Consider the following 288,358-nt stretch of genomic DNA (forward strand, 5'->3'; position numbering starts at 1 on the left):
TGAATTGTTTCACCAATTCGACGTTGATATGTATGCTAAAATTGAATCAGAACGTTTGCTATCGAAGTAGATAACCAGTGGGTTGTTCCATATTCCCCATTATTATCAAAAACGTTTAATGCACACATAAACGTTGAACACTACGGGGACACAAGGAATGTTCGATTAGCAATCACCATCAACAAAGCTCAAGGGCAATCATTAGAATCATGAGGTATAACTAAAAAAACTAAAAAAAAGGTAAAAAACTAAAAACTAAAAAAAGACCAATTCAAAAACGAATGTATATACAGACCGGGACACCGGGACACAAATGACGACCGGGACACAAGGAATATAAATGACGACTTGGACACTCAGAGAGAAATTACAGACTGGGACACCGGGACACAAATGACGCCCGGGACACAGGGAATATAAATGACGACCGAGACACAGGGACACAACTACAACGGGGACGCCGGGGGGGCACAGAGGGATATATAAATGACGACGGCGACACAGGGAATGGTCGATTAGCAATCACCATCAACAAAGCTCTAGGGCAATCTTTAGAATCATGAGGTATAGATCTGAATACGGATTGTTTTCCCATGGACAATTTTATGTTGCATGTTCAAGAGTCGGTAAACCTGACAATCTATTTATATGCAGAGACAATGGGACAGCGAAGAATGTTGTATATTCGCAAGTTTTACTTAGTTAAAAACATATATATATGTATATATATATATATATATATATATATATATATATATATATATATATATATATATATATATATATATATATATATATATATATATATGCTGTATATTCGCAAGTTTTACGTAGTTAAAAAATTTACGTAGTTAAATATATATATATATATATATATATATATATATATATATATATATATATATATATATATATATATATATATATATATATATATATATATATATATATATATATATATATATCTATATATATAAAAATAAGTTGTCTGTCTGTCTGTCTGTGGATCAGGTGACGTCATGTTTCTGTGTTGACCGACGTCATGAAATTAGTTGTCGTCATTTTTGCTTTGACGGTGACGTCATTAACGGTATTTAAGACATTTGTTCACGGAAAAATGTTTAATTGTAAAATGACTGAAGAGCCTATTGGGTTTGGGATTTTGACTTGGATAAGGTCATCAATGCCTACCAGATTTAAGTTAAAAAAACAAAGGTTCGTCGATATGTACTTCATAGTGACGCTGAAAAATAAAGAAGAAAAAGAAAACTGAAAAAAGAAAAAAGGTAAAAAACTAAAAAAAAACTAAAAAGAAAAAACACTCAAAGAGAAAATACAGACCGGGACACAAATGACGACCGAGACAGAGGGAATATAAGTGACGACCGGGAACCTCAAAGAGAAATTACACACTGGGACACCCAGACACAAATCACGACCGGGACACAGGGAATATAAATGACGACCGGGACACAGGGACACAACTACAACGGGGACGCCGGGGGCACAGGCAGGATATATAAATGACGACCGGGACACAGGGATTGTTCGAATAGAAATTACAGACCGGGACACCGGGACACAAATGACGACCGGGACACGGGGAATATAAATGACGACCGGGACACTCAAAGAGAAATTACAAACTGGGACACCGGGACACAAATGACGACCAGGACACAGGGAATATAAATGACGACCAGGACACAGGGACACATCATTAGAATAATGAGGTATAGATCTGAATACGGATTGTTTTTCCCATGGACAATTATATGTTGCATGTTCAAGAGTCAGTAAACCTGACAATCTATTTATATGCACAGACAATGGGACAGCGAAGAATGTTGTATATTCGCATGTTTTACGTAGTTAAAAACATATATTTATATCTACTCTATTCACAGATGGGACACAGGGACACAACTACAATGGCGCGTAACTAATATGGCGCGTAACGACTTACGCGCGCGGGGGAGCTTGGGGGGCGCGAAGCGCCCCCACCAACTAGGTGTTGGGGTGGCGTGAAGCGCCACCCCAACAGCTAGTATTATATAACAGGCACACAAATAAATGTGTAAAGGAAAACTTCAATCTCTAGAAGAGAGAACAAATAAAAACTACGGTTCCCTCCACTTGCTCCAGGCGCCCAGTTAAATTTTGTTGTACAAAATTTTTTTAATGTACCAGGAAATTTGTGATTGTACCAGAATGTACATTTAGGGGTGAAATGTACCAGAATGGTACAATTGTACCACTGTTGGCAACCCTGCCTGAGCCAAATGGAGACAGTGCTAGTTGTAACAGCTCTCATTAAAATTTGTTCAAAATGTCAGTACTGGTTTTAATACAATTTATTAATAGAAAAGTAGATTTAACGTCCTCTAATATTAAAGTGTTTCTCGATGATTAGCTGAAATCAAAGATCAGGGTTACCATCCCCTTAATTTACAGCTTTTCAAAAATTAATTATAAATTTCAATTTTAGTTTCTTCAACTGTCGAACAAAGAGCAGTCTGTATTAAATTTGAGGTATAATCATTCTCTATTTATTAACTGTCTTTTTTTTCAATAATTTTGTTTTAAAAATAGTTCACAAAATACGTGATTACAATTTTACGTTACGAAATCTTATTTAATTTACATTATAACGATTTGTGGCTTAATAATGTTTTTAAAAGGATATAAAACACACATGATAGAAATTTAAAAGCTGAAACATTGATGTTGCAACATTGATGACGTAGATCAAGATGCTGCTTAGTACTTGGCACGTTCTAAAAATAGAATGTTTAGCTTACATGCGTGATTTATAAAAGCTGAAAAATTGGAACTAAGTCACACTTATTGCTTAAAAATAAGAAAATGATTTGTCTGGTGCTTTCTCCTTTTGCTTAATTCTGTCTTCATTTTGTGTATGTATTTCAATGATTTTTTCTTTCTGATTTTATTCTTATAGTTATTTAGGTATGTTTTATTTCTACGAAAAAGTGGATTTGGATATAGATTTGTCTCGGAGGCTTCGCCGCCGGGCCCCAGAATGGCACGCGGCAGGCTTCTATATATGGATTCTCATTGTCCCTTGTGTTCTAACCGCAGACAGTGCTTGGTCACGGTGGCTTCGCCACCGGGACCAAGCATGGCACGCGGCAGGCTTCTATATGTGGATTCTCGTTGTCCCTCGTGTTCTAACCGCAGAAAGTGCTGGGTCACGGTGGCTTCTTCGCCGGGCCCCATCATGGCACGCGGCAGGGTTCTATATATGCATTATCATTGTCCCTTGTGTTCTAACCACAGACAGTGCTGGGTCCCGGTGGCTTCACCACCGGGCCCAAGCATGGCAAGAGGCAGACTTCTGTATATTTATTCTCATTGTCCCTTGTGTTCTAACCGCAGACAGGACTAGGTACCAGCGGCTTTGCCGGCGGTACCCATGGGCCCAGCATAGCACATGGCAGGCTTCTATATATGGATTCTCATTGTCCCTTGTGTTCTAGCCGCAGACAGTGCTGGGTCACGGTGGCTTCACCGCCGGGCCCCATCATGGCACGCGGCAGGGTTCTATATATGTATTATCATTGTCCCTTGTGTTCTAACCACAGACAGTGCTGGGTCCCGGTGGCTTTGCCACTGGTCCCCGCGGGTGGATTCTCATTGTCCCTTGTTTTCTAACCGCAGACAGTGCTGGGTCCCGGCGGCTTCACCACTGGGCCCAAGCATGGCAAGCGGTAGACTTCTACATATGGATTCTCATTGTCCCTTGTGTTTTAACCGCAGACAGGGCTGGGTCCCAGCGGCTTTGCCGGCAGTCACCGTGGGCCCCAGCATAGCACACGGCTGGCTTCTATATATGGATTCTCATTGTCCCTTGTGTTCTAACCACAGACAGTGCTTGGTCACGGTGGCTTCACCGCCGGGCCCCATCAAGGCTCGCGGTAGGGTTCTATATATGTATTATCGTTATCCCTTGTGTTTAAACCACAGACAGTGCTGGGTCCCGGCGGCTTTGCCACCGGTCCCCGCGGGTGGATTCTCATTGTCCCTTGTTTTCTAACCGCAGACAGTTCTGGGTCCCGGCGGCTTCACCACCGGGCCCAAGCATGGTAAGCGGCAGACTTCTATATATGGATTCTCATTGTCCCTTGTTTTCTAACCGCAGACAAGGCTGGGTCCCAGCGGCTTTGCCGGCGGTCCCTATGGGCCCCAGCATAGCACACGGCAGGCTTCTATATATGGATTCTCATTGTCCCTTGTGTTCTGGGTCTCAGCAACGCTATGTCATTTTTGGATCGAATTGATGACGTAAATTGGTTTGTTTTCTGTTTTAAGGTTTTCGAATTGCCTTAATCCATTGTCAAAATAAATATAAATATTTGTGCAATCACCAGTTTTTTACATTTTAAGCAATTCAATAATAATTTTTTTTGACGTTAATTGACACTTTGACAAATTTTCTTTGAGCGCAAGCATTTCAAACTTCAACAATTTCTACTAAACTTTAAACTTTTGGTTTTCTGTTTTAAGGTTTTCGAATTGCTTTAATCCATTGTCAAAATTTAAGCAATTTTTTAAGCAATTTAATAAAATTTAAAAAGAGCCTCAATTTTTTGAGCTCGTGTAACGGTAAAAACGGTCATGTAACAGACGGACACTACATTTTTATATATATAGATATTTAACAATAGCTTGGGAGTTCCAAAGGGAATAAGAGAGGATATGGACCTATGGTTCCGTTTTAAAAAGTATGTTTTAATTAATTAGATTAATTTTATAGCGTATTTTTGCAAGCCAATTACATTCTTAAGGTCAATCTCCCAGGTTTGAAGCCAATGCTATTTTCCTATAGCAGTGAAATGCGTATTAACAACAGACACGAGCAGATTCTTTGATGAAAAAATTACTGTGGCTTCATTGAAAGCTTTAACATGAATAGGCCGAACAAATTTGCATTTTTTGTTTGTATAGAGTTTCATAAAAAATTAATTAGTGGGGACACCTCTAATTTTTAAAAGTAGTAATAAAACTACTTTTAGAAGACGTAGAGAATTGTAAAGTAGCCTTTCAATTTGCCACAAGATTCAAAAATTTTTGGCCGTGAATTTTTTTTTTTTTATTATCATTAGTTTCCTTTAAAATTGGCCATTTAAAATATTTTTCCTTTACAATTTAAAAGGGTTGTACTAATCATACATCCTTAATTTTTGCGTTGTTTTGTAGACCTTATACCGATAAATAATCCCAAAGATTCTTAAATTTGTAGTTATAAGAGGTGATTTTTTGTAATAATTCTTAATATTTAAGATTTCCTCCTTTCTCATTGGCTTAAGCACTCCTTGAGGGTTTGCCAGAAAATCATTAAGAACGTTGAACTAGCATTACGACCAGATTTAAAAAGAAGTTGAAAACTTGTATAATGGTTTGGTAACAACACCTTGAAGCAATATCATTTTTAACACTTCATATGAATAGGAATTTGATAGGTTACAAAGCAGATAACAGTTTGGCTTTAAAAGTAAAGAAACACGGATTGTAGGCCTATAAAATGTATGAACATTATTTTTAAAAAGAATATTATTCTTAAAAACACATTATTGGCCTTTAAAGGTAAAGAAACACCGATTGTAGGCCTATAAAATGTATGAACATTATTTTTAAAAAGAACAATATTCTTAAAAACACATTATTTTAAACATTATTGGCCTTTAAAAAGTAAAGAAACACCGATTGTAGTCTTATAAAATGTATGAACGTTATTTTTAAAAAGAACAATATTCTTAAAAACACATTATTTTAAACATTGTTGGCCTTTAAAAGTAAAGAAACACGGATTGTAGGCCTATAAAATGTATGAAAATTATTTTTAAAAGAACATTATTCTTGAAAACACATTATTTTAAAGATTGTTGGCCTTTAAAAGTAAAGAAACACTGATTGTAGGCCTATAAAATGTATGATCATTATTTTTAAAAAGAACATTATTCTTAAAAACACATTATTTTAAACATTGTTGGCCATTAAAAGTAAAGAAACACCGATTGTAGACCTATAAAATGTATGAATGTTATTTTTAAAAAGAACAATATTCTTAAAAACACATTATTTTAAACATTATTGGCCTTTAAAAGTAAAGAAACACCGATTGTAGGCCTATAAAATGTATGAACGTTATTTTTAAAAAGAACAATATTCTTAAAAACACATTATTTTAAATATTGTTGGCCTTTAAAAGTAAAGAAACACGGATTGTAGGCCTATAAAATGTATGAAAATTATTTTTAAAAGAACATTATTCTTGAAAAAACATTATTTTAAACATTGTTGGCCTTTAAAAGTAAAGGAACACTGATTGTAGGCCTATAAAATGTATGATCATTATTTTCAAAAGAACATTATTCTTAAAAACACATTATTTTAAACATTGTTGGCTATTAAAAGTAAAGAAACACCGATTGTAGACCTATAAAATGTACGAACGTTATTTTTAAAAAGAACAATATTCTTAAAAACACATTATTTTAAACATTATTGGCCTTTAAAAGTAAAGAAACACCGATTGTACGCCTATAAATGTATGAATATTATTTTTTAAAAGAACATTATTCTTAAAAACACATTATTTTAAACATTATTAGCCTTTAAAAGTAAAGAAACACCGATTGTAGGCTTATAAAATGTATGAACATATATTTTTAAAAAGAACATTATTCTTAAAAACACATTATTTTAAAAATTATTGGCCTTTAAAAGTAAAGAAACACTGATTTTAGGCCTATAAAATATATGAACATTTTTTTTTTTAATCTAAGGTTGTAGGCTATTCATCCATTTTAGTTCCAGGGGTTCTCATTTTATTCCTAAAAGTGCCGTATCTTAGAATATTTTGGTATTTCCCCATTATCTCATACAGTTGATGATTTATAGGCTTGTTCATAAATGACTGATTACCCCGGTTTGGAACCGGGGTAATCATATACTTTTCTTTACGGAGTAATGCATATACTATTAAATTAATGTCATTTAAAGTGATATGTTCCTGAAGGTACATAATAAACATTGGGCACCTTTGCCCTGGGGTCATAAATACAGGTAAGGGAGGAAGGATTTTCCCTTAGGAGTATTTAAGAGATTTTTGAAGTTACTTATATTTATATACTATTCACCGAAATCAAGAGCTAAGAGCTCATATGGCACTTGTGACGAGGTCAAGAAGAGCCAAGAGCCAAGAGCTCATATGGTATGAGCTCTAGCAAAATTCTATGAATCAATAGATTGCTTTAAAGGGACAATCAGAGGCTTAATGCCGGTCGGGATTTAAAATAAGAGCTCTGAGTCACGAGGTCCTTCTAAATATCAAAATTCATTAAGAACCAATCGCCCACTGGTAAATTAAAAATACTTCAATTTTTCTAATTTTTCCTCTTCCGTCAGCCCCCTAGATGGTCGAATCGGGGAAAACAACTTTATCAAGTCAATTTGTGCAGCTCCCTGACACACCTACCAATTTTCATTGTCCTAGCACGTCCAGAAGCACTAAACTCACCAAAGCACTGAACCCCACCACCTAACTCCCGCAAAGAAAGCGGATCCAGTCCGGTTACGTCAATTAAGTATCTATGGCATTTATAAGCGTTTTCCAAGTTTTACGGTTTCCCCTCCAACTCCCCCCAACGTCAACAGACCTGGTCGGGATTTGAAGGAAGAGCTCTGAGACATGATTTTCTTCTAATTATTAAATTTCATTAAGTTCCGGTCATCCATTCTTAAGTTAAAAATACCTCAATTTTTCTAATTTTTCCAAATTAACAACCCCCAGCTCCCCCAAAGAAAACGGATCCGTACCAATTATGTCAATCTCGTATCTATAACTTGTTCTTATTTTTCCCATCAAGTTTCATCCCGATCTTTCCACTCTAAGCGTTTTCCAAGATTTCCGGTTTCCAAGATTTCTGTTTCCCCCTTCCAACCCTCTTTTTCTTTGGATCTGATTCGAATTGAAAATGGATTATCGGAGACATACAATTCTTCTATATATCAAGCCTCATTAAGATCCGATCACCCATTCGTAAGATACCTCGATTTTCACATTTTCCAAAAATTCCAAATTCCCCCTCCACCTCCATTCAATGTCACCGGATCTGGTCGGGATTTAAAATGAGATAACACGAAGGCTTACGTAATATGAAAACAGGGTGTTTGTATCGCTTTTTGACTGAAAATCAAAGTGCCATTCAACTTTGTATTGATGCACCTAATGTATCAGTCACTCATACCTCGGCAAACTTCAACTCAAAAAGCAACAGTTTTTTTTTTATTGCTTTTACAATTGAAATATTGACAGCCAGTAGAAAAAAATATATTAGTATAGGCTGTAATAGTTTCTACGACCAGGATAGGCTTTTCAAACCCCGCCCCTTCCTCAACCTAATTGTACAATGAAATGTCTTCCAGGTGCAAGTGACCCAACATTCATATGACGCAAGGGTAGGTATTTACGAACCTGGGGGCTATTACACAATTTAGACTAGGTTAGTAAATTTATGAATTTTAATTATTTCTATGCTAGAAATTTTTTCTAGGAATAGGTCTAGGTTTTTCTTAGGTTGCAATATGGCATAAGTAGTTAGGAGGTATAATTAAGCCTACACTAAATGATCCTCCATTCTCTACCCCTTTTCCCCCATCCCCACATTACTCTTAATTTTTATTTGTTATTCGCGTATTCCTAGTTAAAGACAGACAAACAGACAAGACAGACAGACAGACCAGCCAGACAGACAGACGAAACAAAAAGAAGTACTTGCATGATGAATGATGGATCGAACAGTTTGTGATAATGAACTGTAAGTAAGGAGCAATACGGCTCAACGGTAACCTAAACACTAAGAAATAGAGTCTTTATAACAGCAGATACATCAAAAGAATCGATCTTGGGGGTTAATAGTGGAGAAAATATTTAGGTAGATCGGGGAAAAGATTTTTCTAGCTGCCTCTCTTCCCCCTCCCCCAAATCAAATTTGAAGTCTACTAGCCCACCTCCCTTCATTTTTTGAAAGTTTCATCATGCTTCTAGATGTTTCTGAGATATTGCAGATGAGCTATTTGATAACCTAGCACCGGAGCGTCTTTTAGTTTACTGTGCTATTAAAATGTTAATTATTTAGAATTTTCTTAGTAAATTATTTTAAAAAATAGGGATCAGAGACAAGGTACGGTATATTACCCTGAAAATCTCCCGGAAATTTCTTTCTAGCACCGGAGAGAAATGTAAAAAAATGAAAAAGGATTAAGAAAACAGGGAATTATGGAATAATCTACCCATATTCCAAGAATTCTTTGCAGATTCCATGATGTAGAACCAAACAATTTGTGGTAATGAACTCCGGCCAATAGTAAGTCGATATAATGGAGTTAGTTGGGAAGAGCTTCACAAAACGCTGGTAAATTTTGCTTTACAAACTTTACGAACTATTTTTAATTCCCGATTACCACAACTAATAACAACTCACCAAACAGTTCGTGGTAACGAACTGTAGTAAGGAGCGACCCGGCTCAATAGAAACCAAAACTCTAAAAAATGGAATTTTGAGAACAATAGCTACATCAAAAGAATTGCATTTTAATGCTGATTTTAAATATATAAGTTTCATCAAGTTTAGTCTTACGCTCCAAAAGTTACGAGCCTGAGAAAATTTGTGTTATTTTAGAAAATAGGGGGAAACACCCCCTAAAAGTCATAAAATCTTAACGAAAATTACACCATCAGATTCAGTGTATCAGAGAACCCTACTGTAGAAGTTTCAAGCTCCTATCTACAAAAATGTGGAATTTTGTATTTTTTGCCAGAAGGCAGATCACGAATGCGTGTTTATTTGTTTTTGTTTTTTTTTCTTCTTTTGCCCAGGGTGATTGTATCGACCCAGTTGTCCTAGAATGTTGCGAGAGGGCTCATTCTAACGGAAATGAAAAGTTCTGGTGCCCTTTTTAAGTGACCAAAAAAATTGGAGGGCACCTAGGCCCCCTCCCACGCTAATTATTTTCCCAAAGTCAACGGATCAAAATTCTGAGATAGTCATTTTATTCAGCGTAGTCGAAAAACCTTTGGGGACGACTTACTCCTCCACAGTCCCCGCAGGAGGGGCTACAAGTTACAAACTTTGACCAGTGCTTACATATAGTAATGGTTATTGGGAAGTGTACAAGTGTTTTCAGGAGGATTATTTGGTTAGGGGGAGGGGTTGAAAAGAGGGGTATATACTGGGGGAACTTTCCATCGAGGAATTTGTCATGGGGGAAGAAAATTTCCATGAAGGGAGGGCAGGATTTACTAGCATTATTTTGAAAAAAACAATGAAAAAATAAATAGGAAAAAGTTTTTTTTTCAGCTGGAAGTAAGGAGCAGCATTAAAACTTAAAACGAACAGAAATTATTACCCATATGAGGGGCTCGCCTCCTCCTAATACCTCGCTCTTTGCGCTAAAGTATTTTTAGTAATGTCAACTATTTATTCTACGGCTTTTGTGATTCAGGGGTCATTCTTAATGAATTGGGCCAAAATTTAAGATTTAGTGTAAAGAGAGAGGTACTGACGAGGGGGCGAACCCTCTCATATGTGTAATAAAAACATGAGAATAAAAAAATTCTTTACGTAAGCTAGTTTATAAGTTACGTATATCTTTTACTAATAAAAAGATTCGTAAAAAATTAAAAGTTCTAGTTGCCTTTTTTTATTAACCAAAAAATTGGAGGGCAACTAGGCTTACTCCCCCGCTCTTTTTTTCTCAAAATCATTCGATCAAAATTATGAGAAAGCCATTTAGCCAAAAAAAAAAAAAAAAAAAATATAAATTTCGTTTTAATTATTTCTCTGCGGAGAGCCAAAATCAAAACATGCATTGATTCAAAAACGTTCAGAAATTAAATAAAAAAAAACAAGTTTTTTCCACTGAAAGTAAGGAGCGACATTAAAACTTAAAACGAACAGAAATTACTTCGTATATGAAAGGGGCTGCTTCCTCATCAACGCCCCGCTCTTTACGGTAAAGTTTTTTACTGTTTTAAAAAGAAGAGTTGAGAGAAAGAGTCAAACTTTAGCGTAAAGAGCGGGGCGTTGATGAGGAAGCAGCCCCTTTCATATACGAAGTAATTTCTGTTCTTTTTAAGTTTTAATGTCGCTCCTTACTTTCAGTTGAAAAAACTTGTTTTTTTATTTAATCACAGTATAAATCAACCAGTGTCCAAAAGAGCTGTGCACTAAGCTGCCTTGGCTGCATATACCTTGAGGGAAGTCATTTCTTTTTCGAAGAACACATTGCCTTTCTATGACAAACAAATAAAAGTTCAAATAGGGATAAGTCCTTTTATTAGACACTGAAAATCATATAAAAACTTTTGTATTATTAGATAATGAAAACAAATACAAAAAGTTCTGTTTTATCAGACAGTGAAAGAACTTTTTGAGGATAGCCCCTCATTTAGTGCCTTACGCCTAGTAAGTTTAAACTGTTTCAAATCAAAGGTCTAGACCTTTGATTTGAAGCTATATCCACTGCACTATCGCACTATTTATATAGGAAATCTGCTTTAGCCAATGCCATGATTTGCAAGATTGCAAAAAAAACGCCAAAAGCCAACTCATCCAGAGAATAATCGATGCTAGACCAGGTCAGGGTTTACAAAACTTAAAATAGCATGAAATACAACATTGTCTTTGCCACGCCCTAAAGTCTTATCTTACATTTTCCTTATTTGTGAGGTAATTGTCAGAAACAATTTTCTAAGTGCTTCTTAGTTGCCGAAAAAAAGTTTAATAGCTTAATTTTTGATTAGACAAAATCCGAAGAGAAATCTAAAATAGTGGGACTGAAATGGGGCCGAAATATCTTTAATGAGTTTTCTTTTTTAATTCCACTTCTTCTCTCAGTGACATTACATTTCATCCTTTTCTGATGCCAATTTCTGAGCATGATTTACATTTCTGATATTCGTACTCTTTTCTGAGACAATTGCCAAAAGTTGATTGGTAAGATGTTCTCAGAGAGAGGATCATCAGGACAATGCATATATAATCACACTTAAATCTTCCTAATCTGCATTGCCCTAATAATCCTCCTTTTGAAAACAGCTTACCTGTCAGTTTTTGGCAATTTTTGGCTAAGACATGTGAACATATCAGACGGCAATTTTACACGTAAGTGAGAGGATATACATTTATCTTCTGAGTAGCTGATGGCTAGGACGAGTGTGTCAAAAACAAATAAAACTAAGTTACTGTACATGAAGCAACGTGAACAATTACAAAGTTGAATAGCACTTTGATTCTCAGTCAAAAAGCGATACAAACACCCTGTTTTCATATTACGTAAGCCTTCGTGTTATATTATATAATGCTATGTTGGTTCCAAAAATATAAAGTTTATGTTTAAGATTACAGATGGAATGCTAGGAGCCAAAGAAGATCTGTCTGATTTGGAAAAACAGGGTAACACCCATAAAATGGCAAGTGATTTTGATGAAAACCACTCCATTAGGTTCATCATACCAGAAAACTCTACTGTCGAGGTTTTGGCAAAAATGACGGATTCTTGTTCATTTGTTTGTTTGCTTTTCCCTCGGTGTTCGCATCGAACTGGTGGCTCTAGAAGACCGGGAAATGGCTCATTAAAATGGATATTTGCAGCTCTAAAACGTTGTTAAAGCGAATTGAAAGATTGTACCACGAGAAAGTGTTTTTTTCTGTCATTTTGTGGCACCAAAATATGATTTTTCTGAATGGATTACAAAGATGCTTTCGATTGAAAATTCTGAAGTAAAACGTTGGTTAAAAAATGTCAAAAACTATATATCGAGCGTCCCAAATATGAATGAAGAAACGCTACATGTGCATTCGTTCTTGAAAAGCAACGAATAAATTCCGAGCCTGAAGAAATTCCGAACGAATGGAAAAAACTTATTATTTCTTTTATTTACGGTCAATTCAGAACTATTTTTCCAGAAAAATACATCTTGCTAGTGTGCATGTTTTTTTAAATCTTTCTTCTGCTGAACAGTTGCAATTTGATTTTTATAAAATGACAAAGAATTAATAATTTAAAAACTAGAATCATGGGAAAATTCTGATGCAATTGTAAAAATTAAATTTAAAAGGTTCACTTTGAAAAACATGTGTTAATTCTTTGTCCGAAAAGTAATAAACTTGGCTTTGTAATTTTCACAATACTCTCTAACTTTTTTTCTTATTCCATCAAATATAAAGATACTGCTTACTCGGTCTAATAACTTCTCCATAGACATGTGACCACCAATGAGTAAGTGATCATGAGCCAGTTCTATTTCCGAATCAACTAGGACACTTGGCAAGACTAATTCAGCTGTTTTAGGGATCCCTTTGTCCTTGCCACCGCCTCCTAGTGGATAACAATAAAGAACACCTTCCTTTAGAAACAGGCCGTCAAAATATTTAAATATTAAATATTTTTCTTAGACACGATCTCTCTCTCTCTCTTTGTGTCATTCTTTCTAATTGTACATGGCACAGAACTTTTTTCTACACTGTCGTCTATTATTTTACCCGGCACGGAGCTCATTACCTTATAATAAACTCTGGATTTGTCATTATATTTTTTTTTGTACTAAAATTCTGCCTTTATTCCTTATCTAACCCCTACTTCCTATACTAAAAAATCTGCCTCTCCCCGTGGTCAGATTTTACGTCAGGCCAGTTCTGACTGAGTCCTTTATTCAGTCCTGTCCAACGGAACCCAGCATCTACGGTTGCTGATAAAATTCCTGCTTTTCTTCACCAATTGCGTTTTTAATAATTAAAAACGCTGCAATATCTTATACGCTTCATAAATGGAATCATAATTATCCGGGAGTTCTAATAAATATCTCTTAATATTTAGCCTCGAGCCTTCAATAAAACAATCCAGGTCTATACTATCGGAAAAACCTACTAAACACCATATCCCGATTGATACGATTTTGTGATAATATTCACCCACTTATAAAATTGATAATTCATTGGCTTTGAATCAATGAATCTACTTTCACCGAACCGGTAAAAATTGGGAGGTCAAGAAAATTACGACGAAAATGTAGGTGGCGGGCCATAAAAGAAAAATATCCACTTGATATTTAACAACTGCAGATTGAGATCTAGAGGAGGGTAAAAACTCTAATCATCTCCTGCGAAAACCGCTGCACCACTCTATAAACTGTGATTTTCTCTTCTGTGCTTTCTTCTTTTGAGTCCTATGGTAGTGTTGGTCTACAATATGGGGTTCAACAGGTGGAGGATGGATAAAATTTGTGCTTAGAGTATAAAATGTTTATTTATACATATAATGCAATTGGAACAATAAATGTATATATGACGAGGACAGAAACAGAATCAGAACTGACTCCAGTAATCCAATTAAGTTAATTGGTAATTTATTGGTAATTGGTATTAATTGGTCTTAGTAATCTTAATTTATTAATTATTGTTAATTATATTACTTAATAATTACATTAAGTACATAATAATTACAATAATTACTTAATTAATTATTGGTAATAAATAAGTAATCTTAATTTATTGGTCTTAATTGGTAATTTATATTCAGTAAAACTAGGACAGAGACATCAGGACAATTGAAAGGAACTGCCCTATTTATTCTGTCAACTTAGAGGAATTACTGCAAACACGTAGAATTTACAATATTAATATAGTCATGAAGAAGACCATGGGAGGGAATGGTTGCCCTCATATCACTTTCGAATCTTAAAAAGGGTACTAGACCTTTCATTTTCAAATTGAATGAGACACCTATAAAGTTTATACCACTACCCTTCCAATGAAAACCTTAAGTCTTAACAATGTGCAACTTGCATATCTTAGAGTCTTTACATGGAGGGGGGGGGGGCTCCAAGAGGGTTTGTAAATCCCAGAGGCATGGTTATTCGACCTTTGACTATTTTGAATAAAATGGCTAACTCAAAGTTTTGATCGGACGCGTTATGGGAAAGAGGGTGTGGATAGTTCCTTGCTGCACTCCAATCGCTTTTGGCTCTAAAAAAGGGCACTATAACTTCTACTCTGTAACCAAGTAAGTCCCTTTCGAAGTTATGCGACCAGCCCTTCCATACAAAGTGCCTTTGAAGAAAAATAAATATATAATAATACATTAAACCCTTATGGTTCTTTACCATAGGCAACGCTATATCATTGCCCCTGACTTAAACAGGTGAGTATTACTTTCAATTTCCCTTTTAATGAACATATGAAATTATCCTTTTGGAAAATGGAGGGGGGAATTTTCTGTGGGAGAAATTTTCTGGGTGAAAATTTTTTATGGGGAATAGCTTTCTAGGGGGAGTTTTCCGGGGAGGAAACACCTAGACAAAATTTTAGTGTGTCTGGGTTGCATAATTGTAAAGGACTCTCCGATTGCTTATGAAAAAGAACAAGACTGATAGCTTTCTTATGCAGTTTTTTTTTCTGATAACATCTTAACACTAGCCCTTTTAAGCATTGCAAACACATTTTCGTGAATAATCATTTTGCAAATGAATGTGGCAGTGCTGTTGAGTTGTTTTTAAAGTGAAATGGATCCTAAGTTCTTGTAGTTTCATGGTAATGGAATGGACGCTTTGTGTTTTACAAAGATGTGTCTTTGGGTCATTACCTTGCAGAAAATTAGCTGCGAACATACCTAAGGACAATTTTGAGTCAGCCCTGTCTTTGTTCCCTCTTTTAGCAAGGGGAAAGTACAGAATTTATGTAAGAAATAGTTATACTTTACATGCTTACAAGTTGCACCTTCATCCCAATTTTTAACTTTATTCCTGTTCTCTGAAAAAATATTTTTTTAAAGCACTTAACAAAAATCACTACACACCTTATCGCGATAAAAATACATTTCTGTTATAATTTTTGTCAATCATTCTCTACATATTAATTGTTATTTAAAAAAACACTTCACAAAATACGTGATTACAATTCTATGTTATAAAATCTTATTTAATTTACCTTATAACGATTTGTGGCTTAATAACGCATTTAAAAGGATATAAAACACACATGATAGAAATTTAAAAGCTGAAACATTATGTTGCAATATTTAGGACGTAGATCAAGATGCTGCTTAGTTGTTTTCACAAGACAATCATATTTTTAGTTTAATTTCTTATCCAAATTCAATTTATGCTGAAACTACTTATTTTCTGCATATATTTAAAATCGTTTCTACTTCAAATCTATTGAAGCTTTGGGCTCGCCCACTTCTTCCCGTGCCAAATGGAGACAGTGCTACTTGTAAAAGTTATCGGTAAAATACGTTCAATGTGTTAATACTGATTTTGATACAATTTACTAATAGAAAAACAGATTTTACATCATCTGATATTAAATTGTTTCTCAATGGTTAGCTGAAATCAAAAATCAGGCTTACTGTCTCCTTAATTTATAGCTCTTCAAAAATTAATTGCAATATATATAATTGTCAAACTTTCTGTAAGTGACGAACAAAGAGCTGTATATAATAAATTTGAGGTAAAATCATTCTCTACTTACTAAGTGGTTTTTTTTCAATTATTTTGTTTAAAAAAACTTCACATAGTACTTTATTACAATTCTACGCTACGAAATCTTGTTTAATTTAAATTATAACGGTTTGTGGCTTAATAATGCTTTTAAAAGAATATAAAACACACATGATAGAAATTTAAAAGGTGAAACATTTATGTTGCAACATTGATGACGTAGATCAAGATGCGGCTTAGTACTTAGCACGTTCTAAAAATAGAATGTTTAGCTTACATGCGTGATTATTGCTTAAATCCAGGAAAACGATTTGTCTGGTGTTTTCTCCTTTTGCCTAATTCTATCTTTATTTTTTTGTATCTATCTCACTGATTTTTTCTTTCTGATTTTATTCGTACCGTTATTTAGGTAATTCTTTCTACTAAAACGTTGATTTGGGTATAGATTGAATAATCATTTCCATTTGACTTTTCTTATAAGATATAGTTGGCCCTAGCTCGGGATTTCCAAAGGGAATAAAAGAGGATATGGACCTATGGATCCGTTTTAAAAAGTATCTTTTGATTAACTAGGTTAATTTTAAGATGTATTTTTACAAGCCAGTTACATTATTAGATAAACAAAAAAAAAAATTAAAAGCAAAAAAAGAAAAAAGTGGCAAGCTTGACGACGTGACATTTTTTTCTTTTATCTTGCAGAGGTTTGATGAAGTAGAATAACCTGTTTGGGAAAGAAGTTCGTGGTATAGATTGAGAAGACTGAGGTTTTAGGGGAAGGTAAATGGTTTACAATGCGTTTTGCATAAGAAAAACGGAGTGAGGAAGATTTCTTGCTGCGGAAATAAATAGAAGAGATCTTAATCTGTAAAGTTCTAGTTCGGTTTTGCATGCTTTAGTACAGAAGTTATCATGTTGACACTGGAATCAAATTCCAATGGAAGTAATTGTATGATGAATGCTGGATCGAATAGTTTGTGGTAATGAAATGTAAGTAAAGTGCAATACGGCTCAATTATAGCCTAAACTCTTAGAAACAGAGCCCTTATCACAACAGATACATAAAAAGAATCGATATCGGGGGTTAATAGTGGAGAAAAGATTTAGGTAGATCAGGGGAAAGATTTTTCTAGCTCCCTCTCTTTCCTCTCCCCCAAATCAAATTTGAAGTCTACTAGCCCACCTCCCTCCACTCTTTGAAAGTTTCATCATGATTCTAGATGTGTCTGAGACATTGCAGATGAATTATTTTGATAACATAGCATCAGAGCGTCTTTTAGTTTACTGTACTATTGAAATGTTAATTAGTTTGAATTTTCTTAGTATCTTATTGTGAAAAATATGGATCAGAGGCAAGGTAGGGTATATTACCCCTGGAAATCCCCCGGAAATTTCTTCCTAGCACCGGAAAGAAATGTAAAAAAGTGAAAAGGATGAAGAAAAGAAGGGATTATGGAATAATCTACCTATAATATTTGCAGATTCCATGATGTAGAACCAAACAGTTCGTGGTAATGAACTCGGGCCAATAGTTAGTCGAGATAATGGAGTTAGTTGGGATGAGCTTCACAAAAGACTGGCAAACTCTTCTTTACAAACTCTACTAACTATTTTTAATTCCCGATTACAACAACTACTAACACGCATGGTGATTGTTTAGTGTCTCTAACTTTCATAAAGTTCATGTGTAGAGTATAAAATATTTATTTATGCATATAATACACTTGGAGCAATAAATGTACATGACGAGGACAGAAACAGAATCAGAACTTACTCTTGTAATCTTAATTGGTAATTTATATTCAGTAAAACTAGGAGACAGACATCAGGACATGTGAAAGGAACTGCCCTATTTGTTTTGTCATTTTTTAGGAATTACTGCAAATTTGAGGAATTAATAGGCAACGATATAGCATTGCCTGTGACTTAAACAGGCGAGTAAAACTTTCAATTTCCCTTTTAATGAACATCCGAAATTATCCTCTTGGAAAATGGAGGGGGAATTTTCTATGGAGGGAATTTTACAGCTGAAAATTTTTCATGGGGAATAGCTTTCTAGGGGAAGTTTTCCGGGGAGGAAACACCTAGACAAAATTTTGGTGTGTCTAAGTTTCATAATTGTAAAGGACTCTCCGATTGCTTATGAAAAGGAACAAGACTGATAGCTTTCTTATGCAGTTTAATTTTCTGATAACATCTTAACACTAGCCCTTTTAAGCATTGCAAACATATTTTCATGAATAATCATTTTGCAAATGAATATGGCAGTGGTGTTGAGTTGTTTTTAAAGTTCAATGGATCCTAAATTCTCATAGTTTCACTGTAATGGAGTGGACGCTTAGTGTTTTAGAAAGATATGTCTTTGGGTATTTTCTGTAACCTTACAGAAAATTAGCTGCGAACTTGACTTAAAGGTAATTTTGAGTCAGTTCTGTCTTTTTTTCTCTCTTTTAGCAAGGGGAAAGTTCAGAATTTATTTAAGAAATAGTTAAGCCTTATATGCTTACAAGTTGCACCTTCATCCCAATTTTTTAATTTATCCCTGTTCTTTGAAAAAATATTTTTTTAAAAACAGTTAAAAAAAAATCCACTAAACACTCCTTATTGCGATGAGAAAAGAATAAAGGGATTCACCGCATTTTTGCTGACCCTTTATCAGTTCATATTCCATCTCTTGGGACTATATCGAATCTGATTTGATGGGCTTATTATTAAAGTAACACAAGTTCTTTTCGTCGAAAAAAGACTTAGAGTCCATGTTTTTTTTTTTAGAACACCCCCTCCATTCGCCAATTCGACCCATTTCATTCCTAATTTCGCTGGTTTTTAACTGTCTCATAAAGATGAGGATTGTATCTGTATTTTAATAGTTTTTAGGGATTTAATAATTTTGATATAGCTTATTACTACGTAATTTACGTAATTGTGATTAAATCGATAAATAAAAGGAATTAGGGATACTTTTGTCAATTAGCCTATTTTGCTTTGTTAAAAAATAATTGAAAAATCCATGACATTTTGGAAAAAAGGTCCTTTTTGCAAAAAAAGGCTTTTTGCAAAAAATGTTCACCGGTCCTAATTTTACAGGAGAGCAAAATGGAAATAAAAACACACAATGAGATAATCTTTCTCACAAATCGGAATTTAAGAAACTTCAAACTTTAAAGACTGATTCGTACATAAATTTTCGCTCAGAATTCAGTGGAAATGTCGAAATTCCCGAATTGTTCGTTTTTCGAAGATAAGGGGACGTGCCCTCTTTTGTTACCCCCTTTTGGAACAATTTATAGGTCTGTCAGAATTAAAGATCAGAGAAGGCCTCAACCGAATCCGTTGATTTTTGAATTTGGTTAGCTTGATGGAAGTGATGAAAGACCAGTCAATGAATCTCTTCGAGCTTTTTCGAACTATATGATGAACTGATTTTCGAAAAATAGTAGACTTTTGCCCTTTTTGCAAAACCCCACGAAAATATAAACATAAAAAAATAATAATAAACGTTAGAAGCTTTGAACATATACGTAAGTAAAAAAAAAATAAAACTTATACATTCACCATATTTACAACCAGGATAGAAATTAGGCACGCATAAACATTTTATCTCTGGTGTCTATTTTTTGGGTTTATCGAGCACTTTTATATACTGGATTAACAACATCCCCTAATTTGTTTACATTCCATTTCATGTAAATTTTCTTGCGTTTAGTAGTTTTTCTTTATGCTATTGGCTTCATATTCGTTCTTTTTTTCAACTAGTGATATATCACTGCTTACATCTACTGAAATCATCTTGACATTCAGGAGAAGCTGTTGTAGCCATCAGAGCTGTACTCGACCTCTGATCAAAGCTGAAGAGAATATGTGAGAGATTTTATTTTATCTACTTGAAGTCTCGTGATAGTAATTCCTAAAAAAAAATCTAGTAAAGAATTCCTAAAAAAATCTTTTCATATAACTTGTGATAGTAAAAATAGAATTTTAAGACAATCTCTCACATTTAAAGACTTTCAACAACTTTTATTACAAATAGTATGTACATCCCGTATTTACAACAATATTCCAAAAGTGGCTGATAGAAATTGAAAAAGTTGTCACTTATGTCTTTTGAAGGAATTAATATAAAATACTACAAGACAGAGGATTGTAAATAAAACTGTCTGGCATGGATTTTGACAGGGCGCCGTCCCTCTCTGCATTGCTGCCGGCTCTTCTTCTGCAATAAAAAGACACTTTAGAACGAATTAAACTTTGAAATATATCTCAAAAGATACCACTTTTCACAGAAAATGTTCTCAATAAGGAAACTATAAGCTAATGAAAGTCTTACCAAGCGGCTATTTTTGGAAGAATATGCCTTTGAGAATTACAGTTTTTTTGAACCTGAGTGGAATCAATAGAGGTACCAAAATTTTAGGGGGATCGTTGCGATATATTCTCGTTCTAAATTATCTTAACGTACATACTGATATTGAAAATTGCATGTCTTTACTTCTATCCATCATTTAGTAGTTCAGTTCTGTAAAATTATCCTCAAAGCCACATCTATAATAATACCATCAAATGTCATAAAACAAATTCTTGCCTCCTATTTCCACTACTATTAAATCTATCAATAACACTTTCTGCAATTATGACAATATCAAGGTGAACCTTAGAAAGGGCAAGTCCGGTTCCTCTCTCATTTTATTTCTAACCCAAGTTTTAAGTCTTCTGAAGGTAGAAACGTTTCGCTAAACGGACGCCACAATGACAGGTAGGGTCATGAGGATCTGCAAGAGCGCTGAAATCCTAGGGAAAATATCAGCATCGCAGTTGTGTTTCTGTAAAGTTTCCCTAGGGATTCAGGTGTTCCACATGTGCCTGCATTTCTTTCTATTAGACGAACCCACCGAGCTTTTCATACTGCTGCTTCTCCAGTCAGGGCACATTCATAAACCGATTGGGATCAGAAGTTGATTACTGATCAGTATAGCGATAACAAGGCATGGATCGCATCCGCGGATTGTTGTTTGTTTGTTTACAAAAAAGTTATTGACAAGAAAATACTGAGCTTAAAGGTGTCCAGTGTTTCCACACAAAATAAGCTTTCTAAATTGAAAATAATCGTGCCCAACAGGGGAATAAAGACTGACGGTCTATAATATTCCTCATTTGAATTGAATGGCACACTAATCCGATTCGTTTGCTTTTTCGCTATCCTTGGGACTGTTATTCCGAGACCTGGCTCGGTTGTTACTTTCGTTACCTCGTCTCATCCACGATTTTACGGAGCTCTACCACGAACCGCATTAAAGAATCGTGACTTTTAATCCAGCGCGTTTCCCACATACGATATATTTGTGCTATCATTACTTAATTAAGTCATAATTGTGCTTTGCATAAGTACCAACGAAGCAAATATTTCTGTTATTATTCCAATGGAGTTTCTAACACTCTGGACAAAAGCAGGGCAGTCTTTGCTAATTTTTTGAACTTCTTTTACAGCACCACAATTTTCCGAAATCATCACAGTACATCCATCATTACCTATGCCCACATATTTTCCGAGTCTAGCTCAAGAGATCGAAAATTCACGTTTCCAAGTATTTACATTTCCAAGTATTTCCCCTTTAATAATTGGTTCGAAGCACATGTTTCATGTAGAAACATGTTCGAAATATGTTTCATGTAGATCTAAAAAAAATCAATAAATCCTCACGCCTTGTGCAATTCTAATTGTAGCAAAAGACAATACTTAGTTGTGACTTGAGTGACACTGTTATTTCATAAACAGCCACACTCTAGGACTTGACAGAATGAACCCGTGCAAGAATTCCCTTAAGAATCTCTGTGGCACAATATTGAATTAATCTATTTTGTGTTGTTTTGCTTATATAAGCAACATTTGCCCCCGAGTTTTCCAAATGTTGTTTTAAAGTGATGTCACCATTATTTACACGCTATATTAAGTTCCCTTTGTTTTTCAATGCCAATAATTGCCTCCGTCTTCTCTGCCAATAATTGATGGTTTCAGGGTCATTATATTTCAGAAGAAGATGTTTACCTGCGTCAAATGAATCATCGTGATATGATTATTTTCATGAGATACCAAGTCGCCATTTTTTCCAGTTAGCTTATCAAAAGTCACAATGGGCTTCTTTACCAAATTTTGCAATTGATTGGAGCCTCCAACCTCTCGGACGTTAAACAAAACACAATATTTACAGAAGAAGCCCATCAAGAATGAGTCCAAGTGAGTACGATTGAAAAATCTCCTTTCGTACCTGTCCTGCTTTTTGTAAATTAAATAGGGGAAGCTTTAGTTAGATGGCGGGATTTAAGGGTTCTGAAGCAATCGATATCGCGTGAGATCATCCAGTTTCGCAACTCTATTCATCTGATATTATTTTCACAGAAAATGCTTAGTTTTTTTCGGTGTTTGTGTTAGGCTTGAGGCTACACACCTCGATTGATACAAACAGATCATTCACCATTCATCACAGTATTGGAATCACAACCAATTCTGAAATTCTCCTAATTTTTATCTTCAGTTGGACATAGATTTTCAACTTGCCTAGTTTTTGAAATCAAGAATCTATATATAATTGACTGTTATCTTCGCTTCGACATCATAACTGGTGATTAATATTATCCAAAAATTTTATACTGTTCAAACCCTTCTAGAGTGGCGACTAACCCTTCTAGAGTGGCGCAACTATTGCGGTCATTTCAAGAAATTTGTTTTATTATTGAAAAATAAACACGTTTTAACAGGCAGACTTTCTGAGGCTTCAACTGTTTACGTAATAACAGCTTACAAAACGCCTTGTAGGCTTTGGTGACACCAAAGACACTGCAAAACAGTCTAGACGTATTGCAGGCAGATCAAGTGTCGTCAAATCCTTTTCAAACATGCACTGATCCAGATAATGATCTCGCAATCATGTCACAGAAATCTAATGGTAGAGCTTTTTGCTCGCGCCAAGAGGGTAAGAGATGCTTCCCTGGATCCGCTACAGTGTGGAAACTCTCGGCGGTAGTTGAAGATAAAATCAGAACTCAGAGATTCTGAACTTAGCTGCAGTTGAACTAGTGAACCAGTTAAATCACATTTGTTTCAAGATACACGAAAAAGAGTTAAATTTTTATTTTCCGTACCGTTCCCTTGTGTTTCTTTTATAGTAGAGTTATGGAAATGGAATTTGATTTTAGACACTGTTTTTTCTTTGCTCCTGTGTCAAGTTATCACCCAAATAATCATTTTGTTTTATCACCCTTTGCAGGTAGATGGGCGGTGGGATGCTACTGAATTAAATTGACCTAATACTCCTGCCAACATGCTTCCGGCGTCGAGAGTGATGCTACATGGCGCCTCCATTTAGACTGGTTTCTTGCAAGGATGTGGACATTCTCCTGAATATTTGTCATGACTAAGAAGGCACGTGCCGTGTCCTTCCATCTGGCTGGGGACAACCTCTTGGACGTATCCCGCCACGCAGCACGGGATCAAAGCCAAAATTCGTTCGTGCGAGTTTCAGATGGCATGCGAAGGAGATGTCCGTACCAACGTAGTGTTTGCTGGGCGAGTTGGACTGAAAAGGGCGTTTGAGCAGTTAACGTCAGGAGGTTCTCGTTGCTAACAATATCGTGCCAGCGTAGTCCTTCTATGCGGCGAAGATGTTTCGTTTGGGCTATATTTACGGTGCTAAGCACAGACTGAGTGGCTGGCCAGGTTTTGGCTCCGTAAAGAAGCACGGATCCTACCTGAGTATTGTATATGCGCATCTTAGTCCTAAGGCTGATGAAAGGTTCCCTCCAGAGGTCACTTAGTCTTCCCACCACTCCCAAATTTGGGTTCATACATGAAACCTGGCTTAATGATAGCCAAATTTGGTCAATGAAGAATAATTGGAGTGTTAACTAACAGGCTTTCTCATCCTAAATAGAATAGCATAAGAAAGAGAGCGAGCAACAAAGACACAATAGAACTCTAACACCTGAATGACAACTAAGAATAATTGATGGATTATCGACATTTACGCCGGTAAATGATAAAAGACTTGTTAGTGAAAGGGTTTGACAAGGCAAGGTATTTAATTCTGAAAATCAATAAACAGATAATATATCAATTACTGGACCTTGTTTAGTTTTCTACGATGTTCCCCAAACATGATAGTCGTAGATGTTGGATAAAACATAGCACACGGTTCTGTATTCACGTCTTGAAGGGAAGTAATATGGTCGTATACAATGGCGATGGATATTTGATTGGAACACAAACTCCCTTCAAAAGGTTGTTCCAATTTCTGAATTGATTTAAAAGATAAAAACAGCCCAGTACTTACCTCTCTCTCCCCCTAAAGACACAGATGGTGAAGTAAGGCTGTTAAGTTCAGGTCTTATTCTTTCTCAAGACTGTTAGATTAAGTATACTTATATATGTCCTTCTCATAGCCACACTCCTCCTCCTCGTCAAAAAAAAAGTCCTGAGAACAGCACTTGGAGGTATTGAATTTAACACATTTGTTGAGCAAGATCAGAGCTACTTTCAAGATTTTACATGCATTATTGATTTTACAGCTTAAGCATCAAGCGGGATCTCTAAAACCACCAATATTTAGCCCCTTTTTTTCGTTTTTTCAAGAAATACTGTAACTGACTGAATGTGCTAAAAAGGCTTGACAACCTGTAATATTTTATCCTATAATGCTAGTTCGTATTACTATTTCTTTTTCTCTTAGATGTATATAAACAGTCTTCCTTTTCTCGTTCTCTCTTTTTTTTTTTTTTTTTTTTTTTTTTTCTTTTTTTTTTTTTTTCTTTTTTTTTTTTTGCTGTTGCATTGGTGATTTCTCTTTTCACGATATATATATATATATATATATATATATATATATATATATATATATATATATATATATATATATATATATATACATCATGTAAAGAGAAATCACCAATGCAACAGCACAAACACACAAAAAAAAAGAGAGAGACAGAATGAGAAAAGGAAGACTGTTTTCCTAAATTAGTGATTAATATAGATCAGCACTTGAATGAGGCCTTAACCCTACTCATCCATACAATCACATAGGTCAAACAGCATAGCCATACAAAATCAACCATAAAGAATAATCCATGGACAGGCAGTCATGTCGTCAAAAAGTATAAGTCGTCATTTACCAAACAATAGAAAAAATAATATAGACAAATAATTCAGAGGCAACACCCAACACAAGGGCTCATCAGGAGAATACACTGGCCTATATAGGGTTTCGCCACTTTAAATTCTCTACCCAGCACAGTGTTGTGGCTACCACAGAATATCCAAGGCATCCCCGTGTCAGGTATCACCCCCAAAATACATGCCTATGAAAGAAGAAAAAACTTAAACAATGTTTTTATTGCTGTAAATTAACACAAAATCACAATTTAGAGTTCAAATTCAGCATTCAAATCAATAGCTGTCATATATTCACTTTGCTCCATAAGCATAAATAATTGCAATTGTAAAACTCAGCGCTCATCAAAACTCGATAAATAGAACTATTGATTCCATACATTAATCATTCTACAAAACTTCTGAATACAATGTTCTGGAACTTTATTTTCCCAGCATTCCCCATTCAAGTTTATATTTCTTATTGAAAGTAAATATTTATAATTCACGAAGACTATTAATCCTTCACACTCATTATCATACATTAATGAGAGCAATTTGTTTTAAGGACACTGAAAGATTTAATTTTGCATCAAACCTAGAATTGCAATTGTAAACAACTTTTGAACATTGGATTATTATAATTCCATCACTGAAACCTAAAATTTACTGAAGCTGCGACCAGAGTATTAACATTTGTCCTCGAGTAACTCCGGTTATCTTACAGAAGAGAATATCTCTCTTGTTTTTAAAATTCATGACAAATCTGACGGCTCAATCAGTCAGGTGCGGAAAGTTTTAGTCTGGTGGACAGAAGTTCAAATAAACAGAATCAAGTCGTGGAAAAACTAAACAGAAAGTATAAGAAACAGTTATACTTTGTCTTACAAACAAACCACTCCATGGCTTTTTTACTCTATTGGCTCGCTTTGTTGGAGGGAGGCTAAAGTATCCTTACGTACATGTCTAGGCTCCTTATGTAGACGTCTCAAGCTCTAAAAGTTGAATTTCAACTGATTAAACACAAACAACAGACGCAATTGTGATGGTCTACTTTTAAATCGTGTAGGTAATTGAACGGAAAGAAGTTACCATACTTTTTGGCTCATGGACTCTTTTTAATAATAGGAGTATCTTTTATTCCCCATGCAATACCTTTTATAAGTGCATAGGTCTAGGAATACTGTTTAAGGGAAAGACTTCAAAAATAACTCATAAAAATATATATGAAAAGAATGGACAAGGGCAAGAAGGGATTTTGCCGAGGGGGAGGTGTCCTGTTCTTAGTTGCACCGCCAGGAATAACGTCGAAATGCTGTTGCTCCTAAGATATCCTAATTTTTAACCAGTTCTGATAATGTATTCTGTGAAACAGTTCTGAATGGCATTTGATCGCGGGAAGAAACCTTTTTTTACAAATGTGGCACAATTTTACAAATGTTTTACAAATGTGATAATACAGTAGTGTTGCACGTAAGAATCGGATTCAATTTTCTTAAAGATGGTTTTAGGTCTTTCTTTAAAGGCTTCAGTTTCACCAAGTGTACTACCATCCCTTTCTAAAATACTAGTGGTAGCGCCTGATGTTTTTGTGGCGAATTCCTTGACTTTTTTGTACATTATGTGACTATTTCCTGGTTTAAAATCATTTTCGCAAGACTCGCATTTCTCTCGTACATAATTTATGACGACTACTAGTACCTTTTTTATATTGTTCATTAAATCTTCTTGTATATACATGTCCCTACTTTCGGGGTACTGCTAGTTTTAGACCTACCGTTTTTGGTCACAGTGGTCAAAAATTTCATCTATGATCCAAGGCTTTTCAATTTTAGATTTATAACCAAGTTTCTTCTATGTATGATTCTTCTACGCATCTATACTTGTTGAAATTCTATTTCTTAGAGTTTTGGTTTCTATTGGGCTGAATCACTCTTTACCTACAGTTCTTTACAACAAACTCATAATTACAACAAACAAACAAACAAACACATAATTGTTTTACAACAAACAAACACATAATTGTGTATATATATATATATATATATATATATATATATATATATATATATATATATATATATATATATATATATATATATATATATATATATATATATTATTTTAGTTGAATTCAAAACCCATTTCTTCAACGGGGTAGGGAATATATCTTCTTTGAAACTGTCCTAGCCTGGAATTTTATCTGACTTGTAAAGTTATCTAAAAAATGGAGGAAATCAGTTCTTAGTTAGCAGGTTTCAAACATGTTAAAAATTGGCTTTTATGGATATTCTAGTTTTTTGTGACTTCTAACACTGTAAATAATTGAAATCTCGTAAGATCAGTTGATGTAAAAAACTTAACCAATGTTTTATTGTTGTAAATTAACAGCCAATCGCAATTTAGAGTTCAAATCCAGCATTCAAATCAATAGCTGTCGTATATTCACTTTGCTCCATAAGCATAAATAAATGCAATTGAAAAACTCAGCGCTCATCAAAACTCGATAAATAGAACTATTGATTCCATACATTAATCATTCTACAAAAGTTTTGAATACAATGTTCTGGAACTTTATTTTCCCAGCATTTCTCATTCAAGTTTATATTTCTTATTGAAAGTCAATATTTATAATTCACGAAGACTGTTAATCCCTCACACTCATTATCATACATTAATGAGAGCAATTTCTTTTAAGGACACTGAGAGATTTAATTTTGCATCAAACCTAGAATTGCAATTATAAACAACATTTGAACATTGAATTATTATAATTCCATCACTGAAACCTAAAACTTACTGAAGCTGCGACCAGAGTATTAACATTTGTCCTCGAGAGTAGCTCCGGTTATCTTACAGAAGAAAATATCTCTCTTGTTTTTAAAATCCATGACAAATCTGATAGTTCAATCAGTCAGGTGCGAAAATTTTTAGTCTGGCGGACAGAAGTTCAAATAAACAGAATCAAGACGTGGACAAACTAAACAGAAAGTATAAGCAACAGTTATACTTTGTCTAACAAACAAACCACTCCATGGCTTTTTTACTCTATTGGCTCGCTTTGTTGGAGGGAGGCTAAAGTATTCCTACGTACATGTCTAGGCTCCTTATGTAGACGTCTCGAGCTCTAAAAGTTGAATTTCAACTGATTAAACACAAACCACAGACGCAATTGTGATGGTCTACTTTTAAATCGTGTAGGTAATTGAACGAAAAGAAGTTACCATACTTTTTTGCTCATGGACTCTTTTTAACAACTGGAGTATCTTTTATTCCCCATGCAATACCTATTATAAATGCATAGGTCTAGGAATACTGTTTAAGGGAAAGACTTCAAAAATAACTCATAAAAATATATATGAAAAGAATGAACATAGGCAAGAACGGATTTTGCCGAGGGGGAGGTGTCCTGTTCTTAGTTACACCGCCAAGAATAACGTTGAAATGCTGTTGCTCCTAAGATATCCTAATTTTTAACCAGTTCTGATAATGTATTCTGTGAAACAGTTCTGAATGGCATTTGATCGCCGGAAGACACTTTTTTTTTACAAATGTGGCACAATTTTACAAATGTTTTACAAATGGGATAGTACAGGAGTGTTGCACGTAAGAATCGGATTCAATTTTCTTAAAAATGGTTTTAGATCTTTCTTTAAAGGCTTCAGTTTCACCAAGTGTACTACCATCCCTTTCTAAAATACTAGTGGTAGCGCCTGATGTTTTTGTGGCGAATTCCTTGACTTTTTTGTACATTATGTGACTATTTCCTGGTTTAAAATCATTTTCGCAAGACTCGCATTTCTCTCGTACATAATTTATGACGGCTACTAGTACCTTTTTTGTACTGTTCATTAAACCTTCTTGTATATACATGTCCCTACTTTCGGCATACTGCTTGTTTTAGACCTACCGTTTTGGTCACAGAGGCCAAAAATTTCATCTGTGATTCAAGGCTTTTCAATTTTAGATTTATAACCAAGTTTCTTCAATATATGATTCTTCTACGCATCTATACTTGTTGAAATTCTATTTCTTAGAGTTTTGGTTTCTATTGGGCTGAATCAAACTTTACCTACAGTTCTTTACAACAAACTCTTTGACTTTGTTTATGCTTTTCAATTTCTGTTCATTTTAGGTCTCATTTATTCATTCACAGCAGTATATTCTATCTTTATGTGTAATGTTATTATTTAATTTGAATTTCTTGTTGTTGTTTTTTTTTTGTTAAGTTTGGACTTAATTATGGTCGTTTCATGTTTCAATAGTGGCCCTTTAGTCTTACTTGATTTTTTTTGTAAAGCTTGCTTAAAGTTAATACTATAAAAGATTATTGCGCAAGGTAAATACAACTATAGCGTAAATAGCGTAGATTATTGCGTAAATACAACTATAAATTGTGTATCTGTTTGTTTAGAATCTGAACAGATTCTGGAAAATACAGATAAATGAGAGAATCTAATGGCTGAGAAGATTATTTAAAACCAATTTTATTTCCTTGAAAATTAAAGTTGATAATATGAAAATTGTAGCTACCGTTTTTATTGTGCCATGTATATGGCACCTTCAATACAGTAGCACTATCCAGAAAAGCTAAAGCAGTCTAGCCTAAACTGATCAACAAGGAAAATCTGGAACGACCTAGTAGCTGAAATTGGGAGATGGCCAAAAATTGACAAGCAGTGTAAGACTATTATATGTCTTTTCTTTTCAAGCCTGATTTATCTCTGTTAAACCAATTTTTTGTCCTCCTAAAAAACTTCACACTTCTTGCCGTGTCCCATTCTGCAGTAAGCAATCCAATTCTAGTAAAATGACGTGTATGGAATCATTCTTGACAGCAAAACCTCTCCCTTATGCATTCTCTTCTCACTCTCAGTTTTAAATTAAGTTTACTATTGGACCAGCGGGACGAAAGTCCCACAATGGAAAATAACTTGTCTCTAACCTCCTTTTTCAATTCTTTTTGCGAGATGCTGTAGCTATTGGCTTTCTGAGCTAAAGAAAAAATGCAGTTGCATAGGAAAGCAATGTTATCGAAACCTTTTAAGGAATAAATTCCTGAACTGCCACTTGAGTAGCAAATTTTTATATCAAAATAAATAAGCAAATGATTCACAACAGTATCTCATTTATCAGTCCGAATCATCCTGTGTAAAGCTCTTTAAAATGACATGTAACCAAGATTAGGTAACCCAGCTTAATTCAAGTTTAGAACGTAACTAAGACAACTTGACTTAGATGAGACCGCGAAAGTCAATGGAAGATTTTCATCTATTACGGAATCACTGAGAAAATAGTGGCGACTATTATCCCCATGTATGAGGGAATTAAACACTGCTTGAAGATACCTGAGGTCCAAACTCACTTCTTCCAAATCCCATCGGGAGTAAAACAGGAATGTGTTTTGTAACTGTTTTTTTTTTTTTGCAGTGGTTAATTTCCTCTTGCGGAACACAGTTACTTTAGACCTAAGACTAAGCACCGATGTTTAAGCTCAACTTTCCAAATCTTGCTGACGGCATATCAGTGTTTCAGTGAAGCTATAAACTAGTTCAAGAACTACTGGATGAAGTTACAATAAAACCCAAATATCTTGGCCTGCTGATGAAAGCAGAGACAACCAAAAGCACTGTAACTAGTGGTTCTCCACTATCCATCTGATTTGGCGACCAAAATATTGCACAAATTGTCGAGTTCAAATAAACAGGGAGTATCATCGAGAAAAGTGGCTCGAAACTGAAAGAAGGGCTCGTCAAAATTGAAAAGCTATGTCTTTTCAGCAACAATACTATGCTACATCTATTTTACGCCATAGAGATATCATACCTGAATCAAGAACAAGAGGCTTGTTGTCTTTTGAAAATCCATAATTCCTGAGAAACCATTCACTAATCATTGAAAATGAAAATCCTATCTATTCTTAAAAAGAGACATAAACCTCTAGTGACTGACACCATCAGAGTTAGACGGTGGAGATATTTGGAACATCTCCTCTGAATGTTTCACCATAGAGTCCCAAAAGCTGAACTATGTTGGTAACCATGGAGAGTAATAGCCAGAAGAAGACTTAAAATTACACTGTCCCAGACTTGCCAGAGTGATTGACACAACCTGTGCCCCTACATTTAACCAGAATCAAAGGATCTCTGTGTATCAACAGAACCGAGGAATTACTGCTGCCTCTTCCTTGATGCCCTGGATGCCTATGGAGGTTGAGGCGTTCCTAAGATAAGGTGAGCTTCTGGATATTCAAAATTAGCAAAAGTCCTTAACCCTGTTATTATGGAGTTTAAATATTAATTTATTTTGTCCTTTATTGTAATATCGAAATTTAAACAATGACAAGTCAAACAACTACCATGACTAGGCTCCATAGCTAACTAAGGTGGCCCAAAATTTTTTTTTATACTTTACACCACAAATTCACAGAGGTACACTTATACGCAATTTTAGACTTTACAATTTTATTCACGAATAAGTGTATAGGAATGGTTTTTGAAGTGTAGAGATGGGCTTCTCTCAAGTATTTTCGAGAAATCTTATGACAATACTTCTGTGAATTTTATATATTTATCTCTTTTTTGTATTGGTAGGTTATAAATTAGCATGATTTTTTTCATACAATTTTATTTGCTTTTATCATGAATTTTTTGCTTCTATGTAACTTTTTCAAGCAGATACCCTTAAAAATTCTCATTTTCACGTGTTTGACTCCTTAAAATATATTTTATTGAATGGTATTCAATTCGATCTGTTTTTTTTTTTTTAACAAAAAGCAGAAAAAAAAATCCCCACTATACTCGGTGAAGCTTCTTTTCTTTGTATTTTAAGGTGGTCGTAAGGCAGGTATAAAAACTGGAAAACCATATCAATTCTTCCTATCTTTTCAAAGATACTGGAGCAAGTAGTACATAAATGGCTCTATAGTTTCTTCCAGATAAATAGGGTTTTGAGGCAGACACAGTTTGGGTTTCGTAAGGGCCATTCCACGACGCACGCCTTACAGCACCTGGTTCAAAGTGCTAACTGTATTTTAAACTCAGGTAATATACCTATGTCTATTTTCATTGACATCAGAAGAACTTTTGACACGGTTTACTGCTAAGTATTGCTTCATCGAATGAGAAGTCTTGGCACAGATAGAGTTTGTCTAAGATGGTTTGAGAGCTGTCTGTACGGTAGGTCCCTTAAAGTTGTTTAAATGATGTAGTCTCGTCGTATTTTCATGAGAAGTGTGGTGTACCTTTGGGCTCTGTGCTGGGCCCTTTAGTTTATCTAGTGTACACGGACATGATGCGCTTTTATCTGCAAGATGTATGTATTCCTTCTTTTGCGGATGACACTGCGCTAAAAGTATATGCAAAATCAGTCGATGATTTAATACTAAAAGCTAATAATGCCCCCAAAGAATGCAGGTGTTTACGAGTTTAAGTTTGCCGGGCGCAAATGTGAATAAGACGTTTTTACTGACATTCTGTTGACTTGGTGATTCTGTTGATGTAAGCAGTAAACTTCTATTGTGTGAAAAGCCTGTTGTACAAGTTAAATCACTATGATACCTTTGCTCCCATATTGATTCTAATCTTTAGTAAAAGCATCATATCGATATTATTTCCGCCAAATTGCACGTGGAGCTGATATTCTCAGAAGACTGAAGCATATTGCCGGATGTACTCTTTGCACGATTTATTATGCAATAATAAAGCAGCAAGAATAATTGGGAAGTACGTACAAAATGTTAAAGACGCCAGAGCATACTATCAAGTGGCGATGTCTGTGGTTAAGATGTGCATAATCTATTCCCGGAAACTTTTAATGAGTTTTACTGTTTCAGAAGTTTTGTTCATGAATATTATACAAGAAGATGTGATAAGCACCTTCACACCTCCCACAGTTAAGAAAAAAAATTAAAAGAGTGTTTATTCGGGAAAAAGTTGTTTCATTTTTTTCTTCTTTTTTCGGAGGGAGGGGGGGTGGTGGTGGTGGTGATTTGATAGGTTATAGGACTGGAGGGAGGAGCAGGTCGAAGCAGTTGTGGTGGATGGAGTTGTATTTGGATGATGGCTGTTACCCTGGGGGTGTTTGAGAGAAGTTGATTGTCTTTTTTCTTTTTTCATTGTTATTTTAGTTAGTTTAGGATGTTTCTGGGAATATTTATGTAGTTTTCTTATATACTACTATTATTAATTTAAGATGCCTTTAGGAATGTTTACGTAGTTAACCACTACGTGTTACCAAAATTTAATTTTTTCCCTAGCGTAGTGATTTATATCTGTAGTAGTTTATATCTTTGTATACTGTACTATGTAACTAAAAGTCAAGCCAAGTCAAAGTATTTAAGTTCATCAATCGTCGTTCCTTCATCAAAGACAACATTTATACCAAACTTCCACAAACTCATTGCCTAAATTGATTCGAGCTAATTTACCCTTCTCTGTTACCAAACATTATTGGTTAGTGTCTGGTAACACAGTTAGCGTCAAGCGGCTAATAAGACACATACTTATGCAGAATAGATCAAGACGGTTTGTCCCTCTTCCTAGTCCTCTGAGGCATAATTCAATATAACTTTTCATTAGATAAAGCTAATTCATCAGTCATGTAATCAATCTAACTAAGAAGCATTATCCATCTTTAGAAAATAAATGTTGATAACATGTAGAGATTATTTTTTAAAAGAAAAGGGGGCTTTCTCTTTTGTAAGTAAGAAGAACAATATACTTCAAGAGAGAAAGGAAAGTAGTAATGATATCGTAAGCTACTACGCATTGATGTAGCCAAGGGAAAATTTGAGGGGTGTATCTTTTTTTGTTTTTAATGGAGCTGGAAACATGCCCAGCTCCTGCTTCCTTTAGCTGGAAACATGCAGCTTGAACTCCTTCAGTTGTGTTAATTCAAAAGATGGAATGTGAAATTGGTTTCCCAACTGAGATTCATCAATTTATGAGCGTCCTCGAAAACCCTCCGCACTTGAACGACTGGTTCAGTCTAGTGCCTCAGGTTATATTTGTCTAAAATAGGTTACAATGCTGGTGAAAAATAAATACTCTTTTTTTCAAATCATTTAGGACAATGAAAAAAAACTAGACGAAGCTGACATAAACGTTCGAAATTATAGTCTCTTTTGTCCAGTATTTTCGGACTATGAAACTAGATAAATAAAAATTGACTAAAAGATCTTGTAAAAAAAAAAGAGAAACAAAGTTTTGTTGTTTAAAATCAGCATATTAAAAATGAAAAATCTAAAAAAGTTGAATCAAGTGAAAAATGTGAAAAATCAATGAAATGACAATAAAGTATAAGGCTTTTGGGAGGAGGAACTCAAATACTCCAATATATGATTCTTTCATCTCCAAAAACTGTTGGATCGGCACAAGAGTTCTTAACCCTTTTCAAGGCTCACGCCCTTTACAGTTTTAAAATACAGGCTTCCATCCCTTCAGAAAAGGCCCGAATATGAAACTTCTTTTTTGTATCCAAATGGGCACATCCCCCTCTTTTTTAATTGGTTCACTCTTGCAAACAATGTTTCTTCTTCTTTTTTAACCCCAATTCCCTTCTCATCCTCACACTTTTGTTTCTAAATTAAATATAAGCTTCATTTTTACCTTTTTCAATGACTCTTCGAAGTATTTTCTATGTTCTGATTCAGCAATATTTTCAAAATTCCCTTTTCGCATTCCTTTTTTTAAGCAATATAAGCTGGTTTTTATAACACGGTTAGCTTACAACTTCTGTTGTTCTTCATTCTCTTTCTCTCTCCTCTTGTTGTTCTATCCTCCTATTAATGTTTTTTCTTTAGGGGGTAAGAATTGTAGATTTCAATACTACTATTACTGATTATATCTTAGTTTTTTTAAGCCTTTTCGATAGTTTCTCTCCCCTGCATCTGTCTCTCTTCTACTCTCTCTTTGTGATTTTTTATTTCTTTCTCTCTTTTACTCTCTCTTTCTCTTTCATCCAATCTCTCTCGTCCCCTCCCCCTCTCTCTCTCTCGCTCTCTCTCTTTCGCTCTCTGTCAGTCGCTCTCACTCTCTCTCTGTGTTTTACTCGACTCCTCAGCCCACTAAATTTCTACTTTGATGTCTTAATCTTTAATCTAAAAACCTTCATGTCTTAATCGTTTAGTAACAATTTTGATACAATTACTTCACAGTTTTAGTGATTGAATGAACTCCATTCTTTATCTTCCTTAAAAAAAATCAGTTGCTTGTCGTATTATGTACCGCACTAGTCAAGATCATTGTAAGGATTATATTTTCGCAGATCAATCTTCTTTTAAAGTTCTTTTTTTTGCATTGCTAGATGAGATAAAAAAAACTGCAAATTCCGAACGGACAGTGGACTTTTCCCATTTCCCTTTCCATGGACTAATTCCACGATGACAGTGGTCAAGTATAGTGCTGAAGAGTGGCCGCTCCGAAAAACGGAGGAGGATTTGCTTGATATTTCCAGAGAAGCTCCTCATGAATTGTTTTGGGTACTCGGCTGACTGACCACATCTTAAACAGTAAGCTGGATGAAAAATATAGTTCAATCCCCCTTTATAGGGCTATAATGAGAGAGAGAATGAGACGGCTAGGACACATTCGGCGGTTGAGGCATGACATATTTTCAAAATTATTCGTATGGGCCAACCGTCTAGAATCAAACAAAAAGGAGTTTGTTCCCGAATGGCGTGGGAGAAAATCATAGGAAAGGATTCAAGGGAAATAGAAACTTCTTGGGAAGTTGTAATGCGGGAAGTTTTTAGATAGATTCGGATGGAAGAGGAGCATGTGTAGATATATTAGCTTTAGGCGGTTTGGTGCTGCAGTGAGTTGTTAGTAGTAGTAGCAGTGGTAGATTCCACTGGAAGTCAAATGCAATAAATAACGAAGCAATTGCTATTGAAAGTAAAATTAGGCCAATACAGGCACCTCCGAACTTTTTCTCTCTCTCTTCTCTCTTTTTCTCTCTATTTTTCTCTCTCTCTCTACCCTGTCTCTCTCTATATCTATCTTAAGATCAGAGTTATACAAATCAACCTCCTCTCTCCTCTTTTTAACTTGTTAGATGAAATGATGGACAGTGGATTTCCTTGGAAGTCAAATGAAATGAACGACAAAGTGATTCTTATCGAAACTCAAATTAGGCCGCTACATTACGTATTCCACTGTTACTGATATTGCACACAAATTACATTTTGATTTTAGTATTACACTCCATTTGATTGCACCCCAACGGTATTTCCTACCGTTGGGGTGCAGCTTTTGCTGCAACCTAGTACAAAATTCACATAGTTACTATTAGTAATTACTAAACAAGTAATCAATTAGGGATCAAACACCCTTTGCATTAAAAGAGTTATGTATGGAAATTTTGTCTTCGTTCTGATGCAATAGAACAACATTTTGGAAGCTTGTGGGAAAATTGCATGATGTGTATACTTTTGGATTATAGACCAGCTATTAAGAAGATTTCCGGGTGCTGAGTCTCCCCGAGATCAAGCGTGAAACCTTCCAAAATGAAATCTTTTTAGTTCAGTTGAACAGTTTTTTTTTTTACTTTTGACTACCTTTGCTATTGGTTTGAGTCTTTTTTTCCACCTGAAGGGCGAAACGCTTATTAAACTTACCAGCTATAACATGAACTATAGTGCTGGCCCCTTCGGCCCCTGGAGGACTGCAAGCATACTGTCCCGAATGGAATGGCTTGGACTTTCGAACAATAAGATGGCTTACTGCTTCTTTCGATATTGGATTATGTACTGGGTCGTCAACTATGCGAATCCGACTAGCTCCATGATGTCTTTCCCTGTGCTGGCGCGACTGATAAATAACTTGGTGTAAATGCGAAGGATCAGCTCCAGCTTGCTGGCGCTCCCAATTTACCACCTGAAACGGTTGACCTTATGAAAACTTCACGTAGTTTTTTATAATTAACATATATTAAAGTTAAACGTGAGTTCTTATTCGTCAATTATGTGAATCTGACTTCTTCCATGAGATCTCTCCTGTAAGGGTGTGGTATTTTGGAAATGAGATAATTCAAAAGATAGTTCAAATGAGAAGGATCAGCCCATATATGCTTACACTTACAACCTAAGTTATGCATCTTTGTTTTTTTTTTCCTTTACACCTTACTCAATAGAAAGAACACCTTATCTTCCAAAGGAAATGATTAGAAAAATCAAAACTTAATGAAGTGAACAAAGATTATTTTATAAAAGAGGGCAACTGCAACCCCCAAACTCTCCATTTCCTTACGCAGAAGTTAGACAAGATATTTACTCAAAGGATCTAATGACCAATATATACAGCTAGTTGGTACTAGCAAGGATCTTGGAAAAGTTTTCACCAGAGAATTTTGCCAAATAAAAGTGAAACTAAACCAAGGGCGAGCAGAAATAAAATCGTATAGTAATCAAAACATAAAAAGAACAGAAATAAAGGAACAAATGAGATACTAAACGTAGAAAAATTATAGTGAACGATCAAGTCAAATTCAAACAAACAGAAATTTCCGCAAACAGGACTAAAGGCAATGCTCCGCTCCCTAAGCCTTCTATTAGCCAGACTATAAGCTAAACACTAAAATTTTGGCTTACTATTTAAATTTTGGACTGGATTCTATTGTAAATTTTAACGATTTTTTGTAGGGCTAAAGCCATATTAACCCCCTCCATCCTTATAAACTTGAATATAGATGAATATTGATTTTCATTTTTTATAGTAGGATCTTGTCGTATTATATCTTATTGTAACTACCTGTTTATTTAAAGAAATGGATTATGATGTTATTATTGCACGAAGTGGTGGACCACAAGCATCACTGTAAAGATGGGTTAGCGTGCGATAAAGGTAGCTCAAAGTTATTACGACAACCAAAAAAAATCCCTATAAGTTTATTCTACAGGCTAGCACCTATGGTTTATAACTGTTCAGAGTGTCTCGAAAACGTAGAAGTCTATTATTATTATTATTATTATTACTATCATTATTATCATTTATTGAATAGCGGTCTTCATACAAAAAGAAAATGACGGAGCACTACAAACCGAAAAAAAGGAGCAAAACATAAATATATACATCAATAAACCAATAAATACATCAATATATCATAAAACATCAATATAACATCAATATAACATCAATATGTCATCAATATATGACAACTTAACTAAAGCTGAAGAAGTTGGCTCCAACCATGTCTTGAAATCTTTGGTTGTGTTTCTCCATAAATTTGACAACAGCTATAGTAGGGTCTGCTATGCGAAGAGAATTGATGAGCTTTAAATTGAGTGTCAAAAATTAGATATCTCAGTAGGTATTTTGCGATATGGAAGAAAGGGGGTGGATTTTCAATTTATCTGCATTGGTAAGAATCTTCCTGAATGGTGCAATGTAGATGATGTGGAGGGGGGGGGAGCAACGGTATTGTACAGCGTTGCCAGATAACGACTTGAAACGAAGCTCAGCACAAACTATGAAAGCATATGAAGCTGATGTACGGCGTTTGATACCTTCTTGTTAGGAGATGGCGAGTGTGAAAAGTGGTATTTCCAATGGGAATACCGAGGTAAACGATTTGGTCAGAACATTTGTCCGGACGATTTTGTCCGTAGTAGAATTTCGTAAGAATGTGGGTTTTTCCATTTAAAAACCACTACATCAGACTTATCAGCGTTAAGTTCAAGACAAGATTTTAAGTATTCTGCTTACAGTTTATGGAAAGTTTAAGAAATTCTGTCCAAATTTCGGCTAATATTAAAAATGTCATGTGCATAAGTGACTAAGGAGATTTTGAGGCCAGAAAGGGTGCAAGACATCTCACGCTGGTCCTGCGCTTCGATAACCTAGTTATGGAAATAGCACGGTGAGGCAATCGCACCTTGCCTGGCTCCTCTCTTAACTGGTACAGTTCTATTCAGTATTCTGTAATATCTAATATTCCGATATTCTCATGCCTAGGAATACCCCAACCAAGACTGCGAATCTGAACCAACAGTGACTGCAAATCATGCTCAGGCTGAACCAACTGACTCAGAAAATCTCCCGTATTATGAGAAAGATAATTCTCATAATATGTATAAGAAAACTAACATGTATAATATCAGATCAATAGATAAATAAAAACTGAAACTTCTCTAAGAAAAATCGACGCAAACAGAGGTTGTATCCTTGCTTAGGTCAAGAGGAAGATCCACCAGGCGAATACTTAACTTCATTTAAAGATAAATTCAAACTGTATTCCACAAGTTAACTGGGAATGAGGTGAACGATACATGCACATCCAGGGGGAGAGGGACCATAGGCCCCACAAAAATTTTTGAAGCCCTTTTTCTCATTTTTTTCTGTTTTTCACTCTCTGAAAAAAATAAATTTGTCAATTTTGTCAATTATTGGCACCCCTGTCACATTGCCCCCCACTTTGAGATTTCACTTATTGGCACCCTTGTCATACTGCCCCCCCCCCCTCGAGGTTTAGAACGTAGATGTAGTCATCCAGTCTATCGAAGATAGTGCCTTGATTTCCCTAGATGAAAAAAATGAAAGAGCATAAAGAGCATGGAAAGAATATAAAAAAAGGATATCGAGTGGTATGTTCACTTAATTCCTAGGTTAGAAATGTGGACTGCTCCATATTTACCTCAATAGCAAAGCCTGTATCGTTGACACAGATGCAATGTATAAGATGCTATAAACACCCTTTGTATCTCTCTTTGTAGATGGGTCTCCCCTCCCGGGGTTAATATGACAAAAGGGGTTCTTTCGGACACTTTCAAAAAGCCGCCCAAACCAGCCTCACTATGGCAACCAAATCAACCCCATAGTGTCTATTTCTAAAAAAAAATCCCTTCTAGGAAAGAATAATTAAGATGAGTCCAATTTGTGACAAACCGTAGCTAGCGACCTGACAAGTTTAAGTACCTGCCAAAACTCAACTAGATACTCAAGTAACAACAGGGCTGCAAAAACTGGCACATGTTAGTGGGAAAAAAATTGTTTAAAAAGGGGTTCAAAGCAAATATCTTTTAAACCTGTGTTCGGAAGCTTTTGAAACTTTTTTGCAAAGTCGGGCACTTGTCAATACCAGATCCTGATTTTTGACAGAACCTTTCGTTTAAAACTCGATTTTGTAATGGCAGTGTCCGAACCAACCCGTGTCTGAATGAAGCCCGAGTTCCTCTACTAATAAAGCAGCCATTTGTCAAGATTTTTTCACCCAAGGTGCATCCCCTTCTCCAGTCCCAAAATGTATTTTCTAAAATATCTTAACCCTTCAAACTACCATCAGAAAGTTTACGACCTTTCTTCCAGTGATTGTTGGCATCGTGTTATTCCTAGAGGCATATATGTTGAATCTTGTCAGTATTCTGAACAAATAAACATTTTGATCGAAAGTGTTTGGGGTGATGGAGGGGGTACGTGGGATAAAAAGGGCACAAGAAGGGGACCTGCTACCTACACCTCTTCTGCCTCTGAAAACGGACACTAAAACATTTAATTTTACATTTCAAAGGCCCATTTGGGCTCCCGGGATTTTGTGGATATAGCGTTTTGATAGGCTAGATGCACGTAATGTCTTTGATTTATTTCTTCAATCAAAGAATTTCTGCCTTATTCCTTTCTTCAAATCAGAATTCAGCGTTGATTCACCTTCCATCAGTACTCCAAGAAACTTTTCATGAAACCTAATACACCGAGACGTCCCTGTGACATTGTGATTGCCCCATTTTGACAACCTGGCAACACAAACTGCCTTCTGATATTTCTCTTTACTCTACGGTGCAGGATCTAAAAATCACAGAGATTAGCACAACATCGCTGTTTTTGACTGAAATAAAGTTAAAAGTCATTTAGTCTTCCTTGGCCAAAAATTTTAACTTCCCTTGCCCATCGTCCGAAGTATTTGAGGATTTCAATCGCATCCCCTAAGCCACTTTCAAGGCATTGCACAAATGCTACTTCGATGATCTGGGTATACATGGTGTATTTCAATTACTCCTGCCCTTCACCTCAAGTCAAAAGATCAAGATTCACTTCACCCCTCTCCAATATTCACTCGAAGTTTCAACTTGATTACTTAAGCAGCTAATTTTCTTTCCTGAGATTTCATTGACACGGTATTTTGATGATACGGTACACCTAGAATCCCTCGACTTATCTCTGCTCCCTCCTCTCCAAACTAAAATAAAGTCCACCTTAGTTCCCCCTCTTCAGTACACCCTCGAAGTGTCAATGCGACTGCTTGAGCCATTCCCGAGATACTGCGGATAATTGAAAAAAAACATAGTGTCATTTCCCAAGTATACGGTTGGAAAACTCTATAATCCAAGGATAAAAAAAGAATGGGGGATGGCATGTTGCCCTCCAGTCAATATTGACTCGTAGAAATTGGATTTTTCCAGCTATATTTTATCGTCAAAATCTATTTTTGTTTACGAATCTTGCTTTCTTTTCTTTTTTTACATTGAAAGGTCTTTATTCTATATACAAGGAAGACTTAGAAACTCACCTACTAGCTGGGTTAGTTGTATGTCAAAGTGCTTTTATTTAATTTTTTATACTGAGTCACCAATTAAAATACTAAAAATTCACCAAGTAGCTAAGTTAGTTGTACTCAAAAGTGCCATTGTTTAATTTTTTGATACGCTTTCGGTACCTAAAAAACTCGGAATTTACTAGCTAGCTTAGTTTGTTGTAGTCAAAAGTGTCTTTATTAATTATTTCCGACTCTACCAGCCACTAAAACAATCGGAATTTATTAAATCCCCCAGTATATTGTAGTCAAAAGCGCTTTTATCAAATTTATATGTTCAGTCAGAAACAAAGACACTCAGAATTTACCTACCAGATGAGTTGTTTGGAAGCAAAAGTGCTTTTATTTAATTTTTTATGCTCAGTCAGCAACTAAGACGCTTGGAGTTTATCTACTAGCTGAGTTTGTTTCATGCAGAAGTGCTTTATATCAATTTTCTTATGCTCAATCACCAAATAAAAGACTTGAAAACCAAGTAGCTGAGGTTTTTGTAGTCAAATTGCTGTTATTAATTTTTGATTCTCAGCCAGCAGCAAATACACTCGGAATTTATCAACTAACTGAGCTTATTTTAGTCAAAAGTGGTTTAATTAATTTTTTCTGAGTCAGTCAACAACTAAGGAACTTTGAATTCACTTACTTGCTGATTTTGTTGTATGCAAAGGTGCTTTTTATTAATTTTTTGATACTCAGTCACCAATTAAAAGACTCGGAATTTACCAAGTAGCTTAGTTTGTTGTAGTCAAAAGTGCTTTTATTAATTTTTTTGGTACTCAGCCAGCAACTAAAAACACTCAGAGTTTATCTACTAGCTGAATTCGTTGTATGCAAAAGTGCTTTCATTTAATTTTTATATTCAGTCATCAGTTAAAACACTCGGGATTTACTAAGTAGCTGAGTTTATTGTACTCAAAAGAGCGGCTATTTTCTTGTCTTTGTATCTCTGTATCTCTTGTGTTGCATTCCAAGCGAGTCACTCTACGGAGCAGGCTTTTGCAGCTTTCTCGAATTTCATTCATTTGGCAATAGATTCCGGTCATTTCCCAACAGCTTTATTTTTGGATGTTTGTAAGGCTTTTTATTCCTTTACTCATCGGATTCCTCTTAGTAAACCATCGCATATTGGTATAAGATCAAACGCTTTTTCTTGGTTTGTTTCACATCTTTCTGGTAGGCTTATTTCAATTGATCCACTTTTCCGTAGCCCTTCTGAAGTACATTATGGTGTCCCTCAGGGATCTGTTCTTGGTCCCATTTTATTTCTGATTGATGTTAATGGTCTGATTTCGGCGGTAAAAATACCAGGGCTCAGGCATGCTGCAAGCTGTGTCATCCTGATGCTCGGTTTTGTTCCAATACTACTTCTAACGAAGATTTTCTTGTTGCTTTTGCTGATGATACCACTCTTGGGACCCTTGGGAAGACGGAATGTGATATCAAGTCTAATCTTGTGGCATTATTTGAGAGAGTTATTTCATGATTTAATGCAAATTACTTAGTCTTGAATGTTGGTAAGTCACATTTTCTTATTTTTTCTCGAATTGGTATAGATTTCCCTCCGCTTACACATCTTCAGGTATCACAAGGCTCCTTGTGCAGACCAGAGAATCAGGTGGTCCAGTTTCTTGATATCCTACTCGATGAGAATCTTTATTCAGACACCATATAGACATGATAAGGGTTAAGGCCTCACGGAGTTTGGGTTCATTCGAAAACTTAGACACACATTTCCTGGATCTATTCTGGAACTTCTTTTTTCTGTCTTGTCCAGTCATATGTTTCTTATTGCCCCATTGTAGGGATGTCTACTTTTCCATCTACGCTGTGGTAGCTTTCTGTCATGTATAATAAAGCACAGCGTCTGGTAATGGACACTAACCGCTCCTCACCAACCTTGGTTTTAAGTCGACGGTCTATTTACATTATTTCTTGTGCTTCTTTTGTCTTTCATCAGCTTCACGGCAATCTTCCAAATTTCTTCGGAAAACTCCTATGTTTATTTCTGATTTAGCTCCATATAGCCTTCGTTCTTCAAATGATATCTACATTCCGCCTACCCCTATTATTCGATCAGATTTTTAAAAGGTTGCTTAAGGATCATTTAATAAAGAATAAAATATAATAAATTTTTTTTCCTCTGTGGAGTTGATGCCCCCTGTTTTCTGTTCATGATGTGTGGTCGTCTTCTCTGCACTTGACTTCCAGGCCTCAGGTATGTTCTCTATGTTCTAAGGTTTTTTTGTATCCCCCTTGTATCCCTGGCCGCGTAGACGTTCGAAGGGGAATACATGTATTGCAATTCAATTTTGAATTGTATTTTGTATTTTCTTGTATCTAATAATAAACTCCTCGCTCTTTCTATCTCTCTATCTCTCTCTCTCTCTCTCCCTGTGCCTGTGAGTCTGAGTGGGTGTTTCAGACTTTGGAAAAGTCCCTGTTAACCTACCTCAGATTCTACGATAACCCCTATGCGCCCGCTAGTAGGAAGTTTAGGTTTCCTATTTAGTAGGAAATTAGTTGCTTCCTATTTTATAAGCTTCCTACTTAGTGTGGAAAGGCTATAAAATGTAAACTGGTTTCATTCAACCCGGATAAAAAATTTATTCATAGAATTATCATGGGATTACTGAATATTAAGTATGTATCGTCTGTAATACGCTAATGAGGCGTGTCGTGCGTAATATGCTAATGAGATTGTAATTTACTAATGAGGTTTAGGATATATGCAAATAGAGCCTCAGTTGTAAAGTACGGACCCATCTCTGCCGTACTACTGCGAGTTTACAACTATTGAATATTGCATAACCATTAGCAATCACACCTTTTATACGATAACTCTTTATTTTGAATGGACTATACGTTTCTTTTTGACCGAATGAGGTACATTATGACAGTATAACCCCCCTAAAACTGAAAAGAAATAAATAGGCCAACGGAAGTTCTATGATGTAGGGAAGTTCTACGGAAGTTCTATGATGTAGGGAAGTTCTAAGCCAATTAATCATCTCAAAATTTCAAATGTTTGGTAGTATTTCGTCCCAATACAAACCGAAAATTGGGATTTTCTTAACACAAGTTTGTGCAAATCGGTACAACCCCGTGACCGTATCCACTTTTTGTTTTTACTTAGATTGGGTATCAAAATTTTTCACCCAATTTCAAGTATCGTACAATATTGCCGATTTTGTATAAACCATGTTCAGACAAGGCCGAATTTCATGTTTATGAATATAGAAATTATAAACATGCAGATTTCTTGGACATACTGAATATATGCCTATTATGGTGTAACACTAGGATCGCACTCTCTTTAGAGAAGGTTTAGTCCCTTTTTCCAAAATTAAACAAATTTTTCCTTAATCTAATAGCTTTCAGTGAAAAAATTTAGATTAATAGAATTTATATGTTTAGAATATGCATTGGCCTAACATATAGATTCTGTTCATACATATATTCAAATTCCAATTTTAGAGTTTTGGCTCCTGCCGGCAGAACTCGCTCTATTCTTAAAGTTCATTACCACGAACTGGTTTATTGAAAGGATACTCTCCAATGCTATAGCATAGGAAAATGTCTAGATCGGTATCATGCTTTAGCGTTTTATCGACTCAAAATTTGATGAATGTTTATTACCTCTGTAATAGTTATAATTACTTTCGGTCCAACAATCGCATGTTCCAAGTTCTATATACCAGAGATCAAATGTCACCAGTAAATAGATGAATATTAAACCTTACCTAAAATTCAATGATTAGCATTCATTAATCTAGCCTAAGAATTGAATTTCCGGGATATTTTGCTTTTCTTGTGATGTTTCTAAGGCTTGTATATATCCTTTAGCTTTATCTTTACCTCTATTGACAATTATTGTTTACATTTTCCCGTTTCTTACATTTCTTATGCTCAACTCTACGTTTACTGCATCATCAAATAAACTATTAACTGAAAGATACAGATAGAAGCTCCACTTGAGGTTAATTTGCAGTCCGAGCAACTAAAAAACCCAAAGCTGTATCCCGGAGATTTTCGGGAAATTTAGAAATTTTTCTGAATTTAGCACCCTTATCCGCAGATATTTGCTTAAAATAACAAAACTTTGCTTTAAGAAATAAAATGCTCAGTTCAAATGGTTTGAAAAATAATAAGTAAATAAAAAGCTTTTTAGTGTCAACTGCCTATATTTCTTAAAAATAAAATTTTTTGCAGTAAACGACAAACTAACACAAATGACAAAGGCAAACTAAAAATTAAAGGACAGAGCGTTAATGGATCGGCACTCTCGCTCATGGATGATTTCTATTCGCTTGAAGTTTCAATGTTGCTCTTTACTTCCATTTTAAAGTACTTTTAAAGCTTTTTTTAAGTGTTAATAAAAAGTCAAATTTATTGACTTTCTCATTTTCATAAGAAGCAGTTAAAGTTATCTTTATCCAGTCAATACTAATTTTCCTTAAAGTATAATTAAGTAGAATTAATTAATGTTCGCTTAGTTCCTTTCATTTTAAATAATTCGAATCAAGCCAGTAAAACTATTACAACAAGAGAGAAAGCTTTGCCAAAATTGAATTTCATCATTGATTTTCCTGTGAGAACCTTAAGAAGAAAAACATTTAGTGACATAACAGTTCCTTTAAGCCCGGACTCATTGCTCCACTTATTTAAGGAGATTAAGACACTAATATACTTAAATCACGCCCTTTTCGTTTTTTTTTATTTACAGACAATGAGTCCAAATGTCAGCTAGAATCTAAATCTAATGTTTTCTTGCAGCCTTTTTCTTTTCCCTATTTCGATTGAAAGCCCGATAAAATCAATCAAATGATGTTTACACTGTTAAAGGTCATTATAGAATTTGAAGTCTTTCACGAAAGTACCTTTCACGCTAATATCTTTCTCCTATTTGATAAAGAAAATACATCAACTTCCTTTTAAGGCAAAAATTGTTCAGGTACAATCTGCTCACATAAAAAGAGATTAAGGGAGAGATGCACGTGACATTGGAGTTAAAAGTCATGTTGTAAATTTTTTTAGTATGGGTAACATATATTATAGACCAGATTACGCTTCCTTTACTATTGGTATTACAAAATAGGATTTGGGTGCCTTTTGTCATTTTTAGTTTAAATTTTCCTTCTGTTTAAGTTTTTGCCAAAGTTCTGTATTCTTATTTTTGCATGAAATCGATAACAATCAAATCCAAAATTGTCTGAAAGAAGAAACGGTAAAAAGAATACTAAGAGTAAAAGCAAAACAAATTCCGCCTTGAGTTGCATCTGTCACGTTTCGGGTGTTCGAGTATTTACTTTTCTTTCCGTTTAACTTAAGTCTTGTTTGCTAGTTCCTCTAATGGTTGTTTTGAGATTTCTCTCGTCCCTCCCCCTTCTTTTAATATCAAAATCGTATAATTTTTTTCGTAATTTTCAATATTTATTATGTAATTATCTGCTGTTTTGGTTCTTTTTTGTTTTGTTTTTTCCCATTTTTCCCAAACTGGACTTTTCTTGGGGGGGGGGGGGGGAGGATAAGGAATATTTCAGCAAGAACTTTCAATAACCCGTCCTTGATAAACAGAGAAAGAAGAAAATATCAAAAGAAAATCTATGGGAAGATTAAAAACATGAAAATCTAACTTCACCTAAATTACTTTAAAGGCAAATCAATGAAACAGGAGTAAAAAAAAAAAAAAATCCCATGCTGATAAAATGAAGCATAAAACCTACAAGTTTAGAATTAAATACTACACGTAGGCCAAGAAATTGAAAAATTCATTTAGTCCCCCCTTTAAACGACCTTTTAACATTTTCTCTCTGCTCTTTTTTTCGTTTCATTTCTCAGTTGCTTAAATGTTTACTACGTTTTTTCACTTCACTCTAGTTTGATGATTTTGCTGATGAATTATTCTTTCAAATTTGGGCTTTCAATTTTTTGTTGTTGCTTTCATTCCCTTTTCACTGACGAAAAGGATTGGAAGAAATTTCCTTATCGCCCAGAAATTGTAATATTGTCATATGTGGAGGGCAGTGCTTGTACCAATTGAATGGTTTTGTCGAGAAAATAGGCATATTTTGTTTCTGGAAAATGTTAAATCTCCTAGAACTTTTTAGGTGGATACAAGGGACTAGCAACTCCAAGTAGTCGTAGGAATGGCGGGAGTACATGGTGCTTGTACCAATTGACCCATCTGGGGGTACATGGCGCTTTTATTCCTTGAAGGGATACAACTGGTATCTTCCTCACAGACATAATTTCCGGAGTCTTCAACAAGAATGAACAAAATTACTATCACCAAATTATGATTGAAGGTGTTAAGGGAGATGATGAGCGTGGAGGGCCTGGCTGGTTGCTCTCAAATCACATTCACTCTTAAAAAGGGAACTATAACTTCCAATTTCAAATCAAATGACAACGCAACAATTAAAACCCTATCCCCAGGGTGCAGGGGGTTGTGTCAATCCTAGTGGTACTAGTATATGTTCTTTGGACTATTTTGAACAAAAATCGCTATCTCATAATTACAATGAGATGCGTTTGATGAAAATAAGGATTTTCAGGGGAGGATAAACACCCTGCGTCACTTTTGACACTTAAAAGTGACGCTTAAAAAAACGGAGCTTCCAATTTTCAAACAAAAAAGCCCTTTCTAAAGTTAAACTATCATCCCTTCCATAAAAACCTTAAATGCCCCGTGGCATAACTTTCAACCCTCGCCCCAAGGCCCTGGTGGTTTGTATCAACCCCAAAAGTCATGTTATATGATCTTTGAACTACTTTGAATAAAATGAATTCCTTAATTTTTTTCATTTGATGTATTTAGGGAAAACACGACATGTTGGGGGTGGGGCAACTCCACTCTGATCGCTTTGACTATTAAAAGGGGCACTAGAAATTCATATTGCCAATCTAATGAACCTCTATGAAGTATATATGAACATCTTTTCTATAAAAATCTTTTATGCCCCCGGGGCAAAACTTAAAACCTTTGCCCTAAGAGCTGTAAGGACGTGGGTGTCTTCCTCAAAAACATAATTTTTCGGCCTTTCAACTAAAATAAACAAAATTGCTATCTCAAAATTTTGATTGGATGTCTTTGGGGAAATGATGAGAGTGTGTGTGTGTGTGGGGGGGGGGGGGGTTGGTTGTCCTTAAATCAGTTTTGACTCTTAGAAAGGATACTATAACTTCCAATTCAAATAAAACAATCCCCAATTTAAGTTTATGCGACCACCCATTCCATAGAAACCTTATATCCCAGGACTTGACTTACAACCCTATCTCCAGAGCACCAGGGGTTTGTGTCAACCTTAGAGACGTTATTATATGTCCGTTGGACTATTTTGAACGAAATCGTTATCTTACAATTTTAATGAGATTCGTTTGCGAAGAGGGGTAGTCGGGAGGGGGGTAGCTGCCCTACATCACTTTTGACTCTTAAAAGGCAACTAGAATTTCAAATTTTCAACCAAATGAACTTCCTATAGGGTTGATACAACCATCCCTTCCATAAAAACCTTAAATACCCCCGGGACACAACTTAAAACTCTTGATTTTAGGCTCTTGGGTATTAGCTTTAGCCTCAAAGGCCTTTATATGTTATATTTAGACTATTTTGAATAAAATTACTATCTAAAATTTCTGTTAGATGTGCTTCGGGACAATACGACGGGCATGTGTGTTTCTGTAGGGGGATAGCTGCTCTCCAATCACTTTGACTCTTAAAAGGGCATTAGAGTTTCTGATTACCAATCCAATGAGCCCCCTCCGAAGTTTATATGATCACACTTTCTATAAAAAACTTTGTATACCCCAGGGCATAACTTACAACCCTTGCCCTAAGGGATTGCTGGGATTTATCATCTTCAAAGACATAATTCCCGGAACTTTCAACTACGTTGAACAATATGGCTATATCAGAATCTTTATTGGAAGTGCTTGGGAAAATGATGGGCATTTGGGAGGGGACATTTGCTCTCCGATCACTTTAGACTAATAAAAAGGGCACTAGTCCTTTCAATTTCGAGTCGAATGAGCCCTTTTTGGATTTCCCACGACAAAGCTTTCTATAAAGTCCTTATATATCCCAAGGTCACAACTTACAACCCTCGTCCTAAATGCACAATTTCCAGACATTTCAATTACGGTGAACAAAATGGCTATATAAAAATTTTGATTGGAAGTGTTCGGGTAAATGATGTGCGTGGGGGAGGGGTACATCTGACCTTCAATCACTCTCGACTATTAGATAGGGGACTAGCTCTTTCAATTCCAAATCGAATAAGCCCTTTTTAAAGATCCTACGACAACACTTTCTATAAAAACCTTATATGCCCCCAGGGTAACTTACAACCTTTGCCCTGAGGATTGTTGGGGGGTTACCATCCTGAAGGACATAATTTCCAGCTCTTTCAGCTACGTTGAACAAAATCACTATCTTAAAATTTTGATTAGATGTGTTTGAGGAAATGGTGGGCGTAGGAGGGGGGGATAGTTGCCATTTAATCGTTTTAGTTTCCAATCGGATGAGCCCTTTTTGATTTTCTATGACAAAATTTTCTATAAAAACCTTTTACGCCCCAAGGGCACAACTTATAATCCTCGTTCTAAGGGCTGTGTACATAAGACCTCACTTTCCAGACCTCAAAACTACGTTGAACAAAATGGCTATATAAAAAATTTTGATCGGAAATGTTTTGGGAAATGATGGGCCTGGAAAGACATTCACCCTCCAATCGCTTTCAACTATAAGAAAGGGCACTAGCCCTCTCAATTACCAATCGAATGGGCCATTTTTGAAGATTTTATGACAACGCTTTCTATAAGAACCGTATATGCCCACAGGGCATATCTTACAACCTTTGCCCTAAGGACTGTGGGGGTTGTCATCCTCAAAGACAAAGATTCCGGATCTTTCAAATACGTTGAACAAAATTATTATCTCAAAACTTTGATTGGAAGTGTTCGAGGAAATGGTGGGCGTAGGAGGTGATTAGTTGCCCTTCAGTCACTTTTGCATATTAAAAAGGGCACTAGCCTTTTCAGATTTCCAATCGAATGAGTCCTTTTTGAAGTTTCTACGATAACTCCTTCGATACGAAGCGCCCTGGTCTAAGACAAAAAAATTAATAAAATAATAATAATAACAATGCGTCGTGCTAATATCGTTTTTTACTCAGGCAGCGATATTGCGTTTTCTATAATACAATCACCATTGGTAAAAAAAAAAAAAAAAAAAAAACGAGACAGGAAAAAAGAGCAAACAGTTCACTACTGCGAACTGTACAATAGATAGAAAAAGATCTAGAAAACGATACTTTTCACTTACCACAGAATATGTTCGTCAAGGGGAAATAGGCAACAAAATTTTAAACTGCTGTGAAAGCAAGATGTATGCATTGAAGCCAAAAAGGGGAAAGAACAAGAACGTGCCGCATTACAAATGAAGAATAGAACTTTGCGTAAATGTAATGATTATAAGAAGTTTTTGAAGATATACGAATCTTGTTAGCCTTGCGAGCTTTATTCAGAAAAATACAATTAATCAAGCAGTCGGTAGCTGAAGAGACAGATCCCTGACGAATCCCGTTTCAACCTTAGAAGTTATTGTTCCATGTGGTGCGGGAATTATAACTTTAACTTTCAAATTCCCATATAGATTACGGAAAGGTACCAAAACAGACATATCAAGGCAACAACTATAAGTATTCAGCATCATCTGGCTATCTACCGAAGAATCAAATGTCCGCCCAACATCTAAGGCTGCTGCAATTAATACATCACCAATACGGTTAGACTCGAGCCAAACTATTGCACTTTATATAATGGGGTCTACTCTGCTTGTTCTCTTCTTTTTTAGCTCATTTTTTGTTTATATTTTGTTTATATTTTTGCTTATATTTTTGTTTTTGTTTATATTTTTGTTTATATTCCAGTTCCTTTTTTAACACATGTTCTTCCCAAAAACTCTATAACTGTATAAGGGAGCCTTCTTTATTAAAAACTGAATTCATGGTTTCCTCCCATTTTAAAATACATATATTTTAGTATATATGATGTATATTTTTAAAACAGATTTTCCGCCTTCACTTCACCAATTAAAACAATCAAGTTTTTCTTTTCACTGTCCTTTTTACTTTTACGGTTAGCCTGGTTCTCATAAGTCTGAAAATATTAAAAGACAGCTTTTACATTCTACAAAACTTCGTTTTTTGAGTGAACGCATTCGAGGGAACTAAAAGTTTCCAATACTGAAAGGCTTAGAACAGAGCCAAAAGCTTTAGAAAAGTTATACTAAAGTATTATGGCAGCATTGCTTCACAACTTCTCTAAGACATTTCCTACTCAATTTAGGAAGAAAGTTCACTTACATTAGAAACTTAAGAACGGATATGTCATTTATGATAACAAATGACTCGAAAGGTTTATATATTAGAGTATAATAGCAGAGAATCTTATTTACAATAAGTTGTATTTTTAAATGCAGGATAAAATACTGTCTAAATTAAAAACTTTTAGCCCCTTCAAAAGTTCCAATGGAAAAAGGTAAGATTACGTAATTAGCCAGGACTAAACCATTAAGTCCAATTAACTACTTCTTTTGATCGGAGGACAAACAAAATGAGCCGATTCAAACGTGGGCTTCCAAAAATGTTTAAAAAAGAACATAGGGTTTCTGCGAAGCTTTAAAATCGGAATAAGCCTAATGAATATTCCAACGTGGTACTACTTGCAGAAAAAACAACAACTAATGATCTCTACAGCAGTAGAGATCACACATGTTGAAACATAATTCAGCCTTACATATGCCTGAAATTCATCTCTAAAAGAGATTAGAAAATGAACATTTGCTTGTAAATTTAGTTATTTATTTGTTGATGCAAATAGCGTTAGGCAGAGTACCTGTCTCGTATTTATTTTTATTTCAGTTTTCATTCCGTAATCTATAACTGCGATAGGTAAAAGCGAGAATTGTGAGTTTTGGTAACCTGAAAGTAAAACATGATTTAGAAATCATGAAAAAATGATTATTCAAAAAGAATAGTTTCTGCAAGTATTAGCCAGAATCGCTTAATTAGACAGAAAGGCAAAAATATGTTCTATTCAAGAGGAAAAGAGGGGTTTTGAAAGTTAAACAACAGAATACTCTAAGACAGTAATCAGTAATCAAAATTTTAAAACTGTGTAAGTTACATACATACTATGCTTGTCACTTATGAGCTTTAATGAATTTTTCCTTTCGTCGTAACAGCTGTTTGCTCAATCTACAGTTCTTGAAACACCCTGGCTTAAGAGAAATGGTTGTAATTAGGAATTTATTGGGAAACAAAAGGCAAGGAAAATTTGAGACGAATCTTTAAGGCTATGGTGGGTATTTTAAGAGCAGCTAGAACAAATATTTTGACCGCACTGCTGTTGGGCCAGGCTAATTTGTTGCCAATATAAAAAAGTCAAATATTAACGTATACTCGATGGAGATTTAGTGTAATAAAAAAGACGATCTAGCAAAAGTCAATTATTACAAAGTACTACATACAGAAGTTTTGAGTGCTTTAAAATATTCTTGTTCTATTTAAACAGCACTCGTGCTTAAGTAGTCGCTCTGGAAGAATCGGGACAAAAAGACAAACTTTAATGAAAAGAGCGAGGTATTGAGAAGGGGCAGCTCCCATGATACACTAAAATTGTTTCTTCCGTTTTAAGTTTTAATGCTACTCTTTACTTTAAGTTGAAATAACTTGTATTTTTCCTTAATTTCTTATCGTTTTTTTTAAATTATGCCGGGAAATCCACCTCCCTCTTGATGTAAAATTACCCCTACGACAAATTCCTCTATGGAAACATCATCTTGTATAAAATTCAACCCTCCCCTCAGACAATTCCATTCTCACTGAAAATCCCCCGAAAATTTCCTGCAAACGATTTTGCCCAGAATGTTCTCTTTAGCCTACTTTCATTTGAAAAAAGAATTGTTTTTCATTTAATTTTTGATGATTTTTCAAATCATGCCGGAAATTTCCTCCTCCATGAAAAATTTTCACAATTTCTCGGCAGAAAATCCCCATGGAGCATTTCATTCGTGGAATCATCTTCGGGGAACCCCCAGACAATCCCATCCCGCTGAAAATTTTCCAGTGTCAATTGTCACGGAATATCTGCGCATGTAAAATAAAGGCGCCAGAGAGAAAATAAGACAAATAAAAATAATCTCGTACAGAAATTCTGTCAAATTTCCCCAGTGTGAAATTTCCCCTGGAAATTTCACCCGCTTAAAAGTGGGGGGACCTACCACTACTAACCTTCCCTACCACCTAAAAGTTTTCCAGGGGAAATTACCCCCCCCCCAACAGAAACTAACTCCTCCAGAAATATGTATGTATGCCTCCCAATAACAAATACTTTGCTGAGCTCTCCGTTAGCTAAAGTGGAAATTTTGTTATAAGTTTTGTACTAATAAGATTACCTTACCTATGTGTAAAGGACGGTAAAATTCCATAGCTTACAGTCCTTTCTCTAGGAGCTGTGGGGGGGGGGTGAAGTCATCCCCAGAGGTTAAAAAATATGGCTGTCTCAAAATCGTTTTCAGATGAATTTGGGGTAAAAGGGTGGTAGGAGTGGGCTAGTGGCCCACTCCTACCACCCATCCGTGATCACCCATCCGTGATCTTTTCTGGTAAAAAATACAAAATTCCATATTTTTCTTGATTTGAGTTTGAAACTTTTACGTCAAGGGTCTCTGATATGTCAAACCTGACGCTGCGATTTTCACTAATATTGCTTCACTTTTGGGGGTGTTTTGCCCTTTTTCAAAAATTACGCAGGTTTTCTAAGGCTCGTGGCTTTTGATAGATAACTTTAAACTCAAAGAATTTAAAGATACATCAAAGGATGTATCTATTGCTATCGAAATTCGTGTTTTAGAGTTTCGGTTATTAAGGGGCCGAGCCACTCCTTGCTAACAGTTTGTTACTACGAACTGATTGAAAACTATTGAAATCCCCTTTGGAGGAGCTTGAAACGAAATTATCACTCCTGTAAAGTTGTATCATATGAATTATCATATGATAATTATAATCATATCATATCATAATTATATCGATTATCATATAAATTATCATATCATATGTATCATATGAAAAACCGATCGATAAAGAAAAAACACTCTCGAAAGCAAATTTCCTTTCCATTTTATTTTCGTTCTTATGATCTTTTGGTGAACCCTTACAAGCTTTGCTTCGGGGAAATGTTTGTAAATCGTATTTCTTAAAAATTACTCTATATTTCTAAAATGCACAAAACAATTTGTAGCCCGTTTTTTCTGAGTTTTTGTTTTTTTGTTTTTCCTTGTAATTTCTCCCTGTAAAGAAATCCTAAGCAATGTATAAATAAAGGGATAAATCCATCTCAGATAAATCCTTTAAGTTTCCATAAATTGGTATTTACGTATTATCCTGACCATACTCAAGAATTTTTATCTGTTTAAAACCGGTTTTCTATTTGAACTCTCAGATAATCAGCTTAGCATGAGTGAGACAAACTACTATTTGAACTCTCAGATAATCAGCTTAGCATGAGTGAGACAAACTACTACGCAGGTACATTTTAATTGAATATTTGATATATAGAGTTTTCAGGTTAGGTATTTAATATAATGCATTCTGGGCGACCTGCTTTCCATAATTCTCTGCTATTGTCTCCATAGTTTTGTTACTAAAGTATTATATTTTTATCAAGTTTGCGAATATTCATTATGACTAATCTAACTTCATTTCTTCAAAATAAAACAATGCGTCTTATTGGTGGATATGTTGAAGGTGAACACTACTCCACAGCTTGCTTCAAAAAGTTGCAAGTGCTGAATGTAGGACAGCTACAGAAGTACCAAGTTGGAATCTTCACTTATCAATGTTGGAATAATTTAAGTATAGAAGTTTTTCGTGATCACTTTAGTGAAAATAGATCTTTGCATCATCATGAAACGCGTCACGCTAGCGATTTCGTCGTCCAGCACAGAAGTGGAACCAGGGCCTGTTTCCCTACTATTTTTTGGGGGGCCTAATATGTGGAACTTTGTTCCAGAGAGCATTCGGGCGGCTGAGCACCTGGGGTTATTTGAAAATAAATTGAAAAAGTATTTGTTAAGCCAAGGTTCATAGTTCTTCTATTTATTTTTCTTTTTTCTCTCTTTTCTGTTGATTATTATGAGGCTGGTTATTATTATTGATGAGTTGATGAGAGATTGGTTGTTATTAGTTACTGTTTTTTTTTTGTTGTTGTTTGGTTTGTAGTGAAATATTAGTTAGAAAATGAGTTTTATCTACCCACCCAGTCGCAAGTGTTTTTTATACTAGAAGGAAGGCATATTCAATTTCAGGCCTGATGATAAAAATAAAGAATAAAGAAACTAAGTCGTTTTTTTGCCTTATGCAATAACCACAGGTTTATAGAACCAACTACAATTCATTCTAAGGCCAACCAGTATTTAATTTATCCAGGAGGGAAAAGGGGGCTCTTCAGGATAATCTGGACTGAGGATTCATAATATTTGTGGATATTAACCGGGATTGAGACATTTTTTTTTCAGTACTTCTAGGTTAAAGATTACCTAATACAGGCTTAAACACCAATAGTGTCAATTCACGAGAATCATGGAGGGTATAACAGAGTGTATCTTTTAGAATCTATGGGGTAGGGGGCAGATTTTTTCAATGATATGAAAATTTTTAAGCAAAAATAAAAAAGGCACTTTCAATTAGCATACCAAAAAGCAGGTATGTTTCAAAATTTAGGGGGCAAAAATCTAGGGGGACAAATACATTCTCTACAAATCTCCAATTGAGGACTACGCCAAGTTGAATCTATATTATTGATGTAGAGAAACTATGTTTTCAGATTATATTCTAGGTTAAAGACATAAGAAAACTGTTATTGTGATAATGTTAAAATCGTTTTCTCCCTTATATAGTTTTGAATATGCATGGTATGGCCTTTTATTTTAGGCACAATAATATATAAAAATACTTGAATAAGAATATAAACTTCCAAATACTTTGAAAAGGGGTAAGCGACAGCTTAACTTATAAACCATAAGCCTGTACTTTAAAACGATTTATTCAGTAGACAAGTAAAATGAAATGGTATTGGCTTTGATAAAAGTTGAAAAAGTGTTTTAAATGTCTTATTTGCATGATTTACCAGAAGAAAAAAAATGTTAGAATGAAAAACTCTCTATAAATCCAAGTTCCTTATTACCCACTTAGGGCAAAGTATCCCGCCACGAGATAAACCTTCTATAGTGCAAAAAGGAGTAGAAATCGTAGACGGTTTTCTTCGATTGTCTCATAATGTTAGTTACTGAGACAATCAAACATGGTAACCAAATGTAAGTAAGGAATAAATTATGCTAATAGTAAACAGAACTCTAAAAGACAAAATTGTGATTACAACATATAAATCGAAAGGATTGGCATTTATATGGTGAAACTAAATGAAAAATACAAGTTTTTAAAACTTAAAGTAAGGAGCAACATCAAAACTTAAAACGAACGGATATTATTACGTATATGAAGGGGGTGCCCCATCCTCAATACCTCGTTTTTTGCCAAGAAGTTTTTTAGTATTGCTAAAAAAGCTTCTTATTGTTCTAATTAAACTTTCCTTGTGTTTCATGAGTCATTCTTAAGGAATTGGGACAAAATTCAAACTTTAGCGTAAAGAGCGAGGGGTTGAAGAGGGGGCAACCCCCTTCATATCTATATATGTAAAAATAAGTTGTCTGTCTGTCTGTCTGTCTGTCTATCTGTCAAGTGACGTCATGTCATCATGTCGTCATGTCGTCATGAAGTTAGTTGTCGCCATGTTTGTTATCACGATGACGTAATTAAAAGTATTTAAGAAAATCGTTCAAAGACAAATTTTTAATTGTAAGAATATCGTGGAAGGAAAAATGCTTAATTGTAAAATGACTGAAGAACCTACAATGGCAACAGCCGAGGAAGCTGCTCAAAGAGTCTATGCCAAAAAACTTGCGGCTGATAGAGAAAGTAAGAAAAGAAAGCGTGCCGAGGAATCACAAGAACAGCAAGAAAACAGGCTTGCGGCTGATGAGAAAGTAAGAAAAGAAAGCGTGCCGAGGAATCACAAGAACAGCAAGAAAACAGGCTTGCGGCTAAAGAACGCAAAACCGAGCAGATAGATGAAAATCCACCTGGACAGCGAGAGTCAAAACTGAAAATGATAGCGATGATGATTGGGTTTGGGATTTTGACTTGGATAAGGTCATCAATGCCTACCAGATTTTAGTTAAAAAAACAAAGGTTCGGCGATATGTATTTCATAGTGACGCTGAAAAATAAAGAAGAAAAAGAAAACTGAAAAAAGAAAAAAGGTAAAAAACTAAAAAAAACTAAAAAGAAAAAACACTCAAAGAGAAATTACAGACCGGGACACAAATAACGACCGGGACAGAGGGAATATAAATGAAAACCCGACAATCTATTTATATGGACAGACAATGTGACAGCAAAGAATGTTGTATATTCGCAAGTTTTACGTAGTTAAAAATCTATATATATAAAAATAAGTTGTTTGTTTGTGTGTCTGTCTGTCGACTGACGTTGTGTTTGTCCGCATATGACGTCTGAATTATTTCATCATATACCAATTCAAAAACGAATGTATTCAAGCCGAAGTAGCTGAGTTGGTAAAGCGTTATGTTCCAGGTTCGAACCTTGGCTTTAGCATTAATACAAAAGAAGAAAAAAAACTAAAAAAGGTAAAAACTACAAAAAAAACTAAAAAGAAAATACTAAAAAACTAAAAAAAAAACTAAAAAAAGGTAAAAACTACAAATAAAACTAAAAAGAAAAAAAACTAAAAACTAATAAAAAAACTAAAAAAACTAAAAACTGAAAAAGAAAAAAAAAGAAAAAAAAACTGAAAAATACAGCAGAAAAAGAAAAGTAAAAAAACTAAAAATAAAAATAAAGAAAAACTAAAAAAGGTAAAAACTACAAAAAAAACTAAAAAGGAAAAAGAAAAAAAACTAAAAAAGCTAAAAAAAAGGTAAAAACCAATAAAAAAACTAAAAAGAAAAAAAGGAAAAAAAAACAAAAAATTTATTTCATCATATACCAATTCAAAAACGAATTTATATACAGACCGGGACACAGGGAATATAAATGACGACCGGGACACTCAAAGAGAAATTACAGACTGGGACACCGGGACACAAATGACGACTGGGACGTGTGTGTCGACTGACGTCATGTTTGTGTGTCGACTGACGTCATGTTTGTTGACTGACGTCATTATAAGGATTGAGCTGTATGTCGTCATGAAGTTGTTTGTTGACTGACGAAATTACAGACTGGGACACGAATGACGACCGGGACACAGGGAATATAAATGACGACCGGGACACTCAAAGAGATATTACAGAGTGGGACACCGGGACACAAATAACGACCAGGACACAGGGAATATAAATGACGACTGGGACACAGGGACACAACTACAATGGGGACGCCGGGGGGCACAGGGGGGATATATAAATGACGATGGGGACACAGGGAATGTTTGATTACCAATCACCATCAACAAAGCTCAGGGGCAATCATTAGAATAATGAGGTATAGATATGAATACGGATTGTTTTTCCCGTGGACAATTATATGTTGCATGTTCAAGAGTCGGTAAACCTGACAATCTATTTATAAGTACAGACAATGGGACAGCGAAGAATGTTGTATATTCGCAAGTTTTGATATATATATATATATATATATATATATATATATATATATATATATATATATATATATATATATATATATATATATATATATATATATATATATATATATATATATATATATATATATATATATATATATATATATATATATATATATATATATATATATATATATATATATATATATATATATATATATATATATATATATATATATATATATATATATATATATATATATATATATATATCTATATTCACAGGTGGGATACAGGGCACAATTACAATGGCGCGTATAATATGGCGCAAAGCGCCCCACCAACAGGGTGTTGGGGTGGCGCGAGGCGCCACCCCAACAGTTAGTATGTAATAATTTATGTCTGTTTTAAGTTTTGATGCTACTCCTGACTTTCAGCTTAACAAACTTATTTTTTAATTAATTTCTGATCATTTATTAAATAATGTAAGAAAATCTGGCCCAGAAAAAACCCCTCCCCGTTAAAATATTCTCTAGACAATTCAATCCCGGTGAAAATTTACCCCATACAATTATCCCTGATAACTTCACGTGTAAAATTAAGACGAAAAAAAAGAAAAGAAAAAGAGAAAAAAAACAAAAAGATTGTTCAGGAATTCTGGCAAATTCCACACTCCCAGAAGCTTCCCTTCCCATGGAAAATCCCCCTTGGAAAAAACTCAGTATAAAATTCACCCTCAATCCACAAGAAAATGTATGCATACTTCCCAATAACAAATACTATGCGTAATTAATGGGTAAATTTTACAACTTAAGGACCTTTCCTCTGGGGCTGTAGAGGGGTCATGCTATATCCAAAAGCATAGTTATTGATGATGAACAAAGTAGCTACCACAAAATTTTGATCGGACGATTTTTGGAAAAGGGAGCGGGGAGGGCCTAATTGCCCTCCAATTTTTTTGGTCACTTCAAATTGGCACTAGAAATATCAATTTCCATTCGAATGGGCCCTCTCCCGATATTCTATGGCCACTGGATCAAAACAATCACCTCTGGGAAAAGAATAAATAAAAAATGAAAAATAAACACGCATCCGTGACCTATCTTTCGGCAAAAATAGAAAATTTCACATTTTTGCATATAGGAGGTTGAAACGTCTGAAATAAGCTTCTCTAATATGCTGAATCTGATGATGGGATTTTTCATAAAGATTATTAGACTTTTAGGGTTTGTTTCCCCTTTTTTGGAAAATCAGGCAAATTTCTTCACGCTCGTAGCCTTTGATGGGTTGGACTAAACTGAATGAAACTTATATATTTGGAATCAACATATTAAGTAGATTCTTTTGACATATCTATTTTGTATCAAAGTTCCGCATTTTAGAGTTTTGGTTATTCTTGACGCGGGACGGTAATTATTTACAGTTCGTTACAAAGAACTGTTTGAAAAGATCAAAAATACACATATTTGGCAGGCTCGTAATCTTTGATTTATAACACAAAAGGGAATGGTACTTATATATTTGGAATCAGCATAATAAGTCAATTGTTTTGACATATCTATTGGTATCGAAACACCATTTTTTAGAGTTCAGCTTACTATTGAACCGTGTTACTCCTTACTTACAGCTCGTTTATCACAAACTGTTTGACTCATAATATGGAAAATTCAGATTATACATAAGAAGTTATCCTGAAAATTATCCATAGGAAGTGACGCCCGAGAGAAAACTTGAATAATTTTAAAAGAAAGGGGGGAAATAACCTCTAGAATCATAGTAATCGTGATAAAAACTACACTATAAAATTTAATACATAGGATTCAATCCTAGCACAGAGGTTTCAAGGTCCTATCAATAACCATGTGATATATATTTTATTTATTTTTGAAGATGGTCACAGATGTGTGCTTATTGTTTTCTGTGCTTTTTCGTTCCCTATAAATGATCGTGTTGAATAGTTCCTCTTAAATATAAAAAGAAGGCTGATAGGAAGAGAAATTGAAAGTGATAGTTCTTTTGTAAATATCAATAGAGATCATGTAAAAGCAAACTGATGTTTACGGCCATCTTGGGGTGTAAAACACCAAATATGGTCCTAACGGAACCAAAATATAACTGAATGAAAATTCCAAGATACAATCGGTTTCAAATTATCAAAAGCTATATACTAAGCTTCTGATGGGATGAAAACTGTCCTCCTATTATGGAAACAGTAGTTTACTGGGGAAGATTTTATTTTATTTTCAAAAGCAAATACTTTAAATTAGCCTTTTCTTTTCCTCGAAGCATAACTTTACAAGAGCTAAACTTTAATGTAAGGATGAATGTTATATTTAGGAAAGCCCTGTGTATTTTATTAAAACAAGCAGGTGACAAAAAAGCAAGATCAAATAAAAGAAAGAGCAAAAGATAAAACTTAAAACGCAAAAGAAATTATACTGCAGATTAAAGAGGCTGCCCTCTCAACCCAGACCCTTTATGGTATACTTCCAATTAGTTTCTTATTACTGCAGGAACAAACAATCTAACATAAAAAGTATTCTTCACATTGGATCAAGAATAGATGGACTTATTGATGCGCACCTTCTTTGAGTTTTCCATCCAAATGTTTCGAAAAGCAACTGGTAAATAAAATACTTACTATTATACTACTATACTATACTATACTATTAGCTACATTTGCTGAACTCAAATACTCTTTCAGTAAAGTATTCACAAAACTTTAGCGTGAGGAGTACTAAGGGGCTTGGGGGGAAGTGGTAAGCCCCCATATACAATGTAATTTATGTTAATTGCTAGTTTTACTGTCATTTCAGGTTTTATTTTCAGTTGAAAAAGGCTTGCTTTTTATTAATTGCACATAAAGACTAAAATTAACTGCAGCTCTTAATTTTAGATTTACCTTTTACTAGTCTTCTCATCGTACATTGAGAAGTATCGGGTTTTCTGTGCTTTGTTCTATATGGTTACATTGTTCTGCATTCAAAAACATACAATGTTACATTGAACACTGAACTACAATGCATTGGGTACAAAAATCCATTATTTCTTCTTCTTTTAAATATCTGCCTATTTTAAGAAGCATATAGAATCTTAAATAATATAATAGTTCTATAATTCTGACTTTCCATAAAGATCAATCCTTCATATTATAGGCTTTTAAGTTCTCCAGAAGCTTCTCTTTGCATAAAATTCCTGAATCACTAATCCAGGCATAAATCTTGTGTAATAATTCCATTTAATTTCCATAAATTTTCTGGAAATAGCAAACTCTTACAACTAACTTGCAGCAAAAAACAAAATGATGGAGCTTCTAACACGACTACGACTGATGAAATGAAGCGAAAATATCTCGTGGTTACGTAGTTAATTTCAATCTCACTTGTACTTATTTTCTTTTTTGTTTTCATATCTTCTTGGCAAGTCCCTAGATACATTCACTGAAGCTTAGTTTTATCAAGAGGGTCTTATGAGGGTTTATTATTAGAGGCGCAGAAGAAGAAGAACAAGCAGAAGAACAATTGGCTGTATATGTTGAAATACAAGTGCAGTAAACATAAGATATAGTTGTAAAACCCTTTGTCAGAGGAAAATAGTTTTTCACAATTTGGACTTATTAAGAGACAAAAGTATAATAATAATGCAAAGTGAAAAATTTTGATAAGTTGCGCTTGCCCAGAGAGTCCATCACTACACATAAACGTACTTCAAACAACTTCCAATTTTACCAATAACGGAAGAAATTAGCAGTGACAATGAGAACATGTTTATTAAATGAATTAAAAGCAGTAACTAAAAAAACCTGCAGTAGATCTTATTGTTGGCATTTACTTTGACAAATTAGAGGATTTACTCATGGAAATCGGGCAAATTTTCTCCGGGTCATCAAACAGTTCGTGGTAACGAACTGTAGTAAGGAGCGACCCGGCTCAATAGTAACCAAAACTCTAAAAAATGGAATTTTGATATCAATAGCTACATCAAAAGAATCGCGTTTTAATGCTGATTTTATATATATAAGTTTCATCAAGTTTAGTCTTACCCATCAAAAGTTACGAGCCTGAGAAAATTTGCCTTATTTAGGAAAATAGGGGGAAACACCCCCAAAAAGTCGTAGGATCTTAACGAAAATGACACCATTAGATTCAGCGTATCAGAGAACCCTACTGTAGAAGTTTCAAGCTCCTATCTGCAAAAATGTGGAATTTTGTATTTTTTGCCAGAAGACAAATCACGGGTGCGTGTTTATTTGTTTTTTTGTTGTTTTTTTTCCCAGGGGTCATCGTATCGACCAAGTGGTCCTAGAATGTCGCAAGAGGGCGCATTCTAACGGAAATGAAAAATTCTAGTGCCCTTTTTAAGTGACCAAAAAAATTGGAGGGCATCTAGTCCCCCTCCCACGCTAATTTTTTCCGAAAGTCAACGGATCAATATTCTGAGATAGCCATTTTGTTCAGCATAGTCAAAAACCATAATAACTATGTCTTTGGGGATGAATTACTCCTCCACAATCCCTGGGGGAGGGGCTGCAAGTTACAAACTTTGACCAGTGTTTACATATAGTAATGGTTATTGGGAAGTGTAAAGACGTTTTCAGGGGGATTTCATTTTGTTTGGGGGTGGGGCTGAGGAGAGGGGGCTATGTTGGAGGATCTTCCCTTGGAGAAATCTGTCATGGGGGAAAAAAATTCAATGAAAAGGGCGCAGGATTTTCTAGCATTACTATAAGAAAACAATGAAAAATAAACATGAAAAAGTTTTTTCAAATGAAAGGAAGAAGTAGCATTGAAACTTAAATCGAACAGAGATTATTACGCATATGAGGGGTTCTAAAAATACTTTAGCATAAAGAGCGAGGTATTTAGGAGGAGATAAATACCTTGCTCTTTATGCAAAAGTATTTTTAGTAATTTCAACTATTTATTCTACGGCCTTTCTGATTCAGGGGTCATTCTTAAAGAATTGGGACAAAACTTACGATTTAGTGTAAAGAGCGAGGTATTAACGAGGGTACAAACCCCCTTGTATACATAATAAAAACATAATGAAAGTTTGTTACGTAAGTTAATTCTTAAGTTACGTATATTTTTTACTAATAAAAACGTTCGTTAAAAATTAAAAGTTCTAGTTGCCTTTTTAAGTAACCGAAAAATTGGAGGGCAACTAGGCCTCCTTCTCCACCCCTTATTTCTCAAAATCGTCTGATCAAAACTAAGAGAAAGCCATTTAGCCAAAAAAAGAATTAATATACAAATTTCATTTTAATAATTTATGTGCGGAGCCGAAAGAGTGCCATTGTCAACTTTAGGACCCCTTACCGCATGAGTGACGTACGGGAGCCAATCACCCTGACTTTTGGGAATGATATTATACCTCAAGCTACTATGGTGAAACTTCTTGGTGTGTATCTTGACTGTTTTCTTTCTTTTAAACCGCATATAACTCGCACCCGTTCCTTAATCCTCCGCCAGTCTTCAATGTTGCACCGGATTAATTCATTTCTTCCTCCTGATATTACGGTTTCTCTTTATCATGCTTTTATTCATCCTTACCTTTCTTATTGCTGCTCTATCTGGGGCAATACTAATAAATCTCTTCTCTGCTCACTTCAAAGAGCCCGAAATAGGGCAGTGAAGGCTACTTTTCTTCTCCCTCGGCTTTACCTTTCCTCTGATCTTTATAATGATACTGGAATAGCTCCGCTGGATCATATTATAGGTAAAAGTACTCTTTATTTAGCGCATTCTGCTTTTCTAGGTACTCTTCCACCGACCCTGCAGCAGTTTTTCTCAAGGACAGGCTGAGGTAGGTACTTTTCTTCTTTGCGTAATTCTTCTCGACGATTTATTTTAGCAAAACGATCCTCTACAGCAGCTCAGAGGTCTCCTGTATATCAGTCAATTCTATTATGGAACTCCATCCCTTTGGATGTCCCTCTTTTTCTTTCTGCAAAGGCATTATTTCGTCGGGTCTTTTCAGTTAAATAATTTTTGTCTCTCTTTTAATTCTATCCCAATTTGTATGTCACTTCTCTTCTTTTAATTTTTTTTTTTTTTTTTTTGTATATATTTTATAAGTGTTTTATTTTTGTTCTCTGTGGCCCATTACAAGCATAGCTTCTTGGGCCTATTAACTGATTTACTTTTGTAATAGTTTTCTTTAGTATTAATAAATTGACTGATTGATTGATTGATTGAGAGCCAAAACCAAACATGCATTAATTCAAAAACGTTCAGAAATTAAATAAAAAAAACCAATTTTTTTAGCTGAAAGTAAGGAGCGACATTAAAACTTAAAACGAACAGAAATTACTCCGTATATGAAATTGGTTGTCCCCTCCACAATCCCTCGCTCTTTACGCTAAAGTTTGACTCTTTGCCACAATTATACTTTTTAAAACAATTAAAAGCTTTAGCGTAAAGAGCGAGGGATTGCGGAGGGGACAACCCATTTCATATACGGAGTAATTTCTGTTCGTTTTAAGTTTTAATGTCGCTCCTTACTTTCAGCTAAAAAAAATTGGTTTTTTTTATTTAATAACTTTTAAAAACAGAACTTAATGAACTAATTGATGCCTTTTGATGCCTATTTTATTACCAAAGTTTCTTCTTTCAGAATTTTGGTGGCTATTAGAACGAATCATTCTTTACTTTCAGTTGTTTTTATCATGAATCTGCTTTTAAATGTTCAAGATTCATTATGTTTGCACGAATTTACACTAACGCTAAACACTAATTTACAAGGCTATAACCTGACAATAACATTGATACCTTTTAGAAGCCACGTCGAAATAAAACTTAGCATGAGTGGACACAATAATGCCGGTGGCGGCGCATCACCGGCGGAGCCAAAGTTTTTTTGGCGGCGTGCCCCCGAAAAACTATCAGCGACTCTCCGTCAATTTATCGGCGTTTCTTCAACTTTTAGAATTTTTTTTACTAGTTTTAAAAAGTTTTGAAAACTAAATTGGTATCATTTGTATCAAAATTCAGTCCACAGTTCCTTTTCAGCTTGGTTACAAGGACCAAACCTCGGGCAAAATAAGGACAAGATATCAAATCTTAACTTCTCACAGACATTCTTTTAACCCAAATGATTGAACTGCCTGATACTTGAATTAATAAGACAAAATAGGTGATTTGAAATTTAATTTAGCCCAAATTAAGCACTAAAGCTTGAATTAAACAAATATACTTGCACCATAAATCCATGGCTAATTTATGAAACCTCGATGGAATCTGAAGTTTATATCTTACTTCATGTCTGAATTTCCTGGTCTTGCAACCTGCATTCCACTTCTTTGACTGCCCTATCCCTCAATTCCTCACTCTCTACGCTACAGAAGCTATTATTTCCATTGCTTTAAAATTGAATCCTCTCAATTAAGAAGTTTAAAATTAAACATTTCAGTGAACTCCTTTGAGAATGAAAGAGCTTATTTATTCTCGTTTCCATCTCAGCAATTAAGGTACTGCAGTTGTGGACGTACTTGAACAAGGTGGATAAGCATATCAAATGATCAAAGTTTTGCTTTAGTGTATAAGATTTAATAATTTGATTTCTTTTTTTTTACATAGCCAATTTTCAGAAAACTTAGCATGTTATCTTATAAATTAAAGCATTATACATTATTAAATTTTTAATTCTGGCTTTAAATTTCAGAGTCTGATTTGAATTAAGTTCTAAATTTCCTATTTTGTCAATTCTCAGGCAGTTTATGGAGCCAGAATGAAAAATTCAAAACATTTAGCTAGAAATAAGTTCTATCACTTTCCTTTAAAACTTTGACAAGCTAGTATTTATCATGCATAAAATTAAGCTTGTTTACAAGGTGTGGGGCCAACATATAACTTAGCAGTAAAGAGCATGAAGCTTAGGAGCAACAATCAGCCTTGCACACCTGAAAACCCTTTGTGCTGCAGCACTTGTTGCCGCCAACGATTGAAATTTTCTTACCAAAGCTACAATCCATGTCAGCTGAGTGAAATATCTTTTCTAGAAGATAAGGGTTGGATTTATTCAACCAACTAGGGTGGGATCTTTGATCTCATGGCATGGGTAGACAATCCCCGATATAAACCTACTTAAATCAGAATCGCATCATCATTTTCATCCTCTTCTGCATTGTCGTTCTGACACATTATTTGATCGAGCATCCTCGTTTATGCTCAAGTATGATCATAAAGAGATTTAGAGTTGCTGCTCTTCTGAGAAAACCCACTAGCATATTCAAACAACTGATTGGAGTAGCTGATCTACTGAAAGCACCAGAGATCATAGCCTCCTCTTCAGGCTTTTCGAGGGCACTCTCCTCTTTGTACAAAAAATTTCAACTGTACTAAAATGCTCACCACAAATTGAAGTGGAGGGCCCTGGAGTGTTAACTGGACAAAGGTTGGTTCACAGGGGATGTGATAAAGTACCTTATGTCATCCACCAGCGCAAGAGGCTTAACCATTTCGAACAGGAATTCCCTTCTTGTCAGTTAACCATCAAGAAGGTTTAGACACTCATCAATTCCATTTATCTTGATCGTTTCGAAGTCCAAAAGAACAGCTGTCACAATGAGATCATCCCATAGGAAGCGATGTTTATTTATAAAAGATTTTCCACCTTGCCTTTAGGCCTTAGTAGAATATCTGCATCATTGCCTATGGTAAACATTTATAAATAAGGTATTCGAGGAATATCATGGCTAGTCGAAGCTCATTTTAATTAGAAAATATTATATTGTAGTAAATAGGACAGAAACAAGTAATGATAATCTAAAGTCCATAATTGACGAGTAGATTCAAAAAATTTTGAGAGGGTCCAAAATTTTTGCATTTACCGTTAGATAGTAGATTTGCATTATATTTGCTTCTCAATAACCTCAGAAAATAATTCTGCGCTTAAAATCTCCGGCGGCGCGCAATCACCGACCGTATCGTCGGTGGCGTTGGCGCACTGGAGCCTTTTTGGTGGCGGCGCACTATAAGGTTTTTGCGGCACGGCTTCGGGGACTACTGTTAGAATAAAATTGTAATTCCCTATAAAATTCAGGTAAGCATATTTCTCAGTTAAGTGCTAGTTTTTAAATTCTAAAAATATTGCAAAATATTTCGAGTCAATTTTTTTAAGCAAGTTTTGCAAATTTATATTGCTTAGCCTGTAAAGCAGGAATTTTCGTTTGTTTCAAATTTGCTCTTTACTACCTTAAAAAGAATTTCGTGTTTTTGAATTGATTTTTGCTCGTTTTAGTTGTTTTTAAATATACATAATAAAACTTACAAAACACATTTGTTTAACTTAGGCGATGAAACGAAAGAAGTTGACAGGATTTTTTTTTAAAAGAACGGTAATATAGGCTCTTGGAAGATTATTTGACTTTATTTCTGCTCATTTGGTTTAACGGTGCTCTTTACTTTTCTTTAAAACTTATTTTTCGGGGAAAGTTTAAATTTTTTTTCTTTTTTAAGGGCGGTAATATAGGTTTTACCTCTTACATTCCTCAGATTTTCGCAAAAGATATATGCAATCTTGTCACCCAAAAAAAGAGTCCAAGGCTTATGTTGTCATTGGTTTCTTTGAGAATTTACACAAGAAAAATTCAATTATTTTATGAAAATGAAAATAAAAAAATGACATTTCATTCATCAGGTAGTTTTTTTTAGGATTAACGGTTTCCTTTAGTGACTGAAATACTTTGCTAACATTCTAAAATTAATTCAAAACAAGGTTATAATATACTCGGATATATGTATTTCTGAGGGTAGTTAACAGAGGTGACTCGATAGAGTCCTCTTCTCTCAAATCATATTTGGCCTGGAAAAATTAGACTTGGAATCGTTTTGCTAGAGAGCAACACGACTGCTTTCGTGTAGTTTTTTTTCTATTAATTGATTGTCAGTAGCTAAGAAACCGTTATAGGTTAAAATTTGAACCATAATTCAATATGAAGGTTGTGAAACGGAGAAGATATTTTCACCAAGGGCTCTTAAGATTTCCAGCACTTTTTCAGAGAAAAATATCTTTGTTTAGTTCACGAAATAAAATAAAAAGAAAACAATGCAATGCTGTCAAGTTGAGGCCCTAGCTGAGAAATTAGATTTCTTAGGGATCAATTTTAGATTAGTGTAGAAGTAGAACATCGAACAAAGTCTGTGAAACTTGAGGTAAAATCCTGAATTTCTTTTATATTTCTAGGCAATAATTTTTAAAGTAAACCTCAAAATCACTAATCCTATTTTATTTTTATTAAATTTGGGACATTGATAAAAAAATTTCTTTGGTTTTTTGTGAGACTTCGTCACGGAGTCTTCGTCCCGGAAATCTAAAATTAGATAATCGGTACTCAAATTTATATGCGAGGTTTCCGTGATCTTGTCATTTGCAAAAATACCATATGACGTTTTCAGATCTCAGTCAAACTTGATTAGAGTAAACACTAGTGGATCTTTGGAGCCTGTGGACACGATCTTGTGGGAGCTAATGCCGTAGATATGCCTTTAGGCATCATAACGGGGCGTTATATTCAGCCAATTTTCTCTGTAATGTAGCGATTCTGCATTTCAAAACACTTTGCTCAAATAAACCACACAATGAAAATGATTGTAAAGCTTGTGCCTTTTTTAGGTGCACACCCAATCCCTTAAACTTTGGATATCGTAATATGTGCCGGGAGAGGCTATCAAATCTTAAACAAACTCTTGTGGAAAGTGAGAGTAATTTTCCCAAAAGTTTTTTTTAAGGGGGGGGGGGTTTCGTGCCCAATGTTAGCTTTGTGGATGGAAGAGTTCTTAAGTTCAAGCTTTTCTAAAATAGGCTGTTGAATTTCCATAGGCTGTTGGAGGGCGACCTAATTGTATTTTTTTTTCGGCTGAGATGCTGGTACTATCACTGTGAGGGTTAGAAGAGAGGAGATCATTCTTTTCTCCAAAGCAGTTACTAGTAGATGGGGTCAGATTAGAAATGAATCAGTCAGAAGCAGAATCTTGAATATCAGTCCTGTCTTTTTTGGAGTTACAGACCGATTTCACCTCTCTGTGAAAGGAATAATAGGACTGTTTCATATGAAAAATTTCAATCGGGATTAGAAACTAGTATTTAAATTGTGTCTTTTAGTACTCCAGCCCCGTTTCAGCTTGGGTGGTATCAGGGTAGAGGAAGGAGGTTCTAAAATATATGTAGTTAGCACACATACCAAAACGGTACTTAGATCTCAACCAAGCTTTATAGTATGTAAGATTTGAAGTTTTAATTGTGAGTTCTTTGTCTTCGGACGGAATCCAGCCACTGTAAAGGGAAAGAGATTACTAAACTCTTGTAAATAGAATGTTCGTCAGAAGAAGTTGTAAGATCTCAGAAGCACTTGGCTAAACCTAAGAGTATGCCTCTTAGTTATATCTTTCGATGGTCTTTGCCACAGCCAAAGTCTGTAGGTGGAACAAAACTGTCTATTCTGTGTCCCTCTTGTACCCTTTTTAGACTCTAACCCGATCCTGTCTCAGTGGGAAATGGGTAGGGGATGACCCTATATTCAGGATATCTAATGGAGCAGGGTAGTTGAATTTTAACAGAATTTGGTGGAAAGTCAATGTTAGTTTTGACATTTTGTCTTTTTGCATCAAATCTAATCTGACCTCTCTAGGAACTAGGGATCTATTTGTACATAATTTACTACATCAACGCAAAAGATATGAATCTGCTTACATGTTGTTCAATTACATGTTTTGCTTATTTATTGAAAGCCACCTTGTTCTAAGATCCAAGTAAATGTATCTTTCACTTATAATAATTAAATATTATCCTTACTAATGTATGTGGAGCTTTTTGCCAATTCTGGAGAAGTAGACTAACTCTGAAGAGAAAAAGTAAGTTCCATCTTTCACATGAGAGATTAATCCAGATTTTTATTTTGAAATTTTCTCCAGAATTTCTTCTTCTTTTTTTAGCAATTTTTTAACCTAATCAGGAGTTTCTAAGGCCATTTAAATTCGTTTTATAGGTTCCACGCTAGAAAAAAAGCGTTTTTTTAAGCATATACAGCAGCAAACGTACTCGCCCATTGTGTCTCCATAATATTAAACTCGGGTCCATTCCTGGGGATACGAGGCATGTCAAATTTAATTCAGATCCTTGCTCTAGAAATACTTCATTACCGTTCATAATTCTTGTTTCAGGAACTGGAAAAGAAAAAATACGGTTACTTTACGAGCTTGAATGGGAAAAGAAAGAATTGAAGCATCTTTGTAATTTTATGTCTTACCCCGAGAAAAACAAATATTTCTCGAGCTGGAAACAGAGAAAAACTAATAGCAAAAAATATCATTCCTTTAAAAAGAGAGGGGCTAGGCAAGAATATACTAGGCTAGACATATTCGAAATAGACACTTTCCATTGAGTGTCTTCCAATATATAAAGTAACGGGAGGATAAATTTAAACACATGAATTCAGCAGTATATACTACACTGTAGAACATTGCAAGTATGTATACAAAATTTACCTATTTTGTTCGACTGCTATTTTCCAAAAAATAAGTCGCCCCGACAAAAAGAACTGAACCAAATAGGCCACATTAAAGGAACAATTTTCGATTTTCGTTATGTGGCTCAATGGTTTCAAAGTAAATATAAGAAAGAGCAAATTCAAAAACATTACGATAACTCTATTGAAGAAGAAATAAAAACATTTTCATTCCAATTGCCAAAACGAATTCAACGGTAACAATTCAAAATGCCAGGCAAATAGTGGTTGAATAGAGGTAGACAACAGTGCTTGATAAAACTGATGTCTCATTAATTGATAAATTAGTGCAAGACCCTGAAGAAAGGAAAACCACTTTTAGTGTGTTCGTTTTATACGAGGATAGTATGGTAGTCTGTATAGAGGATTTTGTTTCACAGTAAAAAAAAAGGTTTGGAAAAATAGGAAGATAATTCTGCAAACCAAGATTAAGAATAATAGAAGCTACAGTAATGACGGTGGTCAAGTATGGCTCTGAAGCATGGGCACTCTGGAAAAGCGGATAAAGATATTCTAGATGTTTTCCAGAGATATAGCCTACGGATTGTTCTGGATACCCGGAAGACTGACTGTATTTCAAACAGTAGGCTGCACGAAAAATGTAGTTCAATCCCGCTTTCTAGTGCTATAGTGAAAGAACGGTTGAGGTGGCTAGGGTACGTTGTGCGGATGAAGGTAAACAGATTGCCAAAGATTATCCTTTTCGGCCAACTGTCTAGGGCTAAAATGAAAACAGGTCGCCCTTGAGAGGACGTCATAAAGAAATATTTGAAGAAAACGAGAACTTCCTGGGAGGGTGTAAAAAGGGAGGTTTTTAATAGATTGAGAGGGAGGATGAGCGCGGGTAGCTGTGGTGACCTGAGGTGGCTTTGTGCTCCGGTGAGTGGTTAGTAGTAGTAGTAGTAAACAGAATGGACAGTAGATCGTAATGTGTGTTACGTGCTTCTGTTGTTCTTCTGGTTATTTTTTGCTTTGGTTTTCACCTAAAAGATAAGCTGTAGCCTACATCTTTAAAGTTGTTAATTCGGCAGTGTTAACTTTGAAGGTAATTCTAGAAATAGCTTTGATTGAACGCCATTCTTTAATTAGTCTACTTATAAATAATCTGATGTAACATCTCTAATGTTGATAAAGTGGTTTAATGTAGAGATGGTTTTCCAATCTTTATTTTTCTATGACATCCTTAACCGGACCAATTTCCTAACCCGTTCAAGTCTAAAATGCTACTAATCAACTTCTTTTATGTCCAGTTTTCTTCTAGGATTGTGTTTGTTAGATTTTCTTTCTAAGGAATCAACTGACGGGAAATAAGGCATGAGGTCCTCTCAGAATATCATTCAAAATGGAAGTTGAGCTTCTGGCAAATTACTTCTTCAAGTACTCATTGCTAGGTTTCTCGTTGTTTAAATAGTCTTAGCGTGCCGTGTCTTTGCACGGTTCCTTCGAAAATGACAGCACTCGTCAAGGTTGCTCGTCAACCAGAGTACATATGATGTAGTTGCAAAAAATCCATGGAATACCAACAGCTCTCTTAATTAGGGGGGGGGGTCAAATTATACTGAAATAGTGATACATATCTTTTGAACCTCCATTTCGGATCCTTCGGAGTGGTTCCAACCAAAAGCCCACGCAAAGAGAGAACATCCTGACATGGCAACAGACCTAATAAGAGGCGTGTATAGACGGCTGACCTTTCTGGATAATTGATTTTAGCAAGAGAGTTTGGGAATAGGCTCTTAGAACGAAGAATTTCACCCAGAATTCATGCGTAAAGGGTTAGACTTGAGAGCTTTAATGAGACGTGATTTCAGACAATAAGTAGTTTTTCAATGTTCTTGATAACTTTACCCTAAAATGAAGTCTAGAACTCAACACAGGACGGTCGATTGGGTGCCTGGTTTTTCATTGTCTTGGATGCGTTCAACTTGACTATTCGGGCATCTTGCTGATTTTTAATATCTCCAGAAGGTGGACTTCCAGGGGAAAAGACGATAGAGCTAGGTGTCTACAGCTACATGGACTGACGTATCATTAGAAACCGGGTGAAAAGGGTTCGTAAGATCTGTCTCTCTTCTGTACTGTAGCTTAGCTAAGAAATAAACAAGAGTTTATCACCCACGGAGAATTAAAAGGTTCTTGTAGTAAAATAGAGTATTCATACTGACTGAAAATCTTGATGGAAAATTACTGGAGGTGATGCATTCCTCGTTTAGGAATCCAGTTGCTTTGGGTCTATAACATCAATAACGGGCCCAAATGACGCACAACTTGCCACAAGAAGTATTTTATCGTATCTTCCCTTCCTCTTGGTGGTATTAGATAAGTGTCAAATTATTTAGTCTATACGAGTGTTAACCAATGGGAAAAATTGTGACTTGTAAAAACATTCTCTGTTCGGTATAGTCATTAAATGCTAAGTTATTCCGTTTGTTCCACAATTTAGCATTTCTCTGCTCTTTATTTTATTTCAATTTTCTAAATCTACCGTATTTCTGTCAAATATTTCCCACGAGTCTTTTCCTATTTCATAGAGAATCCAGGATACCTTTGAGTTTCTCAAGTATAAAGTATTCCATGTAATATTTCATTGCAAGATAAAAGATTCAAGGTTTTTGCTATTCTCAGCTCAGAGAAGGAAGATAATTTATCTTACAAAATAAAAGGTTTTTAAAACAATAAGTTTTTGGATTTCTAAAACTTTTATTTTTGTTTGCCTAGTGGCTCGCCCATTTTAATGAAATGTAAAATTTCCCTAAAAATTAAAAATTCTATCTCAGTCCTGAGTTATCTCACCGGATAATTTGAAAGCCTGATTTATTTTGACAGCCTGGATGAGCTTAAACCATTTTGAACTAGGTCAATGGTAGCGGTAATAGTATCAGTAATAGTGGTGAAATTACTTGCAAAAGTGGTAGTATAATTGGTAGTCCTGGAAGTTTCAGCTTAATACCCAGAGGCGTTGCTGGGATATCGGATACAATTTTGATAAATCACATGTTCATAGTGTGTTTTGATCCAATTCATCACTGCCTTTTAAAATTCCCTGTAAGTTTTATTAATACCCTTAGAATTAGCAATTATAGTAGTTATAGTAGCAGAGGTAACAGTGGGAGCATTGGGAGCGGTATTAATGATAGGAGTAGTAGTATTACTAGTGGTAGCACTAATAGAATTCACATTTTGTCTTTTTGGTCTAGTTCAACAGACCCTCCTCATATCCTAATAGCTTCAACTCAATACTTCCTTCAGAGATATTTCTGACAGCCCTTTTTATAACCTTCTTACACAGTGTGTTTCGAATTTACCCAACGTCACCCTGAAAAAGTTACTAAAAGTTCCACATTAATACCATCAATAGCAGCAATCTTAGTACTACTTTACTTCTGCTTGCCGTTATAATATGCACATAGGGCATTTTTATAAGTTCAACATACCCCTCCACGTGTCCTGATAATTTCAACCTGGTACTCAAGTCTTTCTTTAGATACTACTGATGCACCCTTTTGACAGCTTCCACACAAAAATCGTGTTTTAAATTAATTAAACATCCCCTTCAGTAGAAACAGCAGTAGTTTTATACATGTATTATCTTCTGGTTGGTTCCAAATCCTTACCTCCCCCTCCCCAGTATGCGCTGAAAGTTTCAACTTAATATTCTAAGCTGTTCCTAAGATATAGCTGTTACACACCTTTTATAGCCTAAACCGACAGAGCGTATTTGATTAGTTCAAAATCTTCCTCAATGTTCCCTGAAAGTTTCACTGTAACAATCTTAGCTTCACCAGGACTGCTAGTAGTAGTCGTAGTGGCAGAAGTAGTGGTAGTTGTCATAGTAGTTGTAGAAGTAGTTTTAGCATGGGTGGTAGCATGAAAAACAGTTGTAAAAGGACTTGCAATAGTATGTCCATAGCATGCCTTTTGGTTAGTTCAACATCCCCCTTAAAACGCCCTGAAAGTTTGAATTTAATACCCTAGATTGTTCCTGGGATATTGCTGATGCACCTTTTTTTGTGGTAGTTGTCGTAGAAGTTGTAGTAGTAGTTTTACTACTGCTTTCAGTTTATGAAGATACAACTTTTATCTTCATACTCTTAGCCTCAGTAGTAGTCGTTGTAGTAGTAGTAATAGTAGTAGTAGTAGTAGTAGTAGTAGTAGTAGTAGTAGTAGTAGAAGAAGTAAAAGCAATAGTCTAGCGTGCACAGAGTGTCATATGTACAGTACGGTATGCACAGGATGTCTTTTGGTTAGTACAACATCCCTCTCAACATGCCCTGGGAGGTTCAACTTAATGCTCTATGCTGTTCCTGAGATAATAATCATACATCTTTTTGACAACCTGGATGCCCATAGTGCTTTTCGAATTAGTTCAGCACCCCCCTAAACATTCCCTGAAAGCTTCAGCTTATTACCCTTAGCTTGAGTAGCAGCAATAGTTGTAGTAGTAGTAGTAGTACATGCAGTATGCACACATACATTTTAATACTGTATATACACTGTAGACATTTTAACCAAAACCTTGTTTTTTAGAGTTTTGCTTCTATTCAAAAAGGCCGCTCTTCGCTTACAGTTTGCTGCTACGAACTGTATGGTCTAAAGCTCTCTTAAATGCAAAGGAGGCCATTAATTTCTGATAAAAAGAACGTAGATATAAGTAATAGCTTTCAAATGACCCATAAAAGATCGTTTTGAGAACTTCTGTTAACCCACGTTCAGTTTCAATGTTCAGTTTTGCTTGGATTAACTTCTGCAACATCGAAGTGTACCAATGGTAATTTTATACTTTGTACCAATTATTTGTATATTTTCGTCGAACTGTGTGTTATCTTTGTTATCGTGCTAGCGTTGCATTTTGTATCTGACTTCATACCTTTTTAATGAATCATAGTTGTAGCAGTATTTGCAATCTAGTAAACAGCAAACCACAACCCATATTGACCAAAAGTAAGAAAACGCGTTTTTTTTTTTAAAAATCAGCGCCATCTGACGCTGATTCAGTAATGGTCACTATTATTTCAGTTCTTCTTAAAAGTAAAAGTATATTGCAAAAAGAAATTTATTGTGATTTCGAAAAAAAGCCTGAAACCCCGGCAAAAGGCTTCAGACCGAAATTAAAAATACACCATTTGAATCAGGATGGTTAAATCTTTGAATTGGGGAATTACAGTCTACCACTTCAAATAGCAAGGAAAATCATTTTTTTTGCATCGGGAGCGCCGATGTCTTCTTTTTTCTTCAAAAAGAGCCCTTTTTCAGGGCTAGCGGGTTACCAAAACATCATAGAGAGACGTTTAACGGCTTCTTTAAAATCTAATTCTCACATCTACGTGCTTCTTATGAATTCACCATCTGCAAGCATCATGTGACATTAGAAATTTTTCAAGGAGTGGGGCTTGCGGACTATCAGAACCTGGTAAAAAGTTGCTTAATAGCTCGATCATATCTGTGTTCTTCCCATAAATCCCACCATCTGCGGGTGGGTTGACCTAACATCTTTTATGGCTCATTTGAAAGTTATTGCTTATATCTACGCTCTTTTTTTATCAATTCTACCATCCGGAAGTACTATATAGATAGCATTAAATATGCACTTTTGGTGCCACATCTTAAGTGGAATAGCTTGGAAGCATTTTCACTGAATCACATGTCTGTGATTTCAGGGGACTTAACGGTCGTGTATCAATTCTAAAACTTGGTCAACCAGCCGGAGACTCTAGGTGGACATGCCTTTCCAAAAGGTAGCCTGCAAGAATTTGTCCAATAAGAGAGTCATGCTTATTCCGGCCGTTTACCCGTGTTGTTTACCCTAACACTCGGAAAACAATAGGTCTTCCCATTTGTCTGCGGTTCCAGAGAATTTGTCGGTCATGTGTCAATCCTAAAACACGATAGTCCACCAGAGACCACAAGTGGCTAAGGCTATTAGGTTTAGATCACTTGTTTGCCAGCGAGTAAAAGCAAATTCAGTCCCCCCCCCCATTTTATATGCAAGCCCAATGGGCATTATCCGTCACGAGTCAACCCAAAATTACCCCGATCATTCGTTCGAATAAAAAATAAATGTTCAAATGGTATCTCAAACAGATCTATTGAATGAACCATAAACTATTCGCGGACGGGAAATTGTTATTTTCTTCTATATAGATACCTTAGTTTTAGTTTATTGCTTTAGTATATCTGCAGATGACGATAGCTATACATAAGATTGAAATATAGAGATTTTTGTATCTTTTTTCACGTCTAATAAATGGACTTATCCCCATTTGAACGTTTATTTGTTCGTCATAGAAAGGCAGTGAAGTCGTGGAAAAATACCTAATTTAAGGTATTACGTCAAAAGTTAGTAAATTTCATAAATCTTCTGCTCACCAGTAGGCTATTGTATTATTAGGAAGGCTAGCAGGTTATCAGAACATCATAGAGGGATGTTTAATGGTTCTTTAGAAGGGAAGTTAAATTTGCTAGAGCCCTTTTTAATAAACCAAAATGACTGGAAGACAACTACTCCCTCCCTCTGTGCCCTTCCCCCAGAAGTGATCTGGTAAAAATTTTTATGATAGCCACGTTGTTCGTTGTTCAAGGTTGTCAGATACTTCAAAGGTCCAATAAATAGGCTTTTGGTGATGATCGGACCCTCCATAGTCCTTGGGGAAAGTACTCTACACGGTGTTGGGCGTATCAGTATCGGGTGTTGTTGGTATCGTGCGTATAAGTATTGGATGCATTAGAATCGCGAGTATCAGTGTATTTTTTTTTTCAATCATGGTTTTGTGCCTTCTATATGATTTTTTTATATATTATGGAAATGTAAAGAGTGGAAGCTAATGAATGGAAGTAAAGAGCGAAGCTAAAACTTAATACGAACAAAAACTATTACTTCATAGCCTAACACATACGTCGATAAAATTGGTACAAATAAACAAACTGGCGATATTACCTACGTTTGTAGAATTATAGGACACTAGCGTTTTACTGAAAACACAAAAGCCAAGTGTAAAAAACAAGAATATTGATTCAGGAGTCATAAGTGAAGGGGTAGCCTCACAACAGAAAACTAATCTATAACACATTTCATAGTCTTACGAGCTGTGATATCATTAACTTTCAGTATACAATTAAAGCTATCTTGAAAACTTGGGCACAAAAATAAATATTATTTTAATAAGTGCAAAGTCATTAAACAGCCAACAAAAATAATGGACCAATTTGTCAGGTAACATCTTGCTCTCAACTAGTATTACTCGAAATGAAGAACAAATAAACCATAATATGAAGTCTGGAAACCGAGTTATTTCTCTCTATGTAACGGAGAATTTCCAAGTTATGATACAAACGCTAAAGTGAGTTTATAGTCCTAAGACTATGACGATTGCATCACTTTGATCTTGTCTACAAAATAATCAAGAAGTGTCCTTTTCAGACCCTAAACAACAGTCAATCATTTAACTGAGCTCACTGTGCAGAAGTGATGCCAAATTGAACGAAAAAAAAAAAAAAAACTAAATTAACAATCTTAAGATGCTTTATTTTTATACCATTAGAAGTATCCTTAAAAGGTTTTCTTTTACTCCACAAAAACTCCTATATTGTTTTGTGTCTTCAGTAAAGCGCTAATTTTCCATGATCTTACAAACATAAGGAACTACCACCAGATGGTTTATTTGTGCCAGTTTTAGCGATATATGTTAGATAAGCTGTTAGGTAACAATTTTTATTTTGTTTTAAGTTTCAAGTTCTACTTTGCTCTTTACTTCTCTCAGAATAACTCTATTTTTATCTAATTGATATTATTAAAAATATAGCGCACGAAATTTTAATTCACGGCGATTAGTCCCTGCCTGGAATGCTCTAATAGGGCAACCTATATGCATGTTTTCATTTAGAAACTCTTGCCATTTCCGTAATAGCGCATCACCAGTGCTGCCAACGCTTTGGAAGAAAATGTAGCGCAAAACACCCTAAAATTGCACTACTTACCAAAAATTGTATCATGTCTATATTTTGCGTGTTGCGCTACGTGCAAGACGCACAATTTTGTTGGCGCTACGCGCAACACGTGGACGATCGGAAAAATACATTATAATAAAGATAACAAAGTATCAGATATCTTCTTTCAAATATATCTGGGAGATCTCCTTTCCCCTGCGGAGACCATTTTGGTGTCATTCCTGCAAACAGCAGAATTTCTAATCAATATCGAACGATCAACAACCTCAGTTTTTTATCTTCAAAACTGAACCGAAATTTCCAAATATAGGCTCAAATTTACATATAACATATGAAACACAACCAAGTAAGTACATTTGAGGAGCTTTGACTTATTCCAGATAAAATAACAAAACAAAAAACGAGAAACATGAACTGCAAGTGAAACGCGGAGAGGCCGACGGGTGGACATAAACTGCAATCTAAAGCCTATACGGCACTAGAGGTCATCACCCCAGTCAGAAACCATAACATCACTAACATCACTTTCAGCAGCAGATTTCTTATGTCTTCATCCGGTACTTCTCCACTCAGGGTGCGTCATCATGCTCATTAAGGACTTCCAATCCTTGGTAACAACCCTCTTAGCACCCAGAAGAGCATTCAGGGTAGTAAAGCCGAGTTTGTTTCTCAACTTGGTCTTGTTGAGTTTGACAACATATACAGTCCTCTCAGCACAAGCAGAAGAATGAGGCAGGATCAGAATTTTCATCATGGATTCACCCAAAAACGGAAAACTTTTTATTTGTGGACTCGTTCTACTACTTTGCACCGGAAATGAACCTGGTCAGAGTCTGCATATTTCTTGAGATCAGAGTAAAATGGCAAACATTTCCATTACATGGAAAGATTTTCTATATCAATTTCCTTTGCTAAATTTGGAAACTGGGGGATTAGTGGGACAGTACTCATGTTTCCTTAGTTGGGAGACATTGCTATCTTCAGGTCTATTCAATCCTGGTTTTTAGTTGACTAGTACTTTGAACTGAAAAACAGTTTGCTTATTTTGTCGCTCAGCTCTGTCAAGCATTTTGTGCAAGTTGTCTTGAAAGCAGTTGCAGCTGATAATGAAAAATTTTTGTTGATAAACAGGACTTCTACACGACTGCCACAATCTACTTCATTCATATCTCGGAAATTCTGTGGGTCCATAAGCTGTATCAGATATGCTTCTGTTTTCTCCATTTACGATGGCTTCAAAAAATGACTGACAATTGCTTTGTGCAGCTCACTAGTCTGATTGTAGAAAATGTTAATTTGTGTCTCCTCTGACTGGAATTGTCTATACAGGTCTGTAACAAACGGTAGCAGGTATGCTTGGAAATAAAAAAAGTCTTTGACGATTCGTGACGGTAATTTCTCCAGAATAGCTGTGGCTTTTGCCGGCTTGTTCCCTTTTTAAGGCTTTCATTCCAAAAGAAAAGTATAAGTCATTACGATCGCTCGAAATAGTGTAGAACCACTGAGAGGTTTGGGAAAGCCACCTCGTTGCGACATGGCACATAATCCTATGCTTGTCAAGCTCCAAGAATTTCTGCATTTCGATGAGCTATCCAGCTCTTTTGGGGCTTCCGTTAATGTAATTATAAATGTCCTGACAGAATTTTTCAATGTCTACAGATAGCTTCTGACTTGCTATATTAGCACACAAATTTATTGAATGGTATGTGCACCCGAGGACAAATAGGTAGGGTAAATTAAGTGAAAGCTTTGCTTGCGCACCATCTTGTCCTCCCACAATGACCGATGAATTGCTTCATGCAAAATCAATTAAATTCTGCTGTGGCACTGTAATTTCTTTTAACAGAAGGTTTGTCAGCACTGTGTGTAGATCTCCAACTGTGCATTGCTCTGCTTCAACCAGCTTCAAGAATGAATCTTTCCCAACTTTTTTCCATCCGCCACTCTGATCTTCCTTTACTTCATCGACATGAAAAACTAAAACCACTAGGATTTTGGGATTACTCACTCGTCGATTATTATAGAAAAACAGTTTTTTCTCATGTGGCAGCACAAGTCGTCAAACGTTACCTCTTCAATTATCGAATTGATCACGTGTGTGGTTTTGTATGACCACACTGAACTCCTTTTGCAACTTCAGAGTCAGAAAAAGCCAACGACAAGGTTTCAAGTAGCTCCTTCATGATGTTGATTGGCAAGTTAAGGTGTGCCACAAATCCACTTAGAATTCATTCTGCCTATATGATTTTCCTGGCTACTCAAAAGTCTATTGTCATTTGCTTCCAAAATATCCGTATTAAACTGGTCTACAGAAACTCTAAAAAGAGTCCAAGACACTTATTTCAAATGTGTAGGATTGCTCAAATGGCACCTAATGTGGAAGCTACTGCCTGACAATACAATGTTACATAAATGCAGCGCGGCTTTCCTGTGGGCCCTTTAATGATATAATGTTTACCATTGGCGTAAATATTCTAGGCATAATTTCTTACTTCTGGCACCCTTCGTCGCTACTGAAGCTTTTCAACTTTGAGCTTCTGCAATCGATTCTTAAACAACTAAAGGTTCTTTGTCTTGGGAATTGCTGCTGAGATTATCATCAACAGCGTCTACAGTTGAGGTCTCTGGGTGGCCTTCTGTTTCTCTTTCTGTATCAGGACTTACAGACAGCCTCATCTCTGAGTCTGTAAACACCCTCCTCATAGTGAGATGAGAAGATTGGTCTCTAATGTATGTCAAAATATCTCAGCTTTCGTCTTTTCACTGGCATTACTATTGTCGATCAATATACTTTTCTTTTTCTGACAATTTCAGGAATTCTATTCTGTGAGCTTTCAGTTTCTTGTCTGTTGCAAGAGGGCTGAGGAATAGGACCTGTAGGAATGAGAGGTTGATCCTTACTAACACTTGCAGTTTTGGTCTGAGGTACATATATCCTAACAGGCTTGAAAAAGTGGTTAATAGATGGCTGTTCTTTGCTCATCTAAAACAAATAAAAAATCATTGCTCATCATTTTGCACTTACCGTACAGATGACTGTGCTGCTTCACGCTACATTATGACCACAAGAGGCCAACAGCAGACACTTAAATAAATGTGTAAAGGAAAACTTAAAACTCTAGAAGAGAAAACAGAAAAAGACAATTCCCTCCGCTCACTACGTCCTGACGTCCAGTTAAATCTTATAGTACCACGCTGCACCATATTTTGTAAAACATACCAGGAAATTTGTGATTGTAACAGAATGTGCCTTTGGAGGGGAAATGTATCAAAATGGTATATCAAAAGACCCGGGATTCATATCAGAGAAAACCTCTGACCAAAGACCCGCCGAGGGTCGAACTATGCCAAATATTGTTTTGCTTTCATATATTGTACGAATTCAAAAGGCTGTATGCTTTTTTACGTTTCTGATTTTCTCCATCTTCCGTAGCCCTGTCCGTGCCTATTATTTCAGACCTTATCACTTTATCAAACAGTTCGTGGTAACGAACTGTAGTAAGGAGCGACCCGGCTCAATAGTAACCAAAACTCTAAAAAATTGAATTTTGATATCAATAGCTACATCAAAAGAATTGCATTTTAATGCTGATTTTAAATATATAAGTTTCATCAAGTTTAGTCTTACCCATCAAAAGTTACGAGCCTGAGAAAATTTGCCTTATTTGGGAAAATAGGGGGAAACACCCCTTAAAAGTCGTAGGATCTTAACGAAAATGACACCATCAGATTCAGCATATCAGAGAACCCTACTGTAGAAGTTTCAAGCTCCAATCTACAAAAATGTGGAATTTTGCATTTTTTGCCAGAAGACAAATCACGGGTGCGTGTTTAATTGTTTGTTTGTTTTTTGTTTTTCTTTTCCCCAGGGGTCATCGTATTGACCAAGCGGTCCTAGAATGTCGCAAGAGGGCTCATTCTAGCGGAAATGAAAAGTTCTAGTGCTCTTTTTAAGTGACCGAAATTGGAGGCCATCTAGGCCCCCTCCAACGCTCATTTTTTCCCAAAGTCAACGGATCAAAATTTTGAGATAGCCATTTTGTTCAGCATAGTCGAAACCATAATAACTATGTCTTTGGGGATGACTTACTCCCCCACAATCCCTGGGGGAGGGGCTGCAAGTTACAAACTTTGACCAGTGTTTACATATAGTAATGGTTATTGCGAAGTGTGCAGACGTTTTCAGGGGGATTTTATTTTGTTTGGGGGTGGGGCTGAGGAGAGGGGGCTATGTTGGAGGATCTTTCCTTGGAGGAATCTGTCATGGGGGAAGAAAAATTCAATGACAAGGGCGCAGGATTCTCTAGCATTACTATAAGAAAACAATGAAAAATAAACATGAAAACGTTTTTTCAAATGAAAGGAAGAAGTAGCATTGAAATTTTAAACGAACAGAGATTATTACGCATATGAGGGGTTCTGAAAACACTTTAGCATAAAGAGCGAGGTATTTAGGAGGAGATAAATACCTTGCTCTTTATGCTAAAGTATTTTTAGTAATTTCAACTATTTATTCTACGGCATTTCTGATTCAGGGGTCATTCTTAAAGAATTGGGACAAAACTTAGGATTTAGTGTAAAGAGCGAGGTATTAACGAGGGTACAAACCCGCTCGTATACAAAATAAAAATATAAGGTTATGAAAGTTTTTTACGTAAGTTAATTCTTAAGTTACGTATATTTTTTACTAACAAAAACGTTCGTTAAAAATTAAAAGTTCTAGTTGCCTTTTTAAGTAACCGAAAAATTGGAGGGCAACTAGGCCTCCTTCTCCACCCCTTATTTCTCAATATCGTCTGATCAAAACTAAGAGAAAGCCATTTAGCCAAAAAAAGAATTAATATACAAATTTCATTTTAATAATTTATATACGGAGAGCCAAAACCAAACATGCATTAATTCAAAGACGTTCAGAAATTAAATAAAAAAAAAACTAATCTTTTAGCTGAAAGTAAGGAGCGACATTAAAACTTAAAACGAACAGAAATTAATCCGTATATGAAATGAGTTGTCCCCTCAGCAATCCCTCGCTCTTTAGGCTAAAGTTTTACTCTTTGCCACAATTCTACTTTTTAAAACAATTAAAAGCTTTAGCGCAAATAGCGAGGGATTGCGGAGGGGACAACTCATTTTATATACGGATTAATTTCTGTTCGTTTTAAGTTTTAATGCCGCTCCTTACTTTCAGCTAAAAAAATTAGTTTTTTTTATTTAATACTTTTCTAAAGCGAATGGAAACTTTTTTTTGTAATGTTTTCCATCATATTTTACACATTCTGAACAGCCGTATTAAAGATTCAATATAGTTTCTTTTAAGTATTTATTCTCTCATTCTGCTTCTTTTGAAGATTTATTTTCCCAACGGTTTGCTTCAAACAGACGTCTTTGTTTACAATTCTTCGTTTATTTTCTTTTTACTAGATTAACTCTTTGAAAGAAGTTCTTACTTTTTCACAGTTTATTAAGCGTTCGTCCCTTAAATTTCATGACCAACTTTTTCCAAAGCCGTGCTAAGAATAAAGAAGAAACAAGGAGGAAGGCTTTCTAGCTTAGTCTGCGAGAAAATTATCTTTCCTTTCAATTAATTGATTTTCAATGAATTTTAAAAAAAGGAATTTCTCAAAAAAGTAAACAGCCAAACTAAAGCTAAGACGAGCAGAAATAAGGAAATATAAAATTACAATAACGTAATCTAGTATCTTTATATTTGATGCGACTATTTATTTTAATTTCTGTTCGTTTAGGATTTTTTTTTTTGTTCATTGTTGAATTATTATGAATATTTACTTTTCTTTGAATTTTTTTTTTATTGAATTCTGTTTGTTTTTAATTGACGTAATTTCTTTACAGGTTAATAATAGAAATATGCGTGAAGATCTTCTTATAGTTTCTTTTTTTCTTAAGGATTAATAGTTCGGATAGTGATTTAATTTTAGGCCCCGTGTCATAATTCAATGTTTAATCCTTCTCCCTACCAGCACTCCCTGAGAGTTCCAAATCAGTACCCCCGGATCACTCCACAGATATTGCAGATACGTCATATGGGTAATCTGGCAATATATCGTATTTTTATTCACCTAGCCACTTTACTGAAAAAAAAACTGCCTAATTCTGGATAATCTGAAATGACAAAAGCATTTTTCTCGATTAGAGACAAAAATCATTTAGTCCCTTCCCTCGACAGAAAATTTTGGATTCCAATTCCTCCCACACTACCCCTTCCTTTTCCGAACAGTGCCTTAGAAATTCAACTTCATCCTCAAGCCATTCCCGTGATATTGCAGATATTATTTTCCGATGATCGAAGTACACGCAACGTCTTTCAATCTATCTCTTCCTCTTCTTCATGGCAAAATTTTAAAACCACTTGACCCACCCTTTTCCTCTTCCCCCCAAACCTCACGGAAGCTTCAACTTGATCCTCCAAGCTATTTTCAAGATATTGCCGATAATATGAAAACTCGGGTGCACATCCTGTCTTTTGACTTACTCAGGTACTCAATTTGTTTTCAGGGTATACTCTTAGGAAACCCTAGGAATATGAGCCTGAAAAATGATCACTAAGAACTCCAAGACGATTGGAAAACCTTTTCTTCTAAAATCAATCTTTGAACATTTACACAATTAAGGGTCATTGCCCCTGGGCCAGTATGGGCTATGTTGATGCCAGAGGACGTCGCTTTTCTTGGTCCTTTGCCAGACCCGTTCTTAAGAAAACAGGCCCCATTACGAACGCAATTTCAGCATCGGAGTCCACTTAGCCCTAGGAATTATGAATTAACCAATAAAAAGTGTTTGGCTTTTTTGCCTCCATCCCCTCTTCCCACAGTAAAGTGTTTGATCCTTTTTAGAAAGAGAACGATTCTTAAATGTTGGATTTTTTACAGAAGGGGAGGTTTTATCCCCAGAAAAAATATTTTGTATATGAGCTTCCTCTTGGTTCAAGGATTGACGGCTATAAAGTTCAAACTAATCAGGGACAAACAACTTTTTTCGCCCGGTTTTTAGCCTTCAAAGTTTTGCTCTCAAATAGCAAAACTTTTCGATCCTTTTCATTTAAAGAATGATCCCTACAAGCTTAGACCCCAACATCCAACAAGTCCTTCTTCTTCCCTGTTTCAATTACAAAACTATGCGTAAACAGTTGGCAATTTACACTATTTATGATCTTTCTCCTGGGACTGAGGAGATCTTACCACCACCGGAAGTGCAGTTATTCAACCTTTCAGTTATTTCAAACAAAGTGGACATCTTAAGTTTTGATCTGATGTCTAGGGTGGCTATGAGGGGTATTCAATAAAAGGCCACAGGAGGGGGTTTTAAAAAAAAAGAAACCCTCCTGTTTCCCGTATAAACTCCGTCATAAAAACTCCTTCCCGTTTTTAATAAAACGGGACTAAAATTTTGATATTCAGTAGAATAAGCAACTCACAAATTTTCTACAGAAACTGCTTCTCTACAAAGTCACTAGGAAACAAAGATTATGCAATGAGTGCATATGGCTCTTTACGTAGGTAGTTCTAGAGCACTGCCTTTGATTATATTTATTTCCCAACAAGATAATGTATGGAAGAGTTCAGTAGGCCTATTACTAATTTCAAACATTTTTTCTTTCTTTTAAGCAGAGAAATATTACATTACTTTGACATAAAAAAGCTTGTGATGTTGCATATTTTTGATCTTTCAAGTAGGCTGGGCTGACCAATTCCCCTTACATACCTGCTGGAAATCGCTGGTACCTTTTCATAGTGCAGTTAAATACGGTTAGACTTTGAACAAATTGCAACAAAAATGTTTTTAATACCATTCAATAGAAAAAAAAATGAACTTATTAACATATCCAAAATCAGCATCGCTACACCGAGGGAAACTGGGTCAAATTTGCCCTTAAAGTGTGGAGGAGAGTGGACAAGTTAAGAAGTTTATTTCGTGATAATGCGTAGAAAGGGATGTCTTCTATGGGGTCATTGAGGTATACACCAGTACCAAAGGGATATACAATTAGCCATGGCTTGATGCCCACAGTTATTCGATTTTAATTCACCTAGGGCAGTAGATTTGAATTCAAAATCTCAAAATCCAAAATTCAAATTTGGTCCACACCAGTACCAGGGGGATGTTTTAAATTTCCCCTCAGATTTTGAAGTAAGAGGGGTTAAGTCAGAAAAGTAACAAAGTATCCTATTTTAGTGAGCAAAAAGTCCTTTCTATGGTGTTCTTGACCGTAGTTAAGAAAAAAGGAAAAGAAAAAGACTTATAAACTGCAAGCCACCCACGATTTAAATATTAGGGAATATAAATTCCATACGCCTTCTGAAGAATGGGCTGCTTTTTGCTGACACCTTTAGTTGTGAAAGTCTTTTTTAACATTGAATAGACGGAATTAAGGCCATTCCAAGATTTCAAGAACAATTAACGATTTCAAGAATTCATTTCTTGAAATCGTCGAAAGGCTGAGCAAACGTTACGACGGACATAAATCCTTATTTCTCCTTTTGCTAGGCTAAAAATATCAAGGCAGAATATAAACAAGACTCACTACTCGAAGGAAGATCGATCATGGGTAGAAACAAGATAAGATAAGAGATAAGATAATATTTATTTTCAAAAGACTATCACAAGCTCTATAGAGCCGAGTTCACTTTATATGTCAGTAAAAGTTAAGAAAAAAAATTTAAATCAGTACATTAAGTCAAACACTTAAAATTAAAAAGGCAAAATCATCAAAGATAAAGGGCAAATCAGTGAACTTGACAATTAAATTACAAAAACATTACAATATATAAAAAAAAAACGGCAATAGAGGAAAAGGGGAATTTGGCAAGTACATAATCACAAATTATTATTAAGGTGTTCCAGAATAAAGAGGATAAAACTTTTACAGAACATCTCTGTAACAGTATGGTTCGGAGAGTAAGTTGAGATTGTTAAGGAGGCCAACCGGAGGAGTCGGAGTCTAATGGGATTGTGAAAATCAGAGAGTAAATCCTCAGTACGAGGATTGTAAATGACTGATTTAGCGAAAAGCAGGCAAATTTTTTCCCTCCTTTCTTTTAAGAAAAGAATTTATTAAATGCGTTTATTTAAATTTAAATTTAATCTTAAATTTAGCGAAAACAGGAATTTAAATGCGTGCAGCTTTAAGGAGGAAGGAGTATGGAATCTTGCCTTCTTTGTAAATGATCCTGAGCGAACGCTTTTGGACCAACTCGATTTTGTTACTAAGTTCATTTGAAAGTTGCGAATGCCAGACCGGACATGCATATTCCAATAACGGCCTGATAAACGATAAGTAAACACGGAGGGAATGTATCTTAGGACAATTAAATTTGTTTAGCAGCTTAAACATGGATAGTGAAAAATGTGCATGTTGAAACATTTGAAACATTTGCATTGAGGCTGGTATTCGAAAAAAGCTTACATGAAACCATTCTAAGCAGGCCATGAAACTTTTAGGTACTAAGAAGCGATACACATCAAGTTTTGATTGATTTTCGATGTAGATTCTTGTATTTTTAGGTGAAAGAATTCTAGCACGTATATTATATTTTCAATAGAATCAGGCAAACAAAGTAAAGTATTCGCACATTTACCGCGTCACTACCTTGGTCTAAGCTTAGAAACAAGAACATTCAAGGTTTCAGCCAAGGTTCAATCAACAGAATTATAATGCGTAGATATAACTTAGATGACACTGTGTGAAATTATTAAGGAGGCTTGTAAATGAATATCAGTGGTATTGGCTGGTGTAATTATGAAATAAGGACTGACTACTGAGTTAATTAATACTGACAGGACATCAAGCCGGTGAAATTTAATGAATTTATTTGAGAGTATTTCTGTCCAATTTCAATTTCCGTTTTTTTTTGGTTTTTTTTTTACACTGATAGCTCCATAAGAGTTAGTTCTTGACAAACATTTTAATGATTTATGTTTTTTCACCCTTCCGTCTCACACTTTGAGGGCAGACTTGACAAGCATGACAACAAAATCTGTTGTTGTTACAAATCCTGGTGCTCACTGACAAGACATTTTTTTTCTTTTTGCCACTCAGTAGCATAGGTGTCAGTTTCTGTAGGTTTCAAGTCCTTTTTTTCCTTTATCTTTCATATAAGACGAAGAAAACCCTAGAAAGGACACCTTACGGACTAATTTAGGATATGTCATTGTTTTTTGGAGATAAACCCCTCCCACTTCAAACGCTAAAGAAGAATTACCAAAATTATCCTTGTTATGCAGGTGACGGACCATTTTTACACGCATTTTATCTAATATATGACCCAAATAACCTCACAGAAGACATTTATTATATGATATCGCATGGAGGAATTTAACCTTTTCCCCCTCCTCTGCGCTTTAAGGGGGAATTCGATCCATTTCGACTAGGAGTAGCGACACCTATTTTGGATATGTTAGTTAGTGTGTTTTTTTTTTCTACTGAATGGTATTAAAATCATTTTTGTTGCAACTTGTCCAAAGTCTAACCTTTTCTATGTCGTATCTTTATTGTACTATTAAAATTAGACAACGTTTTGATAGAGATCCTCTTGACAGTCAGAACAGCGCCTCATCCTTGGATCTACTTGGTAAGACTTAAATAATAACGCTTATTTCTTGACTATTATAACAGTGATCATTATAAACATTTGCCAGGAGGTTGGGAGGGGAAATCCCCCTCCTCTCCTTTAAAGGATAAACCTAGCACAAAAATCGAAAAATTTCAAGAATTTTGGGTATAATTGTCTTTAAAAAAAAAGTTTCAGACAAATATACGAGGTTTTTGGAAGAAGGATAATCTTTTTAAATTAATTACTTCTTTTAGAATCAGTATTGTGAACTTCCAGGAGCATATGAAATAGTGAGTGAAATAATTAAAGTATAGAATTGAGCCATTAAAACGGCTAAGAATTTCTTCTTTTTGTGTCTATATGGATTATTTCCATGATTATTTTTACTTTGAAAGCTTGGGGTACCGAAGAAAACTTACTGATTTGGAGATAGATGGCAATGGTAGCTATTTTGCTGTTTCAATATAGTTAGTAACCTTAGCCCTTTCAGGTCTCAATCAAGAATGAGTTCCAGAAAGATACTGAAGATAGCTGAGAGTAATCCTTGAGGGTCAAGTGGGATGTTTTTATCTTTTAAGATTTTATTTCATTCCATATCCAAAATGTGAATGGTTGCTGTCTGGCCATGCTAGACATATCAAGTGCTAATTCAGGTGCAAACTTGTAAAACAGTTGTGATCTGAGCCCAAACGTCTTCGAAATTTGCACTTTGAAAACATAATTTGACTGTTTTCACTCCTAACATATTTCTCTAAGTGACATCTTTCCTTTTCTGTTGTGTCAAGAAAATGCGAGGTTTGATCACATTTCACTGATTTCGAAGGTATTCTGTCTCTCGAGGTAGATGCATAGTGCTTAAAAAAGTAGTCGTTAGTTACCATTTCTTAGAGAGGATGTCAGTCTGCACTCCTCCATTGATTTGTCAACATCATGGATGATTAAGAGACAAGCCACTTTGAAGTCCTTTTAGTTTGTGCCATCCCATCTCTGACACTTATGAACGTAATTAGCAAAACAGTATAACAAAACAGAATGAGCTGGTTTGTTGTCATCATTTTACTAAGGATACTTCTGTGTGTCTTTCAAAAGGTAAGTATAATGGCACTTGTCCTTTCTTCACCGCGTTGTCATCAGTATCTGGAAAAGTGTCATATTGTTGCATTATATCGTACCACATGAATTGGTTCCATATTCAACCCGAAGCTTGTGCATGAGATCGATTCCATTATAGAAGCTATTTAAGTACGGCTTGAAGCTCATAAACCTTGGCAGATTTTATACAAGTCTATGGACAAAGTCAGGAAAACTTCAACAGATCCTTTCCCTCTGTATATTTTTGTGTAAACTTTTCCTCTAATGTCGTCTATCTTAAAGACCTTCACACCCCTGAATGGTATTTTCCTTGAAGTACTGTCGGAATTTATTCCTTCCTTTGAACTGCCTGTTTTTTTCTTCTCAATGCCTTTAATAATCTTCTGATCTTTAGCAGCTTATCATGACCAATCCTCTTTTGATGTCTTCAAAATGTTATCGTGAATGTGGGAAAAATATCTAAAGCTGATTTATATCTGTATTATCACTACCTGATTCTATCTCTGCTCATGGTAACAGACACGGTGGTATTTTTATTCCATTCACCGAATACTTTCTCATAGTCAGATGCTTGAAAGTGCCCATAAGCATTTCAATTCCAAGAAACCTATGCCACTCTTTGAGAGAAAGTTTCAAAAAAATAAATTCTTCTTTTTAGTAGCATTCAGGTTTGTTTGATTCAGAATATTTGAAAGAATATATTTTGTGATAAACATCCAGAGGAGATAAAAGGGTGTATATGCCTCATAATAGTGGGGCATAGAACCCTTCCATATAATATCTGAAATTTTAGGCTCCGTTTTTATCTCCTTAAACTACTTTCTCTCCTTTGATATTTTTTTTCTACAGTTTTGCCATAAACCGATGAGCATCTATTGATTTCACTAGATCTGCCAATACTTAGGAAGAAGCATTTTTTTAGCTCTTGCAAGGTAAACAGATTGAGCAGGTATAATAGCAGTTGCTGATTGCAATGCAAGAGAAGTTGCTGCTGGCGCTTATGATGTGTTTGGAGAACGGTTAACGCTGCTACATCATTCAAGTCTGGGAAAAATAAGTTGAATTAATCCGTATCATCGACATTGTCCAACTTGAACCCCCCCCCCCAAGCATTGATAAACAGAAGTTGTATGTGTGGTTGATGTCTGCTTCATCACCTCTGTCCTAGTACAGAGACACTAGGACACATTGACACATTGAGAGAAAGTACAGGCTGAATTTCTCGATCCGGATTGTCTGTTGCAAACTTTTGGTCGTCATTGTTAGACGACTGATCGAGGTCAGAATCATTATCGGACATGAAGTCTTTACCGCTTCCTCTGCACATTTATTTTCTTAGGAGCTCTTTTACTTCTTTTTCACATCTATCTCTCTCCTGGGGGCTTAGGACTGTGATCTCTCGTGGAGTCACAGCTCGTGCTTTGACCAGTGGAAAAGAAATTCAAGTTATATTGACTTATTTGAGCCATCATGAAAGACATCTATTGCACACTTCATCACCGGCCCAATTTTTTTTCTGGTCGGCTTAAAACATATTTCGCATACACCCTTCACAAAAAAAACCTTAGAGGAGAAATTTTAGGCCCAAAAATAGGTTGTATTGACTCTTGACACCTTAAAATGGGCCAGACACTTTTTTCTTTTCCAATCAGCACGAAACTTTTACGGTAGGTTTTGCATCAGCTATTAGGGAAAAGAGTTAGTGTATCCTTCTATGAGATGGGGAGAGGGCTGCCTGAAGCCTATTAAAAAATGGTTAAAAAAGCCCTAGTTCTTTAACTCTTTAAATACAAGTGGAAAGATAGATGGGAGAGTTTACCCCCCTAGCCTCCCTTCATTCTTTGAATTATTTTTGGACTAGGCCTATAGCATACATGCTGCAGAGGAATAGCTCTCTTATTATGGCAGAAGTTTTAGATGGTAAATTAAAATATTATATTTATATGCTTATGTACAAAAAATGAGAGAGTTGGCTAGAGGCATCCCCGTGACAAATTATTTATTTAAGAAATATATGAGAATTATTTTAATGGCACTTAAATATTTATTGCAAAAGGAGGAGCAGAAAGAACAGTTGTCTTTTCCTGATCAAAACGAAGGCTTATGCTCTTGCTTGCTTAAAAGAGCCCAATCTTAGCAATAAAATATGATCATAATTCGGCTCTAAAGTTACCAGGAACATCTAGACCGTCGAGGCCAAAATTTGCACCCTTTCTCTTTTTCACCATTCGAATGTTTTGTCTGAACTTGAACTCGATCACTTGAGCAAAGCCTTGATGCACACTAAATTCAAACATAATAGAGCCAAAGAATTGCTATTTATTGGGAAAAAAATCATTGTTGTATCTTTTTCTGGACAAAAGAAGGGGGCGAGCGGTATTCATATGGTTATTGCAAGGACGAAACTGTCTTTTTGCGCACAAAGTACGCCCTCAAAGGACTTCTTCATGTCATTTGGATTCTTGATTTTTTTCTATTCTACAATTAACCATGACTTGATGCCCACAAGGTTAAGGTAGGAAATGAGTTTAGTAGCTGGTTTCTTATTAAATCAGGAGTAAAGCAGGGTTGTATTCTATCCCCAATTATATAGGTCATTTTGATGGACTTCGTCTTAAGGAGTACAGGAAACGTAATGGGAGAACATGGAATCAAATGAGGAGGAAAAATATTCCTGGGCTTAGATTATATTAATAATTTAAGCATCCTAGATGAAGGTGTGAGCGGAACTAATAAACTTTTACAGGTTTTGTGAGTTCAGAGTACTAGAATAGGTTTAAAATTAATGTTATGAAAACTAAGTCGCTAGGAATAAGTGATGATGAACAGGTAGCGTAGGGTAACGAAAATACCGATCAACCTCAATTACCTTAGTAGCATCAAACAGTTTGTGGTTTATTTAAAATGAATTAAAATCAAGTCGCCACCTAGCCATTGGCCAATTGGAGACAAATTCAAGACATGAAGTCTAAGTGAGAGGCACAGATGGCATTATCCTTTTTCAGGATTGTATAAAAATGATTTCATTTTAAATTGTTGTTAGATATTGTCTATCATACATTCAGACTTTTGCAATAAAAGAAGGAGGCAAAACCCAAACTATTCTTAATAGAGATTTTTGATCGTTTCAAGCTTGATTTGCATATTCAATTTAGGTTTCACTCGTTTTAAGATTCTTTTACTCATTTATATTAGTAAATATTGTTTGTTTGTTTGCTGTGATTTTTTATACAATTTCTGTTCATTTTGGGTTTAATTTATACCTCAATAGCAAGATATTTTTGTTCGTTTTAAACTTGATTTGCACATTAAACTTAAGCTTTACTCATTTTGAGATTTATTTATTCATTTATATTAGTACCTATTATATGTTTTTTTGTTATGATTGCTTATTTAATTTCTGTTCGTTTGAGGTTGCATTTGTTTCTTTAATAGTAATATCTGATTGTTTTGAGTTTGAGTTATTATAGGTTTCTATTTCTTCTGATCTTAAGTTTAATATCGCCTTTACTTTTCTCAAGAAAACTTCATTTTCGGAAAGTTTTATATAAATTAATTTTGGAAAAAGAAAAAGCACCCTCTAAAGGTCAAGAAACATTAATGGAGCTAATGCCATCAGATTCAGCGTGCTCAAGAACCCTGTTGTTTCTAGCTCCCATCTCCAAAAATGTAGAATTTTGTATTTTTTTGCCAGAAGAAAGATCACGGATACGTGTTTTTTTTTCAGGGGTGATCACATTGAACCAACAGCCCTAGAATATCGGGAAATGGCTCTTTGGAACGAAAATTAAAAGTTATACTTTCTGTTTTAACTGACCAAAATATTGGAGGGCAACTATCTCCCCTCCCACCCCCTTTTTTCCTCAAAGTCGGCCGATAAAAATTTTGATATAACCATTTTGCCGAACGTAGTTGAAAAGCCCAGTAACGATGCCTTTCGGGATAACATGAGCCCCCACAACCCCTGGGGAAAGGCCTATGAATCCTGAAATTTCCTCTTTGTTTATGCATAGTATTTGTTATTGGCAAGTATACAGAAATTTTTTGGGGGAGGGGGTGAATTTTCTGCGGGAGGTTTTACAAGGGGTTAATTTTCCGTGGAGAGCAAAATTTCCAGGGGTGAGCTTTTCAGGGGTAATTTTACACTGCGGGGATTTTACAAAATTTCTAACAAAATTCTTTTTAATTGTCTTACCTTCTCTTTGCTAACTCAATTTTGTATTTGGAGATTCCCAGGGGAATTATCTGGGGGTTATTTTCATCGTGTTTGGATTTCTGAGAATAATGTTTCACGGAGGAGTGGATTTCTGAAGTGATCAGGAAAACAGCTAGAAATCAAATTCTATTTCAAATGAAAGTATGTTAAGGAGATTTTTTCAATCTGAATCGTCCACAAGAAATTTCACCGGGGGGAGGGGCAGGGATTTTTAATGAGGATAGAATTGTACTGTGTACTCTGTACTCTGGAATTGTATGGCAGGGAATTTTACGGTGGTTTGTATTTTAGCAGGGAGTAGGGAGCAACATTAAAAGTATTATGAAAGTAGGGAGCAACCTTAAAACTCAAAACGCACAGAAGTTGTTCCTCATACAAAGGGCTTGCCCCCTCATCCTCAATACTTTGCACCTGACGCTAATTTGACTGTTTGTCCCAATTGCTCAAGAATGGCTCCTGAAAAACAAGGGCCGTTTAATTAGAATAGGAATTTTTTTTAAGTGCTAAAAGCTTTAGCGTAAAGAGGAAGGTATTGAAGAAGGGGCAAACCCTTCATATACGGAATAATTTCAGATTGTTTTGAGTTTTAATATTTTTCTTACTTTCAGTTAAAAAAAATATATTTTTTTATTTAATTATTGGCAATGACAGTGAGTGCCATAGAGATATGAAAAGTACAATAGCCATGGTATTGAATAAAGTTTGGAAGAATAGGAAGGTAAGTATGCGAATCAATATTAGAATATTGAAAGCTACAGTGATGACAGTCATCACATATTATTCTGAATCATAGGCATTCCAAAAAACAGAGGAAGATTTGCTACATGTTTTCTAGAAAAATTGCCTAGGGATTATTTTGGGTAACTGACTGACTGACCGTATTTAAACAGTAGGCTTTACGAAAAGTGTGGGTCAATCCCACTTCTAGGGCTATAATGAGAGAAAGGTTGAGATGGCTGGGGCACGTTCTGCGGATGAAGGATGACTGATTACCTAAGATTGTCATTTTCGGCCAACCATCTATGGCTAAACGGAAACCAGGTTTTCCACGTTTAGGGTGGGAGGATGTCCTAAGGAAAGATTTAAGGGAGTTGAGCACTTCCTGGGAAGATTTTAAGAGGGGGCTTTGAATATATTGGGATGGAGGAGAAGCTTGTGTAGGTGTGTTGGTCTCAGGCGGCTTGGTGCTGCAGTGCTTAGTATTAGCCGTTAAATTGACACAGATTTGGTACAGTATATTGTATACTATGTATATAACACAGTATTATAGTGTATAACTCTCTGTCACTATAATTCTTATTTAAGTTTTAACGGCCAAAATAAACTTTCCAGAAACGTGGTAATTCAACGAGCGTAAAATATCACTTTTTCTGTAATTGAAAACTTAGAGCCATACACAGTGCTGACTTGCGCGAGGGACTACCTGGTTATCCTAAAATAGCAGCGATGGGAGGAGGTATAATCAAATTCCTGTAGCAACTATTGTTCTTAGACAATCGATTATTTCAAGTAGTTTTTATTTGTTTTTGAATCATTTACATAAAACTAGCTTTCTTTCCTTCAGTTGTTTTTGATTTGCAAGATAGGCTTTCTTTATGTTGTACATTATTCTATTTGCTTGTCTCAACAGCTAATGGTTTACAAACTACCAATAGGCTACTAATAACTTTCAACTTATAAAAAGAGAGTAGGAGATAAAAAATAAAGGTGACACTTACTCAGGACAGAAAGATAAACAGTGTGTCCTCTAAGAGGTGTGGTACTTAGCTGACACTCATAGGCGCCTACATCTGAACTAATAAGGCCTTTAATCTGAAGGGTCCAGTCCCCTGAAGATTGAACAAAGTGGGCTTTGAAACGAGGATCCTTTGTGTAGGTCTCCGTACCAACGGCTAACAAATGAATGTCTTTGTGCCTTACCCATGAAACCTGAAAAAGGAAATACTATGAAAACTAGCTGTAATCTATATTACTCGGGACTTCAAAGGCAAGACTCCTTACGCTTGGGGCAATGTATATGTCACAGCTAGCACATATAACTTATCATTTGATCAAATATCTAGGGCTTTGGTCCAAGCTCTGTGGATAACAACCATAACTTGAAAAATCTTGCGTCTCAAACACTTTTCGTTCTTTTTACTGACTCAGAAGTTTACACTGGAGGGTTTCAAGCCAATCATTTTTTAAAGAAAGTGTTTTCTTTACAGGATAGCAGTCTCTCTTTGTATTCTCTTTCTTTGAACCTTCAACAGATAACTAATAGTAATGAACATTAAAAAGGAATTCCCGAAATACATTCTATGTTTATATTCTATCCTGAATATTTTCTACCCCAATTTTTAAAATTCGAGAAAATATGAAATTTTCTAACAAGAGAAACGTATGTACTTCTATTTCTCTAGGAAAGAGATGGTTCCAGCTTCAGCAGCACTGAGAAATATTTTTTGGTCAATTAAAAGACCATATCAGATATTTAGCGGATAATTTTAATTTAAGTCAATTCTTTATTCTATCCGAGAAACTGTAAATTAAATAGAAACAAGAGAAAAGAAAAATATAAACGGACACAAAAATAGCTAATCCAGTTTCAAAAGGCTCATAAAGAAAGAAATTTACAGAGACTAACCAACTCCCTCAACTCCCCCGTGTCAACTCTCTTCACTTGCTTCGGCCGTGTGGGTCGGCAGCCTGGGTGTCCAGCTCTTGTACGCTTTTTTCATGACATCACATTTTAGGTTTTTCAGTCTAGGTTTTCAGACTTTTATAGCCTGTGTCCATTCTCATCATTCCCAAATTGTTATATTTTCTTTCAGAAGATTTGAGCGTCATCTTAAGACATCATTTCTTGATTTTCCTTTTCTAGAGAAATTTTGTATTTGATTACACAAGAATTGTACATTTTTTTAAAAACATTTTCCGGTTTCTAACTTGGGTAGTTGAGCTACAATCAGTGAATACACACTGTGAAGTTGTGTGTGCAAAAATACGTCAATGTAATTTCGATAGCTTCTTCTGAATCCGGTCAACGACAAGCATTTCTAACAGCTTTAAGTAAGGACCAGAAAAAAAAACTAATTAAGAGGGATGAAAAAATAGCAATTAAATAGGTGCAATAAGTGTTTTTGCGAAGAAATTAGTTTCCTCTCAAAGCGACCACTGACAAAACAAAAGGCGTTTGTTTTAGCTTTGCTTGCCTAATGAAACAGACGAAGATAAACAAAACACTTGGCCATTCTAGGAGTTGAAGTATATACAGGGATCTGAGAAAAAAAAATTCGAAAAATACTTACATGGACAGTCAATATCCTATGCGAAGTACTCATCAGGTGGCTATGAACTGCATTTTGTCACTTTAAAACGCGTGCTTAAGTGAATGCAAATAGCAGGGGCGGCAATTCATGAAAATGTAGCGGGACGATGATTTTTTTTTTCATAATGAAAATACAAAAAAAATTCTTGCAACCTGGGGGGAAATCCCTCCCCTAATTGGCGTCCCTGGCTAATAGTAAATTGACAGTATAACATCCAGCATTTTAGTAACCAAACAGTTCGTGGTAACGAACTGTAATAAGAGGAGCGACGCGGCTCAATGGTACCCGAAACTTTAAAAAAAAGGAGTTTCGATACCAATAGTTATATCAAAAGAATTACATTTTAATGCTGATTTTAAATATATAAGTTTCATTAAGTTTAGTCTTACCCAACAAAAGTTACGAGCCTGAGAAAATTTGCCTTATTTTAGAAAATAGTGGGAAACAGCCCCTACTACACCATCCGATTCAGCGTATCAGAGAGCCCTACTGTAGAAGTTTCAAGCTCCTATCTACTTGTATTTTTTGCCAGAAGACAGATCACGGATGTGTGTTTATTTGTTTGTTTGCTTGTTGTTGTTGTTTTTTCCGGGGGTGATCGCACCAATCCGATGATCCTAAAATGTCGCGAGAGGGCTCTTTCTAACAAAAATTAAAAGTTCTAGTGCCCTTTTTAACTGACCAAAAAATCGGAGGGTACATTGGCCCACTCTCACGCTCATTTTTCCCAAAATCACCGTATCAAAATTTTGAGATAGCCATTCTGTTCAGCGTAGCCAAAAACTTATTATTTATTTCATTAAGGACGACGTAGTCCCCAACAGTCCCCAGGGGGGGGGGCTGCAAGTTTCAAACTTTGACCATTGTTTACATATAGTAATGGTTATTATGAAGTGTACAGACATTTTCAGGGGGACTTTTTCTCATTGGTCTAGGGGTGTACTGGGGGGAGGGGGTTACGTGAGAGGATCTGTCCATGGAGGAATTTATCATGACGGAAGAGAATTTTCATGAAGGTAGTTATCTGTTAGCTTTTTTGTGCTGTTTGAACACGAGCCTCTCTCGATTTATTTCAGTAATACGGGCCCTTGCCAGTAAGTCTTTGTTTAATGGATTTTTGATTTGATAATTAACCAATCTAGGGGAGATCATTGAATAATTTTATGATGTCTCTCAAAAAGTCGTACTTTGATCAGGAGCAATGGCGAAGATTCTTGGCCTGGAAAAGGGAATTCAGACTTTGCGAAATGAGAACTTGGAGCTTAAAGAAGAAAATACGTCTTATCTTCAAGTCGCAGTTGTTTCAAAAAGACGGAACATTCTACTTCACAGCACACCAAGTCTTCAAGGTAGTGACTCAGAAAATGCTGCCTGTGGCTTTCTCACTGAAATAGGAGTTAGTAACGCGAATCCAATGGCCTTCTTCAAGTGCTATCTTTTGAATAGAAATAAACGACCAGGCTCTAATGGTTTGCATCTTCTTAGGTTACGGTTTGCGGGTCGTTCGTGTAGTATTTCTGAAAATGAATCTTATACAGATTCTTTGTTTAATTCGTTTTATTATTTTTTGAAAAAGTTATCTTGGATACATGTGATGCGCCCCAGTCGAATCTGGCATCGACAAGAACAGTCCATTTGAATTCTTGAATGACTCCTGGCCTCCTTAAAGGTTGGAGGAAGAAAATAATCTTTAGAAGGCTTACAAGTCCTCTAAGCCATTTTTGCGTGATTCTCGACTTCAACTTTTCAAAACTTATAAAAGAGTTTACAATTTGCTTTTACATTTGCTTTACAACTCTCTGCGTGTAGTAAAGACATTAGAAAGAAATGGCAAGTAATTAATTCTGTTATCAGGCCATCTTCTCTGCCTCTGTCTGTTCCTTCAAGTGTTGTGATTGACGGCGAAAATGTAGAAGGTGAGCTAAAAGTTAAAGATGCGTTTACTTCCTATTTTGCTAATATCGGCAAAACTACAGCCTCTTCTGTAAGTCCTTCTTCTTCTCTACCTGATTTTTAGTCTTACCTTGGACTGCCTTGTCCTAAATCAATGGCATTAGAGCCTGTCTCTTGATCTAAAATAGCCAGAGTTGTCATTGGTTTGAGGGGCTCTTCATTTTCTGGCCCAGAGTGTATTCCAACTAAGGTTGTCAAGTTCATTCGTCCTGTCATCGTTTCTGCCTTCATAAGATTTTTGAGTCTTTCTTTTGAAAATGGTGTCTTCCTAAGGGCTTTAAAGCGTGTTCGTGCTATTTTTCGTTTTAAAGGTGGATCAAGGAATGATCCTGCAAATTATCGTCCCATATCTCTTTTATCAGTGTTAAGTAAAATTTTTGAGAAAGCTATGTTTTCTCGAATTCTTGATTTTCTTAATTCTAAACCACTTTTTTCATGATTTTCAGTTTGATTTTATGGCGAAGCACTCAACTGGGTGGTCATGCATGTGCAACTCTCTTGAATTATTTACATTCAGCTCTCGACTCTGGTCTGATACCTGCTACTCTTTTTCTCAATATTTGAAAAGCATTCGACTCATTAACACACAAGATTCTTCTTTGGAAACTGTCCCGTATTGGTATAAGAGGGAGTGCTAATACTTGGTTTCTATCATATTTATCTGGTCAATTCATCTCGTTTGATCCACATTTTTCTAACCCTTCTGGAATAGAGTTTGGCGTTCCACAAGAATGTGTCATTCGACCGATACTCTTTTTAATCTACGTCAACGATCTTATTAATGCGGTTAAAAATTTAAAACACACCATTTTCTGTCTTTTTTAACCAGCATCCGTCACTAATTGTGACAGGAGTTCGTCCTTACCGGATGCACTTATTGCTTTTGCTGATGACAGTACTCTTGGCACAGCTGGTAGAACTGAGTCTGATCTTCGTTCAAAGATGATAGCCCTTTTTGAAAGAGTTATCCACTGATTGGATGTAAATTAGATTGCCTTAAATGTAGAAAAGTCATATTTTCTTATTTTCTCCACAGTCTCAGAGGCTTTTCCCTGATTCAAATGAAATACACTTTTCGAGAGGTTCTCTAAGTAGACCTAAGGATTGCTATGTTCGATTCCTAGGCATCTTGATTGAAAAAAACCTTTCCTCCAAGCATAATACTAACCTGATTAAAATGAAATTCTCCAGGAGTCTCGGAATACTTAGAAAGCTCAAGGACATATTTACAGGGTCGATTCTCAGAATCTTGTTCCACAGCCTAGCTCAGTCTTGTGTTTTAAATTGTTCTGTTATTTGTATGTCAAATTTTGTCTCTGAAGTCACTGTCAAAATTTTATGATAAAGCACTTACTCTTATTCAGGAAACTAACAGATTTTCACTTAAACGCTTGCTTGATTTGAAATCTCTCTATTTTCTTTTTTGTTCTAGTTTCATTTTTTTTAACAATTGCACGGCCATCTTCCTGCTGCCCTATGTAATAATGTATCTTTTGTTTTGGGTCAATCGACTTATCATATCCAAACTTCTAACAATTTACAGATTCTTCATACTTCATCAGTGAGGTCTGAATTCAACCCTCTGACAGCTTGCAACAGGTTCTAAACACGCTCCCAGAGTTTGCACAAACTGCCGCTCGTTTGGCATGTTCAAAAATTATGTTAGAGAATTTCTAGCTTGTAAATAAGTTTTCACGGTTTCATTTGGAGTTGATGTCTCTTGATTGAGTTGTCTATTTAGTTAAATCATGCGCTACCCCCTGCCTAGCTTGTCATTTTGGGGCTATTAAAGTGGATGGCTGGTTATTTTTTGGATTTTGTTTAAATTTTTTTTTGTGAAGGTATTTTTTGTCCCCTGTTCTTCCCCAGCCATGGAGTCTAATGGGGGAGATTGTTTCTAAGTGATTTTTTGTTTGCGAAATTTATTGTTGAATAAACAACTCAGAACTGATAACACATGTGTGTGCTTTTTCTTGATATTCAGATTTTACGCAATGAGGTATATACTATATTGAGTTTTATAATGTCTCGGGCACAGGCTAACCTCTATCGATTTTGTTTATATAAGCTTGCAGTGTCTCCGCCTTTAAATTCATAGGTGTGCAAAAAAAAATGCTGAAAAGAAACGATACATAATTTTAAACAGGAAACATTCCTTAAAAACAATTCTACATAAATATATTGACTCATTCACTAAAAATTATAGAAAGGGCGGTAAATCAATATCGATGCTTCGGTATTTGGGCCGGGTCAAATCTTACGAATAGGGTAGAAGAAGGGAAAAAGACAATGACGAAGGTGAACCGTTTATATCATGCCTAAATAATCCTTCCCACATATAGTTAATTTACGTATATTATAGCAATATCAACTATATTAAATAGTAATTAGTAAATATATAAATAGTTAGCAAAGTGTCACCTGAAATGCAGGTGAATTGGAAGCCATGTATAAGCTCCCAATTTTACTGGCACAGTTGTGGGTCTTTGGCAGGCAAAAAATAATGGTTATTTGACAAACAGATCCAAAGGGAAACCTGTGTACAAACCGAATTTCTTTTATGTCAATTTAAGGGTGCCGATCAGTCATTGATCAATGTTGTATAATTCGGCCAAAAAAAAAACAACGTATTTATTACAATAAAGCAGTCTGGATGACTTCTTTACAACTAATTACAAACATTACATACGTTTTAGCCCAACAATATATATTATTCATCATCGTTTTCCCTATCTATAGTCATGAAAACAACCAATTTTAATGATTAACAGTTATCGGAACTTTCAAGGGCTTTTTTCTATTACATTTCAGACCACTGAATATAAAGGCTTTATCCCGGATGTGGGGGGCTAGAGGATCTGACCCCCCCCCCCTTGTAATTTTGTCCGGCTCCTAAAAACGAAAAGAAAATGAATATAAAAATGTTGATACGTCTTTTAGTTTTTTTGTATATCCCCCTTCCCGACGAAAACAAATCCTGGATACAGCCTTGCGCAAAATATTACTGAAACTATGACACAATTTGCTAAATAATTCATGCGAATGGAAAATACAAAAAACTGGGAATTTTTCTGATCAAACAGTTCGTAGTAGCGAACTGTAAGTGAGGAGTGACGGCGTTCAATTGTAACCAAATCTTTAAAAAACGAAATTTGACACAATAGATATCTCAAAAGAATCGGCTTATTATGCTGATTCCAAATATGTAATTTTAATTGAGTTTAGTGTTCCCCATCAAAGGCTTCAAGATAGGTTGAAGTATTTGCCTTATTTTCAAAAGAGGGGAAACACCCGTTAAAATTCAAACATTCTTAATGAGAATAACACCATAAGATTGAGCGTATCAGAGAACCATATCAGAGAGCGTATTGAGCGTATACGAGAGTATTTTTGAGGTTTCAAACTCCAAGAGGTTTCAATCTTCAAAAATGTGGAATTTCGTTGTCATAGTTTTTTTTTTATCAGAAGAAAGATCATGGATGTATGTTTATTTGTTTTTGTTTTATTGTTGTTGTTTTTTTCATGCGTGATCGTATCGATCCAGTGTTCCAACCTCCTATCTGCAGGACTCCTATCTAGTGTCTTTTTGAGTGACCAAAAAGATTGGAGTGCACCTAGGCCCCCTCCGCCACCCTTTTTCCCCAAAAGTGTCCGATCAAAATTTTTAGATAGCTATTTTATTCATCATAGTGGAAAGGCCAAATAACTATGTCTTTGGATATAGCAAGACCCTCTCAAGAGCCCCAGAGGAAATGTCATTAAGTTATAAAATTTGCTCAATGTTTACGCATAGTATTTGTTATTGGGAAGTATGCATCCTTTTTTGGGTAGGAGGGGAGACGAATTTTCTGCTTGGGTTTTTTTAAGTGAGAATTTTCAATAGGGAGAGAAGCTTCCAGGGGATGAACCTGTCAGGGGAAATTTTACACTGAAGAAATTTGCCTGAATTCGTATGCAAAATTCTTTTTATATGTCTTGTTTTCTCTTTCCCGTCTCAATTTTACGCGTGAAGCTATTAAAGATAATTGTCCGGGATAAATTTTCATCGGGGTAGAATTGTCTAGAATATTTTCTGTCGAGAAGAGGCTTTCTCCGTGGAGTTGTGGCCAGATTTACGGACGTTATTTAAAAAAGAGATCAGAAATTAAATTAAAAAAAACAACTTTTTTTTAACTGAAAATAAGAAGCAACATTAAAACTTAAAAGAACAGAAATTACTACGTATATGAAAGGGGATGCCCTCTCCTCAAATCCCCACTCTTTACGCTAAAGGTTGAATTTCGTATCAATTCTTTAAGAACGATTTCTGAAATACAAGGGTTTCTTAACTAGAATAATAAGAAGCTTTTTCAAAAGTACTAAAGACCTTAGCAGAAAGAGCGAAGTGTTGAGGAGGGCGCATCTCCTTCATATGAGTAATAATTTCTGTTCAGTTTAAGTTTTAGTGTTGCTCTTTATTTTCAGTTGAAAAATCGTTTTTTTATTACATACTTTATTACGTTAATTGATCGGTTGATCAGACGCACATTAGGTAACAGGTAATATGCTTCAAATTGTATATCCTTGAAATAGTTTGAATATTCAAGGAGTAAAACTCATTGGACTCCTGCTAGAACTAGAAACTCTCTAAACATGAGAATCTAGAGGTGATCCCAGTGCATAGCAGCCAATACAGGACTATAGAAGAGCTATTGATGACTATGACGCATTCTCTTAGGGGGGGGGGGTGCGTCACGACCCCTATTTAGCAAATTAAGAGTATATGGGCTACTTAATGTATTAAAGAAACAAGCGATGCTTCTGAAATTGGTCTAAAGGAATTTTACTTGCATTTTACTGCCTAAATTTTAGAGATATGGGAGATGCTTTCCTTGCATTTACAACTTGCATTGCAACTTGCATTTTACTGCCTAAATTTTAGAGATATGGGACTTGCTTTCCTTGCATTTACACTATGAGGCAAAACACCGTTATTATAGTCAACATTTGGCTTTAAAAAAATATTACAGATATAAAATAGCACAATATTTATTTTTTAAAACGTTGTGAAGTCAAATATAATTAATGTAGCACCGTAAGTAGCCTTGCTTGACAAGGCTAAAAAGAATAACTTCCATTAAATAACCCTTACTGAAGGTTGGTAATCTGCTTATCTCTTCTCTCTTGGAGGCTATTTTGGAAGGGGGGCATTCTTCAAAATAAAAAAAAAGGTGAGTAAATTATCTTAACACCATAGGATGTTGTTAAAAAATGAAAACATTATGTGTCTTCTGTTGAGCCAAGCTTGCTGCTTCTTCTCTTTGATGTAGAAACCTAAGCCTGATTGCTATCTTTATCAAGTCTAGTTTTTTTCCTTTCTAATAGTTCCTTTTATAGAGATGAAAAGAGAGTCATCAACAGCTTTTTCAGGCAAGTTCATTGCTACTTGAGATGAAAATGTTCAATCAGGGCATATATATATTCTTTCAAGACTTTGGCAGGGTTACAAAATTCAGATAGAACTCGATAAAGGAGGGGTAGATATCAGAGTGTTATTCTCCATTTTTTCCTAATGTACCTATTCAAGTAACCAATTTTAAGTTTTTTTCAGGCAACTTTCTATTCAATGCTATGGAAAAGCTCGTGTTGACTAGTTCCTGAGTTAACATATTTCACAATTCCATTTAGTATCTGAGTAATGGCCAAAGTAAACTAAGAACTATTATATGAAATTAAAAAAAAAGACTATTTTAAACTTAAGAAATCTAAGAAATATCTAGTTATAATAAATAAATCCAGGTATGTATTTTGCGATACATTAAACAAATTTAAACCCAAGTTCTTTGACTTTTTTTTTCTATATAGTTTAGTTTTGATGAAGTGAATGAGCTTACAAAAGTACTTCTCAAAAACAAAACAAAAAATAATATTATGCATGATTAAAGTTGCATTTTTAAGAGCAGTAGAAACGATATTTAAAATTCGTCTCAACTTCTCTATTCTTGAGAAAGCTCTGCTTAAATTGATCTCTTTGCCCTTTAAAATATGAAATACTTGCTTCATATTAAGCAGCTAGATCTGTTACTTTATATGTAACAAATCATTTTCTACTTTGTCCACTAAGTTCATTGAAGACAAATATAATGTTGCCCTTTCTTTTAAGTGCTAACTTTTATCATTTTTAAGCTTACTGAAGGTTTTAATTCAATTTGTTAATAAAGATAGTAGAAGTAATTAGTGCATGTATATCCATAGAATATAGTGAGGTTTATTTCCAGGAACTAATCAAAGTAAAGTAACATTTAGTACTATTGAATACAAGTTGTATGTAAGGTAGGATGTGCACGATCATTGTCAAATTTGAACGGACTTTATGGACTTGAGTTTTTGAATGACTTATTTAGTACTTATTTATATTTAATAAATTACTTATTTAATTATTTGTGTATTTATATTTACTAGTTTATGCGTATCTATGTTTTTATTAACAGTTTTTTTGGTAATACTTTTTTTCTGTATCAAACAGTTCGTGGTAACGAACTGTAGTAAGGAGCGACCCGGCTCAATAGTAACCAAAACTCTAAAAAATGAAATTTTGATACCAATAGCTACATCAAAAGAATCGCATTTGAATGTTGATTTTAAATATATAAGTTTCATCAAGCTTAGTCTTACCCATCAAAAGTTACGAGCCTGAGAAAATTTGCATTATTTAAGAAAATAGGGATAAACACCCCCTAAAAGTCGTAGAATCTTAACGAAAATGACACCATCAGATTCAGCGTATCAGAGATACTGTAGAAGTTTCAAGCTCCTATCTACAAAAATGTGGAATTTCTTATTTTTTGCCAGAAGACAAATCACGGGTGCGTGTTTATTTGTTTGTTTGTTTTTGTTTTTGTTTTCCCAGGGGTCATCGTATCGACCAAGTGGTCCTAGATTGTCGCAAGAGGGCTCATTCTAACTGAAATGAAAAGTTCTAGTGCCCTTTTTAAGTGACCAAAAAAATTGGAGGGCATCTAGGCCCCCTCTCACGCTCATTTTTCCTAAAGTCAACGGATCAAAATTTTGAAATAGCCATTTTGTTCAGCATAGTCGAAAACCATAATAACTATGTCTTTGGGGATGACTTACTCCCCCACAATCTCTGGCGGAGGGGCTGCAAGTTACAAACTTTGACCAGTGTTTACATATAGTAATGGTTATTGGGAAGTGTACAGACGTTTTCAGGGGGATTTTATTTTGTTTGGGGGTGGGGCTGAGGGGAGGGGGCTATGTTGGAGGATCTTTCTTTGGAGGAATCTGTCATGGGGGAAGAAAAATTCAATGAAAAGGGCGCAGGATTTTCTAGCATTACTATAAGAAAACAATGAAAAATAAACATGAAAACGTTTTTTCAAATGAAAGGAAGGAGAAGCATTGAAACTTAAAACGAACAGAGATTTTTACGCATATGAGGGGTTCTAAAAATACTTTAGCATAAAGAGCGAGGTATTTAGGAGGAGATAAATACCTCGCTCTTTATGCTAAAGTATTTGTAATAATTTCAACTATTTATACTACGGCCTTTCTGATTCAGGGGTCATTCTTAAAGAATTGGGACAAAACTTACGATTTAGTGTAAAGAGCGAGGTATTAACGAGGGTAAAAACCCCCTCGTTTATATAATAAAAATATAAGATTATGAAAGTTTGTTACGTAAGTTAATTCTTAAGTTACGTATATTTTTTTTACTAATAAATCGTTAAAAATTAAAAGTTCTAGTTGCCTTTTTAAGTAACCGAAAAATTGGAGGACAACTAGACCTCCTTCTCCACCCCTTATTTCTCAAAATCACCTGATCAGAACTAAGAGAAAGCCATTTAGCCAAAAAAAGAATTAATATACAAATTTCATTTTAATAATTTATGTGCGCAGAGCCAAAACCAAACATGTATTAATTCAAAAACGTTCAGAAATTAAATAAAAAAAGACAAATTTTTTTAGCTGAAAGTAAGGAGTGACATTAAAACTTATAACGAACAGAAATTACTCCGTATATGAAATGGGTTGTCCCCTCCGCAATCCCTCGATCTTTACGCTAAAGTTTGACTCTTTGCCACAATTCTATTTTTTAAAACAATTAAAAACTTTAGCGCAAAGAGCGAGGGATTGCGGAGGGGACAACCCATTTCATATACGGAGTAATTTCTGTTCGTTTTAAGTTTTAATGTCGCTCCTTACTTTCAGCTAAAAAGATTAGTTTTTTTATTTAATTTTTAAAGTAACTAGTTAGTGTGGGTACAGCTTATAAATTTTACCGAGCCACTCCTTAATAAAGTCTAGTCGCAGTTCCTGAAAATAAAGTTTATGTTAGCGAAGAGGAGGAAGAAAGATTTCACCATGATATCAGAACAATAAAACATGAGGAAAGTGCATTGCTATTACTCTGAGTACTCTTGTATAATAAAAAATTAAAACGTTAATAGGGCAATAGAACTCGTTTCTCATACACCAACTTTAGCAGGAAAATGTGGTTTTTCTTATCGCTTAGATATGAAAGTAATAACGGTAGAATATATTGGCTGCAACCAAACGACGCTTAATGAAAGACTACATTGACTACGCATAGAATTTACTCTCTACTAAAACGTTTAGAATTTAAGTTTAAAAAGAAACAGTCATACTATGATAGTCCAATCGCGGGAAGTTACAAAAGATTCTGCTGACAGCTTTCATTCATGGAAGTAAGAAAGTAACCCTCTTCCCTCCTTGTGGCTAAGCCCATATGTTTTTGGTTTTTATTTCTTAGTAAGTAAACCTTTTTTGGGCGTTAAAGCAATGGGCCTTTGTGGCCATAGCCTCAGCTTAGTGAGTCCACCTAAAACAGTAATGATAATAAATATAAACAAACCTTAAAATGAAACTTTCCTAGAGCTTTCTGCGAAAAATAAAACAACAAAAAAAAAATGTAACTAAAAAGGAAGATTTAATCTCTGATTTGATTTTTCCCTTCCAGAATTATGTAAAAACAACACAAAATATCCAATATGAAGTGTGTAGCTTACGGATTTACGTAGTATAACTTATAGGAGTTGACGGTGCAAGCAGAAAAGTTTTTTCTTTTAATTCACAGAAGCTTTGTATTAGTAGTATTCATATTAGTATTAGTGGCATATTGATGGTCTTAGTTTTAAAAAGGAAATGTTGGTAAGACGTCATTTACTCTCGGGAAAAACTAAAGGTTTTTTGTGAAATCAGACTCCCAGCTCACAAAAAGAATAAATTAATTATATACTTTTGGGAGCACTTATTATAGCGAAACCCAATCGAGAATTTTGATCTGTAAGAATGGAAAAAAAAACAATTTGTCTGTTATTGGTAGGTTATAGTTAGCTTAGTCTTATTGAGAAAAACTACGATGTAGGTACATTTTTTATTAATTTTTTAATATTTAGAGGTAATTAGGTTAGGTATTTAACACAATGAGTTCTATTTGGCCTGCTTTCCATAAATTTCTACTGTATATAATTTTGTAAATAAAGCCTAGTATTTTCATCATATTTTGGTACATTTCCTTGGGATTAACCCAACTTCCCTTCTTGAGTGGGGTCGCTATAATACTTAAGCGCCCTTTTTGGTTGTTAGGTTCTTGAATCAGGCTAATGAAATTCACCTCGTTTTTTCTACTGAGAATAATTTATATTTAACACAGCTTTGCTTTGGTTCAAAATTGATTTTGAACCATTCCAATGAAACTTCCATTTACTTTTGTAGAGCCTTTAGCCTCGCCGAGGTTTTTGCAAGGATCCTTATGTCTTTGCGGGAAAGAGAATTACGACTGTCGCTTTTTACTTAATTTTTTACCTACTTTCGTGATATTTATAGCCTTGCGGACGCTCAAGTAAAAACTGGTGTACTCTTGCTGATTAAAAAACTCCATGTATTTAGATATAAGAAAAATCTAAATATATTATCTATGGAATCAATTTTTATTTTGCTACAAAGCTACTAAGCTTGAAATAGTCTCCACCGACATGGGTAACGAACACGAAGTGTTCTGTCTCAAAGAATATTGCTTCCTTTGACAATATAGTTTCATGAAATTGATACCCTAAGTGACTCTCCTCCAATCAAGACTCTTGGGAACTGTCATGAAGATAAAAAGATTCCTTCTATCGGAAGGATATGAGAGAAAGCGAATTTTATTTTGTCATATTTTTAAGCTTTTAGCTCCTGATGAGATTCTGTTACAGTCGAGTCTAAGAGGAGTAATAAACTGTCTTTTTATGTGTCCCAAGATGATTTTATGAAAAATATCTTTTAGATAGTTTTTCTCAGAAAAAGGGTTCTGTTGAATTTGTTGTTTATTAGCACATGCAAAATCTTTCGCAGGAACTTGACATCTTAAAAATATTCACATACACTTTAAGTATCTCTGTTTACTTCTTTTAAAGACAAATGGACACTTCTGGTCCCGCTAAGCGTTAAAAACCCTTCGTTCCTCATATGTGGTTAATTTAGTAATAAGTGTTTTCAAATCAACACAGCAGTGCCGCCCAAGTAAAGAACGATGTGGGCACAAAGTTTTTTTTCTATAGAGAAGGGCACTTTGTATCGAGGGATTCGTCGTTGAAACTTCGAGAACGACTCATGAAACTGAAAATTAAAGGGGCAGGTGCCTTTTTTAATAGTCAAAAATGATTGGAGAGCAGCCAGCCCCCCTCCTACGTCCTTCATGTCCCCATAGCCCTCAGGGCCAGGATTGTAAGTTATGCCATGGGGGCATATCAGGTTTTTGTTTTAGAAAGGTAGTCGTATATACTTCGAAAGGAACTTATTGGATTGATAATCAGAATTTCTAGTACTTTTTTTTAATATTCAAAGTGATCGGAGGGCAGAAATCCTTCTCCCACACCTCGTATTTTCTCAAAAATACTTCTGGTAGAAATTTTGAGATGGCCATTTGTTGTCGTAGGAACTTCAAAAAAGGTTTATTCGACTGGAAATTGAAAGGGCTAATGCCCTTTTCAATTGTCAAAAGCAATTGGAGGGCAGCAAGCCCTCCTCCCCTCTACGCCCAGCAATTCTCAAAACATATCCGATCACAATCTGAGATAGCCATTTTATTCAGCATAGTTGCAAGGTCTGAAAATTATGTCTTTGAATAAGGCAAACCTCCCACAGTCCTCGGCGCAAGGGTTTTAAGTTATGCCCCGAGGTCATGTAAGATTTTTATGGAAAGGATGGTCACATAAACTCCAAAGGGTACTCATTAGATTGGAAATGCGATATTCTAGTTCCCTTTTTAAGAGTCAAAGTGATCGAGGGCAGCTGTCCCCCCACGTCGTATTTTCGCCAAATGCATCCGGCAAAAACTTTGAGATAGCCATTTGTACAAAATAGTCCGAAGATTGTATAACAAGGCCTTTGGGGTTTACAAAATCCCAAAAAAGCCGGGGGTAAGTGTTGTAAGTTACGCTCCAGGGGCATGCAATGTTTTTATGGAAGAGGTGGTCACGTAATGTTGTTATGGAAGAGGATGCTCAGTTGATTTGAAATATATACTTCTAGTTCCCATTTAAGAACAAAGCATGATGGATAGCAACTAGCCCACACCCCCTTCCTGACATCTTCTTTTCCCTAAACGCATTCAATTGAAATTGCGAGATAGCCGTTTTGATATCAATAGTCCAAAAATCATATAATATTGTCTTTAGGGTGGGCACAATCCCCCAGAGCCAATGGACAAAGGTTGTAAGTTATGCCCCGAGGCATATAATGTTTTTATCGAACGGGTGAAGGTTTTTATCGAACGGGTGGTCGGGGAGAGGTAAGAGTGAAGGTTTGAACAGGTCGGAGAGACAGAGAAGCATGATCAACTTTGGGCTCATGTGAATTAGTGTTATAGTGAGTTTATTAGTAGTAGTATAAGAAAAAAACTCACAAGAAACTAACTGTAAAGAACACTTACAATAGTAAGTAAAATTTTGTGACAACAAAGGTGAAAAAAAAAATATCAAGAAATGAGTTAGAAAGATGTATAGTTGCAGCTAATTTATTCGTTAGGGTACAATTCAGGTAAGCCTTTCAGAGAATTTTGAGTGGAGTGTTGAACTACATCAAAACACGTTATGTATATACGGATTGTCAAAAGGGCATAACACAGAATTAACTGAGTATATTAATTTTGAAAATTCGGGAAATGATAAGGAAGAAGATCAAAAAGGCAATATTTGCATGCTACCAATGTTACTACAACTACCACCACTACTACTGCTAAATTACTTCATTTACAATGTTAAGGAAATTTGAATTAAATCAAAAGATACTATGTGCATGCACATTGTTTTTCCTTTTTTAATAATGGTGTAAATCTTTCAGTCATTTTTCATCTTCGTTTTTGGTATGAAAATTCTTTCCTCCGAATTAATAAATCTGGATCTCCGTTTGTCCGTTTATGTCGAGGTGTCAAGCAGGGAGGGGTTTTATCACCTAGTATATTCAAAATGTACATTTCTGGTATTTTAGATGAAATTAGATCAAATTATTTTATTGGACTCTCAGATGTTTCTTATCTTGCTTATGCAGATGACCTTTTACTTTTGTGTAAAAATAAGCAAGGTCTTTCGTTTATGGTCTCAAAAGTTTCACGCCTATTTTCTAATATTGGTATTTCTCTTAATGTTGAGAAATGTGAATTTCTAGTTTTTAATGGTCCGACTTCCTCTAATGCTCCCTTAGCTTGTCGCGGTTTTTCAATACCCTTTGTTTCCGCTTTTCGGTGGTTGGGTATTACTGTTACGAATTCAATTTCTTGCCTACGACAGTGCACTGTTCGTGATGTTCAAAAAAAAAATTCAAACGGGCTATTCTAAGATAGTTGCTAATCGAGGGAAGTATAATAGACGTGCACTCGGTAGACTATATGCTACATTCTGTGATCATTCTGTCCTCTATCTTTCTGGTCTTTATCCCCTTCTAAAGAAAAAAGATGTTAATCAGATTCAGATTTTTTATTTCAGATACTGTAAATTTTTACTTTATCTCCCCCCTTGGTATAGCAATGGGAAGATAATTTGTAAGTTTGACGTCCCTGATATAAGTGCAAAGTTGGCCCTCATGCATGGAAGGTTGTCGGAATCAGCTTTTTATCGTTTATCGCCTCATCCCTTTGATCCGTCTGTTCGGTTAATCTCATTGTAGCGTAATGTTTTTTTCTATTTGTAGTGCATTTTACTTGCAGTGTATTTCATTTTTTTTCTTTTTGTTACTCCACAAGTGCCATAACTTGTTATGATGTGGGTTAAAAATAAATTATTATTATTATTATTATTATTGTCAAAATAGCGTATCTCAAGAATTAATCTGGGTATTAAGTTGGAACTTTCAGAGACTGGTTAAAGGGGAAGATCATCTAGCCACAAGTCAATATGTACTGCTACATTTACTGCTACTATTACTACTACTACTTCTATTACAACTACTAACAAGGCTAAGAGCATTGAGAGGAAAGTTTCATGAAGCATATGAACATACAGGTTATCAAAGGACATATTTGCACTGTCATAGGAACAGCTAATTGTATTAAGTTGAAATGTCCAGGGATTGATGGGAGGAATGTTCTATTGACCAGAAGGCAATGTGTTAATATCACTCCTACTACTAGTACTACTGCTATTCAATACTATTGCTAGTAATATCAATACTACTACCGTGACTACTATCACAACTATGCCTAAGTGTATGAACGTGAAATTTGCAAAGAATTTAGAGAGGGAAAGCGAACTGAATCACAATACGCAGTCTGTATGCAGGTTGTTAAGAAGGTGTAACAACAAAATCTTAGGAGCAAAGTTGGTGAGTGAAGTAGAAACTAACGGGCTTTTGTTAGGCATAGTGAACTAACCAAATGAAAATATTTGCATTTTACTGCTACTACTCATGCTCATACTGCTAGTGCTGTTACTATTATTACTATGTCTATTACTACTACTTCCACTAAAGCTTAGGCTACTACTATTAATTCTACTGCTACTACTAATATTACTGCTATTAAAACTAAGGCAAAAAATTTGGGATATATAGAAACTGTATGGAACTAACTTGAAACACACTATGCCTACACAGGTTGTCAAGTGGACGCATCCCAAATGCTTCATGGGCCGTTGATGGTATTAAGCTGATATTTTCAGCGTGTATTGAAGGAAATATTGAGGAAACCAAAGTTACTATGCGTATACTGCAACTAATGCTGTCATAACTATTGCTACTACGTAAGCTAAGGGTATTAAGGTGAAGCTTTTAAGTAATATTTAGGTTGATGTTGAACTAAGTTAAACAAAACTATGAGCATGTGGTCTTTCAAAAATATTGCAAAGCTATTTCTGAAGAACAAATTATATTATTAAGTTAGACCCTTAGGGGTATGTTGCGGGGAATTTTGAATTAGTCAGAACGCACTTTGTGTATACTTTTAATAGTACCACTACAGTTGCTGTAACTAATGACGCTAAGCAAAATAACGTAAAACTTTTAAGGAACGTTTAGGAGGAGTTTCAATTAAACGAAAAAAGTGTATGTATGCAGGTTTAGGAAGGCATATAAGCAATATCATAGGCAGCACCATTCTATAAAAGCTAGAAATACTATTGAAAATTCTTGCATAAGTGGGGAATGCTTTGATGAAACACACCGAGGGAAAACACATTGAAGAAAAAATGTATCGAAGAATGTTTTGAAGAAAAAAATCTCTCAAAACAAAACAAAAATCTTGAAGAAAAGGGAATCTCGAAGAAAAACATCATGAAGAGAAAAAAAATGTTGAAGAAAGAGAAATCTCGAAGAAAAATATCTTGAAGAAAAAAGCATCTCCTAAAGTACTACGTAACACCCACGTGTGCGCAATACGTCATCGTCAGTAACATCCTGGGGCTCCCCACTTGACTAGTGGGCCCCGAAGAAACACGACTTTGAGAAATCTTGAAGGAAAACGTCTTGAAGAAAATGTCTTAAAGAACGTCTTGTAATATCTTGAAACGTCTCAAAAATTTCTTGAAGAATGTCTTGAAGAAAATATTTACATATAACTATTACGTAATATCAGGTGTGCGCAATACTTTATCCTCAGTGATATCTGGGGGTTCCACACTTGACTGGCAGGCCCTGAGGGCTTTTCTTACACCCTTAGGTTATTCAACATTTGCTTAGGTAAACAATTACGTCACAACCAAAAAAATATACCGTATTACGTAACAAACAGGTGTTCATAATCAATAATCGATATATTATGGTGCTACTTCTGTTGCTACTTCTGCTCTTACAATTTAAATAAACAAAAAGAGTGGCCAGGTTGTCAGAGAGCATAGACTCAGAGCTGGTTGCTAGGGCGCTCTGATGGAATCCATAACCCCAATTTTACTATTGGGTGTTTCAACCTCCATAGTTATGGAATCGACCAGTTATGCTTTAAAACTAAACAAAAAGGCATTGTGTTTGTGTTGCCAATAAGACACCCTAAAAATATATCGAGAATGACTGAGGGTATTAGGTTGAAACTTTTGGTGCTACTGCTATTACTAGTTCTGCTCTTAAAATTTAAATAAACAAAAAGAGTGACTAGGATGTCAAACAGCATAGATAGAATCTTTGGGGAATAATATTAAGTTTTACTTTTCAGGTCAACTTAAGAAGCTACAAAACTAAATTACAAAATACTGTTTGTGTCAGCATTAAAAATTGGTGAAAAAGTTTCTCCAACATACAAATAGCAAATAAAACTATGGATTCGTATAAAAAAAACGAAAAGATATAACATTATTTTTGTCCATGAAAAAAATCATGTAAAAAAATAACAGAAATTAATTAAAAAGCCTTTTCCACAGAACAAGTTTTTCAGAGAAAAATAAGTGTAAAACTAATACAAATTACTATCAATAAGTAAATGAAACTCAAAACGAACAGAAATTACAATAAATGGTTGAATCAAACTCAAAACGAGCAAAAATTATCATGAGTACGGCTGATAACCCCCATGCCTTCTCAAGACCAGAATATAAGTTGTGCATTACTGAAAATAAAATACGTTCTAATGTTTTCACCTTTTCTTCTTTAATAAATAAAAATGATCAAAACTTCAGGGAATTAGTATAAGTATTTGTCAATTAAACTAGCAATCCACGATAATTTATTTTTTTTGAATAAGCATTCGGTAAAGCGGAAATTCACGTTTTGAAAAACAAGATACATTTTAAGTCTTTTCCCGTTTTTACTTTAATAATTAAGAATTTTCAAAACTTTAAGTAATAAGTATAAGTATGCGTCAATTAAACTGGCAATCCACTGTATTTTTTTTTTTTTTTTGAAAAAAGGAAATAAACTGGATAATACTATCCACTTTGATATTTAAAGCCATATTCTCATTAAACTTAGAATTGGTTGGTAAGCACGTAACCAGTCTGAACACAATAGGCTATAGGACGAGTTTGAACTTATCTATGTGAATTTTCAACCTATCCAATTAAGATATTAAAGACAAATAATATTTTGATTAATTACGTCTTTTGATACTAGTTACAGATGGATACCTGAGTTAAACATGAGAAGGGGGAGGGTGACTGAAACTAACCAAAAAAAGAAAGTTTGAATGATCAAGCCGAACTTAAAGCAAAGAGAAATTATTACAAACAAGAGTAGGGCTGCCACCCCACCAAACCTTCTTAAAGTCAAAGTTAAAGACGTAAGCGTGAGGAGGCCTTTAGCGCTACTTGTAGGGGGATGGGACAGGTTGATATTGAAATCACCCATAAAGACCACATCATGATTCTGTTTCTCCAGCAGCTGGAGTGTGTCCGAAGATATATCCATAAAAGAAGAAACAGAGCCTGATGAGGATCGGTAAGTTTCTCCAATGATCCTCTGAACGATATCGTGGTAAATTTCGGTGTGCCGCAGGGATCGATCCTAGGTCCACTGTTATTTCTGATTCATGTGAATGACCTAAGTCGTTTTCTGAACCCAAATTTCAGGACCTCATGGTGCTGCAAACTCTGCTGCGGTGAAGACACTTCAAATAATGACAACGACTCTAGTGAGCTGCTGGCATTTGCCAACGATACTACAATGGCCTCCTGTGACCCTGGCATGACGTCACTCCAGAGAAAACTAGAGATTGTCTTAGAAGAAACTTACGTCTGGATGGATGCAAATTGATTTGTAATAAATCTCGACAAATCGCGTGTGCTATTCTTTTCAAGGGTTGGAACTATTCATCCAGATATAACTAAGATTACAACTTCTAGAGGAACGCTAAGGCGGCCAGAAATGGGTTTTGCAAGGTATCTAGGTGTACTCCTGGATGAAAACCTCTCCTTTCTAAACCACATCCAAGCTGTGGAGCTGAAACTCTTTCGCAATCTCGGCATCATCAGGAAACTGAAGCACGTATTTCCTCAAAAAACCATTCGTCTACTTTACAACGGACTTCTGAAACCTCACCTGCAGTATTGTGCCATAATTTGGTAGTCAACTTTCAAATCACACCTGAAGAGACTTGACTCAATCCACAAGCGTGCATTGAAAATTATTGGAAATGTAGACGACTATCTGTCCCCTGGTTCCCTTTACCGTCTGTCGTGCTCAGTTTTTGTTTTTAAATTTTTATCCGGTTTACTTCCCTCTCCCTTCCACAATCTGTTTCGGTTGATATCTGAACAACATAATCGAAACACGTGCTCTGCCTTTGACCTTCAAGTAAGACGAACTCCAACAGCACGTTCAGATTTTTCCCCGGATGTAGCATGTGCTAAAGTGTGGAACATGCTTCCAAAAGAGCTGAGATGTATGAGCTCCCTCGGTTCTTTCAAAAATTATTTAAATAAATATTTAGTTAAAGGTCAATAAGTGAAAGATAAAAAAAGAAAGATAAATTAAATTAGATGAAGTTTAGAATTTTTTTTTTAGTATATTCAGGTGAGGTGGTTGTACGTCCGGGGAGGGAGGGAGGAACCCCATGGTTAAGATATAAAAAAAAGTTATATAATGAGGAGGCGTGTGGTTGTGTCGAAAGGTGAAGTGGTAGCCGTACTGCGTTTTAGTGAAGAATCTTTTATGTTTATGGATTTCAACGTGAGTTTTGTCACAGAGCACTGTACTTTAAGTTTAGTAATTTTCTTTTTTAATTAAACCCGATTGAACCCTTAACCTTTAACCTTGGATATTCCAACATTCTCAACCTAATCTATTAAAGTCAAGCTTCAATTACAATGAACTTGGTTTCCAAATTAACAACCTGTGTTTTACTTTTCTTTTGGATGGACGAGTAACGAGCTATTATTATATAATATAATACAATAACAAATTTATAGAAAGTCAAATTTAAATAAAAATCAATAAAAGCTAAAAACAATTATTAAAATAATGCCTACCGTCCAATTGCCCCTTCTCCGTATCCTGCAAGTAAGAAATCCTGTTTGACCTTGCAGTGCAGTCACATTGGACGACGCTTGTAAATCAAAATAGTTCGGATCACCAATAGGTGTTACCGGTTGTGGACTCTCGGTTTCTTCAAAATCGTCCGAAAAGTGTGTGACTGAATCAAAAAGAAAAAATTAATAGTCCATGTAAAAGTTATATCTATATATATATATATAAATAAATTGTTTGTTTGTGTGTCTGTCTGTCTGTCCACATATGACGTCTGAATTATTTCATCATATACCAATTCAAAAACGAATGTATTCAAGCCGAAGTAGCTGAGTTGGTAAAGCGTTATGTTCCAGGTTCTAGGTCTGAGAGGTTCCAGGTTCGAACCTTGGCTTTAGCATTAATACAAAAGAAGAAAAAAACTAAAATATGTAAAAACTACAAAAAAAACTAAAAAGAAAATACTTACAAAACTAAAAAAACTAAAAAACTAAAACAAAACTAAAAAAAGGTAAAAAACTAAAAACTAAAAAAGAAAAAAAACTAAAAAAAGGTAAAACCTATAAAAAACTAAAAAGAAAAAAAAAACTAAAAACTAATAAAAAACTAAAAAAAACTAAACAAAATAAAACTGAAAAAGAAAAAAAACTAAAAAAAGGAAAAAAACTGAAAAATAAAGGAGAAAAAGAAAACTAAAAAAGATAAAAAAATAAACTAAAAAAGGTAAATGTATTCAAGCCGAAGTAGCTGAGTTGGTAAAACGTTATGTTCCAGGTTCTAGGTCCGAGAGGTTCCAGGTTCGAACCTTGGTTTTAGCATTAATACAAAAGAAGAAAAAAAACTAAAAAAGGTAAAAACTAAAAAAAAAACTAAAAAGAAAATACTAAAAAACTTAAAGAGCTAAAAAACAAAACAAAACTAAAAAAAGGTAAAAACTAAAAACTAAAAAAGAAAAAACTAAAAAAGGTAAAAACTACAAAAAAAAATAAAAACTAATAAAAAAACTAAAAAAAATAAAAAACTAAAAACTGAAAAAGAAAAAAAAACTAAAAAAAGGAAAAAAAACTGAAAAATAAAGGAGAAAAATAAAACTTAAAAAAATAAAATAAAAATGAAAAAAACTAAAAAAGGTAAAAACTACAAAAAAAAAACTGAAAAGAAAAAAGATAAAAAAAAAACTAAAAAATCTAAAAAAAGGTAAAAACCAAAAAGAAATAAAAAGAAAAAAAGGAAAAAAACTAAAAATTTATTTCATCATATACCAATTCAAAAACGAATTTATATACAGACCGGGACACAGGGAATAAAAAAAAACTAAAAAGAAAATACTAAAAAAACTAAAAAAGCTAAAAAACTAAAAAAAAAATAAAAAAAGGTAAAAAAATAAAAATTAAAAAAGAAAAAAAACTAAAAAAACTAAAAAAGGTAAAAACTACAAAAAAAACAAAAAGAAAAAACTAAAAACTAATAAAAAAACTAAAAAAAAACTAAAAAAACTAAAAACTGAAAAAGAAAAAAAAACTAGAAAAAGGAAAAAGCTGAAAAATAAAGGAGAAAAAGAAAACTAAAAAAAAACAAAAATAAAAATAAAAAAACTAAAAAAGGTAAATGTATTGAAGCCGATGTAGCTGAGTTGGTAAAGTGATATGTTCCAGGTTCTAGGTCCGAGAGGTTCCAGGTTCGAACCTTAGCTTTAGCATTAATACTAAAGAAGAAAAAAAATAAAAAAGGTAAAAACTACAGAAAAAACTAAAAAGAAAATACTAAAAAAACTAAAAAAGCTAAAAACTAAAAAAAACTAAAAAAAGATAAAAAAAACTAAAAACTAAAAAAGAAAAAACTAAAAGAAACTAAAAAAAAGGTAAAAACTACAAAAAAACTAAAAAAAAAACAACTAAAAACCAATAAAAAACTAAAAAAATAAAAAACCTAAAAACTGAAAAAGAAAAAAAGAAAAACAGGAAAAAGCTGAAAAATAAAGGGGAAAAAGAAAACAAAAAAAAATAAAATAAAAAAATAAAAAAAGGTAAAAACTACAAAAAAAACTAAAAAGAAAACAGAAAAAAAACTAAAAAAGCTAAAAAAAGGTAAAAACCAAAAAAAAAAACTAAAAAGAAAAAAGGAAAAAAAAAAATAATTTCATCATATTCCAATTCAAAAACGAATGTATATACAGACCGGGACACAGGGAATATAAATGACGACCGGGACACTCAAAGAGAAATTACAGACTGGGACACCGGGACACAAATGATGACTGGGACGTGTTTGTCGACTGAAGTCATATTTGTGTGTCGTCTGACGTTATGTTTGTCGACTATAAATGACGACTGGGACACAGGGACACAACTACAACGGGGATGCCGGGGGGCACAGGGGGGGGGGGATATATAAATGACGATGGGGACACAGGGAATGTTTGATTAGCAATCACCATCAACAAAGCTCAAGGGCAATCATAAGAATAATGAGGTATAGATCTGAATACGGATTGTTTTTCCCATGGACAATTATATGTTGCATGTTCAAGAGTCGGTAAACCTGACAATCTATTTATATGTACAGATAATGGGACAGCAAAGAATGTTGTATATTCGCAAGTTTTACGTAGTTAAAAACATATATATATATATATACGTAGTTAAAAACATATATATAGTTTTACGTAGTTAAAAACATATATATATATATATATATATATATATATATATATATATATATATATATATATATATATATATATATATATATATATATATATATATATATATATATATTCACAGGTGGGACACAGGGAAACAACTACAATGGCGCGTAACTAATATGGCGCGTAACGACTTACGCGCGCGGGGAGGCTTGGGGGGCGCAAAGCGCCCCCACCAACAAGGTGTTGGGGTGACCCTAACAGTTAGTAATGCAATAAGAATCAGTATAAAGTTCCTTTTCTACTTAACAAGAAATTCATAGTTTTTTCATTTTTAAAGGAAATGGGTTAAAATTGCCACAGATTTCTTGCGACATAAACCGAGAAAAATAATTATTAAAAATAAATTTGCGGAGTAATTAAATTATTTAGTACTTTCAATCACACAAAAGAAAAATTATTATCTCTCCAGTCTCTTCTCTCTCAGGAACGACCCAACTTTTTTGGAGCGGGAATACAACTAAAGAATATGTCATTCTACATTCATTATTTAAAAAAACAAGTTATTTTAACTGAAAGTAAGAGGCAATATTAAAAATTGAAAAGAACAGAAATTATCAAGTATATGAAGGGTTTACCCCCTGCTCAACGCTTCGCTCTAAACGATGAAGTGTTTCAGTACTTTTAAAAATTCTAGTTAAACGAGCCTTGGGATTCAGGAGTCGTTCTAAAAAAAAGGGACAAAATTCAAACTTTAGCATAAAGAGCGAGGGGCTGAGAAGGGAGTATTCCCCCCTCATAAATGTAATTACTTCCTGTTCGTTTTAAGTTTTAATATTGGCCCTAACTTTCAGTTGAAAAACTTGTTTTTTATATTTTATTTCTGATCGTTTTTTTTTTTTTTTACCAAGTCGTGCTTATCTCGAATGAATATTTGAATCAGCTGCTCACCCTTGCTTTTGAAAATCTTTTTACTTTTAGTAGAGACCGTTATTATCATAAGACAAGAAACGTTAATAAATTAGCTCATGAGTTTAAGCCATTTGGGCATATTTTGTGATTCGCCATGCTTGGAATATATTACTCAAGTGTGCGAAAAATGCGCCTAGTCGTCCTGCTTTCAAGTCACGGACAAAGAAGTTTGTTTTGTTTCGTGAGTGAATTTGACGTGAAGCCCGCTCCAAATTATCATTCTATTCAAGGTATTTCCCTGATTTTCTTTGCTATTAATTTTTTTCCATCTTCTTCTTGTATTTTCCTCTTTCTCTTTTTTCCTTTCTTCTTTCGTCAGTTGAGTTTCTTGTGTGTTGAGTAGCTTGGTATCAATATGGTTTTTATTAGCTCATGGTAATAATCAGGCTTGCCCTTCAAGTTTATTGCCTTTCTTGGCAGGAAAGGCGAATAGGATTCGTTTTCTTTTTTTAAATAAATTACAAATCTCAAATATCTCAAAAATAATGCCAGGAAATCAGGCTCCCCCTCCACGCAAATATCCCTCCTTCCCATAGATACATTCTCCAGACAATTCAACCCTGGTAAAAATTTAGCCCGGACAATTATCCTTAACATCTTCACGCGTAAAAATGATTCGGCAAAAAGAAAACAAGGCCAAAGAAGAATTTCATAGAGGAATTCAGGCAAATTCCCCCAGTGCAAAATGTATGCATTCTGAATAACAAATACAACACGAAAACAACAGGCAAATTCTATAACTTAAAAACCTTCTCCAGGAGCTCTGGGAGTCATGTTATCCCTAAAGACATAGTTATTTGGCTTTTCAATTATGTTGAGAAATATAGCTATTTTAAAGTTTTTATCAGACAGTTTTGAGAAAAAGGTAGATTGGAGGTGGCTTAGTTCCCCTCCAATGTTTTTATTCACTTAAAAAGGGCACTAGAGTTTTTTTTATTTCAGTTCAAATGAGCCCTCTCTCGATATTCTAGGGCTATTGGGTCGATACGGTAATTCCTGAGAAAAAAAAACAAACAAAGAAATAAACACTCATCCATCACCTTTCTTCTACCAAAAAATGCAGAATTCCACACGTTTGGAAATAGGAGTTTAAATCCTCTACAAAAGAGTTCTCTGATAAGCTGAATCTAAAGATGTGATTTTATTAGGATTCTATGAATTTTAGGGGGCGTTTCCACCTTTTTTTAAAAATCGGGCAAATATTCTCAGGCTTGTAGCTTTTGATAGGCTAGACTAAACTGACTGAAACTTATATATTGAAATCAGTACAGCCAGTTGATTCTTTTGATATATCTATTGCTGAAAAGGCTCTGTTTTTTAGAGTTTCAGTTACTATTGAGACGCTTAGCTCCTTACTTGCAGTTCGTTGCCACAAACTTCTTGAAAAGATTAGAAATGCATAGTCCATCAGCTTCATATTTGGTGGGTAGTAGTCAGACCTACTCCTTTTACAATCATCTTGACTATAATAAAATAGGCCTGCGATTAAAAAAAAATACACAAAGAAAGAGGTAACTCAATGTTACAAATTCTTTTGTTGCTCATTTCGGATATATATATATATATATATATATATATATATATATATATATATATATATATATATATATATATATATATATATATATATATATATATATATACGCCACATGCTACTGAAAAATTGCATTTTACTTGATTTTTAATGAGCTTTAACGACTAATTTGTTTGTGGGTTGATTTTTTTTCCTCCTTTGCCTTATCATTATCTTTCTACTTTAACAAAAACCTACAGAAGACCCTCCATCGGTGACATCTCCATGTTGCTACTCCCCCCTCTTCATCGCAATCTTTATTTTTACCAAATGCGTCAGACAAGTCCTAGTCTCACACACATGTCCTGGTTTATTGATTTCGTGCGTCGGCAGGTAAAGAGAGTCATGTATGAAGGAGGGAGGTACTTTTCCCCAATTTTTTAGGCGAATCAGTAAAATAAAGTCAATATATGGTGGAGAAAAGGAATTCTTACACGGGAGCTTCCATTGGTTCCATGACATAAAGAGAGCCGGGAGATTTTTCCTTTGAATAAATTGCCAGTCTTATCTTCCAGTCTTGTGAATTACTAGTCGTTCCTTTAGTGTCTTCAGGTTTAAAACGTTCAGAAGTTCAAGGCCCTTAAACCAAATAAGGTATAAACCTGGTATGAGGTTATACCATTTATACTTCATAAATGGCTTATGAAGGCAACTAATTTGAAAGAAAAGAATTTATTTGCCAGAGAAATCTCTTATTATTGATATAGGAATCGATTCAAGAACTTGGCTACTACTTTGAGGAAATAGAGAGCCTGGTGTATGGTTCTATTATTTCCAAACTGATCAAACAGTCCAGAAAGCTCTGCATCTGCATTAGTTGCATCCTTAATGCATTTAAAATAAGACTACAAAATTTGGCTTTCTTCCTTTACAAAATAAAATATAGCCTACTGACCATGTCTTCTAGGCGAACCCAAAAACTTGCCGTGTTTCATTTGAATATTTGAACGAGATCTCAACACTCTACTTTAGATCAAAAAGAAAGATTAATTAAATAAAATCTGGAAAGAAGCACCAAAAATACCTACGCCAAAAGGAGGAAGTTTTTGGTTTTATATAACTAATTTTATGATTATATAAAAGGAAGAAGAACAATGGGCAATTAAACCATCTTTGACAATTATCTTTGATAATCTTCGACAATGGCTTCCACAATTTGCTGGTTGATGGAGGTACTATTAGTTTCTGATATACATTTGAACAAACAAACGTCATTATTTTTCTGAAGAGAAATTTCTACTTAAGACCTAATATATGGAAAGTTTCGAAGGGTTTACAATTATTGCGTTTTATCAGTAACAAAGAAAAAAAACACAGGGCTGTCCTAACAAGATTCATGTCCTAGAAGCTTACCAGTGATTGATGCGGGATCTAGATCTAGTTCAAGTTTAAGCCTAAATCAAACGTAAATTTAGATTAGGTTTGTATTAAGTTTCTAGTTCACTAATATTCTTAACTCTGGTACAATAAAAGTCATTTTCAAACATTAAAAGATATTAGAATTGACGAAATCAATTACCTCAGTTAAACAAATACGTTTTCTTTTCTTTCTGCTATGTTCAGTCAATTATAAATTTGAAGAAAACGCTTTTTTCAGCCTTTATTTGATGAACCCAATACATATTACTTAATCAAACAATTATTTGAATTCATAAGAAGAGATAAATAGCATATGTCATAATACTGTATTTGCTGTGACAATAGCGTTTTTTTTCTTCTATGTTTACTATACCTCCTGCTTTAGACAAACTTTCAGAAAAAAATTTTGAATGGAAAAATTTGACATCCTTCAGAGTACTGGTTTTTACTTATTTTATGAGAAGATTATCTGTCGCAAAATCAGACATCGAGGAGCTCACAGAAATCTCCAACAGCCATTTGAAAAGATCTGGTAAAAATAGTTCGTGATTCGGAAATAACTATTCAATCAGTAATAGATTCAGGAAACCAACCAGTGGAATGGAAAGCGAATTTTCTTGAAAGAATCATTAAGATGTTTCTTGCCTCTGGGTCGATGTTTAGGAATTACTGTCACGAAAATAAGAAACCTGGAAAGAAGGCTGAAGTTGACATGAGGTCCCGGAAAAATGTAAATTTAGTTTAAAGCTAATTATAAATGTGTGTGGAATTTCATCCTTTCTTATATTTCGCAAAATAAGCCTTATGTCATTTCTGGTCGTTCGAATTCCCTGGTATGTTTTCTTACAACTTTTCTAAGATATTGAAGTATTACTGATATTAAGAATCATTTGTTTGTTGTTTGTCGAAGCCTCAGAGGCATAAGATCACAGAAAAAGTATAGATGGAAATGTCAGTTCACAATATAGCCCTGCTTTGATGAATTTTGAAGAGACATACCATAAAGAAGCGTCAGCTTAATCCGCGGATTTCAACCTTCCTCCATTAGCTAGATTTTTATTTTATGTACTGTACAATAGGAACCTAAGAGGGAAGGCCTAAGGGCTAACCTTTTCCTCCCCTTTCCCTCTTCATCAACGTCACGATTTTACCATTTATCTCACAATTCTGCGTATTTTTTTGACAGATGCATTTGTAAATCACATATGTATTTTTTTCAAAAATACATATGTCTCTCATGGGGGTTATAAGTGTTTTTTTAACTTAGTTGTTTTCTCTACCTTCGTATACAGCATATACTACACCAAATTTACCAGGGTTGGATACCATCTATCCCTATTTATATCAATCTGGGCCTTAAAATCGTCTACCCTGTCTATTTGTTTTTTGCAGCAAATAAAATTTTTCTTAGTCACTACTGTCTCCATTAGTCGGTTCTACACGGGCATATACTACTATGACGATACCCTCCACATTTTAGTCATAAAATTAGCCACTTGTATCCTATCATTAATAACTTCTCAGCCTAAACAAGACTTGACAGCTTCCTTATTCATCCTAAGCCCTACTTTCTGCCTGAATAAACAAAATTCTATATCACCTAATTCTCATGTTTCCCACCCCTGGGATACAAGTTTCCGAAACTCCTAATAAGTCCAGTTCCAAGAGTCAGAATGTGTCTGTCATGATGTAGATGCGATATGCAGCAGCAGTTAAAATTATTGACCTCACTAGATTTCAAATGCTAAGGCTCATATTACCTCTTTTGTAAGCTAGACTACAGTGGTGGCTCGACAATCTGCGCTTATATTAGGGAAGCTTGTACACACTGTTTGGGTATTAAACATGTTTTCTGCTCAAAGAAATCCCAAAAAAGTGGAATACAAGTCCATTGCTGAAAAATATTTATTGTCTAAAGTACTTGAAACTTTCACAACTGAAATCATATTAATTATTTGAAGGACCCAACCAAAAAGAATGGGAAAGTTGTATGGACTGGATCTTCAACAATTTGAAACAGGAAGACGGGGATTGAAATTACTAGTAACACTGATAATGCAGCGCTCGGTAAGTTTTATTAAAAACCATAAAATTTCAACAAAAATTGCATATATAACAAAATTAATCTGCAAGGCTAAAGTATTAAAGCTGAAACTTCTCTATTAGTTATAATCTATCCGTATTTTCTTTTCAGGAGTTATTTAAAGTAAAAATCCAGTCTTCAAAAATAGACCTAAATTATATTTGGCAGGTTGAATCATTGGCAAGTTAAATTGGCAAATTAACATGAAGCTGGTAGGCCTATTAGGGGCAAATTCTGCTTTCTTTGCTCTCTTGATTTTCTTAGGTGTAAGACAAGAAAGGTGTGCAGCATTTTAGATTCAAATAGTTTCGCTAAACGCTAGATTGCATCACTAATTTTCGCTTTCAACGCAAGCACCAGCATCCACACTAATAGTTTCCCACACTCTTTGGGCCCGGCTAGCAGGGAGCAATGGAACCAAACTGAAAATACAAGCAGTTTACTATTTCTTCCAAGTACTTATTTAAATATCAGCATCCGGAACTAATTTTTAAAAACAATATAACGTCTTAAAGTACAATCAGTCTTTAAGAGAAAGTACAGTGACTCTGCATCTGAGCTGGGCTTCAGAAGACCTTTGAGACGTCCATAGCAACTTTACTTGCGTGCTTAACCCATAAAATGGTCCACTCCTTGGTGTCTACACTCAGAGAATCAGAGTCACAGTTTCATCCCCAAATTGCTGCTTGGGGGACAGAGCTAAGTTCTAGAAAATATTGTATCTGTAAAATTCATATATTTTAGGATGCCGTATCAGTGTTCGCGCATAGTAGTTTTACCTTTGAGCTTGATGATAAATTCCATTTAATTTGGTGATTAGTCTAAATACTTTTAGAGCTTCATTGAGCTTTCAATCTTCATAATTATCTTCATAAAAAGATTTCTGCGTGGAATCCGTCTTTTTTAGTTTAATTAAAACAGTCTATTGCGTGTGAATGTCTCTTCGTATTGATTTAATTTTCCAAAAGTGATAGAATACAAAACATTCCTTTACCATCAGTTAAATGTCTAAGCACAAATGACTAAAAATGTCATTCACATGCAATCCTGTAAAAAAAAGGAGTTGAACATGATGTCAGGTCTTTTTGACATTTGCACCGGTGAAATAAGATTGCCTCGAAATGTAACAGTAAATTCAGACAGAGACATTGTTTTTATAGGCAATTTCCATAATTTGCTTTAATTTGAAATCTTAATTTTTGCTATGCTCATGCTCAATTGAAAAATTTGATTTGTGGAATAAATTCCGACTGTTTTTTATGTACTAATTAGCTTACTCTGAGGTGTTATTCAGATAAGCATATGGCATTACTTATGAGTCAAAACTGGACGAAAAGAAGCCAAGAATGCACAGAAACTCACGCAAAGACATCTACTTTAGCCATCCAGAATAATTTGTGGACCCAAAATTCCAGTTTTTCGGACCGAAAAGAACAACTTTGGAGTCGAGGTTTTCATTAGAAACACGCCACCCAGAAATACTCGTTTTGACTTATTCCCCCTAAAACGAAAATAATTTTTATATTATTTATATTTTATGTATTTTTTGAGTGGTTTCTAATTCCTTTCCCCCTAGGATTTTGGGAAAAATCCTAATGGAACATATCTTTTTCATTGATCAAACAGTTCGTGGTAACGAACTGTAGTAAGGAGCGACCCGGCTCAATAGTAAACGAAACTCTAAAAAACGGAATTTCGATGCTAGGAGATATATCAAAAGAATCAGATTTTTATGCTGATTTTAAATATATAAGTTTCATCAAATTTAGTCTTTGTCATCAAAAGTTACGAGCCTGAGAAAATTTGCCTTATTTTGGAAAATAGGGGGTAACACCCCCTAAAAGTAATAGGATCTTAACGAAAATCACACCATCGCATTCAGCGTATCAGAGAACCCTATAGAAAAAATTTCAAGGTCCAATCTACAAAAATGTGGAATTCCGTATTTTTTGTCAGAAGACAAATCACGGGTGCATGTTTATTTGTTTGTTTGTTTTTTTTTTTGTTTTTTTTTTCCCCAGGGGTCATCGTATCGACTAAGTGATCCTAGAGTGTTGCAAGAGGGCTCATTCTAACGGAAATGAAAAGTTCTAGTTCCCTTTTTAAGTGGCCAAAAAATTGGAGGGCATCTACGCCCCCTCCCACGCTCAGTTTTTACCAAAGTCAACGGATCAAAATTTTGAGATAGCCATTTTGTTCCGCATAGTCGAAAACCATAATAACTCTGTCTTTGGGGATGACTTACGCCCCACAGTCCCTGGGGGGGGGGGGGGGGGCTGTTCCTCCTCGACAACCCGCTCTTTGCGCTAAAGTTTGATTATTTCTTGCAACTCTACTTTTTAAAACAATAAAAAACTTTAGCGTAAAGAGCGGGTTGTCGAGGAGGAAAAGCCCCTTTCATATACGGAGTAATTTCTGTTCGTTTTAAGTTTTAATGTCGCTCCTTACTTTCATTTCAGAAAACTTGCTTTTTTTTATATTTAATCACACTTAAGTTCAGTATCATCATGCGGATCAGTTCCTATTGGTTCCCTTTCCATTCCCACGATTATTGGTTATTTAACTTCGAAGTATTAACTTATGAACATCTCTTTATGAAAGTGGGGAGAAAGAAACCCGTTCTCCATTCTTTGTCCATGGACAATTCTTCAAAACTGGAAAATGGTGGCGTAAACTGAACACCATATTTCAGTGTGTTTTGCTAGGAGAGGGGGAGTAGTTTTTTCCTAAAAGACACCAAGTCAGCTTAAAAAATTCTCAAGCACGTTTAATTCCGTTATTTTTATACAGTTTTTATTTCTACTCAAGCAAATTTTTTGAACCTTAAAAATTGGTAAAATTATACAGAAAACGTTAAAATTGTCAAAATATTAAGATTTTTGATAGGTTTAATATAGGCTTCATTTTTCGAATTCTCAGTCAGATTTCTTGAAATTTGGTGACAATTCCTGTATTCTCGGCTCCATTTCTTTGATTCTCTACACAGCTAATTTTGTTTGTTTATGATTCTTATGTAGGTAGATAAAAAAAAACGCAAGGCTATGAAACTAATTTGGGCAGAAATTTCACCATTGCTTGAAGACACGCAGCGCAATAATACGTTCAGATGTAGAAAATATACATGAAACCATGGTGCCGAACTTACTCCAAGTTGACTTATTTATGCTAAACATAATAATCACTTGACGTACAAATAACAGCTTAATAGGGACAAATCCTTTTATTTGATAGAACAAAAAAAATGAATATCTTGGTCACATATACAGTGGCAATCATCAGCAGATAAACTGAAAAAATAAAGTAGATACAGCTTATCTGCTGACGACGGCCACTGTATATGTGATCGAAATATCCAAAAAAAAATTTCGTTGTTTCACTGTCAAATAAAAGGAGTGCCCATTTTGAACAGCTATTTGTACCTCGTGGAAAGGAAGTGTGGTCTTCAAAAATATCCACAATAATTGATTCGAAACAGAAAATGTTGATTAAGCGTCTTTTTAATTCATCACTAGGTGATACACCTAATATCACCAGTGCAGCCTTGATGTCTGGAAAGAAGTCCCCCCCCCCAACCAATATTTTCTAGATTTTTAAAAATGGGTCATCAGATAGAAGGTATGGTTGTAAAATATTCGGAGAGGATTCATTTGATTGTGGATTCTGGCTTCTAGTGCCCTTTTGAAGGAATATAATCAATCCAAGGGTAATCTGGCACCACTTCAACAGTCCTTGCTCTCTTTTTAGAGTGGCCCAAAGCTCTTTGTGGCTGCAGCCCAACGAATCATAGTCACAAATTTCAAGACAGCCATTTTAATCAAAAGAGTTGAACATTCCAACAAATGTTATTCAGGGGGACCCTAATTTATTTCTAGTCTAGGTGACCTAGTCTCCTTAACATTCGAGAAATCTATTCATTTTGCTAACATTTTTAACTAGGAAACTCAAATAGCCTGTATAAATTAATCTAGGAGAGTTCTACGTCCGCAGTTGATTCCTTGTTCTCCCATAGCTTGGGCCGTATTCCTCCAGACAAAATCCATGAAAATAATTCATATAAATATAGATGGGATACAGTCCTTTTTAGTGGCGTGGATTCACTAAAATGTAAGGTAAAGGTAAAGGTAAAGGATACGGCATTAGACTTTACAGTCCCTACCGGCGGTGCTGATCTCCGTTTCTTGGCCCTTCAGCCAGGAAGTGCAATGGGGGGCTGGGGGCCAACCATCCTGTGCTTTCGCACACCCTTCCTGTTTACCTTCCCCAGATTTCTCCAGGTACCCATTTAAAGCTGGGTCGACTCTGGCTAAGCTTATAGAGTCACGCCACTGACTCCCGTCCCAAACTGAACAATTGGGTACACTGGGATTCGAACCCGCGTCCTTTCAGACAAAGGATCCCAAATCCAGCGCACCAACCGACCAGGCTAGGACGGCACTAAAATGTAGGGAGGGGGAAAATAAATCTTTCAAAATATAGGGACGGTAATTTTTATTTTCAATTTTCCTAATGTATATAAAAAAAAGAAAAGTATCTTTAAATGAAAATACCCCCGAAAAAATTATTTTTCAAAATCTAGGGTACAAAAAATCAAAAAGGAAGGGTGAAATGCCTCCCCACCTGCCTCAAAAAATTAATTTTCCTTCATTTCGACATTGTTCAAAGTTTTTTCAATCTTTTCTATGTTATTTCTTGCAACTCAATAATGATTTTACACATTCTCAAAATGTTCTACCTATTTCTAATAAACAATTTTTCTTATCATTAATTAACGCTCCATTCCTATCTTTCACTGAAACACGTCCAGACGAACAACTTCCTCTTACTTTCTTAACTTTTCACAACAATATTTTACCATTATATCGTCTTGCTACATCTTGCAAATCCATAGTAATTCTATCGATTTCTATCAATGATCTCGATTTCAAACCCTCTTAATTCATAGTTTCATGTCTTTTCTACTGTCCTCTTATTTTCGTATTATCTACCACTCTGAAACTTCTTGTACCAACCTTTTGTCTCCTCTACCAAGCTTAGACCATTTTCACAAAAATTCGGAGCTGCATTGGTATTTTTCCTCTCTAGCATATTTTATGCTACTTCGCCACTATTTTCATCTGTCCATCTTCTACGTTGTCAAACTCTTAAACTCTATAGTTTCATATCCAATTGTTCGCGGAAAGTTCCTCTCGAACTTTCATCTTGGAGTCTATCAGTATCAAAACTTCCCAGAATGTAAAACAAGATGGTAATGTTTTACTATTGTCTCATTTTTTGGTTAATGAAATTGATTTTCATAGTGCTTTCTTTAAAAAAAACTTTTTTATGTCCCTGATTTGCTTTTTTTTTTTTTACAGTTTCCTTCCTTTTGCTTTTCTTTCTTGTAGTTTTGGCGGCGGTTGTACCTTTTACGTCTGATTTGGAGAACATAATTCTCATGTTCTGCTGACTCTGACATATGGGTGGACTGCAAAACAATAACTGCCACTGTTCTACCAGACGGAATTTTTCTTTTATATGGTTAAAAAATCAATTTGATTCTCAATTTATTAGCTTATTTTGTCGCAAAGGAAAAAGACTAAGAAAAGACTTCACGTTTAAAATCAAAATTTCCATTCGGTTCATTTGTCAAGTTCATTTATTATTGAGTCTATTAGATGGAAAGTTCTGTTTGATTATGAATAGAATGATCCGTATTGATTCTTAACTTTCAGAGTCCCAAGTCTAAATTTCACCCAGTATTCCAATACCTACTGATTTATTGGGAGGTCTATTTTTTATAGGTATACCAAGATCAATAGCCAGATTTCTTAATCTATCAATCATTATCTACGGTTTGATTATCGCTAATACAAATTTTGGTTGATGAAATCCAAAAATTTTTAACAAAGAGTTAAGCTTCGAATAGATTTGGGCGGAAGAATAGCGTGCACAGCTTTGTTCTGATTAATTCTGTCTCTACTCGTGCGCAAGTAAAAAAAAAAAAAAAAAAAAAAAAAAAAAAAAAAAAAAAAAAAAAAAAAAAAAAAACAGCTGCTCTAGCTGTTGACAGTTAAGGTTCTGAAACTGTTGCTCCATTTTACTGAAAAATATAGGATACGGTGATGCATTTTGTTTATTCAAGCAAATAAGAACAAAGCTACATTTGGTTCTTAAAACGCATATGAGACAAGCTACACAATTTGAGTATGCATTGGGAAATTCCAGGGAAGAGTTAGTTTCATTTGTACCGAGTCAGAACTTGGCTCGCTTTCGTAACGAGTCCGGACTTCCTTGTTTTTGTACTGATTCAAGCGCTAGTCCATTTTAGCAGAGAGTTGCTTTACAGCAATGCTTCTAAATTCAGTAGATGAGACTTCATCTGATTCATTTTCTTCACAGTTTCAGGACTTCCATTGATTTTGACTAAGCTAGGTGGCAGTAGCACTGTCAAAGTGTTTATATTCATTTCATAATTGATAAGTAGGTACCAAAGTCAAGCAGACTTTTTCCTCAAAATCTAATAAAAAAAAAATATTGCACTGCCAATCCTTGCGGTTCAGACGCCAGTAGGCTGAAAAGTTTCATCATTTGGGGAGCCATAGTTGTTCGAAACTTCAAATGTTGTTAGTGCCTGGACTCTAAGAGCCAATTGTAACGTCTCTTGTGGATAATAGATTTTTTTCTAATAAAAAAGCTCCTTCACTAATATTTTTGCTGAAGGTAGACGGGGTTTTTGAGTAGCATACATCTCTGAAAATGGATCCATATTTCCTTTTGGCTCAAAGCATTTGCCCTAACACTTGGGTTGCTACCGTTGGTGATATACCATCAAATTTGGTGAGTTTTTACTCTCTAAGTGATTATTTTGGTGGTTTTCTGTAATTCGGTGATTTTTATTATTTTCTAAGAAAGGTGTTGGCATTCAATCTATGATTGGTTTGACGGACTTACTGAGGTGAAATAGTCTATGACTTTCATATTTTCTTTTTTTTTTTTATTCTGGGATAAATGTGGAAAGAATTGAGCCTGATAGTCACATAAATGATGAACAAATAATTTCTCATTATTAGTAGGCATAGATTTATGCCTACTTGAACATGAAATCTCCACAGAATCCGACGGTAGCCAACGCTAGGTTCGTCTAAGGAACTGAAGTATCTCTTAAGGAAAGGGAAGAAAAGATACTGGGTTTTGATACCAGGTTATGAACATGATTTTTGGGTTGTCTTGAAGACACTAAACAGCAGAAATTGTCTTAGCAGATTCTGGTTCTTGAAGCTTTTGCTTCCACCTAGCCCACTTGCCTATGGCATAGACGAACCAATGTAGATCTGCTATTATTGGACTAAGGTTGAGCTTTGCCTAACAGTGTTCCTGGTGAAAATTGGCTCAAAAGTTAGATTCTAGCATTAAATTAAATTGAACTTTTGTGGACAAGTTTAATAGCTACATTTCTTTCTGATTTACGACATGCACAATTATGATATGGGACAAGTATAACTAGAAATATCTCATAGATGGTAACACATTCGTATTTAAGTTTAAGACCCCTAATCTCGTCTACTGGTTTTATGCTATTGGTTACATTCAAATCATCCAAATTCATCGTGCTTACTAGACTTCAGGCAGGACTGAAATTAGAACTGTCATCCTGTTTCAATACTCATGAGAGCTTATAGCATACACTAGGCAAGTAATCAAACGGTTCTTGGTAAACAACTGTAAATAAGAAGCTACTCAGCACAATGGTAACCAATACTCTAAAAACAAAATTTTCATAAATATGAATCCACCAAAGGAATTGACTTTTTATACTGATTCCCAATATATAAAATTCATTAAGTTTACTGTTACCCATAAAAAGCTACGGGCCTGAGAAAATTTACCCATTTTCGTAAAATGGGGAGCACTCCTAAAAGATCAATTGTTATTAATGAAAATCATCAGATTTAGCATATCAGAGAATACTACTATAGAGGTATCAAGCTCCTATCAACAAGAATATAGAATTTTGTATTTTTTGCCAGAAGAAATATCATCGATGCTTGTTTATTTGTTGTTTTTTTTTTCTTCATTATTCTTCGTGGTGATCGTATCTAAGCACTGGTCCTATATGATCGGAGGAGGAATCATTCGAAGGAAAATTAAAAGTTCTTGGGCACTTTTTAATTGAACAAAAAATTGCAGGGGAACCAACCCTACCCCTAATCCTCTTTCTTCCCAAAAATATCAAATACAAATTTTGAAAGAACCAGTTGGTTCGTCATAGTTGAAAGGTCCAATAACTATGCCTCTTTCGAACGAAAAATAAAAGTTCTTGTGCTCTTTTTGAATAAAAAAGGTTGAAGGACAACGAACATCCACCCCCCCCCCCCCACTCAACACCGATTTTTCCCCAAAAATATCCAATACAGATTTTGAGAGAGCAAATTTATTCAGCATAGTTGAAGGTGCAATAACTATGAATCTAGGATGACATTTGCCTCTCGGATAAAAAGGGCTGTAGTTTATGCAATTTGCCTATTGTTTACATAAGACAAGATAATATTTATTTGCAAAAAGCCTGCAGGCCATAGCAAAACACATACAACTTTAAACAAACACCTAATTACAACAACTTAAACAAGCAAACAAACTTGCAAACACTTTATGAATTCAGAAACACCCGTAAATAAACTCTTACCAAGCTAACTCTTCAAACATGATTCCCTATGCTTAGTCACTAAACGAAGAAACTTACACAACTGTTTAATAGCATATCCATTCCTCTCAGCCATTCGCTCCTTTAACCAGCATTCATTCCCCAACACTCGTCCAAAACATTCCTTCCGCATATAGTATTTGTTGTTGAGAAAAATGCTCTAGCATCAGACCTAAATCTCGGGAAAGATTCAAAGTAGGTCTTGGGTATCCTCTACCGAGGTCAGAAGTTGACGCATCAATTATTAACAGAACGACAACCCTGCTAGGTACATTTGGCAGAGTTGTGGGCTCACAAAATGGCTCCCATTAAAAAATAGATGATAAAATCTATTTTCTGCTTGTTGGTAAGTTTTTGCACTCTCCTACTCTTGCTTTCGCTGCCAAAATCTTTCTTTGGCATGATACCTCTGAACTACAGTATTTTGGTGACGGACGAGGTCAGGGGTCTCATAAAAGAAGCTAGGGGGAATAAGACCCATCACAATTGACCCATAATTTTTCGCACGTAGAAAAATATCATAAGATATCGTCGGGACTTGAGTAATACTTTTCAAAGGTAAAAATAATCTTTAAAGATGGCAGCCGTAGTGTGGGGAATAGAAACCCTCAAAAGCAAAGGAAAGTTTCATGTGGACGAAAGAGGAATATCGTGGACTGCTTGCAATATCCGCTTTTATCCCTATGCTGAGAACAGGTATTAAAACATGTCTAATGAGGTAAGAGGCAGTGACTAAAACAGAGCCAAAATCACGACCTGGTAGCCCAAGAAAAAGAAGAAGTTGCACACCACCAACCGTTTTAATGGGAAATCAGAAAAAAAGCTAACATCAAAATTAGGTAAAGTGAAAGGCGAAATATCTGGGAAACAAATGGAAAGGCACGATTTTCTTATAATTATTTTTGAATATTCTGACAACATACGAAACTGACTTAAACTAAAGTACTTATTGGTTATACAATAAACACTCTTAAAGTGAACTTTTGTTGAAGCTAATGAAATAAAACTAAATATGATGAAAATATAATACTTTATCGGGAACACTGTGAAATTACAGCTTAGAATTATGTACCCAGAACGCAGAAATATTATCATGGAGGAATATAATTGCCTGTTCTTCGGTCCCTGGCAAATCCCAAATCTTAACTTGAACATCCACGGTGAGACACTATATTCTATGACTAGTCAATTCAAACTAACCGGTTCCATCTGATCTTTGCCATCCAAATAATCGAGAGTGTAAAGAAGTTACTTGACCAGTTTCTTGTGTCGAAATTTTATAGTGTTTATTATATGACCGATAAGTACGTAAATTAATTTTAGGCATGCGGCGTAAATGATGCAATCGTTACAAATATTAAATATTGTGAGCTCTTGCTGGTCAGCAGAGACTGTAGTGATCATTCAAAAATAAGTTTGAAATATCACCCCTGCCTTCACCATCAAGGTCGGCATCGTTATCCTCACCTTGATCATCATCATTAACACAACCAATGCTTCCACCTTCATTTACAATCATTATCATCTGAAAACATTTGAAACTCACCGAATGTAAATTTAGAAACAGGACATAAATGATGAAATAACAACAAATATAAGAAGTTTCCACTTCTTGCTCTTCTATCCGGCCTGTCAACAAAGGCTCCATTGAATCTGAAGATCATTTCCAAATGCTAATGAGTCGATAATTTACGGCAGTCGTTCGAAATCCAACAATCTATCATGTATACTCTGTCAGGGAAAAAATTTTGCCTTTCATCGAAATTGACAATGTAACATCGTTTCAAGACAGCAAAACATTTTACTAATGGCGTGACCACCTCACTTTAAAAACATTTTTCAAGGAAAAACCCAGTTTTTGACTGACTTTTTCTCATTAACAAATGACGTTTTTTATTCATTTTTGTTAAAAGTCTCAGGCAACATTTTCAAATGACATTAAACAAACGGTTACACAGTTAGGGGGAGGAAATCCGATAAATTCCACGCAAATTAAGAGATAAACATGGTAGAATAAGCAATAATCCGTACACCTGCCTAGATATGCATTTTGGAAGTGATATACATAAATATTATATTCTTAAATTAAAGCTTGTAACAAAATACCCAGGATCAGGTATGTCCGCACCGATTTTTTTGGGAGGACCCCATAATTGAAACAAAATTCGAGAAGGATGAGGAATAAAAAAAAACACTTTATTTTTGGTAATCGGAATAAGAAGTGCCCAAAAAAATTAAGAAAATTTAAGATTTCAAGGGGCAGGTCCCAAAGTCCCCCTCCGTACGTCTTGGATACCTGATACCCAAATAACATCTTGCAGAAAATTGTTATTTGCATGCATTAAAAGTAAGTTACAGAAAATTATATAAAACTGATCAAAAGTTTTTACCTATAGTAAAGATTTTCTGCAATAATTTTGAATCTTTCGGGGCTTTGTGTTGTCACAACGAAGTAAACAAGAAATTTTGGTCTAATGCTTAGGTGTGGAAGACTTTGTAAGGCAGTCTTGCAAGGAAGGAGGCTCGTCTATGCTTGTTTCCCTTTACATCCACTTTTTTGAATATGTTTTATAGAATAGCTTAGAATAAACCTATAGTTTTTATATCTGACCTTCTGCAATACTGTTATTGACTTCAAGTTTGACAGGTATTTTCATTTTAGAGCTCCAACCTTCACTTTTGAAGATGGCAGGGAGGCACGTTAGCAGGATTCTTTTCGGAGGGTGTCTTATTGCTAAAAAAAATATTTAACAATGTGAATAAGAAGTGCCAAAAAATTCAAGAAACCTTAGGATTGGTGGGGAGGCAGGGTTCTGAGCATGAGCCATTGGGTACCCATGATTAGTGAGAGCCCATTGGACAATCATTCTTGTAATAGGTAAATATATAATTATATAAAATTATATATACTGTCTCAGACAGAAATTTAATGAACAGCTTATTCTGTGTGTTACTGTCAGTGCCCCTCCATTATTTATCTAATTTTCTATAGACAGTTAATCAACAGAACAAAAAGCCAAAAAACGTACGCTAATAGCAGATAATTCACAGCATTAGCCGTGACTGCGTGAGTTAAAAAGAAAAAATAAAGAAAAAAAGCCTTTCCACGTTAACAAAATTAATTTGTGTGTAATCGTCCAATTCTATCATATACTAAGTAATCAGATTTAACGACGCTTTTGAAGAACGATTTTGCAGTGCATTGCTACAGCACGATTCGATTTTTGGGTTCCGTATTACCAAGCTAAGGTCAAACCCACTGTGCCACCACAGGACTGGAGAAAATTGTCATCTGACAATGAATCAGGAATGGTATTGTAAAAACAAATTTACGTTGGTTTTGAAGAAGAGCCTGAAACTCCTCGAAAATGGTATAAGATCAAAGTCAAAAGTACACCATTGGAATCAGCTATCACATACTAATATAGAATGTGTATGTTTCTTCAAATATATATAAAACGATAACTGAGTGGCAGGAGTCACAAATCCTGGAATTTAACTCGTAAATCATAACTCCAAATTGCTTCTGCAGCAATGAAGGCTATGAAAGCATAAAAAAAATTTGCATGAAACTACGAAGTAACTTTGGAATCCATTTCGTCAGTTGCACCTCATATAAAAAAATTTGCGAGAATAGAACAATTTCAGCTTTTAATGCTGAGAAGTTTGGTAGAAGTTGTTTTGATCTATCTGACTTAAAATGTTAGCAAAACAAATTCTCTATTTTTCACACAAAGTCTGTCAGCTTTGCATGAGTAAGAAATGAAAACCAAAATATTGGTTTTTCTACCTAGTGATTGATGCATTACAACTAAGTTAAAAACTTAGTGCCTGGATTCAATGTGCACAGCATTTTTTATAGACCGGCATTTTTTTTTCAATAGAAAGAAAGCTGAAATTTTTTCTTAAACATTTCCATCAAAAATACCATTGTTATTCTTATGCAAACTTCAGTAGGTTTGCAAGCCCCGTAGCCCAGGAAATTGATGAAAAATAGCATCACCAAGAACTAATTCCAAGAAAAATGGTTCCTTCCCTATCCAATTCATTCAGATTACTCACATAGCTCTTTCAAAGGGTGCTTCCCACGTCAACTGATTGTCATTAATGACAAAAAGAGGTTGGGCTTATGACGGTGTTTGTGATTAATCATAACTTGCACGCGATCACGGAAAGTAAAATAATAAGCAGTAATGACTTACATCTTTTATTGAAATCAAAAGCCGAATAATAAAAGGTTAATCATTTTCTCATCAAGAAATATAAACAGCAAATAGGCAAGACCTGATCTACTTATTGCTTCGCTTATTACTTGATGACTTAGAGCAAATTTTAACATAGAAATTTATTTTGATTATTTGTAATCGTGAAGGGAAATGTGTTCAGAATGCAAATAGTTTCTTTTTATTTAGCTTAACATACCCCTAACCATTTTCCAAAATTTGGCCTTGATACCATTTGCGTTTTCGAACATACTAAAGACCCAAAATTCCCCATTCCCAATGATAAACTTCGCGTGTAAAGAAGGGTAAAATGTATCATTTACAATTCTTGCTTTGGGTGCCGTAGAAGACATTGCAGCTCCGGATGCATAACTACCAGACCTTTTGACTGTTGAAAAAAATTATTTTCTAAATCTTGATCATTGATGAAGGAAGGGAGTATATAAAAAGAACGAGAGGGACTAGTTACCCTTGGATAGCTCTTCATAACCCCCTGAAATTTTCAACTTAATACCCTCTGCCGTTCCGTATATATTGATGATTTGTCCTACTGACAATTAGCTCACACACAGGGTGTTTTATTATGTTTGGCATCCTTCTCCAAAGCTGTGGGGAGCTACAGATGTCTATTTCAAAATTTTGATTGAATCTTTTTGGAGCGAGGAAAACTAAAAAGAGCATGGGAGGGGTCCGGCAGCCCTCCGATGACTTTTCAACGTCCTCCTTAAAATGTCCTGAAAGTTTTAATCTATTATCCTCAGTTGTTCTTAAAATATTAAGAACAACGTTTTCAGCTGTTAGCCTTTTCGGAAAAATGCTTAGCCTTTTTGGACACACCCAGAAACCAATATTACCCCTTTTCCTAATGATAAATCCTAAACGTAAAACAAGTGACAAATTACACAATTTACAATCCTTACCCCGGGGCTATGAAGGGAATGGCATCCCTGAAGGTACAGCTATTATAACTTTTGACAAGTTTTGTAAAATTTCAGAACTTAGATCATTGTTGAGCAGACGAGCATTTAAAAAGCACTTCTTCAACATATCCTCAACATACCTTGAAAGTTTCAACTTCACACCTTCAGTCGTTGCTTTAGATATTGCGGATATTCCTTTTTCACAAACAGCAAATACTTAGTATGTTTTAATTGTGTTCGGCATCCCTCTCAACACTTTTTTAAAGGTTCATCTTAATACCCTAAGCCTTTTTGGAGACCCAGGACCAAACATGCAATAACAATAGGCAGCCCTTGCCGTGGAGACTGGGGGGTCTCCAACCCCAGAAGCATAGTTTTCTGACCTTTGGACTATTGTGAACAAAATGACTAAATTCTATTTTTGATATGATACATTTGTACGGAGAGAGAGAGCTTGGGGATGGGTTACCGTCTATAACCTTTGACTCTTAAAAAGGGCATTAAAACCTTTTATTTCCAATCGAATGAGCCCCCTCCAAAGTATATACAACAACTTCTTTCATAAGAACCTTATATGTAAACAATAGGCTACTTGCATAACTTACAACCATACCCTTGTGCCTGGGGCTGGTGGGGGTGTCAACCACGGAAGCATAGTTATTTGACCTTCGGACTATTTTCATCATGATGGCTATATCAAATTTTGATCGTATACATTTGGGGAAAAGGGTCAAGCCTGGGTGGGGGGCTGGCTGCCGTCTTATTGCTTTTGACTCTAGAAAAGGAAACTAAAAGTTTCAGTTTCTGATCAAATGAGCGTCTCCCAAAGTTTATGTGACCAACCCTTCGATAAAAATCATATAGGTTAACGATTGTCAGCTTGCATAACTTACAGCGCTTGCCCCAAAGACTTTGGTGGGTTTTGTTGACCCCGGAGATATGGTTAATTGACCTTTGACTATTTTCAACAAAATGACTATCTCAAAATTGGCAAATCTGGTTGCCCTCCAATTATTTTTGAATCTTAAAAAGGTTACTAGAGCTTCTCTTTTTCAATCAAATGAGCCCCCTCCAATGTTTATTCGACCAGTTCTTCCATATGAAGCGCTCTTGGGAAATCAAACAGTTCGTGGTAACGAACTGTAGCAAGGAGCGACCCAGCTCAATACTAACCAAAACTCTAAAAATGGAATTTTTATGCCAATAGTTACATCAAAAGAATTGCATTTTAATGCTGATTTTAAATATATAAGTTTCATCAAAATTAGTCTTAGCTGCCAAAAGTTACGAGCCTGAAAGGACTTGCCTCATTTTAGAAAATAGGTAGAAATGCCCCTTAAAAGTCATAAGATCTTAACGAAAATCACACCATCAGATTCAGCGTATCGGAGAACTTTACTATAGAAATACGGTGTTTGGTCACAAAATGGCCCATAAGTTGACATGGTATTCACGTGATGGTAAGACAGCAAACCTTATTGATTATGTTATTGTAAACAGAAGACTAGCAGGATCAATACAAGATACTAGGGTGTATAGGAGTGCTGTTATTGATGTTAAAAGTAAAGATCACCATCTAGTAGTGTCTAAGGTTAATTTAAAACTGAAATTTCGGAAGAGTAACTCCCTCCCGGAAAGTTATGATGTTGGTAGACTTCAGGATGAAAATTTGAGAAAAAAAATTCCAGGAACAGTTGAGTACTAAACTTGAGGGTTTAAAATTTGACAATGTGGAAGATGGATGGAATAATTTCAGAAAAACAATTTGTGAAGTTGCTGATGGTGTCCTAGGGAAGAGTGCTAAGACAGCAACTAGGAATATTAGTGAAAAAGCTTTAGGTTTAATAGAGAGTAGAAGGGGTTTGTATAAGAATTATCTGAGCGATAGGTCGTATGAAAACAAAAGGAATGTAAAAAAAGTGGAGAAAGCATTAAAATATGAACTAAGGAGATGTGAAATGGAGGCGATGGATAAAATTGCTGAGGATCTAGAAGATGCGGCTAGACGGCATAATAGTAAAATATTATACTGGGATGTTAATAAATTGAAAGGGAGTAGCCGATCCGGACTAGTCCCAGTTAAAGATAGAAATGGGGCCACAATTAGTGATAAGGAAAAAGTTAAAGAAAGATGGGTGGAACATTTTGAGAATGTGCTAAACCGAGATACAGTTGCAGGAAAAGATATAGATGAAAATGAAAAAGTTTGTGATACCTTGGATGTGAAGGAAGATTTGTTTAGTGAGGAAGAATTAGCGACAGTACTAGAAGGATTAAAAAATAATAAGGCCCCAGGTGCTGATAGTATGATTAATGAGTTCCTTAAATATGGTGGCTCTGAGGTTAGGAATAAGCTACTGAAGATTATGAACATGATTTTTGAAAAAGGGGAAGTACCCAATGATTTTAGGAAAACCTTAATTAAACCACTGTATAAGAAAGGTGACAAGAGTGAATGTCGGAATTATCGAGGCATTAGTCTGGTCTCTGTAGGTAGCAAATTACTGAGTAATATGATACTTTTTAGACTGAGACATGCTGTAGACAAAGTTTTAAGGGAAGAACAATGCGGTTTTAGAAAAGGTAGAGGATGTGTCGACCATGTTTTCACTCTTAGGTTAATAATTGAGAAGTCCCTTCGTTGCCAAACACCTTTGGTCCTTAGTTTTATCGATTATGAGCAAGCTTTCGATTCTGTTGATAGAACAGCGTTAACAAAGGTCTTATCATTATATGGTATACCAGAAAAATACATTAAAGTGATTTGCGCTATGTACGAGAATAGTACTGCTGCGGTTAAGGTAGGAAATGAGGTTAGCAACTGGTTTTGTATTAAATCAGGAGTTAAGCAGGGTTGTGTTCTATCCCCCTTTATATGGATCATTTTGATGGACTTCGTCTTAAGGAGCACAGGAAAGGCAATTGGAGACCATGGAATCAAATGGGGAGGAAGAACGCTCCTGGACTTAGATTATGCTGATGATTTAAGCATATTAGATGAAAGTGTGAGCAAAATGAATGAATTTTTAGAGGTTTTACGAGTTCAGGGTGCTAAAATAGGCTTGAAAATTAATGTTAAGAAGACTAAGTCACTAAGGTTAGGAATAAGTGAAGATGAACAGGTGACCTTAGGTAACGAAAAGATTGATCAGGTTGGGAGCTTAGTTACCTTGGTAGTATTATTAGTAAAGATGGTGGGAGCAGTGAAGATGTTAAAAGTAGAATAGCTAAAGCTCAGGGTGTTTTTTCACAGTTAAAAAAAGTTTGGAAGAATAGAAAGATAAGCCTACAAACCAAGATTAGAATATTGGAAGCTACAGTGATGACAGTGGTCAAATATGGCTCTGAAGCATGGACACTCCGAAAAGCAGATGAAAATTTACTAGATGTTTTCCAGAGAAATTGCCTACGGATTGTTCTGGGTACCCGGCTGACTGACCGTATTTCAAACAGTAGGTTGTACGAAAAGTGTGGTTCAATCCCGCTTTCTGGGGCTATAATGAAAGAAAGGTTGAGATGGCTAGGCCACGTTCTACGGATGAAGGATGACAGATTACCAAAGATTGTCCTTTTTGGCCAACCGTCTGGGGCTACACGGAAAGCAGGTCGTCCTTGTCTGGGTTGGGAGAATGTCATAAATAAGGATTTAAAGGAAATGGGAACTTCCTGGGAGGGTGTAAAGAGGGAGGCTTTAAATAGATTAGGTTGGAGGAGGAGCGTGCGTAGCTGTGTTGGCCTCAGGCGGCTTGGTGCTGCAGTGAGTTATTAGTAGTAGTAGTAGTAGTATATACAAAAATGTGGAATTTAGCATTTTTTGCCAGAAGACAAATCAAGGATGCATGTTTATTTGTTTTTTGTTTTTGTTTTTTTTTTCCCAGGGGTAATCGTATCGCCTCAGTGGTCCTAGAATGTCGCAAAAGGGCTCATTCTAACGGAAATTAAAAGTTCTAGTGCCCTTTTTAAGTGACCAAAAAAATTTGAGGGACCTAGGCCCCCTCCCACGCTCATTTTTCCCCAAAGTCACCGGATCAACATTCTGAGATAGCCGTTTTTTTCACCATAGTCAAATAACTAGGTCTTTGGGGACGACTTACTCGCCCGCAGTCGCCGTGGGAGGGGCTGCAAGTTACAAACTTTGACTTGTGTTTACATATAGTAATGGTTACTGGGAAGTGTACAGACGTTTTCAGGGGGAATTTTTTGGTTTGGGGGGAGAGTTGAAGGGGGGATTACGTGGGATTTTCCTTCTCAACGCCCCGCTCTTTACGCTAAAGTTTTTTACTGTTTTAAAATGTACAGCTAAGAGAAAGAGTCAAACTTTAGCGTAAAGAGCGGGTTGTTGAGGAGGAAAAGCCCCTAACGGAGTAATTTTTGTTCGTTTTAAGTTTTAATGTCGCTCCTTACTTTCATTTAAAAAAAAATTTTTGTTTGTTTATCAAACAGTTCGTGGTAACGAACTATAGTAAGGAGCGACCCGGCTCAATAGTAACCAAAACTCTAAAAATGGAATTTTCAAATCAATAACTACATCAAAAGAATTGCATTTTAATGCTGATTTCAAATATATAGGTTTAATCAAGTTTAGTTCTACCCATCAAAAGTTACGAGCCAGAGAAAATTTGCGTTATTTTAGAAAATAGGGCATAGCACCCCCTAAAAGTCATAGAATCTTAACAAAAATTACACCATCAGATTCAGCGTATCAGAGAACCCTACTGTAGAAGTTTCAAGCTCCTATCTACAAAAATGTGGAATTTTGTATTTTGTGCCAGAAGGCAGATCACGGATGCGTGTTTGTTTGTTTTTTTGTTTGTTTTTTTTTTCCCAGGGGTGATCGTATCGACCAGTTGTCCTAGAACGTTGCGAGAGGGCTCATTCTAACGGAAATGAAAAATTCTAGTGCCCTTTTTAAATGAACAAAAAAATTGGAGGGCACCTAGGCCCCCTCCCATGCTAATTATTTTCCCAAAGTCAACGGATCAAAATTCTGAGATAGCCATTTTATTCAACGTAGTCGAAAAACCTTATAACTATTTCTTTGGGGACGACTTACTCCCACACAGTCCCCGTGGGAGGGGCTACAAGTTACAAACTTTGACCAGTGCTTACATATAGTAATGGTTATTGGGAAGTGTACAGGCGTTTTCAGGAGGATTTTTTGGTTGGGGGGGGGACAAGAGGGGGATATGCTGGGGGAACTTTCCATCGAGGAATTTGTCATGGGGGAAGAAAATTTCCACAAAGGGAGCGCAGAATTTACTAGCATTATATAAAAAATAAAACAATGAAAAAATAAATATGAAAAGTTGTTTTAGCTGGAAGTAAGGAGCAGCATTAAAACTTAAAACGAACAGAAAATATTACCCATATAAGGGGCTCACCTCCTCCTAATACCTCGCTCTTTACGCTAAAGTATTTTTAGTAATGTCAACTGTTTATTCTACGGCTTTTGTGATTCAGGGGTCATTCTTAATGAATAGGGACAAAATTTAAGATTTTAGTGTAAAGAGAGAGGTACTAACGAGGGGGGTGAACCCTCTCATATATGTAATAAAAACATGAGAATAAAAAGTTCTTTACGTAAGCTAATTTATAAGTTACGTATATCTTTTACTAATAAAAAGATTCGTAAAAAATTAAAAGTTCTTGTTGCCTTTTTAATTAAACGAAAAATTGGAGGGCAACTAGGCTTCCTCCCCCGCTCTTTTTTTTCAAAATCATTCGATCAAAATTATGAGAAAGCCATTTAGCCAAAAAAAAATAAATGCAAATTTCGTTTTAATTATTCCTCTGTAGAGAGCCAAAATCAAAAGATGCATTGATTCAAAAACGTTCAGAAATTAAATATATAAAAAAGTAGGATAATAAAGTAGAAAGTAAGGATAATATATATAGTTTTATGGTAGGGATGGTTGTATTATCTTTGAAAGGGGCTCATCCGATTGGAAATTTAGTTCCTTTTTTAAAAGCCACAAGTGATCAAAGAGTAACCAGACCTACTCCCCCCCTCCCCCTTCCCCAAATGCATCCGGTCAAAAATTTTGAGATAGCCATTTTGTTGAAAGATGCATTGATGTTTTTTCAACTGAAAGTAAGGAGCGACATTAAAACTTAAAACGAACAGAAATTACTCCGTACATGAAATGAGTTGTCCCCTCAGCAATCCCTCGATCTTTACGCTAAAGTTTGACTCTTTGCCACAATTCTGCTTTTTAAAACAATTAAAAGCTTTAGCGTAAAGAGCGAGGGATTGCGGAGGGGACAACCCATTTCATATAAAGAGTAATTTTTGTTCGTTTTAAGTTTTAATGTCGCTCCTTACTTTCAGTTGAAAAATCTTGTTTTTTTTTTATTTATAGCACATTGAAGCCTTGCGGCTCTTTGCAATAGGCACTGCTACAACGTTGCCTCTGATCTAGACTCAAGTAATGAATAAGTAAATATGCTTTAAACAATGTAAATTGTATAATCCAATAAAAGGGAAGTGGTAAATAAATTACTAGCAATTACTCATATACAACATTTATACCACCCACAGAGGCTTTCAGTAAAGCACTATAGAACTTTATTATAAGGAGCGGGAGGCTGAGGAAATCTTTCTGGGGGGGGCATAGCCCCTATTCTATAGGGGCTAACTTACAGGACAAAGGCTGTAAGTTACGCAGCTGTCCATTGTTAACATATAAGGTATTTACGGAAGGGGTGGTCGCATAGACTTCGGAGAAGGCTGATTCAACTTTAAATCAAAAGTTCTAGCTCTCTTTTAAAGAGCCAAGACTGATCGGAGAGCGACCAGCCCCCTGCGCTCTTTTTCCCACAAATGCTTCCGATCCAAATTTTGTGATAGCCATTTTGTTCAAGATAGTCCAAGTCTCATTCAAATAACTATGGTTCCGGGTTTGATACCCCCCCACAGCTCTCGGAAAAGGGCTGTAAGTTATGCTAGTAGACCATTGTTAAAATATAAGTTTTTTTCGGCCATTTTGTTCAAAATAGTCCAAAAGCTAAATAACTATGACTCAGGATTGACAAATTCTCCAAACCCCCCGGGGAAAGGGATGTAATGTATGCAATCTGCTCATTTATAATATATATAGTTTTATGGTAGGGATGGTTGTATTATCTTTGAAAGGGGCTCATCCGATTGGAAATTTAGTTCCTTTTTTAAAAGCCACAAGTGATCAAAGAGTAACCAGACCTACTCCTCCCCCTCCTCCTTCCCCAAATGCATCCGGTCAAAAATTTTGAGATAGCCATTTTGTTGAAAGTAGTACAAAGACCAAATAAATATGCTTCCAGGATTGAACCCACCCTCGGCCCTCGGGGCAAGGGCTGTAATCTATACAAGTTGCTCATTGTTACTTTGATACTTTGTTTACTATGATACTCTCTTTTTTTTTGAAGCTTCGTTACTTTGATGGGTACGAAGATGGGTAGCCTACGTGAAATATATACCGTGTATACGTATATACCGTATGAAATATATACCGTATATACGTATAATTAAGATCACGGTTATGATACTCTCTTTGTTTTGAAGCTGCGTTACTTTGATGGGTACGAAGATGGGTACGAAGATGGGTACGTTATGGGTACGTTATGGGTTACTTTGATGAGTACGTTACTTTGATGGCTTCGTTACTTTTTTGTTACTGTAGTTTTGTTGCTTTGATGAAACATTGATGTTTCGTCAATGAAAAAAATATTATTTTGAAACTGAGAATGTTGGAAAACTTGAAACTTCAACAATCAGAAAACTTTAAGAAAAAGTTTTTCAAAGAAAATTAAGTGCCGCGTTAAACTTAAGATCAGCATAAATAAATTACTATAATTATTAAAACTCAAAACCGACCAGAAATTTCTATTAAAGAATAAATGAAACCCAAAACGAAGAGAAACAATCATAGCAAACAAACATGCAGCAGGTACTAATAAAAAATAAATAAATAAATCTTAAACAAGTTTTAGTGGATTTTTCTCCTTTTTAAACATGATTTGCAGAGTCAATTTAAGTTTTGCTCGTTTTAGGATTTATCTATTCACTTATATTAGTACCTGTTGTATGTTTGTTTGCTATGATTGTTTACTTAATTTTTTCTTAGTTTTGGGTTTCATTTATTATTTAATAGTAATTTCTGGTGGTTTTATTATTATAGTAATTAATTTCTGCTGATCTTAATTATAATTTGATATTTACTTTTCTTTGAAAAACTTCTTGTCCTGAAAACATTTATGAACTAATCATTGTAAAAAGCACATCCTTCAAATATTTCTTAGTAGCAAACCTGAAATACCAAAAATGAATTATAGGTTCATCATTTTTACGGTTTTGAAGGCAAGTTCTTCAAAAAGATCTCTTTAATAGGGATATTCCTATAGACGCTGGCAGGGGGCAATGCACCCTGAAAAACAAAAAGGTATTAAAAATGTATATAAAGGGAAAATGAGATATATTGTCATCTAATCTTGGCAAAAACAAGGCTCTTGGTAGAAATCCCCTCTCCCCATGGGATATTTCCGGGCAGCGCTCATGAATCCTCCCTTCCCCCTTTTCTCTTTTGTACCCGTAAGCATATGAATGTGTCTTTTATTTTGTAAAGAGTAATATAAATTTCTAGTCTCCTCCCCTCAAAAAAACCCTCGTCTATATTATCTGAAGATTCAGTGAAAGTTAGAGCATTCGGGCGCAAATACCCACGTCCAAAGGCGTAAGGCACACATAACCCCACCTACACAAATATCCTCCAGCCCTCCTCCATAATAACTGACACACAGATTTTATGCCACTAATCAAAACATTGCGAAGTCTTAAATAAATCAACTTAGTAAAAAGAAGCATATAATAATTTTCTATATTTGCCTTTAATTTTATATGAACTGCTCTAGCTTGAAGATAATAGCGATTACATGATGGCAATTCTATTAAAAAAAAATGAGGCGATAGCTTACCACTATTATTTCTCTTGTAGCTACTTACAACCTACTTTTGAAAGCCTGTCACGTAAATGTCATACCAGTGTTTATGCCAGCCCTTCTACAAGAGAGAGCATCAGATTAAGTTATGACAAATGAACACTATTTATCATGAAACGCCATAATTTGCTGATATCATCCGATTGACATAGAGGGGAAGAACAAAAAGAAATATCTGACAAAGCTTCTCCTCTTACAACATCAATCAGGCAAGATTAATCACTTCGATGTGATAACAATACTCTTTGGAAGATAATATTAAAATTACTTGAATTTCACTGTCTTTAAGATTGTACCAGGCTAAGTATATGACGATTCAAAGTGACAACAAAAAATCAAGAGATATTAAGCGCAAGGAAGCGTAAAACACGGCAGGGTTCTGTCAACTTATTTTGTCAAAATGTCAGCCCATTTAAAGTCAACAAATCTACTTAGCCTGCCAAGATTTTCCCGGCCTAACCTAGGTCTAATTTATGAACTGTGTATTTGGACTTAAGTCAATTTTCGGAAAAAAAAATTAGTGATTCGTGGCTTATAAAGAAAATGTGAGCTTTAATCTTATAGCTGAGCAAATATATTATATCAAATATCTACTTTTCTTTGGAATTTTCTTCTTATTTAATAAATTCATAAGAACTTTAAATCCCTATTTAAAAGTCTTAATCCAAGAGTCTAAGTTTTTAATCTATATTTTCAAATAAAATCGCCGAAAATCCAGCTCTAAAGTTTCCTATTTTCTGTCAAATGGTAAAGACCTTAAAATATTATTTACTGTATTATAAATAAAGATCTCCATTTTATAAATCTTGGAAATAACTATAGATGTTGCCTAGAATCCCTCAAGAACAGTGTAGTTTTTCTACAAAACTCTTTTTTTTTAATTACTCCCGCCTCTTCTCCACTCAGTGACATAGTGAAATAGTCATTTTACTTAAATTTAGTTTAACTTTAATGTCGCCTACACTAAACTAAAATCTTGAATTACATTTCTAACCTATAGACAGCCAAACACAATTAAACAGTACTAAGTATACTAGTACAATATAACCAACCCGCAAAACAGACCTTCCCGGTTTTACAGAGTACCCTTCCGTCATAAGACACCCCCTCCACCGTGAAAATACATTAATAATGTATATTAAAAATCGTCTTGGCTAAAACACTTGTTCTTAATCAACTATACGACATCCATTATTTTCCTGACTTTCCCTTAACCCCATATTAACCCTAAGAGGAACAAAATGATGTGCCTTTACAAGTTCCTTAGATCCCCCATTCTAGTCCTTCTTTAAAATGCCGCAAATACATTACTGAATTATTTATGATACTTTTTGGCAACTCAAATTTAAAAATAATAAAAACAAAATAAAAGCAAAATATTGAAAATTACTATTTCTTTTTTCGACCATTTTAAAATTTTACTCATCCATTCCACATCTAATTTCTCTTCCCATACCCTGCTGCTTCTGAGACATTGCACATAAAATCCAAACCAAACGCCTGTCAAAAGAATCTTGATTTGCTTTTGCCTTTTACGCATTTTCCAGACATGCTTGCTAACTCTACTAATAAACAACGGATTATTTCTCTGTTAAGCATTATAAGGTTTTAAGCCGATGAACTTATATTAAGGTCCCTGGAATCTTATGCATTGATGTACTGATTATTAAGTTAAATCACAGTTAAGGGTCGTAGTCATTGATAGAGTCCTGTAATGCTTTTCCTTCTCCTGGAAATTTACAGCACCGGGGAAGCGGGCTGTTTGTGGTGGTGTGAGGGGCAGGAGTATGAAAAGGAGCTACAGGTTCTCTTTCTGATACTAAGAACACAAATAAAAATCCTTGCATGATTCCACTTCCAACAAGATGCCAATATCTACGCATCTGCTGAAAAGTTGGAAGTGAAAGGGGGAAAGGATTTTACAAAGGCCACGGGTCAGTTTTGGCCTCCAATTACACAAATTAAAATCAGTGCCTGTTTCAGATTTAAACAAGAGCCAACTAGACTACTTTTCTGCTGAAAAATTAGTAGCAGGGTAGGACGAACTATAACTTAGATTTAGCTTGTTTTTACAACGAGGTAGGACTTAATTAATTATTGGACCAAGTCAGGACTTGGCTAAGGACTAGAACTTAGTTGTTCTTGCACAGAATTATGACTCGATGCTGATTTACACCAGATCTTTGCTAGCTTTTTCACCTAGTCTTAGCCGTGCTGAAAATTCCATACTTTGGACTTAACTTTTTATTGCATCATTTCAGTTTGCAGTTTTGAATAGGCTAATATTGGCTCATCAACTCGTTTTTGTTGACGGGCCACGTGCTTACCCTCTAGTGAGACCAATTGAAAATTCTTGTATGATTCAAGTTTAAAGAAGGTGCAACAAGCAAACCTTTAGGCTAAAAATTTGAAATGGTGAGGAGCGTTGGAGGGTACAGGGTCAAAGCTAGTACCTTCGACCACACTAGTTGTGGCCTCGGCCACATATTTTACATGAGTACTCATTCAGATCGAAACATTGTGTGCGATTCTGGTTTTAACAACGAGGAACTGTACAAATTGTGCAGCTTGGATTTAGTCGGGCTTTGCACCATGTCCGGACTTCCCTCAGTTATGCACAATGTTTCCCCGAGCCACCTTTCTTTCCACCAATCGCACATATTAAAAAATCTTGCATAATCCCAATTTAAACAAGTTTATTGAGCCTTGATTATTGAGCATTTTTGCTCAGGCGTTGGCAGTTGGAGGGGAGAGGAGGCTTAGGAAAGTTCGCTGGCCCAAATTGTGATACCAATCATGTATATTCAAATTCTTTGTATGATTCCAGTTTTAACGAGGTCCAATGCAATAACCTATGTCCATCTTTTTAAAAAACTGTTTCTGCGAAGAAGAAATCTTTTTCATAGCTTAGGACACTATCCATGAGGCTGCGAAACCGGTGGCATTTTTTCAATATCTAGGGGGGACAAGTTTGTCGTTTTTCGATGAAAATACAAAAAATGCCATCGTTAAGGAAAATTCCACAAAAAAAAGATAGTTTTCAAGGTCCAGGGGGAGAGGGGGAAACTGGGAGAGTGGCAATAGACATCTCATCCCCCCAATTAATGCCAGTGCGAAGCCCAACTCACATCTTTTAGGTCATTTGACTATTTCATCTGAAACGGCTATCACAGAATTTAGATATTCCCACTAAACAAAAAAAAAAATTCTGATTGAGTCTATAAATACATTTATGGGTCAATCGGCTAAAAGAATTGGACTAATATTGTATTATCTTTGTCTAACCATTTTCAAAAGCAAACAGTTTGTTGGTTTGTTGGACATTTCAATCAAACTGAAAGCTTTTACGTCTTGCATCTATCTCGGTTTACATTATAATTCAGACATCAATCGAAAAGAAAATAAGGGTCATTGAATGTTTGAATTAAATAAAAACCATAAGTTTATCAACTGTAAGTAGCGAGCAACATTAAAACTTAAAACGAACAGAAATTAATCCGTATATGAGAAGAGCTGCCCCTTCCCCAACTCTTGCACTTTATTCTAATATTTTAAAGTTCTTTCAAAAAACATCTCATTTAATGTTAACGAGCCTTGTGTTTGAGCAGCCTTTCATAAAGAATTGTGACAAAAAGTCCAACTTCAGGGTAAAGAATGAGGGTTGGGGAAGGGGCAGCATTCCTTATAGACGGAACAATTTCTATTTGTTTAAGTTTTAACGTTGGTCCTTACTTTCAGTTAAAGAAATCATTTTTTTTATTTAATTTCTGACCATTTTTCAAATCATACATGGAAATTCCCTTCACCACCCCGTTAAAAAATTTCCCTGGATATAGTCCCTGAAAACTTCTTCCACACAAAAATTTATCCCATGGACTCCCCTCCCCTTCTGAAGTAATTACCCCCAGTAAATATCGGTATATTTCCCAATAACAAATACTGTATGTGTACAATGGGCAAATTGCGTAACTTATAGCCACCTTTCGCTCCATCAATCGCACGTATGGCAACTTAAATAAGGCTCAGTAACGTTTCTGCTAAGACTTTGGGAGTTGGCGGAGGGGGGTTAAGGAAATTTTGCTGGCCGAATTTGTAATCCCAATCATACATGTTCAAGCTCCTTGTATGATCCCAGTTTCAACAAGGTGTAATGTTCGTTTTAAGCAATGTTCGTCTGTAGAATAATTTCTTTTTGTTTTAAGTTTTAACGTTGCTCCCTACTTTCTGATGAAAGAACTTGTCTTCTTTATTTGATTTCTGATCTTTTTCAAATCGTACCAGGACATGCCCTACCCTCACCAACCCCAGAAAAATTTCACTTCGAAAATGCCCCCAGAAACCACCTCCCTACAAAAACATCTCCCGTGAACCCTCCCAAATCATAATATACCCCAATAAATATTGGTATATTTTTCAGTTTAAAATACTAAGTTTTCCAAATGGTCGAATTGCGTACCTTACAGCCCTTTCCCCAGTCAGGTCATTTCCAAAGGCACAGCTATTGGACCTATCATATATGTTGAATCAAATTGTTATCTCAAACTTTTAATCAGATATCTCTGGCTAAAAAAGGCATGACAGGGGGGCTTGTTGTCCTCCAATCTCTTTGGTCACTTAAAAAGGACACTAGAACTTCTGAAATTCTATCAAATGACCCCTCTCTAGATCTTCTAGGATCGATGGTTAGATACGATCATCCCTGGGGAAAAAAGCAACAAACAAATAAACCAGCATTCGTGATCTTTCTCATGGCAAAAATGCAAAAACCAAGTTAAATTTAAAGGATATAGAAGCCTCTACGGTAGGTCTCTTTACTGAAACTGGCGGCGTGATTTTCATCAAGATTTTTTAAGTCTCTGTGGGTGTGTCTCCTATTTCACGAAAATTGGGAAAATTTCCTCAGGCTGGTAGCTTTTTGGTGGGTAACACCAAACTTAACGAACTTTGTATATTTGGAACCAGCATAAAAATTCAGTTCTTTTGATAAATCCATTATTAACAAGGTTCTAGTTTTAGCCGTTTGGTTACTACTGAGCCGAGTTGCTCCTTAGTTACAGTTCGTTACCACAAATATTTGAAAAGCTAAAAAAAAGAACAAACAAATAGCCAAAAAATAAAACATATGATAAATTCTAACTTTTTGGCTCTTTCTTAGATAGAGCCATAATAATTATTATGTATTTATTACCTGCAATAAATTCAAACACACAAGTAGAGTAAAAACGAAAACTCTGAAATATTATATAAAACTTAGGGATATTTTGGAAAAATCACAAACATCGATTTTTTTTTTCTGAGGATAGGGCGGTGTAGTCCTTTTATTCATGCTTAGTCAAGTTTTTGACTCCCGTTAAATCATTCTTGTAAAATTCCAACAATTGTTACTGTTGGCGATGCTGTTGAGGAGGGCTACCACTCTCTTAAACTCCATTCTTAGTCAAGTTTTTGACTCCTGCTAAATGATTCCTGTCAAATCTCAACAATTGTTACTGTTGGCGATGCTGTTGAGGAGGGCTACCACCCTCTTAAACTCCATTTCTTAGTCAAGTTTTTAACTCCTGTTAAATGATTCTTGTCATATCTCAACAATTGTTACTGCTGGCCATACTGTTCAGGGTTGCTACCACTCTCTTAAACTCCATTCTTAAATCAAAGTTTAAATTTGAAGAACAATGCTTGGAGAAAAAGAGCTTATTTAATGTATTTTATTTTTGAAAAAAGTATAATTTTTCAAAGCAGAACTATTATCTTCGTGATAAGAAGGGAGTGTTTACCCCTCAGTATACTACTACTACTACTACTAACAACTCACCACAGCATCAAGCCACCTGAGGCCAACACAGCTAGGCACGCTAGAATAAAGCTAGAATAATAGTTTGATACAATTAAACAATATCGAAAAATACCAAAAAACGTCTGGTATTGTTAACGCCTCACATCCCCTAATGGCCCGATTGGTCATTTGTACTTTACTGAAAACAAAGATGTAACAACTTTGTGTCAACAAACCGTATACAAAAACAGCCATTATCGTATTCGGACAAGTACACGAGACTTTGTGGCGGAGGGGTCAAAACCATTAACACAACGAAACTCTGAAATATTATATAAAACTTAGGGATATTTTGGAAAAACCGTAGACATCGATATTTTTTCGAGGATAGGGTGGCGTGGTCCTTTTATTCCTGCCTAGTCAAGTTTTTGAATCCCGTAAAATGATTCCTGTCAAATCTGAACAATTGTTACTGCTGGTCATGCTGTTGATTTTTTTTTTTTTTAAGAATATCCTAATTGATTTTAAGGGTAAAAAAAAAATGAGCGAACCGATTCAGCCAAATCCACAAGTAATACTCACATTGTTCCGCGTCCACAGTTGTTCATCTGCGTCATTTTATCATCTTCTTAATACCAAAAGTGGTTTTCAAATCCCGTATATTCATTGACCTGATGCTATAACCTTCTAACTCACCCCTAAGACACGACTTAAGGTGGCTCAGCTTCTTCTTTCCAAAATCCACAGCTTTTCTTTTTAGCAATTCCGAAGATGATGGACTATGGACCAATGAGTCCCAGTCCCATCCAGAAAAGTTAATTCTTGGCGCCCATGTTCAGCATAATGCGGTAAAACATTATCGATGTATTCAATTTTGAAGTTAGGTCTAGACACCATTTTCATTGAAAATTTATTGTCTCTTTATACCGTGAGGATCATTTATCATTCAATATTAGCCCTATAGTTCTATTTAGAATGCTTTCCCTTTTCCAATATAGATTGAATAAATTTATTACTTTAGTCCATATTCCAAAATAGACAGGATCGAAGCATTAAAGCTGTAAGACAAATTCTCATGTCTTCTAACAAACAGAGAGATGTTCATCCCGTTTCTAGCGCTCATCAAAACATTTCTTAATTGCTGTCATTCTATTCTAATTCCATGTCGAAAATGAGTAATTTATGAATTGAGGTTTTGGAGAGACGCCGGTATTGATAGTAATTAAAATAATTAATTTGTTTTTTTTGTAACTTTGTTCATCCAAGCAAGAAAACGGGCAAATAAGAATAAGATAAAACAATTTTATTGGGGCAGTAAGCCAATCTGAAGGCCATGAAAATGACAGAAATTCATAAACGCCTAACTTTTTCTGTTGATTCAATTTTCATGGAAAAACGAAATTCGGAGTATATGAGGAGACTATTTTGATGACTAAAACTGAAAAACACAAAAACTGTGCAGGAAGCACCGTTTAAACGACGCCTAGGATTTTCAAAAGTATTATTAAAACTTTAAATCAAAAGTAAGAAAATTAGACTGTGTTACAGGGTTACCCGAATGTCATGCATCTTTTAGAATCGCGGTTTCTTTTTTTCAGCTCTTCAGCTTACATATATTTTGTAAAGCACCGACATTGCTAATGTCTGTCGATTCCATTGCAGGATTTTTCGAAAAAAATCCTTAAATTCGTAAAAACAAACAAATCTGCTTCAAAAAATACTTTTGGTGGAGTTTCTATGACCATAATTTTCAAGTTTTTGGCGTTTTAATTCTCAGCAGTCACATGAAATAGTGTTTCAACTAAACAACGGTTGTGCTATTCTTCAGTAGCTGAGATTTAATTTATCCATCTAATAGTTACATTAAAAAAAATTATTTGGAATATTTTTAAATTGAAAGATTCGATAAAAATTGATTTAATCGTAGAAAATAGGAAAATAACCTCCTCATTTTCAGCAAATGTGGTTCGTTCTTCAAGGAAAATTCTATATTATATCAAATCATTACTTGGTAAACGGCTGAAACTAGTGAACCAAATGATATGAGTCTTGTCCTTTCGTTGTAAGTTACAACTGTAAGATTGTTGTGAAATTGCAGAATTCTCAGGGAACATAATCCAAAAGATATTGAGTTTGACACCACTGGTTCTATTGACTGAATTTGAGAGCGTACTATAGAGATTCAGAAGAACTGAACTGCAAAATAGTTGACTTTTAAATACGAGCGTTGTTAAAAAGGTTTATACGATATAAATAATAACAAAGTTTGACTTACTAAAGATGATAATCTGCAAAATGTGGATAAAAAAGAATCCTCTAGGGTGATTCAAAGTTGTTGCGCAATGCTTTGAAAATAGTGCTAGGTTTGACGTGCTACATCCATATCTTCATTACAAGGGTCATCAGTTTTCAGTTTTGAAGAATTTTCTTAAGAATAAAAGAAAATAGACCAAACAATGTGCAAGGAGGAGAGTTAGAGAAGCAGTCACCGATATCATTTTCCCGCGTAACTTCTGACGAACAGGCGAGATCTCAGTGAAGCTATTCCACTTTCAATACAACTTGGTAAAACCACTTAGTCTACTGTTGATGGAGCTTCTATCTCTAAAAACTTAATCGGGACGTCAAAAATCATAAAATTATTGCTATCTTCATTCATGAGGAGGCACATACCTCAAGGCAATACAAATTTAGATTAACCAACTTAGAATCAAAGTAAGTAAAAAGCAAATCTTAGGTTTGTTTATTAAGAATGCTTCCAAGTTAAGCTTCTTCATTCAAGTAGAAATGAAAGTTAGATCTAAGGAAATGTTGCTGAACTTCATGCCATAATTATCACATCATGTTAGAGGTGAATAATGATAAACTTGAGCTAAGTGAATAGAATAAGTTGCAGTTTGATGCACCAGAAAATACTCTTTGATGTGATTCTTCATCATCTTATAGACCAATGAGCAGGAAGATGAGGTTTGATGGCAAAGTTCGAATTTAATTTTCATACTGTATATTGTCTGTAGAATGGAAACTAGGGTGTTGCAATTTTCCGTAAAGTTATGTTTCCTTTTGGTAAAATTATAACAGAGTTGATATGGTAGGCGATAGTGTCTAGCCCACCACCCTGTGCGCTTTAGAGGCCCTAAGATAAATAATCTGACTTTTAATTTACGTGATAGTTCAAATCATAGTTGTTTTTTTTCTTTTATTTTTTTTCAGGATGCGAGAAGAAAATTTGTCTAATAGAAGAAAAAAAGTTGCAACTTACGCATTAAGAAGTCTTCATTATCCTAATTCACCGCCATTAAGTAAAATATTGAGGAGTATTTTATGTTTGATCATAAGTAACCTTGATCACTGTTTTGGAATTGGGTAAGAATTGTCCGATGGGAGCAGGGTAAGGCATTTTCTTCTAAGCTCAAATACATTGCTGATAAAAACATTGCTATTAAATGTTAAGCGTTTTAGAAAAGGAAAAAAAACTATTAAGCGTTTTAGAAAAGGAAAAAAACTTTTAAGCTCCTTTAGAATGAAATCTAATATTGACAGAGCGATTGAACAGCGTACGCACACAAAATACTAGTAAGAATCTTTAAGTACCTGTCACATTTTCCGAAATGAATTAGCTGACAATCCTTAATAGGACATAATTCTGATACATATCAAGTATGACATTAAAGATAAGTGTTAACCTTCCCCTATATTTTTTTTTTTTCGAAGAACAAAGTTGAAAGAAAGTATTGGATCTTGTCTACTAATGAGGACTAACGAACAAAGGATGCATAATTTAAGGACAAGGAAAAATGATTGCTCCTTTCAGGCTGTTTGCAAGTCATTTAAGTTAAAAATAGTCTAAATATGTTCCCTCATTAAAGCTAAACGGTGCTAAAAGAGACTAATCAATGCCTCATTAAGCGACTTTATATCTTTACAAAAATTATAGTTTCTACTGATCCAATGTTGAAATTATCCATGAATTTAGAGGTTTTGCATTGTTGTATTCTGATATATTTGATTTTGACTAATTTGATTTTTTATGATCGCACTATAATTATTCCAATATACGATTTATTTTTCCTTAGAACTGTTAGGCTTATCCGTCTAATTCTGAACAATAATTTAGGAATGTCTTCTATTAATATGTTTGTTTCTGGCAATGTAACTCATTGCCATAATACTAGACATTACGATACGAATAACATCTTCATCACGGTCGGAATCTTTTTTTCACTTCCAGGGTCCCAATGATTGGTCCAAGTGGTGCTAAAACCATTCTTGACCCTTGAATTTTCAAAACAATGCTAAAACAAATGTTTTATGCCTTTTTTGGTGGCTAGTTTCCATCCCGATCCAGGTATTTTTTCCTTTCCCAAGTGAATTTAGATAGAAATTACATGTTCTAATTGTTTTTTCTTTTTATTTCCTCTTGTTAACATAGTTAATGCATTTGCCAGGTTTAGTGTGACTTTAGCGATTATACAGCGCTGTACATGTTTGTTCAAGTAAACTTTTGCTTCTATAGATCTTCCGGTTTGTGTATTCTTTCTTTTTTTTATTGAGGAATATATTGCTATATGGAGGAATATATTTCCTCCATTTTTTCTCGAGGAAGTTTTTTTTTTAAGGATGGATATATTCACTTGCACATGCTCCTTAGACATATGAGATAACAATTAACTTTATATATTTCTAATAGTTTTTTTTATATAAATTATCCATCTCTCTCTCTATATATATATATATAAAAAAACACACAAATAGATAAATCCCGTTTTGCGTCCACCAGAAAGAGAAAAAATAACTCTAATAAAACCCAGAATCCTTATGCTAACCTAAAGCGCAGTAGTAGGCCGGAAAAAGATGATATACTAAAGCAATTAAGATCTGACTCATCAACATACACAGGGGGCTTTGGTACATTCCACTCAAAATATACTGATTTCATAGATTTTTCCAGATATCGCCTATAATCCACAGGTTTCAGGGGTTAGCGGGTCTGAGCCCCACTTCCCTTGGAATGAAACTTTGCTTATATCCTTTGTAGAGTCTTTTTCCATGGGCTTCTGTTCTTTTCTGAAGTTCCACAACATTTTCTTAAGTGTGGAATATTGTTTCGTAGTTATTAAAGTGAACCGTGGGAAAGCCACAAGACACTGAAAATATGCATAAGAGAAATTATATTTCCCTTACCTAATAATTCTTTCCAAAATACCTTTTTGATTGTTCAAAACTCACTTTGAAATACATACCTTTTGGTTCAAAACGCTAAAACTCAGGTAGTGCAAAATTTTGTTCTAAATTAAATCATACAGAACCCTTCAAAATTCTTTTCCATCTTGAGCCTCTTACATATCATTTTAATTGCACAAGATGTCCAATAAAGTCAGGAGCCAGAAAACTGCTAAACAAGCCAAAGCACTTAGCTTTCCGATCATCTGTCTGGGCTTATTTTTACTAACAGCAAGACCTACTTTAACGATTAGCAAGGAGAGTGATTCAAAATAAACAAGGAATGCCAAGAACAACCAGACCACACAACGAACCCCTAAGACTGTGAAAACTCTGACAAATGGCTCAGACTTTATCAAATGATTGCATGAAATCAATTAAAATGCTAAAAAAGCAGTACGTGGAAAGTCTAGACTAAATGACACTGGAACGACAGAATAATTGACAAGCACAGGTTGGATGCTGCAAAGCAGAAAAAGAGGTTTCAGCATCCTCAAACGGTTCATGGTAACGAAGAGTTAACAACGAGCGACTCGGGCCAATAGCAAGTGAAACTCTGAAAACATGACTTTGATAACAATTAAAGCATGAAAAAAATTAGTTTTCTATGCTGATTCCAAATATATGAAATTCATTAAGTCTTATGTTACTCATCAAAAGATACGAATCTAAGAACATTTACATGGTTTTCTTAAAAGGGAAAACAACCCCCAAAAGGTAAGTAATCTTAATGAAAATATCACTATTAAATTTAGCATGATAGAGAACCCTATGGCAGAGGTTTCAAGCTACAATCTACAAAAATGTGGAATTTTGCATTTTTCTTTTTCCTAGAAGAAAGACGCATTCCTTCCTAAAAGGTCACGTATTCCATACTCATTCAATGGTTAATATGTATACTTATCTTAATGCTTGGTTCACTTTATATTTCATGAAATGATGTGTATAATTGCACATCAGCTAATAATAAGGAGGGGTGGTGGTTTATTGTGTAGGCAGGGGGACGCCCAGTTGCTCCTTACTATCGTTACCATGAACTCTTTGATATAGGCTACAGGAATGTGTAAGTGCCCATCAGCTATTATGGGGCATCGGATCATATTTTAAGGCGGGTGGGTGGGGGTGGGCTGACGCTTCAAAGAGGGCATGCTAATGCCCAAATATTCAAAATCTCAGTAAACCTTCGGATAAATATAGAATGAGTTTTTTCGGAAACTCATATCAAATACTTCTTGATTCTCGGTAATATTTTTCGTCTAAGTCTTTATTATTGGTGCTAAGGGGGGGGGGGTAAGAGTACCGCTCCCAGTGCACCAATCTTTTCTATGTAGTATAAAATAATATATTCACATGCCTATCCTTCCAGAGGTGGAAGAGGCGAGGTGGGGCATCATAAGCCTTGCCAGGAAATTTATTGGGGGGAGGGTAAGATCTACGAAAAGCTTTGTTTTTAGTGGTTTTGAATGGAAATATGTCTCTGTTCCTTTTTTTTTATTAACTGTTTTAATGTGTTTAAATGTATGCATATAGCGTATTTAAACATCAGGGAACCCAATTTTACATGTCACGATTGCTGAGTAGAAGATCAAAAGTCACAAAGGATTTCAGTCCCTACGAAAATTATTATTCCTCTCCGTCCACCCAGAATTCTGTACTAAAAATATTGATAATTTTCGATGAATAATTGTTTGTTCTCGAGCGATTATATTCTATTTTTGTTCAATCGATTTTTGTTTAATCGTATTCTCGAACTATTTATTAATCGAATTTTCGAACTACTTATTGTTTGTTCAATCGAAAAAATATTTTTCGTCAAATATTTTGAATAAATATTAAAATTTTGTCGACAATTTCAATTAGAATCCAACATCGTAGTCCTTAAGCAGAATAAATAAAAAAACTAGTTTTTTTTTAACTGAAAGTAAGAAGCGACATTAAAACTTAAAACGAACAGAAATTACTCCGTATATGAAATGGGTTGTCCCCTTCGCAATCCCTCGCTCTTTACGCTGAAGTTTTTAATTGTTTTAAAAAGTAGAATTGTGGCAAAGAGTCAAACTTTAGCGTAAAGAGCGAGGAATTGCGGAGGGGACAACCCATTTCATATACGGAGTAATTTCTGTTCGTTTTAATGTCGCTTCTTACTTTAAGTTTAAAAAAACTAGCTTTTTTTTTATTTCCGGATGTTTTTGAATTAATGGATGTTTGATTTTGGCTCTCCGCGCATAAATTATGAAAATGAAATTTGCATATTAATTCTTTTTTGGCTAAATGGCTTTCTCTCAGTTTTGATCAGATGATTTTGAGAAATAAGGAGTGGGGATAGTTGCCCTCCAATTTTTCGGTTACTTAAAAAGGCAACTAGAACTTTTAATTTTTAACGAACGTTTTTATTAGTAAAAAATATACGTAACTTAAGAATTAACTTACATAACAAACTTTTATATTCTTATATTTTATTATGTATATGAGGGGGTTTGTCCCCTCGTTAATACATCGCTCTTTACACTAAATCTCAAGTTTTGTCCCAATTATTTAAGAATGACCCCTGAATCAGAAAGGCCGTAGAATAAATAGTTGAAATTACTAAAAATACTTTAGCATAAAGAGTGAGGTATTTATCTCGTCCTAAATACCTCACTCTTTATGCTAAAGTATTTATAGAACCCCTCATATGCGTAATGATCTCTGTTCGTTTTAAGTTTTAATGCTACTCCCTACTCTCAATTGAAAAAACTTTTTCATGTTTATTTTTTCATTTTTTTATAGTAATGCTAGAAAATCTTGTGCCCTTTCATTGAAAATTTCTTCCCACATGGTATATTCCTCCTAGGAAAGATCCTCCCACATATCCCCCTCCCCTCAACCCACCCTCAAACCAAAAACATCCCCCTGAAACCATCTGTACACTTCCCAATAACTATTAATGGTTGTAAACACTGGTCGAAGTTTGTTTCTTGCAGCCCCTCCCCCAGGGACTTTGGGGGAGTAATTCATCCCCAAAGACATAGTTATTGTGGTTTTCTACTAAGCGGAACAAAATGGCTCAAATTCTCAAAATTTTGATTTGTTGACTTTAAGAAAAATGACCATGGGAGGGGGCCTAGGTGCCCTCCAATTTTTTGGTCACTTGGCACTAGAACTTCTCATTTCCGTTAGAATGAGCCCTCTTGCGACATTCTAGGACCACTTGGTCAATACGATGACCCCTGGAAAAAAAAAACACGCACCCGTGATCTGTCTTCTGGCAAAAAATACGAAATTACACATTTTTATAGATAGGAGCTGAAATTTTTTCTATATGGTTGTCTGATACGCTGAATGCAATGGTGTGATTTTTGTAAGATTCTATGACTTTTAGGGGGTGTTTCCCCCTATTTTCCAAAATAAGACAAATTTTCTCAGGCTGATAACTTTTAATGACAAAGACTAAATTAGACGAAACTTATATATGTTAAATCAGCATGAAAATCCGATTCTTTTGATGTATCTTTTAACGTCAAAATTCCGTTTTTTAGAGTTTCGTTTACTATTGAGCCAGGTCATTCGTTACCACAACTGTTCAAAAACTAAAATCGCGGGGTGCAACAAATCGATTTGCAAATTATTGATATTGACAGTTTAACAGCAAGAAACTGATAATTCAGTGCGCCGGTACCCTTCATCATATTTTGTTTAGGCATGGACATGATTTTGAAAAGCGATCAGATATTAATTTAAAAAAAAACAAGCTTTTTCAATTGAAAGTAAGGAGCAACAATAAACTAAAAACGAACATAAATTATTCCATACATGAAGGGGGTTGACCCCTCCTCCACCCCTCACTCATTATACTAAAATTAGATTTTGTTTTACAACTCTTTAACAATAACTGCTGAAACACAAGGGCCGTTGAATTGGAATACGGAGCTTTTTAAATGCTAAAAAAAGTATAGACTAGTTTAAGCTCTAATGTTGCTCCTCATTTTCAGTTGAAAAACTTGTTTGTTTTTTATTCAATAACAAGCAGTGAATTAGATTATTTCAATGCTGAACTACAGACTAATTCAGCTCGAACCGTTGACCAGATATGTAATAAAAAAAAACTTATTTGGAAAGATTCATGGACTATGGAAAACGATGATATACCATTAATCTTGACAGCTATTTGTTTCTACGATGACTGAAACTCCCGTTGAAGAGTATAAAGACCACTTTCCATGTTTTTTTTTTTCTGTATAAGACTTCTTATTATATACGGTGAGTTTGATTATTAAGCTATTTTCCTTTACTATCAAAACTAAAAGATGTTACTTTATGGTGTAAATGTTTACTGAAGGCGTTTGGGACATATACGTATTGGGAGCCCCAAAAACGTGAAAAATATTTCTCGACACGGATGATTTTTTTGATCAGTGATTATTAAGACCTTTACAAAATAATATTATCTTTGGGGCTACTTAGGATTTATTAACATGAAGTTTGGCTACTATATTTATGTATTTGTGCGTACAAGAATCCTGAGGGCTAAATGTTTGGGAGAAAAGTCCTGTTCAGAGCCTGGATTGTAATTCAAGGTGGTTTATTTGGTTTACTTATATTAGTCTTAACCTCTGAAACAGTTTATAGTTTGAAATCATGCATAATTTTGTTTCTTTGTTGTTATCATTTTATATCCGTTGGGTCACTTTTATAATGGACGTAAATACGGAGAGAAAATTTTAGTCCAAAAGCTTAATTAATTTTGTCATGTTTTGGTTTGCCAATTTTTTACCAATTTTACTTGCCATATTTTTATTTTACGGTAATTTTACAACACTAAGCACGCCCATAGAAATCAATTTGGCAAATTCTTTTAAAATCAAGGTTCTGGACATAGTCCCTTTCCGTGGCAAACTATTCAAGTGAAAGATTGCTCAATAAAGGTGCTTTGAAGTTTTTGATGTCAACTGAATCGCACTGAATTAATTTAACTATTTATAACCTCTTGGATTTTTGTATCTGCCCCCTAAATGTGCCTTTGCCTGATTCCCTGACAGTTTATTTTGTGTTATATCTTTCTTGTACATTGCCCCTTATTTTGCCATAATAGCTATATTGCATTTGTAAGATAACCGATTTCTGTTATCTTTGCATATTTGCAACTTTTCTTTCTTATTTCTTGACAAGTAACGAAAAAAAAATATTCGATTAAAGAGATTCCGGGGTCGTCAATTGGGCATGGGGTCAGGGATAAAATTGCCCCCGTCTACGCTGTTTAGCTCCCAATATCTAGAAAATACCCTTTCTGGTATTTTTTTTAAGTTTCACCCCTACTAGATTCTAAAAAATATATTCCATGGTCTAAATTTGTGTAAATTGGTGCCCCTCGTGGATTCTAAGGTAATATATTCCTGGTTTAGCTGACATACAATATACTTCTTTTAGTTTCAATACTTGGGCTAATATGATTCACCTATATCAAACAACTAAATTTAAAATTTCGAAAATATTTATCGCTTTTTGTTATTCAAACTATTTCTTACGTTTTTCAGCATAGCATTTGATTTAATAACTCACCTGTTGGTGTCAACATGGAACCATTAGAAAGAGTGAAAAACGCGAGCGTCAATAGCAACAGTTTCAGTTCATCAGCTTGTGTCAACAATCGACAATTTTTTAAAACCATATTTCACTAATTAAGTCCAGAACTTCTAACTTCAGGAAACACTTAAAGTTGAGTTCCTCAATATCTTCGGCAGTAATTCTGTCATAGTGTGAGATACGAGGAACGCCCTGTAAAGATGACAGTTAAGAAAAATACAAGAACATATGGTTTAAAAATGGTCAGGGCAAAAGAAAATAAAAAAGAATCTTCAATCAGGAGCTGAGATGACCATTTAACTTTACTTGAATATTTTAAGGTACTCTCAGATAACAAAATAGCAAACGCACTTTATCTACCTATTTGGCTTTAGATACTTGTATGATACTTGTATGAAATCCTCTACCGCTCAATTTGTTCATTTATTGATGCATTATAAAACTGTTTTTTTTTCCGTTGGTTTCTTGCAGCTTAGCGTGAGATAAGACAAAGAGAAGTGACAGAAAAGACGGAAAATATATAACTTCGGCTCTATATTTACACAATAGAGGGGAGGGTAAAGTATTTGCACAGTATAAAGTAAGAAAACAATTCTTAATGCATAATATGCAGAATAATTATACCTAACACATTAGGCATGTAGACCCGCTATACCTTACCCCTCCCCTAATATATAGCCCAAATCTGTTTTAAAAGTATTATATTTTTATCTTACTTTGGTATATTTCATTAAGGTAGAGCGCCAAAGAAACATATTAGAAGAACATTAAGAAGGGTGTATATCAAACAAGTACATTGCTTTATTCTTTTCTAGTTTTCAGGTAACCTGAAAGTAAGTTCATAATTGTACAAAATCTAGTAGGTAACCACCAACTCACTACCACCTGAAATTATTAAGTTCAAAATAGCGTTGAAAGAAAAAGCAAATTTTTAATCGGAAATCCATTGCAAGCTGCCATGCGCAATAAAAATGTGAAGAAATACTGCCAAATCTTCCGGTAAGAGAGGCCTTCAGAAGACAATTTTTTTCCGATGCAACCCTTGCACAACTCATGTTACTCTACTTATTTCAGCCATTTGGGTTGTAGAAATGAAACATCTAGTATTGTAGACTTATGGATCACGAATGTTTTTTGTATGTATTGAAACAACGATGCAGTAGTTTTTCCTTGCAAAACAAAATAAAAAAATCTTGCGAAACCACAGAACCTTTGAAACTAACCGAAAATATTGTTATCTTATACTGATAAACTAAGATACAGTACAAATAACAGCTCAAATAGGGATAAATCCTTTTATTAGACAGTGAAAAACAATGACAAAACAAACTGAAAATCTTTCGATCACATATACAGTGAATGTGATATATCATTGTAAATGTGATCAAGATGTTTTCAAGATTTTTGCCATTGCTTTTCACTGTCTAATAAAAAGATCTATCCCTGTTTGAACTCTTGTTTGTACGTTATGGAAAGGCAGTGTTGTCTTCGAAAATACCAAATTAAAATACAAAAGGCTTACTAGCTGTAAAACGACGAATTGCAGGTGATTGAGAGCAAAGAAGCACTAAAAGCAAATATTAATGGCAATAGACTTTAGTAAGTCCTTTTGTCTACAGTTCAGTAATTGCAATTGCCTATTGAACGCTAAAAATATAAAAAAAAAAATCAGTTGCAATGAGCTTACTGAACTCAGGAGTGATTGTGTCACAAACGTCAACAATATTTTTTATGAAAAGGGGCATGTTTTGGTTGTGCTTAAAAATATGGGCATGTTTTGGATGGGCTTAAAGAATTTAGTCAATAAAATTCTTCATTACATAGTAGTTTATAAAACTGTGCTACTTCAGGACAAGTCTGAAGATTGGCATTGCCCATACCTATATTACTCATAAACAGAAGATAGAAGACGAGTTAACACCAATCCATAGGGTCGGATAATTTATTTCTTGGAGAGGTGGACTCAATAATAGACTGTAAAAGATACTGGATAATATTTATTTTTCGATGTTTTATAAAATAATATTCGGTACTTTTGTAATAGTTTTCTATTACATTGTAATTTACTTTTGTAATAGTTTTCTTTAGTATTAATAAATTGATTGATTGATTGTACTTGTCTGTTAAACAGAACACACTCAAGAATTACGCTCTGTAAGAAAAAAAAAACCCAGTTTGCCTAACGGTTAATCCTAATGAAATGATTAGATAAGATTAATTTATTTCAAAACATGTATACAAAACATTTTGCTGCACCTGCTAAGAAAGCCAGGAGGGGCTTGTTGGCAGCAGATGGCAGTCATCTCTACTCTACATATTACTACATACAAAGATTCTACTTATGACACCCACGCATTATTACTATACTTTTGCATCATTACTATACTATTCTTTTGCAAGGAAGAATCTCTTAACAACCGCCTTGAAGGAAGCCAAATGACTCGAATTTCTTATTTCAATTGGAATAATATCCCACACAGCGGGGGCAAAATTTCTAATCACGAAAGAAGCTCTAGCCGTATTTCTAAATGGATGTACCAGATTTGATGCCCCTCGTGTATCGTGGCTATGAAGATCACAATTAATGGAGAAAAAATTTTCGAAAGAAGAGGGAAGTATATTATTAATAAATTTATATGTGAAAATACTAACTTGGTAGTCTCTTGTTTTTGAAATATCAAAAAGTTGATTCTTAGTATAAAGTTCATTAATATTATGAATAAATAAAGTTTTAGGTGATAAAAGTTTAACGGCTTTATTTTGGATTTTTTATAACATGATACAAAACTACTAGCCCATAAAGAGCAACCATAGCAAATATACGGGTAAAAAATAGCAAAATAAAGTAACCGAAGAATTTTATAGGATACTAGGTTTTTAACTCGGCGAAGCAAACCCAGAGATCTGGACAACTTTGAAGCTATAATATTTGAATGTTTTCCATGATAGATTTTCATCAATCATAAAACCTAAATACTTTGTTACCTTTACTCTTTTTATTTGATTTCCGTTTATTATTAATTCTAAATTAGTTTCAATACGAGATATCCGAGAAAATAGAATGTAGTTAGTTTTATTATAATTTAATGTCAAAAGATTGAAATCTGCCCACTCAATAAACTCGGTCATTGCCTTTATCATTTTATCAAAAAGTTTTTTTTATCATTTTTATCATTTTATCAAAAATGTACCGAAAGATGATGAAAATATACCAAAATGTAATGAAAATATACTACTTTATTAACAAAATTATGGAAGCTACGACATACAATTATGGAAAGCGGGTCCCCCAGAACGCATTTTATTAAATACATAACTTAACCAAAATACCAACTAAAAAATTTAATCAAAGTATAGCTACAGCTTTGTTTTTCGCTGAGCCAAAGCCAATCAAACAGTTTGCGGTAACGAACTGTAGTAGGGAGCGACCCGGCTCAATAGTAACCAAAACTCTAAAAAATAGAATTTTGATACCAATTGCTACATCAAAAGAATCGCATTTTAATGCTGATTTTAAACATATAAGTTTCATCAAGTTTAGTCTTACCCATCGAAAGTTAAGAGCCTGAGAAAATTTGCGTTCTTTTAGAAAATAGGGAGTAACAGCCCCTAAAAGTCATAGGATCTTAATGAAAACCACACCATCAGATTCAGCGTATTAGAGAACCCTACTGTAGAAGTTTCAAGCTCCTATGTACAAAAATGTAGAATTTTGTATTTTTACTGTTTTAAAAAGAAGAGTTGAGAGAAAGAGTCAAACTTTAGCGTAAAGAGCGGGGCGTTGATGAGGAAGCAGCCCCTTTCATATACGAAGTAATTTCTGTTCGTTCTAAGTTTTAATGTCACTCCTTACTTTCAGTTAAAAAAGCTTGTTTTTTTTTTTTATTTAATTGTCAATAGAGACAGTAAACTGGTTCTTCAGAGGTTCAACAGATGTTATAGAACGTAATTCTTGAGCATATTTCGTTTAACAGACAGGTACCCAGTATTCTTATCTACTGTTGCTGGAAGCTACTATTGTCCATATATAGGCCACTTTATACATCTATGTTCAGTGTGCACAGTAGTTTACTGATACATGAATAGTTTTTTTTATGGCACTTGGTATTAACTAAGTGCCATATAGCGATCGCAAATTCTGTCGGTCTGTCTGTCGGTCTGTCTGTCGGTCCCGGTTTTGCTACTTTAGGCCCTTCCAGGTAAGCTAGGACAATGAAATTTGGCAGGCGTATCAGGGACCAGACAAGATTAAATTAGAAATAGTTTTTTTTTCCGATTTGACCATCTGTGGAGGAGTGGGGGGCCCGTTAACTCGGAAAAAATAGAAAAAATGAAGTATTTTTAACTTACGAACGGGTGATGGGATCTTAATGAAATTTGAAGTTTGGAAGGATATTGTGTCTCAGAGCTCTTATTTTAAATCCCGACCGGATCTGGTGTCATTGGGGGTGGGGGGTGGGAGGGGGAAACCTAAAATCTTCGAAAATACTTAGAGTGGAGGGATCGGGATGAAACTTAGTGGGAAAATAAGCACAAGTCCTAGATACATGATTGACATAACCGGAACGGATCCGCTCTCTTTGGGGTAGTTGGGGGAGGGGGGGGGGGGTTAATTCTGAAAATTAGAAAAAATGCATTATTTTTAACTTACGCACGGGTGACTGGATCTCAATGAAACTTGATATATAGAAAGATATCGTTTTTCAGAGCTGTTATTTTAAATACCGAACAGATCTGGTGACATTGGGGGGGGGGGGGAGTTGGGAGGGGGAGACCTAAAACTTATAAAACGCTTAGAGTGGCGGGATTGGGATGAAACTTGGTGGGAAAAATAAGCACAAGTCCTAGATACATGATTGACATAACCGGAACGGATCCGCTCTCTTTGGGATAGTTGGGGGGGGGGGGGTAATTCTGAAAAATTAGAAAAATGAGGTATTTTCAACTTACGAACGGATGATCGAATCTCAATGAAATTTGTTATTTAGAAGAATATCGTGTCTCAAAGCTCTTATTTTAAATCCCGACCGGGTCTGGTGACATTGGGGGGGGGAGTCTAGGGTGGTGGAACCTAAAATCATGGAAAACGCTTAGATTGGAGGTATCGGGATGAAACTTGGTGGAAAAAATAAGCAGAAGTCTTAGATACGTGATTTGCATAATTGGAACGGATCCGCTCTATTGGGGGGGGGGGGGGGGGTTAATTCTGAAAAATTAGAAAAAATGACGTATTTTTAACTTACAAAGGAGTGATCGGATCTTCATGAAACTTCAAATTTAGAAGGACCTCATGACTCAGATCTCTTATTTTATATCTCAACTGGATCAAGCATAATTTGGGGGGGGGGCAGTTGGAGGACCGGAAATCTTAGAAAATACCTAAAGCGGTGAGATCAGGATGAAACTGGATGGGAAGAATAAAAACCTGTCTAAGATACGTGACGGACATAACCGGACCGGATCTGCTCTCTTTGGTGGGATTAGGGGGGGGGGACTTGGTGGAATTGGGGGGGGAACGTGAAAATTGGGGTATTTTTATCTTACGAATAGGTGATCGGATCTTAATTAAATTTGATATTTAGAAGGATTTCATGTCTCAGAGCAGTTATTTCAAATCCCGACCAGATCTTTTTGACATTGGGGGGAGTTGGAGGGGGAAATCTTGGAAAATACTTGGAGTGGAGGAATCGGGATGAAGCTTGGTGGATAGAATAAGCAAATGTACTTAATACGTGATTGACAGAACCGTACTGGATTCGCTCTCTTTGGGGGAGTTGGGAGGAGGGGTTCAGTGATTTGGCGATTTTGGTGCTTCTGGACGTGCTCGGACAATGAAATTGGTAGGCGTGTCAGGGAGCTGCACAAATTGACTTGATAAAGTCGTTTTCCCAGATTCGACCATCTGGGGGGCTAAAGGGAGAGAAAAAATTAGAAAAAATTAGGTATTTATAACATAGGAGTGGGTGATCGGATCTTAATGAATTTTGATATTTAGAAGGACATCGTGACTCAGAGCTCTTATTTTAAATCCTGAGCGGCATTAAGCCTCTTATTTTCCTTTTAAATCAATCTATTGATTCATAGAATTTTGCTAGAGCTCATACCATATGATCTCTTGGCTCTTAGCTCTTCTTGCCTCGTTACAAGTGCCATATGAGCTCTTAGCTCTTGTTATAAGAATAAATGTTCCTCCCTGATTTTTTTAAGGATGCATTTTCTTACGACTTTGGCGTTGGTCTCTGATTCTGTTCTCAGAATTAGCTTAGTCTAAAGACCATTGAATTAAGCAAGATAAATTTGTCCACTGTTGTTTCAAATATATAAGAATACTTGACTTCCCCAGTTGATTTTTTCCCCAAATTACTTTTATCAAGGTACGACAGAAACGCTCTTAGGGGACGAAGTAAATAATCTAAATTAGACATCCTTCACAAGAATACTGCTTCAGAAAAATCTAAGGAGTAGATAGTGGAAATGATGTCTCAAAAACGAAAGCTACGACTTAAATCAAAAAGAAAAGAGAGAATGTTAGAAAAGGGAGCCAAATGAACCCGCCTTTTTATCAGTTGCTGTGTTTACATATTCGTTCTGTGCCAAGTTTTAAGAAAAAAACAGACCAAACGATTGCTTTTTTTAAAATTTTAAGTAAGTAAAGAGAAGAAAGGTTTCTTAGAAAGAACTTTTTTTACAAGTAAATTCTCCGGTCTTCTTTTCTTAAATGTTTTCAACTTCAGTGTATCCACCAACAAGGTTGGATTGCTTAGAAGAGCAAGCTAAAAAGTGTATGTGCGCGTCAGATTCAACAGTTCGTGGTAAGATGCTGTAAGTAAGAAGCGACTCGACTCAATAGCAACTGAAACTCTAAAAAACGGATTTTGATATCATTAAGCACATCAAAATAATTAACTTGTTATTCTGATTTTAAATATATAACTGTCATGAAGTTTAGTGTTACCCATCAAAAGTTACAAGCCTGAAAGAGTTGCCTGATTTTTGAAACAGAGGGAAATACCCCCTAAATTTTAAGGAATCGAGGAGCTGAACGATAATCCCACAATCAGATTCAGCGTACTAGAGAACCCTATTATAGAAGTTTCAAGCTTCCATATACAAAATGTGGAATTTTGATATTTTTGCTAAAAGATAGATCACGGATGCGCTTTTTTTCCCCGGGGATGATTGTATTGAAATAATGGTCCTTGAAGATTGGAAGAGAGTGTAATCAAACGGAACTTAAAAATTCTAGTGCTCTTTTTAAGTGATCAAAAAGATCGAAGGGCAACAGGCCCCCCTCCCATTCCATTTCTTCCCTAAGATCTGATCAAAATTCTGAGATAGCCATTATGTTCAGAATAGTTGAAAGATCGAATAACTATGTCTTAAGGGGTAGAATTACCTCCTCCCCCTACAGTCCGTGAGGAGAGGCCTGTAAGTTATGATATTTGCCCATTACTGTTATTGGGAAGCATACAGTCATCTTTCGGGGGGGGGGGGAATTTTGTGCTTGGGGTGAATTTCCAAAGGGAGAATCTTCCTTGGGATGGAAGTTTACGGGGGTAGGTGAATTTTCCAGGGTGAATTTTTACTGGGGGATTTGACAGAATTCTTGTACGAAATCCTTTTTTATTGTCTTATATTCTCTTTATCAACTCAATTTTCCATGTGGAGATGTTCCAAGGGATATATCCTGGGGCTATTCTCCACGTGTTTTGATTTCCGGGAAAAATTTCCACGGAAGAGGGCAGTTCTGAAGCGATCGAGAAACTGATTAGGGATTAAAGTCTTTTTTTAAATGGAAGTATGCTAGCTTTCAGGCTGAATTATCCGCAAGAAATTTTAGTGAGAGGTGGGATTTTCAGCGAGGACGGAACTGTCTGTAGTGAATTTGAAAGGGGGGGGGAGAGACACTTTACATAGGATAAAGTTTTCACGGAGGAGTTTTCCGCAAGGGGAGGGGGTATATTTCATTGAGAGTGGACCAGATTTGTCTGTATTATTTGAAAAACGATCAGGAATTAAACAAAAAAACACGTTTTTTAACCGAAACTAAGGAGCAACATTAAAACTCAAAACAAGAGAATTATTTTGTATATGAAGGGCTTCCTCCTCAATACTTTGCTCTTTACACTAAAGTTTGACTGTTTGTCTCACTTTCTTGAGAACGGCTACTGAAATACAGGAGAAGCCTATTTAAAAGTGCTAATAGCTTTAGCCTAACAGCAAAGTATCGAAGAGGGACCAACCCTTTATATACTGTTGACTGTTTGCTGTCCCATTGTTGTCCTACTGTTGACAAAGTTTGTCCCGATTTTTTACGAACGGTTACTGAAACACAGGAGAAGCTTTTTAAAAAGTGCTAACAGCTTTAGTGTAAAGAGCAAGAAATTGAGGATGGGGCAACCCTTCATATACGGAATAATTTCTCTTCGATTTGAATTTTAATGTTGCTCTTTACTTTCAGTTAAAAAAACTTATTTTTTTATTTAATCTAAATTAATCCAGGATTTGCTTCTTGTTTGGCCAATGAGAGAAAATATGAAGAGATTTCTGAGACTAAAATGGGAATGAGAGATTTCTATGGATCTTGAGAATTTTCATCTCCCGAGAAATATTTATCCATAATACTTTATAAACATTTTCCAAAACATCTGGGTCTGTATGGCCCCTAGAATATAGATTTTACTAGAAGAAACATATGTTTTATCCGTAAGGACTTTCCCTTTTTTTGGGCGGTAATTTGTGCCGTCCTCGAAACACAAAGTGAATGGAAGAACAAAAAAAAGAAAATCTTGCATACTAGCATAAATCTAGCTCAAAACAAGTAAAAACTGCACATTGATTGGAGTCTACTGGTGGACATAAATCCCCTTATTATGGTTATCATCACTCCATTAGAATTAGTCCGTTTATGAACAAGAAAAACTCAATTGTAAACTTTCAAAAGTTTTTTTTTATACTTCTTTCTTTGTTTCTTTCACAGCACGGATTCCATTACAAATTTCTTATAAGGATAAAACAGCAACAGCCTTCACCATTAGGGGGAATTGTCGTCCGTTTAAAGTTTCAACCACACTTTTTACTCGAAATAAAAAGTTTCTGTGGTACTCTTTGTTTTCTACTTTAAAAAAGTTTATATTGTCTCAAATCTGCTTTGAGAAAACAGTTATTCATTTCAAGTTCTATTCTAAGTTACCATAGGAGATTATTCATTGCCATTTCGTTCAATCTAAACGGAAAACGTCGTCTTGTGTCTCAACGATTACAGCAGCAAAGATGAAAAAAATTACGTAACAGAAATTGAAGAAATGACCAATATTGATTCGGGGATAGTTTAAAAAAATATCAAACAAATAGTAGATAAGTTAAGCAATAATAATCATTTGCAGCTGAAAATCAACCCTAACCAATGTTTCCCTGTATGTGCACGCCAAGGCGAAGTGCTCTTTCCCCATATTTTTAAGATGGGTATTGCTTATACTCTAGCACTGTTTTGGTCGGCCTTATTATTATTTGTATTTGACTTACTCTGACGAGATTTTTTTTAATTTGTCGTTCGAAGTCTTTGTTAGCTAAACTGACTGAGTGTTATTGATTATGTAAAATTTGATCAACTTTGAATACAGAAAGGTGTGAATAACTAAGTTTGAACAAGCTTGCTGTTCCATCATCTTTTTCATTGGGTTGCTTGATTTCAATGATAACCTCTTTTAAATGGCTCGGCATGCCCGTCCACTTTTACATTGCAAGTATGTGAAACGAGTTTGTAGGTAATTTACTAAAGAAAATTAATTGCACATTCAAAAATGATTGCCAATAATAAATTGAAAGGGAGTAGCCAATCCAGACTAGTCCCAGTTAAAGATAGAAATGGGGCCACAATTAGTGATAAGGAAAAAGTTAAAGAAAGATGGGTGGAACATTTTGAGAATGTGCTAAACCGAGATACAGTTGCAGGAAAAGATATAGATGAAAATGAAAAAGTTTGTGATACCTTGGATGTGAAGGAAGATTTGTTTAGTGAGGAAGAATTAGCGACAGTACCAAAAGGATTAAAAAATAATAAGGCCCCAGGTGCTGATAGTATGATTAATGAGTTTCTTAAATATGGTGGCTCTGAGGTTAGGAATAAGCCACTGAAGATTATAAACATAATTTCTGAAAAGGGGGAAGTACCCAATGATTTTAGGAAAACCTTAATTAAACCACTGTATAAGAAAGGTGACAAGAGTGAGTGTCGTAATTATCGAGGCATTAGTCTGGTCTCTGTAGGTAGCAAATTACTGAGTAATATGATACTTTTTAGACTGAGACATGCTGTAGACAAAGTTTTAAGGGAAGAACAATGCGGTTTTAGAAAAGGTAGAGGATGTGTCGACCATGTTTTCACTCTTAGGTTAATAATTGAGAAGTCCCTTCGTTGTCAAACACCTTTGGTCCTCAGTTTTATCGATTATGAGCAAGCTTTCGATTCTGTTGATAGAACAGCGTTAACAAAGGTCTTGTCGTTATATGGTATACCTGAAAAATACATTAAAGTGATTTGCGCTATGTACGAGAATAATACTGCTGCCGTTCAGGTAGGAAATGAGGTTAGCAACTGGTTTTGTATTAAATCAGGAGTTAAGCAGGGTTGTGTTCTATCCCCCTTTATATGGATCATTTTGATGGACTTCGTCTTAAGAAGCACAGGAAAGGCAATTGGAGACCATGGAATCAAATGGGGAGGAAGAACGCTCCTGGACTTAGATTATGCTGATGATTTAAGCATATTAGATGAAAGTGTGAGCAAAATGAACGAATTTTTAGTGGTTTTACGAGTTCAGGGTGCTAAAATTGGCTTGGAAATTAATGTTAAGAAGACTAAGTCACTAAGGCTAGGAATAAGCGAAGATGAACAGGTGACATAAGGTAACGAAAAGATTGATCAGGTTGGGAGCTTCAGTTACCTTGGTAGTATTATTAGTAAAGATGGTGGGAGCAGTGAAGATGTTAAAAGTAGAATAGCTAAGGCCCAGGGTGTTTTTTCACAGTTAAAAAAAGTTAGGAAGAATAGAAAGATAAGTCTACAAACCAAGATAAGAATATTGGAAGCTACAGTGATGACAGTGGTAAAATATGGCTCTGAAGCATGGGCACTCCGAAAAGCAGATGAAAATTTACAAGATGTTTTCCAGAGAAATTGCCTACGGATTGTTCTGGGAATCCGGCTGACTGACCGTATTTCAAACAGTAGGTTGTACGAAAAGTGTGGTTCAATCCCGCTTTCTGGGGCTATAATGAAAGAAAAGGTTGAGATGGCTAGGCCACGTTCTACGGATGAAGGATGACAGATTACCGAAGATTGTCCTTTTTGGCCAACCGTCTGGGGCTACACGGAAAGCAGGTCGTCCTTGTCTGGGTTGGGAGGATGTCATAAATAAAGATTTAAAGGAAATGGGAACTTCCTGGGAGGGTGTAAAGAGGGAGGCTTTAAATAGATTAGGTTGGAGGAGGAGCATGCGTAGCTGTGTCGGCCTCAGGCGGCTTGGTGCTGCAGTGAGTTAATAGTAGTAGTAGTAGTATTGTCATGCTGCATTGTCCCTTTTCGGTTTATTCAGTTTGTTAAAGTGTGGTGATTTTAGACACATCCGGTTATATTATTTCGGTCCTTCAAGTTCTTAATTGATTAGCCGTCATCGACTGAAAATTGTAAGCTTGTTACAAAGAATAAGCCTACAGATACTACATGATAATGTACAACGCCGCATTAGATATCCATTTTGTTCAAATTAGCCTAAAGATGAAATAGCCATACATCCGGGAATAAAATGACCACCAAGAACCCCTTGGACAAGGAATTTAAGTTATGCAAGTTGGCCGTTTTTTACACATATGGGTTTTAGCAGGAAAGGGAGCATATTTGATCCTTGGTCTCCAAAAAGGGTTGGGGTATTAAGGAGAAACTTTCAGGAAACGTTGAGAGAGATCTTGAACGGAATCAAACACACTTTGTACCCCAAAGGTTGTCAAGACTACACGTCTGTAATATCTCCTGAACGACTAAGGTTAATAAATTAACACCTTCAAGGAATGCTGTGTGGGATGCCGAACTAAATTAAAGGCATTATATGTATCCAGGTTGTCAAAATAGCGTGTGTGTAATATCTCAGGAACAGCATAGGGTGTAAAGTTGAAGCTCTCGGGTCATGTTGAAGAGGATGTTGATAAATGATCAGAAAACAAGCTTCCCTCCCCCACACCTATTTTAAATGCCTCCCCTTTCTGCCATATTCCAATTTTGAGGTAGCAATTTTGTTCATAATGCACAACAGGTACAATAACTATACCTCGACCCCCACAGCCCTCGGAGCAAGGGCTGTAGATTATGTAATCTGGACTTCGTTTATATATGGGATTTATTATTGGAAAATGGGTGAATGTTTGTTCCTGGACGTGTTCTAAAGGCTAATGGCATTAAAGTAAAAATTCTGGGAACATTACTATTGGGTTTTGTGACTACTTCTGGCTTTGACTGCTACTACTTTCGACTGAATTACAGCTATGACTACTAGCGATTGCAACTACTTGTGGCTGCAGTTACTTGTGGTTGGGGCTACTGCAACCGCTTGTGACGACTTCCAAGGGAAACTACTTGTGACTGCAACTAACATTGACTGCAACTGCTTGTAAACTGGTAACAACAACTGTGAAAACTTTCCGCGAATGTTGAGGGAGGTAGTGAATAAAATTAAAAGGTAGTTTGAGCATCAATGTTGTCAAAAAAGCGTATCTGCAACATCAAAGGATTGGTTAAGTTGAACCTTTTACGGAATATTGGACGGAGGGGGGGGTTGTTGTTTTTGTTGTTGTACTGAATTAAAAGACGCTACATGCATCCAGACTGTCAAAACGGTATATCTGAAATACCTCAAAAACATTGAAGGGTATTAAGTTGAAAATTTCAGCAAATATTGAGGGGGATTTTGAACTTAATCAAAAGAAGCTATATAAAATCTAGTTGTCAAAATATACAGATGATAAAAATATACAATATACGCAGGGTGTAAATGGAATATATCATGGATGGCTAAGAGTATTAGGCTAAAAGTTTCAGGAGATTTTGACTGGGATGTTGAACTAAACAAAAGACACTAAATCCATGTTGACTAAAGAGCGTATCTGCGAAACCTTAGAAACGACTAAGGATGTTAATTTGAAAACTCTTAGGGAAGGTTGAGAGGTAGAACAAAATCAAAAATACTATGCATCGAGTTTTCAAAATAGGCTTTCTTCCTATCCAGGTTTTCCACGTAGGTTTAATATCTCAGATGCAGATAAGAGTATTAAAATGACACTACTCAAGAACGGCTAGGGTATCAACTTTAAACTTTCAGGGAAAATTGAGAGAGATTCAAAATTCCATCTTTTAGAGTTTTGGTTACTATTGAACCGGGTCGCTCCTTACTACAGTTCGTTACCACGAATTGTTTGACAGAACTACCTGCACCACAGAGATCACAAAGTTGCTATTTGTCTGCTATACCAGGAGCAATCGAAAACTTATTGTTAGGCTCTGATTTTTCAGAAACACCTTCATCTAATGAGCCACATCTACTATCTCAAGGAAATCTCAGTGATTTAGTACGTGACTTGAATTTTTCCAAACAACTGTTAGAATTTTCGGCTCTCGATTGAAGAGGTGAAATTTATTACAACCAAACATTAGCAGTATGTGGCTTTCGCAATTGAGATAAGGCTAGGACACAGCTTAGATATCATATATTAGTATCTAAGCTGTGGGCTAGGAGTATTTTGCACAAGATGATCACCTGGTTCTTACAATAATGTGTGTGGCGTATCGACTGTCTTAGGTATAGAATATAAAGCAGAAGAATGGTGTTTCCTTATCAGTGGCTCGAAAGTAAGTGTCAAGGCTTTTCTTTTTCGTACCGACAATGAACTACGGTACAGCTAAGGTATACAAAATACTGCTAAACCTTAGTGCTTTGGAAAAATTAGCGTCGAATTATTCACAAATTGACTTTCAATTTTCTCGAGAATCAAAGATCAAATGTCTATTGAAATAATGCCGTGAAGCTGTTAGCTACCTGTAAAACTTTTGGCTGTCAACACGGCTTAGATTCGTACAGTGAATAAAGCGTTTTTGCAAAATATACTCTCGATCCAAAACACGGTACTGGAACTCCTAGCTGAAAATGCTTTGTGCTGATGTTATGGCAGATCTTTCAAACTTGTTTTTAAAGTAAAAAAAAGATAAAAAAAAAGAAATTGCCGAAATACGCTCTGATACTCTATTACTTCAGCTTTTATATTCCATTAACTTTGTTACTTTGTTCTCTTAGCCCGAAAACAAGGCTTTTATGTCGCTCATTTTTAGAAAGGTGGCAAAAATATACCATAAAATAGGCGATAATCATATGCAAAGCAACAATATCAGTAATAATTTATGTGAGCAAATGGATATTCTTAACTTAGTGGACAGGAACTTACACCAGGAATAACTGTCATACTTAGATAAAGCATTTAATGACGAATCAAGCGATATGTTCGTCAGACAAAATCATTAGATATTTGGCTTGGATATTTGAAACAAAACATAGCTATGAAAACCATTTCAAAAAAATTAGTTGGCGAAAACCAAAACGGAAATGGAGCAATTGGAAAAACGTTAATTATCCAAAAAACTAGAAAAGTGTAGTAAAATTAGTCCAGAATTAAAACATCAAAATTACTGTTCTGGCATCGTAAATATTTTGCAGTTTACATAATAGCTTTAGCGATTCTGAACTGAACTTAAAACTTTTTTTAACTTAAAAAAAAAAAAAATTGCATATACTATCAAAAGAGATTCGGCAATGAAGTTTTTCTAACAACAATTTCTGCTAAGCTTCAAGTGTGACGACGTCATTGCAATACTGATGTATATGAAAATAACGTCACTCACATAAATTTCTTTTCTTCCAAAATCAAGGCTCTTAACGAATTTTCTCAAAGTTCTGACCTATCTAGATCACTTTTTAGGCCAGAATATCCCGGGATGCCAATTTTCCCGAAAAACTATTGAGCCGTTTTCGAGAGAAAATAAATACAGACACAACTATTGGACACTTATAAAGATTATTATATATATATATATATATATATATATATATATATATATATATATATATATATATATATATATATATATATATATATATATATATATATACTAGCTGTTGGGGGTCGAACACCTAGTTTGAGGGGGCGCTTCGCACCCCCCAAAGCCCCCCCGCACGTGTAAGTCGTTACGCGCCATATTAGTTACGCGCCATTGTAGTTGTGTCCCTGTGTCCCACCTGTGAATATAGATAGATATATATATATTTTTTTAACTACGTAAAACTTGAGAATATACAACATTCTTTGCTGTCACATTGTCTGTCCATATAAATAGATTATCAGGTTTACCAACTCTTGAACAGGCAACATAATAATTGTCCATGGGAAAACAATCCGTATTCAGATCTATACCACATTTTTCTAACGATTGCCCTTGAGCTTTGTTGATGATGATTGCTAATCGAACATTCCCTGTGTCCCCGTCGTCATTTATATGTCCCCCTGTGCCCCCGGCGTCCCTGTTGTAGTTGTGTCCGTCATTTATATTCCCTGTGTCCCGGTCGTCATTTGTGTCCCGGTATCCTAGTCTGTAATTTCTCTTTGAGTGTCCCGGTCGTCATTTATATATCCCCCTGTGCCCCCGGCGTCCCTGTTGTAGTTGTGTCCGTCATTTATATTCCCTGTATCCCGGTCGTCATTTGTGTCCCGGTATCCTAGTCTGTAATTTCTCTTTGAGTGTCCCGGTCGTCATTTATATTCCCTCTGTCCCGGTCGTCATTTGTGTCCCGGTCTGTAATTTCTCTTTGAGTGTTTTTTCTTTTTAGTTTTTTTAGTTTTTTACCTTTTTTCTTTTTTCAGTTTTCTTTTTCTTCTTTATTTTTCAGCGTCACTATGAAATACATATCGCCGAACCTTTGTTTTTTTAACTAAAAAAAACTGATGACCTTATCCAAGTCAAAATCCCAAACCCAATCATCATCGCTATCATTTTCAATTTTGGTATATAAATAGATTGTCAGGTTTACCGAATCTTGAACATGCAACATATAATTGTCCATGGGAAAAACAATCTGTATTCAGATCTGTACCTCATTATTCTAATGATTGCCCTTGATCTTTGTTGATGGTGATTGCTAACCGAACATTCTCTGTGTCCCCGTCGTCATTTATATATCCCCCTGTGCCCCCCGGCGTCCCCGTTGTAGTTATTTCCCTGTGTCCCGGTCGTCATTTGTGTCCCGGTGTCCCAGTCTGTAATTTCTCTTTGAGTGTCGCGGTCGTCATTTATATTCCCTGTGTCCCGGTGTCCCGGTCGTCATTTTTGTCCCGGTCGTCATTTTTGTTCCGGTGTCCCGGCCTGTAATTTCTCTTTGAGTGTCCTGGTCGTCATTTATATTCCCTGTGTCCCGGTCGTCATTTGTGTCCCGGTGCTTTGTTGATGGTGATTGCAAATCGAACATTCCTTGTGTCCCGGTCACTTTCTCTTTGAGTGTCCTGGTCATCATTTATATTCCCTACTAGCTGTTGGGGTGGCGCTTCACGCCACCCCAACACCTAGTTGGTGGGGGCGCTTCGCGCCCCCCCAAGCCCCCCGCACGCGTAAGTCGTTACGCGCCATATTATTTACGCGCCATTGTATTTGTGTCCCTGTGTCCCACCTGGGAATATATATATATATATATATATATATATATATATATATATATATATATATATATATATATATATATATATATATATAAATAAGTTGTCTGTGTGTGTGTGGGTCTGTCTGTCGGGTGACGTCATTTTTGTGTGTTGACTGACGTCATGAAGTTAGTGGTCGTAAGACATGCGTTCACGTAGAAATCTATTAATGTTTAACTGTAAAATGACTGATGAACTTACAATGGCAACAGCCGAGGAAGATGCTCAAAGAATCTATGCCAAAAAACTTGCTGCTGATAGAGAAAGTAAGAAAAGAAAGCGTGCCGAGGAATCAAAAGAACAGCAAGGAAAAAGGCTTGAGGCTGATAGAGAAAGTAAGAAAAGAAAGCTTGCCGAGGAATCAAAAGAACAGCAAGGAAACAGGCTTCAGGCTGATAGAGAAAGAAAGAACAGAAAGCGTGCCGAGGAACTACCAGAGCAACGCGAAACCAGACTTGCTGCTAAAAGAGAAAGCGAAAAAAGAAGGCATGCCGAGGAACTACCAGAGCAACATGAAACCAGACTTGCTGCTAAAAGAGAAAGTGAAAAAAAGGCATGCCGAGGAACTACCAGAGCAACATGAAACCAGACTTGCTGCTAAAAGAGAAAGTGAAAAAAGAAGGCGTGCCGAGGAATCACAAGAACAGCAAGAAATCAGGCTTGCTGCTCATAGAGAAAGTAAGAAAAGAAAGCGTGCCGAGGAATCAGAGCAACCTGAAAGTTATCGCCTGGCATTCAGGTACAGCCCAGTCGATGATTATAGCTTGAGTAGATGTGTTCAAATCGGGACTATGTCTAAAATTTGTCCCTATTGCAAGGCCTTGAAATTCAATGGTGAAACAATGGTAATGTATTGCGCCTCAGGAAAAGTTAAACTTCCTCTATTGGCTGCACCACCAGAGCCATTGAAGACTTTCCTTACTGGAACTACGTCAGAATCTAAGCGTTTTTTGTCAAAAATCAGAAAATATAACTCATGTTTCCAAATGACGTCGTTTGGAACCCAAATCGAAAATCCAGATCAATTTATGTCTACTTTCAAAGTAAAAGGGCAAATTTATCATAGATCAGGGTCCCTTCTACCATTCTCAGGCGAAAATCATAAATTTTTACAATTGTACTTCATCAGTGATAGAAATTCTGAATTGAATGCACGTTGCGAAATTTCTCCCAACGTTGAAAGGACAATCGTTTCCCAATTGCAACATCTTTTCCACGAAAATAATAATTTAGTGCGTCTGTTCAAAACAGCCATCGATTTGATGCCTACTGATACGCATAGAATTGTTATTTCCGCTGACAAAACGCCTCCTGGCCAACATGTGCGTAGATACAATGCTCCAACTATCGACGAAGTGGCAATCGTTATGGTCGGTGATCAGTTTTTACCTCGAGATATTATTCTTCATAAGCGAAACGCTCAGTTGTTAAGAATTGCTGAAACTCATCGATGCTACGATCTCCTACAATATCCTATCATTTTTTGGGATGGAGCCGACGGCTATCACTTTAATATTAAATTGATGAATCCAGTCACTAACAAAGAAATGAATAAGAAATGCAATGAATAAGAAATGCATATATATATATATATATATATATATAATTTTATTCATAATATTTAATTCATATATATTCAATTAATGGATGTATAATACTGCCACTACATTCCTTAAAATATACCACAATGTATACATTTAAGGAATCTGTTTTTCACAATACTTCCAGATATGCAAGATTCGTTAAATCAAGCAGTTCGTGGTAACGAACTGTAATAAGGAGCGACCCGGCTCAATAGTAGCCAAAACTTCAAAAAATGGAATTTTGATACCAATAGCTACATCAAAAGAATCAAAAGAATCGCATTTTAATGCTGATTCTAAATATATAAGTTTCATCACGGTTATTCTTACCCATCAAAAGTTACGAGCCTGAGAAAATTTGCCATATTTTGGAAAATAGGGGGGAAAAACTCTAAAAGTCATAGAATCTTAACGAAAATCATACCATCAGATTCAGCGTATCAGAGAACCTTACTGTAGAAGTTTCAAGCTCGTATCTACAAAAATGTGGAATTTTGTATTTTTTGCTAGAAGGCAGATTATGGATGCGTGTTCATTTGTTTGTTTGGTTTTTTGTTTTTTGTTTGTTTTTTTCCCAGGGGTGATCGTATCGACCCAGTGTTCCTAGAATGTTTCGAGAGGGCTCATTCTAAAGGAAATGAAAATTTCTAGTGCCCTTTTTAAATGACAAAAAAATTGGAGGGCACCTAGGCCCCCTTCCACGCTAATTATTTTCCCAAAGTCAAAATTCTGAGACAGCCATTTTATTTAGCTTAGTCGAAAAATCTTATAACTATGTCTTTGGCGACGATTTACTCCCCCAGAGTCCCCGTGGGAGGGGCTACAAGTTACAAACTTTGACCACTGCTTACATATAGTAATGGTTATTGGGAAGTGTACAGACGTTTTCAGGGGGATTTTTTGGTTGGCAGGAGGAGTTGAGAAGAGGAGGATATGTTGGGGGAACTTTGCACGGACGAATTTGTCATGGGGGAAGAAAATTCCCACGAACGAAGCTCAGGATTTTCTAGCATTATTTAAAAAAAAAATAAAAAATAAATATGAAAAAGTTTTTTCAACTGGAAGTAAGGAGCAGCATTAAAACTTAAAATGAGCAGAAAATATTACGCATATGAGGGTCTCACCTCCTCCTAATACCTCGCTCTTTACGCTAAAGTATTTTTAGTAATTTTGTTTTTGTGATTCAGGGGTCATTCTTAATGAATTAGGACAATATTTAAGCTTTAGTGTAAAGAGCGAGGTACTGACGAGGGGGTGAAACCCCCTCGTATGTGTAATGAAAACACGAGAATACAAAAGTTCATTACGTAAGGTAATTTACAAGTTACGTATATCTTTTACTTATAAAAACGTTCGTAAAAAATTAAAAGTTCTAGTTGCCTTTTTAAGTAACCAAAAAATCAGAGGGCAAATAGGCTTTCTCCCCCGTTCATTTTTTTCTCAAAATCATTCGGTCAAAACTATGAGAAAGCCATTTAGCCGAAACAAATAAATATGCAAATTTCGTTTTAATTATTCCTCTGCGAAGAGCCAAAATCAAAACATGCATGGATTCAAAAATGTTCAGAAATTAAATAAAAAATTTTTTTTTTTAACTGAACGTAAGGAGCGACATTAAAACTTAAAACGAACAGAAATTACTTCGTATATGAAAGGGGCTGCTTCCTCATCAACGCCCCGCTCTTTACGCTAATTTTTTTTTACTGTTTTAAAAAGTAGAGTTGAGAGAGAGTCAAACTTACTGTTTTAAAAAGTAGAGTTGAGAGAAAGAGACAAACTTTAGCGTAAAAAGCGGGGCGTTGATGAGGAAGCAGTCCCTTTCATATACGAAGTAATTTCTGTTCTTTTTATGCTTTAATGTCGCACCTTACTTGCAGTTAAAAAAAAAAACTGTTTTTTTATTTAATTTCCAATCACAGAAGCAAAAACACATTTTTTTATTCTTGGAGAAACCAGAAAACATCCTCCAAAAGGGGATGACCTTGAAAAAAAAATTACAACATGAAATTCAGCATATCTGAAAATCAAAAGCGCAGAAGCATCAAGCCCCTGTATACAAAAAAAATCACATTTTTCTCAATTTTTTTAGTACTTTAAAAAGACCCAATTATTCCAATTAAATATCCTTTGTGATTCAGGAGTCATTCTTAAAATTGGGACAAGGTTCGAGCTTTAGTATCAAGAGAGAGTCATTGACGACGGGGCGAGTCCCCTCGTATACGTAATATTTTCTATTCGTTCTAAGTTTTAATGTTTCTCCTTCCTTTCGGTTAAAAAAAAATGCATTTTTATTTAATAGAAAGAAGGGCTAAGCACATCTATACATGCTAGTAATTTTGGATTTTTCAAGAGACGAATTGCCATGGATCTATGTTAGTTTTTTGCATGTTATTTAATTAGTAGTCGTAATTAATTGAGAGAGGGTTCACACGAGCGAAAGAAGTTCTACCTACCCTCTTGAATAATGCTCGTGAAAAAAGTTTATACTATAATAGAATTTCCATTTCTGCCATTTCCCCTGTAAAACAACAATTTAAGTCCAAATGCGGTCAAAATGTTTCCTAAGAAATTTCTGAGATGACCAATTTGTTTAAAATCGTCAAAAGGCTATTTAAATAACAAATGGGGCATGCTTTCTGTTGCTGGCGATGGAACACCCAACTTGGCACCCAACATGACAAATGAAAAAAAAGAAACCTGGGTAGCTGACCGCACTATACAACTAGTCGATAAAAAAATAATAAGATTCACATAGCAGATAGGGCGCCTTCTGAAATGTAAAAGGCCTCGCAAACTTAGTTAGGCCGTCTAACAGACCTGTTTGTGCATGTATGGACGACCAAGACTTTTCCAGGGGACTATGAAACGTCAATACTCATTTCACTTAGAAAAAAAGGAGTCAAAACAGTATACAGAAACTATAGGGGAATTTCCCTGATCGACCAAGTCATGAAAATTCTTTGACGCAATTCTTTTGAATCTAGTCAAAGAAACACGAGATAGTCTATCATGGGCAGGCAGGGTGCAGACCAGGCAGTGGCTAGTCACAACATATATTAACAATTCGCTTCATAGTGAAGCAGTACAGCAGAATTTGTCATCCCTTCTGATTGTTTTGTTAATTCGGACTCTCTTATTAGAGAGCGACAATGGAGAACAATGGCTGAAGACGGTCCGTCACAAGAACTCGTTGAGATATTACGAAGTACATACCAGAATATCATGACTCTTGACCGAGCAGGCAATAGCAACACTTAAGTTCCCACTGGAGTCTGGGGTAAATCTAGAATGTTTCGTGTTGAAAAAACTATTCAACTCGCGAAGGATTACGAATAATGCATAGAGAAAGCTTAGTGGAATCGTTTCTGGACAATTAGTCATCCTTAAGTTTCTGACAGATCTGAATTTTGCAGACGACAGAATCAACTGCCCACGGTCTGTAGGACATGACTAATGTCTCCAAGCCTCTAACCGCAGTAGATTCGCCATTATCCGGCTAAAATAATAAGGCTAAAATAAGGGCTTTCAACCAATCTCCTCCTTGTCAAGTTAACCATGGTGCAGAGTCAGTTGAAATAAGTCGGGGAATTCAAGTATATTGACTTTATAGTGACCCCAGATGGCAGAACGGGAAAATAAATTTCCCGCTGAATAACAAAGGCTTCGCGAACCTTTAACTCATAAAACTAAAAAAAAATAAAAAAAAAAACAAAAAAAACTACTGAACAGATGAGGGATTACGAAAAAAAAAAAATCTGAACTAATCTTGCAACTGTCCGAGTTGTACTAGTATCCATACTCCCTAATAAGTTTCTCCCACTTAAAATCCTTCCCCTCCGTGAAATTATCCCCACCCCCAACAATTCCATCCTCACTGCGAATTCTCCCCGGAAAATTTTTTGTGGGCATATCTGCCTGAAAAATACTCCTTAGCTAATAAAAATACTTAACTATTAGAAATACTTTCTATTTAATTTCTGATCGTTTTTAGGTCATGGCTAAATCCCCCTGTGTGGGAAAGTTTTACCAAAAATCCTCCCAACGGAACGTTTCTCCCACAGAAAATATCCCCATTGAGAATTTCTCCTGGCGATAATCCCCCGTGGGAAATTTCTCCGGAGGAAAATCTCCTCCAACACGTAAAAATAGCCAGAGAATTCCAACTCCGCTGAATTCCAACCCTAGAGCATCTCCACATGTAAAATGGGGTTGCCAACGAGAAAATAAGACCAATAAAACGAATTTCGCGTATTAATTCTGGTAAATTTCCCTCGTGTAAAATTTCCCCTGGGAGCCCGAGAGACTTCTATCCTAATAGGAAATTATCCTTGTAGAAATTCCTTGAAATTCCCCCCCCCCCTTGAAAAACAGGCACTGCAAATATATACAATTCACAGGTACATTTAAATTCTTTCAACCCTTCCTCCAGGGGCTGTGGGGGCTTATATAATCCCCAAAGACATTGTTATTGGACCTTTTGACTATACTAAACAAAATGGCTATCTCAGAATTTTGATCAGATGACTTTGTTGGGAAAATGTATGGAAGGGAAGCTAGCAGCACACAAGTGTTTTTGGTCACTTAAAAAGGCCACATAAATTTTAATTTTCATTCAAATTAGGCCTCTCCCAAATTCTAGGACCATTGGTTCGATAAGATCGCCCCTAGGAAGAATAAATATAAAAAAAATAAACACGCATCCGTTACCAATCTTCTGGTAAAAAAAAATATAAAATTCCACATTTTTAAAGATGGGAGCTTAAAATCTCTATAGTAACGACTTACGTAAACGACTAACGCGCGTAACGACTTACGCGCGCGGGGGGGCTTGGGGGGGGCGCGAAGCACCCCACCAACTAGGTGTTGGGGTGGTGCGAAGCGCCACACCAACAGCTAGTATATATATATATATATATATATATATATATATATATATATATATATATATATATATATATATATATATATATATATATATATATAGACAGACTGGGACACCGGGACACAAATGACGACCGGGACACAGGGAAACAACAACAACAGGGACGCCGGGGGGCAAAGGGGGATATATAAATCACGACGGGGACACAGGGAATGTTCGATTAGCAATCACCATCAACAAAGCTCAAGGGCAATCATTAGAATAATGAGGTATAGATCTGAATACAGATTGTTTTTCCCATGGACAATTATATGTTGCATGTTCAAAAGTCGGTAAACCTGACAATCTATTTATATGCACAAACAATGGGACAGTCGAGAATGTTGTATATTCGCAAGTTTTACGCAGTTAAAAATAAATATATATATATATATACCAACTATATATACCAACACCAACTAGGTGTTGGGGTGGCGCGAAGCGCCACCCCAACAGCTAGTGCCTAATAATATTCCTTGATTTTTGGGAGATGTAATTCGGTTACTATTGGGCCGAGTCGCTTCTTACTTACAGTTTTTTACCATGGACGTTTTGATTCTTAAAAGCTAGTATAGTAGAACAATAGCTTCCGAAATCTTTTGCATGTCAAAAAGCTATTTTGAATAGCATAATTATAAGAATTATGCCCTTGGTTAGGACGACTTGGATCATTAAGATCTAAAAGATTCAGGGCATTCGTAAAGGGCAATCAAGATGGGAACAAGCAATTACAGAGAATCCTTTTCCAAGTATATGTCATCAAATGCTTTTAACTGCACTCAGGTTTTTCATTTGGAATTCCAATTGCTAAAATAAAAAGTAAAGCATATTTAATTTATAGAAATAGCATAAACTGCGCAAGTTTCTGTAGGTTTGATATTACTTTTAGGAAACATTTTTGCCCAAAAGGGTCACTAACTATGTTGTATCTTATACTCTGAACTGGGGGGGGGGAGGCATTGGTGTCGCTACGGAAATGAAGTTCTTAACGTTAGGATGTGGGCTATAAAAGGCTAATATATAAAAATGCTGAGCCTTCTAAACATATTTTAACTTAGGTGGTGTTTCTGAGTTTATCATATATTCAAGACGAGGATAGGCCGTTCTTTAGAATTATTTTACTTAATAGCCTACAAGGAAATAAGAAAAATTCATAAAGCCCGAGATACGTCTAGGATAAGATCATACTAGTGACTTAAAACCTTCGGAGATTTCTAACGGGTTCGCAAATTCAGAACTGACATTTTGTTGTCCCAACGAAATAAAAAAAATGACAATAGAACAGTTATTTCAAACTCCTCAATCCAAAACGGCAAATGTGACAGTTATTTGAATTGTGTGTCAATCAATCTGTTTGTAAAATTCCAAATTCATTGAAATGACAGGACGTCTATCACTTTCAGTGGTGATGAATTTGGATGCCGTTGCAAGAAGTCAAATAGAAAGTGAAGTTCTTTTTTATATTTCTGCTCCATTGCTAAAATTTTGAACTTCATAAAGTAACCTTTTAAAGTGACTTTTAGCGTGCCCCAAGATCTCTAAAAATATCCATTATCAATTTTAAACAGGAATGCTTCCTCACTTTATTTCTCTCAGTTCAGATTTTCTCTTTCAGTCACGTTATATGATGATGGTGATAAAAATAACGTGGAAAGTTACATCTGCAGCTTTAAAAAAGTTCTACCTACCCTCTTGAATAATGCTCGTGAAAAAAGTTTATACTATAATAGAATTTCCATTTCTGCCATTTCCCCTGTAAAACAACAATTTAAGTCCAAATGCGGTCAAAATGTTTAGAGAACAGTGAAAGTGAATAGAAAGTGAATAGAAAGTGAAGTTCTTTTTTATATTTCTGCTCCATTGCTAAAATTTTGAACTTCATAAAGTAACCTTTTAAAGTGACTTTTAGCGTGCCCCAAGATCTCTAAAAATATTCATTATCAATTTTAAACAGGAATGCTTTCTCACTTTATTTCTCTCAGTTCAGATTTTCTCTTTCAGTCACGTTATATGATGATGGTGATAAAAATAACGTGGAAAGTTACATCTGCAGCTTTAAAAATTGAAGTCTAAATATGTCATGAAGATAGACTTCATTATTTATCCGCTATGCCTTATTTTAAAACAGAATGTTCAGCGATTTATTAGGCAAAATAGACATGCAAAATTTAATAGACTTTATTTCAAAATTCCACTCAAATAAGGAGTTGGGCAAGTCATCTATACTTCTATTTGATCATTTGAAGATTAAAATAGACGAGTGGTAGCATTAGCATCACATAGTTCATGGTAATGAACTGTAACTAAGAAGCAACCCGGCTCAAAAGTAACCGAAACTCTAAAAAACGGAAAATTGATAGCAACATAAAAAGAATTGGCTTATTACGCTGAGTTCAAATATATAAATTTATTAAGTTTAGTCTTGCTTATTAGAGGTTACGAGCCTGAGAGAAACTTGCCTGATTTTCAAAAAATAGGGTAAATACACCCTTGAAGTCATAGAATCGTAATGAAAACTACACCATCAGATTCAGCACATCAACTACAGAGTTTTCAAGCTCCTATCTGCAAAACTGTAGAATTTTGTGTTTTTTGCCAGAAGAAAGATAACGGCTCCATGTTTATTGTTTGTTTGTATTTTTGTTTTTTGCTTTTTTTTCAAGGGTCATCGCATCGATCACGCGAGAGGGCACATTCGAAGGGAAATTAAAAGTTCTAGTGTCCTTTTTAGTGACCAAAAATATTGGACGACAACTAGGCCCCCTCCCCACCACTTTTTCCCCAAAATAATCCGATCAAAATTTTGAGATAGCCATTTTGTTCATCATAGTTGAAAGGCCCAATAACTCTGTCTTTGAGTTTAACATATCCCTCCCCCCCCTACAGATCTAGGAGAAAGGTCTTTAAGTTTTAAAATCTAACCTTTTTTACGCATAGTATTTGTTATTGGGAAGTATGCATACATTTTCGGTTGGGGGGGGGCAAGTTTTGCCCTGGGGGTTTTTCCATGGGGGAAATTTTCTATGGAGAGGGAAGTTTCCAGGGAGTGAATTTATTAGGAGAAATTAAACGCTTGGGGAATTTGCCACAATTCTTATGCAAAACTATGTCTTGCTTTCTCTTTTCCGTCTCAATTCTACAGATGAAGTTGTTAAAAGGAAATGTCCGAGGTAAATCTCCACCGAGATTGAATTTTCTAGAATAATTTCTCCATGGATGTGGGGCCAAATTTCCTGGTAATATTTTAAAAAACGACCAGAAATTAAATAAAAAACAAGTTTTTTTCAACGGAAAGTAAGGAGCAACATTAAAACTTAAAACGAAGATAAATAATTACGCATATGAAGGGGGCTGCTCCCTACTCAACACCTCGCTCTTTACGCTAAAGTTTGGGTTTTGTCCAAAATTCTTTAAGAATGACTCCTGAAACACAAGGGTCGTTTAATTAGAGCAATAAGAAGCTGTTTTAAAAGCACTAAAAACTTTAGCGTAAAGAGTGAGGTGTTGAGGAGGAGAAAACCCCCTTTATATACGTAATAATTTATGTTCGTTTTAAGTTTTAATGTTGCTCCTTACTTCCCGATGGAGAAATGTTTTTTTTTATCCAATCAACTTAAAAAGAGTTTTTTTTTTTTATTATTTCTTTTAGATTGTCTTTTAGCACTTGAGGACTAATAAGCTTGTAAAAACGCGCACTATATTGACGGATATCAAACAGTTCGTGGTAACGAACTGTAGTAAGGAGTGACCTAGCTCAATAGTAACCAAAACTCTAAATAATGGAATTTTGATACTAATAGTTACATCAAAGGATTCACATTTTAATGCTGATTTTAAATATTTAAGCTTCATCAAGTTTAGTCTTACCCATCAAAAGCTACGAGCCTGAGATAATTTGCTTCATTTTAGGAAATAGGGGAAAACACCCCCTCAAAGTCATAGAATCTTAACGAAAATCACACAATCAGATTCAGCGTATAATAGAATTCTACTGTAAAAATTTCAAGCTCCTATCTACAATAATGTCGAATTTTGTATTTTTGCCAGAAGACAAATCACGGATGCGTGTTTATTTGGTTTTTTTTTCCCAGGGGTAATCGTATCGACCCAGTGGTCCTAGAATGTCGCGAGAGGGCTCATTCCAACAGAAGTTAAAAGTTCTAGTGCCCTTTTTAAGTAACCAAAAAATCGGAGGGCACCTAGGCCCCCTCCCACGCATATTTACCCCAAAATCACCGGATCAGAATTCTGAGATAGCCATTCTGTTCAACTTAGTCGAAAACCTATTAACTATATCTTTGGGAAAGACTTAATCCCCCACAGTCCCCGGGGATACAGACGTTTTAAGGGGGACTTTTCGCGCTGGGGTGGTGGTGGGTGGGGGATGGGGTTACGTAGGAGGATGTTTCCACGGGGGAATTTATTATGAGGGAAGAGAATTTCCACGAAGGGGGTGCAGGATTTTCTAGCATTATTTAAAGAAAAATACAATGAGAAAATAAATAAATAAAAAAATTCACCTACAAGTAATGAGTAGCATTAAAACTTAAAACGAACATAAAATATTACGTATATAAAGAGGTTCGTCTCCTCCACAATACTTTGCTCTTTACGCTAAAGTATTTTTAGTAATTTCAACTATTTATCCTATGGCCTTTGTGGTTCAGGGTCATTCTTAAAGATTTGGGATAAAATTCAAGCTTTACTGCAAAGAGCGAGGTATTGATGAGGGGGCAAACCCCCCCCCCCTCATATACGTAATAAAAATACACAAATATAGAAGTTCGTTACGTAAGTTAATTCTTAAGGTACGTATATTCATTACTAACAAAAACTTTCGCTCAAAAAATAAAAAAAAATCCAGCTGCATTTTTAAGTAGCCAAAAATTGGAGGGCAACTAGGCCTCCTCCCCCCTTTTCTTATCAAAATCATCCGATCAAAAATATGAGAAAGCCATTAAGTAAAGAAAAATTGATATTCAAATTTCGTTTTAATTATTCATGTGTGGTGAGCCAAAATCTAAACATACATTAATTAAAAAAAGCTCAGAAATTAAACAAAAAAAACAAGGTTTTTTTTTCAACTGCAAGTGAGGAGCGACATTAAAACTTAAAACGAACAGAAATTGTTACGTATATGAAAGGGGTTGTCTCCTCCGCAACGCCTTGCTCTTTACGCTAAAGTTTTTTTTAAAGTAGTAGTAGTTTTTAATCGTTTTAAAAAGCAGAATTGTGGCAAAGAGTCAAACTTTAGCGTAAAGAGCGAGGGATTGCGGAGGGGACAACCCATTTCATATACGGAGTAATTTTTGTTCGATTTAAGTTTTAATGTCGCTCCTTACTTTCAGTAAAAAAAACTATTTTTTTTATGTAATTTCTGAACGTTTTTGAATTAATGCTTGTTTGATTTTGGCTCTCCACACATAAATTATTAAAATGAAATTTGCATATTAATTCCTTTTTTGGCTAAATGGCTTTCTCTTAGTTTTGATCAGACGATTTTGAGATATAAGGGGTGGGGAAAGCCTAGTTGCCCTGCAATTTTTCGGTTACATAAAAAGGCAACTATAAATTTTAATTTTTAAAGAATGTTTTTATTAGTAAAAAATATACTTAACTTAAGAATTAGCTTACGTAACAAACTTTTATATTCTTAAATTTTTATTATGTATATGAGGGGGTTTGTACCCTCGTTAATACCTCACTCTTTACACTAAATCGTAAGTTTTGTCCCAATTCTTTAAGAATGACCCCTTAATCCGAAAGGCCATAGAATAAATAGTTGAAATTACTAAAAATACTATAGCATAAAGAGCGAGGTATTTATGTCCTCCTAAATACCTCGCTCTTAATGCTAAAGTATTTTTAGAACCCCTCATATGCGTAATAATCTCTGTTCATTTTAAGTTTCAATGCTACTCCTTACTTTCAATTGAAAAAACTTTTCCATGTTTATTTTTTCATTGTTTTTTTTATAGTAATTTTAGAAATTCCTGCGCCCTTTTCATTGAATTTCTGTTCCCCCATGACATATTTCTCCAAGGAAAGATCCTCCCACATAGCTCCCTCCCCTCAACCCCACCCCCAAAACCAAAAAAAATCCCCTGAAAACGCTGTACACTTCCCAATAACCATTATTACATGTAAACACTGGCCGAAGTTTGTAACTTGCAGCCCCTCCCCCAGGGACTGTGGGGGAGTAAGTCATTCCCAAAGACATAGTTATTATGGTTTTTGACTATGTGGAACAAAATGGCAATCTCAAAATTTTGATCCGTTGACTTTGGAGAAAAATAGAGCGTGGGAGGGGGCCTAGGTGCCCTCCAATTTTTTTGGTCACTTAAAAAGGGCACTAGAACTTTTCATTTCCGTTATAATGAGCCCTCTTGCGACATTCTAGGACCACTTGGTCGATACGATGATCCCTGGAAAAAAACAAAAACAAAAAAACAAACAAATAAACACGCACCCGTGATTTGTCTTCTGGCAAAAAATACGAAATTCCACATTTTTGTAGATAGGAGCTTGAAACTTCTACAATAGGGTTCTCTGATACGCTGAATCTGATGGTGTGATTTTCGTTAAGATTCTATGACTTTTAGGGGTTGTTTTCCCCTATTTTTTAAAATAAGGCGAATTTTCTCAGGCTCGTAACTTTTGATGGGTAAGACTAAACTTGATTAAACTTATATATTTAAAATCAGTATTAAAATGCAATTCTTTCGATGTAGCTATTGATATCAAAGCTCCATTTTTTAGAGTTTTGGTTGCTATTGAGCCGGGTCGCTCCTTACTACAGTTCGTTACCACGAACTGTTACGAACTGTAACACGAACTGTGTTACGAACTGTGACGGGGGACAGAATGTATTGGACTTGTATAATTTGGGCTATATATTTGCACATTAGGGGTGGGGGTGGGATTTCCAAAGAACAGATAAAATTGAATTCACCAATACGAAAAACAACACTGAAATTTGTTGTTGGACCGTAATATGCGCACGTATTTCACTGCCCTTTAGTATTATTTAATGTATCCCAGTACTAAATTAAAGCTAGATTAACATCTAGCTTTTAACATCATCCTCCCCCCCCCCTTATTGTGCAAATATACAGCCCAAATTATATTATTACCAAAACTAAAGGTTATATGAAGCCAGGATTAACCTAGCTTCACTTGTTATGTATGTTTCGTTTAATTAACAAGTACTTTTTTAACTATTGATCATATTATGAACCACAAACAAAATAATACTCAAGTACTCTGCATAAAGATGAATTCAGTTAAGTCTCCTTCTCCTAAAAACATACAGGACATGTATTCATGACTTTATTCAATTTTTTCATTCTTTTATTCCATTTTATAGAAATATTTTACACATCCCTGGCTATATCAATAAGTTAGACTATTTCCTGTAGTCGATAAGTACGTATCACAGTACTTAAACATAATTTACATTAGAAACAACATTCTTGAAAATACAACTCCAATTTGTCCCAAGACTTCTTAGCGGATTTCTGTAGTTATCTAAGAATATTAAATGAAAGAGACCAGTAGCAAAATTAGAAAAAGGGAAATAGTTTCCCTAAAAACATCTAAATAAAAGTTACATATATTTTACGACCATTGGTTCCACACGAAATACTTTGTAATGGAAATCACAGCCAAAGAGGAAGATTAAATACAATAAAGTGTCAGTGCTTCTCGTTAATATCAGACGACTATATTGGTATCAGTAAGTGAAAAAAGTATCTGCTAGCCTCCTACAATATAGTATGTCCTTGTTTGGAATTTGGAAATTTTCCCAAGTGACTCTTGGACATAGCTACACCATTTCACTAAATATCTTTTTTTATCTATTACTAGAAGCAAAAAAGCTTGCCTTTTAAAGGTGACAATATTATATATCCTAAGTCCCTTAAAAGAAGCCTTTGATCTTTAATGAGCAGATGATATGAGAATGGAATAGACGAATAGATAGCTTGAAATACCTTAAACGGCTTCATAAAATACTAAATTAAATACAAGAGGCAATTTTTAATCTCCTACTTTTAGAAAAGGGTTTGAAACCTTTTACCCAGTAGTATAAGAAACGCTTTATTTTTCGTGATTTGAAAATGGGGCAACACTTGTTCATAAGAAGAAGGTGTTTTTTTTTAAACACATAAAACTTTCTGTTCAAATTTCTGGACTATGATATTCAAGTTTTTACTAAAACATTCATTACTATGTCTAGACCCCACTTGATTTTTCAAAAAGGAATATTGATACTTTTTGTTTAAAGTAAGGCGTTTCTGTAAATTATTAAATAAAAACATGCTTTTGCAACTGAAAGTATGGAGCAACATTCTAACTTAAAACGATCAGAAATGATTACGTATATGAAAGGGTTGTCCCCTTCTCAACACCTCGCTCTTCACACTAAAGGGTTTTAGCGCTTAAAAAACATTTTTTTATTGTTCTAATTAAACGATACTTGTGTTTCAGCAGTCGTTCTTCAGGAATTGGGACAAAATTTAAACTTCAGTGTAAAGAGCGAGGTGTTGAGGAGGGGGCGATTCCCCTCATATACGTAATAATTTCTGCTCGTTTTAAGTTTTAATGTTGCTCCTTACTTTCAATTGGAAAAACTTTTGAACTGTTTTTTTTCTGTTGCTCCTTACTTTCAATTGGAAAAACTTTTTAACTGTTTTTTTTTTAATTTCTGGTAATTTTTAAATAATGCCAGGAAATCTGGCTCCACCTCCACCGAAAAATCACTCTTCGATATATCCTCTAGACAATTCAATCCTGGTGACCTTTACCAATCCTGGTGACAATTACTTTTAACATCTCCCCGTGTTAAATTGAGTCGGCAAAGAAAAAGCAAGACATAAAAAGAATTTCTTATAGTAATTCTGACAAATTCCCCGATGTAAAATTTCCCCTAAAAAATGCACCCCTTCGAAACTTCCCTGCTTATGAAAAATTATCCCAGTGGATAATCTCAGCCGACAGAAAATTCGTCCCCCCACCCGCCCGAAAAATGTGCGCATACCTTTCAATAACAAATACTATACGTAAGCAATGGGCAAATCTTATAGCTCAAAAAACTTTTCCCCAGGGTCTGTGGGGGGGGGGGTCATGTTACCTCCAAGGGCATAGTTATTTGGCCTTTCAACTATGCTAAACAAAATGGCTGTTCAAAATTTTGATCGGATGATTTTGAGAAAAATGGAGTGTGGGAGGGTTCTTAGATGTCCTCCGAGCTTTTTGGCTACTAAAAAAGGGCACTGGAACTTTTAATTTTTCTTCAAATGAACCCTCTCAAGATATTCTAAGACCACTGGGTAGATACGATCACCCTTGAAAAAAGCAGGTAAAAAAATAAATAAGCACGCATCCGTGATCTTTCTTGTGGAAAAAATACGAAACTCAACATTTTTGCAGATGTGAGTATTCGATGAATCTTTTGACTTTGACTTTTGGCGGGCGTTTCCTCTTTTTTCCAAAATCTGACAAATTTTATTAGGCTCGTAGCCTTTGATGGGTATAATTAAACTCAATGAAACTATTATATTTGGAATCAGCGTAACGTGCTATTTCTTTTGATATATCTATTGGTATCAAAATTCTATTTTTAGAGTTTCGCTTACTAGTGAGCCGCGCCGCTCTTTAATTACAGTTCGTTACCACGAACTCTATGATTATTATTGGCAACTAGGCTTCCTCCCCCGCTCCGTTTTTCCTCAAAATCATTCGACCAAAACTATGAGAAAACCATTTAGACAAAAAAAAATTGCAAATTTCGTTTTAATTATTCCTCTGCGGAGAGCCAAAATCAAAACATGCATTGATTCAAAAACGTTCAGAAATTAAATATAAAAAAACAAGTCTTTTTAACTGAAATTAAGGAGCGACATTAAAACTTAAAACGAACAGAAATTACTTTGTATATGAAAAGGGCTGCTTCCTCATCAACGCCCCGCTCTTTACGCTAAAGTTTTTTACTGTTTTAAAAAGAAGAGTTGAAAGAAAGAGACAAACTTTGGCATAAAGAGCGGGGCGTTGATGAAGAAGCAGCTCCTTTCATATATGAAGTAATTTCTGTTCGTTTTAAGTTTTAATGTTGCCCCTTACTTTCAGTTAAAAAAAACTTTGTATTTTTTTTTACTTAATTGTAGATAGGAGCTTGAAACTCCGACGGTAGAGTTCTCTGATCCATTGAATCTGGTGGTGTTATTTTCATTAAGATTATATGACTTTCAAGAGGTGTTTCCCCCTATTTTCTAAAATTAGGCTAATTTTCTCAGGCCCATAACTTTTTATGGGTAAGACTAAACTTGATTAAACTTATATATTTAAAAGCAGCATTAAAATTCAATTCTTTTGATATGACTATTGGTATGAAAATTCCTTTTTTAGAGTTTTATTTACTATTGAGCCGAGTCGCTCCTTACTACAGTTCGTTACCACGAACTGACCAAAACTGAAAAGGTTTTAAGAACCGAAGAGTCTTAAAAAAAAAAAACAATGAAAAAATAAATGTGAAAAAGTTTTTTCAACTGGAAGTAAGGAGCAGCATTAAAACTTAAAACGAACAGAAATTATTACGCATATGAGAGGCTCACCTCCTCCTAATACCTCGTTCTTAACGCTAAAGTATTTTTAGTAATTTCAACTATTTATTCTACGGCTTCTTTGATTCAGGGGTCATTCTTAATGAATTGGGACAAAATTTAAGCTTTAGTGTAAAGAGCGAGGTACTGACGAGGGGTGAACCCCCTCGTATATGTAATAAAAACATGAGAATACAAAAGTTCGTTACTTAAGCTAATTTATAAGTTACGTATATCTTTTACTAATAAAAAATTTTGTAAAAAATTAAAAATTCTAGTTGCCTTTTTAAGTAACCAAAAAATCGGAGGGCAACTAGGCTTCCTCCCCCGCTCCTTTTCTCTCGAAATCATTCGATCAAAACTATGAGAAAGCCATTTAGCCAAAAAAAAATAAACATTCAAATTTTGTTTTAAATATTCCTCTGCGGAGACCCAAAATCAAAACATGCATTATTAAAAAACGTTTAGAAATTAAATTAAAAAAACAAGTTTTTTTTTTAACTGAAAGTAAGGAGCGACATTAAAACTTAAAACGAACAGAAATTACTTCGTATATGAAAGAGGCCAGGACTGACAACCAGGACTGACAAAAAGAATGAAGTGAAAATATAAATTCATTCAAACTAAAGATAACAAAGTGATTAAGTGCAATCTTTCAGAGCCAACCTTGCTTTTTAGCCGCCTGTCTCAAAGGCCTTTTCCTAGCTGGTTCAATACTATTATAAATCGGTTTAGTATAATATTTTGTTAGATCATTTTTAATTAAATTTGAGCATAAAGAATTTAGTGAGTATTCCCCTAAGTCAAGGGTTCAAAGATTATTATTTATTTTGAGATTAATTTCGATTGGTTCTCGAACCACCTGTTTTATCCCCAAATCATTACTGATGAGTGAAGATTTTTCAAAAAGTATCATGTGGGACGGATTATTAAATAAATGCCAACCTAAAGCAGAATCAAAGGAGTTGTTGGATCTATTTGAAATTAATGCCTTGTATATGTCTTTTCTATGCTGTCGTAACCGTTCTTCTAGATTCTGATGAGTCCTGCCGACATAGTAATTTCTGCAATAACCAGGTATTTGATAGACCCCTCTTTGGCGAATAACTGGGGTCTTATGTTTACCGGAATTTAAGAAATTAATGATTTTAAAATTATTAGTAAAAACTACGTACAGATTATTTTTTGTGCAAATATTTTTAAATTTTTTTGTGATTTTTGGGATATACGGAAGATAGACAATATTTGAGGGCTTATCAGTAGCATCACATTGTGAAATATCTTCTTCGATTTTACAAGAATGTCTTTTTATTCTACGGTTAATTACTTTATTGACAAAAGGAATGGGGTATCCATTACCAAAAAGAATTATCTCTGATAAAGTTTATTTCTGCATTTATGTACGAATCGGAGCAAATATTCAGGGCACGATCAATGAGGGAAGTTACAACTGCTCTTTTTACTTGTGGGGGATGATTTGAATTAAAGTGATCAATTTCAACTTCTAGGGTGAACTGCAAATTTCGGTCATAAGTGTTAAGACGATCTAAGAAGCCCCGAAGTTCAGCTTTTCCATAATTCCAAAGTGAAATTACGTCATCAATATAACGACCCCAACAGACATGTTTTAAAAAATGAGAATTTAATGCCCAATTTTCAAGGTTCTCGACATAAATATTTGCCAGTAGCCCGGATAAAGGTGCCCCCATGGGTAACCCATTTTTTTGCTGATAAAAAGAATCGCGAAATTGAAAATACATAGAAAATTTATTACAAATTTTAACCAGAGTCATTAAAACTTCACAATCAATACCCGTCGCTTAAGAGGTAATTTTTTTCTATTTTGTTTTTTAATAGTTCCTCAGAAATAGTCACATCTATATTTGTATACATGGAAAATTCGTCCCCCCCCGCCCGAAAAATGTGCGCATACCTTTCAATAACAAATACTATACGTAAGCAATGGGCAAATCTTATAGCTTAAAAAACTTTTCCCCAGGGTCTGTGGGGGGGGGTCATGTTACCTCCAAGGGCATAGTTATTTGGCCTTTCAACTATGCTAAACAAAATGGCTGTTCAAAATTTTGATCGGATGATTTTGAGAAAAATGGAGTGTGGGAGGGTTCTTAGATGTCCTCCGAGCTTTTTGGCTACTAAAAAAGGGCACTGGAACTTTTAATTTTTCTTCAAATGAACCCTCTCAAGATATTCTAAGACCACTGGGTAGATACGATCACCCTTGAAAAAAGCAGGTAAAAAAATAAATAAGCACGCATCCGTGATCTTTCTTGTGGAAAAAATACGAAACTCAACATTTTTGCAGATGTGAGTATTCGATGAATCTTTTGACTTTGACTTTTGGCGGGCCTTTGATGGGTATAATTAAACTCAATGAAACCAGTATATTTGGAATCAGCGTAACGTGCTATTTCTTTTGATATATCTATTTTTGATATACCTCTTTTGATATATCAAATACTTGTGTTACTAAAGTTTTCAACCAAATCTGCCGAATTATGAATATAGGAATTTTGAGAATACAATAAAGGTTTGAAAGCTGTGCAAAGCCATTTCCCAATATTGGCAGCGGGGGCTTTAGTACACACTACGATAGATCTTAAGGGAATACCCTATTTATGTATTTTTGGTAAACCGTAGAGTTTAGGACAGAAACTACCACGGGGAAAAATTTATTGTATAATTGTGGGGTGATTTTACCATTTTGTTTTAGCTGCTTTAATTCATTTATAATATTATTAGCAAACTGATCAGTAGGATCATGAGTTATTGTTTGATCAGTAGATCGCCCCCCCCCCAAGCCCCCCCGCGCGCGTAAGTCGTTACGCGCCATATTAGTTACGCGCCATTGTAGTTGTGTCCCTATGTCCCAACTGTGAATATAGATATATATATATATATATATATATATATATATATATATATATATATATATATATATATATATATATATATATATATATATATATATATATATATGTGTGTTTTTAACTACGTAAAACTTGCGAATATACAACATTCTTTGCTATCCCATTGTCTGTGCATATAAATAGATTGGCAGGTTTACCGACTCTTGAACATGCAACATATAATGGCCCATGGGAAAACAATCCGTATTCAGATCTATACCTCATGATTCTAATGATTGCCCTTGAGCTTTGTTGATGGTGATTGCTAATCGACCATTCCCTGTGTCGCCGTCGTCATTTATATATCCCCCTGTGCCCCCCGGCGTCCCCGTTGTAGTTGTGTCCCTGTGTCCCGGTCTTCATTTATATTCCCTGTGTCCCGGTCGTCATTTGTGTCCCGGTGTCCCAGTCTGTGATTTCTCTTTGAGTGTCCCGGATGTCATTTATATTCCTTGTGTCCCGGTGTCCCGGTCTGTATATACATTCGTTTTTGAATTGGTCTTTTTTTTAGTTTTTAGTTTTTTACTTTTTTTTAGTTTTTTTTTTAGTTATACCTCATGATTCTAATGATTGCCCTTGAGCTTTGTTGATGGTGATTGCTAATCGAACATTCCCTGTGTCCTCGTCGTCATTTATATATCCCCCTGTGCCCTCGGCGTCCCTGTTGTAGTTGTGTCCCTGTGTCCCCGTCGTCATTTATATTCCCTGTGTCCCGGTCGTCATTTGTATCCCGGTGTCCCGGTCTGTATATACATTCGTTTTTGAAATTGTATATGATGAAATAAATTTTTATATTTTTCCCCTTTTTTCTTTTTAGTTTTTTTGGTTTTTACTTTTTTTTTAGTTTTTTTTTAGTTTTCTTCTTTTTTCTTTTTATTTTTTTTTATTTTTATTTTTTTCAGTTTTGTTTTTCTCCTTTATTTTTCATTTTTTTCCTTTTTTTATTTTTTTTCTTTTTTAGTTTTTTTAGTTTTTTAGCTTTTTTAGTTTTTTTATTAGTTTTTAGTTTTTTTTCTTTTTAGTTTTTTTGTAGTTTTACCTTTTTTTTAGTTTTTTTAGTTTTTTTTTACTTATGTCCTGGTCTTCATTTATACTCCCTGTGTCCCGGTGCTTTGTTGATGGTGATTGCTAATCGAACATTCCTTGTGTCCCGGTGGCTTTCTCTTTGAGTGTCCCGGTCGTCATTTATATTCCCTATGTGCCGGTGTCCCGGTCGTCATTTGTGTCCCAATGTCCCGGTCCGTAATTTCGTCAGTCGAAAACATGACGTCAGTCAACACACAAACATGACGTCACCCGACAGACCCACACACACACAGACAACTTATTTTTATATATATAGATAGATTGTGTCATTTAAATGCGAAAGAATTTCGTTGTCATAGTCTGTCGTATTCATGACAACAAATGAATTGATTTTGTCAGCTTTAGTAATTATAATAGAAGGATCTTTCCGGAGATTAGATAGTATTTTTACGTCGTGCAAATTTTTTGGTGTGGAAGTGGTAGGAGGCTTAAATTTTTTTTTGGCTGTTATAAAGGGTATTTATAAGACCAGATCTAACTTCATCAGGGTTAGAAACATAAGGATAGTGTTTATGCAAAGCGGACTCTAGAGAGGAAACTATATCTGCCACAGGAACCTGTTTCGGTAGAAAAGAGAAGTTGGGACCTTTTTCCAGTGTTTCGATTTCCTGGGGTTCCAATGTTTTAGAAGAGAGGTTAACAATAGCAGGTCCAGGAGTGAATCTTGGAGAATAAATACGGTTTTTCATCGAAGATTCATTTCGCAAGCCTTCCAATTTTTTATAGAGGCGTTCCTTGGACAAGCGAAAATCGTGGCGAAACAAATTCCTTTCTAATCTAACAACTTGAGCAAAATTAACAGTGGACAGGTTTTCCAGCAAAAAAGTTTCCAACGATTTTCTCTCTGAAGAAATTATATGTCTTTTCTGTTTTTTGTCCTTAATAATATGGACTAAGGTTTTTAACTGTAGCGTATGGGCGAATTGCGCTTCTTTCCGGGCATTTAAATGCAATTTATATCTTAAGGACTTGGGAATATGGTTTTCATTTCTACAGGATTCTAAAAATTTTTGTTGATTGATAATATTTGCATGTTTTTACCTAGACTAATAAAATAAAAGATATCATAGGTCAACTGCTCCCCATAGGCTAGACGAAAATAGCGACGAAAACCGCACTGCCTTTCCATAACAAACAAATACAAAGTAGAGACAATAGGGAAAATCTTTTTAAGACAGTGGAAATCAGTTCTGTGAATGTTTCGGCCCTATGTCCAAGGCTGTCTTCAGCACAATACGAGAACAAGAGAGAAAATATGTATATATAAATAAACTTACATTAAATTGTGAGAATTAAAACTAAATAATGTTTTCTAAAAACTTTTTTTAAAAACAGCCCTAGCATCCTTACTTCAACGAAGTTCAAACAGGACTGACAAAAAGAATGAAGCGAGAATATAAATTCATTCAAACTAAAGATAACAAAGTGATTAAGCGCAATTTCTCAGAGCCAACCTTGCTTTTTAGCAGCCTGTCTCAAAGGCCTTTTCGTAGCTGGTTCAATACTATTATAAATCGGTTTAGTATAATATTATGTTTGATCATTTCTAATTAAAAGAATTTAGTGAGTATTCCCCTAAGTCCCTGTTCAAAGAAATATTATTATTTATTTTGAGATTAATTTCGATTGATTCTCGAACCACCTGTTTTATCCTCAAATCATTACTGATAAGTGAAGATTTTTCAAAAAGTATCATGTGGGACGGATTATTAAATATATGCCAACCTAAAGCAGAATCAAAGGAGTTGTTGGAACTATCTGAAATTAATGTCTTGTCTATGTCTTTTCTGTGCTGTGGTTCGTATAAAACAGTTGGTTCGAGAATCAATCGAAGTTAATCTCAAAATAAATAATAATATTTCTTTGAACAGGGACTTAGGGGAATTAGGGGAATTTTCTCTCTTGTTCTCGTATTGTGCTGAAGACGGCCCTTGGACATAGGGCCGAAATATTCACATTAAGTGGGAACTGATTCCCACTGTCTAGATTTTCCCTATTATGAGAAATCAATATTTTAATTGAAAAATTACATGCAAAGGAGAAACAACTCTTGAATGTATGTCATAAAGAGTATTTGTAAAACATCAAATTCAATTCTCTGGTTGGTATTTAGTAATATCTTGTGAAATATGGGTCTCAGTAACACGAAATTCTGATACTGGTTCAAACAATTTACGAATTTACGACTTGATTTTGTGGGATAATGGAGCGTACCTTAACTTAGCATGTTGAGTTTAAAGGCTATGAATAATCAGTCTGTAAAAAAAAAATAAAAATAAAAATAAAATAAAATAAAACATATACCAACCTTTGAGATTTGAGCTGAACAAACTTCCATGGTTTATTTTGAACCGAGATGCCCCTAACCAATATTCAAGGGGAAAACAAAGGCATATACTAAGTGTCCACTCTAAAGTATTTCCAAAACCAAGCTTTACCCAAAGCTCTTCTTTTTTATGCTGTTTGTCTTGCTATGAATACATTCAAGATTTTTCGGATGTGCACAAGCGATCCAGAGGGGCTAGGGGTGGTCTTTCAAATCTCTCCCTATAAATTGTCCCTATCCCTCTATCCATCCCCCTATCTCCCTGTCCCTATAGCAATATAAATGCTTTCATACGTTTGGAGTTTACAAGGAAAAACAGCTAATTGTGTCCCAGTTATTATGTTTAGGTAAAAACAAAACAGGATCAGAGTTAATGGCCAATAACTATTGGCTGAACCTATGTGGGGCGAGGATTCTGAGACTCTTTCAATATTTATTTTATTATTTTAGTTTAAAAGTTGCATTTTCAATAATGAGATTATCTGAGTAAGTTTATTTATTTGTTTTACATTGCATTTTGCCGATGACGGCTGTTGCATGCATAGCTAAAATATCTGCTTAGGTTGTATTCACTATCCTCAAAAATTTTCAAAAATATTTTGATAAAGTGAATAAAAATATTTATTCACTATCCTCAAAAATTTCTTCGTTCTCCTCACTTGCTCTATTAGCTTAGTAAGCATGTTTCAGTGTCATTTAAAAACAGATTTCAAATGTAAAATAATAACATCGAAAAACAAATAGGTAAATATTGCACGAATAAATAACTAACAGGACGTTGACGCTTTTCGTTTGATATCGTTCGACTATATACATATTTTTTTTTTTTTGGGGGGGGGGGGTCCAGAACTAGCTTTATTTGAATTTTAATATTGTTTACTTCAAGGTCTGAATAATTAGAACTTTTAACACGAGTAATTTGAAAAAGAAGAATAAAGTCAACTTTTCTTTTGTAGTTTGAAAATATATAACAAAAGTCAAAGTCCGCCTTTCGGTGCCAAAAAAATCCGTGTTAGCTTCCAATCTCCCCGTAGAGACATATCCTGGGGAGGGGGCTACGTTACTTGGGCCCCCCTTGAAAATCCTAATTGTTCATAGTTTATTGGCAACCTGTGCTCAAATTATCAAATACTCTATTATTATTTTCCCCTCCCAACAGAAGTTCGTGGGTACGTATATGACCCCCCCTCTTCCCTCAAGAAGAATGAATATGTAAAAGAAACTACTGTAACTCAGTTTATGGTTTTGACACATTGGCTTGTAACATTTAAAGCAAACACCTAGCATTTCTGTCGGTTATTCCCTTTTTTGTAAATGGAAAATCTTTTTAAGGCTTTTTCATAATTTAAAATACTAGGGAAGGATTAACACCATCCCCTAAATCTTTTCCCTGAATGAAAATGTTTGTGAGTTCTAAGTATAATTATTTATGAGTCTTAATCTATCGAATACCGAATGGTACTTAGCTTAATTAAGCTACACAGATTGACAAGTCACAAATAATTCTTGAAAACTATTCGAGAACAATAATAACAACAGAAAAACTGGATAAACTATTTTTATATGATTAGGGCGTATAACTCAATGAGTCAAAGAAAGGCCTTAGATATAACTGTATTAAAATACAACTTTCTCATTATTTTTTCAGCTACACCAAGTTTGCTGAATAAAACACAATTGTTTTTAGTTTTAAGCCTGAGATAGGATTATTTTTCCCAATCAAACAAATCTAGGTGATTTATATTACAGCTATAAGACCAGTTACAACTAACGTAGTATCGTCGATGACCATAGAAGATTATAGACTGAAAATTAATTGTCTCACTCCTTAAACTTTTTTTTACCGTTTGTGTCACTTTGGAGAAATACATTTGACATCTTCAAGAACTTTCCCCAAAAAATTTGCAAAAGCTACCTGCCTCTTAAGAGTAAATCCATACAATCCACTTTATTAGTAAGTATTTCTATCATCCAGTCACTATATTTAGAACCCCACTTAACGGCAATATATACTGTTGCGCATATTTATTATCCGAAGGTCTCTGATAATTTTTATTTACCATACAAAAAGTTACAAAAATCTGGAAACACACCTTCCAGAGACGCTACCTAAACTGCTTTCCAATACACTGACAGTTCGGGAAAATCCCACAACTTTCCCGAGGAGTGTGGCCAGAGACTTGATTCGAGCGCATCCAACGAATCTCTAATTTCCAGATACCAACTGGAAGCATATTTTCTTCTTACAACCACATAGTGAAGCAAGGACATTGTGTTGCTTATAAATATTTATAGATTTTATCTGTGTGTATTTTATATTCAAAAATGTAGAACCAAAATTCGAATAGAAATAAGCAAAAAACATTTTAGTTTATACCTTTTAAGCACAGTAGAAGGATATACCCCCTTTTCTGTGCTTTTAAAATGCGAATGCAACTGAATATTATATTTCTTGAAGAAAAACAATTTAAACTTGAATTGTAAAGAATTGAGCCATTCAACCCTTAAGGAGTCAACTAAAAACGTAAACAGAAAAGAGAAGCATTACGATGAAGTGTTGTACATCAAACGGGCAAAATCATTGTTAAGAAAACAAATAGAATAAAATATCCAGAAAAGAGAAAGGAAGAAAATTGTTTGGGAACTATTCGGAAGGTGGGAAAGAAATGTCTGTTTTAGACATCTCTCAAGAAATAAGAGACGTGTTAAGAGGGCACAATCATTTTCATTTAGGCGTTTTTCAACAAAATGTTGAATGTTCCAAGAAATTTTATTCCAGAGAAATTATTTTCTTTTCTCGTTTGAGTGCCAGATTAAAATAATTTCAGTGAATTATTCAAACTTCAATTAGATTTCTAGGGTATATAAAGGTTGATATTTTGCTTCAATTCTAATGCTGTGTCGATAATGGAAGAATAAATTCAACATTAGGAAGATGACCCTACGTTTCTTCAGTGTCTCTAGGTACTAGTTATATATTTTTGTTTCCACACTCTGGAGATAAAACCAAAGAAACATTAAAATAGTTAGGACAATTGTTTTTTTGTGCATAGCCTTTTATAGTGTTTAAGCCCAAAGCAGCGTACAAGCCGGTAGAACTATTTACAAATTATTCTTCTAGTTTTGTTTGCGCATTATGCTTGACAAAAATGATCCCATTTCTTTCATTTTCCCCTGTTGAGATAAACCTCTCCTCCAGGGACAAGGTCTGGTTGTCTAACATTCGCCAGGATTGGGGTAATGGAAATAAGGAATTGTGGTAATGCAATGATTGAAGATAGAATCGAAATGCGCTTCACATTTAGGGTAGGGAAACAGACCTCCAAGGCAAAGAAAATATTTATCAAATTGGTATGCCTCATTCCCATTCCTAGAGCTTTCAAAGCTACTTTCAAACAACTGTTAAAGTTGAGCAATTTTCCAAACTCCTCAGAGATTGTGCTTGGTCTGTGCAATACATGTTTATACTTTTCAGTGTCAAGGGGATACGAGCATTATAATTCAGAAGGAGCCGGAGTTATTTTAAGGGGGTTGCTATTGGAAGGGTTTCTACATGATATATAGCTAAGAACAACAAACTTTATATTGTCTTTCTTAGTTTCAATGGGGGGGAGCGTCCTCCAAAACCTTCTCCCTAGCTAAGCTACTGGTCAGTGCTGAAAAGAACCGATCTAACTTTTACCATGAAAAATTTCTTGGATTTTTTTTTTTTTACGCTGAAAATTTACAGTAGAGTCAGCGAGCCGATGGCTAAACACCGCTCATATGGCAAACTACGGGTTCAGTATGTCCATATCTGTTCGTTAAACAGAATAATAGGGTACTACTAGATCAGTCTGTAAGAAACACTAGTAAACAAACTGTTTTAAAATGTATCTTAGTCTTCAGTTTTGCGAGAGAACAGATAATTTTAAATGAGTGTTATTTATAATACCGAAGCACCATGTATGTTCGGCTTGGGTTATTCTCATGAGATCACTGATTTATAAGGAATTTAAAATCTAATACAGATGTTTGAGGTTTTGTTTTCAACTTAGCTTGACTTGTAATTGGATTTGTGCTTTTCAGCCTAGTTCATCGACATTTTCATTCAAATTGGCAATTTTCTGAGCATTGGATGTTTGAACACCAAAGTGGATAAACCCATCCACGAAAAGAAAATTGTATTGTACCTCTGATAGACAACTTTAGTGAAACGCAATCTTTGAATTGTTGAAAGAGTAATGGAATTCTAATAGATTAGCATGCCTGGACTCTGGGATAAGCTATGATATAACTGTCCTCCACACACATACAGACGATCATTCAACAGAAAAAGTTGGGAAACACTAGGTTTATTTTTAACAATGAAAAAATCATATATAACGGCGAAACGATGAGTAAGAAGGAACAGAAACATAAGCGGAGGTGGTAAAAATATATATTTAGATGTTCAGAAGTATATATATATATATATATATATATATATATATATATATATATATATATATATATATATATATATATATATATAGAGAGAGAGAGAGAGAGAGAGAGAGAGAGAGAAAGAAATGTGTATAAAGGAACATTAACGGATATGCATAATCCAATATTTCCTGGGCATTATCTGTAAAAGCAGCTCGATCAGTTGGTCTGATTACTGAAAAAAACTTATATAAATGCTACCACATTTAAATCCCAGCAAGTGCATTAATTTTCCTGTTATAATTTTTGAAAACCTATTAAAATGTCTTTGGGTATAGCTTTAATATTATGTAAACAACTAGCTTATCCTTCACGTGCTGCTGCGATCTTAAAAAAAATGGATTTTCTAAGGTTAACTCCCCCACGGAAGATTCACTAAGAAAGTTCTCCCATAAGGGATTCCCCTCTTCCCCACAGAAAATTCCCCCTCGTATTAATAATGATCACGTTTTTCAATTTAAAAATATTTGAAAAATTTGCCTCAGTAGAGCATTCTCCTCTCGGAAAAGACCCCCTATGAAAATCCGCACATCACAGAAAACTACCGTTCATTGGGGAATCGATTCCATAAATCGAAAAACACGATAATGCACTGACTTGATAAACTTGAACATAGTTTTTTTTTTCAAACGTCCTGCTTTCCATTATATAGTTCATCCCAGAAACAATAGATTTGCAGTCAATTTTATTTGATTACATATGCAAAGACAGGAAAAAGATATGCAAATCGAATTCAAGATGTGCAAACTATATTCACAAATATGAAAAAGTCACCACGGAACCCCCCCCCCCACTTCTGTAGAAAATTTTCTCCAAATGTAAGATAACGATATTGGTTTTAAATTCGAGAAGTATTGCTGAACACCAAATTCAGAATTAATTGAAAAACGAATTTTGTAATTCGGAAACTGTTTTTTATTTAACCCGTTAATTGAATATCCAAAACAATCAATAATTTGACCGGAAAGAACTGTCAGTAATTTGGGTTGAGGGGTTGTAATTAAGAAGACCTAGGTAGGGGGAGGGGCGAGGCTTTGCATTTTATGCTTCAAATCTCCACGAGAGTGTGCTCTGTAGCTGTTTCTTAACGATCGAATGAAAATCGTAGTAGTGCATGCAGATACTACAGACAGACAAAGCCTATGTGATTTTATATACGCAGATTTCATGTGTGCCAATCTGTGCAGATTTTAGGTGTGGGGGGCAAAACTTGTTTTTCGAAATGTTGGGGAGGGGAATTTTTTTTTCAGTGACAATACCAAAAAAAAACTATTTACCAGTAAAAATACAAAAAAGTTTTTTTTCGGAATTTAGGAAGGGATCTCCCTCGTTGGCGTCCCTGATCGGTATTAAATATTACAACTTCGAAGAGATGAATGTTTGACAAATTTGTTTTCTCAGCAAAATCAAGATAAGCCCGGCTGTGATTATCAAAAGTGCGACATATACCATTCTGGTCGAAATGAGTTATGTATGTGTCATGGTGAACTCCATGTGAGGAATCGAATACTGCAGTCAGAATCGTCTGCTCTTGTACCGTTGCGAAGATGAAAAGAGACATGCGTCGGTTTTGACAGAAGAGGATTATTTAACGGGGCTATAATGGCATTTGTCTTCTTTTTTGTCAAGGAAAAAGGAGACATACACTATAAAATAGAATAATTTTAAATTCGCTTGGAATATTTAAATTTAGTTTATGTAATTGAAAAGAGCATAAAAAGTCGGCTTAGAATATGTTCCCTTTATCTCCAATGGTCTTATCCTCCAGAGCGACCACAGCCGACAAACTTTTCTCTGTTTTATTGGCTCCCCTGAAAAGTTAAAAAAATGGCGTATGTCGTACTTTTAATTATCACATCCGAGCTGTTTAAGAATTCAACGTATTTTCTGTATTTACCTATATTATGACAGATGGTAAGAAGTTCAGTCAAATTAAAACCCAGACTCTTTCAATTATTTTTTGAAGAACTCGCGCTTCTTGAGTCCAGAATGATACAAGTGAAGGCTAAACAGAGCCAGCTAAAACAAAAATTAATTTTTGCAATTTAAAAACATAATTTTAACCAGCTCCATAAAGGAAATGCTATCATCAAATTATTTATTTGCCAAATAAGGGGAAAACCACCCGGAGTCTACTAATGCTAATAATACCTTTTGTTGTGCTGGTGACGGTTTTATTGTTCAGGAAAAAGAATACAGCTGTTACAGCTTCCCGTCATGACAGGGTAACAATGTGATCCTTTTGATTTTTATATAGCCGTTTTGAACTGGATTTAATGGCTTATTTTGTGGGTGGAACAATTACGTAACAAATTATCTTGATACTGACAATTGAATTCCTGAAAGGCTGTTTGAGATTCAAGTTTAAGCAATAAAATTTTCTCGTCACTAACATTCTATATTATTTTACATTTTTATTTTTAATGCCAAGTTATGTCGTTACAATAAACATGGACACATTTAGAAGAGGGCCTCAGGGCCCAATCCTGCCCCCAACCTTTGTAATACTAAATTTCTCGTATTTTTGACAACTTCTTTTTTAAACTATGAAATGTACTGTTTTTATATTATATTCCCGTAAAAAAACTGTGAAAGTGCCTGGAAAAGACTCAAAATGGCAAAAATTACCTACAATAACATTTCTGGATTAAGAAAATGCAAACTGATTTTTTCTTGGAGCGTTAATATATTTCTGCAATGGATCACTTCAAAGACGACAAGTTGTTGCTCTGAATAATAAATTTATTTTGTTTTGCTCTTTCATCGAATTCTTAGAAATATACAATACACTAAAAGCATGTTCATTCAGTAGCCATATTATGTGAAAACTATTACTAAAATTCATGTAAATAGTGGTAAGATGATTGTTATTCTATTTCAGAAATCTCCCCAAAATCTGAAGGGAGGGAATTAAGTCTTTCAGAAAAATATGGAAAAAGAGTGAATTTAAGGGTGCGCCTTTCTAGAAAGTTCGGGTCAAATTTAGAGGAATACAACTCACTCTCCCAATACTAAAGCTCCAAAATATTACTCCTGCATTTTTTCAGTCACTCATTTGATTATTCACCCTATTTTAACTCAAAGATATAGTACCGTATTCCGCCCATAATGACAAAATGCATAGAAATTGCTAAAAATGGCGTACTCAGTGCCTCTGGCATTCTGAAGCCTTTAATTTTAATCGTAAAAGAAAGAGAGAGAAAGATAAGGAGAGAGAGGAAAAGACATCACTCATGTTGACATAAAAACAATTAGGGAGACAAAAAACTGGAAATTTGCACCCCAGATTACTGCGTTACTTTCTAATAATCTTCTTTGAAACTGCGCAGTCCCATCGTTGTCAAATACCAGACTGTGTATCTCACAGTTTATTAGTTAGAATAAGAAAAAAATTCCTGCATAAGATCCTAATTTAACGGTTATGCTTGCAAAGCCACATTGAATTCTATCATGGAAGGAGAGGCCGGTAATGGTTGGGGCGAAAAAAATTCAATAACTCTTGCTCAAAGACTGCATAATATAGCTGTGTTATAGACTATTGACCAAAGGAAATTATCATTTTCAGCCATACGCAGCAGTTTAAAACAAAAAAAATTCTTCTTTTTAATCCCTGAAGCTAAAAACGTATTTCCACTAAAAGATCAAACTCCGTTTTGTTACTCTCCTTAACTATGAAAATTTCGAGAAACATCATTTGATTTCGCGTAAGACGATCGAAGGGTTTGCCCCCGTTCAAGTTCATTTTGTTGTACTCTCTATAAAGGAATCTGCCAGCTTTCTGCGCTTTACTAATAGCTCGATCAACCCCATTCATTTTCATTTCTTCTGATCCTACGCAGCCTCATATTTAGATTATCAGTTGATCTCCCAAAAGTTACCTCTTTTATCAAATTTGTTATCATTTTAACCGTGTGCAGCCCTCAGCATTTCGAAGGTTTTAAGCCTAGGGTTGGTGATGCTCGGAGAAAAATTTATTACAACACCTTCTTCCGACTTTAACAAAAGCAAAAAATCTGAATCAAAGGGAAAAATTTGAACAAAATGGTAGGTACCTAGAACCCCCTCCTTTGAACAGATCTAGCCTTAAGCATAATCATCAAGGAGGCACACTCGTGCCTCTTTAAAGAGGCAAACCACGACAATGTTAAGCGATCTTCGTTCGCAGAGGGATGGGGAGGGATGCATTTCGTAGCCCGAGCTCCAACTAAGAAACCTGCCAAATTTCATCCCCCTCCGACTTTTCCTTCATGGGGAAAATCTGGCCGAAAGTTTCGACCCCCCAACAGCGTATAAAGTTTCGACCCCCAGGAGCTTATCCACGAAATTTCAGCTCGATCCGATAACTCCTTCCCTGTTTTCCAGAAACCACGCATAGCCACTTAATGTTCATGTTCTCCTTTTGTTTTTTTTTCGCCACGCCTACAGATCACAGCCGACATCGGATCTGGGTGTACGAAGACTCATTCGACGTGGAATTCTCCGAGTAATTTTGCTTGAAAGTTTCGTCGGAAAATCTTAACCCCCGATTTTCTAGCTTAGAAAAACCCCATTTCCCCATAAGAGCCCATGTTAAGTTTTTTGTTGTTAAAAGTTACGAATTTCAACATTCAAGTACATCAAAATGATCAGCTCGACATGGTGAGACTGACTGAAAGCTTCAAAAATTCTATCTTAATCCGTAAAATTTTTATTTGAGAAAAATGACAGAAACCCTTTTTTTCTGCCACGCCTACAGGTCACAGCCGACATCGGATCTGGGTGTACGAAGACTCATTCGACGCGGAATTCTCCGAGTAATTTTCCTGGAAAGTTTCGTCGGAAAATCTTAACCCCCGATTTTCTAGCTTAGAAAAACCCGTTTCCCCATAAGAGCCCATGTTAATTTTTGAAATTCTTAAAAGTTATTTAAAAGTTATATTTAAACACATGCAGGTATTTCGACTTCAAACATGCCCGGTTAGCTCAGTAAGTAGAGCGTGGGACTTTTAATCCTAAGGTCAAGGGTTGAAGTCCCTTATCGGGCGGTTTTTTTCACAAAATATGAAAAAAACTTCGTTTTCTTAAAGAGTTAAAGAGGCTGCGTCCCAAAGTCGAACCTTAAAACGTACAGGAATTATGAGAGGCAGTCCTAATTCCTATACGAGGAGTACAGGAATTATTAAATTACATCCACCATGGATTGTAGAAAAACGTACAGAAATAACATGAAAAAAACTTCGTTTTCTTAAAGAGTTAAAGAGGCTGCGTCCCAAAGTCGAACCTTAAAACGTACAGGAATTAGGAGAGGCAGTTGGGGGGCTGCCGCCCCCCAAACCCCCCGCTTTTAAAGACTCTTTTGTACATGTTTTTTGTTTTGTTAATTAAAAGAGGGCCTTTCCGAAGCTAAGAGCTGGGGGTTCACAACAAAAAACCTGTACAAGAGTCTTTAAAAGCGAGGGGTTTGGGGGGGGGCAGCCCCCCAACTGCCTCTCCTAATTCCTGTACGTTTTAAGGTTCGACTTTGGGACGCAGCCTCTTTAACTCTTTAAGAAAACGAAGTTTTTTTCATATTATTTTGCTGATAAATATCTGATAAAAAAAAGAAACAATCAAAGTTAATCGACGAAGCGATGCTCCAGCCAACTCTCCTGTTTAGGAAGTATATCAGAGTTTTTGCTTTATCGACAAAGAAAATTTTATTATCAAAAATTAAAAGTACTGTTTTAAAAAGTAGAGTTGAGAGAAAGAGTCAAACTTTAGCGTAAAGAGCTGGTCGTTGAGGAGGGAACAGCCCCTTTCATACACGGAATAATTTCTGTTCGTATTAAGTTTTAATGTCGCTCCTTACTTTTAGTTAAAGAAACGTTTTTTTTTATTGAATCACCATAAGGTGCCAATTCTTTTCTTGTATCTATTATTATCAAAATCACATTTTTTCTAAAATTTGGTTATTGTTGTGGCGAGTCATTCCTTACTTACAGTTTGTTATCACGAACAGTTTGATAGCTAGTGTTTTATTGACACTTAAAGTCAAAGTGCTATAAGTGCTATAAAATATAGCACCTTATGCAATAATTATTAAAACCATAAATATACATTTTTTTTCCTCTGCTATACTAGCTCGTATAAGCGAGTTTGAACGAAATAACATGACATAACTTTTTTTGGAAAAGAAAATGAAAGTTGTCTTCATTAAAAATTAGTTTCTTGATGACATTGAACCTAGAAAAAGAATGGAAGACTTAGAAGTATAAAACAATGAAGAAGTTTGGCTATATTTTTTCCAAAAGAGTGCAACAGACAAAGCTTTACTGAAAAGACTTGCGGAAATTTTGACACAGCAGTTGCTGATCTGTACAAATGGCCACCAAAATAAAAGCACTAGAAGACAAGCGATATATTTTGTAAAGGTTTGAAATTGAGTCTGCAGATGACAAACTTTCAGAAAATTCTTTTTGTTTCTTCTGATTACTAAGTCTGGAGAAAAATAGCCCAATTTTTTCATTTGCAAAACGGAAAAGCGGTGGGTTTTTGACACCATTTGATCTTTTCCAAATAAACACTGAGAAGCAATAAAAGTGTTTTCTCTTGGAGAATTTTGAGATATTTTTAAAATGCCCTTTCTGCCCTGTTTCTTTTAGAAACAGACCTACCAAGGAAATCACCAAGACTTCGACTAGAGAAAGATATACTCGAGGAAATAAAATGGAGAAAAATCAAGAAGCTTTATAAGACTCTAAAACGTAAATAATCAAAACAACTCTAGTCTAACTTGGTAAATGAAATTAAAGGTATTTATGAGACAGGTTACCTGTACAATATGTAAACGGCCACTATATGCCCAAAGGAAGAGGGTTATAATACGAATATACACCATAGGTTGCTTAGTAAAACGCGAGAGCACCCAAAAAATGTTTTCCAAAAAGTGGATGAGGCTAAACACGTTTATTTTCCTACGAAAGTATATTCTCCAATCATAGAAACAGTTCTTACAGTGAATTTATCTTGGCCTCCCGGGAAGAAAGGTTGTCCTCTCCTATGATGCCCTTGAGGCTATAGAAATAAAACCAAAACTTCGTGAGAATAAAACCATTTATTTTGTTAGGTTTTCATACTAATTCGTGATATTTGTCACTATCGAATCGCTAAATTTAACTTCACCTCAAGTAGGAGAAGTATCACCAAATAGAATTAAACGTAAATATTTCAAGTCGTGTTTTTCTCCTGTCGCTGAGCAGTAGGAAAAAACAAATTTTTCTCCCAGGGAAAGCTCTTTGGAAAGTTAAGAGAAGATAACGAAGCTGGACATCTTTCGACACTTTGGATTGAAAAATAAACAAAGCCAAATGCGCTGCACACTCGTGACTGTTGAACTTAACATATATTGAAAAAAAAATGTACTTGCTATTGTATTGGTTAGAATGTGAAATAAATGGACAACCACTATTTCTCAAGGTATTACTATTTCTCAAGGTAAGCCAGAGAAGGGAGGAAGTCAAGGTAGGGTCGAGGGGAGGGGGTAGATTCAGAGCTTCACTGAGGCATAAATAATTTTTCATAACTTGTATGTCAATAAGTCGCTATGATTCATTTTAACCTTTAGTTTCATATCACACAAAGAACATTTGCTTTTTTTGCTCCTTGAATTTAGAAAAATAAAATCTCTCTGGTTTTAAACCATTAACGTAACATATGCCTCTAAGTTTAAAGAAAAAAAAACTATTAGAGGGAACGTTTTAGCGCTGCCTAAGTAAAAAGCAATAAGCCTTCAGCAGGGGTGTAGCTCCAGTGTTTTCATGCCTCCTAAAGTCCCCTAAAGCCCCCAGTGTCATTTGCATTTTGCTAAAAATAAGATATTTTTGAAGTGTTTTTCTTTTTGTGTAATGGTAATAAATCTAAATCACTGAGACTTCAAGGAAAGAATCTTATCATATATTAAATAATCAATCCACTTTAGTTCTTTTCAGTAATCTTTATTATCAAGCTGATTTCGTTTCTTTTTTTGATGACAAATAAAAACCATACTACTCGAAATAAAAGTGCTTCCAGTTAAGCGCAAATGACGCTCTTGCTTTTAGAAGGCTTAGGGGTGTTAACCCTACTCTCGTTTGCGGTAAGTTCTGTTCGTTTTAAGTTTTGCGGTAGATCTATTATTTAACGTAATTTAAGTCTGTTTTGGTTCTCATTTATTCATTGATAGTGTTTCATCTTCGTTTAAAGTTTGAAATTAAGTGACAATAGCAAGTTTTTTCTACTGAAAGTAAGGAGCAATGTTAAAATTCAAAACAAACAGAAATTATTCCGTATATGAAAGGGGCTGTCCCCACCTCGCTCTTTAAGCTAATTTTTTTTATTGTTTAAAAAAATAGAGCTGTGATAAAGAGTCAAACTTTAGCGTGTAGCTCCAGTATTTTCATGGGGGGCAAGAGGGGTCCATATTTGGATAGTCAAGGGGCTATATAATATTTTCTCTCCAAATTATAGGGTGGACATATGTCAAAATTTAGCGTGAAGAGCGAGGCGTTGAGGAGTGGACAGCCCCTTTCAAATATGGAATAATTTCTCTTCGTTTTAATTTTTAATGTCGCTCCTTACTTTCATAACTTCGAAGACCACACTGCCTTTCCATGACGAAAGTAAAACAGTTCAAAATAGGGATGATACCTTTTTTATTGACAGTGAAATCCCTATTTTGAACTGTTTTACTTTCCTTACTTTCAGTAGAAAAAACTTGTTTTTTAATTTAGTTTCTGATCATTTTTTAAATAATGCCAGGAGATCTCACCTCTCCCTCCACAGAGAAACCCCCTCCCTATGGAAATGTCCCCTAGAAAGTTTACCCCAGTGAATATTTACCACTGAAAATTACTCTTAACCACTCCATGCGTAAAATTGAGACGGAAAAGAGAAAAATTTTCTCACGGAAAAACACCCAGCAGAAAAATGTGTCCTACCCCTACCCATATACACCAATAACAAATACTACGCATAAATAGTCGCAATATTTTATAACCTGAAGACCTTTCCCCTCGGGTTGTGGGGAGGAAGGCCAGGTTACACCTAAAGGCATAGTTATTGGGTTTTTCAAATATGATGAACAATATGGCTATCTCAAACTTTTGATCGGGTGCTTTTGGGAAGAAAGCTGCACGGGAGGGGGTCTAGTGGCCCTCCAATTTTTTTGGTCACATGAAAAGGGTGCTAGAATTTTAAATTCCCTTTCGAATGAGCCCTTTTCTGATATTTTAGGACCACTGGGTTGTCACGATCACTCCTGGAAAAAAAAACAACAAATAAACACACATCCGTGATCTTTTTTCTGGCAAAAAATACAAAATTCCACATTTTAACAGAAAGGAGCTTGACACCTATACAGTAGAGTTCTCTGATACGCTGAATCTGACGGTATGCTTGTCGAAAATAACGACGAAGACCACACTACCTTTCCATAGCAAACTGGTTGAACTTCGTTGAAGTAAGGATGCTAGGGCAGTTCCCTTCTCAAATCCCTGCTCTTTACGCTAAAGTTTTTTACTGTTAAATAAAGTAGGATTGAGAGAGAGTCAAACTTTAGCGTAAAGAGTGGGGCGTTGAGAAGGGAACAGTCTCTATCATACAAGGAGTAATTTCTGTTCGTTTTAAGTTTTACTGTCGCTCCTTACTTTCGGTTAAAAAAAAACTAGCTTTTATTTATTTAATTTCGAAAGTAAGGCAAGTTTACTCAGAAAATAAGGCAAGTACGTAGCTTTTGTTGAGTAGGTTAAACTTGATCAAACACATATATTTTTAAAATCAGCATAAAAATTCAATTCTTTTAATGTATCTATTTGTATCAAAATTCAATTTTTTTTAGAATTTCAGTTACTATTGAGCCGGGTCGCTCCTTAGTTACAGTTTGTTACCACGAACTGTTCGATATTATTCTTCTTTATTTCTGCTCGTATGTTGTTTAATGTCACTCTTTACTTTTCCTTGAGAAACTTGTTATTTGGATCAGAATTCCTTTATTAGTTCTACTAATATCTATTGGTGAAAATTGGTAATTTGTTTAATATAGGGCCATTGTCCCTGTAGTGACAGGATCAAGTTGACCTCAGAGGACTACTTATCAGGTCTTTCGGCTATCTTGAACAAACTATCTATCTCTAAAGTCTCATTCAATACCTTTAGGACTCCTGGGAGAAAAGGGGGCCGTGATGGAGAAAAGATGCCCTTTAATGGTTTTCAGCCCTTAAAAAGGGTCCTGACTGAATGAGCCCCCTCCAAATTTCTGTGTTCGAACCATCCCTAAGAAGTGGTCGGAGAGAGAAACAGAATACACGAGAGGCACATGGCTCTTCACTAAGGCAATTCTTGTGCGTTGCCTTTTATATCTATTCTTAGATACGTTAATAGGCGTTATCGACCATTGTCATCCCTTATCAGAGACGTTATACACCTTCTTACAAATATTTACTCTAGAAGATAAATATAGATGCACCGAAACAGTCACTATTCACTCTACTAAAGGAACGTCATCCTCCTAACTAAAGTATTGTATTTTGATGATGGGAGACTCTTTTACTAGTTATTCATCTCTAGATTTACCATGAATATGAAACAGCTCCACCTTAAAATTTTGATGAAAAAGCAGGAAAAATTTCGAACAGAATAGATTGATGACAGCTTTTTTACATGATCTAAAGCACGAAATAAGGACAAACATGCAATGGGTGGAAGTTTTCTAACCAGATCCTTTTAAAAAAGGTTCGGGAATTGGAAGACCGATAGCTTTTCTTATATCTTTCTTAAAGGTACGAAACAGCTTATCATTTCTAATGGTTTGTCTTTCTTTTTATTATTTGTGGTTGTCAATTTATCACAGTTTTTCAATTCCCTAGCTTGCAAAAGGAAATACAAAGATCGGAAGAAATGCATATATTTTTTAATGAAAAAGAATGAAAATGCGTATCAGCTGATATTTATCACTGTTTGACTTTTCCATTATTTAATTAAAAAAAAAAACTTTTTCAAAACCTACGCCAAAACCTATGACAAGCTAAAATAAAGTTATAGGCCCTATTGATTGACCCCCAAAAATAAATGAAAAAGAAATTACTATCAATGAATAAACGAAATCCAGACAACGGAAATTAAATGAATATTTATTTATTTATTATTTGTTTATTTTACTCAACACAGGAGAAAGTGATAGGCTTGTCGCAATAAATGGGCTGTGTCATATTCACTTATTATGCTGATTCCACACATGCAAAATTTATCAAGTTCATTGTTACAATCAAACGCTACGAACCTGAGAAAATGTGCCTAATGCTCGAAAAAGGGGGAAGACATCCCGGAAAAGTAAAGAAATCCGAATGAAAGCCGCTCAATCAGATTCAACGCATCAGAGAACCCTACTGTAGGAGTTTCAAGCTCCTATATAGGAAAATGTGAAATTTTGCATTTTTTACCAGGAGAAAGATCAAGGATGCGTGTTTATTTGATTTCTTGTTATTTTTTTTCTAGGGGTGATCAGATTGAACTAAGAGTTATACAGGATGTGGAGATGGGCATTCGAACGAAAATTCAAAGTCCTAGTACCCTTTTTAAGTGAAGAAAAGATTGAATGGTAACTAGCCCCCCTCCCAAGCCCCCTTTTCCCCAAATCGTCCGGAAAAATTTTGAGATAGCGATTTTGTTCAGCATAGTTGAAAGATCCAATAATTTTTGTCTTTAGGGATAACATGAACCCAACACCCCGCGGAGAGAGGCCTGTAAGTTATGATAATGGAAAGTTTTAGTTTCTTTTTTAAGAGTCCAAAGTGATCAAAGGGCAACCAGTCTTTCACCTTCTTACGCCCTTTTTCCCAAATGCATCCGGTCAAAATTTTCAGATAGCCATTTTGTGTCAAAATAGTACTAAGAACAAATAACTGAGATTTCAGGACTGGGGTGAGATTTGACTGGGCGATGTGAGAGTTGACCCACTGAGACTGGGGTTTACAACCCACAAGCACCCAAGGTAAGTTATGCAAGTTGCTTATTGTTAATATACAAGGTTTCTGTGCAAGGGATGGTCGCATAAACTTTGACAGCAAATCGAAAATTTTAGTGTCTTTGCTAAAAACTAAAAGTGATCAAAGGTCAGCCAGCCACCCCTTCCCATGCCCTTTTCCCACCAAATGCATCAGATTCAAATTTTGAGAACGCCATTTTGTTCACAATAGTTCAAAGTTCAAATAACTATGCCTCCAGGGTTGAGATACCTCCGTCCGGTCTCCGGGCAAGGTTTATAAGTTGAGCGATTTGCCCAATGTTTTCATGTACGGATTTCTATTGGAAATTAGGGCATTTTTGATCCAGGGTCTCCAAAAAGGCTTAGGGTATTACGGTGAAACTTTAAGGAAACTTTGAGAGGGATGCCGAACATAATCAAAATTCTTTGTGCTTACTGGTTGTGAAAAGGGAATATCAGCAATATCTAATAAACGACTGAGGGTACTAAGTTAAAAATACCAAGTACGTTCAGGAGACGGTGTAGAGATTTTAGGGTAGCCACCTCCTCCTCCTTACTATTTTTAGCTTTGCCCTCTGCTCAACACTGAGAGAAATATTGGAATTATAATTTTATTCAAACTGGTCCAGGAGGATTAGTCAAGGAAGATCTATCAAGGAGCATCTATAAAAAAAAAGGATCTGCAATATTTTAAGAACGCCTGATGTTTTTGAGTTGAAGCTTTCAGGACGCGTTGGGGGATGCTGATAATTGGTTGAAGAGCCACCAACCCCCTACCACATCTTTTAAGTTAAAATTCCTCAAAAATATTGAAATGGACATCTTTTTCAATATAGTCAAAAGCTCAAATAACTAAGCCCGTGAGGTTGACATAGCCCCCCACTGGTTTGGAGAGAGATGCTGAGCACATTAAAACATACTACGTGCGTTCTTATTATAAGAAGGACGCATCATCAATAGCTAAGAAATAGCTGAGGGCATTAAGCTGAAAATTTCAGGAGACGTTGGAAGAGCTATTGGAGGGCAACCAGCCTTTCTTGCTCTTTTTAGACACCCACCCCCGATTATCACTGATAAAAATTAAAAAAAAATATTTATATGTATGGCTCCAGGGATGAAATGCCCCCCGTAACCCAAGGGTAAGGGTTGCAAATTGTGCAATTTGCCTTTTTTACATGCAGGATTTATCATTAGAAAAAAGGTGGAATATTTGATTCTAGATGTGTTCGAAAAGGCCAAGGGTATCAAGGTAAAACTCTGGGGAATGTTAAGGGTTATTTAAAACTACATCTAAAGATAATATGTGCATCCTGTTTATCAAAAAGGTGTATTTGCAGTATCACAAGAACAGCTGAGGATATTAACTTTAAACTTTCAGAGTATGTTGAGGAAGATGTTAAAAAGTAGTCAGAGAGCAGTAGTCCCCTTCCCATTCCCTTTTTAGCAGCCCTCCTCCAAAGATATCTTATCAAAGTTTTTGAATAGCTATCCTGTTCAAAATACTCAATAAATTCAAATAACTGTACCTCCGGGATGGCTTGATCACCATAGTCCCTGGGGTAAATGTTGTAAGTTATATAAGTTGCCAATTGTTTACGTACAAGATCGGTTATTGGGGGAAGTTGGCATGTTTGACCTTGAATCTCCAAAGAGTCTAAAAATATTAAGATAAAACTTCTAGGAAATGCTGAAAGGGATTTCAAACAGAATCAAAGCACATTATATGCAGGAGGGTTTTCGGAAGGACACGACAGCAATATCTAAGGAACGGCTAAAGATGTTAAGTTGAAACTTTAAAGGCATGTTAAAATGCAAGTTGAAACAAGAACGAAGGACAGCCACCCTCCCATCTTGCCCTTTTAGATTCCCTCCCTAACAATGATAAAGATCTCAAAAAGATGTTTTTGTCGTAATAGTCACAGCGTCTAATAGCAAAGCATCTGGGGATCGCAGCCCCCGGGACAAGAAATATAAGTTATGCAATTTTTCCATTTTTTTACATGCAGAATTTATCATTAGGCAAGGGGGGGATTGATCCTGGATGTGACCAAAAAGGCTAAGGGTATTGAGGCAAAATTTTAGATAATGTTGGGGGGTATGTTGAGCTAAATCGGAAGAAACTATATGCATTCAAGTTATTAGTTATTAGTTAGTTCTTCTCAAGTTATTAGTCAAGGAGGCACACTCGTGCCTTTATAAAGAGGCGAACCACGACAATGTTAAGCGATCTTCGGTTCCAGTGGTCGCAGAGGGATGGGGAGGGATGCATTTCGTAGCCCGAGCTCCAACTAAGAAACCTGCCAACTTTTCCTTCATGGGGAAAATCTGGCCGAAAGTTTCGACCCGTCAACCCCAGCCCCCCTTTAACGTTGTCCGATCGGGCTGAAATTCACAAGTTCAGGTCCCCTAGGGCCCAGGAGCTTATCCGCGAAATTTCAGCTCGATCCGATAACTCCTTCCCTGTTTTTCAGAAACCACGCATAGCCACTTAAAGTTCATGTTCTTTTTTTTCCTCGACGCCTACAGGTCACAGCCGACATCGGATCTGGGTGTACGAAGACTCATTCGATGCGGAATTCTCCGAGTAAGTGCCCTTGAAAGTTTCGTAGGAAAATCTTAACCCTCCGAAAGTTTCGACCCCCCAACTCCATCCCACCCCTTTAACGTTGTCCGATCGGGCTGAAATTCACAAGTTAAGGTCCCCTACGGCCCAGGAGCTTATCCACGAAAGCTCGATCCGATAACTCCTTCCCTATTTTCCAGAAACCACGCGTTAGCTACTTAATTAACCCATTTCTCCATAAGAGCCCATATTAATTTGAAATTTGTAAAATTTATTTAAAAGTTATATTTACGCACATGCAAGTGGTTAGCTCAGTCGGTAGAGGGTGGGACTTTAATCCTGGGGTCAAGAGTTCAAGTACCTTACGGGCGGTTTTTTTTCACAAGATCAAAATAAAAGTGTATAATTTTGATAACACCTGGACAGCTTATCATTTGAGAGATAACAGAATATTAGCTTCTTATGAGCAAAAGAAACATTTCGGTCATTCTATCTATTTTTTTTCTATTTTATAAAATGATTTAATGAACCGTGGATATTTACTTATTTTATATAAATAGTTGCTAAATAAGATAAATAATATATAATTTACTATAATTACCTAAAGATGTTTCCTATATGAGAAGGCATTTTTAGAATAAATTCTTTATTATAGGCTTTTGGACATAGCGATCAAAATAAAAGTGTATAATTTTGATAATACCTGGACTGCCTATCGTTTGAGAGATAACAGAATATTAGCTTCTTATGAGCAAAAGAAACATTTCGGTCATTCTATCTATTTTTTTTTCTATTTTATACAATGATTTAAAAGCGGGGGGGGGGGGGGGGTTGGGGGGCGGCAGCCACCCAGCTTCCTCTCCTAATTCCTGTACGAGGAGTACAGGAATTATTAAATTACATCCACCATGGATTGTAGAAAAACTTCGTTTTCTTAAAGAGTTAAAGAGGCTGCGTCCCAAAGTCGAACCTTAAAACGTACAGGAATTAGGAGAGGCAGTTGGGGGGCTGCCGCCCCCCAAACCCCCCGCTTTTAAAGACTCTTTTGTACAGGTTTTTTGTTGTGGGCTTCGGAAACCCCCCGCTCTTGGCTTCGGAAAGGCCCTCTTTTAATTAACAAAAAATTGAAATGAATGAATAATGGAATAACTTCGAAAAATGTTAAACACAAGAGGACAGGAGAACCATTGCGCCGAAACTAGTAATTAGTAACAATGAAGTCCCCCCACAACAAAAAACCTGTACAAAAGAGTCTTTAAAAGCGGGGGGTTTGGGGGGCGGCAGCCCCCCAACTGCCTCTCCTAATTCCTGTACGTTTTAAGGTTCGACTTTGGGACGCAGCCTCTTTAACTCTTTAAGAAAACGAAGTTTTTTTCATATAATTCTTTCCAAAGACTGTTCAAAATACATATAGTTTTCAATAAAACGCTAATGAAGCAGTAGGCGTTAGACTTTTACAGTGAGAGAAGGAGGCAGAACCAAACTTTTGTTTGTAGTGATTTTTGTTCGTTTCAAGCTTGATTTGCATAATGAATTTAAATTTTACTCGTTTTAAGATTTATTTATTCATTTATATTAGTACCTATCAGTGCTGCAACAAGTACTCCAAATTTTTACATAAGTATCAAGTATTAAGTACTCATTGTTTTTTTTTACTTAAATATCAAGTAATAAGTACTTTCCGAAATCTTACTTAAGTATCAAATATCAAGTACTTGCCAAAATTGTATTTAAGTATTACTTCAAGTACTAATTCAAGTGTTTATTCTATATATATATATTATATATATATATATATATATATATATATATATATATATATATATATATATATATATATATATATATATATATTATCAAAGCTTAATAAAAAGGAGCAGCAAAAATCCACACTTTTGGCAGCTAGCTGAAGGTCGCTGGCTCTCAGCGTGCTGAAAGAAAAGAAGAGTATCAAAATGAAGTCTTGATTCACACTTTGATGACATGTCCGCCCTCGGCACCTTTACAAGGAAACTGCCTCAAGTTTTCAAGTTAGATTTCAGACACGCTATGAAAATGTATGGCATCTATATCCTTTGGCTGGTTTTCACTCAAGCAAGCCCCATGCTGTGTAGTCAATTCAGATGGTCGGTAAAACTCCCTACAAACATATATTATAAAATAACGGGCCTGCAGCAAGCCCGCTGATTCAGACGCATTGCATACAGCTGGTCAAACTGCAGAATGAATTAATGAATTTTATTATCTGTAAAAGTATAAAGAAAAACACAAAGTACGAAGTATTATAAATAAACAAAAACAAAAACGATAAACAGCAAGAAAAAAAATTCAAACTGACAAAAGACAACATGGACTAATTAACCAGTATCAATATGGAAAAAAGGCTGCAGAGGGTCGTAAATGTGAATAAAGTAGAAGGTCTTTTTACACGAACCATCACTGGAAGACCGAATCCAAGAAGGTATATCTATTAAACCAAATCGAGCAATTATTTTTCTGTTTTGGTGCCATCTAGGAAGCCGGAGGAGGAATTTGCATTATCTGAAATAAGCCGCACGTAGAGTATGGAGATTTTTCTTACGAAATAGATGAGCCATGCCTGATAAAAACAAAAGCACAGTGGCGCAATAAGCGTTATAAATCATGCACAAACCGTTGCGGTTGTAACGGCTTTTGTTTGGGGATATTTTTCCGTAAACGACGCGTAGGTTTTTCACGGCTTGATTCACTAGGGATGAAAAGGCAGTGGAAAGTGTTGGACCGATACACAGACCAAGTCAACTAACTAAAGAAGAACATGGCAGAATTGCAGTCCCAGCAACGAATGGAGCGACCGCATAAGGGCTATTAAAACAAATAAACTTGCAATTAGACGCATTAACTGACAGTCCAAACTTAGATAGTTCATTGGTTAATATAGTAAAATTGGAAAGGAATCCACGGCGAGTCCGGCAACAAGAAGAACGTCGTCTGCATATGCAACAGAAGACAAAACAATATTACCATAAGAAACAAAACTTTTAGGGGGACGTAGGCACGATGCAAGCACACATTTTAAATATACTAGAAGACAATACGGCAGAAGTTGCAACCTATCTATTTCTAGCAGCAGTTTTCACACCATGAACTGGCAAAACCATGAGACTAAGTCGAAAAATTTCTGAGAAAATAGGAATAAAACAAGAGCTAAGAGCTCATATGGCACTTGTGACGAGGTCGGAAGAGCCAAGAGCTCATAAGGCATGAGCTCTAGCAAAATTATAAGAATCAATGGATTAATTTAAAAGAAAAATCAGAGGCGTAATGCCGGTCGGTATTTAAAATAAGAGCTCTGAGACACTAGGTCCTTTTAAATATCAAAATTCATTAAGTTCCGATCACCCACTCGCAAGTTATAAATACCTCATTTTTCTAATTTTTCCTCTCCCTTCAGCCCCCCCCCCAGATGGTTGAATCGGGGAAATCAACTTTATCAAGTCAATTTGTGCAGGTCCCTGACACTACCAATTTTCATTGTCCTAGCACGTCCAGAAGTAGCAAACTCGCCGAAGCACTGAACCGCCCTAACTACCCCAAAGAGAGTGGATCCAGTTCATTTTCGTCAATTACGTATCTATGACATTGGCTTATTCTACCCACCAAGTTTCATCTCGATCTCTCCACTCTAAGCATTTTCCAAGATTTCCGGTTTCACCCTCCAACTCTCCCCCAATGTCACCAGAACTGGCCGGGGTTCAAAATAAGAGATATGACACAAGAGTTTCTTCTCAATATCAAATTCAAAAATACCTCACGAACGGTCACCCGCTCTTAAATTAAAATACCTCAATTTTTATAATTATTCCGAATTAACACCCCCTCCAACTCCCCAAAAGAGATCGAATCCATTTCAGTTATGTCAATCACGTATCTAGGACTTGTGCTTATTCTTCCCCCAAGTTTGATCCTGATCACTCCACTCTAAGCATTTTCAAGATTTCCGCCCCCCCCCCAAATCCCACCAATGACACTGGATCCGGTCGGGATTTAAAACATGAGATCACAGTTACGAGGTCCTTATAAATATGAAATTTCATTCAATGAAATTCATGAAGATCTGATCACTCCTTCGTAAGTTAAAAATACCTCATTTTTTCTAATTTTTCGGAATTAACCCTCCCCAGAACTCCCCAAAAGAGAGTGAATTCATTTTGTTTATGTCAGTCACGTATCTAGGACTTGTGTTTATTTTTCCCACTAAGTTTCATCCCAATCCCTCCACTCTAAGCATTTTCCAAGATTTTAGGCTTCCCCCTCAAATGTCACCTGATCCGGTAGGAATTTAAAATAAGAGCTCTGAGACATGATATCCTTCTAAATATCAAATTTAATTAAGATCCGATCTAATTTTTGTCCTCCCACTCCCCCCAGATGGTCGAATCGGGGAAAGTTTCAAATTTAATCTGTGCTGGTCCCTGATACGCCTGCCAAATTTCATCGTCCTAGCTTATCTGGAAGTGCCTAAACTAGCAAGACTGGGACTGACAGACCGACAGAATTTGCAATAACTGTATGTCACTTGGTAAATACCAAGTGCCATACAAAGTAATTTTTCTCTGGGGATGGAATATTTGGTTGAAGGTTGGCTTCAATTTGAGTTATTTTGGAAAAGGGTTATTTTCAGGCTTTGGGCAAGCCATGGGTGGAAGAAGTTGTAGGCCCTACTAAACGAAAACTCGACTTTCTTAAAACTTGAAACCCCCCCCTCGCCCTATTTTAGATAGGGCTTGATATCAGAGATCGATATGAGCCCTGATCCTAGTCATCTTTGGTCTAGCTTTTATTTGGATCCGTTGGTCCATTTGCAAGCTATACTAAATTAAACCATAAGCTTTCAGCACTTAAAACCCACTCCCCCTCGTTCTATTTGAGCTAGGGTTTTCATCTCAAAACGTGATGCCTGTCACGGTCTTAGGCACCTTTGGTTCACTCTTCACTGAGATCCATCAGTCTCTCGCAAGTTACACTGAACTAAATGAAAAACTCAGCTTTTTTTAGCACTTAAAGCCCCCTCCCCCTAGGCACCTTTGGCTTGACTTTCATTGATATCCATTACTTCATTCGCAAGTTAAACTGATTCAAACAAAAAATTCAACTTTTTTAGCACTTCCCCCTCCCCCTCTTCCTAATTAAGCGCGGGTCTCCATCCCAGAACTCAATGCATATCATACTCTTAGGCATCTTTATTCAATTCGCATCGAAATTCATCTCTCCATTTGCATGTTACAGTGAAGTAAATGAAAAACTCGAATTTTTTTAACACTTAAAGCCCCATCGCCCTTATTAAGGTAAATTTGAATCCAAATAGTTCAATTTTAATACAAATCTGATTAGCGGTTCATCCCGCTATACTCGATTGCACAGACAGACAGATCTCAAAAACCTATCTTGATGGATATTTTCCACTATCCAAATAGGTGATGATGCCTGGATGATGATATGCTATTGTTTTCTTTTTTTTGGATCCAATGAGCCAACATGGCTACCTAAGACGTTGCAAAATCCGTCCGTCCGTCTGTGTAATCACATTTAGGGGGAGAACCGCTGGTTGGATTTGGATGAAAATTTTGATGGCCAGATTTGGTGCCAAGGATCATGAGACACAGCAAGTTGAAAGATGAAGACCCTAGCTCAAATAAAACAGGGGGAGAGGGCTTTACCTGCTGATAACAGTTTTTCGCGTAATTCAGAGTAACTTGTGCCTAAAGTGATGGATCTGAATGAAAGTTAAACCAAAGAGGCCTAAGACCATGACACATTTCAAGTTTTGAGATAAAAACCCTAGCTCAAATGTAACAATGGGGAGTTGGTTTTAATTCTTGAAAAAATTAAGTTTTCTGTTTAATTTAGTATAACTGGCAAACGGAGTAACGGATCCGAATGAAAACTAGACCAAAGATGCCTAAGATCTGGTTCAAGTTCTGGTATCACAAACCCTATATCAAACAGGGTGATGGGGAGAGGGTTTCAACGTCTTAAGAAAGTTGATTAGAAGGGCCTATAACTTATGAATGGAGTGACCAATCTGAAGTCAGATTAGTCTGAATGCCTGAATTTTCTGGAACAAATTTGACAAAATACCACTGCATTGGATCCAGCTAGAATTAAATAAAAAAAAACTAGTTTTTTAACTGGAAGTAAGGAGCGACATTAAAACTTAAAACGAACAGAGATTACTCCGTATATGAAATGGGTTGTCCCCTCCGCAATCCCTCGCTCTTTACGCTAAAGTTTGACTCTTTACCACAGTTCTACTTTTTAAAACAATTAAAATCTTTAGCGTAAAGAGCGAGGGATTGCGGAGGGGACAACCCATTTCATATACGGAGTAACTTCTGTTCGTTTTAAGCTTTAATGTCGCTCCTTACTTTTAGTAAAAAAAAATTAGTTCTTTTTATTTAATTGCTGAACGTTTTTGAATTAATGCATGTTTGATTTTGGCTCTCCGCACATAAATTATTAAAATGAAATTTGCATATTAATTCTTTTTTCGGCTAAATGGCTTTCTCTTAGTTTTGATCAGACGATTTTGAGAAAGAAGGGGTGGGGAAGGAGCCCTGTTGCCCTCCAATTTTTCAATTACGTAAAAAGGCAACTAGAACTTTTAATTTTTAACGAACGTTTTTATTAGTAAAAAATATACGTAACTTAAGAATTAACTTACGTAACAAACTTTTATATTCTTATATTTTTATTATGTATATGAGGGGGTTTGTCCCAATTCTTTAAGAATAACCCCTGAATCAGAAAGGCCGTAGAATAAATAGTTTAAATTACTAAAAATACTTTAGCATAAAGAGCGAGGTATTTATCTTCTCCTAGATACCTCGCTCTTTATGCTAAAGTATTTTTAGAACCCCTCATATGCGTAATAATCTTTGTTCGTTTTAAGTTTTAATGCTACTCCTTACTTTCAATTGAAAAAACTTTTTCATGTTTATTTTTTCATTTTTTTTATAGTAATGCTAGAAAATCCCGCTCCGCTCTTTACGCTAAAGTTTGACTCTTCCTCTAAACTCTTCTTTTTAAAACAGTAAAAAACTTTAGCGTAAAGAGCGCGGCGTTGATGAGGAAGCAGCCCCTTTCATATGCGAAGTAATTTCTGTTCGTTTTAAGTTTTAATGTCGCTCCTTACTTTTAGTTGAAAAGACTTGTTTTTTTTTATTTAATTTCTGAACGTTTTTGAATCAATGCATGTTTTGATTTTGGCTCTCCGCAGAGGAATAATTAAAACGAAATTTGCATATTTTTTTTTTTTTTTTTTTGGCTAAATGGCTTTCTCATAATTTTGATCGAATGGTTTGAGAAAGAAAGAGCGAGGGAGGAAGCCTAGTTGCCATCCAATTTTTTGGTTAATTAAAAGGGCAACTAGAACTTTTAATTTTTTACGAATCTTTTTATTAGTAAAAGATATACGTAACTTATAAATTAGCTTACGTAAAGAATTTTTTATTCTCATGTTTTTATTACACATATGAGAGCCTGCCCTTTGGTCTGCAGTTTGGAGATCGCATTCTGACGGATGCGGACTTCGCAGACGATCTTGCTCTCGTTGCCGACTCAATCGACCAGCTGACCGACGCTCTGGAAGTCCTGAAGGAAGAGGCAGCAAAAGTGGGGCTGAAAATCAACTGGCTCAAAACTAAGATTATGGCAATTGAACCCCCAGGTCCAGTCTCGCACCCTGATACCATAACTGTCTGCGGAACACTTGTTGAAGTCGTTAAAAACTTCACTTACCTCGGCTCTGTGCTGTCCAATGATGGCTCCGTAGACGAAGAGGTATGCAGCCGAATATCGAAAGCCTCTTCCATCGTCGGTAGACTCAACAGTCTATGGAGAATGCCGCACATCTCAAGGCGTACGAAAATGCGAATCTATAACGCATCCGTGAGCTCCGTCCTGCTCTACGCGGCGGAAACCTGGCCCCTCAAATCAACCATCCTTAAAATGATAGACGTCTGTCAGACGAAACAGCTTCGCCGGATCGAGGGATTCCGGTGGGATGATTTTGGAAGCAACGCAAGGTTGCTTACTCTCACCTCCCAGGTGCCATTCTCCGTCCAGATAGCGCAGAGGTCTCTCAGATGGTTCGGACACCTCCTACGAATGCCGACATCAACGCCAGCCCGAATAGTGTACGACTTCGACCCAAAAGCCCATGGCTGGTCTCGCCCGAGGGGCAGACCTCGGACAAGGTGGAAAGACAGCCTCGACAACTTCTTGGTGATGGCCAACATTGCTGTCGACGAGGCGCCTCATTTAGCAGCAGACCGGTCCGCCTGGAGAAGTCAAGTTGCGAAGCTCTCTACGCCGCACCCCATGCGGCAGGAGCCTTAAGTCAAGTAAGTCAAGTAGAATAAATAGTTGACATTACTAAAAATACTTTAGCGTAAAGAGCAAGGTATTAGGAGGAGGTGAGCCCCTAATATGGGTAATCATTTCTGTCTTTTTAAGTTTTAATGCTGTTCCTTACTTCTAGCTGAAAAAAAAGACTTTTTCATATTTATTTTTTCATTTTTTTTTAAATAATGCTAGTAAATACTGCGCTCCCTTCATGGAAATTTTCTTCCCCCATAAAAAATTCCTCGATGGAACGTTCCCCCAGTATATCCCCCTCTTCTCAACCCCTTCCCCAACCAAAAAAATCCTCCTGAAAACGCCTGTACACTTCCCAATAACCATTACTATATGTAAGCACTGGTCAAAGTTTGTAAATTGTAGCCCCTCCCACGGGGACTGTGGAGGAGTAAGTCGTCTCCAAAGATATAGTTATAAAGTTTTTAGACTACGCTGAATAAAATGGCTATCTCAGAATTTTGATCTGTTGACTTTGGGAAAATAATTAGCGTGGGAGGGGGCCTAGGTGCCCTCCAATTTTTTTGGTCACTTAAAAAGGGCACTAGAACTTTTCATTTCTGTTAGAATGAGCCCTCTCGCAACATTCTAGGACAACTGGGTCGATACGATCACCCCTGGGAAAAAAAAACAAAAAAAAAAAAAAAAAAAAAAAACAAACAAATAAACACGCATCCGTGATCTGCCTTCTGGCAAAAAATACAAAATTCCACATTTTTGTAGATAGGAGCTTGAAACTTCTACAGTAGGGTTCTCTGATACGCTGAATGCGATGGTGTAATTTTCGTTCTTTTCGGGGTTGTTTCCCCCTATTTTGTAAAATGACGCAAATTTTCTCAGGCTCGTAACTTTTGATGCGTAAGACTAAACTTGATGAACTTTATATATTCAAAATCAGCATTAAAATGCGATTCTTTTGATGTAGCTATTGGTATCAAAATACCATTTTTTAGAGTTTTGGTTTCTATTGAGCCGGGTCGCTCCTTACTACAGTTCGTTACCACGAACTGTTTGATTTCAAGTCGTTTTGAGTTTGAGTTATTGAAGGTTTCTATTTTCTATTTTCTAAACTTTGCCTGTTTTAAGATTTATTTATTTATTAATATTAGTACCTATTGTATGTTTGTTTGCTATGATTGTTTATTTAATTTCTGTTCGTCTCGGGTTTCATTTATACTTCAATAGCAAAATATTTTTGTTCGTTTTAAGCTATATTTGTATATTCAATTTAAACTTCGTCTGTTTTAAGATTTATTTATTCATTTATATTAATATCTGTTGTATGTTTTTTCACTATGATTACTTATTTAATTTCTGTTCGTCTTGGGTTTCATTTATACTTCAATAGCAAAATATTTTTGTTCGTTTTAAGCTTGATTTGTATATTCAATTTAAACTTTGCCTGTTTTAAGATTTATTTATTCATTTATATTAGTATCTGTTGTATATTTTTTTGCTATGATCGCTTATTTAATTTCTGTTCGTTTCGGGATTCATTCATTCTTTAATAGTAATTAAATAAAAAAAACTAATTTTTTTAGCTGAAAGTAAGGAGAGACATTAAAACTTAAAACGAACAGAAATTACTCCGTATATAAAATGGGTTGTCCCCTCCGCAATCCCTTGCTCTTTACGCTAAAGCTTTTAATTGTTTTAAAAAGTAGAATTGCGGCAAAGAGTCAAACTTTAGCGTAAAGAGCGAGGGATTGCGGAGGGGACAACCCATTTCATATACGGAGTATATTCTGTTCGTTTTAAGTTTTAATGTCAATCTTACTTTCAGCTAAAAAAATTAGTTTTTTTTATTTAATTTCTGAACGTTTTTGAATTAATGCATGTTTGGTTTTGGCTCTCCGCACATAAATTATTAAAACGAAATTTGTATATTAATTCTTTTTTTGGCTAAATGGCTTTCTCTTAGTTTTGATCAGACGATTTTGTGAAATAAGGGGTGGAGAAGCCGGCCTAGTTGCCCTCCAATTTTTCGGTTACTTAAAAAGGCAACTAGAACTTTTAATTTTTAACGAAGTTTTTATTAGTAAAAAATATACGTAACTTAAGAATTAACTTACGTAACAAACTTTCATAATCTTATATTTTTAATATGTATACGAGGGGGTTTGTACCCTCGTTAATACCTCGCTCTTTACACTAAATCGTAAGTTTTGTCCCAATTCTTTAAGAATGACCCCTGAATCAGAAAGGCCGTAGAATAAATAGTTGAAATAACTAAAAATACTTTAGCATAAAGAGCGAGGTATTTATCTCCTCCTAAATACTTCGCTCTTTATGCTAAAGTGTTTTTAGAGCCCCTCATATGCGTAATAATCTCTGTTCGTTTTAAGTTTCAATGCTACTCCTTCCTTTCATTTGAAAAAACGTTTTCATGTTTTTTTTCATTGTTTGCTTATAGTAATGCTAGAAAATCCTGCGCCCTTTTCATTGAATTTTTCTTCCCCCATGACAGATTCCTCCAAGGAAAGATCCTCCAAAACAGCCCCCTCCCCTCAGCCCCACCCCCAAACAAAATAAAATCACCGTGAAAACGTCTGTACACTTCCCAATAACCATTACTATATGTAAACACTGGTCAAAGTTTGTAACTTGCAGCCCCTCCCCCAGGGATTGTGGGGGGTAAGTCATCCCCAAAGACATAGTTATTATGGTTTTCGACTATGCTGAACAAAATGGCTATCTCAAAATTTTGATCCATTGACTTTGGGAAAAAAATGAGCGTGGGAGGGGGCCTAGATGCCCTCCAATTTTTTTGGTCACTTAAAAAGGGCACTAGAACTTTTTATTTCCGTTAGAATGAGCCCTCTTGCGACATTCTAGGGCCACTTGGTCGATACGATGACCCCTGGGAAAAAAAACAAAAAACAAAATCAAACAAACAAATAAACACGCACCCGTGATTTGTCTTCTGGCAAAAAATACAAAATTCCACATTTTTGTAGATAGGAGCTTGAAACTTCTACAGTACGGTTCTCTGATACGCTGAATCTGATGGTGTCATTTTCGTTAAGATTCTAATACTTTTAGGGAGTGTTTCCCGCTATTTTCTTAATTAAGGCAAACTTTCTCAGGCTCGTAACTTTTGATGGGTAAGACTAAACTTGATGTAACTTATATATTTAAAATCAGCATTAAAATGCAATTCTTTTGAAGTAGCTATTGATATCAAAATTCGATTTTTTAGAGTTTTGATTACTATTGAGCCGGGTCGCTCCTTACTACAGTTCGTTACCACGAACTGTTTGATTTCTAGTCGTTTTGAGTTATTGAAGATTGAGTTTTTGAGTTTGAGTATTTGAGCTATTTCTTCTGATCTTAAGTTTAATATGACTTTTTTTTTCCTTTGAAAAACTTCTTTTTCGAAATGTTTTTTAAATTAATAGAACAAAATATTTACCCCTCAGTACCCATATTACACTCCATAATCATCAAGATATTCAAATACAAAGAAAATTGACGTCGCCACAAAGCTTTTAAATGAACATGGATAATTTGGAAGTAATCTGTTTAAATTGTTAAACCAATATTTAGACCTGACGAATCTGCAAATTATGTGCCAGTGAATCTTCTATGCTTTTGAAAGGAATGCGAATGAGAAGATAACAATTTGGATCAAAGTTTGCTGCATAGTAATTACCATTACAGAATATGATATCCTCAATACCTGTAAGTTTCAGCAATTATTGATTTTCCAATGCTTTAATTATAAAAAAGAAACATGTTTAAACCTATTTAATTTTCAGTAAAACGTAGGATGGAGCTCCGACCATTGGAAGATTCAGGGTGGCGGTTGCCTTACTCCTGTTTGTGGTAATTTCTGTCCATTTTAAGATTGAGTTGATTTGAATTTCTGTTTTTTTAAGTTCAAATTTTTGTCTTCAATTTTAGCTTTTAAAATGCCTTTTCAATCTTGTTGAAAAAACTTTTTTTAATGCTTTGAAAAAAAATACGTTTTTCATTTCCATAATTTTGTTTTGGGTTAAATTTATGAGCATTTATCAGGTTTTTTTTATCGGTTTTACTTCATAATAATTAAGCATTGAACTGCAATTCAAATTTTAGGCGAAAATTTTACAGCCAATCAATAAAAAAAAATCAAAAAAAAAAATACCCTTTGCTATCAAGAACCGAGCTATAAGGCACGAAGATAAAATTTCTATGAACCTAGGAAAGGTTAGACGAAGTATGACACGAGTTCTAAGGTTTCGTGCTTAAGGTTGAAAGTTCTCTTCGTTCAGTTTTCGTCAACAAGGCAAATGTATAATTTAAAAGTTTGAATCCTTAATAGAGATCAAGAGGACTAAGATTATCTACTCAATTATAGAGACTTTCCTTACAATATAGTATAGAGTCTGACCTCTATCTCAAGGGTTTTCAAACCAAAAAGGATTTGAAGTTACGATTTTTCAACTTTAACTCTTAGGTAAGCAAAGGAAATTGGGATTTCTAACCCAAGGGGAAGAGGAGCCTCTTTGCGATTAAAGCGTCTAATGACTCCTTCAAAGATGGTAGCGAAACTTGCAGTCTACTTTAACACATAAATACATCTAAGGGACGAGAGGGGTTGATTTCACAAGCCACCCCCAAATCTCAATAGTTTTTCAATAAAATTCATCTTACATTTTCGGTTTTGACGAATCACACCCCCCCCCCCCCCAAAAAAAAAGGTGAAATTGTTGGAGGATTTTCTTTTGCCAGGAAGCTTGATATTCAAAAAGGGGAGGAAGACAACTCTATTACAACGTAGCATAAACTCCTCCATGGTAGAGACAAAGAAGAAAATAACTAAAAGCAGTTTGGTATTTTTCAAGAACCAATTCAAATGAGTATATCGTATTCACGACTGTTGATTTTATTGGGGCAGTTTTTATGGCACTTGATATTTACCAAGTGACATAGCGATCGCAATTTCTGTCAGTCTGTCGGTTTTTTTGTCTGTCTGTCCTGGTTTTGCTAGTTTGGGAACTTCCAGATAAGCTACGACGATGATATTTGGCAAGCGTATCAGGGATCAGACCAGATTAAATTTGAAACAGTATAGTGTAATAAAAAATTCCACTAAAATACTATAATTAGAATCGTTTCCTCGATTCGACCGTCTGGGGGGAGGACTGAGGGGACGGTTAATTCGGAAAAATTAGAAAAAATGAGGTATTTTTAACTTACGAAAGGGTGATCGGATCTTAATGAAATATGATATTTAGAAGGACCTCGTAACTCAGCGCTCTTACTTAAAATCCCGATCATATCCGGTTATATTGGGGGGGGGGGTGTTGGAGGGAAAACGGGAAATATTGGAAAACGCTTAAAATGGAGAGATCAGGATGAAACTTGATGGGAAGAATAAGTAAAAGCTCTAGATGCGTGATTGAAATAACCGAACCGGATCCACTCTCTTTGGGAGAGATGGGGGGGAACTAATTCGGTAATTCGGAAAAATTAGAAAAATGAGGTATTTTTCACTTACGAACAGTTGAATCCTAATAAAATTTGAATTTTTGAAGGACCTCCTGTCTCAGAGCACTCTTATTTTAGATCCTGACCGGATCTGGTGACACTGGTGGGAGTTGAAGGAAGAAACCGAAAATCTTGGAAAACGCTTGGAGTTGAGAGATCGTGATGATACTTGCTGGGAAGAATAAGCACAAGTCTTAGATACGTGGTTGATATGGCCAGCGAGATTGGCTCTCTTTGGCGGATTTAAGGGGGGGGGGTAGTTCTGAAAAATTAGAAAAAATGAGGTATTTTTAACTTACGAACGGGTGATCAGATCTTAATGAAATTTGATATATAAAAGGGTCTTGCGCTTCAAAAATCTTATTTAAAATCCCCAACCAGATCCGGTGACACCGGGGGGAGTTGGAGGGGGAAACCCGAAATCTCGGAAAAAGCGAAAATTGAGGTATCTTTATCTTAAGAATGGGTGATCGGATTTTAGTGAAACTTGATTTATAGAAACATCTTATGTCTCAGATGCTCCATTTTTGATCCGAATCGGATCTGGGGACATATGGTGTGGAGGGGGGAACAGAAATCTCGGATATCTTGGAAAACGCTTAGACTGGAGAGATCGGGATGAAACTTGATGAGAAGAATAAGCACAAGTTCTAGATACATTATTGACATAACTGGACCGGATCCGCTCTCTTTGGGGGAGTTGTAGGGGGTATTTCCTGTGCTTCAGCGAGTTCGGTGCTTCTGGACGTGCTAGGACGATGAAAATTGGTATGCGTATCAGGGACCGGTACAAATTTACTTGATAACAGTTGTTTCCCCGATTTGACAATTTGGGGTGCTGGAGGGAGAGGAAAAATTGAGGTATTTTTTACTTACGAAGCGTGATTGGATTTCAATGAAATTTGATATTTAGGAGAACCTCGTGTCTCAGAGCTCTTAATTCAAATCCTGACCGTATCCGGTTATATTGGGGTAAGTAGGAGGGGGAAAAGGGAAATTTGATATTTAGAAGTAATTCATGTCTCAGAGTTCTTATTTTAATTCCAGACCAGATCTGGTTAAACGCGGGGAAGTTGGAAGGGGAAACCGGAAATCTTATAAAACGCTTAGAGTGGAGAGAACGGGATGAAACTTGGTGGTTAGAATAAGCAAATGTCGTAGATACATGATTGACGTTACCGGACTGGATCCGCTCTCTTTGGGGGAGTTAGGAGGGTTCAGTCCTTTGGCGTGTTCGGTGTTTCTGGGCGTGTTAGGACGATAAAATTGGTAGGTGTGTCAAGGACCTGCACAAATTAACTTGATAAAGTATTTTTCCCCGATTCGACCATCTGGGAGGCTGAAGGAGAGGAAAATTTAGAAAAAATGGGCTATTTTTAACGTGCGAATGGGTGATCGGATCTTTGATATTTAGAAGGAACTCGTGTCTCAGAGCTCTTATTTCAAATCCTGACCGATATTTAGCCTCTGATTTTCCTTTTAAATCAATCTATTGATTCTTAGAATTTTGCTAGAGCTCATGCCATATGAGCTCTTGCTCTTCCAACCTCGTCACAACTGCCATATCAGCTCTTAGCTCTTGTTATACTCCACAGGTCTAACGAAAAATATATTGCTTACTTTTTCCATATTCCATAATACACGCCAGACCAAACAAGTGATGAATCTGATCCTATAGCTCGTAGTCGGTGTAGCCTGAGGAGCACGCCTCAGGCAAGATGAAGAACAACCTCAATATGTTTCTTGGTATTTATGACATAGTAACTCAGGAGAACCCCTCTTACACGGTGTTGACAGAGCCGTGATTATTCGCAGGAGCGTTTATTCGTTCTTCTTGACAATTAACCCATATCTAGATAATATGTTGCTTAATTCCCGTGAAATTTCAAAAATTCATCAAAGTTCGTTAATCTTAACCTCACCGGTAAATCGCAGATTCGAGCTTCAAAAGAACTGGCAAGACAAAAAACTCACACAAGCCCTCATAAAGTGCAAGAAAAAAAAACACCCAGTATTTTCTTGTTAAGACTAAAAAACTCATTACACATAATAAGATCGGCTTGGGATAAAACACCTGAGAGGGCTGGACAGACCTAGAATGTAGGATAAATTAACATAAACTATTGAAAAAAAATACTTATAGTGGGTGGATGAGAAAACTGGTGCTGCTTCTGATGTCATATTAAATAAAAAAAAGAAAATTTTTGGCTGAAAGTAAGGTGCGACATTAAAACTTAAAACAGGCGGAAATTATTCCACATATGAAAGGGGCGGTCCCCTTCTCAATGCCTCGCTCTTTACGCTAAAGTTTGACTCTTTCTCACAACTCTACTTTTCAAAACCATAAAAACTTTAGCGAAAAGAGCGGGGTGTTGAGGAGGGGACAGCCCCTTTCATATGCAGAATAATTTCTGTTGGTTTTAAGCTTTTATGTCGCTTCTTACTTTCAGTTAAAGAAACTTACGTTTTATTTAAGTTCCAAACATTTTTGAATTAATGCATGTTTTTTATTTTGCCTCATCGTAAATGAATAATTAAAACGAAATTTGCATATTAATCTTACTTTTTTTTAATAAATGGCTTTCTCAAAATTTTGATCGGACAAGTTTGAGAAAAAAGGTGGGGGAGGGGGCCTAGTTGCCGTCTTATTTTTTGGTTACTTAAAAAGGGCACTAGAACTTCTAATTTTATTTACGAACGTTTTATTAGTAATATATATATACGTAACTTATGAGTTAACTTACGTAACGAACTTCTATATACGTATAATTTTATTTAAGTATATGAGGGGTTCGCCCACTCGTCAATACCTCACTCTTTAAGCTAAAGTTCAAATTTTGTTCCAATTCTTCAAGAATGTCCCCTGAATCACAAAGGCCGTAAGATTAGAATAAATAGTTCTTTCGAATTACTAAAAATACTTTAGCGTAAAGAGCGAGGTATTGAGGAGGGGATGAACCCACTTATATAAGAAATAATTTCTGTTAGTTTTAAGTTTTAATGTTAATCCTTACTTTCAGTTGAAAAAGCTTATTTTTTATTTAATTTCTGATTGTTTTTTAAATAATGCTTGAAAATCCAGCTCCTCCTTCATGTGAATTTTCTCCCCCATGAAAAGATCCCCCCGCGTATCTCTCCCCCGAAGAATCCTCCACCAGAGAATCCCCCCTGAAAACGTCTGTATACTTCTCAATAGCCAATACTATATATAAACAATGGGCAAAGCTCATAACTTGCAGCCCTTATCTCGGGGACTTTGGGGGATTAAGTCGTCCTCAAAGACATAATTATTATATTTTTTAACTATGTTGAACAAAATGGCTATCTCAAAATTTTGATCCGGTGACTTTGGGAAAAAATGAGCATGGGACGGGGCCTAGTTGCCCTCCAATTTTTGGTCACTTAAAAGAGCACTAGAACTTTTAATTCCTGTTCAAATGAGCCCTCTCGCGACATTCTAGGACAGCTGGGTTGATAAAATCACTCCTGGAAAAAAATTAACACGCATCCTTGATGTTTCTTCTAGCAAAAAAAAAAAAAAAAAAAAATGAAGAAAATGACTATCTCAAAGTTTTGATCAGATACCTTTGGGGAAAAAAGAGGAGTGGAGAAGGGTCAGTTGCCCACCAATCTTTTCGGTTGCTTAAAACTAGAACTTTGAATATACACCCTCTTCCGATCTTTTAGAGCCTTTATTTCGATTCAATCACACGTAGAAAAAAAAATTAACATACAAGCATCCATGATCTGTCTTCTGGCAAAAATTCCTCATTTTTATATATATGAGCTTGAAACCTTTCAAGTAGTAGATTCCTTGAATTTTAGGGGGTGTTTCCCACCCTTTTCAAAAATCTGGCGAATTTTCTCAGGCTCTTAAATTTTGATGTGTAACACTAAATTTGTAAATTTTATATATTTTGAATTAGCATCATAAACTTATTTTCTTGATGTATCTATTAATATCGTAATTTTGTTTTTGAGTTCGGTTACTATTGAGCCGAGTCGCTCCTTACTTCCAGTTCGTCGTCACAAACTGTTTGATTTACCCCGGACAATACCCATAAGAACTCCACGCATAACCTTAAGTTGACAAAGAAAAAACAGGACAAGATGAATTTCGTATAGGAATTCTGGAAAATTCTCCCAGTGTGGAAGTTCCCCTGGAAATTCCACTAAAGTAGTGGATCCATATACAAATTTTCTTTAGTGGCTGATTCCTGATTTACTACCCAATTATTTAGCACCTTTGTTTTCATTTTTGCTATCGAACTTAAATTTTACAAAGCTTCGATTGCACTTTGATCACAAGCGAAAACTGTTACTGAGCTTCCACCCACTTTGAGTGGCTTGACTAATCTGAAAGCTTTCAAGCAGGCTTAACTTTGGTGGCGAAGTGCATACTAAAAAAAGTACAGCAACATTAGTGCAAAAGCAGCTGAATAGAAATTAAGCCCTATCGCCCTATGCCGCTTGCTACGCTTTTGGTTTATGACATCAACAAGACTTTATTCTCTATGACTTCAAGAAGAAGGGGCCTATATAGTGGAAAAACGACGTGGATTCTTTAAAACATTTTCTCAGCTATTTGAATTTTAATGTTTTTAATTTCAGAAGTTTTTTCATTTACGTTGTACGCATAGTTATAACACTGTTGTATTAAGATTTATTGTCCCCGGTTCCTGCCCGAAAGGGTAAACCAAATAGATAGGAAGAAAATTTCTCGTCACTCAGCATGGCGTACCTACTGCGTCTGTAAGCGTTCGAACTGGTTTTCACCAGTCCAAAGACTGATGAAGAAAGAGGCCCCAAAACGACCTTCGAAGATCGATGAGACTGCAGTCAAGTCAAGGCAGCAAGTGAGCCAATAATACCCTGGTAACTTGCACAGTGAACATAGACCGTGACTGATTCCCTCTGAGAGAAAAAGAGACTAAATGGGAATCATTTATCCCCCCCCCCCTCACAAAGGTACTGAATTTGATACCTGCCTTTATTTTTCTTTATCCCTTTTTTTTTAATTTGCATGTTTTATATAGTTGAATTTACAACATTTGTCTGGAAATATTCGGACTCCCCTTTTCTTTCTGCACTCGTTGGGTGGTGTAGGATCTTGGTTACAGGAACACCATTCAGCAGTCGTCCCCAAGTCAAAAGGGAGTTAACAGCAAGTTCTTCCTCAAGGCACCTTATTATTTCTACAATGAATCACTATTTGGGACAGTGTTACACGGCTACGTCTTGCGTCAAATTGGGTAGAACTTCAACAGAGATCCATGGCATGATTACATGCAAACACTGCTAAGAACATTGCAAAAATGAATGAATGACATTGGAACAGCAAGACCCCGGGGGTGGCCCTCTTTCAGGCGATGAATGATTGAACGTATAATTGTCAGGAATATTGAGGATATTTATTTCGGCATTTGAGGTGTAGTTGCTTCTTACTAACTTTTAAAGTTGTCATGCTTCATCAATGAAACTTCCAGGAATAGATTTGCAACCCGAGCTAAAGCACCAGAGGGTGTTTTCAAACTCCTATATCAATTTTTTTCCGACTATAAAAATTCTGCGAAGACAAAATACCTGCCTCATTAAACAAACAAAAAAAGAAAAAAAATAATTATAGTCTATTTCTCTTCAAGTGTAGGACTTGACAGGGCAGTTTCCATGAATTGAACAAGATTCTAAACCACATATGAGCTTTCGTAAGAAAATGGAAACTTTTTTCTTAGAATCATTCAAACTCCTACAAGCAAGAAAAGAGGGAGGAATTCGAGTTAGAAAAGAGTTTTCTAGGCCTTATTTTGGCAGTGATTTTGAAAAGTTTTGCTAATCCAAAGATGGGTCGTCTGGCCATAGTTTATTATAAATCTGGCTATATGTCCGAAAAGTGTTATTCTCTTGCAAAAAATATTCCAAGTTCATATTTCTTTCTTTTTTTTCAATCGGAGCTTGAGTATCACCTAATTGCAAACTATACCTTATTCAATTTCTTCGAATTTATTCCTGTAGGGCGAAGCTGCTGCAAAAAAATTTAAAGCAAATTCTAAAATATTTTCTTACAGTATTTTACAATTTAGAGAATAAAGTGAAACTCGGTCAAACTTACAAAAAAAAGAAAAAAAATTCGCAGCTCCGTGAACACAGGATTGACAAGAGTATAATTGCCAATTTATAAGTGCCCCCAATAAGCCAGAAGGAGTCGTAAGTCATTTTGTCGGGATAAACTTCTATAAATGTTTTTGTTCCTGTATTAGCTTTACAAAACTGCAGAAAATTCCTTTTTATTACAAAATGCCATCACAAAATCGAATTACTTTACTGGCCTTAGATTCCAAAGACCATCATTGAGATAATGCAGGTTTTCAACACCAATACCTTTGTTAATTTTCAGTCTGAAAAAAAGAAAAATTTGAACAAATAAACTTTTGGACCTTTCAAATTTTTTCGAAAATTTTTTGGATTATAAAGGTCAATAATATTAGCAATTCGAGTCAATAGGAGCGATAGTTATTCCCTATTCATTTTTTACATTTTTTACTTCACATATACAAAAAGGAATCCCCCCTTAAATTCACCTAAACTTAACTTTAAAGTCAAAACCAAAGCTTTGATAAAGAGTCAATTGAACTCCAACGCTAAATTTGATCATCCACAGGACTTCCATTATCCCCGATGTTTTCGGGGTTTCTCCAAATTTCCTATAAAGAAATTTGGGTTCTTCAAAATACCCCATAAAATTAACGGTAACGAAAACTAATGATCAGTATCCCGCCTTAAATTTGATGTAATTACGAACACAAATTTTTCTAGATATTTCAAAGAACCAAATTTTCTTTCTCATCAATATGGAGAAACCCAGAAAGTCAACAGATAGTGTAAGCACTGATCATACATGCCCACCTCTTACCCTCTGGTTATAAAGATTTCTTTCTAATATAAGAGTCATAATAATAAATGAAGACAATAAAGTTATACAAATTCGACGAGGGTGTGTGTGAAGATATAAAAACTTTCGTCAAATAAATTTATGTACCGTTGTTTTTATGGATTAGTAGCCTTAAATACCGATACTAATGCAAGATTGGCGCAAACCTCCACTCATTGGATTTCGACAAATATAAACATTATGGTTAACAAAACTTTAAAGAATCCAGGTCACATTGTGCTCTTGAACACGAAAACATGGCTAATTTTTATCGAGATGAAAAATTTTCAAGTCGACATATTTTTTCCTAATTCATTCGAAATTAGAATAGAGTTAAGTAAATAACAATTCAATTTTGAAAAATTTTTCTCTAAAAAGATATTGCACTAAACTATTGGGCCAACAGTTTCGAAAACACGATTTTTAACGAAATATTTTAAGGGCAAATTGAATTTTGTTTTTGCATAGTCTGAAATGTTTAAATGACAAATTCATTATTTTTCTTAATTTTTTTTTTGTATTTTGCAACTGGTAGAAAAGCATACGAAAAACAAAAGATTTATTATTTGTGTGTTTTTTTAATACGTGTTTGATTAAGAGCCAATATACTATTCATCTACTCATAATTTATAAGCATACTAGCTGTTGGGGTGGCGCTTCGCGCCACCCCAACACCTAGTTGGTGGGGGCGCTTCGCCCCCCCAAGCCCCCCGCGCGCGTAAGTCGTTACGCGCCATATTAGTTACGCGCCATTGTAGTTGTGTCCCTATGTCCCACCTGTGAATATAGATATATATATATATATATATATATATATATATATATATATATATATATATATATATATATATATATATATATATATATATATATATATATATATATATATATATATATATATATATATATATATATATATATATATATATATATATATATATATATATATATATATATATATATATATATATATATATATATATATATATATATATATATATATATATATATATATATATATATATATATATATATATATATATATGTTTTTAACTACGTAAAACTTGCGAATATACAACATTCTTTGTTGTCCCATTGTCTGTGCATATAAATAGATTGTCAGGTTTACCGACTCTTGAACATGTAACATATAATGGTCCATGGGAAAACAATCCGTATTCAGATCTATACCTCATGATTCTAATGATTGCCCTTGAGCTTTGTTGATGGTGATTGCTAATCGACGATTCCCTGTGTCGCCGTCGTCATTTACATATCCCCCTGTGCCCCCCCCGTCCCCGTTGTAGTTGTGTCCCGGTCGTCATTTGTGTCCCGGTGTCCCAGTCTGTGATTTCTCTTTGAATGTCCCGGGCGTCATTTATATTCCTTGTGTCCCGGTCGTCATTTGTGTCCCGGTGTCCCGGTCTGTATATTCATTTATATTCCCTGTGTCCCGGTCGTCATTTGTATCCCGGTGTCCCGGTCTGTATATACATTCGTTTTTGAAATGGTATATGATGAAATAAATTTTCTTATTTTTCCCCTTTTTTTCTTTTTAGTTTTTTTTTTCTTTTTATTTTTTTTTAGTTTTGTTTTTCTCCTTTATTTTTCATTTTTTTTCCTTTTTTTCTTTTTTTTCTTTTTTAGTTTTTTATTAGTTTTTAGTTTTTTTTTCTTTTTAGTTTTTTTGTAGTTTTTACCTTTTTCTAGTTTTTTAGTTTTTTTTTACTTATGTCCTGGTCGTCATTTATACTCCCTGTGTCCCGGTCGTCATTTGTGTCCCGGTGCTTTGTTGATGGTGATTGCTAATCGAACATTCCTTGTGTCCCTGTCACTTTCTCTTTGAGTGTCCCGGTCGTCATTTATATTCCCTATGTGCCGGTGTCCCGGTCGTCATTTGTGTCCCGATGTCCCGGTCTGTAATTTCGTCAGTCGAAAACATGACGCCAGTCAACACACAAACATGACGTCACCCGACAGACCCACACACACACAGACAACTTATTTTTATATATATATAGACTAGCTGTTGGGGTGGCGCTTCGCGCCACCCCAACACCTAGTTGGTGGGGCGCTTCGCGCCCCCCAAGCCCCCCGCGCGCGTAAGTCGTTACGCGCCATATTAGTTACGCGCCATTGTAGTTGTGTCCCTGTGTCCCACCTGTGAATAGAGATAGATATAAATATATGTTTTTAACTACGTAAAACATGCGAATATACAACATTCTTCGCTGTCCCATTGTCTGTGCATATAAATAGATTGTCAGGTTTACTGACTCTTGAACATGCAACATATAATTGTCCATGGGAAAAACAATCCGTATTCAGATCTATACCTCATTATTCTAATGATGTGTCCCTGTGTCCCGGTCGTCATTTATATTCCCTGTGTCCCGGTCGTCATTTGTGTCCCGGTGTCCCAGTCTGTAATTTCTCTTTGAGGTTCCCGGTCGTCACTTATATTCCCTCTGTCTCGGTCGTCATTTGTGTCCCGGTCTGTAATTTCTCTTTGAGTGTTTTTTCTTTTTAGTTTTTTACCTTTCTTCTTTTTTCAGTTTTCTTTTTCTTCTTTATTTTTCAGCGTCACTATCAAGTACATATCGACGAACCTTTGTTTTTTTAACTTAAATCTGGTAGGCATTGATGACCTTATCCAAGTCAAAATCCCAAACCCAATCATTATCGCTATCATTTTCAGTTTTAATATGTTTTGACTCTCGCTGTCCAGGTGGATTTTCATCTAACTGCGCGGTTTTGCGTTCTTTAGCCGCAAGCCTGTTTTCTTGCTGTTCTTGTGATTCCCCGGCACGCTTTCTTTTCTTACTTTCTCTATCAGCTGCAAGCCTGTTTTCTTGCTGTTCTTGTGATTCCTCGGAACGCTTTCTTTTCTTACTTTCCCTATCACCAGCAAGTTTTTTGGCATAAACTCTTTGAGCAGCTTCCTCGGCTGTTGCCATTGTAGGTTCTTCAGTCATTTTACAATTAAACATTTTTCCGTGAACAAATGTCTTAAATACCGTTAATGACGTCACCGTCATAGCAAAAATGACGACAACTAACTTCATGACGTCAGTCGACACAGAAACATGACGTCAACTGACAGACAGACAACTTATTTTTATATATATAGATTTCATAGATCTTAATTATATTCTTCAGTCTGAGCGGTATTAGACACTGATTTTTATATTTCTGATTTGAACCTAAAAATACCCCATTTCATCAGCAGTGTATTGTTGCAGTTTCTTCGCTATAGTAGCAAAGATTTCCCCCTCCAATCCCTGAAAATAAGTGTATTACTTTCCTGTAAGAGAATACCACGCTTTTTTTCAGGTAATCAAAAATAAATTTGCATTTTGAAGATACAGTTTGTCTTTTGCAATTAAGCAAGCAAGAAGAGAAAATTATTCGATTCTATCAAGAAAGAGAAGAAAAAATTACTTATTGTTAAGTCAAGGATAACCCTTATAACGAAGGTAATTAGTGAGCGAGGACCTTATTCACTAATAATGCTTTGATCCAAAATTAACACAGTGAATTCGAAACCACGGGACAAAGACACCCACAAGAAAAAGAAATGGGAATAAAAACTATAGGACTAAGGAGTAGGCTTATTATTAAGTTGTTGCTTTTTCTTTTGGTCTATTCAAGCTTGTTTAAGCTGAGCGTTACAGTGCGATTACGGTTAAGATCCCCAATGAGCGGCCAAACACAATCAAAACACATTGTGTGCATGCTCGATGTCAAAAAAAGCGTATCAACGATATTTAAGCAACGTCTGAGAGTATTAAGTTGAAACTCTCAGGGTATGTTGAAGAGTAATCGGAGGGTAAGCAGCCCCCCATGCCCTTTTTAAATGTTCACAACCCTCAACACTGATCAAAATTTTGAAAAGGTGATTTTGTTCAAAACAATCAAAAAGGCCTAGTAACTATGCCTCCGGGACTCTTTACTCTTACACTTTACAATATTAACCAAAAGTTAAAAACATATTTTGAAAAAAAAAAACTGCGTAGTGATTAAAAGAAATGGCATCTGACGCTGATTCAGGAATGATAACTATTATTCCGGGTCATCTTAAAGTAAAACTTTATTGCGAAAAGAAATTTACGGTAATTTCGAAAAAAGTGTGAAACCCCTCGAAAATGGTGTCAGATCGAAATGAAAAGTTTACCATTAAAATCAGCATTTTACTCTTTTTTACAAGCAAGATTTATCATTAAGAAAAGGAGGAATGCTTGATTCTGGGTATGTTCGAAAATCCTAAGGGTATTAGGGTGGAACTTTGGGGAATGCCGAACTTCGAAAGTTGAAACTTTGGGTGTATCTGCAATATCTTAGGAACAGCTAAGGGTATTAATCTTAAACTTGTCACTGTTGCTACTACTACTGTGGCTGCTACTGAAAATACTTGCGACTACGACCATGACTACTTTGGACTACTTGCAACTTCAACTGCCACTACTTGAGACAAGGACTTGAGACTTGTGTCGACTATGAGCATCCAGGATATCAAAAGGATATATCTGCAATATCTCAGGAGCGGTTAAGGGTAAGACCTGCGACCATTTGCAACTGCGACCATGACTGCTTAGGACTAATTGCAATTACGACGACTTATGATTGCGGCGATGACTATTTGTGACTGTAATTCCTTGCGAAAACTAGCAGATAAGGTTACTTGTCACAGTGATTAAGGGTACTAACGATTATGATCACGACTGATTGCGACTGCGACTATTTGCAACAGTCACAACTTGCGACCGTGATACCTTTCAACTATGACTACATAAGACTGCGAGTACTTAACCCACGAAAACTTGCGATTGAGACTATTGAGACTATTTGCAATCTAAAGAACTTACGACTGCGACTGCGAATGTAACTCAACTGCTACCACGGCTACTTGCGCCAGTGAGTACCTGCAGCTGCAACTGCGACTACTTGCAACTGCATGTGCGACAACTTGTGATTACAAGTAAGTTGAAACATTCAGAAATTGTTGAGGGGATAACTTAAAGACACTATGTGCATCCCTGGTGTTAATGGAAGTAGCGGCAATGCCTCAAAAACGGCTAAGATTAGTAATATCAGGACGGAAATGGGATGAGATGGGATCAAAATTGCATGTCTGCAATTTAAGTTGAAACTTTCAATTGGGGGGATGCCGAACTTGATCGAAAGACAACTATGTGCATTCCGATGGTCAAAAGAGCATATGTGCAATATCTGAGGATTGATTGCTGATAGTATTTAGTTGAAACGTTCAGGGGATGTCAAGTTAAATCAAAAGATACTATGCACGAGGTGTGTTTTTTAATTAAGGACTGTTTGATCGCAAGTGTACAACGAATGATTATTTAAAAAAGTAAATTTGTTTTTTAAAAGTTAATACTTTACTTTATTTAACAGCACAATTGCTAGGTTTGTTGTCAACACTTATCATACCTCTCAACTAATTTTAAAGTAACCTCTGTATAAAATCTTGGCACCTGTTCCGCTAACCAGGAATTCACTTCCGTTTTTACGTCACCATCATCATTGTAACGTTTGCCACTGAGGTGTTGCTTGAGGTAGAGAACCGGATGGTAATCACTCAGCGCAAGATCAGGACTGTATTGTGGGTGATGTAAAACTTCCAAGCCAAAACTGTCCAACAAATTACGGGACTGACCAGCAGTGTGAGGTCTTGCATTGTCATGAAGAAGGACAATTTCCTTTGTCAGCATACCAAGTTTTTTTTCTTTTTTTTTAATCACCCTGCGGAGCTTTCTGAGGGTTAGGCAGTGTGCTTCTGTATTGATAGAGGTTCCTCCGTTGCATGAAGTCGACCAAAATATCATGCTTATTCCCAAACACCGACGCCATGATATTGCGCTGGGAGAGAGGATATTCGGCCTTCAAATTTTCAGGGGAGTGTGTGTCTTTCCATTCCATATTCTGTTGCCTCGATTTGGGCGTGATATGCGAAACCCATGTTTCGCACATCAACCAGACCAAGTTGATATGTGCGTTTAAACCAAGAGGTTAAAAACACCCTCAGCTTTAGGGGCTGCATTATCCGATGTGTTGGTTTTCTTTTTCGTCTTACTTTTTCGTTTTTTATTCTATATTGCTGCATTAAAGATTTATGGTATTTCATAAATGAATCGAATTAAACGATATCTATGGCCAGAAATGAATCAGCCGGCTTTTAAAAAACTAGCTTTTGTTCCTCCCGCTGAAAGCAAAACCAAAGATCTTTTCTAGCAGAAAAAAGAAAAACTCAGAATGTATAAACTCTTTTCAGTCTCATGTGTCCTTTGTAATTTTTATTTACTTTAACAATACAATGCATTTTATTTTATCCATTTTTCTGACATACCTCAGAAAGAGAAGAGAATTTTTTTTTTTTTATTGTAGTGTTTTCAACTTCAAAAATTTTCCTTTGAAATCCATAATTACTTTTTCTCTATGTTGAAATATCTAATGCTTTCATTTCCAACTCGAAAAGAGCAAATATACAATGATCTAAACTAATATAAAAGAGGCTATTTACTATAGAAATCAGTAAGAATACAAACGAAGTTACAAAAAAAGAAAAAACGAAAAGAAGAGAGATGAACTTGTGCTCAATAAGTTTATCATGCAATAAGTCAAATCATGGTTGCAGCGATAATTGCAACCAACTAAAGAGCGAACCACAATATTAACCAAAAGTGAGCAACACATTTTGAAAAAAAAACTGCCTAGTGATTAAAAGAAATGGCATCTGACGCTGATTCATGAATGATAACTATTATTCCGGTTCATCTTAAAAGTAAAACTTTATTGCGAAAAGAAATTTATGGTAATTTCGACAAAAGTCTGAAGCCCTCGAAAATGGTGTCAGATCGAAATGAAAAGTTTACCATTAAAATCAACACGGTTGAAAACCTTGAACTGGGGAATGACAGTCCCCATCTTGAACAGCAAGAAAAATAACTTTTTTGCATCGGTAGCGCACCTTGTTTTCCGGGTGAACGGGTTATCAGAACATAATAGAGATGTTTAACGGCTCATTTAAAAGATATTTCTTATACCTACGTGCTTTTTTATAAATACCGCCATCTGCAAGTGCCAAATGGCAGTAAAAACGGCACTTTTGGTGTCATACCTCAAGTGGAAAAGCTGGGGCCAGTGACCTGCCAGAACTTCTTGAAGAGGTGTTTAATGGCTCATTTGATAGCTATTACTCATATCTACGTGCTCTTTAGCATTCTACTATCCATAAGTGCCATAAAACACTAAAAACATCACTACTGATGCCACTTCTTAATTGGAAAAGCTTGGAAGTACAAAACGGTACCATTGTAATAATTATGGTCCTAAACCCTTAACTGGAGGTTTACAAGAATCCTTCGCTGATACTTCCCTTCCCAGCCCCTTAGTAACTTTCATAAATATTTTGCTCCACAGTGGGCTACTGCAACATTAGCAGGGCTAGCAGGCTACCAGAATCATCATAGAGATGTTTAATGGCTCATTCAGAGGGAAATTAAAATTGTCAGTGCCCTTTTTAAGCAACCAAAAAGATTGGAGGGCGGTATTGGTATTGGGTGTTTTTTTTTCCATTATTGTTTTGTGCCTTCTATATGTTTTTTTTTTATTAAAAACGGGCAAAGATTAATTTAAAAAACAAAGTTTTTCTGAGGGAATTAAAAAGTGGAGTTGTAGCTCAAAACGAATTCTTCGCAGCCTATCTAACGTATATCGATGAAACTAGTGCAACTAAACCAGCTAGTGATATTTCCCTATGTGTGTAGGATTATAAAATACAAGCACTTTACTGAAAACACAAGAGCCAAGTATAAAAAACGAGAATATTGATTTAGGAGTCAAAAGTGACTACGTAGCCTCACAACAACAAACTAGTCTACAACCCTTTTCATATTCTTACGAGTTGTACTATCTATAACTTTCAGTACACAATTAAAATTATCTTAAAACCTTAGGCATAAAAATAAATATTATTTTAATAAGGGCAAAATCATTAAACATTATACAAAAATAATGAACTGATAATCAGGCAACATCTTGGTCTCACCTAGTATTACTTAAAATTAAAAAACAAACAAACCATGATATGAACTCGGGAAATCGGCTTATTTCTCTCTATATAACAGAGAATTTCAAGTTATGCTACAAATTCTAAAGCGAGTCTGTAGTCCTAATACTATCAAGATTGCTTCACTTCGAACTCGTCTACAAAATAATCATGAAATGTCATTTACAAATCCAAACCGGCAGTCAATCATTGGGCTGAGCTCATTGTGCAGAAGTGATTAAACAATTAAACAATCCTAAAATGCTTTATTTTTAGACTGTTTTGTGTTTTCAGTAAAGCGCTAGTTTTCTATAACCCTACAAACATAAGAAAATAACACCAGTTGATTTATTTGCACTAGTTTTATGCATATATGTGAGATAGGCTATGAAGTAACATTATTTTTACGTTTTTAAGTTTCAACTTCGCTCTTTATTTTCCTTAGAAAACTTTGTTTTTTAAATTAATTTTATAAATAAGTCAACGATTCAGGCGATAAGTTTTCATTTTTGCAGAGGGAACTGAATCTTATCATTTTGAACTTGGCTCAGATAGCAACATACCAAGCTGAAAATTCGCTGATTCTACAGAACAATTGCAAGCTTTTTCAACATAATAAAAATTGAATTATTCTCTTTCACTGCATTTACTAGCGTTTAGTGCGTTAAGAAATTATACAGTTCCTTTTATACCCTCGCATCTGGACATAAAACCTTAAGGTTTTGTTTTGTTTAAAATACTAAAAGACTGAAAGTTTGAGGGAAGGAGAATAGAAGATTTTCACAGGAAGGTATAACCCTAAACTTAAAAAAAGTTCGTTTCAAAACCTGTCCGTGGTCTTGCACATATTACGATTCTCAAACAGTTTTATAAAGAAAGATGACATGCGATCCTTAGGGAAAAATAATTTTCTAGGTTCATATGTTAAGGCTCATATGTCAACTGGCGAGGCATCAGCCTGATCTCGATTCCTGGCAAATTGTTGTCCCACATTATCCTGTCCCGAATACAAAGTCACCTAGATGAATACCTGCGAGATGAACAGCATGGCTTACACCCAAACCGCTCTTGCACGGACCTGATATTCACCCTCCGAATGCTCACGGAGGAGAGCTGCGAATGGCGCAATAAACTCTACATGGTCTTCATAGATTTCGAAAAGGCGTTCGACTCATTAGACCGCCAGTCACTCTGGAAGCTCCTTCGCCACTATGGTATCGTTGATATCATAGTAAATCTCATCACGGCGATGTATGAAGATACAACCTGTTGTGTTAAGACAGCAGAGGGAAATTCACGCAAATTTCCCATCCTCTCCGGAGTGAACAATCGTCATCGATTTTGTACTGAGGAGCGTCGACTCAACTAGGCTACGCCTAAATAATCGCCTGCTGAGTAACCTAGATTTTGCTGACGATATTGGCATCCTCGAAACGTGCAAATCACGGCTTCAAGCGCTGCTCTCGAGCGTCCAACAAAAAGCAGAAGGTTTTGGACTCAATATCAACGCCAGTAAAACCAAAGGCATGGCAACTAGCGGTTCACCTATGAAAATCAAATGTGGTGATAACGACGTGGAACAAGTGGTCCATTTCAAATATCTTGGCAGCACCATCGAGAACACGGGATATAAGAGAGGAGAACTCAGTCGTTTGAAAACATGTGCCTACGTAGACTCCTCGGCATCCATTGGACCCAGAAGGTAACGAACGAGCACAATAGTAACATCACAGGTCAACCGTCCCTCATCGAGACCATACGAAGGCGCAGGTGGAGCTACCTCGGACATGTGCTGCGCATGGACGATTCCAGAATTCCCAAGCCTACTTTTTTCTGGAAATATTTTTCAGGAAAACATCATCAATATTTTCCTCTAAAAATAAAAGAAAAGGCATATTTTCCCCCTTTTCAAAAAAGAAGAATAGTGATAGAAAGACGAGCGAGAGAGAGAGAGAGAGAGAGAGAGAGAGAGAGAGAGAGAGAGAGAGAGAGAGAGAGAGAGAGAGAGAGAGAGAGAGAGAGAGAGAGAGAGAGAGAGGAGAGAGAGAGAGAGAGGAGAGAGAGAGAGAGAGAGAGAGAGAGAGAGAAAAAACTTACATATCATCCGTTGACATTGTAGTCATTCCTACAGCTAACGCATGTTGTTTACCTTCTGCCATGATTGCCTATATTCTTGATGTTAAGGAAAATATAAAGAAAAAAAAGAAGAAGAAAGATTGTACATTTAAAATAGATTTAGCACTTTTACAGAGAGTAAAGATTCAGAGGCTGTACATTTATTGCTATATTCTTTTAAAATTGGACTAGACAGACAAAGGGCTTTCAAATGACAGTAAAAACTGTTCAGTTTACTAAAACTATGGTCTTAGTATAACCTTTACTTCCATGATGGCGAATTGTACAAAATATATCTTCAAGAGACTAACAAGCCTAGACAAAAACAAGTGATACAACCGAAACAAAAACTTAAATTAAAGCGTCCCATTTGGAATAAGAAGTGACCAGTACAATAAGTCAAATGAATTGTTCAAACACTAAATCAATGGAATCCACTTTTTATTTTAAATTCTTGGAAATTTTCTTCAAAGCATAGAATTGACCCCAGACTAAGTGCTTTTGTAGCGGAATGTCCTAAATCAAAGGTTTATGCCTTAAAACTACAAAAAAGGAAGAAAATAACGATCACTGTCTTGGAAAATAGTTTTGTTTTTTACAAGGCAATTCAACTAAACCTATAGAAAAATTAAGCTGAACATAAAATTCACACTCAATATGCATATCCACACCCAGTATACTATATTTTGGACATAACACAAGTAGAAAAAACAAATTCAAATTCATTTTCGTCCGATGCCTTTTCTGGCCAAGGTTAAATAAACAAAGAATTAAGGGCTACGTGTTTACGAGGCACACACGATTAACTTTTGGTGGATTAAATTCCATCTTGTTTACGAATTCTTTGAAGTTCTAAGAAATCTGGCATCCAAATTAGGACAAATAGTCTCTATGGACCTCCCTTCGGAAGTAAGAAGTTCACATTCAACATAATTTAGTTCAAAGTACAGCAACGTAGTTTAGTGCTTCAAATTATTGCCAAGGCTAGGAAACAAAACAATGCCTAAAATAACAAGCACGCAGCTAGAATAGGAAGGAACAAAACCATAATAGGCTTATATTGGATGTCTTTGAGGTCCGGAGTAAAAAAAACAGTCGAATAGGAATCTATTTTCTAACCGTCTCTTTAACTGTAGGCTATTTGTTAACAAAAATATTCCCAATGAAGTAAGGATTAGTACTAAAGTGAACAACAAATAATTTGCCATGGAAAGCTAAACTGTCTTTTTTTTTAATTAATTTTATCAAGTCAGTTTTATTATACACTTATGAACCTTCTTCCTACTAAGAAACGTCATAGATGTGTTGTACTTGGACGTGGGAGTGAAGGGAGCTCATTATTTTTTCTACCAGTCAGTAAAAAAAACTGATAAGTTAAAATTACAGAACACACATTCCAATTTAACGCAATAAGAGAGATGTTGTGCTCAGACGAGTGGGGGACTTCGTAATTTTTTCACAAGAGTCAATAAAAAGAAAAAAAATTACAGAACACAAGACCAGTATAGGTCCCACTTAATTCCAAAGTTAAATAAATAATATCATCTAAATGGTAAAAATGATGAAAACGCAGACAAAAACACCGACAATGTGACGTTATATCAATTATTGGTGAAAAAAGGGTTAATTGTCCAGCCATTCGCCATATGGATTGCCTCATCCCCAGCAAATGTTTGGCAGGTGACGCAGTAGCCCAAACTTCTGAAAAGCTCATCTATTGAATGATTGGGTCTTTTAGCCACCATTTAAAATCCTTTTTACTTTTAAGAATTGCGAATTTTTAATGCAACGGTCGGCCAAAGAAAACCAACATGAATCCAATTTGTATAATCTAACGAGTACTCGGTCTTCAACCAAAAACAAACAATGGTCACATTAACTTGCAAATTATAAGTTCGGAACAATAACTTAAGACATTATTTTAAAAAGTGGCTACCAAGTGCTACATCGTGAGCATTTTCAGAATTAGAAACTGATCTGTCCAACTTCCTTTTATTGACCCATAAATAAACATTACTGTACAAACAAATAAAAAGTGGCAAATCAATAAGATAGTCTAATGAAAAAAATGAAAGCATCGCATTAAAAAAAAAAAAAAACGCTTTTGATTAGTTCTTCTGAGGATACATGGTATAAAAGAGATGGGCAAACTTAAAATGATTTCCGATAGTTCTTTACAGGGGAAGCATATTTCACTATTTTAGAACAACAACAAAAAACATCAGGGGACTCAGTGTTTCTAGCTATCTAGCAGATTATTTATGTAAACTTGTTCTATTATTAATTTAGGTTAAGATGTTGCTTACAGGAGAAACTGACAATTATTAATTTAAACAAAGTTTGCTAAAAATTTGAGTATGGAAAGAAAATAAACAAAATAGTAGCACGGCCCTGTGTCTCCAATTTCAGAGAATAAGGTTCTTCGCTGAAAAAAAAAAGAAGATTAATTTCTGCAAATGAACACTATCCGGCAAAAGGACACAAATTAGAGTAGTGAAGATTTCAATGTTAAAATCAGTAATCTAAAAAGTAACTAATAGTAATTGTGTTGCGGAGCAGCACTACTGCTTTAGCAGCAACTTTTTTTCTTTTTTCTCATGTTCTGTGGTCTGTAATTCCGAAGTGGTAAGCAACGCAAACTCGAAATGTTTCCTGGGTATGCGAATCGTGAAACCGAGCAGGAGAGTTCCACTGAAGCTTGTAAAATTTCCAGAACTATTCCACAAAAAAACTTACTTTTTTCATGCTGTGCATAGTCTAAAGACAAAACTATCATAGGTGAGAAAATGAACTCTTTCAGATCAATTTTATGTCGTGATTCCGCAGAACATTCAATTATCTCTCTGAGAACCAGAGAAAAAAATTCCGCATCTCCTCTAGATTTCTTCAAAATAATTCTGGAAAAGTTGCTAAAAATTTCGAATTTTCGTGTCATTTTATGATATTTTTGTTTTATTCCTTGTATTTTAAACGAGTAATACTACGAAAATTAGGCAAAATGGCATAAACTTTCTTATACAACGAACTATTTCATGACGCATGACTATCTTTTTGATACCTGAGAGGTAACTTTCTTCCTAGACAAGGTAGAATTGTTTTCCAACGCGGATAGACGGCTTCACCTTTTAATAACTGCCACTTACATTGGTTTTCCAAAAATAAAATTCCCTCCGTTTTTCATTTTTTTTTCTCTCTTTTATTACGAATTCTCCACACTTTGTCTAAGTAAAACACCCCAGAAAAGTAAAAAACTTTTAAGGGATGAAACAAATTCGGATACAAAAAAAATCGTATTATCTCATTGATGATCTGAGCAAAATTGCCATATCTCTCACAAATTTTTGGGAATTAATACCAAAAACCTGATTTCAAAACAAAAGTTCCGATTTTTTACTATAATTTTCGATTTTGAAGTTTATTATATTCTATAGGTTTAGTGCTATGAAAAGTGAGCAAGAAGACATACAATCTTCGATAGTTAAAAACGAATCGCACACAAAGAAATAAAAGTTTGCACGATGAACCGTTTGGTGGATGTTTGTTAACCATAGTAAATAATACACAGTCTTAGTAGAGGTAAAAACAAAATAATGCGGACATAAGATTTGACGATAATTTCGTATTTACACACCTTATTTAAGAAGTTCTCTAATTACACGTTGACCATTCAAGTGATAACTTACAACAATCCTAACGAATCTGCAAACGGTGTGCGGGAGTATAAAAATTTATTTCCCATTAGATATAGTTCAATGTGTTGCTCCACAACTGTGATCCATGAGTTACGGTTGCTAAAACAATTCTTGAGGCCTTGGCACTGGAGGTCTAGTTCTTTGCTGAGTTGAACTGTAACACCAAAGACATTAAGAAAATCAGTAAGGTGTGAACTGATCCACAAAAGATAAGATGCTAACACCATCTAGAATCTTGGCTCGATCATAATTTTATAATATTACCGATTGATTTCTTCCACCCCAGGACTCTTAAAAGTTCAATATACAGTCGATATAAATGCGCGTATATATCTCTGAAGTTACTGAGAAATTTTCACACGGAAGCGATTGAGTGAACATAGCAGCAATATTGAGCAAATAAATGACTCATTGAATATTGAAATGAGACAAATATTTTCGAGGAATTTATAAAAGAAAAAAAAATTAAACACCCGAAAGACAAAAGAATTAGCTTTGTGTTATTTTTATTTATTTCATTTCCAGTAATTTATTTCATTTTATAAATTCGAAGTTTCCACAATTTTCTTACCCCAATACAAGGGTTTGTATTATCTGAACTTCAAACGAAATTCCTGAATAACTTACACAGAAGATTCAAATATAACACAATTTTCCCCAGTGATGTCGTTGAGGGGGGTAAATGGGAGGGGGGCAGTTCCCTCCCCAATAATTCAGGAAAAAACTTTAATTTATTAAGTGGCTTTAAAAGTGTTGCTCATTTGAAGTGTAGAATTTACTGATTACCGTGAGCAGGCATTTTTAAAAAATTAATCCATGCTTGTTTTTAACATAAGCAAAACGAGAAAAATAGGGGTATATTACACTTCATAATATGTTCCACATTAATATTTTTCCAAATATACTGCCTTTGAAACCTTATCATCAAATAAAAATGCGAGCCTAGTTAAAGTCAAAATTAAAAAATGTTCTATGCTTCGTGTTTCGCCGCAGTTGCTTAGGTCAATTTTTCCCCCTGATATTTAAGGCGCTTTTAGTTCCCAAATCTATCACTTCAAGATTAGATTCTGTTGTTCAAAACTTTCAAAGGTAGAAATGAATACACCCTCTAAATCTGCAAATAGGACAGAAATGGGATCATTGATGAACAAGAAGGTAGACATACAGTGAATATAATTTCCAATCCAGCAATCATTTAATTGCTTGATTTTTATTTCCAGTATTTAACTCAAAATCCAATATAGCCTCAAACTCTCTTATTGCTAAGTGAATAACGTCCGATTTCTTGTAATTCGGATTCATATAGTAAACCATAAATGTAGAACTACCTCTATGTATAAATACCATGCTGACTTGCTATTTTCGCTTTTCTAAATATTTCTTTTAACCAGCGTCAAAAAGACAAAATGCGCTAAGAATTAGGATTGAAATTACGTCGCATTTTACACAACACCAGCGCTACTTGCGAGACATTTATCTCTGCATCAGCTCCATGCTGTTCGAAATGTCTACTGAGAATAGAATAAAGTGAGTTTTATCAAGCAGCACTAGAAGAACAAGCTTTGCTTTTGAAGGGAATTATTGACATAAAAACGATATTCAATGTAACACCCCTCCCAAAATATATACCCCCATAGCCTGTTCTGCATAAAAAAAACTTTTCTGTAAATTTTATAGACTTTCGTTTTTTTTAAACAAAGATAAAAAGGATAAGGTAATTCTCAAACTCTAGGAGTCAATTTTCCCTTCCAATTGGCATTCCTAGCAATTTTTAGTTAATTTAAGGTTTCTGCCACAACGATGCAAAGAATTTTTCAGATTTTCTAATTCTTTATCAAACAGTGCCCAATGGATAAGTTAATAATTCTAACTTTATTTTTTGAATACTTTCACATATAAAATACCTTTGCTATATAAATATGGGGAATATGTCACAATATAATGTTATACAGTCTGTGGTAATACTTTGACTTAACTTGTATCTTTACTTAGACAGCGTTATTGCGCTGCCTATAATTTTTGTTTCGGCTTTATGCGGCCAAGTGACATCAATGCTATTTATTAACATAAATCGGTGAATCCACAAACAAATCAATTTAATAAGAAATGACAAACAACATTTAAATAAATCCCATATATTTAAAGTTTAGTTTAGCAAATTAAATCTTACAGAGCAAAATTTCATTCAAAATTAAAAGCAAATGAATAGCACGATAGCCGGGGCTATTAGAATAGAACCTGGTTCAATTACGAGATTGAGCATCCTGTGCAGGGCGTGGGAGTTTGGGGAAGGGAGGACTGATATGTACTGCGGCATTAGTGGTGAATCTGGCTGAAAAAAGTCGAGTGTATACGAGATTCACCATGGCCCACCCCACAGCTTGTTTACGCTATATTACTGTCGTATGTAGCAGCTCATTGCTGAAAAATTTAGTAAAAGCCAAGCACCAGCACTTGTATGATTAATTTAGTTTTAATTGTTTATGTGCGGAGAGCCAAAATCAAAACATGCATTAATTCAAAAACGTTCAGAAACTAAAAAAAAACAAGTTTTTTTAACTGAAAGTAAGGAGCGACATTAAAACTTAAAACGAACAGAAATTACTCCGCATAAAAAAGGGGGCTTTTCCTCCTTAACATACCGCTCTTTACGCTAAAGTTTTTCACTGTTTTAAAAAGTAGAGTTAAGAAAAAGAGTCAAACTTGAGGAAGAAAAGCCCCTTTCATATACGGAGTAATTTCTGTGCGTTTTAAGTTTTAAAGTCGCTCCTTGGTTTCAGTTAAAAAAAAACTTGTTTTTTTTTTTAATTTCAGATAAAGACCAATTGCACAAGCAGTCTTGCACAGTAGGTTTGATAAAAAATAGTTGATTTTAAAAAAATGATAGAAAACCATCCATTTCAAAAGTCGAAGAGTAGCTTTCTCCGTAAAAAAAAAAAAAAAAAAAAAAAAAAAAAAAAAAAAAAAAAAAAAAAAAAAAAAAACTTATTAGCAATATTATTGCTCTTACAGGCAACGTATATAACCGTGCTATACCACAAATTCTTAGGATCTTTCAGATTTTCCCACGGTCCTTAGGTAGCACGACACGACAGCTTAACCAGGCCAGTTACCAAAATTCACTTAAACAGTAGCAAATTTATCATAATAAGCAAAAGATTAAATGCCCTTGAGTTACATCTAACAAATAAATTAATATTAACTTTCCTGGCCTTGGGATCAAAGAATAATCTACAGAGACTAATCGCAGAGAAGATGAGTCGGGAAAATCTCACAAAGTCGACTATCGCATTTCCTTAAAGAAGCAAATGTAAGCAAAAACTGGCAAAGAGAAATGAAAGGACTGACTTATGATACTGAGAAGATCAAAGCAATATTTCAAGATATTTGTTTGCTGAAGAAAGAGGATAAAAATTCTAGTATCAGGGTGTATTTGAACATCCGAATTTATCTTAAGAAGTAGTGGAAGCATAAATAAAACGGATGAGAGCCCTTTTCAGTACTCAGCAGCTGTATTGACAAAACTTGAGTTGATGAAAAAGCTAAGCACTCAGCAACCTCATAGTAAAATTAGATCAATAAACTTTACTTCTGTTTTGTTTCGTACGTGATTAACATTAACTCTTAACCGAATCATTTTGTTTCTTGACAAATAGCTGGGATTTCGCAGTGAATGTGGATTTACTGTATCATGCCACAACAACTGTGAAAACTGCATTTAAATTACTAAATTACTGCGAAAAAACATATGAATCAGAATCAGCTATCTGAACAAGGTATCGATTCCTACAGAAAATTGGTTTTTAAATTAACAAAAAACACGTCGTCAATTGTCCTTAAGATTCAAACAAGATAACTACACTGTGATGCAGTAGCAGCATAAGTGGCAAGAGGATTGGGTCTTATAAGAAGACTAAGGAATGAGCTTCCACCGAAAATCCTAATGATCCTCTATCATTATCTTGTCAATACGCATCTGTCTTATGGTTGTTTGGTACGAACTAGTTTGTTTGTGTCATGTTTAAAAGAGTCCAAATTTTACAAAATTTTACAAAATCTCTTAGGAGATAATGTGAGATTTGAAAATAGCACTTTGAGTTGCTTCACAAAAATGAAAACTATAAACGTTTATAAGTTAAGAGATATTCAACTAGCTATTTTTGTTTATCGATGCTTGAATTGTTATTCACCCCATTACTGTTGAGAAATTTTTAAGTCTAACTCGTGTTATCATTGTTATGAAAATAGATATTCTTCAGGGATAGTGTCTGAGGCTTGGAGTATTTAACGAGGATCTTTATTTCCGCGTTTTGCAGTTTCACAACTGCGGAATTATCTCCCGGAGGGTATAAAGGCGGCTGATAAAGTTACCCAGTACAAAAGTGGGTTGAAACGTTACCTTCTGGGAAGTTGTTAATTATACTATTGTACTTATCTGTTTTTCTCTTTTTTTGTGATTCTGGACTTATAGGCAAAGTGCGGATATATATTAGAAGATTATAGGGTTGGAAACAATCAACATACACAACCCAATGGGTTTCCCCGATGATTGTTGAAAGATGATGTAAGTGTTATTTTTGTTAATTAATTATCTCTCTCTCTCTCTCTCTCTCTCTCTCTCTCTCTCTCTCTCTCTCTCTCTCTCTCTCTCTCTCTCTCTCTCTCTCTCTCTCTCTCTCCTCCTCCTCCTCCTCCTCCTCCTCCTCCTCCTCCTCCTCCTCCTCCTCCTCCTCCTCCACAGTTAGGTTACCAAAAAAAGGCATTAAAAAGTTAAACTACGTCATCAGATAAAGTAACGGGAACTGTCTCGAAGATTCAACTTGTGGTAACGTAATTTCAAAGCAAAAAAACAATCAAGAATACCTCGTTTACTCCAAATCAATATGACAGCAACAACTGAACACCTTAATCAGTTATTACCCATTATAATGAATAATCTACTACTGTTATAACCTTTCTAGGCTAATCAGCCGACTGTTCAGCGGCCAATGAATGTTATGTCAACATCAGCCACAGTCCTTCAGGATTTTAAATGACTGAACAGTTTTTGTCCAAGTTCATTAATTGTACTAAAACAAAGAATAATGTGCACAAATCCGCCAAACACAATCGTTCACAGCATTAAATTGAGAGGTTATCTCTTTTCAAATTCAGGTACAGTACAGCATGTACGACGCGTGGTCTACATGTGCCAGGTGCAGCCAAGAGGTATTGTCAGGCATAAGTGTGCCGCGCGAGACGGAAGAAGTTACACTCCAAGATGTGTACCTCATGGCGAACAGTGGACGTTGCCTTGTATTAAATCCTTAAAAATTACGAATTTTACATTTTGCCTCATTTACTTCTATTGAAATTCAGCGCTTTTTGACACCTTGGGAGAAAATATTTGTACCGGAAGTCATTTTTCCATACATACTTTTCATATTAGCAGGTCTTTCGTAAATCTGGCAAAGACTGCGGTTTCATTTCACCAACAGTTTTGAACTATTTTACGTTGCTGTGCAGCAAAAACTATCTTTGTGAATTAGGTATGTAGAGCATATAAATCAAAACCAATATACTAGATTCAATCATGTTGTGAAACAAATAATAATAATAATAATAAAATAATATATTATGTAAGCCTCATGACCTTCCATTTAATCTACTCTCTGCAATACTTTTTGACACAAAAAGAACATATTTCAATAGGAGGCCAATTCTCTTACAATGCTTTTCCAACTAATCAACCCATGACTAATCAAGACTAAAAGACTAATCGATGGTTTATCTGAATAAGCAGGAGTCCCAGTTTCAAAAACAGTTATTCCCTACTTTATATAGCAGAGGAGCTAAAACAATTGTTACCAAGCGTATCTGTAGTATAATAAAACAGGCATCCATTTACAGAAAACAGATTCAATCTTTCACACTAAAGTATAAAAATAAGACTATCATGTCTAGCTCATTTACTTGAGTTCAATAGAGCCCCAAAATACTTTTTGACACCGCAAGGGATTCTCTTGGAATCGAAAAGGGCTTTCGCACTAAAAATATGGCCTATCTTGTTCAATCTATACAATAAAACCCATTTTCCTCCCAGAGAAAATAAATTTTACGCTGATATAATCACCCATACTGGAAAATTTTCTCTGAGCACATAAGATGTTTAATTTAAGAGACGGAAAAGGAAATCTAATGAAGGTTTTTTTTTTTTTTTCAGTAAAAGTGAGAGAAAACTTTTTTCTCAAGGCGAACAACTTTGGCCCTTTCTATAATTAAATCAAGGTAGGTGATGGTACTTCTTTTGAAGTAATGTAATATATTAGTTTAAAGCACAGCATGTATGTACCAACTAATGAAGAAGAAATGCTCCAGATTTTTTCGGCGTAGTTTGTCACCAAGCGATCGATTAATCTGGTTAACTATAGCAACAATATCCTAGAATGTTCCTATTAATTTCAACAATGTCAACTGGATATTCGTTTTTCGCCAATAAAAGATGAATTTTACAAAGAAACAAAATATTGGGCTTGGTCAAATAGCATCTTTGGGTAAACGGGTGCTTTTAATATAGCAAAAGGGCAACCATTTACAACGCTATTGTCAAAAAGGAATACTTAGATACCACAATAACTTTCCTGCGCCATCTTACAGCAAACATAACTGTGACAGCTTTTCGAATCATCTAAAATGCAAATGATGGTTAAATTTTTAGTTTTATAAGAATTAAAACTAGCACAAAACACTGAAATAAGAAGTTGAGCTTCAACCATATTTTGAAGTACATACTACGGTATATGATTTAAAGATGTCGTAGTCTACGTCATAAAGTTTTTAATAAGGTACTAAAGTCGGTGAAAACTTGACAAATTTCCACACTTAATAAAAAGTGCTTGGTCTAGGCAATAAAAACCAGAACTATTATTCCTTGAGATTTCAGTCCTGAGCTTGGGATCGTAGAAAAGAATTAAATTCTCAGTGCAAGCGCTGCCACCGACTAGCGAGATAACTCTGAAGCCTGACAGCTGCAGACAAAGACATTTGTCTTGTTATAAACTTACCATTCTTTTTTAAAGGATCTTCCGAACATATATCTCCTAGAAGCAAAAAATTACTCTTGAAGTTATCAACCAAAGTATCGATTACGAATTCCTTGCCAAAAAAAAAAGCCGTGCTTCAATCCTATATTCCATACAATCCCAATCCCATCATTATGCAGGTGAATGTCCTGAATCATTTTCTTCTTTTTTTCTGATTGACTATTTTGTCGAAATAAAAAGAATTTGATAGTATATCAAAAAATCATATTCCCCATAAAAAAAAACAAGCTGATCATGTCATTACAAAATATAATTGATAATAAAGTAAATAACATAAGAAATACGTAATGTAAAACGTTGACGAGGTTTAGAGAGAGGCACTGTTGGGTCTACTGATTAAATATAGCAGACATTCTTCATCATAGATTTTATTATTCTATAGTAGACATTAAACAAAACTCTACTCAAGCCAAGGGTGTTGGTCATTTCCACTCCCACGGAAAACATACTCCTTCATATATGTTTGTTTTGCTACATAAATTGTATTCCAAGGTTATGCAGCGATTACACTTAATTTCATCAAATTACTGTCTCATACTTTGGTATTTTCATTTGCTATTTAATCAGTTGCTATTTATAATCCAAATAGGACTTGGTTACACTAACAGGGCGATAGGGTCAAGGTCAAAATTTTACGAGAAACAAAGACGACGATAATGCTAACTTTCCCTGAAATTAATCAAGGCTTCATTTATGAACTGGCTGGATGTGGTCAAAGCTTGATGATAGAAATGTTCTAATCTGCAAGAATGTGTGCAAGATCTTTAGACTCAAAATGTGTCTTGCAAGATCTTTGATCACATTTCTATCAATTATAACGGGTATCAAGATCCAACCACATGGCTTACTAAACACCCTGGAAATCTGGAGAAATAAATTATTAAAACATAAGGAATGTTTTAAAAAACCGGGATGATTTGAAAAACGAGAAGAAATTAAACAACAAAACATTTTTCAACTGAAAGCAAGGAGCAACATTAAAACTTAACACGAACAGAAATTATGCTGTATATACCGCCTCTTTCTCAATCCTCATTCTTCACGCCAAAGATTGACTTTTTGGTCCAATCCTTTAAGAATTAAAGAAAAAAAAACTAATTCTTTTAGCTGAAAGTAAGGAGCGACATTAAAACTTAAAACGAACAGAAATTACTCAGTATATGAAATGAGTTGTCCCCTCCGCAATCCTTCGCTCTTTACGCTAAAGCTTTTAATTGTTTTAAAAAGTAGAATTGTGGCAAAGAGTCAAAGTTTAGCGTAAAGAGCGAGGGATTGCGGAGGGGACAACTCATTTCATATACGGAGTAATTTCTGTTCGTTTTAAGTTTTAATGTCGCTCCTTACTTTCAGCTAAAAAAATTAGTCTTTTTTTAATTTAATTTCTGAATGTTTTTGAATTAATGCATGTTTGGTTTTGGCTCTCCGCACATAAATTATTAAAATGAAATTTGTATATTAATTCTTTTTTTGGCTAAATGGCTTTCTCTTAGTTTTGATCAGACGATTTTGAGAAATAAGGGGTGGAGAAGGAGGCCTAGTTGCCCTCCAATTTTTCGGTTATTTAAAAAGGCAACTAGAACTTTTACTTTTTAACGAACGTTTTTATTAGTAAAAAATATACGTAAGTTAAGAATTAACTTACGTAACAAACTTTCATGACCTTATACTTTTATTATGTATACGAGGGGGTTTGTACCCTCATTAATACCTCGCTCTTTGCACTAAATCGTAAGTTTTGTCCCAATTCTTTAAGAATGACCCCTGAATCAGAAAGGCCGTAGAATAAATAGTCAAAATTACTAAAAATACTTTAGCATAAAGAGTAATGTATTTATCTCCCCCTTAAATACCTCGCTCTTTATGCTAAAGTATTTTTAGAACCCCTAATATGCGCAATAATCTCTGTTCGTTTTAAGTTTCAATGCTACTTCTTCCTTTCATTTGAAAAAACGTTTTCATGTTTATTTTTCATTGTTGTTTTATAGTAATGCTAGAGAATCCTGCGCCCTTGTCATTGAATTTGTCTTCTCCCATGACAGATTCCTCCAAGGAAAGATCCTCCAACATAGCCCCCTCTCCTCATCCCCACCCCCAAACAAAATAAAATCCCCCTGAAAACGTCAGTACACTTCCCAATAACCATTACTATATGTAAACACTGGTCAAAGTTTGTAACTTGCAGCCCCTCCCCCAGGGATTGTGGGGGAGTAAGTCATCCCCAAAGACATTTATTATGGTTTTCGACTATGTTGAACAAAATGGCTATCTCAAAATTTTGATGCGTTGACGTTGGGAAAAAAATGAGCGTGGGAGGGGGCCTAGATACCCTCCAATTTTTTTGGTCACTTAAAAAGGGCACTAAACTTTTCATTTCCGTTAGAATGAGCCCCCTTGCAACATTCTAGGACCACTTGGTCGATACGATGACCCCTGGAAAAAAAAACAAAAAACAAACAAACAAATAAACACGCACCCGTGATTTGTCTTCTGGCAAAAAATACAAAATTCCACATTTTTGTAGATAGGAGCTTGAAACTTCTGCAGTAGGGTTGTCTGATACGCTGAATCTGATGGTGTCATTTTCGTTAAGATCTTACGATTTTAGGGGGTGTTTCCCCCTATTTTCCTAAATAAGAAAAATTTTCTCAGGCTCGTAACTTTTGATAGGTAAGACTAAACTTGATGAAACTTATATATTCAAAATCAGCATTAAAATGCAATTTTTTTGATGTAGCTATTGGTATCAAAATTCAATTTTTTAGAGTTTTCAGTTCGTTACCACGAACTGTTTGGTGACTCCTGAACACAAGGACCGCTTAATTAGAACAGGTTTAAAAAAAATTAAAACTTTAATGTAACGAGCGAGAGCTGAAGAAGGGGCAGCCCCCCCCTCATATAAGGAATAATTTCTGTTCGCTTTAAGTTTTAATATCCCTCCTTACTTTTAGTTGAAAAAAAAATGTTTCTTTATATTTAATCAGCGTAAAAACCAATTTTATTGATGCATCACTGTTATCGAAATCTCTTTTTAAAAGTTTCGGTTACTATTAGCTCGAGTCGCTTTTTCCTTACAGTTCACTATCACGCACTGTTTGGTATAACATTACTGGTGGTTACGCTGATGACAGATTCCTGAAAACAACCCTATGATTCAGGTGACAGCAGGGCTTATGCTTTATATGCGATCAAATTCAATAATTTCTTTACAAAAAAAAACTGGGAATTTCAGATTCGAAGATAGACCTTCCAAGACTTTGATACTAGGAAATAGTACTGCTATCTCCGGTTTTCGAAGATATAATTCCATGTTCTGCACACATCTAGCATTACATGATCCCTAAGAATTTTACTTTTGAAACTATCAAAATTACATTTTGCTCTTCTTTATCCTGTTTAGTAGAGCCTAGAAGAAATCAAGTTTTCTTTTATTCTGTAAAACAAATTAGAATTTTTCCAGTCAGTCCAGTAAATTCAATTTTAACTTTTTTTTAAACTTTATTTCTGATCGTTTTCCAAATAAAGCCGGCAAATTCGCCTCACCCTCCATGGAAAATCCCATCCCAAAAATCCTGCATGGAAAGTTCCTTCCGTTTGAAATTTTTTTTTTTTAATTAGCCATGCTTATCTTCTCCGTCAGACATTGAGGTTCGAGTCCCTCAAAATCAATGTCTATGAATTTCCTGAACCCTAGTTAGAAAAAAAAAGATAAGCATGTAATTGTTAATGGATTCACATACACAATCTCTATCCAATACGTCACATTTTGCACAGACGATCTCCTATGTTTCGAAGCCACAACTTAGAAGCATAAAGAGAAAAAAAAATGCAAAAATCAACTAAAGCAGACAAAGGCGATATTAAACATTGATCTTAGCAGGATAAATTATAAATGAACATTAGTTTATTATTTAAAATCTCATTATGATCTAGCGGTTATGGCATCAAACAACTGGCATTCAAATCCCACTGAAGGCACATTATTTTTATATTATATTTCCAGTATATTTTGCCCCGTTAGCAATAAACATATTTTATTCATTTAAAATGAAATGAATTACTATTTTAAATGAATAAAATATGCATATTTTAAAATGTTTACCATACGCATTTTTACTCGGCTTTTAAGCTAGAGATATCTTAAGAAATTGTACCCAGTTAACAATTAATAGACCATAGAAAATCCCATTGCAAAAACTGGAACTAAGTATTCTTTTCAACCTAAGTTTGCTGCGTAGAAATAAGAATATTAGTCAAACTAAATACAATTCATTTCACTTTATAAGTTTCTTTTCTTCTGAATGTCACTTTGAATATTTAAAAATCAATCTTCCTACCATTTACTGCAGGATTCACTGAATCAAATAGTTTCCTATGATTTTAGAGATTTACCGCAGTTAACACTAAATCACTTTTTTCTGCTGCTTCTTCCTTAAACACCCGAAATAAAAGAGTCATTATTTGAAAAAGTTATTTCAAGGCAAATTATATATGCAGGGAGAGAGAAAAGCACAAACAAATGCATACTAAATGTTATTTTTACTCGGCGGCTAAACACAGCTTACCAGGAAAAAAAAACTAGAAGAACGGAAACTTTAACAATGCTTTTAATAAATGGGATCTGGTTTCGAAAGATAATTGCTTCCCATTAAAGAACTTGCAAGAACTAGAAAAAAAAGTTTCTAAACTCTCGCTCAGAAACGCATTATTAAACATTATTAAAGGAAGAAAAAAAGATAGTAAAACGACAAATTTACGGTGTTGAGCGAAAATGAAATCAATTAAACGAAAAAAAAATGTTCCAGCAAAGCAATCTTAAAAAGTATTATCGAATCACAAAAAAGTCAGTAAAAGACAAGCTAAACTAAAACATGTAAAAATGGAGCACAGGAGAATTTGCGGCGGTATTACGAGATAAAAAGAGTACTAGTAAAATCAACTAAATTAAATGAGCCAATTTTCGAAAAGTTGCCTGACAACAAGGATGCAAACGGTGCGGCGTCCTTTGTGAAAAAGGTGGTTTGATTCTGCTTAGCCTGCGCATCAAACGGTTCGTGGTAACGAACTGTAGTAAGGAGCGACCCGGCTCAATAGCAACTGAAACTCTAAAAAATTGAATTTTGATACCAATAGTTACATCAAAAGAATCGCATTTTAATGGTGATTTTAAATATATAAGTTTCATCAAGATCAGTAATACCCATCAAAAGTTCCGAGCCTGAGAAAATTTGTCTCATTTCAGAAAATAGGGGTTAACACCCCCTAAAAGTCATACAATCTTAACGAAAATCACACCATCAGATTCAGCGTAACAGAGAACCTTATTGTAGAAGTTTCAAGCTCCTATCTACAAAAATGTGGAATTTCGCATTTTTTTGCCAGAAGACAGATCACGGATGCGCGTTTATTCGTTTTTTTGTTTTTTGTTTTTTTTTCCCAGGGGTGAACGTATCGACTGAGTGGTCCTAGAATGTCGCGAGAGGGCTCATTTTAACGGAAATTAAAAGTTCTAGAGCCCTTTTTAAGTGACCAAAATATTGGAAGGCACCTAGGCCCCCTCCCACGCTCATTTTTTCCCAAAAGTCACCGGATCAAAATTCTGAGATAGCCATTTTATCGACCATAGTCAAAAAACCTAATAACTATGTCTTTAAGGACGACTTACTCCCCCGCAATGCCCATGGGAGGGGCTGCAAGTTACAGACTTTGACCTGTGTTTACATATAGTAATGGTTACTGGGAAGCGTACAGACGTTTTCAGGGGGATTTTTTTTTGTTTAGGGGGAGATTTGAGGGGGGGTTACGTGAAAGGATATTTCCATGCAAAAACTTGTTATGGGAGAAGAAAATTTCAATAAAGGGGGCGCAGGGTCTTCTAGCATTATTTGAAAAAAAAAACAATGAAAAAATAAATATGAAAAGTTTTTTCTACTGAAAGCACGGAGCAGCATTAAAACATAAAACGAACAAAAATTATTACGCATATGAGGGGTTTACCTCCTCGTTATACCTCACTGATTACGCTAAAGTATTTTTAGTAATTCCAGCTATTTATTCTACGACCTTTGTGATTCAGAGGTCATTCTTAAGGAATTGAGACAAAATTTAAGCTTTAACGTCTTTAAAAAATTTAAAGTTCTAGTTGCTTTTTAAGTAATCCAATAAACTGGAGGGCAACACTAGGCCTCCTCCCTCGCTCCTTTTTTCCTCAAAATCTTCCGATTAATTGCAATTAATTAACATGCAAATTTCGTTTTAATTATTTATGTGCGGAGAGTCAAGACCAAAACATGCATTAATTAAAAAACGTCCAGAAATTAAATAAAAAAACAAGTTTTTTTAAGTGAAAGTAAGGAGCAACATTAAAACTTAAAACGAACAGAAATTACTCCGTATATGAAAGGGGCTTTTCCTCCTCAACGCCCCGCTCTTTACGCTAAAGTTTCTTACTGTTTTAAAAATAGAGTTAAGAGAAAGAGGCAAAGTTTAGCGTAAAGAGCGGGGCGTTGAGGAGGAAAAGTCCCTTTCATATACGAAGTAATTTCTGTTCGTTTTAAGTTTTAATGTTGCTCCTTACTTTCATTTTAAAAAAAACTTGTTTTTTTTTTATTTAATCACCAAAAGGCTTAGGTGCATTAAGCTTGTCTAAAGAAAGTAGGAAAAACAGCATCCCTGAAATATGTTTACTAAATGGCCTGTAAGAGAAAATGACATAAGCATTCGGGAACTGGCTGCTAATGAATAAGTTTTAAATTAAAGATTTTTCACCCGTTTTTCAGGGTCAGTGGCGGCTAAATACGACAAGTGTGTCGCACATGTAGCCGCCCTGGAAATAAAAAGACAATCATTATCTTGTACCTCCGATTTTCCGCTTAACCGTACAAGTTATCCGAGACACGCTTTTGCAACTAGATTTATTGAAATTTTATCATAGTGCTTAATTCGTCTGGAGAATGTAGAGCCCTGCAGCTAGGAGTCACCCCCCCCCCCAATATAACTAAATAATCTTAGTCTATTTAAGTTATAACCACCATGTTTAAATTCCATTAAGGGAGATTACCAAAAGAAAAAAGACATAAGACTTCAGCAATGTGGAATAGATAGCTTCCATAAAATCTATATTTCCAAGAAAAACAATAAGAAAACAGGAGTATTTTATTTCATTACCAATAGAAACATTTCTTCCATGTTATCTGGATATTATTGCCAAGAAGGACAATAATTCAGGTGGAAACCAGGACAGCTCTTGTGGTCCTCATTTTTCCAGTATTCGTTGAAAAAAAATACTGTAAGCGTTAAGCGTAATATTCAACAGAAAGTACCGAAAATTGGCTAGGTAACAGAACTAAAAAGGGTAAATGCTGCCTTTGGGTTTGGAGGTTTTTCCAATATCATCTTCAATGGAGTCTTTTTACAATAAAATAAAGGATATGGACCAATAATGCAAATAATAAAATCTAAATTGACAAAAAGCAAATTTAAAGACAAAACCAAATTGACACGTTTTAAAGCGCGTGGAAACACAATCAACATGTAAAAAAAACCGAAATTCCAGACATTCTTCTCATCAGGGAGATAGGTCCTCAATGCAAACCCTATGACCATATCACTCGAATTTCTTATTGTTACATAATTCTATATTATTTTGTAAATAGTTCACCAATTTGCTGCTACTTTGAAAAGCTTGCCTCTCCCCATATGTATAGGACTTAGTAGAGAGACTGGCAGGAAGGAATGCAGGAAGGAATGTCTACCGCCTTATTTTGCTTTTCCCTTTCGGAGAACTTCAAAAAGTTCTCAGTCAAGGTCGCGATAAGGATTTCCGAGCAGGGGAAGGGGGCATATAATGCATCCTCAAGTAGTTCTTCTAGGCAGAAAAGACCCAAGAATTTATTTAGGGGCAAAATTACCAGACTATTTCAAATTCAGATAAAGTGTTAAATGACTAACGAAAAAAGTTAATGAGCAACAAGGTACTCCCCCCTTGCACCGAAAGCTCATCGAACTTTCGTTTTTTATTTTCTCCAACAACTCTCGTGTAAAGAAATTAAATTTGGTTTCATTAAAGTACCCACAATAAACCTGTTTCCTAAGAGCAAAGACATAGCAAAATTAAAAGCTGACAAAAAATTAAAACATTAATATAGGTAAAGAAAATGAAGGAGATCCCAAGGTTGCAATAAAAAAATAAAAAATCTGAACATTCAGTATCTCCAAAAATCGTTTAGTTGAGATATGTAGGTTGTAGCGATATATTTGTATTTTTCAGTGTTTTCAAATTCTTCCAGACGCTAACTGAATCCAAGCAGTGAAAGGGAATTTCAGACATTCACCGGTGAATGTCGACATTAACAAAATTTGGGAAATTCATAGTAGCATATATATCTTCAAACGAGCAACTGCCTATGTACGTATTTATATTTATCATTTTTTCCTAGAAAACTGCTCCTTTTTTTCTATTTTTTTTTTATTGAGACCCAGGGATTTTCTGGCCTGAAAAAAAGACCAAAATAGGTCACAGGTTTGATAAAATTAGTTTAGGGCCTTAAGTTTGCAGAAAAACAATACAGATGACGTCATACTTATGAACATAATTCAAGAGCATAAATTACATCATTCCCCCCCCCATAAGAAGATGACAAATGACTCTGAATAGTAAGAAAAAGACATAGAACAAGAAGCAGAAAAATATCATCTGAATTGCAAATGAAAATATTGCCCAACAAAATTTATGATTAGAGGACAAATCAAATTATATGGAATGAAGAACGTATTGGTCTAGCATGTGTGAGTCTATGAAGGATAAACAGGAATAAGGAATTGATTTAGTATCCGTGACACGTGCAATCACACACACACAAGACGACTGATGACTCCAAACAGCAAACGAAAAAGACAAGGAACAAGAAACAGGAAAAATGACATGGCACAGCCAATGTGTAATTTATATATGTCAGAGGACAGAGGCATGAGAAAACTCCTGGTTGACACGGAATTATATAACAACGCAATTTAAGCAAAAATAGAAAGACTGGGGTGAAGCTGGGAAAGATTTTTTGGCATGTATGATGTCATGCATAATTATACGTGATTTTGAGTGAACCCAAACAACTAAGGAAAAAGGCATGGAAAAGTGCCCGAGATAATGATGGACAAAATGAAGCACAACAAGATCTGTGACTAGAAGACATACTACAACATTAAGCAAAAAGCAATTGTCAATGTATTTATGAAGTTATGAACAATTTTTTTCTTGAATACCGGCTCCATTTTTCTGTTCTTTTAAAATTGGCAACCTGGGATTATTCTGGCCTGAAAAGAAATTCTAGATGTGTCAAAAGTTTAATGAAATAGGTTAACAACCTTATTTTTTTTTAAACAAATAACGTGAGTGACGTCATATTTATTTACATTTAAAGAGAAAAGTTATGTCATTATTACCCCAGCAGTGGTCGCATCGGTTTTAGTATCTATTACGCATGCTAAATTACACAAGATGAGAAACTACTCTGAACAGCTAGAGAAAAAAGAATTGAACCAGAAACAGCAAAAATCACATTGAAATGTAAAGAAAAATATAGTATAACGAGATTTGCGATTAGAAGACAAGGGAAAATTACAAAGGATTAAGGAACGGGTTGACATATGAGAGTAGTGAGGGGATTCCAGGTTTCAAAGGGGCCCTATCCTTTCGGCTCCCGGTCCCAACACTTTTTTTTATAAAACCTCCTCAAGATGCAGGCGTTCGTCACATAATAGGAATTATTAAGTTATGCAAATGTTTTCTTTGGTTGTTAAGTATCATAGTTGTTTTCTTGAATGTCAAAAAACCTGAGGGTGTAGGGAAAAACCTTAAGGGCCCCACCATTTCATGTTTTCTTTAGTTGTTATGTAATAGGAGATGTTAGAGTCAGGGCCTGCCAGGCTAGTGGGGAGTCCCAGATCGCAACTGAGGATACCGCAAGCGAGGGGAGTTACATACGTACACTTGTATGCTATATAATAAACATTATTTACCTATGTTGAGGGTGACGCAGTCTTGCGTGAAAGGTTAGATTTATTGGGAATGAAACATTCTACCAATGACCTGATAGAGGCCAAGACCCGCCAGTCAAGTGGAGAATCCCCGGTTTTAACTATGAATAGTGCACACGTGGAATGTTACGTAGGTACACGTGACTGTTACATAATAGAAGATTGTATACCTATGTTAAGAGTGACGCAATCTTGCGTGACATGTTGGATATATTAGGACTGATGCATTCTCAAATGACTTGTTATAGGTCAGGGCCAGCCAGTCAAGTGGGGGGCCCCTGGTTTAAACTGAGGAGAACACAAACTTGAAGTGTTACGTAATGACGATGCACAGGTGGGATGTTAAATAATACTTAAATGGATTTTTCTCTTCAGGATTTCATTTTCTTTCAGTTTTTTTTCTTTCAAGGCTTTTTTCAAGATTTCATTTTCTTTCAAGACGTTTGAAAGCAAGACCTTTCAGACCGTTCAAGCGAAAGGGGTCGTGTTAGAGGTAAATTTAATTCACATTAAGAGATATTTCTGAGAGGTTTTAATGAAAAGGCTTTGTTTCTATTACTCTATTAGATGTACTTGCCTGTTATATTCCCTTAATTTTTAATCGTGATACTAAAAAAAAACACATTTTGAAAAACGACAAATGCAAACGATGAAAAACAAGAGCTAACAGATCATATGGTACTTGTGACGAGGCAAGAAGAGCTAAGAACAGAGAGCTCATATGGTATGAGCTCTAACAAAATTCTAAGAACCAATAAATTGATTTAAAAGGAAAATCAGAGGCTTAATGCCGGTCGGGATTTAAAATAAGAGCAGTGAGTCAGGATGTCCTTCTAAATATCAAATTCATTAAGATCCGATCACCCACTCGTAAGTTATAAATACCTCATTTTTTTCTAATTTTTCCTCTCCCTTTAGCCCCCAAGATAGTCGAATCTGGAAAAACGACTTTATCAAGTCAATTTGTGCAGCTCCCAGACACGCCTACCAATTTTCATTGTCTTAGCACGTCCAGAAGCACCAAACTCGCCAAAGCAGTAACCCCACCCCACAAACCCCCCAAAGAGAGCGAATCTAGTACGGTTACGGCAATCACGTATCTACGACACTTGCTTATTCTATCCACCAGGCTTCATCCCGATTCCTACACTCTACGCGTTTTCCAAGATTTCCGATTTACCCCATTCCTTCTAAATATCAAATTTTGTTAAGATCCGGTCACCCGTCCTTACGTTAAAAATATCTCAATTTTTCTAATTCTTCCAAGTTAACATCCCCCAGCTCCTCCAAAGAGAACGGATCCGTTCCAATTATGTTAATCACGTATCTAGAATTTGTGCTTATTCTTCCCATCAAGTTTCATCCCGATCTCTCCACTATAAGCGTTTTCCAAGATTTCTGTTTCTCTCCTCCAACCCCCTATGTCCCCGGATCCAATTCGAGTCAAAAATGGAGCATCTGAGACATAAGATCCTTCTATATATCAAGTTTCATAAAGATCCAATAACCTATTCGTAAGATAAAAATACCCCAATTTTCACGTTTTCTAAGAATTCCGGTTTCCCCCTCCAACTCCCCCCAATGTCACAGGATCTGGTCAGAATTTAAAATAAGAGCTTTAAAGCACAAGATCCTTCTAATATCAAATTTCATTAAGATCTGGTCACCAGTTCGTAAGCTACAAATACCTCATTTTTCCTAATTACCCCCCCCCAACTGCAACAAAAAGAGCGGATCCGGTCCGGTTATGTCAGTCACGTATCTTAGACTTATTTTTATTCTTCCCATCCAGTTTCCTCCTGATCTTTCCACTCTAAGTATTTTCCAAGAATTCCAGTTCCTCCCCCCACTGATGCTGGATCCGGTTGGGATTTAAATAAGAGATTTGAGTTACGAGTTCCTTCTAAATATTAAATTTCATGAAGATCCAATCACTCCTTCGTAAGTTAAAAATACGTCATTTTTTCTAATTTTTCAGAATTAACCCCCCCCCCCCAATAGATCGGATCCGTTCCAATTATATCAATCACATATCTAAGAATCCTGATTATTTTCCCCACCAAGTTTCATCCCGATCCCTCCACTCTAAGCGTTTTCCATGATTTTACGTCCCCCCCCAAACTCCCCCCAATGTCACCAGATCCAGTCAGGATTTAAAATAATAGCTTTGAGACGCGATATCCTTGTAAATATCAAATTTCATTGATATTCGATCACCCGTTCGTAAGTTAAAAATACCTCATTTTTTTTTTATTTTTCAGAATTAACCCCTCCCCAACTACCCCAGAGAGAGCGAACCCGTTCTGGTTATGTCAATTATGTATCTAGGACATGTGCTAGGACATTTTTCCCACCAACTTTCATCCCGATCCCTCCACTCTAAGTGTTTTCCAAGATTATAGGTTCCTCCTTCCCCCCCCCCAATGTCACCAGATCCGGTTGGGATTTAAAATAAGAGCTCTGAGACCCAATATTCTTCCAAACATCAAATTTCATTAAGGTCTGATCAACCGTTCGTAAGTTAAAAATACTTCATTTTTTCTATTTTTTCCGAATTAACCCCCCCCCCCAAAGGTCAAATGAAGAAAATGACTATTTCTAATTTAATCTGGTCCGGTCCCTGATACGCCAGCCAAATTTCATCGTCCTAGCTTACCTGGAAGTGCCTAAAGTAGCAAAACCCGGACCGACTGACAGACCGACAGAATTTACGATTGCTATATGTCACTTGAATAATACCAAGTGCCATAAAACACCTTTTTGAATTCGGTTATTTCTAATGAAAATGTCACGTTTTTTTACAAGACTATGCACATTCACAACACCGTGACAATATGTGACTATCCCACCCTAGCAAGTATTTCCAGGGGGGTGGGGCGTTATTGGAGGTAAATTTAAGCCATATTAAGAGATATTTGTGCAGAGTCTTATTGAAAATACGACATATCTATCACTCTATTAGATGCACCTGCCTGTTACATTCCATCAATTTAAACCTTCATACTAGTAAAATCACATTTTTGAAAAATGAAGCCTGCAAACGAATAACAAAGAGACATTTTTGCATTCGTTTATTTCTGAGAGGTTTTAATTAGAATTTCACGTTTCTTTGAGCCAAGACTATGCATATTCACGCCACCGTGAAAATATGTGGCTAACCAGCCCAAGCAAGCAATTCCAGATGGAAAGGTTGTAATTAGAGGTGAATTTAAGCCATATTAAGAGATATTTCTAGGAGGTCTAAATGAAAAAGCATGCATTCGGTTATTTCTGGGAGGTCTTAGTGAAAAAGCCAGCATTCGGTTATTTCTGAGAGGTTTTAAAGAAAATACCATGTTTCTTTGAGCCAAGACCATGCATATTCACACAAATGTGGCTAGCGCACCTTAGAAAGCCATTCCATAAGAAATCACATTCAGTTGCAAACGAAAATGTTGAACACCGAAATTTACGGTTTGAAGATAAAGCAAAATTAAAATGGAATGAAGGAAGGTTTTAGGTTAGTATGTGTTAGCGGTTAGAAGATAAAGCAAAATCAAAATGGAACGATGGAACGTTAGTATAGCGAGAGTCAGTCTGTGATTGATAAACAGGAAGGAGGAATTATTATTTAGCATCAACGACGCGCGTAAAATTGCACAAGATGACAAATAACTCTGACCAGTTAAAGAAAGAGGCATGGAACAAGATGCAGCAACACATCACATTGAATTTTAAGTGAAAACGTGATTTAAAACTAGAGAACTAGCCCAATAGTTATGCTATCGGGGAATTTAGATAGTTTAGAAAATTATAATTGAATAAGGAAAGTCGTATATTAGCGTATGTAAAAGATAAGCAGGAAGGAGGAATAGAATTCACAACATAATATCTTAATTCAATTAGTAGATAACTTCGAAGACCACACTGTCTTTCCATGACGAAAGTAAAGCAGTTCGAAATAGGGATGAAACCTTTTAATTGACAGTGAACAGATATAAAATTTTTAACTGGATATTTTCGAACAAGTAAATGGTTTACCCACAGGGGCCTTTTTAAGTCCTTTATTAGCAAATTGTTTTGTAGAAAATATTGAAACAGTAGCGTTAGATTCTTCTTTTTTTTTTATTTGGGGGAGATATATAGATGACAAAATTTCAGTATGGAATTATGGGGAGGAGGAATTAAAAGGTTTTTTAGAACATCTTAATTTTTGGGGAGATACTTTAAAATTTACCATAGAATTAGAAGAGGATAAGAAACTTCCTTTTCTGGATGTTCTTCTTTTAAAAAATGAAAATAGTCTGGATTTTAAGATTTAAAGAAAACCTACTAACAATAACAGATTTTTGTCGTTTTTCTCCGGTCATACTCGCCAAGTAAAAATTGGTTTAATCATATCCTTAACTGACCGCATTTTTAGAATTTGCTCTCCAAATTCATTGAGGAGGAATTATTGTTGTTAAAAGAGATTTAATAAGCAACCATTACCCGGGTTGGTTAATTGACCAGACTTTTCGAAAAGGAGAAAAAAAATTTCTAAAATTTTCTGACGATATTCTGGAAACAACAGAAAAGAAAGATGTTTTTTGTTCTCTACCATATGTTCCAGGGTTGAGTGAAAAACTTAAAAGAATTTTACAAAATAATGGCTTAAAGGTAGCTTTAAGAGGTAGTAATACTTCGGCTAGTTTTTAAAATTCTGGAAAGGATCGAACTTTCGTAGAGCAACAAAGTGGGGTTTATAAAATCCCATGTACTTGTGATTTAGGGGAGGCAAGGCACTGAGCCCCTACCTGATGTCAACTTCAAGCAAAAAAAAGGCTCGTAGGAAAGTTAAGCCAGACTGCCATAAATCTTGTGATTTTAGATATCTAAAAACACATCCTTTTCTTAAAAGCAACTTATAAATCCAAGTTTGTCATAAATTGTTGTAAAGAAATTACTCTTCGTCAGTACAATATGCTCAAAAGAAAAAAACAAGACGGAAAAAATACTTACAAATCGGAAGAGATGCCTTGAACAGTCAAGTTTTCTTGTAGAAATCCTGAAAGCAACGAAAAAGCAAGCAAAATCCTAGTTAAAGAACCTCTGTGGTGCAACTAAGGTTACCAAAAATGGCAGACAATGTATGGGATTGTGCAACTTTCTTGTAACTGTGTTATTTTTTATAAATGTTTTCTTAGGCCAAACAGCTTTTTGTATGATAGTAAATGGAAAAGGGCAAATTACTTAAAAAAAAAAACAAATGACTCAACATAGACGTTGAAACTGGGACAAAAATAAATACGCACCTAATCAGGTACACTTTATTAAAGACAGCAAAACTATGATATAAACAATATAGACCAAGGCAAGTAATTTTAATAGAGACAGTAAAAACCAGGCTTATTAAAATATGTCTACTCTTTTTCATCTCTTTTCATTTATTTTCATTTGTCTCAATGTTGGTCAAATTTGTGCCAATTAAAGAGTTACTCTACAAATTAAGTTTCCACATGCAGAAGCATAAATCCTTGCTACATACCCGATTCCAGTGTTGTCAACTACTTTCTATAATAAATGATATGAAAATCATCCCACAGTCGTTGCTGCGACAATACCATAAAAAAGGAATAAAACCACTAGATAATATTTTTTTTGCTTCTAGTTATTAACGATCATAATAGACCGCACGATCAATCAGGCTTAAGCTACATGAAATATAGAGGGAGAAATACAAGTTAACTTAGGCAGAAAAGCATGAAAGGATACAACAACCGCTGATTTAGCGACTGGGGTGATTTTGGCTCCAGGTGACGTTAATCCAGGACACATTATATTCGCTCCACTCAGCACAAACTTGATTGCCCCCTTATCCACTTGTTCCCATGGCAAGATATAAGGAACTGAAACAAAGTGAAAATATAATGTATAATGCTGGTATGGCCTTTGGAGACAAAAAGAAATAGAAAGTCACATTAGGCAATATGCTTGAAAATACTACAATTTTCGCAAGAAATTTACAAATTTTCATTCGAAAATACATAAAAAAAACGCTTTGAAATTATCCTGAAATGGCATGAAGAAAATGTTTCAATGGATGTTATTAGTGAAAAACAAATAAAGAATCCCTGGAAGAAGGTAAACCGTTTCATGAAATGTTTTTATATCTGCAGGTAATATGTAAAAAGAAAAGAAAAAAATATCACGTTTTGAATACAGAAGGTCAAAAAGGTTAAAATAATGAGTTAATAAGTCATTTCAGAAATATACGATTTATTTAGTTAGAGTGAGCTTGGCATGTTTTTTTTTTGCAAATTTCACAAATGTTTAGATTATACACTTACAAGCCTACCTTTATTTTTGATTTTAAAACAATCTGCAGAACCAAAAGAACACTACTGAAAATTCTTGACTAAACACTTTGAAATGGATAAACTACATAAAGATAGATATTAATATATACATTTCAAACACATAACAAAGAGACGTATTGGACTTCTTATGTATATAAAATAGATAAAATATTCATAAATATGTTTTTAAATACGAAACAAGTAGATTTTTCAATTTCCTGAGCGAAGATCCGTAATTCGTTTCCATCATTTATTAGTTTCGCAGCTTTCTGGGAAATAAACAGTGTGACGTCCTATTTCCAAAGCTTTTACAAAAGGGGTGCATCCAAACCTTTAGAATTGCGATTCTTTATATTTAAAAAAAAAGTCCCATTTTTTAAAATTAATTTAAGCCAATGCGTCAAATTAAGAAAGTTTTCATATTAAAGGTAAAAAGGAAATTCTTTAATTTCTGATCAAGCAAGGTTTCATGATCTACGAGGAAAATATATACACTTCGTCCATGCCTTTGAATGTGCTCAGTAAATGCAAGAAAACAAAAACAAAAAAGGGCTTGATTTGAAAGGGATTTATTTCTTACTTTTCTGTCGTAACTGGATGAAATTTGGTATGTGTTTCGCTTCAGTTTAAATCTTCATATTTAAATTTCAAAACTATAAGTCTTACTCAAAACTACAGGTTTATTGTAGACCTGCTATCGGAGATGACTAATTTAGCTGCGTTAATTTACTGAAGCATTTCATGAAGTTCTAAATGACTTCACAGAAAAACAACTGAGGAGTAGCACTAATCTCTTAGAGACGGGTTCCTTGGGTCTAGCAATGGTATTCAGACTGCTTGCAGACTCCGTTCTTAAAAGCACCCCAAAATTAAAATCTAGGAATTTAAAGCCTAGAATATCGACCGTCTACTCAAAAATTGCTTCGAAACTGATCAATCAGCATCTGAAGAATATTTCAGCCAATATCAGAACAAGTTTAAACATCTTGTTGTGATCGGGATCTTATAACAAGTGACGATTACTACCACTCTGTTGCACGTCTTACCCATTGAATGAATCCGCCTGCGTGAAAGATTATGTTGGACACTTCGGGATAGACCCCACAACTAGCGAAGGTAGTGTCATTCTGGGCCATCCTAAGTGGCTCAGACAGCTTTCGATATAACCTCTGGCCCTAAATTTCTCAAAGTGTCCCATCCATTTCTGAATTCTGCTGAAAGAGGAAGAGTTCTCACATCCATGCTTACTCACAACATTGTCCTTGATATTTGTAAAGGAGTCTGTCTAGAACAGCGTTTGACAAAATACATTTTTATAGGAGCTCCAGCTGAGGTGTCCGATGAAAGGCGAACAGTGACTGAATTAGAGACATAGGTGTCAACTTGGGACTATTTTTCCAACCCTGCATTAATATAATTATCTAGCTAGTCACTTTGTGTTTGAATACTAACTTCCTCTCCTCCAAGAGAAAGGGTTAACATACCTTGGAAAAGTACTTGGCAATCAAGCATTAGGTTTCCAATGTCATATAAAGGTCATAAAGAAAATAATACTACTAAGAAAATAATCAGCAGTGCCATCTAGTGATATAAATTATGTCAGTCATATCGTATCAGTCATATCAATTATGCATGAGCAATATTTTCTTTACAGAACGCCCACATGACATACAAGGATTCTCCAAAGCAGGGTTGCCACCGACAACTTTCAGAAAAAGGAAAAGCCTCAAGGAAAGACATGAAAAACCTGTATGTAAATCCACAAGAAAATACTGCTTTCTTATCTAATCTGTATTGTTTTTTTTAAGTCAAGAACTTGGTTGTTTTTGCTTCCTCTTTATTTGTAGCCGATAGCTTTTGTTCTACTTTTGTCTTTGAATATTGCCTTCTCAATCTTCTTAGTAGTCTTCTTTCTATTTTTTTCAGTACTTTTTACCTGCTCTCTGACATTTTCAGAAAAACAGAGGAACTCTTTCTTCATAAGGAGTCTTCCTGAGTCCTTATAAATAATTATCCAAGAGGCAAAAGACAGACATCCCAATAAAAAAAGATTGGCTTTGTTTTCCAAACTACAAGAAGGTAAAATTCTTACAATACGCATAGGGATAGAACAAAATTCTACGCTGTATTTTTACGATAATCAGAACCCTAAAAGCTTGAAGTTTGGAAATTTTCTTATAGACATACCAGAAGCATAGAACTTCTTGACAGTAATTTACAATTTATCTTAAATCATTTAATGTCTCCAAAATTTGTCTAGGCTTTTACAAAGCTATTCTAAGGCCCATAATTTCTTGCTGTTTACTCTTAATTCGTTGGAAAAGCTGACCCACAGTGGCAGTTGTCTACTAGTTGATTTCTCAAGAGTGAGGCACGCAGAACAAATTCTGCCGGTGAGAGATTGGTCACAGAACGTTTGGATGGAAAGACAGTTTTTAGCCCTGAAATTTTTCTAGAGCATACCTGATGAATTCCAGGTATGAAAAAGTTGTCTCTGAGGTTCTCCGTCCTGCTACTTAAATGCGGACGAAAACACCCTTTTGTCCAACTTTTTTTCAGGAACCCTCTAATTTCACCAAAGATGCACAAGTCTTTCTCTGAATCCTTCAAGGTATAACTAATATAAAATTACCACACAAAGATTTTCTGGTATGACAGTAAATGAACAATCACGTTATCCTTGCTTCATGAAAAGGGGAAATAAATAAGCTTAGGCATATTTGCGGAAGATATATCCAACCTTAAAACGGATGAAAACTAGGAAATTGAAGTATTACATTGTGGGTAAGAAACTTGGAAACGAATACCAACATTCACCAGCCGTTCGTCCACAAGCAAAGGGTCCTCAAAAACGAAGTGAACAATTGGGAACCAAGGATGTTAGAAAACATCAAGATAATAACAAAACTCGCTATAAAACATACTTTATGAAATAATTTATTTCTACCACTAACGAAACTGACCGAATATAATAGTTAGCGTAAAGTAAAGCATCCAATCGTGCAATTACATTTCTTATTTGGTTGGTAACATCTAACAAGCGACCTAAACCTATTTTTTTTTTCTTTTTTGCTTAGCAAAACACCACATAAGAAACACCAAAGTAGAGAGTGGCCAATTTTATGCGATTGTTAATCCTAACATAGCTTAAGATAGGCTTCTGG

General features: G+C 35.4%; 2 protein-coding genes and 1 long non-coding RNA gene across 5 annotated transcripts in view; 1 reads left to right on the top strand and 2 right to left on the bottom strand.

Moving 5' to 3' along the window:
* Positions 1–20,509: 20,509 nt before the first annotated feature.
* On the bottom strand, positions 20,510–210,295 carry LOC136031879 (zwei Ig domain protein zig-8-like). 3 transcript variants are annotated; one of them, XM_065711822.1, is made up of 7 exons: positions 210,184–210,295; positions 167,838–168,053; positions 119,879–120,042; positions 97,950–98,160; positions 71,946–72,070; positions 37,276–37,534; positions 20,510–20,732 (listed from the first exon to the last, which is right to left on the bottom strand). In XM_065711822.1, the coding sequence occupies exons 2-7, from the start codon at positions 167,944–167,946 to the stop codon at positions 20,611–20,613; spliced, it is 990 nt and encodes a 329-aa protein (XP_065567894.1). In that variant the 5' UTR covers positions 167,947–168,053; positions 210,184–210,295; the 3' UTR covers positions 20,510–20,610. The 3 variants fall into 3 exon arrangements, with proteins under 3 accessions (XP_065567894.1, XP_065567892.1, XP_065567893.1); XM_065711820.1 differs by having other exon boundaries at positions 210,010–210,223; XM_065711821.1 differs by lacking the exon at positions 210,184–210,295 and adding an exon at positions 207,042–207,343.
* A 36,936-nt stretch (positions 210,296–247,231) lies between these two features.
* Positions 247,232–288,358, bottom strand: part of LOC136031880 (malignant T-cell-amplified sequence 1 homolog) — an 84,199-nt gene continuing 43,072 nt past the window's right edge. The window contains exons 5-7 of the mRNA XM_065711824.1: positions 284,611–284,744; positions 258,054–258,121; positions 247,232–247,358 (exon numbers count right to left, since the gene is read on the bottom strand). Of these exons, the coding sequence (XP_065567896.1) occupies positions 247,277–247,358; positions 258,054–258,121; positions 284,611–284,744 (284 nt within the window). The 3' untranslated portion in view covers positions 247,232–247,276. The remainder of the gene's footprint in view (positions 247,359–258,053; positions 258,122–284,610; positions 284,745–288,358) is intronic.
* On the top strand, positions 266,181–286,982 carry LOC136031881 (uncharacterized). Its single transcript, XR_010618609.1, has 3 exons — positions 266,181–266,327; positions 267,966–268,030; positions 286,849–286,982. It is a non-coding gene; the product is annotated as an uncharacterized LOC136031881 (long non-coding RNA).

This window comes from Artemia franciscana, chromosome 10 (genome assembly GCF_032884065.1).
Source record: "Artemia franciscana chromosome 10, ASM3288406v1, whole genome shotgun sequence".
NCBI lineage: Eukaryota > Metazoa > Arthropoda > Branchiopoda > Anostraca > Artemiidae > Artemia > Artemia franciscana.

Excerpts from the sequence above, each read along its gene's own strand:
- LOC136031879 (XM_065711822.1), bottom strand. The coding sequence starts at position 167,946 with ATGGTTTTAAAAAATTGTCGATTGTTGACACAAGCTGATGAACTGAAA. Across the intron at positions 98,161-119,878 it reads GGAGAAGGGGCAATTGGACG|GTTTCATGGGTAAGGCACAA; the intron begins GTAGGCATTATT and ends TTCCTTTTTCAG. Across the intron at positions 20,733-37,275 it reads TATAGTTCATGTTATAGCTG|AAGAAGAGCCGGCAGCAATG; the intron begins GTAAGTTTAATA and ends TTTTTATTGCAG.